At 43.0% G+C, this 288,358-nt stretch overlaps 5 protein-coding genes and 1 non-coding gene across 14 annotated transcripts; 4 read left to right on the forward strand and 2 right to left on the reverse strand.

The window, feature by feature from the left end:
- Window positions 1-3,817: 3,817 nt before the first annotated feature.
- On the forward strand, window positions 3,818-14,823 carry DUSP26 (dual specificity phosphatase 26). Of its 2 annotated transcripts, none has more exons than XM_031440129.2 (4): window positions 3,818-4,105; window positions 6,071-6,351; window positions 7,734-7,948; window positions 8,862-14,823. In XM_031440129.2, the coding sequence occupies exons 1-4, from the start codon at window positions 3,983-3,985 to the stop codon at window positions 9,059-9,061; spliced, it is 819 nt and encodes a 272-aa protein (XP_031295989.1). In that variant the 5' UTR covers window positions 3,818-3,982; the 3' UTR covers window positions 9,062-14,823. The 2 variants fall into 2 exon arrangements, with proteins under 2 accessions (XP_031295989.1, XP_031295990.1); XM_031440130.2 differs by lacking the exon at window positions 3,818-4,105 and adding an exon at window positions 4,451-4,529.
- A 5,458-nt stretch (window positions 14,824-20,281) lies between these two features.
- On the forward strand, window positions 20,282-34,898 carry RNF122 (ring finger protein 122). Of its 2 annotated transcripts, none has more exons than XM_010988004.3 (6): window positions 20,282-20,694; window positions 25,901-26,057; window positions 30,877-30,922; window positions 31,209-31,250; window positions 32,673-32,755; window positions 33,805-34,898. In XM_010988004.3, the coding sequence occupies exons 1-6, from the start codon at window positions 20,670-20,672 to the stop codon at window positions 33,917-33,919; spliced, it is 468 nt and encodes a 155-aa protein (XP_010986306.3). In that variant the 5' UTR covers window positions 20,282-20,669; the 3' UTR covers window positions 33,920-34,898. The 2 variants fall into 2 exon arrangements, with proteins under 2 accessions (XP_010986306.3, XP_010986307.3); XM_010988005.3 differs by having other exon boundaries at window positions 32,676-32,755.
- A 14,301-nt stretch (window positions 34,899-49,199) lies between these two features.
- Window positions 49,200-49,303, reverse strand: LOC116149270 (small nucleolar RNA U13). The gene has a single exon (XR_004132886.1). It is a non-coding gene; the product is annotated as a small nucleolar RNA U13 (small nucleolar RNA).
- A 386-nt stretch (window positions 49,304-49,689) lies between these two features.
- TTI2 (TELO2 interacting protein 2) lies at window positions 49,690-61,039 on the forward strand. 2 transcript variants are annotated; one of them, XM_031440135.2, is made up of 9 exons: window positions 49,690-49,705; window positions 50,003-50,715; window positions 51,822-52,008; window positions 52,585-52,677; window positions 54,118-54,305; window positions 54,384-54,527; window positions 56,246-56,408; window positions 57,321-57,503; window positions 59,147-61,039. In XM_031440135.2, the coding sequence occupies exons 2-8, from the start codon at window positions 50,069-50,071 to the stop codon at window positions 57,423-57,425; spliced, it is 1,527 nt and encodes a 508-aa protein (XP_031295995.2). In that variant the 5' UTR covers window positions 49,690-49,705; window positions 50,003-50,068; the 3' UTR covers window positions 57,426-57,503; window positions 59,147-61,039. The 2 variants fall into 2 exon arrangements, with proteins under 2 accessions (XP_031295995.2, XP_064333538.1); XM_064477468.1 differs by lacking the exon at window positions 49,690-49,705 and having other exon boundaries at window positions 49,712-50,715; window positions 59,147-59,247; window positions 60,853-61,039.
- Window positions 55,547-66,718, reverse strand: MAK16 (MAK16 homolog). Its single transcript, XM_010988002.3, has 10 exons — window positions 66,639-66,718; window positions 64,275-64,324; window positions 64,073-64,182; window positions 63,905-63,969; window positions 63,563-63,714; window positions 62,741-62,795; window positions 59,991-60,065; window positions 59,115-59,228; window positions 58,304-58,369; window positions 55,547-58,151 (listed from the first exon to the last, which is right to left on the reverse strand). The coding sequence occupies exons 1-10, from the start codon at window positions 66,651-66,653 to the stop codon at window positions 57,957-57,959; spliced, it is 897 nt and encodes a 298-aa protein (XP_010986304.1). The 5' UTR covers window positions 66,654-66,718; the 3' UTR covers window positions 55,547-57,956.
- Window positions 66,719-76,048: 9,330 nt separating this feature from the next.
- Window positions 76,049-214,068, forward strand: FUT10 (fucosyltransferase 10). Of its 6 annotated transcripts, XM_064477470.1 has the most exons (7): window positions 76,535-76,658; window positions 83,277-83,506; window positions 85,314-85,608; window positions 110,829-111,664; window positions 122,664-123,530; window positions 148,208-148,346; window positions 213,980-214,048. In XM_064477470.1, the coding sequence occupies exons 1-5, from the start codon at window positions 76,544-76,546 to the stop codon at window positions 122,886-122,888; spliced, it is 1,701 nt and encodes a 566-aa protein (XP_064333540.1). In that variant the 5' UTR covers window positions 76,535-76,543; the 3' UTR covers window positions 122,889-123,530; window positions 148,208-148,346; window positions 213,980-214,048. The 6 variants fall into 6 exon arrangements, with proteins under 6 accessions (XP_064333541.1, XP_064333540.1, XP_064333539.1 ...); XM_064477471.1 differs by lacking the exons at window positions 76,535-76,658; window positions 148,208-148,346 and adding an exon at window positions 76,049-76,130 and having other exon boundaries at window positions 213,980-214,068; XM_064477469.1 differs by lacking the exon at window positions 148,208-148,346 and having other exon boundaries at window positions 213,980-214,068.
- Window positions 214,069-288,358: the final 74,290 nt, after the last annotated feature.

Here is a 288,358-nt window from a genome sequence, read left to right on the forward strand (position 1 = left end):
ACTTTCAAATCAACACAGCTCAGTATTGTGAATAAAGAACATTAGATAAATCCAACCAAAGAAGGAAAGGAGAAAAGAAGAAAAAGAAAGTAACACAGATAGAAAACACAGATAAGATAGAAATCATTTAAAAAACACCAGTAAACACAATACGTATAAAGAGTCACTAATTAAAATATAGATTAATTTTTAAATCTAGCTATAAATAGTTTGAGTTATACTCAGAAGAAATACATAATTCCAACAAAGATTTTTTTTAATTTTTACAGAAACTACCTACTGACTAAAAAAAATTTTAATAATAACAATAAGTTTTTAAAACCCTGTAAACTTTAGGTGTCCAATAACACAGACTGTTACCACCCCTACCCCCCAAATTGACAGAATTAAAAGAAATTAACAAGCCCACAAACAGGTAGGGGATTTGAATCCCTCCCTCAAAAGTTGGTAAAATAAGATAAAAAATTAAGAACTTTTTTAAAAATTAGAATTTTAGAATGTTTAAAATCTATAAAGATGGGAAATAAAGATAGAAATTTGTATCCCCAAACAGAGATTGAACATCCTCTCCAAGCATTTGTGGAACGTTTACTAAAATGTGCCACATGTGAAGCCACTAAGGAAGTTTCAACCAATTTCATCGAACCGATGTTTTAAATTAGTTCATACTGATACAGGAAGTGTAGACGGTTTAAAGCACAAGATAATCTCATTCCGAATTTACCTCTTTTAATATTTCCAAATTTCCTTTCGGATTTTCTCAAGATATTCAGACATTGTTTTCTTTTTCTATTTTTCTCCTTTTTTTGTAATAGTGATATTTACTGTATATTCCTTTCATATCCTGTTTTGTTGCAAATAATCATCCGCTTCAGGACCACTATCGTCTCTCCAGAGTTTCTTTCCATTGCAAAACCAAGCTAATGGAAGGGGTATGCTCCTTGGGGTAAATGTGGGCTTCTTAGAAGAAATGCACGTTCACCGTGGTAAGATGTGTTCACCTCTAGATAAATCAGGGAGAAAGTGGCTGCGGAACGCTTTGGAGAGGTGGAGAAGGAAGGGTTTAGAGTTGAAGCAAAAGCCAGATTCTCACTGTATGGAAAGGTACACTGGCCCTCCTCCCCAGTTCAGAGCCGGCAGGAGCCCTGGCGGGGAAACTCTGCCCATGAACCCCTGCCTGGCTGACGCCTGGGGAGGGGACAGGCACACGGATCACGAGCGGGTTTCTGGGGGAGAGAAGGTGCTAACCTGGGGTGGACAGGGGCTGGAAGGAAGGAGATCTGGAAGAGTCGCCCAGTATGCTTACGGGGCACCCTTACAGGAAAGACCTGGAGGCTTTCTTTGCTCCGCTTCCCCGCACCTCACTCCCATCGCTAAATAAAGTCACACCTGCTGGTCCCCTGCTGCTGGAACCTTTAGGTGAAACTGCTGTTTAAACCTGCAGCTTCCGGGGAGGACCAGCCCGGGACAGACGGGCGTGGCGGGGCTGAGGGCGAGGTTGGGAGGAAGCCTGGCTCCTCTCGGTCTGCATTCCTCCACTTAGCGGGAAGGATTCCAGAGCAGCGGGAGACACCCCGGGGGAAATCAGGGCCGCTTCTCCCAACCTCCAGATCCTGCCACCGGCGAGCCTGGCACACAGTAGGGCTTGACGCAGTTTAACTATCACTGCGGTTTTTCTTTAAGCATACTACAGTGGCTTGAGGCCCAGGCTTTGGTTTTAAACAGTTCTAGGTTTAAATCCATGCCCAAATCCCACTTAGGAGCTGTTCGGCTGCTGCAGAATGGATTTCCCACCACCAAACCTGTTTCCTCAACTGTAGAGTGGATTTAGTAATACCTACTTCATAGGATTAAATTAGCTCATATGTGAAAAGCATTTAACACAGCGCCACAGAGACCATAGTTAAATAACAGCAGTTAGAATTACCATTTAACATCTATTGGTCTTTCTGGCATGTCTTTCCCCTCTCACTACACTTATTGAACTTCTTCTCCCTCTTTCTCTACGTAATTAGAGAATCAGGTAGCCCTGGGCTTGGACCCCTGCCCCACCATTTACTAGCTGTGGGTGAGTTAACTAATCTGGCCAAGTGTCGGTCTCCATGTGTCTCAATGAGGATAATAATACCCACCTAAAAGGACGGGGAGGGAATTAAAGGAGCTGATAAATGTGAAGGTCTAAGGAATGACATAATAAATCATCATCAATGCACCCTTCTCTTTCCTTCCTCCCATTTCCTGTCCCACCTTCTCTATTACCTTCTCCTTGCTAACTCTTTCCTCCATTCTTCCCCCCTCCTCTCCATCCTTAGCTGAGCTTCTTTGAAACATAATAAACCTCTTGGTAACAAAGAAAGGTGTGAAGCTGCTTGAGTTGTACATTGACCCCTGGAAATGGTCCTGGTGAAGATGTTGATCCACGGACAATTTCTGCCCATCCTGTTCACAGTATGCTTTATTAAAGGATATTTCCCCAGCTTTGAGAAAAGAGCAATTCAGGGTTGAAACAGAAGTCTTGCTAAAGACTGAGATGATGCTCCTCACTTAGCACATCTTCTCAACCCACCAACCACTAAAGATGCTGTCTCTTCAGATGGGGTTAGTGTGTGGTATGTGCTCTTTCACAATCTGATTTGGGACCATTTTTCCCCTGAGTTTTCCTAGATCTATAAGCTTCCAATTTTCCCAGGTCAGTTCTTTGTTTAAAATGATGAGGAGTGCATTTCTGCATGTAAACTCCCATACCAAGAAGGCACAAGGAAAATGGAAAGGAATCAAGTTTGCTTCTCTAGAGAGGAAAATGTTGGGGAGGGTAATTAATCTTCGATGACAGCCTGTGATGGAACCTCCCCTACAGCACAGAGGTGACCTGGGGTTTATGTCACTTTGGCCAGGACTTTCTCTGACTCAGATTTCAAAGCCTGATCTACCATCCCTCTGGGAATGTAGTCAGTCCTGATTTCAGCTACAGTTGATACCATCTTCTCATCCTAAGCCTGCCTGCCCTTGTCTACTTCCTCCCTTCCTCCTGCCAGACCTCTCTCCTGGAGTCCAAGTCTTCCTGGTTCTCAAAGCATTACCGGATAACATTCATTATTGCCCCCCATTCCCCCATCATACAGTGAAGTAGGCACTGGGGACCACAACACAGTCCTTACCTTCAACATATTTACAATGTTGGAGTGGACAAGGTGCTTAAGGTATAAAGGCAAATGAAGCTAAATACGACCAAGAAGCAGCACATGAATTTCTTCAGGATTCAGAGAAAGGGATGTTCACGAGGAGCTGAGCTGGTGGAAGTGGCTCCCTGGTGGAAATCCCCTGTGCCTTCTCCATTAAGGGGGTGAGGGTGGGGTCTATTTAGAAAGCTCTTAAGGACCTGAATTTCCCAGTCGCAGGCAGCCAGGATGTGACACTTAGCTTTGGCAATGCCTAGCCAGAGCCCTGGGCCAGTTACTTAGCCTTTCTGTGCCTGTATATCCTCCTCCATAAAATGGGTACAAAATAACAATAAGACCTCCCTCCTAGACTTGTGGTGAGGATAAAGAGAGTTATGATATAGGGAGCGCATGGTGTATAGTAACTGCTAATCAGGGGTACCGGCAACAGTTGTGTGCCACTGTGTTCCTGAGAATGAGAAATGTAGCGAGTGAGTGGGCATCATCCTCGTGTCTATGTAATTAACCAGCGCTGCCTGGGGAGGAGCGTGTGTGCTTAAGGCACCTTCTGGGACGACTTACATAACGTCAGCTTTAGGCAAAGTGCCTGTAATTGGCGCAGCTCCGAAAAGACACATACACACGAGCATGCCTGCAAGGCGGGGCCGCAGGGGATGCGGGCTGCGTGGCCCACGCCTGCCTCCACTCGGGCCACCGGGTGTGAGACTGTGTCCCGGCGTGTGGCGCACACACACATACACACGCGCACACACACACACAGAAACGAGCCCCGCTTCGACGTGCTTGTCATGGCTTAAAAATAGATGCTAATCCGTCAACCAGTCTGGCAGTGGCAGCCGCGGCGGCGGCGGCGGGAGAGTCATGGCCGTGGGGCTGCCGGCGCCTGTGATCTGCCTCCGGGACTGAGACCCGCGCCGCTTCCCGAGGTAGCGGGGCCGCGGCGGGTGGGCGAGGTGCGGGGACCGGGGCTGGAGGGGCCGGGAAGGGGCCCGGGAGCCCGCCGGCTGCGCCCTCCGGGGCCCCCTCCCTCCCTCCCTCCGCCCTGCGCGCCGGGCTGTCTGGGCTGGGGAGGGCTGGGCGACAGCCACGAACCTGTTACAACCGCGGCAGCGGACTGAGGGAGGCGGGCGGCGGCCGGGGGCCCGAAAGCGCGCGGGTGGGGCTGGAGACTGCGCAGGGGTGTATCCCGGGACGGAAGGGGGAGAACGGGAGTCTCACGGAGCTCCTGCTGCACCTGGTCAGCTTCCCGCGTCCTTTTCACCATTCAGCATCACCCAGGCAGCAGAATCTGTTTCCAGAAAAGGTTGTTTTGGAACCAGGTGGTGGGGTCTTTAGGCCTGCGGAGAAAAGGTAGACGGTGATGTTGATGGTGGTGATGGTGGTGATGATGGTTGTGGTGGTGATTGCTATAGTGCTATGTTTCTGTGCTCCCATCTGACCAGCCATTGACAAAAACCTCTCTCCCTAAACTCCCGAAGCTCCAATCTCCCCTCACCAGTCCTGGTCCTGGTGCCCCTGCTCCTCATGCCCTGTGAGCGCTGGGTCTCCTGGCCCTGGGGTTGCGGAGACAGGCCCTGGCTGAGAGTGTGGGGTGGAGAAACAGAGGGTGTCAGGACAAAGATGGCCTCTCACTGTTGACTTTGCCTTGAGTCCCTGGGGCAGAAGACAGGGAAGGGGGGGGGGGTCTTCAGGCCAGCCCAGCTTTTCAGAGGGGCAGGACCACAGTGTGAGAGGAGGAGGAAAAGGGAGAGGGGGCAGCGGAGGGGGGAGGGGAAGAGGAGGGGGAGGAGGAGGGCTGGGGCTCTTGCCACAGTCCCCTCTTCCTGAAGTTCCCAGGGCAAGTCTCAAAGGCTGGCCCTTCCCAGCTCTGCGGCTCAACCCGTGGTCCCACTTTCAGGAGGTCCAACTGTCCACAGACAGCCAGGGGCACACCTGCTGAGCCCCCTCCTTGCTGACCCCATGTGGAGTCACTTGACTCCACCTACAACACAGATGCCAATTCCAGAGTCTGAGCCCCTGGGCCTGGCTGTACCCCCTATTCCTTCCCTTTCCTTCCTCCTACAGCCCCCCACCCTCCACCTCTCCCCACCCATACACACAGACACACGCACGCGCGCGCGCACACACACACACACACAAAATACTCCAGCCCTGCCTGGACTCAGAGATGCTCACGTGCTCACTGGCCAGAGCGGGAGGGGGCTTTGCCTGTTGCGCACATAGACTGGCGCTCTCTTCCATGAGCCCGTGCCTGCCTTTGGCAAGTATTTTTCAAAAACTTACTCTTCTCTTTATTGCTACTCCCCATGCACCTCGTCCCCCAGCACACACTTCCCACGGCAGGCTTATCTCTGAGGCCGGGCAGTACAGGAATGGGTTAAAGCCACGCACCTCTCTGGCACTGAGGAGGCAGGCTGGGCTGTGTCAGGGCCCCAGCTGCGGCTGTCCTCCTGCTCATTCTCTCTGGTTGGGTCCAAAGCCACCCCCAAGCCCCATCCCAGCTCCCCCGCCTCTCTGCCTGCAGCCCCAGGCAGATGAGACCCAGATTTGGGCAGGCAAGAGCTCCAGCAGTGAACATGGCCACCCAAATGCCAAACGTCTGTGTACTGGGAGTGGGGGTGGGGTGGTGGAGCAGACACCCAGCAGCTGGGCAGCTCCCTCTCCCGTAAACAGGAACATGTGACTCTCCCACCTCCTGGCCCGGCAGAGCCAAAGAGCAGGGAGAGGGAGCTGCCACAGATCCAAGGAGAAGATCATCTGAGGCCCCGGCAGGGCCAGACCTCGCCTTCCCACCCTGGAGCATCTTCTCCCAGGGCCCAGCCCCTCTGGCCAGAAGCAAAGCAGCTGCTCTGGCCTCATTCTGGTGTGTCTCACATCCCTGCCTCTTCCAGACACAGCTACCTGGGGACGGACCCCTCATCACTGCTGCCACGGTTCCTGCCGCCTCTAAGATGTGCCCAGGTAACTGGCTCTGGGCTTCAGTGACATTTATGGCCCGCTTCTCCCGGAGTGGCTCCAGGTCGCCTGTTCGCACTAGAGGGGCCCTGGAGGAGATGCCAAGCGTCCAGCATCCCTTCCTCAATGTCTTTGAGTTGGAGAGGCTTCTCTACACGGGCAAGACCGCCTGTAACCACGCAGATGAGGTCTGGCCTGGCCTCTACCTCGGAGACCAGTACGTACCTGGCAGACTGGGGCCACGGCTGAGTGTGCATGCACGCGTGTGTATGTACGTGTGTGTGTGTGTGCAAAAAGAAAGGAGAGGGTGGCAGAGAGGCGATGAGTTATGCCATTGTTCCATGTTGAGGATTGGAGGGGGGTGATCAGAGAGTGGAGGCTGGAGAGTTTGGGGGAGTTTGGAGAGGATTATTGACTCCCCAGTTCTGGACAGACAAACTGTTCAAGTAATAATGTCATTCATTTAGCAAAATGGTTCATTGAGTGTGGCGCTATGTACTGGACATAATAGATGCCTTCTCTGACTGTCCGTCTACTGTGCTCTGAAAAAAAGGCCATTGTCGGGGCCAGGAGCAGAGGGCAGTAAGGCTGAGGGTGGACCAGGCACAGCTCAGGGTGTGCGGAGTTCTGCGGGATGGGGCGGTGGAGACAGGAGCATCAAAGGAAGAGCCGTCCCCACTTGAATCTCCCAAGGGCTTTGTGGCTACAGGGAGTTTTCCACATGCATTTTCTCTCTTAATCTTCACGACAGCCCTGTGAGGTAGGGACCACTATCCCCAGGTGACAGAGGAGGAGTCTGGGGTTCAGAGAAGCTGGGACTGGCCCAAGGTCGTAAGTAGCAGAGCCAGGACGTGGAGGTTCAAGTTCAGTGCTCCTCCTGCTTGAGGCGCTGCCACTGGGCAGATATGACCATGCTGGCCGGGAGGCGGCCACCCTTGAGCTGAGGGGTACAGGCCACAGGACACTGAAGGTGGTGTCGTACATCAGGGTAGCCATGAATGGGGAGTAACTGGCGAAACACAAGGAGATCCTGGGTGTCTGAGAGAGTCTAACGCAAATGCGGGAATGGGATGTGGGAGCAAGGGTCCATCATGTCAACTTGAAGTTAGTAGGGACGTCTAACATGAGAGGGTCCAGCCACCCACCCGATGTCCACGTCCCCTCTGCCACACCCAGGACTATCCATTAACCTCCTCTCTCTACCTGAATAGCCTGGTGTGAAGAGAATCCCCCCCTCCCAAGGCACTCCGATCTTTCTTCAGCTATATTCCACCGTCGGTGCGTCCTTCCTTACGTGAAGTTCAGATCAGTCAGTCCTGCCGTGGATCAAGTGAAGCCCCGCCACCTCGGAGCATCCGTCCGATATCTTATTACGGCTGATCTCCACTCCTCCGTTCATCTTCTCTCCTCCAGGCAACACCTCCCCAGGACTTCCCACCCTGGCTCCAAGAGAAGACTCTGGGTCATTGCCCACCCTGGTTCCTCCCTGAGTCCTGGAGCTAACGATGCTGGCCACGCAGTGGTCAGGGAAAGGCAAGGGTTTCTGGCCGCACCACCCCGCCTCCCCACCCTCTCTCTAACCTCTGCTCCTCCATGCAGGGAAATAGCCAGCAACCACCGGGAGCTGCGCCGCCTGGGCATCACCCACGTCCTCAATGCCTCTCACAGCAGGTGGAGAGGCACCCCTGAGGCCTACGAGGGGCTGGGCATCCGCTACCTGGGAGTGGAGGCCCACGACTCGCCAGCCTTCGACATGAGCATCCACTTTCAGGCGGCCGCAGACTTCATCCACCGGGCGCTGAGCCAGCCGGGAGGTAGGTGGGGAAGCAGGAGGGGAGAAGGGCCAACGTTTGAGTTAGAGAAAGGCTCAAGGGTCCGGGGGTAGAGCAAGAGAGACTTTTTAAAGACATGACGAAATGCTCAGGAATGAAAACTATTGTCTCAGCCACCTTTTCAAGGCAAGACATAAAAAGACAAGAAGGCAATAATCGCACATGTTAAGAGAGCTAGTTGCACCTGGGTGTTAAGATTTTGGGTGATGTATTTTTCAGTGTCGGGCTTCTTTACATATTTCTCTACTTTCCAATTATTTCTGCCTCGAGCACGTCTTGCTTTAGAGGTCAGAAAAATATGTATATATAAATAAAAACTCTATTAAGCACCCCACCCAAAATGGTTGATAGAAACAGATGGGGGGGCGGGTACAGGTCAAGCGGTAGAGCGCATGCTTAGCAAGCGTGAGGTCCTGGGTTCAATCCCTGGTACCTCCTCTAAAATAAATAAATAAGTGAAATAAAATAACCTAATTACCTCCCCTCGCAAAAAAAAAAAAAAAAAAAAAAAAAAAAAAGAGAGAGAGAGAAACAGCAAGATGGAAGGGTGGGGGGACTGAGGTTGGACTGGGTTAGACACAAAGGGTTTCCCTTGGATGCACTCAGCTATATCTGCTGAAGCCCTGCTCGGTGCACAGCTCGGTTGTACACTAGGGGTGAGTCTCTCCCTTTGAGCCCTTTTGGGGCTTATGTGGCCCCTATCTCATCCTGATGAGGCTCCCCCATTGGCCAGGGGTCTGGATTCTTACCATCACTAGTCTGTGCCCCCCACCACCGTGTCCATGCATCACTACGTGCCTGCCTTCCTTCTCACCTGTCTACTGAGCCCTCTCCCTCGCCTCCTCCAACCACCCCCGCAAACAGTCCCCCAGCCATCCCTTGTGTCTGTTCACAGGGAGGATCCTGGTGCACTGCGCTGTGGGCGTCAGCCGGTCGGCCACCCTGGTGCTGGCCTACCTCATGCTCTACCACCGTCTCAGCCTCGTGGATGCCATCAAGAAGGTCAAGGACCACCGAGGCATCATCCCCAACCGGGGCTTCTTGAGGCAGCTCCTGGCCCTGGACCGCAGGCTGCGGCAGGGTTTGGAGGCCTGAGGGAAGGGAGAGGGAGGTCCCTGGACCCCAGGAGGAGAGAGGAGGCCCAGGAGGCAGGTAGGGGGAGGTCTGGCTAAACCCTGCTCTCCTGTGGGCAGGAGAGTGAGAGGGCTGAGACAGGACCCCAGGCCACTGTTGCTGTTTGTCAGGAGGGGATGGGGGGGTGAGGTTGGGCAGCGTGATGAGCACCCAGGAGGGAGCTGACCAGGGAAGGCAGCTGGGCTGTAGGTAGAAATGGGTCCTGGGATACTGATGCCGCTGGATTCCAGCCAGGTGCTCCCGGGGAGTCACAGCCCTTTCCCCTCTTTGTGCTCAAGTGTTCCCCTCCGTCGTGCATCAGAACAAAGGGACCATCTCTGTCCTGTGCCTGTGCGGGGAGTCAGGGATGCAGCAAGCACGCATGTGATGGTGTGGAGTTGTGCCGAGATGGTTGGGTAGACAGACGGTGAAGAGATGGTGTGAAAAGCTGAGGGAGAAACCCACAGACTTGTTACTCCAAACACAGGAGGAAGAGGTGTGGGAGGCTTGGCACTGTGCCCGAGGGTGCTGGTCGTGGCCCAGAACTGCAGAGGTGCATGGCTGGGAGTCTTTAGATAATCACTCGTTTACTGGGTCCAAGTGTCTCCAGGAAAAATAAAGATGGTGAATACAAAGTGGGCCTCCTGAATCACTGGCAGCTTGTGTGAGGTCTGCACCCCTCTTCTGAGGACCTCACCTTGCTGGCGACAGCGCCAGTTTCTGACTCCCTCGTAAGGGTCATAAGCTGCCATCAGCCTTTAAACCTCCACTGGTTCTTAGGAGTCTGATTTCACACTCCTGCTGCGAGCGAAATCTTGAACTTGTTATTTCCAGCTATGGCCACACGGGGGCAGCAGAGGACAAAAATTCAGGTTTTGCGAACACTTGGTGGTGTGACTCAGAGAGCACACCTTCCACCTCCCAAGCATAAAATTGGTTTCTGTTTACAAGGTCAGGTGTGCAAGAAATATAACTTTATTTTTTCAAAGTCAACCTAATTTCTATATCCAGCCTCCATTCTAGTGGGAGAGCAGAATATTAATCTTAAATCATCCCAGCCCTAAATCCTACATTCACAGGTTTGGGTTTTGCTTGGTCCCAAGAAATTGGAGGGGAGGGATGGAGAAGTGATGTGCCTGCTTCCTCCTCTCATCTTTCCAGTTTGCCTCCCAGGAGTGTAACATAACCTCCTCAGTACATTTAGACAAAGAACAGGTTCAACCACCAGAAAAAATAGTATGGTCTTTCTGTTACCCCAGCTCCCAAGCTGCCAGCCACCATATCTGTCCCCTTAAAAAAGATGTGTTTTCAGGACAGAATATATGCCCGAGTGGGAGAAGGGAATGAGATATAAGAGGAAATTTTTAAAAACGGGAAAATCACTTAATAGATCTAAAGCATATATTCGACCCCAAAGTACAGAAACTCAATCTCAAAGCCAGAAGTTGCCTCTATAGGTGATCTATTTCCACTCTCCAACAAGGCTTAAAGAAATCAACTTTTCAGTATGTTTGATGATAGGCATTTATTTGCTTGAACATCTTTAAAAATTTTTTTTTTAGTCAGGGAGGTAATTCGGTTTATTTATTTATTTTTAGCGGAGATACTGGAGATTAGAACCCAGGACCTCATGCATGCTATACCCTCCCCCTTCTTGCTCTGTGTTTGAAGCCAGCTCTGGGGCCTCTCCTGTGTCCCCTCACTTTCAGCCTAACGATTCTGAAGGTTTCCAAGGGTCTGCATTTGTCATATTTCAAGTTTCCACCTGAGCCTGGCCAGTATTGACATCTCTTTCGAATTGTGGCAACTAGAACTTGTCTCTGTGCTTCAGGCTAGACCTATGGGGTAAGGGACCAGCGAGAGCTGTTGGCTGGTGCCTCCAATTTTTATTACTGTTAAGGGACAATTTTATCTTTTGGCGGGGGGACACCGTTTTATGAATAGTGAATCCCAATCAGTATCGCTACTCTGTAAACGAGGCACTGAAACAGCAGAGGGAACACATGAGGGATTGTACATAACGGACAAAACCTTTACATTTTCTTACTGCGTTTATACGACCAATGCGTATTTTAGCAAAGCTGAATTCCTTATTAAGCAAACATTTTTGTATAAGCTGCCTTCTCTTCTATGTTTCTGCGCCTTTATCTTTTGTTTGACTTACAGCAGTTGTGCCTGGATAGCTTTATCTTCTGCTCCTGTCTCCTGAGCTTTCTTAAGATCAGTCAGTGCTTGGTCCTGTTCTTTTAATCCTTGCCATCCTTGCATAGAGTGAGGGCTTCGCTAGGAATGTTGACTCTAATTAAACCGCACTGACTCCCTGTCAGAACCATGGGCAGGAGGACTTACGCATAACTAAAATGAACCCAGAAATAACTCGGGCTCTTAGAAGAACGGACTATACCTATGACCTGGGTATATGATCTCGACCAGGGTAGACTACAATAGAGGTGTCACCTCCTTTGTTCTAGTAAGTATATGACTACTAATGTAACCCAACCCACAGCCACAGACCTATTTTTGTTGTCTGAATGTACCTCAGCTAAATCCCCCCAGACTCCTTTCAAATTGAAGGACTTAAGATTTTAGCTCTAACTTCTCGGACAGAAGTATAGCTACCAAAGTATATTTAACCAAATAACAGCCTCCAGATTTTCCTCCCAGAGCAGATAGTAAATTTTTTTATTATTTAACAAAGCCACATTATGACTCTGCCCAGACACTCCTCTGTCTTTACAGATATTAAGTCATTTAATCCTCGTTAAAAACCCCTTGAAGTGGCGTCATTGTCATTGCTTAGAAACAAGGAAACTGAGGTTAAGTAATTCTTCCAAGGACAAACGAATAGTGAGCAGCTTGAAGAGCTGGGATTCAAACCCGGGTTCTCTGGCTCCAGAACATGTGTGCAAGTATCAGACTGCCACACATCTCCCTCCACCATGTAAGGGTGTGTGTGTGTCTTGGGGACCCACATGGGTCACGGGAGGAAGGAAGGGGCACAGCCCGGTGGCCACACAGAATCGGTCCTCCCGTCCTCCAAGGGGGCGGAGGGTGACACCTGTCACAGGGAGGTCTCACTCTCACTTGCCAAAACTGGCATCCGGTTCTAGGGCAGTTGACTAGTTGGACCTAAGCAAAGGCTCTGAAAATGAACAGGAATAAATAGGCTCTCGTTCGATGCAGCCTGTGCCTCCAGCCGGCTGAGCCTTTGGGGAGCTGCGACTCGAGCCCATCTGGCCAACCTGTCCTGCCTGCCCCGGCCTTGGCTGCCCCCTGAGGTTGACTCAAACCCTCAGGGCAGGCCCTGGGGCCTGGGGAGAGGGAGGGATGTTTGCCCAGGCCCTCACCCTGTAATTAATCCCAGCTGAGAAGTTTGCCAGGGAGGGCGGTGAGCAAACACTGCTGTGTGTGGGCCCCGGGCAGCACACGGAGCTGGCAGCAGACTGCCGGTGCCTGGAGAGGGCGCCGCGTGGCTGCGCCGAAGGCCCCACTCAAACAGGTCCCTTGGGAAAGGAACCTCGTACACTGCTGGTAGGAGTGCAAATTGGTGCAGCCACTGTGGAAGCCAGTATGGAGGTTTCTTAATAAACCAAAAATAGAACCACTATATGACCCAGCAATTCCACTCCTGGGTATTTATCTGAGAAAAATGAAAGCACTAATTCAAAAAGATACACACACCCCAGAGTTCATACCAGAACTATTTACAATAGCCAGGATATGGAGGCAACCCAAATGTCCATGGATGGGTGACTGGATAAAGAAGATGTGGCAAACATATATATATACACACAACATAATACTACTCAGCCACACACAAAAAAGAATGAAATATTGCCATTTGCAACAACATGGATGGACCTGGAGGGTATTATGCCAAGTAAGTCAGACAAATGCTATATGATATCACTTACACGTGGAATCTAAAAAATGAAACAAACTAGTGGATATAACAAAACAGAAGCAGACACAGATATAAAGAACAAACTAGTGGTTACCAGTGGGAAGCGGGAAGGAGAGAGGGGGGCAAGACAGGGGTGAGGGAAGAAGAGGCACGAACTGCTATGTGTAAAATAAGTTACAAGGATATATTGTCCAGCATAGGGAACATAGACAACATTTTATTATAACTGTAAATGGAATATAACCTTTAAAAATTGTGCATCACTATGTTGTACACCTGAAACTTACATAATATTGTAAACCAACTATATTTCAATTTAAAAAAAAAAAAGAAAATAGAAGGGGGAAAAAAAGAAAAAGAAAAAGAAAAACAAAACAAAACAGATCCCTTAAGGAAAAGGAAGCCTGAATGGAGAAGGGTGGGCCAGGTTACAGGAAAGATAAACCCTGTTTACCACAGGTTTGTATCCTCAGAACTTTTCTGAGGAAGGAGGAGGAGCAAAACATTGAGAAGTTTAGGGAAGAGCCCTGTTCATGCCCTAAACCCTGTGAATTTGTGCCCTCCTGTGGCAAAGGGGATTTAGATGTGATTAGAACTCCAGCCTTGCAGTGGGGCGGTTTCACTGGCGGATCCGGTGGGTCTAATTACATGGGCCTTTAGAAGCAGAAAGCCTTTTCAAACTGTGGTGAGAGATTCGATGTGAGAACTGGACCCTGTGATGCCTTTGAAGACAAGGATGAGGGGGTGGTTGTGAACTGCGGGACGTTAGCACCTCTAGAAGCTGGAAAAGGCAAGAAAATGGATTCTCCCCTCCATCTTCCAGAGAAGAAGGCAGCCCAGGTGACGACTTGATTTTAGCCCAGTGATCTACAAAACTGTAAGATAATAACTTGCATTGTTTCAGCTATTACGTTTGTGGTGATTTGTTACAACAGCAACAGGAAACTGGTCAAAGCCCCTTGATGCGCCGTGAAGACCCTTCCCCGTGAACATTGAGCCACCAATTAAAAACGTAGGGTTAATCTTTATGTTGATTTTAAAAACCAAGAACTAGGGACACATACCCCAGGGAGGAAGATTGGGCAAGAGCTCTACATCGGAGAGCAGAACTCACCAGCAGAAGGCGCCCTGTCTTCTGTGCCAAGTTTCAATAACTGGGAAACGCTGACACAATGCTGGGATTTCCAATCTCTCTTAGGGTTTTGAAAGGGACAGTGAGCTCATGTTTGCTGACAGCCTGAGTCGGGGCCATCTCCCTGAGACAAGGACCCGCCTGGCACTAGCCACCACTATTTTCTTCCACTGCACCTGCCTTACTCCTTAAGATGATTTGCCTCCAACTCTGGGGTTAATCAACCCTGCACCGCTGCATCCTAACTGTAACGAGGCAGGACCCTGTGGGGCCCCCCAGGGTCAGACCCCGCCCCTACATCCTCTGCTGTGGCTCCCCCCTGAAGCACCCAGATAATATTAGCATCTTATGTATATATTTCCTGAGTTTTTCAGTTGCTTGAAACCACCACCAAAGGGAAGAAATTAACTACTTGAGGAACAGGGGCACGTGGCCCCCAGGCCTTCTGGCACCTGGGGGTTGATAGTGTTGAACTCCCTGTTGTGCCAACATCAACCAGAGGACTGTGCACTAGCTGATCACACACCCTGTGACCCCCCTCCCTCACCCGGCCATTAAATATGCTCTGCTGACACCCTCTGGAGAGTTCGGCATTTTCTTGGGCACGAGCCACCCCGTCCTCCTTGCTCCAACTTACGATAAATCTTTCTCGGCTCCGAACTCATGTTTCAGTTTGTTTGTCCTCATGGCACAGCGGGCACACGAACCTGCCTTCAGGAACATAACATCCTACCCAGAAATAGAAGACAGTCCTGAGCCTAAGAGGCCAGGGCAGCCCACTGGCCCTCGGCTCCTCCCAACCCCCACCCTGCTCCCAGCCATTCTTAGAAGGTTGGTTGTGGGCGACGGTTAGCGGCCTTCAGAATGGGCTGCAATTGGTCCTTAAACCCTCTGCCAAATTCCCCCGCAGCATCTGAAGCTGGCCTGGGAGAAGGTGGCTGGCCCCGTAGTCTCCCAGGAAGGAATCTCAGGAAGCGGGGAGGGGACTGTTTATCAGCTCAGGAGCCAGCTTCCAGTGGTCCTTGGGCTGAAAGAAAGGAACCCCCTTCCCCCTGGGTAGCTTTCCCCGTGGCAGTTTGCATTCTGGAGGATTCTGAGAATAATTGGGGTATGGGGAAATTAGAGCGGGGAGGCCTCTCTCCCCTCGGTCCCTGGAGCTCACCCACAAACGGGGTCCGGGCTCAGCAGGTCCACGTTCTCTGTCTAGAACCTGCAAGGAGCCTGAGCTCCTAATCCGGCTGAAGCCAGTGGCAGCCCAGAAGAGGACAAGAGGGTTAGCAAAAGTATTAGCCCTGGGAGGGAGACAGTGTGCTCCGAGAAATTCCACATCTGCATCCCCAAGACGGGTGGCACAGGAAGCTCCCTGTGGTGTACTGGCATCTCAGAACACTGCTTCCCAGATCCACTGGCTGGCACCTAGTCCCTTGGTCCAGGGACAGGGGGGCCCTCCCTTGTTTTAGGAGAAAGGAGAGATATGTCACAAGATCAGAAAAAGGATGAAAGGAAGTGAGGTGAGCCTGGAGACCCAGGGCAGAGGCTCATTCCATTTGCCTCTGTCAATACATGCTGGGTACAAGCTCCCAGAGGCCAGGCAAGATGTGGCTGTGATCCAGCCCAGTGCTGGGAACACAGGTGAGTGATCACAGCCTCAAAAATACCAGACCTGGAAGGCAGCCAGGAGCTCTCACTCGGTGACTTTCTGATCTGTGCGTCACACAAGTCCAGTGCTTCAAATAGCTTTTCATGGTGGGGGGGGGGGGTGAGGGCGGAGAGAAAAACCCCACGTGATTCAAAAAGACCAGCTCTGTTTTTATTTCTCTTATCCATACAGTGTCTATTTTTAAATATTATTTAATAAACAAAACTCTGCTTTAAAAAAAAGGGGGGGGGTGTTGAAAACCACCAAGTTTATCCAATCCTTCATTTTATACATGAGAAAACGGAGCCCTCGGAGAGGTGTAGCTGGGAGTCACAGAGAAGGTGCCAACCCGGGGACTGGGGTGCGGGGACACCGCTGGGTGTCCATCCTCCAGATTCTATTCTCCACTTCCTCCTGCTACTCTACACCTGCCTGGAGCTTCAGCCCAACCCTGATCATCCAGCCAGAGTCCATTCTTCAGTCTCCTTGGTAAATAGGTATGACTCTGTGACTGAGCTCTCACCAGTGGAATGGGAACAAAAGTAACGCTTGAATTCCAACAAGGAAAATGCTGTCTTTCCACTCTTCTGTACCCTCCCTCGGGGTTGGAACATAAGCTATGTAACTGGTAAGTCAGCTTCTCCCATATGAGCAAGGAACACATGATAGGACCCAGCCAAACAGCGAGAGGAAACGGCCCCGGGTCTCTGGATGACTCCAGGAAGCAGGACCACCTCCTTTCTTTGGAATATTCCTTAAGACAGAAATAAACTACACTGTCGGAGCCTCGGTACTTTTTACGTCTCTCTGTTACAGTGGCTGTATTATTATCTATTGCTAAATGACAAATTATTGCCAAACTCAGCAGCTTAGAACAGCAAACATTTGTTGTCTCAGTTCCTGGAGGTCAGGAGCAGCTTAACTGTGTGGTTTTGCCTCGTGGTCTCTCAGTGTGTTGGCAGAACCTGTGGTCACTCCAGGCATGATTAAAGCGAGGATATCCACTCCAAGGCCACTCTCACGGCTGTTACCAGAGACCCCTGTGGCCCCCCATGTGGCTTCTCCAAAGGTGAGTGTCTCTGTAACACAGCTCCTGGCTTCCTCAGAGCAAAGGATTGGATGGGGGGGGGGGCAGCGGAGAAAGAAACGGGAAAATGCAGTGCATTTTTATGACTCAGTCTCCAAAATCAACCACTGTCATCTCCACTTCATTCTGCTTGTTAGAAGAGTCCAGGGAGTGGGAGTGAGGCCCCCGCACTTGAAGGGAGGAGGGATAAAAAATGTGTGGGCACCTTCTCAAACCCCCCACAGTAGCTTATCCTGCATCCGAGCAACATAAAGGTGTTTTTCTCTCCTCCTCTTCTTCATTCTCCAATCTCCACTCTCGCACATGGGATGGCTCAGCACTGACACGGAGAATTAATGGGCTTCATTCTGGAAATCCAGTCACAGCAGGACTCTGCAGGAGTCTTGGGAAACCAGGTTAGCCTGAACCCCAGAGCTTCTGTGTCCTTCCAGCCTCCCCTGGTACTTAGGAAGATCACCGGGGAGGCTTCCGAGATGCTTGGGGAGACGTCCGAGGCATCACGCCAGAACGGACCCAGACTCTACAGAGAGAGGAAGATTCGTCTCCCTGGTCACGCCAGTGCCTTATTCTATTGGATTTCCCAGGTGGGTTGGGAGCTGGGGGTGGGGACGGGGAAACTGCTGCTTCACTTCCCTAGAGAACCACAGCCAGGACCTGGGCGTTGCTAAGAAGACTATAAACACCTTCGGCCAAGAGTTGCATTAATCGTCTCCTAAAAGCATCCTGGTGCTGAGACCTCCAGGGTATCTGAACAGAGGAATAAAATGAGTGAAGGGCCTCCTTTGCCTAAATATACAGTGAACAACTCTAATGCCTTCAAAGAACTGCCTGTTCTTATGAAAATTGTTCTCTTGAGAAATGAAAAAGTTTGGGGAAATGGTATGACAATTTGCCTAATTTTGAAGTAGGACAAGTTTATTTGGAGTTAATTATCACTTCTTACAACCAAACACGGTGAACATTCTCTCTTATATTTTAGGGCTGGATTTGGGGAGACCAGGGAAGAGAGAGGCTCTTAGGAAAGGTAAAATGATGGGGTTAAGGTTTCTGGTCTCATGCTCCGCTGTAGAATTAGCTCTCTCTCCAAAATGTGTTTCTCTAGTGCTAACAAAGCCTGAAGATGAGGGGGCTTTGGAGGCGTGTGAGCGGACGCTGATGTGGGGCCGTGGAAATGAAGAGAATCCCTGACTCCTTAGACATTTTCCTGGAGAGTTAGTATTCCCTTTCTCTCTTCCATGGAAGATTTAGAAACGTAATTCTACTTCAGACTTCTCACGTGGCTTCGGGTCTATAACCCATCATCTTCTTTACTGTTTCAGTGTCTAACTCGCCAAATAACCAGACTTGTCTTCCTGATTCACAAGACGCTGGGCATAAGAAGCATCATTGGTTGAGTTTCGGGGGCAGGTGAGTTCTCTAAATTGTGTTGACATGACGTGAGAAATCAACTTGTCTTTGATCAGACCCTTCAATCTAGGAAAACTCTGGACTGAATCAACCTTTTCAAGGATGCCCAGGACCAAAGCCTTTCCTTCAACTTACAACTCCCAGCCTAAGCCGTCACTGGAGGCATGGCTACAGTGGCCAGGAGGGATGAGGGTGGGAGATTGGGAAGGGATGCCCCATGAACAGTGGTAGAAATTTCATGTCTGAAGGATAGTGTGGGGGGAAGGAGAGTGTGTGTTTGGCATTAGGATGACAGGCAAAGGTCAAGACTAAAAAGATTTGAATGCCACACCCTAGAGTTTGACTTTGCCCTGTAAACACCAGGAAACAACAGATGTTGTTAAGCAAGAGAAACAAATGATGAGATTTATGTTTCAGGAAGATGACAGAGAGGATGGATTTGAGAGTAAGAGCAGAGCATTATTTCTCTCAGCATAACTGCATGAGAATTTGGGGGCACAAGGGATGTTAAATGAACACTTCTGGGGACCGCCCTTTAACTACTGAATCAGCATCTCTGGGTTTAAGACCTGGGGTGGGGGGTGGGGGGCGGTCTGTATATAACAACTCTCACAGAACTATCCTTGCAGACTCTGAAGTCTAAGACATCTAGAGTCTGAGAAAACGGAAGCTTTGTAATTGTCTAATTAGGAGATGAAATCAGTTGGATCTGTACATGATGCCCTTCCAGAGAAGCTCATAAAGAAAAACAATTACTTTCAGACAATTACATAATTAAGTGCTAAACTATTTGTTGCAGACTGCTGCGTATTCTTGGCCAAGTCATTTGCTACCTTAACCGTCATGCTTTTAAATGACAAAGTACTCATCTGCATAGTCTTATTTGTGTGTTACAAACTTTCAAGAGTTAGGGAAAATATGTATCACCTTCTATTGAGAGAGTAAGTTTAATACGAAGATTAGGTTGACTCATTCTTATGTAAATGTTTTCCTGCTTGCTTACTGTTTGTCTCCTCATGCAGCGTAAATTCCAGGACATCGGACTGGAGGACATTGATGGGTCGCCAGTGAAACAGTGCTTGGCACAAAGTAGGCTCACGGTGAATACGTTCTGAATAAATGAAAGACAAAGACAGACAAATAAAAGAAAAAAGAAAAAGAAGCAGAGGAAGAGAGGAAGGAAAGGAAAAGGGAAAGGAAGGAAGGAAGAAAGAAAAAAGTTCTCAAAGTTTTCAAAGTGTATGCAACATCAGGTAAAGAAATTATCACACTGAACAATGAATCAAGAGATTCAGCCTTTCTCCCAGCTACTGTTTATTCAACACCTGCGTGGTGCTAGATGCGGAAGATACTGCCCTTACGGTATTGCCAATGTCGATGTCTGGGTTTGACTCTGCTACTCAAGAGTTTAGAGCCCTGACAAGTCTGTCGTATGCTTAAGCTTCAGACCTTAGTTCCTTGTTTGTAAAACTGGGGGGAATTGGTGGTGGTGGCGGCTCGCCAAAAAATGAGATGATAGCTGAAGCGCTTTCCAGATCTCACTTTTGTAATTCATCGGCTTTACCTCCTGGCTTCAGTTCCCCCAGTTCGGAAGTGAGCAAAGGAACGTGCTAACCGCCACCCAAGACCGAGTCCTTGCCTTCCGGCCAGAAATGTAACCGCTCCCCAGAACTGGCTTCTCAAAGAGCTATAGAAATGCTAAACAGTAACAGATCTGGAGGCAGAAAACACCGTGACACTAATTGTTCGCTTTCCTCCGGGTCCCCGGCGGAGGAGGCTGGCCCCGGCTGCCCAGGGCTGCTTCGGCCGGCCACCCCACGGCGCAGCGCGCGCCTCTTTTGACTTAAGTATCCCGAGGACTGGAAAGGTGAAGAGGGAGGCTCCCAGGGGGCCAAGACGCTGCCCACTGGGATCCGGGCGGACCTGCAAATAATACCAGGGGCCAGGAGGAAGGCTCCCATTGGCCGGAGGGCGGGTGATGGGCGGGGGGCGGAGTTTCGGGGGCGGGGAGTATAAGGGAGGGTGTGTGCGAACCCCGTGTCAGTTTCGGCGTCCCTGGCAGCTCACCTCTGCGCCGCCGCTTCTGGGTCACTCCTCCTCTGCCTACCGGGCGCCCCCACCTGGCCCTGCGGCGCCCCGCAGCTCCCCGAGCCCCGGGGCCCTCCTTGCCTTTTCTCCGCGGTGCTTTGATCCGGGGGACTTTCTGTTTGTTTGTTTTCTTCTCTTTCCTCTTTGTTGCTCTACAACCCTTCTCGCCGAAGCCCCCGGCTCCGGAGGGAGTTCGACTTGCGGAGGAAGTTGGCTGCCGCGCCCCGCACCGGCCCCTCCTGCGGCCCCGCGAGCTGGCGCGCCCACCCCGCCTGCCCGACCCGCTCGCTGCCTGCGTTCGTTCGCCGGAGGAAGCCAGCCGAGGGTTCATTGATGCACCCATTCCAGTGGTGTAACGGTGAGTCCCTGGCCGGGAGGGAGAGGGGAGCGGGGCTGGCCGGAGACGCGAGGTGGGGGGCGCCACGGTTCAGGTCCGAGGGCTCGTCCTCCCTCTCCAGCCAAGTTTCTCCTGAAATGGGACGGCCTCGGAGGCGTACTGGCGCCCAGCTCTGCTCTGCACAGCGCGGAATTTGAAAAAAAAAAAAAATCCAGGTTTAACTAAAGGGCTGAGAAAGCGCTGTGAGCGGGCGGCGGGCGGGGGGCGTGGGACCCGAGGGGTTCCCGGCCTTTGTGTGGCGATTTCGCTCTCCTACCCGCTTCCCTTGCCTTTGTGAGCTCAAACTCTGTTCTTTGTTGTGGTTGTCGGAGAATTAAATCCGCGCTCGGGCTTGGATCTCCTAGAGGGAGCTCAAGTTCCCGGCCTGAAACTTTACAGGCTATTTTAAATATGTATACAATGCAGCGTGCGGGACGGGGCGCGGCGGCGGCTTCCTCTGCGCCTTTGTTGGCTTCACAGGGGGCTTTGTGTCTGTGGAGGACGCCGGATTAGAGCGTGGCTTTATTGGATTGATAAAGCCTTGCAGATATCTCGGCGCCCGGCTACCTTTGAGTGCTGGGCTGGCCTGGGGAGCCAAGGCAAGACCGCAGGACTAGCTCCTGTGCCTCGGTGTTGGCCGCGCCTCCAGACCCAGTCACCCCTCCCACCCCGGCCTGGGTGATGCTAAATTCCTCTCACCTCAGGCTTTAAGCCGTTCAGGTGATACAGGTTGGGCTTGGGTCTGATTCCTCGCCCAGGCTTCCTGAGAGGATGGCTCTTCTGAGCGGGTCAGTTAAGAACCTTGGCTGGTAATACCTTCCAGTGGCCCTAGGACCTTGATCACGCTGTCCTAAAGCTTGGAGAGTTTCTGGAGGAGAGGGGTGGGGTGCGAGGGACAAAAACAGCTGGCCTTATGGCTGAGTCCGGTAGGCTGGCTAGTTAGAAAAAAAGAAAAATCCATTCTTGAGCGCAGACTCTTGCCAGATCTTACATTAATTATTTCAGAAGGCTTTTGTTTTAAGCAGGGTTTGGGCAGCATGTGTGTGAGTGGTCCCCATCCCCCTCTTCCTCTTGCTGGTAGGATCAAAATTTCCTGAAAATGAACCAAGCTGTGTGTGATAGGCAGCATTGCTGGAGTGGGGGCGGAGGATGGAGGGGGGTGAGGAAGGACAGTGCATCCCAGCATCTGGGAAAGATTCCCGTTGGCTGGGAAGGGTACGCATTTCCCAGATCCACTGGTCTTTCTTGGCCGGCCCTTCTCTTGACGTCATTCCAGCTCCCAGCCTGCAAGCCGGGAGATGAGACATTCTGATGTCAAGGCTTTCATAGGTTGGCTGAAACAATGGAACAGACTTCAGGAGGAGAACCAAGGTGGCTGCCAGTAACCCTGGCCTTTCGTCTGGGGCAGCCCTCTTTCATATGAGGTTTTTAGACCCTCAGAGGACTTGCTGCTTTATCTTTTCACTTCTTAAAGGGCTCGAGAGATCATTCTTCTTTGACTCCAATGAGGAAGCCATCCCTTCCCCAACACCTTAGTGAAAAATAGCTGGAGCCCCTCTTTCCTGGGCTTGGTGTTCGGTCCTCATAAGTTTTAGAGGAAAAACTACTCCACTGTCAGCTTTTAGCCAAATGTATATTTTTTCCATTTCTTTTTAATCAGAATACAAGCAAATGGGCCGACTCCTCTTGACTGTGAAGCTCTTCCTACCCACACCTCTTTATCACAGAAAAGTCCCCAACTCACTGACTCAGTCCTGAAGCCCCAGGGAAAGCTTCTCTCGGCAAGATAAGACGGTCAAGATAAACTGATACACTGCTGAGGCCAGAGTGAATACGTGTGTACTGTGTGCATTTACTCTGGCCATTGCTGGGCAAGCTCTCAGAACAGGAAACCAAATGAGGCTCTTTGGGACTCTAAAGATGCCAGGATCCAGCTTATAAAGAGGCAGAGAGAGCCAAATTGTAAGAGAGAGTTAGACCCTCTTACAGCATCGAATACTGCTGAGACGAGGGTGGGGGAGATGTGCCTGGTGGGGAGGAAGGCTCCTGGCATTGAGGACAGAGTTCCTGGAAGGGAAGCCCAAAGGCCCTTTTCCAGAGTGGACTGAAGGTTGTCCCTCCCTAGCGAGTCCACCGTGGTGCCTTCATGGAAAATTGATCTCCTTTGGCCCACAGAGATCAAATATTTGAGTGGAGGGTGAAGGGGTGAAAACTTTCTAACCCATGCTGGAGGCTAGAAGCGAGGGCTTAGCAAAGTTTAGAAGCATTTTTTTTCCAACTTATTCTAAAGGAATTACAGGAGGGAGGGTATATCTCAGTGGTGGAGTGAATGCTTAGCGTGCCTGAGGTCCTGGGTTCAATTCCCAGGACCTCCACATGAATAAATAAACAAATAAACCTAATTACCCACCCCATAAATAAATAAAGGACTGTTAGTTAAAAAAAAAAAGTCTTTCAGGAGAAGAACTTCTTTCACTTTTTGTTTCTCCATAATGTCAGTGTATAAATCATGCCATCAGTAACGCTTGTTGGTCGACCAGTCATCTATTAGCTGAGGGCAGTTTCTGGGGAATTTTCCCAAATTTCAGTCTCTTTACTTTGAAGTGGGAGCTCTTGCCAAGATTACTGGTTTGTCTTGAGAAAACCAGGAGTTTTTTTAAAAAATCTGTTCACCAGTTATTGAAAACAAGTGAAACCCGAGCGAGGGTAAGACACTGGAGAATGTACAAATGTCCAAGTCACTGTCCTCAGACCTGCCTCCCAGCATTCAGTCTTGTGAGAAAGAACTCTCTCCATCTCTGGTCTCAGGATTGCGTAGAGTCCCGCCTCTACTGTGGTGCTTCATTTGTGTTTTGTAAAACCTTTGTGTCTGTCTTCTTCCCTAGACAATAAAATCATCTAGTCTTTCTAATTTGCTTTTTTATCGTCAATATCTGTCATGATACTTGTCATATAATCAATGCTTAATGCATGTTTGAGTTAAATTAAGTTGATGTTAAGAATGATTGGGCAACGTAAGATAAGCCAGTGGATGTACCGGAGCCAGAACACATGATGCAGGCCGTGTGACTACAGAATTTGGGGGTGGGGGTGGCAGGGAGGGGTCACTGGAATAGCGCAAAGACCAGGCTTGGTGGACTTCAGAAGGGAGAGGGAGTTTCAGGCAGGGAAAGCTGCAGGAACAAAGGCGCGGAGGTAGGTGAAGACAGGGTTGGGGAAGAAATAGGGGACTGGCCCACATGGGGTGATCCTGGAGGGTACTGGGCGGGGACCTGGCGCATGCGTGTTTAGGAGGACTCGAAGCCAGTCCTGAGTTTGGAAAATACACCATAGGAACCAAGTGGGAGGAAATGTCAGACATGTGAGCTAAATTAGGTGAGGGACTAGACGTCATTTAGGCATCTGGAATAAGGGCTTGGAGTAGAATTGGGCCCCAAATCTGTTTGGAACAGGGACTTGGCAATAGAGCTGGCACAGAATCTGAAAGAGGTTTGAAGGGAGGCTCAGAATACTGGTCACTAGATTGATCTAAGGAACATAGAGGCATGAGATGCATGATGTCAGAGATGACTTCGAGTCTCTGAAGCCAGTCTTCTCCTGAGTTGCGGTAGCCTCGCTGTTACGATGTCGAATTCCAAAGTGTTTTCGTGGGTTTCTGGCTCCTAACCACGATGTTAGGAAAGTACTTAAAAACCATGTTGATGGCTTGAGTCCCAAGGTCTTTGAAGCCAAGCCCTCTTAGCTGTTTGACTGTAGACACATTATTGAGTGATTGAGTCTTTTTCATCCCCAGTGGAGGGGGCCAGATAACATTTCACTGTGGCACTACTACAGAGGTTGAATTCATAGCATGAGGATGTGCCTGGGCGGCAGCAGGTGGATGGTGAAGTCTAGTCTTGTCCCAGCACTTTCTGAAATCTAGGTGTTTGATGCTTACCTTTTGGACCACTGATAATTTTGCCTACAAGCAGGAAAAAACACTCAACTGGTTTGTTGTTAAATCTTCTCTCTTTTTTTTTTCCCCTTATAGTTAATGCATTACAGAAAATATTACTAACTCCCAGGACCAGTAGTCCCAGGATATCAAGTGCCTCCAGAATCGGTTAATCCAGCAACTCAGCTGACAAAATCTTTCCTTCGTTCTCCTCTTTCCTGGTCCTCTGGGCACCAGATTTATGTTGAACTTCTCTCTTTCCAGTTGTAACTTGGCTGCCACCATTCCAGGTATTTTGGGGGAGATGTGACCCCCCCCAAAAAGAGAAATCTTTTCTTTTCCCTTTCTCTTTGTTTCTTCGGCCAGAACCTTCTCACACACCTACCTCAGCACCAAACCTTGGCATGGGCAAGGTGATTACCACCTTCAGACCAAATGGGATTTACTCCTGAGTCACGTGAGAAAAAGAAGCATCTCTCGGCTAGCCAGTGCTTCCCACGCTGAGTGGACTTTGTTAAAACATAGATTGTGATTCATTTTGGTGAGGAGGGGGTGGGCCTGAGACTCTGCATTTCTAACAAGCTCCCGCGGATGCCACCACCACCGTGGGCCTGCCCGGCAAGACTTTGAGTAGAAAGGGGAAGGTGGCCAAGAAAAGTTAGCTGCAGCTCCCCGCCCCGCACACCCCTGCCACTTTCTGAAATGCTGGCTCAGCCTTGGAGTGAACAATTTTTATTCTGGTCCTAGTGCAACTTGGCTTCTGGAGCAGGTGGCTTAATAATGACAAATGACCTTTGCAGTTTACAAAGCATATTTTTTCAACACCATCATTTCACTCCTCTCTGCATGTTGCTGTTTTCCTTTGACAAGGGGAAGTCTTTAGAGAGGTGATTTCTTAAAGGTCGCATAGCTAGGGAGAAGCAGAGTTTCCGCCCCTGAGGCTCTTCACCTTGCTCTTGCTCCATTTGGGCTTCTCACTGATGGAAGTGAATTCCCTGCTTTCCGTCCATTGAATCCTTGGTCCCCTAGATGCAGATGCCATTTTAAGTACAGTGTATAGTATCCCATTTCACAGATTGGTTAAGTAATTTACCCAAGATCACATAGCTAGTAAGTGTTAGAACTAGAGTATAAATGTAAACCCCTGGACCAGAGGCTTGCCACATCTCCCTCCATCCTTGCGGACACAGACCCATTGACCCCAGTGGAACGTTTCCCACTATCATAACACGTTTCCTCCCCCGTTCCTTGCAGGGTGTTTCTGCGGCCTGGGACTGGTGAGCACCAACAAGTCCTGCTCGATGCCACCCATCAGTTTCCAAGACCTTCCCCTCAACATCTACATGGTCATCTTTGGCACGGGCATCTTTGTCTTCATGCTCAGCCTCATCTTCTGCTGCTATTTCATCAGGTGGGTGGTTCACTGGCTGAGCTGGGGTGGAGGGCATCCAGGAGGCGGTGGCCAGGGGTAGGGTGGGCCGAGCAAGGCTCCCATAGCAGAGTCACCAGCCTCCAGCGGGGGCCCCTGCTTTGAGGGCAGGACTTAGCCTGCCCTTCGCTGGGCCCGTGAGACCTGGCGTCTCTGTTTACATTAGCCTATCAAGTTGTTCGAGAGCGTATGAGGTCAGCATGGCATTGGGCTGCATCCCAGTTACTGTAAGGTTGCCTAGAATGACTATCTGACCAAATAATATCACTGGTGGTCCCTTAACTGCTCCCTCCACCACGTGCACCCTTTGGGTAGCTAGGGATTGGTGGGCGTCATTATGCCCGTGCAATGTTCTTCTGCCCCCCTGGGAAAGCCTGTTGTCAACTCTCCAGATGCTAACATTTGCAGGCTGGTGTCTATGGAGCTGCTTGTTTGTTCTGCCTTGCCAGCTCTTATTTTTGGGAGAGAAAAACCTAAATCCATCACTTATTCTTGCTATGTAGAGTTCCAGGGAAGGACTTGAGCTTGGCAGGCCAGCCAAGCTCCAGGAATTGTTTCTTCACTTCTTGTTGAAAGATACGGGAACTGGTGGCTGTTTTCTATCAAAAATGTGCGGCATGCCTGGTATTCAGAGTGGAAAAAAGAAATAGTGTTTCTGACGGGGGCACACTATTGGTATTAACAATTCCTCATTGTATAGGACTGTCCTGTGCCCAGAGAACGTTGAACATCTCTGAAAGTAGAATGTGCTTCTGGTTCGTGGAGCCATTGTAATAACCAACCAACCAACACACACACGCACGCACGCACGCACGTACGTGCACGCGCTACCAAAAGACCGGGTAGACATCAGCTGGGGTCTAGGCTAGGGTCTGAACAAGTCACCTAAGAAGATTAAATTAAGACAAGGCAAAAGGAGTTCCCCACTGAGATGTCCTGGTGGGTTTGAGTGTCTCACCTGGCAGGAGGCTGGAGAGAAAGTTAACAGCCTTCCGGATTCCTAGGACTGCAGGAGCTCTCTCTTAAGGGGAAATGTCCTTGAGCCCTGCTCCCCAGTGGCCCCCAGCCCACTGCCCTGGGCCTCTTCTTTCTCAGCATTTAAAAAGTCCCTAGGACTGGAACTTTCCACTTACAGGTCTTTGCAGAGAAGATCGTGGTTTGTTTCCCCTCCTATGCAACTGAGTCTAAAATTTGCATCTGGTTATTAAGTGGGGGGGTGAGGGTAGATTTCTGGTATCTTGCCACCCCCTCCCCTTTCCCCAAGCCTAGGTTTTCTTCCTTAAACTCTTCTGTCCTCCTGACCACTAACTACACCCATCTCCTTAGGGGTGGCCCTATCTCCCCAGATTAAGCAATTTATGCAGTTCCCCAGAGACTGGAGATACCAAGGATTTACGTGTGATGCTGGGAAGAGGCTGTTCAGTGTTAGCCTGCTTTGTAAATGAGGAAATTCACGCTCAGGCAGTTACTCTGTCGAAGGTCATATATTGAGGAATACAGAGAGGTGGGCTAGTCCGGGGACCGTTAGCTAGAGTCTCAGATTCCACACTTTGGCCTTCTCTGATTCTTATTCCTTGAGTGGGAAAGTGGAGGAACAGCAGTGGTCACCCCCTTACCAGCTGGAGATTGGGGCCCTGCAGGACAGGCTGTGAGCTGGGCTTAGCCGATCTGTTTTGTGTTTGGCTGGGGGGAAAGAACAGAGCCGCAGCCACAAGATACTAAAAGCTGCCCCCTGCGGGGCAGCAGCACCACCTGTCCCTCTGGCAGTGATCTGCCCCCTGGTCCTGCAGCCCTTTGTTCTGCAGCTTCGTCCCCCCACCCCAAGCCTGTTTGACCCTGGAGTTTCATGGTGCCCTGGGCCTGCTGTTCTGTGGCAGCCTGTGAGTGTCTAAATATAGAAAGACACACAAGCACAGAAGCCACTTCCTCTCCCAGCTTCTCGGTTTCCTCCTCAGCCAAAACAGGCCCATGACACCCCACCCCACCCCCACCCCGACCTGATGAGCTCATCGGCCAAGGCCAGCCCCCTCTCCCCTGGTCCCCCTCGCTCAGTCTCCCCGCCGCTCCCGTCCAGAGCCGACCTCTGCCCCTCACAGGATGGAGGGGCCCGTGAAGTCCAAACAGGCAGGAAAGGGACAATTCTTCTCAGGACCTGGCTGCATTGTTTGTTGCAAAAGGGAGAAGCACTGGGGAGCCCACTGGCAGCAGCTAGAAATGGTCTCATTGAAATCAGGGTATTTTTAGTTGCTTTGCTCACCCGGCAGCTGAGAAGGCCACCTGTCCCAAGTTGCTGGCGCTCCACCCCTGCTGGGATGGCCCAGAGCTCTGCTTTTTGCTTTTGTTTCCCTTGCAACCCTTTGGCCCCATTTCCTTGCCATCAGTACCTTCCTGATACGGAAGTCTGTGCAGAGGGAACCCAGAGTGTGGCTCTGAAGCCCTTTGCTGTGCAGATAGATAGTCCTGGGCGCTAAGAGTCCGGCTTCTGGAGGATCCTTGGGTGAGAGCCTTAAAGGGAACCAGGCAGACAGAAGGGACGAGGGTGGGGAAGGAGGGCGCCCCGGGCATCCCACGGTACAGCAAGCAGAGGGGCACTGAACGTGCAATAGAAGTGTAGCCGCCTTGCAAGCGAGGCGGGCAAGGCTCAAAAGACGTGTGACATCCCCTCACTCTGAGTCAAGAAGCATGCTCCTCACCACTTCCTTATTTACCCCATACACACCTGGCGACAGTGGCAGTGTCTGCCTCCGAAGGCGGCTGTGATCCCCTGACAACGAGATCGCTTTCTTCCTTCCCCAGGTGAACTCAGCATCAGGCAGGTAGCACTTGATCATTTAAGCTTTGGGTGAGCCCTTCCCTACCTGTGTCATTTGGAAGTGGGGGCGCAGATGCATCTGTATTTGTGAAGGGGCAACGTGAAGGGTGGGACTGCAGGAGCCCTGGTTAGGTTCTTTGTCCAACTCGTCAATGACCCAAAACCCTCCGGCGAGCGAGGGGGCAGGGGCTGGGCTGCCTCACCTCAGCCCCATGGCAGGAGGACACCTGGGCTGCAGCTCCTAAGAGGCTCCAGGCACAAGGGGCCCCACCAGGTCCCCTGACCTCCTGTTAGGAGCTGTGGAGGTGGCTGCAACAGATCTCATCTGTTCCCTGACTGCTTCGGGCTTCCCTCTTCCCTGCCTTGTACCTTCCCCCACTCGAGGCTGTTTCAGCATCGCTGCATTGCCCATGGAGCGTCTGCCCTCACCGCCTCTGACTGAGGCTTGTGACGGGAGGTTCTCTTCCTCTAATGCAGGCCAGCCATCTTTTTCTGCAAAAGGTCAGATAGGTTAGGCTTGCGGGTCATGTGACCTCTGTCTGCTCTACCCAGCTCTGCTGTGCAGAAGCAGCAGCCAGAGACAACACGCCGACTACAAGTGTGGCTGTGCTCCAGTAAAATTTTATGGGCTTTGAAAGTTGAGTTTCATGTCATGTTCACATGATATGAAATAGCCTGTCAATGTCTGCTTTCAGCCACTTAAGAACACATACCATTCTTAGCTGGTAGGTTCTAGAAAACAACTGATCAACTGGACTTGGCTCTCAGGAGGCTGCAGTTTACTGCACCTGATCTAACCTGGTGGTTTTCTGATGTTTCCTTCCAATAACCCAGATCTTTGGTAGAAACGACCTGTGGGAGAGAAGCCCCCTCCATCTCCCATGTACTGGAGGTGGTTAAGCTCCCTGCACCATTCGGAAGGTTTCTCTCACTGAGAATAAAAAAACAAAAACAAAAACAAAAAAACAGTACGCCCAGTGCGTGATCATGGTCCTAGCCATTTGCATAGTAAGCCATTCAGAGAGCTGGAGGCTTGTTGGGGAAAGGCGGTTTCCCCAAACCAGATCACGTTCTCAGGACTGTGATGTGTTCCTGCTGATCGTGAAGCAGGCCACAGTGTGTGTGGCAGAGCTCGGCCTCCGTCATCAGGTTGTCTTTTTGGTTAGAATCCGGGCTCTGCTGCCAGCGAGTGCAGAAGCTCTGGCCGGTCGCTTGATTTCTTTGGACTTCATGTTCCTCATCAGGAAAAAGGAGTCTCTCCCTCTTGAGGTGGTTTGGAATCCACAAGACCGTGTATGAATCTGTTAGCCCTGGGATCGTCGCAGACCGCATCCTCAGTGCCTACTGTGCTACAGCCGCTGGTAACAGCACGCTCTGGCCATTGTGTCTGGCTATTGAGAGTTTGGCTGTGTGCAGGCCACCAGCTTGAAACAAAAAGAGGAAAACAAAGAAGGGACTGCCCGTGTTGGCCTGGCACCGGGGCGGGGGGAAGTGTGTGCTTTGCTTCCAGAATACTTGTGTTCTCTGGGTGGAAAATTCCCCAGGATCTGGAGACTTTTCTCCTGCTACCCTGGCTTGATGGAAATACCCCTTTTAAGACTAGCTCACTTCTGGACACTCAGGAAGCTGATTTGTTGATCTGTGCATCTGGGGAGCAGGAAGTGCCCCACTGAGAAACAGCGGAGAGAGCGAATGAGCTATTGCGGGGGTGCTCTGCCAGAGAGCTCCCAAGTCTGGCTGCTGGCAGTGAATTTTGAGGAAGTTGAAGTTGAGTTAAGAGTCTGGGACCTTAATCCACTCTGGTGACCTGCACCATGTCCAAATCGTAATCCATGTGTCTACGGGACAAGACATAGTTCCTCACAGCGGGGAACATGCCTCCCCGTCCCCAGAAGGATGCCCCAAGCAGCCAGTCCGCCTCTCCTGCTTTGAATGGCTGTTTGTGCAGACATTGTAACCCCTACTCTCTGCTCTTTCTTGCTCCTGCAGCAAACTCCGGAACCAGGCACAGAGTGAACGATATGGATATAAAGAGGTAAAGTCCACATCTTGCCCTGAACTTCCTCCCCTCCTAATTGCCCTGCTAGAGGTGGACTTGGGGGGAGCAGGTTAAGCTGGCCGGGCCTCCTCCTTGGCCTCACCTCTGGCCTCCTCTGAGGCTAACTCCTATCATGTCCGCAAGTCTGGCTTGGCCCAAAGCCCCCCTCCATCATGGGAGGGTGAGGGGGGCACTCCGGGCAGGGCTGGGGGCTCCCTTCCTCGGCTGATACCACCTGGCCCCTGTGGTTGGTTTCTTTTGACACCGTATCCCCTCTTCCCAGGTGGTGCTTAAAGGTGATGCCAAGAAGTTACAGTTATACGGGGTGAGTGCTCGGAGACAGTACGCAGGGGGCCCAGTGGGTAAGGCACACAGCACCGTCTCCCGCTCTCGGCCCAGACCTTTGCAGGAATCTTTTTAGGCCCTGCCTTAGTTATCTCCTTGGACCAAGTAAAGGAAACTCACCCAGGAGGTGATCAGTATGCAAAATCCATCATGTCTGGAACTGGTGCAGACAAAGAACAAAAGGCTCACAGAAGGGCTTGGATAGGTGGTGACCTGTGGCCCCAGGAAGCCCGCTAGGCATAATGTTATGGGAGAGGATGGTCACACCACTCGATGCCGTTTCAGGAACTTCGCCCCCTGGTTAGACCCCATGTCTCAGTCTGAAAGGAGCTCCTTTGTATATGCTCTGCCCTAGGGACTGTGGGTCTGACTCATGTCCAGCCCTGCAGTTCCTCCCTATTTCCCTCCATTCCCCATCACACCAACTCCTTGGGCCCCCTCAGTGCTGACTCTTTTAGGAATAGACCATTTCTTGTCCTTTCTTACCTATGCCTTGAGGTCCCCTGAGTCATTTCCCAAGGCGTCCTTCTATCACCATGGAGACTCCTGGAGGGAGCAAGTGTGTGGTCGTCTGGGCGTGGGGAGAGTCACAGGTCTCACTAGACATGAGACTGCCCGGACACAGCCTCGTTTCACCCCTCTTTTTGGTGTCCACTCTTATGGTGTTTGCTATCATGATGTCCGCGGGTTCCGATGTTTGCTAAGCTCTCCTCCAGAATAATAATTCAGCTGAGCTTGAAGGGGCTGCTATACTGGGATGCGAGGCTGGATTTAAAGAATGTAAAACCATGTGCCAGACCCCCATCCTGACCTCCAGTTATTGATAAGTGCCCCCTCTCCAAAGGTACTAGGCTAGAAAGGATTAAAACCCATCCCTGCCCAGTGGAAGTGTCTGAGGACAGAAATGCTGTCTGCCCCACCCAGGGTGGGGGCCCTTAACCACTTTGTGGCTGTCTGAGCACTTGAAATGTGCCCAGTGTGACTGAGGAACTAAATGCTTAATTTCACCTTATCTTGATCAATTTAAATCTAAAATGGGGGCTGGGGGGGAGGTTTAGCTCAGTGGTAGAGCATGTGCTTAGCATACACGAGGTCCTGGGTTCAATCCCCAGTACCTCCGTTAAATAAATAAACAAACCTAATTATTCACCCCTACCCAAATTAAGTAAATATAGAATGACAGCTGATTTAAAAAAAAAAATCTTAAACAGTCCCATGTGGTTAATGGCTGGCTACTATACTGTCAGTGCAATTTTATAAAAAATCTGACTAGGGTTTCTCTGGCTGATAAGGAGACTGTGTTAGATTCATTCTCTGGGGTGGGGATAAGGTGGCGGGTATTCAGGATGGCTGAGCGAGGTCCTCCCCACGTCCCCTCACACGGCCCCCTTTCTTTCCGCAGCAGACCTGCGCGGTCTGTCTGGAAGACTTCAAGGGGAAGGATGAGCTGGGCGTGCTCCCGTGCCAACACGCCTTCCACCGCAAGTGAGTGTCCACAGTGAGGGGGTGTGTCCAGGCATGCCTTTTACTTTTTCATTTTTATTTATTTATTTTTTATTTCTTTATTGAAGTATAGTTGATTTACAGTGTAAATTTACACTGTAATCACACAAAGTGATTCAGTTATATATGTATATATATATTCTTTTTCAGATTCTTTTCTATTATAGGTACAAGATATTGAATATAGTTCCCATTTGGTTCCCTATGCTGTACAGGAGGTCCTTGTTGTTTATTTTATATATAGTAGTCTGTATCTGTTAATCCCAAATTCCAAATTTATCCCTCCCCTCACCTTTCCCCTTTGGTAATCATGTTTGTTTTCTATGTCTGTGAGACAGTGTATCATTGTTTAGATTCCATATATAAGTGATATATGGTATTTGTCTTTCTCTGTCCAACTTAGTGTGATAATCTCTAGGTCCATCCACATTGCTGTAAATGGGATTATTTTATTCTTTTTATGGCTGAGTAGTATTCCATTTATTTATATATATGCACACCACATCTTCTTTATCCCTGCATCTGTTGATGGACATTTATTTAGGCTCTCCAACAGTCTCTCCTTTGGGCTTAAGGAAAGTCTTAAGAGGAAAAGGACCTGTGGGTTGTCCCATTTTCTCCTTTGCTTCTGTGTCGTCATTTCCAGCAAAAGTGGTTTCAAATTCAGGGAAGTAACATCAGTAAGAAAATATGTGAGAGGGTTCTTTGGTCATTGCGTTTCTTAGAACATCGTTGCTTTCATTCTGCGTTCAAAGCATATTCTAGTTTCCAGGGAAAGCATGGCCTCTTGGGGCTGTCAGCACCAGGGATGCCTTTTAACAGAAATAAGCAGGGAGCACCCTCCATACCCCAGCCCCTCCCATCTGCCCCTAACCCATGAAGCCCCACATCCCCTCTGGACACCAAGCAAACGGGTTAGACTGGGGCAAGGACAGAGATGGTCTTGTTCTGAGAAGCAGCTGGGCTCTGAAAAGACAGCCGGAGCAGGTTGGTATCTTCTTAGGGAAAAACGGGTCGTCTTTTGCCCACAGGTGTCTGGTGAAGTGGCTGGAGGTCCGCTGTGTCTGCCCCATGTGCAACAAGCCCATTGCTGGTCCCTCGGAGGCCGCTCAGAGCATCGGGATCCTATTGGATGAGCTGGTGTGACGGCTGCCCCTGTACTAAGGCCTGGAGAAGACTTCTAGCCTCGTGGGGGCCTGGTCCTTCCACACAGCTGTGGTGAACAAGACTGCTGGGTGGGAACAGCCATGCTTACCTGGAGTGGAAGGGGAGCAGGGCTGGTCTTCCAGCATCAGGGTGAGACCAGACTTGGCCCACCTCTGCCTCCCGCAGCCTTCTTCCCTGCTTACTCAGTTCTGACAGCTTCACCCATCAAGACCACTGCATCCTGGTACTGGACTGTCTCCCTGCCTTGTCCCTGCTCTGGGGAAAGAAATCCACTCCTATTTGGCCAAGAACTTGGAGCACACCCCCTGAGGGTTGCCCTGAGGGGGACAAGCTGCCCTGACCTGGAAGAGGAGATGAGATAGGCTCTGTCCCTCCTGTGACCCCCCGGCCCCTCCCCACTCCTTCCAGAGGAAGGTCAGAAGGGAGGAAAAGATGGAGGAACCAGGTGCCTCCAGGGGAACTGAGGGAGGCTCTGGAGGAAACCGGGAAGAGCAGGGACTAGAGAAGGAAAGTCAATGTTTACATGAGACCTGTGGAAACAAAGGCTGGCCGGCCGGCCTGCTGACTGCAGGGTGGTGGGGGCGGCCCCTCCGCCTGCGAGCATCCGAGGCGCTACCTGTCCCCTCTTCCTCGGTCAGTCTCAGAGCTTCCTATTCCTTGAGTGCCCCCCTCCAGAGGAAGGGCTTCTACACCCAAATGGATTCCCAGGGGTTTTTCCTAAAGGAGCAAAAAGGGGCCTGGGGAGGAGGGGGCCGGAACGTCAAGGTTGCAACGGACACCCTTTTCCTCTTTGTAAATAGTATTTTTGTACTTCATCCTCACCATCTCAGGTTTTATACATGGAATCCCCCAAATGGAAGGGGTGGGGGGGGGGTTTCTGTTTCTCCCCAAAATGGGTGAGGGTGGGAGAAAGGTTATGTATTTAAGGAAAATTAAATTTAATAACAAGTTTCTCTAACCTTTTGCCTGTGGTTGTGGCCTGTGTCTGCTGGCCCTTTTCTGCCAGTAGGGAGAACCGAGTTCTCACTTCCCCATGCTCAGAGCAGACGCACGCGCACAGAGCTTCCTAATCCTTGAAAAGAAGAGATGGAATTAGATTATTATCTGGTTAGCATAAGTTAGGACTAACATCAGTGCGCTTTAAGACCTGACTGAGCCAGGCTCATTCACTAGATTTCTACAATTTTAAAGAAAGTTGATGTATGCTATCCCAGTGTTCCGGCTACCAAGACTGGTAATTAATAGAATTCACCTTGTAATTCAAGAAGTTGAGCTCTAAACACAACTAAAGGTCCAGGTTGCTACTGTTGAGGTTTGATTGCTTTCACGTACTACTTTTCTCTCACCTGCTAGCTGACCATCACTGACACATCCCACTCTCAGTACCGCATCTAAAAGTGATGCATTGTTAACTCTTTTATGCTCTTGTCCGCACCTGTGCCCTCCAACTTTGCTCTGTCAGTGTCTCAAAGAAGGTGCTGAATCAATGGGCTTGCAGAATGGATGGAGAGGGCCGGGAACAGTTCTCGTGGCCATCGTAAGCATGGAGCAGCAGGGCTGTGGTGCATCCCCGGGAGCGAGCCTCGGGTGCTCTGCCCAGAGGCGCATCTGCTGAGCAAAGTCTAGTGTAGCGGTGGGTTATGGACCTGCAGGAGATGCCCAGGCACCCAGAGGAGCCAGGCCTGAAGGGGAGGAGTGATGCTCTCCCAGCCCTGCAGCTGTGCTGTGGAGGCTGTCCGCACAGTTGATGCTGAGCAAGACCCGAGGGGCAGCTGGGGCACCTGACAGTCCTGGTGAAGTTGCCAGCACCTGTCTTGGTGTTCTTTGCCACCCCCAACCCCCGCTCCCTGCTGCCAACCCTCAGGGCGGGACCTCTTTACTGGGGGCATCACTTCCTCCTCTAGGTCTGCCCACTTACTTAACATGGGGAATAAAATGCACTTCCCCCACCCCAGCACAACAAAGAGCCCTCCCTCCAGCTTCTGCTGGATGCACCACTGGAATGAGATGGGACACAGGTGGTCTCCAGGCGGGGCTTTAACCTCTGCAGTTCCTACTTCACCACCTCCCTTCTTCCAAAGGAAAACTCATCAGCATTGGTGTATTCTTCTTAAAACGTAGCTACTAAAATGTCCATGTTGCAAATTTGAGTGGTATTGTCCTAAAGTCAAACTGATGGTTGAAAATACCTTGTATTACCTTCATTGCTCCAGCGCAGCTAGGTAGAATGGTATTCCAGCACAGAGACAGGAAAGCTGGCTGTTTGTTAGCTGATCAGATAGAAATTGACAGTAGCTGATCACCAGTTAGTCACAAGTCCCAAATTTGTAGTCCTAAGTGTGGTCTTGGTACTCAGTTCAGAGTTTGCAGAGCACCTGGTGCGCGGGCCAGGCACTGTGCCAGGAGCTGGAAGATGGGGCAGACCTTGACTGCAGAAAGGGCACGAACATGTTGAATTTGGGTGGGAAGCTGGAAGGACAGAGAGACCCTCAGCTCAGCTGGTGTGGAAGGAGCAGCAGGGAGGCCTGCAGGGAAGTGATACCCGAGCTGGGGCTTGAGAGTCGCGTGGACAACAGAACACAAAGAGCAAACAACTAGGAGTGAAGTGGAGGAGGGGAAAGGCTGGGGTGAGGTAGTCCTGTGCGCTGCCAGGAACCTGGGACTTGATGGGGGGCACCTTAAAGTTTATCTTAAAACCTGGGCACCAGTTGGGAGCTAAGCCAATGGTTTTCTTGTCTGTGCACAAAATATTCATGAGCAACGACTGTGCTTAGTACACTCCCATGACTGCAGAATGCACTCTAAATGCTTTTCAGAGGGTAGAAAGCCGGGTGATAATCACACATACCCAGATTCTGACTTCAATGCGCCTGTCTACGGTGACTGTAACCATCAATCCATCAAGAGATAATGAGTACTTCCCACGTTCTTTCACAAAACGCATTTTGCTTTCCTTTCTGTGTATGCCCCTCAGAGTCTGGGGTCAGGAAAAGTGTTGAAAAGCAAATAAATGGGCTCACTCATAATGACACAGGTTAAGCATCAGAACCAAGGCTCAAACTCAGATCGTGCAGATCTAAGCATCCTTGGCTTCCGAGCCCCACACAGCTTTGGCGACAGCTAGCTAGCTCTCTGTGAAGTACTCAAAGCAGCAGGTGCTGTTGGCTCCTGGGCTGACGCAGCTGTGGAGGACAGAAACCCCAGATAACTGTCAAGTGATTCGTGTGTTCACCCTTTTCCTACATTATGGATTTTTTTTTTAAACTCTGCAGCGGATGACTTCCTTTCAACAGATCTTACGTAGATCCACCATTTACAAAATGGGCAATTAAAGTGGGGGCAAGAAACCGAGGGCAGAACTGAAAATCACTGACAAATAGATTGGGATGACGGGTACGTTGAATAATTAACCTCCCGTGGCCCCTTCTCGCCCGTCAATTCTCCCCCCTCCACTGGGGCTTTTCCTGCTCTCACTTGGGCCTTTGATGCCTCCCCAGTGGTGCCATGTTTTCCCCGAAAGGCTCACCCAGCCTCTGCCTTCCATTCTACCACCTGTCTCCCTGGGCATCGGAATAACATCTTGAGTGCCCGTGACCGCATCACTCACAGGGGAAGGCTCTGTGAAAGCCGCATGCACAGGTTCAGAGGGACAGATGTGACCAAATTGGAGACGAGAAGGACAAACTGATGACCAGTCATGCAAGCTTGTACAGACAAAGCTATCCATGGGGAAAGAGTCAAGCTGCTTACCAAGCTGCTTACCTGTTACACCCCAGGCCAACAGCAGCGCTGGATTCCTACTGAGCCTATTCTAAAAAGGCTCATGTGCCTTTAGTTCCTTCCCTGATAACCTGGCAGACTCTAGACCGGGAGGACATCACCGATGCCACCTTTGTGCTCTGGCATGGCCCTTGATTCTGTCTCCATGTGACAGTCTCAGCTGCAAAGTAGGCCCTGTGCTCTGCAGCGAGGGGTAAACTCAGCACCAGGAGGCTCGGCTTGTGAGCGTTCTCCATGGTTCTCATCTGTCTTCACCGGTGCTGCAGCTGCACATTTTTCTTATCCATCTTCTCTCCTCTCCTCATTCCTTTTTTCCCCACTCTTCCTTCCTTTACCCTTTTTCTTCATCCCATTTCATTCTCTGATCTGATGGAGAGCCCCAAAGCCACTGCAGAACCCTCCTGATGGGCCATCCTTGTCATGAATGGTTCAAAGGATACACCAGTTGTAAACAACCCCACTGCCCAGCTCTGCGTTTCTAAATATTTAATATTACATAGATTCATTAAGTCTCAGGAAGGTGGCTGATATCCTCAAAGGCAGGAACAGAATCCAAGGTGACACTAATGTGTTAAGGACATGGTCAACGGGAGAGAGGACAATAAATCCCAACCCCAGAGAAGAGAAAACCAAGTTCACTCCAGTGGGACAAACTGATCCGGAAGCACAGTGGGTGCCACGTTGGGCACAAGTCAGAAAAAGTCCAAACAAATCCAAAATGCAATAGCATGACAATCCCAGCCAGGGAGTCATCCTCCAGGCCTTCCTCAGGGTCGAGCAAATCTCTATTGGGTTATTTTACTTAAATTTTATGTCTGCAGAAAAACAGAGAAGGTATTTGAAACAAAAAAAAAGTACCACAAGAAGAAATGGAAGCATTTTAAAAGTGGGCGGATAAAATCCATCAATATTACGTTGTAGGCATGTATCTCCATCACAAATGCAGACATTCCAGGAATGCCCTATTGCCTCCTCTTTAAGTTGTCTTTGACCCTGAGCCACCAACCTTCTCCCCATCTGTAGTGCTTGCCTTCCTCCCCAAACTATTCACCAGTCAGATTCTTACACAGATCAATCCTCTCCCTCCAGCCTTCTGAAAACCTTATTTAACCATGGAGATGTCATTTCTCTGGTCCCCAGAGGCCCCCCATCCATCACTGTTGGTGCCCAGTTAATAGTGTGGGAAGCTTGCTGAGATGTCAACGGTCCAGCTTGTCCATGTCCCACATGGCTGCCTCCACTGGTACCATCTCCTGGGGGCTACCTAGAGGCTAAGATGCAGGTCCCCACTAACCTTGGGACCTGCCACCTTTATCCTCTTCAGGTTACAAGAGTGACAAGTTCAGGTCACAAGTGTTAGCTGGAGTACGAGCCCTTTGCTGTGTTTGTTTCACCCCATATTTATCCATCTAGCCTTAATCAAGTCATTTTTCAACGTATTTCAAAGCAAGCTTCAAATACCAGTACACTTCCTATATTAAGTAATTAAATTTTACAGCCAACTTTTTTTTTAGACAAGTGAACTGAGTGTAACCAGAAATCTGCCTTGAATATGAAGATGAGCATTTTCTGATAAGTTGTGGATACATTTTGAAGAATGGCTCTGACTTCAGGCTGGTTTGAGAAATAACTCAGATCTGAAATCATTTCATATTTAAAATGTGATCACAGTGGTAAAAGGCCATTCACTGCCTCAGGCAACTTTGAACCTTGCTAAGGTGTATGTTGGGTGACAAGGTCGAAAGAGAGAAGGAGAGAAATAAACACATCAAGAGTGTAAGACACCCTCCCCTTACTGCACACATTAACATTTCTTGCACAATCACCCATGGGATATTCTCATTTTGGACTTTTTCCACACCCTAACTTTAGCAAGCTAGTATTGTCTTTTAAGCACCACTTAAAGCAAACTTTTTGAAAGGAAGACTGCCAAGGAGAGGGGGACCCACATTTCTTTGTGGTTAGGATGCAATGTCCTCAATTTAATTATCCTGCAAAGAAGCAGGCTCCCCCTTTATTGTATGCTGAGGCGAGAGCAAAGACAGTACCCCAGTAAATTCATTACACATATGTAAGATTAAAAACTTATACGCTCAGACCGAGAAACAGGAGCGGCATTACAGGCTTTGTGTGTTCTGGCAATGGTGCACACCGAAGTGAATAATTGCCTTGGGTGTGCCAGGTGGACTTCATTATTTCAAGGAATTCTGTGTTTGAGTTTTTAATGACTAAAAAAGCCTTTAAAATGAGATCTAAGGACTTTTTCACCTTTTAATTTGTATACTTTGAGACACTAAAATCTTCCTATAAAATCCATTTTTCTTAAAGTGAGCCATGCCTATAGAAAAAAATAAATTAGAGGCAATTTCTTTAACGTCTGGTTTACAAAGAGAAATGCATGAAGCTAGCACAGATCAAGAAAGAGCCAGTTTGAATGATTTTTGTTCATAGCTCTTAGTTTTAAAAAGAGTGAGGGCTCAGTATTTGAGAAACAAAAGGTTCACTGGCAAGAGTCAGCGATGAACTATGGCTGTGTTTCAGGAAATCAGGGGTCCTCTCCCTTCTGTTCCTCGTTAAGAGGTTAATTTGTACAGTGGAATAAACAAAGCCAGTGTTGGAATCCAAAGAATAGGTTTTAAACCCCGCTCTGCCTCTAATTAGCTGGGAGGCCCTGGCCTGGTTCCTCACTCCCTCTGAGCCTCGCTTTTCTCCTCTGTAAAATGGTAATGGTAGTAACTGCCTCAGAGTGTGGTTAAGAAGCGTACAGAAAAGAATGCATAACAAAGGCTCAAAGTCATGTTCAAATAGAAGCTAGTTTTGTTTCTAAAGTCAAGTCCCCAGATAAGGGGACTAAATGACAGGTCTGTAAGAAGTAAGAAAGCGTGCGTATTTCCACCCCCTCTCCCCCCGTTGTCGTCCTAATTAATACAGCATCCTTTGCCAAGCAAGCATACACTACATCACAGGTGCTGCATTCATTTTGCATAAAAAAGGATTTACTAAAAAAAAAAAAAAACCAAAAACAAAAAGAGAGAAAAAGAGGATTTGCTTTACTTCACTGGGCATAGCTGATACCCACCGGAGATGCCATTTGCAGAGAAGTCTGATATGGATAATTGTACTTAGAGCTAAATACTGAAAAGTACACATTTCAAGCCTTTCCTATTTATCCAACAGCCAGCACATATTGAGTGTCTACTACGACGCGCCAGCCACTGTGCCCCATGCCCGACACACAAAACCATCATGGTCCCTACTCCTGAGACGTGTATGGTCTAACGGGAAAGACAGAGACTAAACAAACACAACACACACACGTGTCAACCATGGAAAAGTATGCAGTGCCTTCCGAAATTAAACCCGGTGCAGTGAGGGGTGGGTGGAGGGGTGTGTGCAGGAAAGGCCTTTCTGAGCAAAAGGCATTTAAGCTGAGACCAGAAGAATGTCAAGAGTTGGAGAAAGACCAGACAGAAGAGCACATGTGAGAACTCAGAGGCAAAACAGAGCTTGGATTGTTGGGGAACAAATCCCATGCGGCTGGAGCTCCATGAGGGGGAGGACAGTGCAAAGTGATTCTGAAGGGACACAGGGGTCAGGTCATGTAAGGGCCACGGTGAGGAGTTTTGATTTACGAGTAATAATGGGATTTAAGAAGTGATGGTAGGGGAGGGTGTAGCTCAGGGGTAGAGTGTGTGCTTGGTGTGCATGAGGTTCTAGGTTCAATCCCCAGCCCCTCCATTAAAAAATAAATAAACAATCCTAATAACCTCCCCCCACAAACACACAAAAATGTAATAAAGTAATAAAATTTTTTAAAAAAGTATAGCCTGAAATTATACATCTAAATTAGACATATCAATATAAAGTCATGATTTAGAACACATCTGTCACAGGGCTGTCTGCTGAGCCCGCAAGCTAAAGTCAGTTAAAAACTCTGGAGCAACGGCATTCCGCTTAACAGCATTTCTCCTTCTCAGGAACCAGGGCTCTCCGGAGAAATGGCTGTTTCAATCCTGCCATTCTAGAAAACAAGGAAGCATCCAAAACTCATATCAAAAAGATACGGGGCTAAAATGAAGACCCTCATTGGGTGACCCATGTATGGAGGGACGGAGCACGTGGAAATCCCTGTGCCTTCTGCTAGTCTTGCTGTGAACCAAAAACTGCTTTAAAAAACAAAGTGTATTAAAATTTTTTTTAAACACTCCCTCTGGCAATTTGAGTATGAAAAGGAATAATGTCAATGGAATAAAACTCATTAAATCTATAAAAATTTCTTGAGATCAAATGAAACTAATGAGAACAACAAAATAGCAGGTATTCACTGAAGGCCACCAGAGTACTCAGCTCATTATGTAAAAATTGCTAAACAAACGGGAAGCATGGGGCGTTTATCCTGCTTTTCCTGCACAAACTGTATTTCAGGCTGATCACATAACTAGTTGTTGAGGGAAAGTTCTACCTAAAGCAGAGCTCCAGGTAGAAGATGCAAAAAGAAATGCAGGCACATCTTAGAGATGTCGGGGGTTTAATTCCAGACCACTGCAATAAAGTGAATATCAAAATAAAGTAAGTAACACAATTTTTCTGGTTTCCCAGTGCATCTAAAAGTTGTGTTTATACTATCCTGGAGTCCATTAAGTGTGTAATAGAATTCTATCTGAAAAAAAAATGTGTATACCTTAATTTAAAAAATGTTATTGCTAAAAAATGCTAACCATCATCTGAGCCTTCAGCGGCTCGTGATCCCTCTGCTGGTAAAGGGTCTTACCTCCACGCTGATGGCTGCTGACTGACCAGGGTGATGGCTGCAGAAGGCGGGGTGGCTGTGGCAATTTCTTACACCAAGACAACAATAAAGTTGACTGCGCAGAGTGCCTTCCTTTCATGAACCGTCTCTCTGCAGCATGCACTGCTGTTGGACAGCATTCTACCCGCACAAGTACCTTTTTCAAAACTGGAGTCTGTCCTCTCAAACTCTGCCGCTACTTTACCAACTAAGTTTATGGAATATTCTAAATTCTTCGTTGTCATTTCAACAACCTTCACAGTGTCTTCACCAGGAGTAGATTCCATCTCAAGAAACCACTGTCTTTACTCATCTGTAAGCAGCAACCCCTCATCCGTTGAAGTTTTTTCATGAGATTGCTTTAAAGCAGTCACATCTTTGGGCCCCACCTCTAATTCTTCGAGAATGACCAAAATGTGATGCAGAGACACAAAGTGAGCAAATGCTGTTAGAAAAATGGTGCCATTGATCCAAGGTTGCCACAAACCTTCAGTTTGCAGGAAAAAAGTACTATCTTCAAAGTGCAGTAAAGTGAAGCACATCAAAATGTAGTCTGCCTGTAATAAAATTAGAAAATCGCCATTTTGTAACCCCTAACAAAGCAATGGACTCAAGCAAAGTCATCTATGGCTGCTAAAGCCACCAGGGGAGAGACTGATAAGGAACTTATCAGATAGTGAGTTCCTTATCAGATAAGGAAGTTTATATCAGGTAGTCCTTCCTTATTAAGGACAGTGGGAAACTGTGCCTCCTGTGATACAGCCCAGCTCCCCCAGTCTGATCTGGATAATCCTGCCTCTGGATCTTACTAGCTCCTCACAGGAACTGGGGGAGATCGAAGAACAAATTAAATGACACCAGGAAGATGCCATCTACCAAATCCAGCATCTCAGTCCTTTTACAGGACAAACAGCCTTGTTTCTTTAGTGGAGCGTCTTTTTAAAAAAAGACAAGGGAGCTATTATAAAGTTTAAAAAACATAAAGGAAATACAACCAGGTGCCAATTTTCCATAATAACAAGAACTCTAAGTGAATGACAGGTGGGGAGCTGGAGACAACAAGTACTGGGTTGTTGCTTTTCTCTTAAAGACACTTAGCTAAGCAGAGAAACAGGGTGCTGGAGGGGGTAAGGTTCAGGGAGAACATTTTAACCGTGGGCTAGAGCCAGGCTTTTGGAAACGAATGGAATGACTGAGCAGGGAACATGGGAAGCGGATGCCGTAGGAATGAGGTCCCCCAGGGAAAACAAGTGAGCAGGATGCACGCCCCTTGCGGAAGGAGCAGCCCTTGGTTAAGATGTTCTTAGAGCATACACTACCTTAATAAGAAAAAAAAGAGTTGAAATATTAAGCTGATAGCACAGACACAAAAAGGAAGCTAAGAGAACCCAGAATTGTAGGAGGGAGAAAGGTATATTGGAGAGGTAGTGGGCGCATATCACAGTGAAAGCTGGCTCACTTAGTCAAATTTTCAACATGGCTATGACTTCTGTTATATTGATGGATATTCCATGTTGACAAGATTCTTCTGTTTCTAGCTCTCTATACTGTGTCAAAAGGATTTCGGTTCATTAAGAGCCATTTGGTGCTTGTTCTACAAATTTTACGAACATGTGAACCTTCAAAATAATTAGTATATTCTTTAGCTCAACAGTTATAATCATAATCAGTATTAAAAAATTTTATAGCCTCATATGCAAAAGGATATAGGGGTCATCTCATTCTCCACAGGTACTCAAGGGCCATGAATGTTGTACTGTCATTTTTCTGTTTGGCCTATAATCAGAAAAGGACCTTTGCTGCAAGCAGTAATTACCTAACAGTGTGTTTCAAAATCCTCTTATCAACCATGTGTAGACCATATGAACCCTGGAAGACGTAGCTGGAACATAGTCAAACTGTAATCACATCAGTTTTCACTCTTAGGAGAATGAAAGGGAGCAAACAGTTCTTTTTTTATTTTATCTCACTTCTGTTTTTCCTTATGAAGAGGTTTTCACCCTAAATCATCGACCATAAGATCTTTGAAAAACCGAGAGGTATTGCTAAATGTTTAGCCACAAAATCTCTGGAATTTACTGCATTCTTCCATTTCTCCCTAAAAGAAATATTTTAAAAGATTTAAGCTCTTTATACATAACCACATTCATACATGTGATTTTGCGTAAGTACATAGGTATAATCACCTATACGCTTTGTAAAAAGGTGTGGTCACAAACAATGCCAATAAAGATATATTCTTGTGAACAACAACAAAAAAGATGTCATTTTTTTTCTCTCTGTTGTTTTTGGTTTTGCTTTGCTAAGCTTCTCCGCCCTCCTCTCTTCCTTCTCTCTCCCACATCAGCACCCAAGGTCATCTGCACTGAGAACTTGGGATGTGCCCTCCCATACATCTTCCATACTCAAGTATTCTTAGACCTACACATATGCATGTATCTACGCACACAGGCATTCATTTCTTAAAGCACTGTCTCATAACTGAGAGCTCATAGCATCTCTTGCATCTTACACTCACCATTGAACAACACCTTATAGAAACCCCTCCTGGTCCTCTGGTTTAGCTCTACTTCATTCTTTTAATAAATGGATGGAGGATTCCCCAGTGGGGATGTGCCCTTGATGAGCCTTCACTTTGTTTTCAGGTTTTTGCCCAATGAACAGTCACACAAGAAATTACTTGTTTATCCTTGGGGTCTTAAACCCATATCCTAGGTAGAGCTAGTTATATCTGATAGGGTCTCAAGAGTAGTGGCCACTGAACTTACTTATTCTTTCAAGGGATGTTGCCAGATTGCTTTCCAAAAGCTGGAGGAAGAGGAAGAGTCAAAGAGAGGAAGGCAAACGTGGATAAAACGCCTGCTCCATGAATTTAAATTGCGTGCACTGAATGAGGGGACAGGTACCAGTTATTATCAGTTCTTTTCCTAAAGACTGTGGGCTCCACAGGTCACTGCCTGGTCCTCTGTTGGGGTAGGGGGCAGTCTCGAGATACACAGTGGGAGTGATGTTCCGGAATTGTGTACCTGGAGGGTCTAAAAAGGGCAGAGGCGGGAAGAGCAAAGGCTTGGAAGTCAAAGCGACCCAGCCACTGTGATATCTTGGGCAAGTTACCCAACTTCCCAGAGCTTCAGTTTCCTCATCTGCAGGATGGAGATAATGACACCAGCTTCCTCGGGTGTCTGTGAGGAGGAAACAAGAGACAGGAGGCCCTGAGCCGAGTGTCTGATGCGCCTTAAAGGTGCCCTTAGTCCTCAACTGCCTTTATGACAGCTCTGGCCCACAAGTACCATCACCTTGTCCCCCAGTAGATGAAAACCTGCTGAAGGCTGGAGCTGCATTGAATTCATAGCCTTGCATCTTTATAGAACCAATCTCTCACTTGGTTTTCTCTCCTACCAGCTACCTTAAGGTCTTTTGCTCAGTTAAATCAGCATGGATTAAAAATAAGAGCAAGAACAGCAACTTTTTGTTATGGAAAATTTCAGACTTACATTAAAATAGACATAAAGAACACCCATGATCCACTATCCAGATTCAACATTGTCAGTATGTTGATAATCTTTTTTAATCCATCTCTTGATCACTTCTTCCCATCACCCCTCTTTATCGAGTATTTTGAAGTGAATCCTGGATATCATATCATATCAATTGTTAATACTTGTGTGAATTTCTAGTAGCATCATTTACACTTGGATCACCTAAGGAAACAACTCTTTATTTTGAAAATCGGTAAAAGGAAAAAAATCAAGCATTTATTCTGCTGTATATTCTGGGGTCCCCAAGTAGTTAGTAAGGGCAATGAATGCCATGGAACTAGTAGAATTGGAAAGTGACTATTTACAGGTCTGATGAAACACTGGGACTAGGCAGCAGGTCACCCATGGCTATTAGAATTACGAAGTGGAACATGGAGGGGAAACTTAAAACAATGGCTGGATCAAACTAATCAACCCTGAACCCACTGACTTATCTTAACATCGTAACTAAAAGTGAGACAACCAGATACCATGTGCCTCTTGATGCAATGCAGTCGGAAGTACACACCATCTATGAAAAAAAAATTATGACTTGTATATATCTGATATGTTTCAATTCTTTAGTAATTATTCTTTTTTAAGCCCAAATTGTTCCATCTTTGACTAAAAGGTGCCCCTTCATCATTGGTCTTGGGTATTTTTTTTGACATAAGTTCAGTAATATTTGATAACTACCTTGCATTCTGTCATAATAAAATGCCACAAGCTCATCTCACACAATCCTTGCCCCAGTTCTAAAAATCAGTCATTTTCTAAAGGAGTCCTGGTTCCTTTTAGTGGGCAATGGCATTGAGATTATGAATCTGGACACTAGGGCTGCTCACAGCCATTGGATTGTCATTGTTTCTTGGCCTTTTCAGTGGACACAGCTAAGACGTTAATTAATAATGACTTCATACTACCATGGCCAATCCAAATTTTTGATTATAGAATTTGCACCTAACTTCATTGATTTGATACTTGTATCTCTTTTATCTTGCACTGAAGACCCAGGTTTCTAACAACATTAAGATAATTTCTTACTTGCTATTTTACATACACATATGTAAAATAAACATAATATATGCAACAACATCTAACTATCAGTATTACTACTAACAAATATTATTGCTCAGTGCAGGTTGATTTCTTTGCCGTTTAGTCCTTAGGATATGTTACATTAAGAATATACAGTCAAAATAATGAGTTTTGGAATCAGTTTCTTCTATTTTCATGCATAACTTGGGTTTCCAAAGTAACCTGAAATATACTTTGATTCATGGCTTTTTTTTTCTTTTAGGAAATGCTTTGTTATTTTCTTTTAAAACATAATTACATAAAATAGTTACATGATGCCAAAGTCAAAACTTTGTTAAGTAAGATAGAGGACATGAAAAGAAGTCTCGCCTCCAAACCCATTTATTTTCACCTTGTTCTTTTCTTATATGTAACCATTCTTAATTAGTCTAATTTATACTTCCACTGTTGCCTCTTTAAAATGAAAGCAAACGCACCCATCTTTCTCAGAAGGGAGGCAACACATACGTGGTCTCAGCCTCGTTTTTTCTCACTGAACAGTATATCCTAGGGTTCCACGATCTCCACAGAGAAGGTCTTCATTCCTTTGTACAGCCTGCACAGAACCGCATTGTGTGGATGGACCCTGGTTTATTCAGCCAGTCCTCTGTGGGTGGGCACGTGGGTCCAACAAACATTTACTGCATGACTAAACTGTGCCAGGCACTGGAGATAAAGACATGGTCTCTGGCCTCAGGAAACTCAAGAGTGTAGAGGGGGTGACCTCTTGCAATACAAGTACTTTCCTCATAAGGGAGTGAGATCTTGGATCCACTCAGCACAAGGGGCACGTGGATCAGGGAAGACAGGGTCCCACACAGGAGGGATACAGTAACAGCCTGCGGATTGGCGGCCTGCTCCCACAGGGGCCTTGATATGGGAGAATCCCCTTGGGAGGAGTTTCAATGTTTGAAATTGCTTAGAAAATCGTGAGTGCCACCAATTGGTCAGAGAAGGGAAGGCCAAGTGAAAGAGGTAGAGAGGAAGGGTCCTAACCATTAAATTCCCCTGAAAATAGGAAACGTAGGTTGATGCAGAAGCCACGGTTTAACAGTAAAATTTAACACCTATATAGTACGTACCACTGACCAGAGTTTGCTCTAAGTAGCTTACATATATTTAACTTCTTTATTTCTTATAACAGTTCTAAGAAGTAGGGACGATTATTACCCACATTTTACCGTTGAAAAAAAGTAAGGCACAGACAGGTTACGGAACTTTTGCACAAGATCACAGAGCGAGTGTGACAAGTTTGGCGCAAGGAAGGAAGCGCAGATAGGATACGCATGCAGAGTCACTGCAAGCGGTGCCCTCGCCAAGGTGGGACGAAAAGTCCTCGGGTCTCCCCTCACCTTAATCACCGCCTGGGGATCGAACCTACTCTTGACACCTCGCTTCCTACACACACACACACACACACACACACGCACGCTGATCGGAAAACTCCACAAGGTCTTTCTCTGGACGCCTGGGGGCTCGGAGGCGTGAGGAATCCGAAAGCCTGGAGGCGACCTGCTGGATGCACGGTGGAAACTAAGTCGGCCTGCGGGGCCGCGTGTGAGCAGCGGGCCTCCCGCCGAGCGTCGCTCTCTGGGGAGCAACGGGCTCTCTGACCCCTCGGGTGTCCGCCTCCCACTCCTCCGCGCTCCCTCACGCCTTGGCGCCAAAAGTTTCCTCGGACTCCTATGACGCGGAAGAAGCTCTACGAGGTCACCAGCAAGCTGCTGGGGATAGCCAGGCACCGTGACCCGCCCCCGTCCACAATCGTCCACCAGGGAACCCGCAGCGGGAGGAACGGGCTCCTCCCGCCACCCGGACACAGCTACCGCTCGGTCCCGGAGCGGCCGCCGGCGAGCAACCGGCGTCCTAAAGCACAACCCGGTGCCCAGGATACCCCAGCCCGCCGTTCGACGACTCTTAAAGTCTATGGCTACACACGCGAAGACAGTAGTTACAGGATAAAACGTCGAACTCTGCACAGAAACCTGATGACAAACACAAGGGAAGATAAACTCCACATCCCAAAAATTACCCAGGATCTAAACACAACTAACTCTTCAGAGTATCGTAGAATTAAACGGATCCTCTGAGTTCACGTCAGACGGGTAATGTGCCGATGTCGTAACAAGGTTCGAGGGAGGCACACGTCACACAGTCGCGTGAACACCCAATCATCACACTTATGAACTACAAAAGGATCAACGGTACCTGCTCGGTAGTGAGCCCCCAGGTAAGGCCCACGAACTTTACAGAAAGGGTGACAGATATAGTACATATTTTTTCAGGTTTGACTCACAAAACCCTATACATTTTATAACTATCATCGATATTGCGTGATATTTATTTTGTTTCTACCTTAACAGGTGAAAACAGGAACAAACTAGCGAGGGGATTATTATCCATGCAAATATACTCTCCATAGCTCCACCCTTTTTGGTACCCGGATTGCTATTGCTTTACGATAGCAGGTCGTGAAATGACGGAGCGTTGCCGCGGTAATGGCGGAAGCTAGGTTGTGCTTTCCGGCAACGACGTAAACTAGTTCGGACCCTGATAGGCGCAGACGTGTCGGAAGAGCTGCAGATGCCGGAAGAGCTCCAGGTACAGGCGGCGGTGTTCTTGTCGTGCCTTGAGGGTTCATTTCTTAAACTCGTTAGGGCTTTTTGTTTTTCTCATTCTTCAGAAAGGCAAGAGTAATTTCTCCCTCTACTGTCGGGAATCTGAGATTCTGTTACCCCTAGAGAGACGCTTTTCTGCATCTTTTTCTTTTACACATTTTATTCTTCTGCTGGAGGGACTCCCTCCTGGTCCTCCGAGAAGTCTCGCCGCTTTATTTGGTTTTAGTTCTGTTCTTTAAGGGAATTCCAGCTCCCAGGTGATCTTTATTTCCCTCTTTAGAGGATCCCCGCCCGCCTCCATCCTCGTCCCCGGGGATACTAGCCCATCACCGCAGCGGTCTGAGGGATGGAGCTTACCGGCTCTCGGGAATCCCTATCTCGAGAAGGCTCTTCCTTGCCTGGAGAGTGGTCTTCCTCCGCCCTCGGACAGGCCTTCTCCCAGATCTTACACCAACTTACTGGCCAGGAGTCCCGGCGGAGCAAGGCCAGAAATGCAGCTCTTCAGGACCTCAGTGCTCTACTAGAAGCCACAGAGTGTGATACATTATTTGAGGGGAGTGACGCCTCGCTCCGTGGAATGCCCCAGCTGCTGGGGCAGGTGGCAGAAGCCCTGGGGAAGTATGCAGCCCCACCAAGCGAGTCGGAGGGGAGAGGTGATCGTCACTCTGAAGTGGCTGAGAAAGCAGCTGCAGTTGGGTTGCTGTTTCTTAAGCTACTGAGGAAAGTTGAGGCCGCCAAGAATTCCTTGGTTTGCCCTGCGTGGAAGACAGGCCTTCGTCACTTGGCAGGACCCATGTATATTTTTGTCGTCACACACAGTTTGGAGCAACCATGGACCAGCTCGAGATCTCAGGACGTTGCTGAACAGGTGCTCGCCTTACTGCTTCAAGTTACTGAGTGCGGTTCCGTGGCAGGGTTCCTCCACGGAGAAAAGGAAGATGAGAAAGGGAGATTTTCGACGATAATGGGGCTTCTCAAATCCGATTTGAATAAGTGAGTACACCTGCGGTCAGGGCCGTTGATTTGCGATTCAGCCTAATGTTTTAGAATGTTAGCTCAAAGGAGCCTTGTTTCTTCATCAGTAAGATAAAGGTGTTGTGACAGCAGATCTCTTAAAGCCTAGAAAGGTTGTAATTTGCTATAAATGACTTAACTAGATAGTGGCGAATTCAACATTAGAACCGAGGTCTTCAGACTCCATTTTGAAGTGCTCTTTCCGGTCCTCCTGACAGCTGCCCTGGAAATTGGAAGTTCTGTGCCATTTATTTAGACTTCACCTTTCTTAAATTAGGTGGGATTGGGGATTCCGAAAGGATTTAAATTTACGGTTTGACTTCAAACTTACGGATCTTGAAATTAATTGCTAGTTATTAGATAGGGGTAGTTATGGGACATGGAAGCAACGTTTGGGAGGAAAAAAATAAAAGCCCTTTAGACCGCTGTCAGCTGAAGTATTTTCTGGGCGTTTCCACTTGCTATTTTGTGTGTTAGTGTTTGTGATACTGAAATGATGAGGAAAAAATGAATCCATAACCGTCATTTTACCAGGAACTTGGAGTTAAAAGGCTTAGTTTGGAGGCAGTCTGGTGCTTCTTTTTGTTGCTTCTGAACGGGACCAGGTCAGACAGCTGCTCTGAACCCTCAGGTTCATTACTTGTTGTCTAAAGATATCGTTACTTATTACACAGTATTTGAAGATTGGTTGAGTATTGTGTGTAAACTCACTTTGTAAGCTATTAGTTCTGTTCCAATCTTGATTCATTTGCTCCCTTATATGAAATAATGTTACTGAAGATGTTTCCTTTACTCCTCTCTCCCTCCTCAACACATTGTCACTGTAACCATCACCACAGATGCTTTATAGCCATGGCTGTATATATGGCTGCTTCTCATTGACTATGCTTTAGACCCGGAGCCCCAGGTGATTGTTAATTGTATTTAATGTAAGCTCTGTAAGTTATTTTGGTCTTAATCTTAAAATGTATATTATAACATCCAGCATTATCTTATGTGGGATGTATTTTTTCCAAGTACAAGAAAACACTTGAAGTTCGAAGCAGACACCGTGTCATTTACTGTGGTTTCACATGCCCACCTAGGGAATCCTGGAAGAATAACCCTGCCACCAAACATGTTTTCTCATGGACTCTGCAAAAGGTCACCCGACCCTGGCTGAGCCAACATCTGGAAAGGATACTTCCCCCATCACTGCTTATCTCAGACGACTATCAAACTGAGAACAGAATCCTGGGGGTACGCTGCCTCCATCACATTGTGCTTAACGTGGTAAGTCCTCTCTGCTCTCTGGCATCTGATGGATGCGCGGGTTGGGTCATCATAGCTGGTCCTCCTTCGCGATGTCACTTTTATTGTTGCCTCTGTTTATATCTCTTATTAACTGGCTTTCTATTACTGCTGTTATGTGACAAAATTCACTAATTTATATTTTTCTCTGCCAGCCTATTTGGTTGTATCTCATAGGTAATATACAGAAGAAACATGGACCATTGTCAAACTGAATAACCAGACTCTTGAGTAATTAACAGTTGGCTTTTTTTTTTTTAACGCAAGTATTGGGGATTGAACCCAGTGGTGCATGCTAAGCATGTGAGCTACCACTGAGCTATACCCCTAATGATTGACTTTCAAGCAGCAAAAAATTTTGAAACTGAAAGATTATACCCCAACGTGCGAGCTGTTACTCAGGGAAACTTTTTTTAAACTGTGCGTTATGGAGCTTTTAAAATATACACAGGAGGGAGAGTGGTATGAGGAATCCCATGTACTGTGTTCAGTCTCAAAACTTACCAACATTTTGCCAAGCTTGGGAAACTTGTAACTGGGTCATTTGTCTGATTGCAGCCAGCTGCTGATCTGCTCCAGTACAACCGGGCCCAGGTGGTATACCATGCCCTTTTCAACCACCTGTACACACCGGAGCACCACCTCATTCAGGTCAGTGTAAGGTTTGACATAACTGTGAGTCTGAGCTCTCAAGTTTGAGTAGAAGGTGGCATTATGTGAATAAGAATAGTTGATAGACATTTTTCTGTCCTGGAAAGTGTGGGTGATAACTGAGAGCCACTGACAAGGTGAAAATATGGGGTAGCAGATGACCAGGGAAAACATCTCAGTACCAAGCAGGCATCCGCAGGCCTGAGTCGCCACAGGAAAGCCAGTGTTTTGTCTTCATCTGGGTCAATTAGAGATCATTTGGGGGCAGCTTAATGTCTGAAAAAGTTCTCTGTTTATTAATGTAAGTGTCCTTCATCTGGGCTGTTTTATATCAACACACACCTGGAACTCCTTGTATTCTGGGTATTTTAGTGTCATTTATTCCTTCATCCAGTAGACACTGAGTACCCACTCTGTGCCAGTAAACCACTGTAGGTTCCAAGAGTGAGTCAGACAGGGTTTCTGGCTTTAAGAAACTCTCTGGAGAGACATTTATGTAAATAAATGTACTTTACATGTAAATGGAGTGCAGTGATAATCTAACCAGGTTTGAGGGTATTGAGGTGGTTTTAGGGGGATTCGGGAAGGAGGTGATATTTGCTAATAAAGGATGAATAGAGTTTCCTGTGGGATGAGGAGAACATTCTGAAGACAAAACACACACGTTATATAAAATTAGAAGTAGAAATAACCTTGTTTCTTAATTTATACCTACTCTCCTTCCCCTTACCACTTTTCTTTTTTAAATATTATTTTTGGTTTTGAGAATCCAGACTGTACTAAAAGCCAAAAAGTTAGGGCTCTTGAAATGGCAGTTTAAAAAAAAAAGAAAGAAAGAAAAAGATAAAACAAAGATCCCAGGAGAGCTAAAAGGGATTGCCTAGACGCTGAAACTTCAGATACCAAATTGGATACAAATAGGACCATCTTATACAATGAAAAGGAATATGTGTATTTGTACAGATGACTGAAACATTATGCTGTGTACCAGAAATTGATACAACATTGTAAACTGACTAGACTTCAGTTAAGAAAAAAAAGGGAAAAAAACCCTAAATAGGATCATCTTAGATTCTATTTGGGAGTGGTTTTATTGTAAATACTTGTAAATATCATGTAAACTTAGGAATTTAGTGACAGTAGACTCCTAAATTTGGGGTTAAAGTTCCAGCTCTGCCATTCTTCCCATCTTATAGATTAGTGAAGTACAGTCCTGAGGGTAAGGTATTAACGTGAGACTCAAATCGATAAAGGATGTAAAAAAAAAAAGTTTGAAAATATAAAGTAATAAGTTACACTTAATGTATTATTACTAGAATCTTTTCGAATTCTATGACATGGACCCCAAGGGTGGTAGATTAATGGAATTTGCTAGAAAAATCATTGAGTGTTGTGAATACAAATCGGTGAACTACAGTTCCTTCCTATTGCTGCCTCCAGGCTGTGCTCCCGTGTCTGCTGGATTTATTCCCCATCCTGGAGAAAGCCCTGCACTGGAAGGGAGGTGCGGCCCGACCCACCACACACTGTGACGAGGTCCTGCAGCTGGTCCTGACCCACATGGAGCCCGAGCACCGCCTCCTCCTGCGCAGGACCTACGCGAGAAACCTGCCGGCTTTTGTGAAGAGGTGCATCCCTGGGCTGCTGGGTGTGGCCTCCTCCCCGCCTTCACGTCTTTGGCATCACGTCATCTCTTTTGTTTTTAGGTTGGGGATCCTAACTGTCCGGCACTTGAAGAGGCTGGAGCGAGTCATCGTTGGTTATCTGGAGGTTTATGATGGACCTGAGGAGGAGGCTAGATTGAAGATACTGGAAACCCTGAAACTTCTCATGCAGTACACTTGGCCCAGGTATCACAGCCAGCAGACAGGTGTGCTAAGACGGGCAAAACTCAGCCGATGCTCTCTTCAGAGCTTGCCCAGCTGCACGTAGTGTTAAGTACGTAGTGCAGAGTTTTAGGGACGTGCTATATATCTGAATACCTCCCATTTTTACACACCAGTTGGATTTTGAACTGTGGAAGTGGTATTGAAAAGATAAAATACACCCACTTCCCTCAAGTGTACGTCTCTCTGCATTTATAATGCATATTGGAATTTTAAAGGCCATTTAGAATTGCTACAATAGACATACTTAACTTTGTTCCCCCTAATGTTTCTTAAACCTAATTGAGAACAGAGCATTTCATAGCACATGACTGAACATCTGTGGTCAGGAGAACACTGACTTAGGAGATGAGTGCTCAGTCCAGCTCGGGCTTGAGGTAGGTGTCATGAGCAGTAAGCTGGGACTCCAACATGTGGAGTCCACAAAAGGCTTTCTTGCGTGAAATAACAAGGCTTAATTCAGTGAGAGAGCAGTGCCTCGGCACATGTGTGTCCCTCTTCTGGACCGTATTCTCTCATCTCCTTATAATGTGCCCCCCAGTCTTTCCCTTCATCACGTTTGTAACCAGGTCACATTTATTTACTTACTTTCTCCTCTCCTGAACTACAAGCTTCAGCAGGATGGACGACCACTTGAGTACACTGAGAATTCCAAAACTTACTCAGCACCTGGTATTAAGCACACAGATAGTTGGAAAATGACTGGAGCAGATGGATGAGTGAAACTGAACCAGACTAATGCTGTCCGAGCGGAAGTGCTCAGCAGGCAGATGGAGGGAGCTTGGAGAACGAGTGTTACGTGTGCAGGGGAACAGCAGACTGGCCTGAGGACAGGCGGAGGGCTGGGCGGCACACAGGTTACAGGAAACCGCTTAGTATTTTTAGGTCAAGGTATGGATGCAAACTTTTGCTAGTCACATTTCTGTCCAAAAATAGAGTGATTATATTTTCACACCACAAGGTAAATTATTTTTCAATTTCCATTATGGTTTTTTAGGCTTTTTATTGTGGTTAAAAAAATACATGAAATTTACCATTTTAAAGTGTACAATTCAGTGGCATTAAGTGCATTTACAATTTTGTGTAATCACCACCACAATCCATTTCCAGAACTTTTTCATCAACACAAACTTTTAGAAAGGCCAAGTAGAAGTAACTAGACTGGGCTTAACTGGTGGTAACTTACGATCTAGAATTAAAATGACAAAAAGTTCAAATTGACACTTGAGTCCCGGAAGCCAACCTTATTTCCCTCACTCTATTTTTAACCTGAGGGCCCAAGACAGTGTCAAAGCTAGAGGTTGAGGGCCATGTCCTGATCCCCTGGCCAAAAGTATGGGTCCCTGGAAAGAGGGGAGGTCCCACTTCTCCCTTTTCAGGAGGGGCTGTGTCCTAACAGTAGAGGCATGCTTCTGGAGGAAACCAGGGATTCTTGGGCAGGCCAGAGTGTGTGTGTGTGTGCAGTGTTTTTGTGCTGGAGGGGAAAACGGGGCTTGAAATTAAGAAATCTGGAGTCTGATCTCTAGTGCTGCTTGTAGCTCTGTGGTCTTTAAGTCATTAAACTCTGACTTCAGTTCCTTCACTTATGAGATGAGGACTTTATACTAGTTGGCCTTTGAAGTCTCTTTCAGTTTTAATATCCTGATTCAGAGTACAAACATAATTTTTCTTCCTGATTCCAGAGTTTCCTGCAGACTTGTGGTCTTACTGAAGGCTCTCTTGAAACTGATATGTGACGTAGCAAGGGATTCAAGCCTTACACCTGAGCCTGTTAAGAACGCCTTGTTAGAAGAGGCCACAGACTGCCTGATTCTCCTGGACCACTGCTCCCGAGGACAGGTGAAGGTAAGGGACAGTCTGCAGCCCAGTTTCCGTTAGTCCTTGTTATCCTTAGATAATTTCTGTGATTTTGATTTACTGTTTACGTGCCTAAGTCTGTAAATGAACATGGGAAGTTCAGCTCTCTACCTCTGAGCCTCCTAGCCTTCAACAGAGTTTAATCAATACTTTATTCTTCCTTCAAGGCTACTCAGAACTGTTTAGGCCAAAAGGCAAGAGAATCAGCGTTATATCTTGGGAGCTAGGACAGTGAATGGGCAAAAGGATTGTGATCAAAAGTTTGTAAAATTTAAGTTCTGTTTAGTGGTTTGAGTTTAAAAAAAAAATTAAATAATGGGCTATAAGCCACCAAGAAGTAATAATTTAGGTAGAGTAATTCAGATACCAGAAATGTTTCCAGTTTTGGGGGGCAACTCTTATTTTCCATATTGTTTTTTATCCACATGGGGATTCTTCCTCTGGTCTCATATTCCACAGAAGTTAACTTTTCCAAGCCATAGTGTATAATAGTTATGTGTCCACTGAATAAACTGTTGTCTCATTTCTTACCCCATTTAGAAATCTTAAATTGAAAGCCGTAAGGCAGCATGAAGAGAAATTCATATCCTAAAAATATGTAGGGGTAGTATGGTTTATTACTAGTTTATTCAAATTATTTCATCTTGGATCTGTAATCTCAGGCGGTTTTCAAGCCCAAGAGCCAATCTGCTTCACCTTGGCTCGTACTGAGTTGCTTCTTTGTGAGCCAGCAGAACATTTCTGAACATGCCAACAGTTACTAAAGTTATACCTGTTCTGTGTTCCGTGTCATCCAATCTCTCCTTCTTGGAGTATGGTACCAAGAAAAAGCAGTCAAGGTAAAGGGGAGAAAACCACAATCCAAAAAAACCCCAAAGCCTGTTTGATTTCATGTTTCAGGGCCTCCTGGCTAACATTCCCCGAAGCTGTGAAGACAGTAAGGTGGTGAGCTGTATGTGGAAAGTGCAGCGGGCTACTGAAGGCGCTCCCTGCGACGGAACTTAGACTTGTATTATTTTCCTCAAGAGGAGGGGATTTTCTTTCTCTTCCAGCTCTTTTAAATGGAATTATTTAAGGAAAAAGGTATTTTTACACTAAATATTGTAACTTAGATCTTTTTCCGTCTTTCCTTTTACTCCCATAGAAGTAGGGGAAGGAGAACAAGAAAAAATGGAAGTCTGGACATTTCTAAACAAAGGCAGGGGGTGCGGGTGGGAGGACACCAAGGAGACAGGGGTGAGCAGCATTTACAACTTAGAAATATTTACAGCCACTCATCTGTTAAGTTTCTTGGGCTCATGCTGTTGCTTCAACACATGTGCCAAACTTACAAAAAAATACTCTGTCCACCACTCAGGCTTTTCTCCACTCCCTCCCAGATTTCCTGCCCCACAGAAGTAGCATACATATTAAAACACAAATATTGTGTTAAAAACAAGATAAAGAGCGGAAACTGCAGGTACATATTTGTGTTTAAGATAAAAAAAGGAAGGAGTTCAAAACATTCAGGCCTGTTTCCAAACGTCTGGTGGGAAATCACGTGGTTTTGGCCTTGGCCCCGGGCTCCGTCTCCTGCTCATATTCTATCTCGACGTACGCTCGTTTCCTCCGCAAAGGTCCTTTCAGGGGTGTTTTGCCTTTGTGTTTGGCATCAGGGGCCTTTTCTTCTTCCTCACTGGAGGATTTATCACCCTGATCTTCATCACTGCTGGCGTCCAGTTTATCCATATCCTAATACAGGGAGGGAAACAATGGGATAAGACACTAGATCCATTCCCCAAACTGCCGCCACTGTCCTCTCAATTCAGAGCTCAAACTGTGCGTCCCTCCCCTCCCCTTTTTTGACTGAAGCCAAAGGATGACTTTTGACCCATGAACCTCACCTCAAAATCACTTATGTCACTCTCATCCACTTCATCATCTTCCACAAACTCTCTTTTCCCCACATCCTAAAATAAAAGATACCTGTTAGGTTCAAGACAGGTAGTGAAAATTCAGCTAAGACATCCAGTTTTATTCTTCGATAAGTAAGTGGATCAATAACATAAACAGAATGAGAGTCTACTCACTAGGCAACCAAAACTGACTGACTTCCAAGTTTAATACTTCTAAACTTAATATATTTTAGGGATATCAATTCTCATGCATGATTTAAATCATTAGAGATAAAACATCCTCATTTTAATTGGTTACAGTCATTGTATAGGAACAAACTATTCTATGTACATTCAACTAAAACTATTAATTTCAAATATCAAAAAATAGTTCAACAGAAAAAGTACACCTGTGTATCTGTGTGAGTTTACTAGGAATCTATTTTTTAAATCTGCCCTTTTCCTAAAAATACTATGACTTAAGTCCTTCTATATTAATAGTAAGATTAAATCCTTTGTAAATTTCAGTAGGTTCCTTAATGTTATATTCCACCAGCTGATAAGGAGTCTTCATTTGTCACCTCACAGGAAAGTTTTTATGATGCTAATAAGATTAAACTGTCAATGCAGGAATGAATAGTTTGTTGGCTGGACCTGGAAAACAAAGCAGTCACTAAAGAAATCAGCAAAACATGATAGGAAAAAAACAGCAAATAATTATTTTTGGTTAGGGAACTAAAAATGATATCCTCTCAATTACATAAAAAATAGATCTCACCCTATAGATTACTGCGTGACAAAGCAAAAACACAAAGCTTACTTCATCATCATCTTCATCATCTTTTTCCTCAGCATCTGAAGAGTCACTCTCTGCCTCCTGCTGTTCCAGGGCCTTGTCAAAGGCATGGATGGGGAAGTTGTAGATGTCTCCGTACTGAAGAAAGTAAACACGGGTCAGCCTTAACGACACTCGGATCTTATGCTTAAAGTCCACTGTCCAACAAGCATATTTTTTTCCTCAGTGACTGAGAATATTTAGTTTGATAAGTAATAATACTATATTATTTTCAAACCTAGAGCCAGAAGTGTCTTTAAAAAGCCCATATTTGACATTTAAATAATCAGTGGTTAATACCAAACAGGTAACTTCTATGAAGGATGGATACCAGATCACTTAAAATTTAGTAGTCTATAAAACCCATGGATTGGAACAAGTGTAATTTTGCTGACAAGGGGGAAATAATAAGGAAAATAAATTTTATTCATGTTGTCTCTGTAAATCATACTAATTTTTCAAAAACAAATAAAAATTCATTTTAAAGAACCTTAAAAGACTAGGATTAATAGTCAGGAGGATCAAAAACTGTATGGCTTTTATAGAGAGATCTGGAATTGTGTCTGGGAGCAGAAGTTGGGAATGATGGGGAATGCACAAATAGTTTGTTGGCTGGACCTGGAGAGCAAAGAGGGGAAGGTCTTGGCACTGGAAGATCAAGGGTAGTGAAAGCATTTTATGTGCCTGCCTCAAGGAGCTAAAAGGAGAAGCCAGGGCCTGTGTGATACTATATTTGGGAATAAAATCAAGGTGAAGATCTTTCTAGCATCTTAAATAAAACACATTTCCCACTACTCCCACATTTCCTAGCATATTGCCACCTAAAAAATAAAATGTGCCCCAGCGTTCTGGCTTTCTCACCGTGTCTTGTTTCAGTCTCTCCAGCAGCTCCTTTTCGATGGCGTTGTCCAGCTGAGCAGCTATCAGTGCCTTTTCCTGTAAGAGGAGGAAGCCCGGTTACTCCATTAGCACTCGCTTCCCAGCCTGCAGAAGTGGAAGGGACCGTCCAGTCTTTCTGTGAAAGATGTCACTTTCCCTCTTGCGATGGCAGGAACTTCTGCCTCTCCAACCAGATATACTTTTCCCCTGTCAAACCTTCTTGGGAACCTTTCAATTAAGAAAATTACTATGGTTTTATGAACAGATTTCTAAGTTAAATTCTGACAAAGCCTTTGATAGATACACAAAGCAAGTAGGTCTGCCTATGTTTAAGTGTCTCAGGAAATTAGCAGTCCTGCAGCAGACTCCATAAAAGCTGTGAAAAGGGGACCAGAGACCTTCACTCATTTACACTTTCCAAAACCATGTTAGACTCTATGTGATGTAAGAAAAGTAGATTAAATATCTCTTCCGTCAATGATCTGTCGAAGGAGATGATACACGGCATCGACCTGTACACAAGCGAAACGTAAACAGAACCTCAGTCTGCCTTTCTTGCCAAAGACTGCGCATTAATGTGATAGTGAAAGTCAGAGGATTTAAGGGCCAAACACTGAAGTTACGTTAGAATGAACAGTGACAGCGTCAGATACAACACAGCGAGACCGGGGCACACAGATCAGTTAAAAGGTTACTGTGATATTCTACGTTTTCCCCTAAAGCAGGTGCTTACACCAAAGGGGTGATCCATTGAGATGTAGGAAGCAAATATTCAAAACATGTATTCTTTTTCTTTAAAATATTAACTGTTACAAATACTTTTTATGTGTACTAACATATGCAGGTGCCTCGACTCAGTCCACGATGCAGATAGCTGTGTGTCACATACTGTGAGCAAGATATGCCGGGGAAAAGCACTGCACAAGGGGTTTGAAGGTGGCGACCTTACTCCTTTATTCGGACTATTGCAGCACAGAGCCGTTTGCTGGGTGAAGTGGACTTACAGATGATACTGAACAGTTTGCAATAAGGTAGGGAGTAGTTATAAAGACGTAAACTGGTCATTTAATGGTTTAGTACTCCAAAAAGAATTGTAGAACTTAAAAAAACATGCTTTTTTCACAGAAAGAAAAATGTTCCAGATTTGTCAACCTTTTCTCAAATGACAAATGGCTGTCCATAATGTGTAATGTAGCAGGAGTTTAAAAAAATAAAGATACTTACTCTGTTTTTTTCCAAAGGAAAGGCAGTATTTTAACAGTGAGGTTGAGAGAACTGTTTTTCCAGAAGGAAAAAAAAACAACTTGTTCTGGGGCTAGAACATTTCAAAAAGTGATTACAGCTATATATGACATTGCTGAAAACATGGGTTTCCTATAAAAACCACAATCACACATTTTAAAAATTTGGAAACAGAATTTTCCATCCCATTTAAAAATCTTCCAAATCTACATTTTTCCAGAGGGCTTCAAATTTATTTGGTAAAAATAGAAGATTTTAATTTCTTCTGAAAGCTTTGCAAGAATGCCTGTTTTGACAGCCAGGGAAGTTGAAAACTCATCAGCCAGATTTAAACAAAAATCTCTCCATAATTGGTGGTAGACAATGAAAAACAAATAGCAACTACTTAATGCAAACACTCTACAACACTCCTTTCTCTGTGTCTCTGAGCTCTCTATGACAGCCCGTTAAAGACACATTTACACTTGCTAAGTACCAGACCCTTATTTCGCTACACCACAAACTATTATGTGTAATACACCTATTAGTGCCAGTACACGTGTATAATAACATTTGTAAATAACATATTGGGGAACATATGTTTAAAAATTTTACTGATGGGGGTGAGTGATCAAAAAAGTTTAGAGACCAGTGATAGAACAAATTGAGATACCACACTCTATGTGATTAATGGAAACAAAAGTATCAAGATTATTAAAGCTGTTTCTTGACAGGACATGACAAACGATGAGCTCAGTGTCTATTGTGGAAGGGAGGTAAGCAAAGCAAATACTCAGAATGACTGAAAATGTGAACTTGTCAGGAGAAGCTGATTCCTGGGCCTTCGGAGAATAGGAATATTCAGGTCCAGATGAGGTGGCCAGGCAGACTGATGTCTGTGACAAAGGCTGGAGCTTCCTGACTAGATTTTCCAGGAATGGCATAGTATTACCACCTCTATTCACGACTTTAGTAACAAAACTGACTAGTTTACTTCAAAGAGGCAAATGATTCCAATTAATGCCTTACCAGCAACTTCAAAATCCCAAAAACTCAATTTAGAGGCCTACTATGACCTGAAAAAACATTAAAAAAAAATTCCACCTAGTATGAATTCATCTAGTGAAACATTCTTCTGTTTCACTGCACAACTACTAGTGTGTTTGATTAGAATGCTCAAAACCTGCGGAGGGTAATATTCTGAAATATCTGACCTCAAGAATTTCAGACAAGGAGCTATAGATCTCTATTTAAGGTATTTTTTTCTGTTCTCCATTACAAATATCTCCAAAGCCACCCAGATTTTAACCTGCTCTGAAAGTCGTAATCTTCAGATACGGAATATCAGATATCTTATGCAACTAATACTGTTATCCATCAGTGACGCAGTTGTCATCTAGGGCTAAACAGTCCATAGCCAGTGGTGACTGACTTGTCCTCAGGGGCCCTGTGTATACAGCCCTACCCTCAGTGAAAACACAGAAGCTGCAACGATCAGAACAGAAAGTTACCTCTCTCCTTTTTTCCCTCCGCTCCACCTTCTTACTCAAAGGAACAAGCTTCCTCCTATGGGAAATAAAAAACATGATCAGAAAACCCAAGTACATGTTCTACACGTTCCTTTAAAACAAAAGAAAAAAGGATTGGAATAGATTTTGTAGGGCTGAGCTCAATACAGCAGGATTACAGAACTTAAAATTACCTAGACAGTTAATGCCATAGAAAGGCAGGCATTTTTACATTTGTTTGATAGACACTTTACATATATGTGGCTGTTCCTGTTTCTTTAGGCATTCTGAGACTTCTGAGGGAGATCATAATGCTAATGATTAATGCTTCCGTGAACTAAGAAAAAGGAATTTTCTATAGAAGACTGGTATCTTTAGTTTTCTCAGCAGGTCACAATGAAACAGCATTAGAGTCTATCGCTCCTTAAAGAAGGCATTCAATTAATTCTGTGGATTTCCTATCACTTCTTAAAATTAGTTTTCAATGAACCCAGAGTAAAGATCTTACACTACAGTTTGTTCACATTTTTTCGATCATTTTCAGTTCCCCAATTTTAGGATTCCCTCTGGGTTATAAAGCCAATTTTCTGAAGCTGATTTTCAGACAGAAGGGGATAATCAAGTTGTACTATACTACTTCTAAAATCCTGCAGAATCTAAGGGCACAACTTTAACCTGAGGTAGACCTGCTTCTTAGCACATCATAAACAATTACCCAAAGTCGAATTCAATAGAAAGCCTTGCTAGAGGTTTCACAATCTCTCAGCTTCATAATATGGTGCATGGAAAGATCGATTTAAAAACAAATGAATGATCAATACTTACTGTCGCTTTAGTGTAAGTTTTCGAATTCGAATTAAGTACTGGGTGATCTTGGTGAATCTCTGCTTACATTTGTGCCGAATGAAACGAGGCCAGTAAATTAGATTTTCGTCTATTTGCTCCAGCGCTTTCTCATAGTTTTTATGAAGCCGGACCTGCCAAAAAGAGAAAAGAGGCTTGGAAAGGGCAAAGATGAATGATCAGGTCTTCACTGTTAATGACACCCATAGGCCTGATGAGGATGGCTTCAAGCCTTAAGGTAGATACAGTCCAGGAAGTGAGAAAAGTATGTGACATTTTTGCTGTTGATCAGCGGTCATCGTGACTTTATGTCCTAAGTCTTACCCGTTCCCAGAGGCGCCTAGGAAAAGCTGCTCGTTCTATAACCTTCATGTACAAGTAGCACTGTCCTGTGGGATAAAGTGAACACATTTAATACTATTTACAAAGACTAAAGGGCATCCTTTTAAAGGCTGTGAGTACTTCTCATGGAAGTCAAAACTGAGGAGTTACCTTTCTCTTCTTTGATAGTGGCATACTGACTGTTTGCCAGGGGACAGGACGACCGATTACACAGTCCAGTCAGGCTGTATTCATTTCTGCAGAAACTCTGGGTTTTGGTTCTAGAATGGGAGAAAAAGAGCGAGAATTGTTAAGATGTGTTACCAAGCAACAACTAAAAGGATCTTTGTCCAAGGTGCAAATCTAGACTCACCGTATTTTGAATGAACAAAATTGTCTGTTTCCTAGTGTATCCCAGATAACCTGCAAGATAAAGCAGAAACCCATTTCAATTGCTCAGACCCAACAGATGCCATATTAATCCAAGGAAACTGCCCCAGTGCAGTGCCCTGCTTCACTGTGGAGTCTTTGAGGGATGAAAGGAGGAAGAAATGCTTTGTGGAATAGTCTGATTTAGATTCTTGTAGGAAAAATAAACACAAACTAGCAATAACCATAACCTCATTGCCCAGAGATCAAATTTCATTAGTATTTTGTAATATTTGTATATTGTATCAACTAGTATGCCTACGTGTATATTTGGAACAAATAGATTATATTTTATAGATATAGTGACTTCCTTTTTACTTAGTATGTTCATTATCCACTGTAAAAGGCTGCCCAGTACTGGATTTTTAGACATACATACCACAATTTTATCTCATTGAGGACAAGGAAAATCATCAATTGCTATCCTCCACTAACTCATGTGCTCTATATTCATTCATTCAACATTTATTGTACACTTAATTTATGTAAGGCACTGACATTTCGAAGTCCTGAGACACTGGAGGCACTCAGCACATGCTAAATGAAGGAAGGTACAGTCCTTAAAGAGTTTTACCTATCTAGTTACAGAGAAAGATGTGTAAACAAACATCACAAAGCAGTAGTCTAAATGTCACAATAGGTGTAATAAGTATCTGCGAGCCTTTGAGTGAGCTGTCGTGAAGAACTGAGAAAGGCTTTAAAGTAGTTAAAGGGAAAAATTTAAAGCAGTATTAAAGAATGGAATATTTTTGGAATTTTACAGGATGTGTGTCTGGCACAGGATGGTAGGAAAAATAGGCAAGAGGAAACTGGAAAGGCAGGAGCTAATTCTGATTGTGGCTTTAAATATTGTCTTTAAGCTGATTACTCCCAAACTGTCATCTCCTGGTCTGACTTGTCTCCTGAGCACCGGATTTGTATGCACATCCAGCTGCCTACTTGACATCTTCTCTTGAAAGTCTAAAAGGCATCAAACACATTAACAGGTCCAAAAGGAACTCTCATTTCCACACCTCTCAGAAGAATGCGGTGTTCTTTCACTAGCCTTCCCCAACTCCATTAAAAAAAAAAAAAAAAAAGAACACATTGAACTGTTTGTTTACATCCCCAAATCCCGTGATTTCCCTTTTCTTCATTTAATCCATAACCAAGTCTTGCTGGTTACAATGATAAAACAGATCTCTTAATTCATCCACTTCTTTTCATCACCATTACTGCCTTAGTTGAAGCTATTTTCATCATGCTCTAGTCTCCTTGTTTTTTTCCCTCTCCTTCAAAATCCTTTCACACAACTAGATAAATTATCACAAACGTAAATCAAGTCATTTCTCATTGAAAGTCCTAAAAGCACTTCCTCCAAGAATCCACATGATCTTGTCCTGCAAGGATATCCAACATCACTACCTCTTCCTTCCCTTGATTTCTATAACCATTGGTGTTCCTTTAATACATTCCTTCTCTCCTACCTCCAGATCTTTGTACTTAACTGCTCCTACTGCCTGGATTGATTGCTTTCCCCTCAGCCCCTCAGTGGCGGGTTCATTCTCATCTTGTTGGATCTCCACTCATATGTTTTCTATTCAGAGAAACCTTCCCTGATCAGCCCTGTGTGAAATGGTCTCTCCTAATTACTCTCTACTTCATCACCGCTTGATGTTTCTTTCATAGTAATATTACACAGTTCAATAGTATGTAATCTTTTCAAGTGTTTACTGTCTCCCCCGCCAGAGTGCTCCATGAAAGCAGAGGTCTTTTGCCTACTTTAATAACAACCAGTAATTACATCAACACCTGGCACACTGTAAGCACTTGAGTATCTCTCATACAAATAACTAAATGAATACATCTAGGAAGCTTCCAAAATTATGACGTGGGCAGAGAGTGGAGCAAATATAAAGAAACACCTAACACAGAAAAAGCAGGTTGAAAACGTGCACGTGGATGAAAGGATCCTTAAATCTGGTGCCTAAACTTCGCAGTACGGTCCTCCACGCCGCCACCCACCTCCCGCCCCCGCCGCCTCCCTAGTCTCGGGGGACCATACACAAATCCCTTCCTGACTAGGCACAAGGACTGGATACGCCGACCCTGTGGGCTGAGGTGGCGGTGTTCTGGCCCCTTCACCCCGCGGCGGCAGCGCGCTGTTAGTCCCGGGTAGACACGTGAGAGCCCCGCGCTCGGAAATCAGGATTCTGGAAGCCTCGCTTCCGGAGCGACACTAGGCTAATGGGCCAGCTGAGTAGGTCTCCTAAAGCGGGCGATACACCCTGCGTAAACCCCGGTGGCAGAGCAAAAGGAGGAGACTCACATCATCTGACTGCATGGTGTCAGCGGTTCAGCGGGCAGAGCCTAGCCAGGTCAAGGGAACAGCCATGCTGCTTCCGGAGAATCACTTCCGGAAAGCAGTCTCGTCCGTCGCGAGAGTTTGGATTTCTGGGGCTTGCCTAGCGCACCCTGGCGGTCTAACTTCAGCGCCGCGTTCCAGGTCACGGCTCGACGGTCACGACTCGACTGTCACCACGCGCTCATCTCCGCCTTGGTCTTGTCACCGGCTCACCTCAGTCCTGTAAAACTGGCCAAGGGTTCGTGAGACCACGCGCGGGAGTCGGCCGAATCCCGAAGCGCGGGGGCCGAGGGCGCCGCGTCCAGCGCGCGGTTTATAACGGTCCCAGAGTTTTGGCCGCCTGCCCCGCCCGCCGGGCCGCCTCTCCGCGGGGCAGAGGGCTCGGGAGGGGCGCCGGGCAGTCAGGGCTGCACCGTTCTTACTCCTTCCTCCGGTCTGTGGACCTCAAAGTCGGTCTTTTTAAACCTAGGGCCCTCGCTTCCCCGCTTATTCCTCCCCCAACTTACCCCGCAGACACCTGCTTTGTGCTGTATTGGGTCCTGACTTTTGAAATTCGTGGATCAGATAATATTTCAAAAACAACAGATCTCCTCCTGCTTTTTATTTTGACAGGAAAAAGAAAATCTTTAAGAGCATACTGTCTTTCAAAAGAAAAGCCTCTGTAATACCAAGAGAGTAACGCAAAATCTCAGAATAAGGATCGGCCCTTAAAATTTGCATATCACATTATAAAATAATTTAATATATTGTAAGTAGTATAATTTTATTCCATGCAGATGAAAATTATGAATTAGAACCACCGTGTCAGAAAGCATTGATTTAGCACTGGCTTGTGGAGCAAAACCTAGGTTATAAAAACCAATTGCAATATACTAAATATCTTTGGGCAAGTCACTTAACCTTTAGCAAACTGTTCCCCATTAGAAAAATGGAAGTGCGCAAGGACTAGAGGTATTGTTGTAGGGAAGACGAAATCTGACTCCATACTCTGTTGCTTTTACTTTAAACTTTGTATTCTATTGCTTTTGCTGTAAGTTAATAACTAAGAGAAAGTTGCCTATATCCTGCAGTACACAGGATAACCCATTTGCAAGCCTCTGATCTTTAAAGGTATAACACTTTTCCATTCATATAGAGATAAAAAGTTGCAGAACAGAGAATAACAAGAATAACTTGTTAGAGGAATAGGAACTTGTGACCTGACCTACGTGGACAGCTGCAAGCAAAGGATTTCAGAGCCAAGAAATTCGCAACAAGCAACCCACCCTCTCCCCTTTTAATACAAAAGAAACCTGAATCCACCATCTTCATGGTCTGCTGGCTTTCTTTCTCAGATTGTTTTAGCTATTGGAGGTCTTGGTGGTTCCATACAAATCTTAGGATTGTTCTATTTCTGTGAAAAATGCCATTGGAATCTTGATAGGGATTGCACTGGACCTGCAGATTGCTTTGGGTAATATGGACATTTTTACAATATTAATTCTCCAACACATGAGTAGAAAATATCTTCTCATTTATTTGCATTTTTTCATTTTCTTTCATTAATGTCTTACAGTTTCAGTGTACTGACCTCTCACTTCCTTGGTTAAATTTATTCCAAGGTATTTTATTCTTTCTGATGTAACTGTAAATGGGATTATTTTCTTATTTTCTCTTTTTGATAGTTCCCTATTATAGAAATGCAACAGGTTTTTGTACATTGATTTTGTGTCCCGCAACTTTACTGATTTTTTTATTAGTTCTAATTGTTTTTTGACTTGCTACCACATCTTGAAAACAGTTCTTAACAAGTTTTACCCCTTCAAAGAGTGAGGACTTCAAATGGAAATGCAGAATGCAGAAACATCCTCGGTGAGAAATATGGTTTTTTAAAAATAATTACAAGCAATACATGAATGTAGGCTAGTTTATATTCAAAAGCTTATAAAGTGAGACGTGAATGTTTCCTTTCACTTGTTTCCTTCCAAAAGCCATAAATTAATTTGTCAAATAATTTTGGAGGACCTACTATGTGCCAGACACAGTTCTAAGTGCCAGGGATATAGCAGTGGAGAAAAAAAAAAAAAAGACAAGATCTATGCCCTCATGGAGCTTACTTAGTAATGAGGAGACAGATAGTAAGCAAGTAAACTTTAGATATACATTTGGAACTCATTAATATTTAAAACCATGAACCTGGGCCAGATCATCTAGAGCTGTGATAGTGACCTTTTTTCTGGAGTGCTCCCTAACATAATTGTGGAAAGTTAGTGAACTGTCACACTTTATTAAACTGATACCTAAAAATTTTCATCATAAATTTAAATAGTTAAAATTATGTAATTTATGGCATGTTAGAAATACTAATATTTTAAAAGATTACATTCTACTTGGAAAAAAAATATCATAGAGATTTGAAAACCAGCATCTTTAATTTGAAAACACTTAATGAATCCCAGCAGGAGGGTATAGCTCAGTGGTAGAGTACGTGCCTAGCATGCGTGAGGTCCTGAGTTCAATCCCCAGTACTTCCATTAAAATAAATAAACCTGATTTACCCCCACCAAACAAAACAAAATGAAAGTTAGAAGAGCTGAGGTTTACAGAAAAACGTGGGAGATTCACCGCTCTGCTAGTCCCAGCCTGGCACACAAGGTGGGGTGCAGGTTGGTAAGTTAGAGACCTGAGCTTGTGACAGAACCTGATTAGGATGCTAAGATGCTGAATTTCTAAGAAAGAGGTGAAACGAAAGAGGAGGATGTAGTGGTGATTGATGAGAAAAGAAGGAAACCCTGCTTTTTGACCTAAAATACAAAGAAAAAATTTAAATAACAATCACCCCAAACTGACTCGCTCTAAACTGCCTAGAAGAAAACTTACATTTTTTCTGTCTCTTGAGGTTGTAAATCTTACCATGTTTTTAAAATGTAAACACCCCATGAGTTAACCAAAACATTGCCTGTAAGTACTAAAAAAAAAAAGGAGGGTTGGGAGGCTTTTTAAAGTACAGATGCTCTGTAAAATTTCTCTTGCCAAAATTGATTTGTAAAAGATCTAAGGTGTTTTTGTTGTTGTTGTTACAAAACTACTAGAAATAATAAGGATGACAAAAAATAAGTGTATGTAAAAAGTAGGAAGTGTGTTTCTGGTAAAAGAAGGTATGACATACATTTTTGGAAAAGAAAAGAAAATTTTATTTTTTTAAGATAAAAAAGATATATCCATTAAAAAAAGACGCACAGACTAAAAGTTGAGAATTATGTTTTATTCGAGGACATTATTGAGAACTATAGTTTAGAAACAACATCTCACATAGCTCTAAGGAACTGTTCTAAAGAGATAAGAGAGGAGCCAGCATATTCAGGAGTTTTTGCCAAAAACCAAAACAAAACCCAAAAAGTAAACAAAAAAACCCCGGGTAGTCAAATACCAAAAGATTACTGCTAACCAGAAAAAACAGACATCTCAAGTTAGTGATGTTAGTGCTTCTCTATATATGGGAAGATGCAAGAGTCTGGGCTCATTGAAATTATTCCTTTGACAAGCACTTAACTATTTAGTGCCAGTCTCCTGTTTTTTCTCCATCCTGAAGTCCCCTCAGGGCAGACCATCAGGGGTGGCTGTAGTGGCTGATGGCTTAATGGTGGGGAACATTTGTTGTTTACTGGAATGACAGGCAAAGTTTTTTTTGTCCACAGATATAAAGGACTTTTTTTCAATTAAAAAAAATTTTGTGCTAAAATACAATTATTATTTCAATATTTTAAAAAGAAAATCTAATTAGATATAAAAGTTACAAAAAGTTTATGGAAGTCACAGAAGGTTTATAAAATCACAAAAGTTTTGTAAAAATCAAAAGGTTTTTGGAGGAAAAAATCTTTTAAAAATTTTATGTGTGATCAAGCTAAAATTAAAATATATTGTTTAAATTTAAGAAAATTTAATGTCCAAAGTACATGGTACAAAAGTAAAATTTGGCTTTCTGTTTAAAGGACAATTTTTTCTTAGATTATTAGTCTTCTCTTAACAAAAAATTGTGAACATAGGTTTTTCTTTACCTTTAATGAAGTCTGCCTAGGATACAAAGATTTTTGTCTTTAAAAATCTTTATCAGATATTTAACCATGGCTATTTTAAAGTCTCATCATTTATAGACAGTTATTATCTTGCTGTGATGCTTTTATAAAAGTGTTTCTTCAAAGGTGTTTTAACCTCAAAGAGATTTATTTTTTAAAAATGAAGCCCCAACAAGTACAGGTTTCTGATAACTAAGATTAATTTGCCTTCTCGTGGGAAAGACAATAATAAACCTTTCAAATGCTTCCCCAAGGCTACCTTTGCAGCCCCACAACATGTCATGGGATGGTAACCTGAGACCTGCCCCTGGTTTCCTTCTGCACATCAGTAAAAAGCCCGTTATCTTAATGATGTAAAGTTAACATGTGAAGACTTGCCTTTGCTACAGGACATTCTTCAGGCTTTGCTCAAATATCTGGAAAAAAGGGGGGGGGGCAGTGAACCCAGAGAAAATTAAAGGCCCAGATACCACACAAGGTTTTAAAAGTCATTTGGTCATATAAGATACAAGTTATCCCCAAAATTGTGTTTGATAAAATACAAGACTGTCCAACCCCTAAAAATGTAAAAGTGATACAAGCCTTTGGAGGGATTTGGGAGTTTTTGAGAACTTTTATTCCCCACCTGCCACAACACCTCCATCCCTTATACTATTTGGCAAGGAAACCTGCATGGACACTTGTGGAACTGGGGGTCAGAGCAGTAAGCCACCTTTAAAAGTTAAAAAAAAAAACTAGTAAAACAGATTAAAGCTCTGGACATCTCCCAAGCAGGACTACATTTGAGTTAGATGTGTCTGTGACTCCACCAGGTCTGGGTAAGACACTGTGACAGAGACAACAAAAGAGGAAAATGCCCAGAAGATATTGGTCCCAACTCTGAAAAGAAACAGAAACCCAACCCAGAATCCTATAACCAGTAAAAACATCCTTCATGAATGAAGGAGAAATCAAGACATACTCAGATGAAGGAAAACTATGAGAATCTGTCACTGGTAAATGCATCCTAAAAGAATGGATAAGGAAGGTATCAATAGAAATAATCAACAGTGGAACATCAGGAGGGAAGAAAGAACATGGTAAGAAAAACTGTGGATAAATACAACAGGTTTTGCTTCTCCTCTTGAAAGTTCTAATTATGTTTGACAGTTAAAGTGAAAGTTCTAACATTGTTTAATGTGGTTCTAAATTGTTTATAAAGGAAATACTTAAGACAATTATATTATAAAAGGTGAAGGGTAAAGGAATGTAAAGGAAAATCAAGTTTCTACACTTTCATTCAAATTGGTAGAATGAAAATGCCAGTATGTGATACATTGCCTGTGTAATATATAATATCTAGAGAAACCACTAAAAAAGATATACAAAGAGATATATACTCAAAAATGCTACAGATAAATGCAAATGGAATTCTTAAAAAATATTCAAGAAACCCACAAGAAAGCAGGAGAAATAAAACAAAATCAGAGAGAACAAGAAAACAAAACAAAAACAAAAGGTAGATTTAAGCCCTAACGTATCAATAATTATATTAAATGTAATTCTCTGAAACACACCAATTAAAAGCAGAGATTGGCAAAGAGGATTTTAAAACATGAGCGAGGGCAGTCTACAAGAAATTCTCTTCAAATTTAGTAATATATGGGGATTAAATGTAAAAGGATGGGAAAATACATCATGAAATAGTTAATTAAAGAAAAACAGAAGGGGCATGTTAATATGAGATGAAATTGGTATCAGAGAAGAGAAAAACAACCAGAAATAGAGAAGGACATTATGTAATGGTAAAAGGGTTGATCCACCAAGAAGTCATAGCAAACCTAAACGTGTATGCACCAAACAAAAGGGTGCTAAACATACAAAGCAAAAACTGAAAGGAGAAATAAATCCACAATTATAGCTGGAGACTCTGCCCCCTCTCTTTCGACAATGGATAGAACAGCTAGACAGAAAAGTAGCAGGGATATAGAAGACCACAACAGCATGAATGAACAGGAGCTCATGAACATTTATAGATGACTCTATTCAGCATAAATAGAACACATTCTTTTCAAGTGCCCACAGAACACGTACCATCAACCCCACCAACAGTGCTCGATCATATCCTGAGCCATAAAACAAACCTCAACAAATTTAAAAAGAATTGAAATCACACAGAGTATGTTATCTGACTATAATGGAATCAGACTAGAAATTAATAACTGGAAGCATAACAGGAAATTTTCCAAACATTTGAAAACCAAGTAATACATTTCTCAATAATCAAAGAAGTCTCAAGGGAAATCAAAGGGTACGCTGAACTCAATGACAGTTAAACTACAACATATAAAAACTTGTGGGACACAGCTAGAGCAGTGCTGAGAGGAAAATTTATGGTATTAAAGGCATACACTAGAAAAGAGGGGACGTCCCAGTAATTGAAGCTTCCAACTCAAGAACCAAGAGAAAGAAGAGCAAAATTCAACCCCAAGCAAGCAGCGGAAGGAATAAGAAAGATATGAGCACAAATCACTGAAGTAGAAAACAGGAAAACAACAGAGAAAATCAGGGAAACAAACTGCGGATGCTTTGAAAGTTCAACAAGATGGACAAACTTCCAGCAAAACTGACAAATTGTAAAAAGAGAGAAGAAATGAGTTTCCAATATCAGGAATGAAACAGAGGATCTCACTAGAGATTTCAAGTGGATAGTAAGGGAATACTATCAACAACTTTACACACAAATTTGACAATTCTGGTGAAATGGAACAATTCCTCGGAAAACGCTAACTACCACAATTTCCTCAATATGAAACAGTAAAAATGAGCCGTGGAAATGCCTGGGGAAAGACCATCCTGAGCATATAAATTAGCAATTTCAAAGCCCCTGAGTTTCGGCATGCTTGGTGAGTCAGGGAACAGCCAGGTGGGCAGTGTGGGTGGAAAGGAATGAGTGAGCTGAAGAGTATTGGGAAAGGAAGCTGGGGAAGGAGCCTAAAGCCAGATCATATAGGAACTTATATTATATTAGTTTATTATTATTTTTTAAAGTTTTATTATTATTTTATTTTTTTAAAGTTTTTTAAATTAATTTTTTAAATGGAGGTAACCAGGACCTCGTGCATGCTAAGCACACCGTCTACCACTGAGCTATACCCTCCCCACAATGGTTTTATTTTAAGTGGCTATTTTTGAATGGAATATTGGCATGATCCGATTTATGATTTGAAAGCATTAGTCCAGCTATCATGCGGAGGCGGGTGTGGAAGCAGGGAGCTGTTGGGGAGGTATGACAGGAGTCAAGAAGACACAATGTTGAGCATCTTTTCACATGTTGATTTGCCATCTGTATGTCTTCCTTTTGCCCATTTTTTAACTGGGTTGTTTGCTTCCTTATTGTTAAAACTCAACAATACAATACAAATACAAACACAGGAGTTCTTTGTATATTTTGGATATCAGATATTTTCAGATTTTATGCAAATATTTTCCCCTAGGCTGGGCTTGTCTCACTCTGTTGACCTTTATTATCCTTTTAATGCCCATGGGGTCAGTAGTGATGGCCCCTCTTTTATTTCTGATACTAGTTATTTGTGTCTTCTTGCTTTTTTACTGGTCAGCCTGGCTAAGGGTTTGTCAATTTTATTGATCTTTTCAAAGAATCAGTTTTTGGCTTTATTGATTTTCTGTTAATTCCCTGCTTTCAATTTCATTGACTACTGCTCTAATTTTTATTATTTCTTGTCCTCTGCTTACTTTGGATTTAATTTGCTCCTCTTTCTCTAGTTTCCTACGGTGGAAGCCAAGAATATTAATTTTAGATGTCTTCTTTTCTAACATTCAATAATATAAGTCAATGCTATAATTTTCCACTGCATCCCACGAAGTTTGTTGTTATATTTTACTTTCATTTACATTAAAATATTTTGATTTCTCAAGAATATTATAGAATATTTTTGTTATTTAATTGATTTAATTGGTTTAATTCCACTGTGGTCTCAGACCATGTTTTGTATAATGTCTATTCTTTTAAATATGTTAAGGTGTGTTTTTGTGGCCTAGAACACTTGTGTTTCGATGTACGTATGTATGCATGTTTATTAGGGATATACCTTGCGGTAGAATTTGTGGATCACAAAGCAAGTACACATCTGGCTCTAGTAAATACAGACAAGACAAGTTTTCCAAAGTGGCTGAAACAATCACACCCCCACCAACAGTGCACAAGACTTCCACCTGCACCACAGCTTTGCCTTTGCTCTGTATTATCAGTTTTATACAGATGTGCAGTACATTATTGTGTGAATTTGCATTTTCCGGATGACTGAAGAAGTTAAGCACCTTTTCACGTGCTCATTGGCTATCTGGATTCCTCTTTGGTGAAGTGCTGTATGTCTTTGGTCCGTTCTCTCCCCCTTTTTATTGCATTGTGTTTTTCTTATTTCGTTGTAGGAGTTCTTGATACATCCTGGATTATGAATTCTTTGTTAGATAAATCTATTGCTAATCTCCTACTCTCTGGATTGTTTTTTATTCTCTTAATAGTGTCTTTTGATGAACAGAGTTTCTTACTTCTAGTGACATCCTGTTTGTCAGTCTTTCCCTTCCTTGTATTCGGTGTTTTCTAGAAGGTGACATCATTATCAACCTGCTTTCACGGGGAAGTTAATTGAGGTGCCTGGCCCTGGAGCTCCCGGGCCTGGAGGAGAGTGAGGCGGGCCTGGGCAGCACTCACACCCAGGTTCCGGCAAGTGCGCCCAGCAGGTGCATGACTCTGCGGGTCAGTCCCTCCTCTAATTTTGATTCCTAGTCCCGACCCTCCCAAGGTCCTAAATGACCTCCCTCGGTTGGTTACTTGCTGTTCAGACTAGTGCAAAACAATTTTAATTGGAGTCTCTGAATTCGGAATTCAGTAACTGAAAGTCAGTCAGTTTTCCCTCGCCAGTGAAATACAGCTAAACCATCATCCTGCTCAGTGGTAAACACTGGTCCCTGATTCAAGCTACTCAGGCCTCTGTTTTGCTTAAAAGGGTCTCAATTTTCCTGAATACGTGACTTGAACGTGCTCCAGTCTTAATGTTTGAGAAGCAGAAAGCGTCCTCTGACTTACTTAAGAGGGTCTCGGGAGCCTCCCTGGAACTTTCCAGAGGGTTGCGCGCCCGCGGCGGGCGAGCGGAGGGCGAGCGGAGGGCGAGCGGCCGAGGGGCGGGCGGCCTTTCCCCGGAGCCGCGGTCCCGCTGGCTTTTAAACCGGGCGTCCGCGAAAACCTGGAGCCAGGATCCCGGGCGTGGACGCGGGACGGCCATCCCCCTTCCCAAATCTCCTTCTCGAGTCTTCGCCGGAGCTCCGGCGGCGGCGCGAAGCGAAAGTGGGAAGCCGCGGGGCCGCCGCCCGCGGGGCCGGCCTCCTCCTCCGAGACGCGGTGAGTGGGGGCCTCCGGGCGTTTTGGACGTGAGGGCCCGCTCGGTGGGAGCGGGGTCTCGGTGCGGAGAGGGGGAAAGAGACTTTGCTGATGCCCGCCGGGCTCCCCGCGGAAGGAAGCCTCTTCTTTGTGCCCAGAAGGGAGTGCGTGTCAGAGGAAGACCGAGCGGTGCTGAGAAGGGACCCAAGTTGGTTTTGGGAGACCTCGGGCAGCGCTTCCCAGGGGCGCCGCCGTCTGGGTGCCGAGGGGCACAGGTGGGAGGCAGGTGGCGCGCAGGGGCCCCGGCGGGAGCCCGGGGGGCTCGCGGCGTCCCGCCGCCTCCGCCGGGCCTGGCGGGCTTCGCGCCCCTGCGCCCCCGGCGCGGGCTGCGCGGCCCCCGGCCCCAAGCCTGCCTCCGCCGCTGGGGCCCGGGAATGGCTTCCTTGCTCCCCGCGGCTTCGCGGAGCGTCACTTGTTGCTCCAACTGTGTGCTGAAGTCGGAGCGACTCTGGCTGTCCAGCTGTCCAGCGAACTGTGTGTTGAACGGAGGTAAAAAGGGCCCCGGGAGAGCCCCCCGGAGCGGCGGACTTTCCTGATCGTATACAAACCATTTCTCAAGTGTTCTTGCACCCGATTAGCGCCCTCAGGGTAGTACTCATTTTATGTGAGATAGAGAAATAACATTGGCGTGATTTTAAGACATTTTCTGAGATGCTTTTTAATGATTCTTTAATATATAACAAATGCCATGCAAAATGACGTTTTTCTTAACACCACAGCTCCAACAGACCAGCGGCCCTTCCCCCCCCACGCCCCCAAGCCGCCCCCACCCCCGTCCACGGCTCCCTGAGATTGTTGGGGAGAGTATTATTCATGTGTCGTGGATTGGTAATTTCATTTGAGGGCTGCGTGCAGTTTTGAGCGTGGCAAGTTGGTCTTCACGACCTCATTCTCCTTATACTTCCCTCTCTCACGATGAGACACTCCATAAGCTCATGACCACTCGCGTGGGCTTGCCAGTGATGTCACACTACAATCAGGGTATTGTTTCTCCTGCCTGGTCCACGTGGTCTCACAAGGAGGGCTCTTAATTGGGTTCTGGCTATCTGCATTGAATAAGCAAGCCAGATATTTGCACAATCAAGTGGCAGGGCCACCACCAATCTAGCCTCAGTTTTGGAACTTTCTCCATCTCCTGCCCATAAGCCAAAGGCAGTGTCCAACAGAGGATCATTGCGGTCTGCCCCATTTTTGAAATTGCTGTCCTGAGTCTTTATTTGCTGGGCTTCCTGCTAGATGGCAGTGTGTAACAGGGAATTTAAATACACAATCTCAGCTGTTTCTCTTCCTGTGGCTCATCTTTTATTCTTCAATTAAAAAAAAAGTAGGAGGTTTTCAAGTTTTATCTTACAAACAACATTTTTGGAAAAAAATTCAAACTAGGGTTAAATTTATGAGAGAAAATGAACATAGTGTTTGGACAATGATGTTATTCATATGTGTGTAAGTACTGCTCAGTAGGCAGACATTTCCAACTCATATTTAAATACTCTCTAAATTTGGAATGTAAAGAGTTGACTTCAGTAAGAAATCCAATACCTAATTCAATTATCAGCATTCTACAATAAACATTTGTAATAGTATTCTTGATCATGGGTTTAAAAAAAAATTGGGGGGAGGGTATAGCTCAGTGGTAGAGTGCATGCTTATCATGCACAAAGTCCTGGGTTCATTTCTCCGGTATTTCTGTTAAAATTTTTTTTTAAACTGAGATTATCTTTATTTACAGTGTTTTCCAGATATTTGTTTATTTGAGAATAAGATTTGAGTTTTCAACAGCTAGTGTTGAATAACTCAAAAGGAGAATGAAAAGCAGTCAATCCTAAACTTGTTTTATGGAAGTATTTCTTGTTTTATATTTACAGAAACTTTAGTTTGCGATAACAGATTGTTTTGATTACTGTCTCTTGATGACTTTTCTTCTTTGGAGAGTTTGCTCCCATGCACTGTTCATGGGATCAGAGAGCTTAATTTTGGAATGAAACCTCGGAAGATGTTCTGGTCCAGCCCTTTGTCTTTAGGCATGTTTAGGCAGATACTGTCAGTATTATTGAATCAGTTCCCCACCATGATTACGTAAACGGTCAAAGCAGTTGAGGGATTTGAATTCAGATCTTTTTGCCAGCAAGGAAGATTGTTACAGAGTAAACAGTAAGCCTTCTTGGAGAAAGAACAGTTACAGAGAACACCTCCCAAGGAAAAAGATGAGAGAATCTTGTTTTTGAGAAGCTGGTTCAGCTCTTAGTGTGATACAGAATCTTCACAGTCTTGGGCTCCCTTCTCCATTTAAAAAAAAGCCATTCTTTTTTTTTTAATGCTTCTATCTGGGGCTTTATAATCAGTCTTTTTCTGTAGTTGTTTGCTTGTCTGGGTATGTTTTTGTTTAGTTTCTACGTTAAATAGAGCCACTAAGTTAGATTGTATTACTCTTGTGTAATTTGAGTACTTCAGTATGTGCCTGGAATCTAAGAATTTAGGAATAGCACCAGCTTGAGTTCTGCAATAGAAAATGAAGGTGTTTGTGCTACAGCCTCTCTCCCCCCATTAGTCACTGCCATTAATCACCAGTCTTGGTTTACACGGCTGCCAGTGTCCCTTGCTCTCTTATTATTCTCTCTTTTTCTCTCCTGAAATGTGTGCTTGGTTGAAGAGAATGACCTTCCCAGATAGAAATCTGCAAGCCGGAGCACTCTTCACTTAAAAATAAATACTCAGCAAAATGTGAAGTCCATTAAAAAAGACAGAGAGACACATTAACACAAATAAACGTGAATAAAGAAAACTGGATGAGAGTGGAAACTGTGGAGCCATCACAACATGCTCATCAGGTGCCCAAGGGACAGTCAAAGGCACTAAGGATGTCTTCTGCAAATTAACAACATTGGTTGACTTTTCAATGTTCGACAGTTGTTTTATATGCACCCAATAAAGCAGCTTTAGAGAGTTCCCTAAAATCCCCCAGCATTCTCTCTGCTGCTGTGATAGAAGCAAGCACGACGTGTGGCTCTAGGTCTCCTGACTTGGCACTAGGAAGGAGTAAGGCTTCCCAGAGCAGGTAGCCTCGAAAGCTCCGGGAGAATGGCTGGGAGAGTGAAAGAGTTATGGATATTGTAGGCAGGGACCAGAGCACAGAACAGGGAGCAGTATTCCAGGGACAGCCAGAACAAAGGCTATGTGGGCTGGAAGCCAGAGAAGTAGGGGGGTCCAGGGAGTCTTGTTTTTCTAAGCTGATGAGTTTGATCTTTATCTTGAACTCTTTGGGAAGCCGTTGACGGATTTTAATTGGAGGGGAGATATCCAGTCTACATTCCAGCAACATCTCTACAGCTGAGTGGAGGACGCCAATGGGTCAATCCGGTAGATAAGCCAGTTATCAGGTTTTGGGGGGTCACCAAGTAGGAATGGATGAGGAGTGTTGGTGAGGACAAATGAAGTTGGAGGAAGTTAGTTAAAAATTGCCTGGAGAGTTGTCCAAAGGCCCTTAGGCCTTCCCATCTGGCTGCCACATCATCTGTCTTTCCCAGGACTGCCCCATTTAAGGGATGTTCTGAGGATCCATACATTATGAAATGAAAACATCCTGGGAGAGCCAGCCTATTTGAGAAATTGCACTTTAACATGAACAATTTAAGTTTGGTGAGTAGACACATTCCTTCCAAAGTTTCTCCCTGGTATAACCTTAAACTCAGCTAAGACAGCTGCTTGTTAACCCAAATGGCTCACCAGTGACTAGAGGAGGAATGAGCAGAGGAGCCTTCCCGGAGCTCCCTGGCATGTGTCACCTGGGGTTGGTTTCTCATTTTACACTTGGAGGCACAGGGCAGAAATCATCTTCATCCCATTTCTGAGACCCAGCACCTGTACCCCGGACTGGCCCCGTGTGACCGACTTTTGCAGCTGGCATCCTCAGGCTGCTCCTTCTCTTGAAGATCCTCAGTCTCTCTTCTGTCCATTTTAATTCAAAGTAAAGTGGGGACCGATGAGCTTCTTCTGGAGTGAAAGTGGGGCAGGTTCTGACGGCACAGCACCTGCGGGAGCATGAGGTGGTCAGGCCCAGCTCCAGACCCCGGCTCTGGGCCGCAGACGGCCAGCCCCCGGCAGTGCATGCAGCCCAGCAGTGCGTTTCAGGAGCTCAGTGCTTGGGTCAGGCGGGTTGGCTAGTGAGCTCATTTCAGATGTTGTCTGCATGGTGGTCTGAACAGACACACAGCTCCGCCGGGAAGGAGTGTTCTGGGGCCCTTTCTTGGAGGACTCTGAGATTCACCCTGGGGGCAATGCCGACACAGAAGGGAGCTTTCTCCTTGGAGTCCCATTGGAATTCCATTGTCTTGAAGCTTGTGGGCCTTCACCGTGCTGTCAGCAAGCCATCTGTCCCATCAGTCGGGGGACTGCTGATCTGATGACAAACTCCTGGGTAATTAATTCCGCGCATAGATTGATGTGGCCCAAGGCCTGGTTGATGGCTGCATGCTATGAATCGTAATACCGTCTACACTAGTTGGATCCATTCTTTAGTGGTGGGTATTTAACCACAGCTCAGTCCTTGAGACCCTACCGTGTACTTCTGGCTTGGGGAATATAACCTAAATTGAGATTCTTTGGATGGAAGGGAATTTGTAACCTGAAATTCTTCGGTCGTAATTCGTACAGCCATGTAAAGACTTAAAAAGACCCAGGACAGGTCTGAGCCATGAGGTAGCTGTAAAAATATCCCAAACGCTGTCCCCACACTCTCCATCTTTTTTCCCTTGATTCCTGACTCTTTTGTACTCGTCACAAGGTGTCACTGCTCCTTCTCTTTCTTTTCCACTGATTCTGGAGTCAGGTGACCTGATTTCTAGACCCACTTCAGTCTTTAAAAACTATGTTCTTGGGCAGAGCACTGAAACTCACTGAGACTTGGTGTCCTTATTTGTGGAAACTGAGAGTAATAATAACCACCTTGCCTTTTGTACAGAATGGCTAATAAGATTGAATGGAGTGATAATATGGAAAAACCTTTTGAAAATGCCTAGGCTTTATACTCAGAGTGGTAGTGTTATTTTATTACCCAATCTGGGTTACATTAATTCTAGTTATAACAAATTGCTTTGCATGTAAAATGAAAAATTGATAATCCCTGTGTTATAAAAGGGAAAGAAATAATGATAGTTAACATTTATTCTCTCCTGTGAAGAAACTGAGGCTTTAAAGAATTTAGTACTTTGTCCAGATTTACCTTACACATCAATGGCAGGGCCAGGATTGAGACCCAAAGTGCTGGATCCCCGTTTTATGTGGTTAATAGCTACTAGCATCTTCTGAGTGGAAGGAAAGGCCCTTTTCAGGTTCTCAGGGACTTTTGTTACTTTTTTCTCTGGGGCACCATCTGACAGAGAGCTAGTCTACACAGGTTTTTTTCCTGTGATTTAGCTAGATAAGCTGTGAGTGTTAGTATTATCTGATGGCAATTTTACAGCCTTAGGGTTAAAAAATATAAAAAGAATGTGGGAACTTCAGAGTCTAACTAGTTTCTGGTTGTCGTACTTTTAAGTGTTATAATCTTGGGCAAGTTAGTTTACTTCCTTCAGATTCATTTTTCTCACCCTTAGAAATGAGGCTAGAAGTCGCTCCCTCATGGAGTTGTGGGGAGGACTGAATGAACTCACACGGTACAAGGCCTGGTACAAGAAGGCTCATAATAGGTCACTCAGCACGTGTTAGTGAGATCCTTTTCCTGGGCAAAGTGGGTATTTCTCCTTGTGAAGTGCCAGTTGGTCAGGCAGCATCATAATTTATTTGACTTCAACTCCACTTGGCACTTAAAGCTATAATAAAATTTGTAATAAAATTTAAGAAGGAGGATAGCAAACATTTATTGGATATTTATTATGTGTCAGGCTCTGAAATAAGCGTTGTACCAATTTTATCTCATGTAATTCTCACAGTAATTAGGCACTATTATTATCTACGTTTTGGGAATCGAATTATGGGAGAGGCTGAGGAGTTGAGATTTGAATCCCGGCGTGTTGAGCCTAGAGGCCATTCTCTTAGTCACTGTGGATTGCAGGACTTCTGTGGAGGAAAGAAGAAAAATGCACTTTGGGCTGTTTCTGAGTCCAAGAGTCATTTCGTTGCCAAGGGGAAAAAATATCCTGGACTTAAAAGTAAATCAAGACAGATGGCTGAGAGGGAAGCACACCTTTAAGACCAAGGTTTTAACCAGAATTCTACATCATGTGTATATTTCTCATTATATCCATATTTGAGAGGTGTACAGTCAGATCTTAGGGTCAGGTCCTCGGAGGGCTCCCTTCCTCTGGAATCTTCATCCTTACTCCACTCCGAACTCCACAGAGCCATTTGCTCAAGACATTTGACTTCATAGAACCCTGGAATAAAAAGCATCCTAGTTAAGAATAGTTCACTTAAAAAACTTTTGGGAAAGATCACCCATTTGGGATAGATGAAAATCTTATTTGAGACATCCCGAGAATCATATTACCCACACCACCCACTGCGTTGGTACACTCACCATAAAAGATGAAACAAATAAACCGAATTCCTTCTGTTGTGGCTGAAGTTCTTTTCCTTGGGGAGAGCTGGGGTCAGTCGATCATTTTCCATTTCTGATCAATGCCTGAGACTTTTATTGATTTTTCCCTAATTTTTACAGGAATGGGTGGACAGTCCAGGCAATTTTCTGCTCCACTCCTCTGCTCCTTTGAAACCTGGATGGTAGGAAATGACTCCATGCCAGTGACCTTTGGGATTCAGGTCTGATGGCAGAGAAGATTAAGTGGGAGCAGAATTTTAGTCCTGGGACCTGACTGTTGATCGGTCACTCTCCTCTAGGGGACGGTATGACCTTGAGCAAATGCTTCACCTATCTGGTCTTGTTTCCTGATCTAGGAGTGAAGCATTGGGTCTGAATGATCTCAAAGGTTCCTTTTAGTTTTAAAGTTTCAGATTTCTGCACGGTAACCCGTTAAGACTACATTTATGAAATCTGCGCTATGGCTGAACTATTATTCGTTTGTGACAGATTTTTATGGATGCCTTCTGGTTTAAAGAATCTCCAGCTGCTCTGATGATAGTTTAAGAAGACTGCATGCTGTTCCCTTTCAGTGCCAAGCCAGGCCCACTCGGAACCTCGGATCTCAGCCCTTCATGGAGGCCGGGCCCCAGCAGGAACGGCGGTGGAGGAAATTGGCACCCAGATGGTTGCTCCATGTGAAGCTGTCGTGGGCTGTGGGCCGACTCAGGAACACCTGGTAACCAGGCGAGCCCTCTGTCAGTCACCCAGGGCCGGGCGGCATGGTGCGGGTTCAGAGGAGGAAGCTTCTGGCGTCTTGCCTGTGCGTCACAGCTGCCGTCTTTCTGCTGGTCACACTCCAGGTACCAGGGACTTGGGGCATATGGTGCCTTGCCAGCCCCCACCCCTCCTATCTAAGTACTTTACTTTTTTGCTTCATTCTCAGGATCAGGGTTTTCTGTCTAAGGCAGGGAAAATACTTTTTTTTTCTGTAACAGATGAAACTGGGGTTTAGTGAGTGTGTGTGTCAGGTAGAAACAAAATCAGTGAGTTAGGGGATCAGTTTCTGAGCCTTGCCAGGGTCCTGGTTTTAGAAGGACAGAAGGTAGAACTCTGTCTGTCTTGCTGGTTCAAAGTTGAATGGTGTCCTCAAAGTCACGATCCCTTCCGGAAGATGGCATTCTCGAAGAATCAGTGACCGTTCTGAGGACAGGCTAGTCCGTTCTGCAGAACACAAACATCGGCGTTAAGAAATCTGTCTGTATTAGGGTGAGTGAACTGAAAGGTTTCTTCAGTCCTCCCATTCACATCATTTAGTGGGTTATTCTGAACTTCATTTGCTGATTTCAAAGTGAAATAAAGATAAAAATCCAGTGAGAGTTATGGACCCTCCCCAGGGAGGTACAGACTCCGTCCCATGGGTGGGCAGGGGCCCTTTACTGACCCACAGGCAGCAAACCCACAAAGAAGGCACCACCCTTGGCTGCTGAGAGTGGGGCCTGAGGGCCACACAGGTATGTGTGTCCTCTGTTGACTGGTAGACCAGTTAATACATGAAAATAGGCCTTCTTTTAATTGCTTTATTTGTTGCATAGTCTGACTACTAACGTTTTGTTATGTATGAAACAGATCAGCCCCGGGGGAGGGTATAGCTCAAGTGGTAGAGCACATGCTTAGCATGCATGAGGTCCTGGGTTCAATTCCCAAAACCTCCTCTAAAAATAAATAAATAGACCTAATTACCTCACCCCCAAATAAATAAAATTAAAACAAAAATACATGTTTTTAAGTGGGAGGGAGCCCAGTACTCATGGTCTACTTCACTATCTCCATGCCTAGGGGATATTATTAGAAATAGAAGACACATGTCATGACCCCTTTAATTGTACTGAAAAGAAACCAGTTGGTAGTTTAGAACTAATTTTCCTTAGAGTGTAACCTCCAGCAATTGCCAGGTAATACAGGTTTCTTTAAGGGACAAAAACACTTCTGGATTCTGTATATGCCTAGGGGATGGAGGAGAGCTGTGTTTGTTATGCATTTAGTAGAATTAAGCATCCTTGTTGATAGATGTTTTGGAGGCTGTGTCCCTAACCTTAGTCCCAGGAAACTGTGATGTTATTTGGCAAAAGGGATTTGGTGGATGGGATTACAGTGACACCCCTTGAGGTGAGACAATTACCCTGAATTATCTGTGCTGGCTCAGTGTAATCACCTGAGTCCTTAAAAGTAGGACTCTTTCCTGGCCATGGTCAGAGAGAGCTGTGGTGACAGAAGAAGGATCAGAGAGATGCAGCATTGCTGGCTATGAAGATGCAGGTTGAGGGCCACGAGCCAAGAATGTGTTTGGCCCTAAGAGAAAAGCTCAAAAATGAACCCCCCACCAGTTTCCTGAAAGGAACGTAGCCCTGCCGACATCCTGTCGTTAGCCTAGGGAGACCCATTTCAGACTTCTGACCTCCCAGAATTGTAAGATAATAAATTTGTATCATTTTGAGTTGCTGAGTTTGTGATGATTTGTTACGGCAGCGACAGAAAACTAGAAAGCGGCTAAATCTTCAAGAGGAGTGGGAGGCGTGCAGAAGGAAATTAATCAGTCTGACCCTGGTAATAATTGTCGTCTCTTTTAGGTAGTGGTTGAGCTAGGAAAATTTGAAGGGAAGAAGTTTAAAAATTCTAATTTGAAAGATGGACATGCAAAAATGGAGGGCGAGCGTGCACAGCTCCAGCCATTCTTTGAGAAAGAAGGACTGACCCCGAGTAGGCAAAAAACACTGACGACTGAGAGCTACCCCGTGATGCTCTGGTGGTCCCCGCTGACCGGGGACACCAGGAGGCTTGGCCAATGCGGGGCAGACACTTGCTTCTTCACCATCAACAGGACCTACCTCCATCATCGCATGACCAGAGCCGTCCTTTTCTATGGTAAGCTGCGCTTTTGCCTTTTGCCCCTTGTTTGCGGACATCCTGCTTCAAAGCTGACTCACTGCTCTCCCGCCAAGGAGAGGGTGGTGGGGCTGCCCTTGAAAGCAGGGCTCTTTGCCTGAACCGTATTTGAGTCTACACTCATGACTGTAATGAAACCTGGATATTTGGGTTTTCGAATCGCTTGCGGTGCATTGTTTTTAACCAACTGAATTAGAAGTTCAGTTCATTAATGAGGTCTGTTGAGAAAAATAGAGTGAAGACAGTACACTTTTCGGGCTGCAGCTTTCCAATTCTAACTAAGTAGGTCACATAAGCTGCAGATGGGGTTCTGGTGCAGCAGGGTTGACAAAGAAAAGACAGGAAAATGATTCGGGTATCCAGAGCTGACCTAATTAACGAAACTGGAACCTCGAAGGATTATGCGACCGTGAAGCTTTTGTGGACCAGAATATTTTTGACCTTGCTGCCTTTGTAGCTTACTTTTTCTTCTTTTTAGACACGATTCACTTACTTAATATAAACATATTTCTGGAGGTAATAATTCAAGACTTTCACCGAGAAATACAGTGAATCCTCTGTCTGGTTTGAGTCGTTTGAGATCAACAGTTCTCTGACACGAAAATTAAGCAGTCACAAGTGAATACATTATTTTTTAAAAACAAAAGTCCATAGAGTTACAGAATTTATTCTTAGAAACCATCACCATAGTGATTTCAAAACACAACTCTGCGTTTTTAAGCAGCTCTCTTGAAGCGTGTCTGTCGTGACGGAGGGGTTGGAGTACCGTGGGGACAGTGAGGGTCGTTCGAGTGGGGAACTGCTTGTGTTTTAGGTAAGTTTCTAAATAGAAGTTTTAGTAACTATAGCTACATGGACAGAAAGAGGAAAGTCAGCTACTGAAATGTCTTCCCTGGGAATGTGGATGTTAGCACACCTTGATGAAGGCTGGGGGTCATGAAGAGGAAGACTGTGGGGTTGGTCTTCCTCAGAGGACGAGTACAGCTCAGCTCTGGGACTGGATCCTGAGTGACTGGCGTGGGGCCTGGTACCTGCACCCCCAGGTGCCAGCTCCTTGTCCCCCTCCGCAGATTCCAAAGCTCTTTCTTGAATGTGATCTCATTTGCTTTTCAAAACTGCCTTGTGGGTGGGAGTTATATCTGTTTTATTTTATTTTTAATTTTTCCCCCATTTTTCAGTTTCATTAGGTAGAATTGTCACAATTTGACTGCACATATACAATATATTGCATGTAAATACATATACACAATATGCTGCACATATTTTAAAGTTTGCACATATGTACTGTTCATTGTGTCTAAGAACGTTTAGAGCTTTAGCTTTTTAAACTTACATAGTTATCAAAGGAATAAAGCCAACTACAAAATAAGAATTAATTCAAAAAGATACATACAGCTCACTATTAACAGCAACATTATTTATAATTGCCAAGATATGGAAGCATCCTAAGTGCACATCAATAGACGGAGGGATAAAGAAGATGCAGCAGATATGTAATGGAGTACGGGAGTTATGTCTATTTTAATGAAGAGGAAACTAAAGCACAGAGTTAAAAGGCTTGTCCTAGGTCACTTACGTGGGTGGTAGGAGCCAGGACTTTCTCCTAGTGAAAGAGTGTGGGACATAATGGTCTGAGTTACATTTCCAACTTTGGAGAAGACGTAAAGGAATAATCAGAGGTGGGTCCTATTATTCAGGAAGACGTCTTGAAGGATGTGAGTTAGGAAGGTTTTAGAAAAGATGTGGTGGATACAAGGAGAGAGTGTGGAGGGCTCAGATACAGAAGTATCATGAGCACAGCAGCAAGCATCAGCATTCTGGTAAGCTCTGTGGCCCAATGTGTTAATGAAAAGGTTTTAAAAACATCACCTAAGTGACAGGGTCCCACAGGCACCTGCTGTGGATTGCCAGGTCTCAGAGGGTTGTCGTGGGATGGGTTTAGAACGTATGGTGCAAACACAGCAGACATTGGGGATTTCTCAGTGTCCTCGTGTACCTGCGTATAAAGGGCCAGGGCTCCCAAGGTGGGTCCTCTCTGGGACCCTCATGCCTCAGTGTCTCCTCACTTTTTCCAGTTCACCAAGCAAGCATCGGTGAGACCTTAAAGAACCGAATGGTGTTGATCTAAATAGAAGATTCATGCTTATACCCCAAAGCTGATTTATTAGAGTGTTTTCTTCATAGTAACGGGAGTACTGCTGTTCATTATTCAAGGTGCCTCCTCCCAGTGGTCAAGTTAGCCGGAAAATGGAATGAGAATCATAAGGCTGCTTGGTGAGCTTGGAACTAAAGTTAGCATTTTGCTGGTCTTGAGGACTAGATCATGCAGAAAGGACATCACCTGCTTGGCCTCCTCTGTCCCTAGCAGACTGCTGGTAGTTGTGGTCACTGTCGTTATGGGTCCCCACTCTGTGCCGGCCACCAAAGATCCGCTCTCCACATGTTCTCTTGTTTAAAGTCACACCACACTGTGTGTCACCCTTGGTGTCTTGACCATTTTAGAGATGAGAGAACGGGCTCATAGAATGGGGCTGACTTGCCCAAGGTCACATAGATGGTGGGTGCCTGGTCACGTACCCAGACGGAACCTCTGATTCTACACTTGTGCCCTGCTTACTGATGTTCCACCTCACTGTCTGCACCGGGGGCCACAAGCGTGCATGCCAGAGCCAGCGTCTTTTTCCTTTAGAAATGCTGGATGAGCAGTGAGTCCTGTTACCACCATCTCACCATCTCCCAGGTTTCATGCAAGCACTGACACTTTTGTTTACTCATTTCCTTTTAGACATTTCTTTCATTCATTCATTCATGGCCTGTGTGATGAGCAAGCATGATGTCCGGAATGAGATGAGCACACGTTCTTCCTTTATGCTTCTTCCTGTGCCTTGAAGACCTTGTTCAGGGGGTTAGTCTTCCCCTGACTGACTAACTAACTGAAGAGCCCCAGCCTTTGTGCTCACTGTCAGGGAATGCACAGTAGTTTTCAGAATTATTCGGTCAGGCCTGGGCGTTCTTTTCCCCATGTTTCTGGCTTAGCCTCCCCCACCCTTCCTGATCCTCTCTGGTCTTTAAGGGCATGTAGGAATATAAAAAAAAGGAGGAACAGAAGCGGCTGAAAATCTGCACGCCCGTCTTGGGTCAGGCTCCAGAGTCTGAAAGGAAGCACAAAAGGGATGAGTGCCAAGAGTCGGGCGCCCTCCTGCTGGCTGGCATCAGGAGGCAGGGACAGACTGCACTCCCGCAGCTTCAGCAGTTTGGGCCAGTGGCTCCCCTGGCACCCATCCAGTCCTTGGCAGATTCTCTGACACCCAGAGATCCGCCGAGACCACCCGGCAGCTCATTCTTCAGAGCAGACAACCACACCTCGCATAGGCACCCAAAATAAGACTAGGCAGCTTTAATGGATGCCTTCTCTTTGCTTTTAAAAATGAAACAAAACAAAAGCAACTTCAGCTGAAGGGTAAGTACAGCAAAAGATTTCAAAAGTTTTCAAAGAGTTGTCATTCACAGCTTGATCCACCGCATCTAGATAAGTTCCAGGGCACAGACGGGAGCGTCCTGCCCTTCGAGAGGTGGGGGTTCGGTGGGGCAGTCACCTGCGTGTTGCACAGGAATGGCCAGCGTCTGTCTGTCTGTCTGTCAGCTAGCTTTGTGTTATATTGCTGCATAGGCTGGAAATCTCCTGAAATATTAGACACTTTATTAGTGAAAAAAAAAATAACCTCTCTGGAGGAAGGAAGTAAACTCCTGGCGCTGAATAACAGAACTGAAGACAAAGCAGAGTGTTTCAGGGAACAATGGTTTCCTGGCAGAAGTTAGCTATTGAGAAGGATTAAGAGTAGAACACTGGACCAACCTTACGCTTTGAGTCTGTGTGAAATAGACCATAATACTGCATTTTTTTGAGGAATTCAGTGCTATATATGGTATTTGTGATTTGGGAGCATTTGAGAATGTCTCAGGACGTATCCCTCGCCGATATCGGGGCCTATTCCTTATTCATCTGTGCAGCTGGCATCTAAGAAGCATTCACTCTGTGTGCAGCCATGTGCTGGGTGCGGGTTACAGTGGTTCTGGGACCTGGTTCTGTAAGCTGGTCTACAACATGCTCTGCCCTCAAGGAGCTCGTGAAATGGGTAGATAGGACGCTCCCAGGCAGGGTGGTCAGGGAGGCCTCTCTGAGGACAAAGCATTTGAGGCTGAGGCTTGAAAGACGGGAGGAAGGTGGAGGGAGTTCACTTCAGCCCCAGGGAACAGCTGGTGCAAGGGAGAGCAGGAAGGAGTTTGATGTGATGGAGGGTCAAGGAGAAGGCCCTGGGCTAGGTGCCCCGTGGGTGCAGAGGAGAACCGTACGAGATGAGATCTGGATGGGAGATGGGGGCCAGGTGATAAAGGGCTCCCTAAGACAGGGGAGTGGATTGGATATGCTTGAAGGGCAATGGGGAAAGAGGAGGTTTTTTTTTTTTTTTTAAGTTATCTTTTTATTGGCTCCAATTTCTCTCTTTCCATACTTTTTAAAAATTTATGTATTTATTTTGTGGGGGAGGAGGCAATTAGGTTTATTTAGTTGGTTATTTAATGGAGGGACTGGGGATTGAACCCAGGACCTTGTGTATATTAGGCATGCACCTTGCCACTGATCTGTATGCCTCCTCTGCTTAGAGCAGAAGGTTTTAAGCAGGGTGCTGTGCTCTGATTCTTGTTTTGTTCTGTCCTGATTTATGCTTTAAAAAGATCCCTCTGGCTTCTCCTTGGAGAATGGATTAGAATGTGAAAGAAAAAGCAAGACACTGTTTCTGTTAAACATGGGAGCGATGTTGCTCCGGATGAAGGTGGGAGGCAGTGGAGAAAGAAATGGGTAGATTCGAGTTGGGATTTCAAGGTAGAATTGATGTCCTGGTGTCTTAGTGGGATCTGTTTTCTTTATCCAGGTGTCCAAGGAGAAGCATTCACTATGCTTATTGACTTAACTCCTTGGCCTCACAGACACTTAGTTCAAACTCACGTTACCAACTTACCACAACTGTGGTGCATGAAAAAACACAAATGCAGGTGTTCCTTTCCTTCTTGATGGGTGAAAGAAAAAGTCCATAAATGATTGATCACTAAATATTTTGCTCCCATAGGCATGTAAATATTTAATCCTTAAGGTTATTGACATCTGCGTATTTTACTGTTGTGAGTGCAGACGTCTCACTTTGACATCCAGATGACTGGTGACTGTATTTCAGTTCACGTGAGGAGCAGTAATTAAAATCTAAGTGTGCACGGGTAGTGATCTGACTCACTGCCAAAACTTTAACGTCTGCAAATGTGAATGCAAATCAATCAGACTCATTCATCTACTGGTGAAGCCATTGGTATTTAATCTGTAAGTCTAGGAGAAGAACATGCAGTATCATTTATATGGGTTACACCCTGTCCTGCCCCTTCTAAGAATCCTGAGTCACCAGGAAAAATTAAAAGGAAAACACAGCATTTTGTTTCCCATCCCATAATGAGGTCCAGAATCTGTGTTCTTTACGAAGCTTCCCGGGAAGCCGTGATGGGGCCAGTCTGGGGGAGAGGAGTACCGGGGACAACACTCAGATGATCTCTCCGGTGGCTTCCACCACTAACATTTTATGACTTAATGTGAAATCTCTAAGTTCCATCGTGGGAATCTGTAGATGTGTCTTTGCTTTTGTATCCTGTTGTCACTAATGTACACCTATGATTTATTCGATGCTTAGTCTTTGGTAACAGAATATCCAATTATAACATTATGCCTCTGGGAAAATAAAAGCCCCTTTAAAGACATCTGCCTTGTGACAGTGTTTCCAAGAATGTTTTATGTTGAGACTGGAAAACTAAGTGAAAATGTAGATTTTGATGATTCCTTCAAAGGAATTGTGCAAGTAGGGTGTTCTTTTAGCCACATGGGCACAATTTAGTCTTTTGGAGGTACTTAGTTATTGGACCAGGTGATGCCTGAAGGTATCAGGACCAGGGACCTCTGTTAGACTGTAAGATTTTCATTATTTAGCTGATGCTGAGCAAAAGCATGGCGCCAGGAGGGACGAGATGGAAGTTTTTCTCTATTGTCTCCACCCAGCAGCACATCGACCTAGAGTGCACATCCTTGGGGGACGTGGGGGAAGGAGTCTGCCTGTTGCTGTAAAACAATTGAGTGAGGCTGGCAGGGGAAGGGGGGAGCAGGGGTTCAAGGTCATTTGACTCAGCTGTCTGCTGCAGTGCACACGTTCCTAGATTCCTTTAAAACAATCCCTTTAAATTCCCCATTGATCGATGACTAAATCTCCTGGTTTCAGACACTCAAGTCTTTGCTACGTGATCGGCTTGCGTGTCCCATTTTCTCTTTACTCTCAAGGCAGTGAAACTCTAGTTTGTATTTTCATACATGACATCAAGCAGTCGGCAGACTTCCTGGTTAAGCTGTCCCACAGTTTGAAGTGAAGGCTAATGCTCACACTCTGCTTTCTCAAGTTGCCTACTTTCTGCCTCTAAACTCAGCTTTCCTAACACTCCCTGGCCTGGTCAGCAGTGTAGGGAGAGGAGATGAATGCACAAGGATGAAAGGAGCATTTTTGCTTTCCGTGGCAACCGAGTGACTTCTGCCTTTGCTCATCCTGTACCTTTGACCCCTTAGCCAGTGCTCTGTCTTAAATGACATTTGGTGCCAGGACACCACGAGGCTCATATAAGGAGTTGACTTTCTAGGTCACAGCCTGTGAAAGGATGGTTGGTAATGGCATTGGGGGCATGGTGGTGGTGAGTTTCAGCACATGTGAAAGATTTGCTGGGCTTAAATATGGACTAGATTATTTCTTTTCATTTTTGTTAAGGTCGAGTGTTTCTCCTCCTTGTTCTCGGTAGTCACACCTCCTCTGGCCAGCATTTTTGTCCTTGTCTCCTCTTCCTCCTCAGTTGCTCCATGCATTTCTGTCATGAACTATAGAAAGTATATATCTCCTTGTAGTCTAGGTTCTAGAAAGACTAAAAGGGGCATTTCTCCGTGGATTTCTTCTGTTGTAGCCACCAGTTACATGTGGTTCTTGAGCACTTAGTTGTATGCCTAGTCTGGAGTGAGATGTACTGTAAGTGTAGAATACTCACTGATTTCGATGGCTTAGTACAAAAATAAGAAAAGAGGCTATCTTGTTAATGATTTCTATGTTTATTATTTGTTGAAACGATGTTTTAGATATTGGAGTCAACAAAATATTTAATTTAAAATTAACTCCACCTATTCCCATTTGCCATTTTTAAATATGACTACTAAAAACTTAAAATTATTTTTGTAGCTCTCATTATGTTTCATTGGCTAGCACTACCCTAGACAATAACAGTAACTAACACTTACTGAGCACTAATGTGTTCCAGACACTGCTCTAAGCATCTCTAAGCATGTTACATGTAACTTTTTTTTTGTATTGAAATATAGTCGGTTTACAATGCTGTGTTAGTTTCTGGTGTACAGCATAGTGATTCAGTTATATATTTTTTCATATTCTTTTTCATTACAGGCTATTACAAGGTATTAAATACAGTTTCCTGTGCTATACAGTAGGACCTTGTTGTTTATCTGTTTTATATTTAGTAGTGTGTATCTGCTAATCCGGAACTCCCAGTTTATCCCTCCCCACCTCTTTCCCCCTGGTAACCACAAGTTTGTTCTCTGTGTCTGTGGGTCTGTCTCTGTTTTGTAAATAAATTCACTTGTGTCCTTTTTTGTTTTTAGATTCCACATGTAAGTGATATCATATGGCATTTTTCTTTCTTTTTCTGGCTCACTTCACTTAGTATGTCAATCTCCAGGTCCATCCATGTTGCTGCAAACGACATTATTTTATCCTTTTTCATAACGCATGTTTGAGCTCGGGCCTTACATTTACTCGTGTGATTAGTTGATTAATGCCCGCCTTTTCCACTGTCTACCTTAAGCCCCTTGAGAACAGGGCATTTCTGATTTCGCTCACTGCTGTGTCTCCAAACCTGGCACAGTGCCTGGCACACTGCAGGCCCTCAGTAAGTGCTGAGCATTCCTGAAACCTGGAAGGAGATTCTGTGGCCGGAGCGGCGGCCTGTTCCGTTTCGGGAGGAGAGGGGGCAGCAGAGAGCTGCCAGGGGAGAAACCTCTGGTGTGCCTTTTAGGTTCGAAAAGTCCAGTTTGTCTGCCGCTTAATCAGGAGTGGGGAAAGGGAGGGGAACATGCTCCGGTGGAAACTAAGAAGCAAAAGAACAGATAATCTAGAAGAGAAATGGAGCCATAGGGAGAATTTGTCGCTGGAGTTTGGTCGTGGAGGCTGGAGGGCGAGCTCAGATGGGACTTGGGCAACAGTTGATATCTTATGGCTTTTCAGGGGGCCTCTCTAGGATTGGAAAGATTCCTGCCCCAATAAATCAAAAGGGCATAGTGATGCAGGCGGGGGTAGTAAAGGAAGAGGAGAAGCCAGTTTCCTGTTGCCACCACAGCTTTGTTTGGGAGCTTATGGCAGGTGGTGGTAGTCCTTCCCCTTGCTTAGGGGACGGACCTGAAGGGGGATGGGAGGCGGGTGGGGTGGAGGGGGCTGGGGGTGCTATGGGTCATGGGAAGAGGAAGATGGGGAAACTGACTTTCCCTAAGTACCTTCTGTGTTACAGGCACGGAATAGTCCTATAAAGTCAATATGGTCCTCATTTGAAGATGGGGGTGCTGTGACTCCGAGTTACAGTAATGTCCTCCCAGCCATATTCATGTGGCTCACCTGAGTTTTAAGCCCTAACTCCCTTGTCTCAAAGACCTATGTTCTTTCCCTGATATTCTGGTGGCTTTCTAAAGATTTTGGCAATGGCCTTTTTTCCATTTGCTGTGCCTGAAGAGACACAGACCCTTTCCAGTTATGTGCCAGGTTGGTAGATTCAGAATTTATTCTAGAAACTATTATCCCTGTTGATGGACTTGTTTGCTCTTGGGAAGACTAATGTACCATCAATATAAAATATTGCAATTTAATCACTATGAGATGACAGAGGTTCACTAAGTTTGTGGGGATCATTTCATGATGTAAGTCAGGTCATTATGCTGTAGACTTCTACTGTGCGATGTGTCAGTTGTATCTCATTAAAGCTGGAAGAAAAAGAAAGAAAGAAGAAAAAACAGAAAAAATAATGGCAATTTAAGTGACAGTTTATAATCTCTGATTGCCAGCAAAGACTCAGAATCTGAAATGTCCAAGGTCTCTGTGGTGCATTTGTGAAGGTCAAAAGTTGCAAGAATTGTCTTCCCGACTTTATATGGATGGATACAAATTTATCATATGATTTTCTTGGTCGACATCTTAATCAAGTGAATAGTGATGTAGGAATTAGGATCTCTGCTCATAGATCAGGAGCCAAAGTTAGAATGACTTGGAGCAAGTTAAAGAATTTCTGACCTTGAACAGAACTGCTGGAGAAGGAGGATTCGTGTGAAACCCTGCAAGAGAGTGCTTCTCTTAAAACCCGGCCTACGCTGCTGTAGGTATTGACACCAGCGTGACTTGAACAGCTGGTCCACACACACCTCTCTGTGATCAGGAAAGCAAGTGTGGGAAGTGGGACAGGAGGTGGGGTCTCAGGGAGGAGGAACAACCACTCTGGAAGGAGAAAACAGTTGAAGTCAGGGGAAGTTCAGGGCTCCTCCTTATCTAAGAGCAGAGGAACAAGGCTTGGGACTGAACAATGTCAGTGCTTTGGCAGGGAGAGATGTGAGATTTTATCAATTAGTAAATAAAGCTTAGGAAGAAAATGCATTCTTTTCATTGCAAACCTGTGGTGAAAAGTGAGTGGTTTTGTGTGTGTGTGTGTGTGTGCGTGTGTGTGTGTGTGTGTGTGTGTGTGTGTGTTTTCTTTTGGGAGGGGATGGAGGGCGATGGGAGATGTCATTTGATCTGTCCATTTTCTCTCCAGGAGTGAATTAGATTATGTCATCTGTGTTGCCTAGTCCCTGTTCCTTAAATATTTGGTTTTGGCAGTTTATTAATGACCACAGGGGTCACTCTGTGACACGTCATCCCTCCAGGTGGTCCACAAATAGCAAAATGAGTTCTGAAATCAGTCACCTACCAGACTCACTCACTATGTTTTGAGCGTCTATGTGTCAGTCTTGTGTCCAGCACTGTATTTGGTTCTTCAATCCTCAAGGAATTGAAGAAATGACAAACAAATGGATCCTTTTCCCCAACTGAATAAATAGTTGTTAAGGAACTCAGAACACATTTCCCCATTAATCATGACCAGGTTCTAAGACCCTCCCATCAAAAGCTTTTGAATTCACACCAAAGCCATATCATAAAACTAATAGTCCAAACCTGAATTTTGGATCCTAGAAATAGGAGACTTACTGCATGGAGAGTGTAGAAGATCCAAGATAAAGAGAGTGTGCGACATTTGAAGATTTAAGTGTATCTAGAGTTTATAAAATTTAAGATGCTTTACCACGACTTGACACTAGGGGGAAGTATGTACAGTCAAACCTCATAATGGAAGCGGCTATCGAATTTTTATCATTTCCAGCTTCCCTTTTTTTATGTTCACATATTACCCCTTAATTCTTTTCATTTCATTGCATAAATAAAGGGAAAATGACATTGAAATTATATACCACCATAACAAAAAATATCTTAAGAGGATGAAGAAGTTTGTTAATTTTTACCAAAGTAATGCATAAGCAATTTTAAAAATCAAATAGTATTAAAAGTGTTTTTAAATTAAAAAAAGTTTTTTTCCCTCTCCTTTATACCTCTCTTTCCTGGAATTTGTGTTCGTATTTCTAAATAGTATCTGCATACTTGTATTTCTTGAGACAATTATTATTTTTTTAAAGACTCCTCAGACACACATATATATATGTTCCCCCCAAATCTGTCTAATATAGCCAAATTTTATTACATCAGAAATCATTGTCTACTATATAATTATTAGAATTTGAAGTTTTCATTTTGGCACTTTTCACCCAGCTTCAACAATCATCAATCTTCTCTTTTTTTTAATTTTAATTTTAAAAATTGAAGTATAATCGATTTACAATGCGTTAATTTTTGTTGTCAAGCATAGTGATTTATTTATACACACATATATATTCCAATCTTCTCTTATTTGTGTTTGATTATCCCACATTCCTCACCCTCCTATTTTAAATAATTTCTAAACATCATAACATCTCACCAGCATCGTTTACATTATTATGACTATGAAATGTTGCTCAGCATAGAGCCAGGGATTACATTTCCTTTTTTGATACTTTATTTACCTAGAGCTAATCATTGTCTTTAAAAAATTGCCTAGTTTTTATTAATTACTTGTCACTAACTTTATTTTAACAGTAGTTCATCAGATACATCACATGCCTACCTGTGTTTGTAGAATTTTTATGTGTATCAAACAAATAAATTTTAGGTACGTACGTAAAGTTTAAATAAATGGTCTGACATATTAGATCGTCTATCAGTTTTATTTCTCCTCTAGGGAACATTTGTTCCGCACCCTCCACCTGCTCTAAATTGGACTTGTTACTCATCCTGCTGAATACACTCACCCTGGGATTTCAAATACCCTGAGGATTTTTTTTTTTTTTGCTGCTTTATGTTGGATTCCCTATTTCCTAGGTCTGTTTCCCGCTTTCTTGATTTACTTCCTTGAGTGACTACAGCCCCCTTCTATTTCCTAAGAAGAGTATAAGGCAAGTTTATCTGCTCTCAGAATTTTGAAGGGTTTGCTCCACTGTATTCTAGAAGTTCGATGTCATTCTGATTCCTTTTCCTTTGTTAGTTTGGCTTATTGTTGTTTTAAACCCCAAATGAAGGTTTTCTAAAGATTCCCTTTCTTATTAAGTAATGGCACTCTGCAGTTTTTCATTCTGAGATAGAGCCGTTCAGTCAAGTTGAAAGCTGCACATCCTCTTCGGGGTATCTGCTGAAGAACAGACTAGTAGAAATACTACTCCATGGCTCATCTGGGCCTCATTCCAGCTGTGCTGTGGGTTAAAACTACTTGAGCATTTCCCTGTCTCTCTCCTTCATCCTGATTTTATGTTATTCTATCTTAATTTTCTTACGTACCTTGGATCAGTGAATGTGCTATTTTTCTCATGACGTCATTCACCGATTCTAATCCTCTAACTCCTTTCATGGAAGCTCAGAGCTATCTCTGTGGTGCCATTATGTTTTCCTGAGCACTAGCTCCAAGTTACTGGGGGAGGATTTATTTTCAAGGCTTGGCATCGGAATGGCCTTGGACCATAACACCCAGCGGCTATCCACCGCTCATTATTAGACAGAGGGGACCTGACGATGTGGTAGGAAACCTGAGTGAGACGGCTGTGCGGGATGGCCTTCAGTAACTGGCGGCCGGCCTGAAGGGCCTGGCCGGGTGGATGGCGCTGCCCTGGAGCCCCTGCGTGCCAGCTCCGCTTGAAGGTTGCAGGGGACAGGATTGGCTCTGTTGTGTCCCTGGGCCAGCATCTCAGCTATGTACTGGACTTCATTACACACCATCAGACGGGGGAGGCAACCCAATAACTTTCCATTTCCCAGTCGGGAAATAATTCTGGGAAGATGCTTGGCTCTGCTGGTGCAGTGCCAAGAGCGGCTTTACTGGCTAGCAGGGACCAGTGGACACTTGGCACATGGAAATGTACACGCAGGCACACACCCGAGGCTCGAGTCTTACTTCTTCTTTGCCGGATGTATGTCATGTGGGAGACTTCTGGCTTTTCACTTGAGAAATTTCCAGTGTGAATTCATGGAAGCTTCCCTACAGACCTTTTAAAGTCTGGGCTGCTCTCTTCTCCCACGATCATCACCAGTGGGCAGAACTTCCCCTCCTGTGGGTGCTACGGGATCACAAAGCAGGTCCCATCAGCTCAGCATCGGATGCCTTCTATTTGCAGTGCATACCAATTCTCTGGGTAGCACTGGCATCAAGGAAGAGGTGGAGAACGGAAAAGTGATGGCAAGATAACATTCTAAAAAAATCAAATATTCAAGGACTGTTTCCCTTCAAGGGTCACTTAGTGATGCAGTGAAGGACGTCTGTTTGAGTCCTCTGGACCCGCCTCGGGTACTCCACCCTTCCATCCTGGAAGTCTCCGCCTCTGTCCCCTAGTCTCTAGACAACTCTAAATGTTTCTTTGAAGAAGGTAAATACGGCGGCAGGGTCAGAGAGGAGACCACCTCCTGAACAGAAGCCCCTTCGCACGGTTTTATTAGATTAGGTTCCCACAGCTGGGGTTACCTCTGTGCTCGAAGGTGTTTATGTTGGGCTGCCCTGTTGCATTATTCAGAGGCACTGAAGTCTACCCCCCTGCCTTTTGTTGTACCTCTGGGCTTCCAGTCTTTGGAGGAGTTCATAGGTACAACGACAACAGAGCAACGTAGAATGGGAGAACATTAGCTATACTTTTCTTTCGATATTCCCGGAGAAGGAATCTGTACGATTTCCTGTTGTCAAGGACTGCACAAACTCTGAGTGAAATTTGAATTTATGTAGGAAAGTGGGTAACATGCTGCTCCCTTAGAATCCTGTAAGCACAGACTTGAGAATGACCGTAGATCTTGGATCTTCCCCGAGCCCCAGTAATCCCCCCAACAGTATCCCTAAAAGCGTCTGCTCCAGTCTGTCCCGAATCCCTTGAGTGATAGAAGATCTCACTCTTTAAAATCAACTCTTGAAAGGTGAAGTTTACAGACAACAAATGCACACATTTTAAGTCAGCAACTGGTGACAATATCAGCCAGAGGACAGAGCACTTACCCACTCCGGAAACTTCCCGTGTGCCCCTCTGTCAGTCCTCCTCCCCGCTTCCCGCTCTCTGCCCCCCACTCCCACCCCCCGGGAGACCACTGATCTGATTTCTGTCACCAGAGGTTGGTTTTGCTGGCTTAGAGACTTCATATAAATTGAATTGTCTGCTTTGGGCTCTCTTTTGTCTGGCTTCTGTCTCACAGCACATATTTGATGCCTCTACTTTCTAATCAAAAAGAGATGGAAGTCCAATTTGTAGCCCACAACATCGACTTACATGATGTAAAGTAAGACACATGCCTCTCCTGCCGTCCTGCAGCTATCGAGGGCCTGGACATGTTTGTCTTGGATGAAACTGTGGCCTTGTGGGGGTGGTGACTAACTGTCCTGAGTCACCCAGGACTCAGGAAGTTCCTCTAGCCTGGGATTTTCACTGGTGAAACTGGGTAAGTCCCAGGCAAATTGGGACGAGTTGGTCACCTAGCCCCTCCAGGAGACACGGTACAAAACAGTGGGGCAGCAGGAAGGAGCTTCTAAACAACAGAGGAAGGGCAAGAAGGATGGACATTTTGTGTTTCTTCACCTTGAGGCTCAGCTGCGAGGGACCCAGCTCTGGGAGAATCCTTCTGGAAGCCATCCAGCTGGAGGGTTTGCTGGGTTTTGTGTCACTTACCTGATTCCAACCGGTTTTTTAAAAAAACATTTTTTATAGTTTGGTTTCCTATCTTGTTTAGGACGCATTATGTTTCTTTACTTCTCTGCTTTCCAGAATGCTATTTTGAGGGCTCTGACATCGCCAACATTGAGTGCTTTTACATACCATCAAGGTTATGAAGCACATATTGAAAGCACGAAGATGAACAAATTCAGATAAAAATTACTATCATTTCAAGGTGCTTGGTTTGATGGGCTCCAGCTTGATTGTCTTGATATGTTTAATTTTAAAAAATCTAACCACTTTTTCAACTGAATTACAAGGCATTGCTCTAACGTGGCTTCTCCGAGCATGTGTGCTAATCTCTCGTTTACACAGGAACTAATTTGTTAGCTGGATGTTAGCAGAGCACATTCACCTGTTGATATTCGAGTAAACTGTAATCTGCCAGCTTTCCTTTTGGGGCTGATGAAATTCCTGGCAGTTAACTGTGCTATATGTATTTTCCACGTAAATTCTGAAATACGATACTCTTTAAAGCATGCCGGATTCCAATGGCAGTCTTTCCTAAGCAGCCCTCTGGATGACGTGTCTTTTTTGTTGTTTGTCTTGTTGTTTTGTTTTGTTTTTAATGGAGGTCCTGGGGAATTGAACCAGGACCTCGTTCATGTTAAGCATGTGATTTACCACTGAGCTGTACCCTCCCCTGCCCACCTAGCAGTGTTGGGCTGTATCTGTGAGCCTTTACGTAATATACACAGTTTGTGAGACTTTTTCATGCTTCTCTTGAGGGAGGTGTCTCATTTTTCCCCTTTAATTTTTTGATTTTTAAAACTTACCCCAAGTAATGCATGAATATATCTACTAATGCAGTTTAAACAATAAAGAAATCTACTAAGCCAGAAAGGACATTTCACCCTTACTTTCTCAGTCCCTATCCCAGTTAGATTAGTGGCTATCCTTCCAGAATTTTTATGTGTAATGGAATTCAGCCTGTTTTTTTTTTTTTTTTCTGTCTGGTTTTTTTTTTTTTTAAATAGAATCATACCATAGATATATATTGGTTTTTCCATTTAAACATATGTTTTAAAGACTGTTTTTTCTTGTTAGACTGTATCAGTTTACTTCATTATTTTGAAAGCTATGTTGGTTCAGTAGTGCAGAGATGCCTAAATTTATTTAACCCCTGTCAATGGGTATGTATGTTGCTGGTTTTCTGTTACATTACCATGAACATATTTGTATGTCTCTGCCCATATGTTTTACTCTTATTTCTCTAGATATTTGAGAATGGAGTTGCTGTGTTAATGGAAAAATTAAATTAAAATTTGGTGTCTACTGCCAAATTGGCCTCGACAAGGCTGTACCAGTTTCCCCTCAACGTTTGAATTCTTTTAACGTGTGAAACACTTGAAACAAAATGCAAATAGATAATTAAATTTCTCCAGCTCAGACAGCAAGTTGGGAATTTGCTCTGCTTTGAATAAAATCTTATTTGTTGCTTACTTATACATTTGATTTGTATAAAGCTCAGAAAAAAACTTAATACACTTGGCTTATTGACTTAACTTGCAAGTTATAATTTCATGTACTTCACATGAGCTCAGGATTCGAATGATTTTTAGTGTTTTTCCATGACTGACTGCTAAGATGTTTCCACGTAATAAACACTGATGAAAATGTGGTCAGCATGGAACACTCCAGAAGTGACCTCTGCCTAAAGGTCTTCCATACCGAAACTCAGGTTAAGAGTCTAGTTCTTCAGATGATCGGACTGATTAGCTTTCTACTTCCATATTCCAAATGTAGACAATTTAAAAATTATGAAAACTAAGAAAATTCATATTTATTTAACATACTTGTTAATTGTACATCACTGTTTTTTTCCCTTTCTTTCTTTCTTTCTTTTCTTTTTTTTTTTTTTGGTGTTCTCTGTATGTGAGAGTCTAGAAAGAAAACTGGAATCATCATTACTGTTCTAAAATACTTTTTCATTGTCTTAGCTCCTGTTCACCTACCTCTCCTCATTACATTTGACTTTTTCCTAAATAAATCTTAAGTTTTTGATTAAAAAAAAATCAATTCTTCAGCATTTCTTCACTATCCCATTTTTGTATTCTCAGAACTCACTAATTCTTTCTCAAATCATTGACTGTAAATTTTTTTTTTTTGCCAAGAATTAATGACTGGATGCCAAAGTGTTGCTAAGACTTCATTATTATTTAAATGAGGTAATAGTATCACTTACTACTTTACCATGAAATATTAACATAAGTAATTAAAATAAAATTGCTACACTTGTCAGAGTAAATGAGGCAGGAGAAAGGTCCTAAGATCATGTGATTGTCTCACCAATTCATTTCATCTCTTTCTCCCTAACTTAATACATTCTTTTATGTTTACAGAAACCTGTTGACCTCATTGGGTGGAGATGCTGGTCATGGAATCAAACAGTTAGGACTGTGAACTGAATTTCCTGTTTGCTTGGGATGGGACTGATATCATTTGCAGATGACACTTGTATGAAGGGCTTTCAATGCTTTGATTTAATTTTAAGAATTTTTTTTTTTCAAGAATTCCCAGTGGTCCCAGTAGAGCACTATCCCCTTGACAAATACTTGCTATTAACACCCAATTTCTACTTTTACTTCTTGCTCTTTCTCTACCTCTTCTTGCCCAAATAAGCTTAAGCCTGACTTTGGCAAAATAAGACCAAAAATTCATTTGTCTTTATTTTCCCAAATATCTTTGGGTACCTGCTACATCCCAGGCACTATGTTAGGTTCTGTAGGCAAAGATGAACAAGGCATGGGTCCTTGAAAGTCTCCCTGTCTGCTGAGGGGCTAGACAGGTGCTCACATAATGACAGTTGAGTATGATAAATGCTATAGTGCAGGTCCGTCCAAAAAGCCAGAGGGTAATTGAATAGGGAGCAACCACCACGAGGAGTCGGGCTATTTGCATTTGAGTAATTCTATGTTGAATTTTAGCTAATGGTTTAACATTTACATTAATAACCATAAGAGCCCTGGGGCTTATTTTGTTCATCTTTGAAGCCCCAGAGGTTCCAGTTTAATGCTTTCCAAATAGGAGGATTCCTAGAACTTTGCTTTTTAGGGGTCGCTGTCCTCTGTCTCCTGTCACCACGAATGTTGGCCGCAGTAGAGGGAATCAGAATGTGAGATGTAGAAACACCCTAATGTGGCTTTTAGTAACAGGGAGTAAATTCTTCGAGTGCCTTGAGAGATATCACAAACCCTAAAGAGGGCCACGAGAGTTCCCTGTCAGAGTTTGGCAGAACGTTGCAGGACTTGTCAAAGCTGCTTTGTTAACCAGCCCCGGGGACTGCAGCTCCTGTCTCCCCAGGGAGAGGAGGGCAGTGCTTTGGGTGGCATTGCAAACTGTTTTTCCCGCTCTGCTTTCTTCTTGGTCTTCACAAGACCTAACTCTCCTTCTTCCTAATTCTTACTGTGGAGGAAACGGAATTTCCTTCTCCGTTTAGATTTAGAAACCTTCGAGGACTTGAATGTGCTGTTAAGCTTATTGCAGACAGCTGTGGCAAGGAGGTAGCAATTGTAACAGTTATCTCAAAAGTGGAAAGTTGTTTGAGCTTTATGAAACAAATTATTTAATCCAAGGCAGGAAATGAGAACAGAGACTCCGTGAGGTCACTGTGAGTCCAGCTTCAGCTGAGGTGAGTCACAGTAGGTGTGATCTATGAACCGCTGCCATCTCCCACGAAAGCTGTGCTTTGCCCATTGTTTCATAAGCTTGAACATCTTTTGGCTATGGAGAGGTTCATTTCTGATGGCTCTCTGATAAAATCTTTTAGCAACAAGGAAGTCTTCATCTCTTTCAACATTAAAGGTCAAAAACACAGTGAAGAGGATTTGTAATTTGTGCTACAACTTAGAATGTGGTCAAATACAGCTTTCCTGTAGACCTTCACCTCCACCTCATCGTTCTTTGTGCCATCTGGTTCATCAGAATTCTGCATATTTTAATTAGCAGCTCAGAGGAGGAATTTTCAACACAGTACCTGAATGAGGAATGTACTTTTGGTTTCAAGTAATTTGATAGTTCCTTTCTTAAAGGGAGCCTCATTTTCTGATTTTATATTTTCCCTTCTTAAATAGGAGGCTTTTTTTCTGCTTCTACATTCACACCAGATGGACTAAGAAATAAGAGAAAGGTGGTTCTCAGAGGGGAAAATAGAAGCTTGGCATGGCGGTAACAAGGGGGTAGAATTGTGAAGAAACATAACATTTTTAGAAAAATCAAGGAGAAAGCAAGAGAAAACTTGCAACGGAACTTGGAATAAAGTCACAGTGAGTTACGCCTCAAGCTTTTGGAATGGGCTTCTGTATCAATCATAGTCTGATAGCAAAACAAATTATTCTAGGTGTTTCAAACAGTAGGAATTTACTACAAGAATGGATTACAAAGGGGTTAAATAGTTAGTGGAGCAAAAGAAGGGGAAGAAATTCAGGTGGACATTTCTAGAATGCTGTTAGATATCCGGTTGACGCTCAGGGGAACAGTCTGGATGGAGTGTAAATTTAGGGTCCATCAGTAACTAGGTTTAGTCAAAACCTGAGTGGGGGTGGAACCACAGTAGTAATGTTGGCATGTTTTAGAATAAATCACTGGAAGAGGAGGAGGGTATAGCTGGTAGAGTGTGTACCTAGCATGCACGACGTCCTGGGTTCAATCCCCAGTACCTCCATCAAAAATAAATAAATAAATAAACCTAACTACCTCCCCCCTCAAAAGAAAAAAAACCCAATAAAATAAATCATTGAAAAGGAGTCACTTTAGGGGAAAGTGCTAAAAGGAAGTAATCATGCTCCGGCTCCTCTTCTTGCCCAACCGTATTGGGTGTCATTGTTCAGAGGTTTTAAATCTGAATTTGTACCCTTGGTTTAAGGAATCAGAAAAGGTGCCTCAGGCCTCTGTTTAGTTCAGAGCATGACTTCCAGACTCCCAGTAACCAGGCTTAAGGAGGATGATTGGCAACTTAATTTGGATAGTGGAACCTTTAGACTCAAGAGGACCTTTAGACTTCAAGAGGAGTCTACTTTGGCCTTCCTCAGGCGTGCCCCTTCATGCAGGGTGAAGAGTCTACAGACCTAGGTCACTTGCCCACCTGTGGTCACAGAGCCCACGCCTCTGCCTTAGACATCATGCTCCACGTACCGGGATCCCAAAATGCCCTGCCCCTAAGGCCAAGGTGGAGCCCACTCTCTGAGCCTGCCCTGGCTGCTTCTCTGGCTTGTCCTCCAAAGGGCAAGCCAGGCTCTTAGTATGCACCCCTGGATTTGAGGATTGGCCAGGGGGTGGCTGCAAATGCATGGAATATAAAGGAAAAACTTTGCCCTGGACATTTGTTCAAAACAGCAAGGTGGATTTCATTCGAGTTACTGGAGGAGAAGAGAGAGACTTCAGTGTAGAACTGAGCTCCACTCCAAGTACAGCAGACACAGCTGGGGACCGACAGCCAACAAGCAGAGGGAGGGGGGGTCAGTGGATGGAAAATTGCTAAGAGGTTATCAAGGGCAGGAAGATTCTTGCCAAACTGGCTTAACAACATTCTCTTTTTGGAGGAGAGGAGGTAACTCGTTTTGTATTTATTTATCTATTTAAATGGAAGGACTGGGGATTGAACCCAGGACCACTCAGGACCTCATGCATGCTAAGCACACACTCTACCACTGAGCTATACCCTCTCCCAACAAGATTCTTGCTAAAGGCAGGCCGAGGGCTTAGGCGTCAAGTGTGGGGGTGAGGAACTTGATCAGACATCCAGGGTGGGGGATTCTCACTAAACCCCTTCTGCTCCGCTGACACTGGGCTCTGCAGGCCGGGGGAGGGCAGCCGGCCAAGGCTGAGGCACAGGCACAGTGAGAAGAGGGCTCAGAGGAGCCTGATTACCGTTTGGTCAGGGAGGGAGACTTTGCCAGGACGGACCTTGGACTTGCAGATAGAGGCGTCCGTGTCCATGTGTGCGGGGCCCCCCACAGTGTGGGTCAGAGCCAGGGGTGGGAGGAATGGAGGCCAGGCAGCCCTGCATTCTAGCCTGCACCTCTGCGGAACCTGAGAGTGCTGAATTTGAACCTGGCCTTCCAGCTGCAGGTTCCTTGGAGGGACGTGCGCAGCTGATGCCCGTGGGACTGGGGCGGAGGTTACCTGGTGGGGACTCATTCAGCTGAGGAGGCGCCTTAGAGGTGACACACTCAAGTGCTTCTGGAGGGGGGGGGCGGGGCCCCAAGGAGGGGGGCAAGAAGCGTTTCCCCTGTGGTGTCCTGAGTGAAAGGAGGGGAAGGTTTGAGGGGTTCGGTGAGGGAGAGTCTGCAGGTGAGGAAGGAGCCTCGCCCTTCTCCTCTTCTCACCCCACGCCGAGCCCCGAGGAGACTCAGTCATGATTTGTGGCAGAAAACGATGTCATCCATATTTGCTGTGAACTGTTGCTCTGCACATTAAAAAAAAAATCATGAATGTATGCTTATGTAAAGGCAGAAAGATAAAACATTTAACGGCTTGTTAGACTGACTTACAGCCTTTAAATATGGAGGCAGAGGGTAGGCAGGACTCTCCGTGAACTCTTACCTCTGGCCCTGTGCTGTTAGGAAGGGGACCGCAAAGTCCTTGACTGGCCTGCAGCACAGGCTCAGTAAGGGGGCTTGAGGAATTTCCACGCCCCGGGGTAGAATGGACAGACGCCTCATTGAACATGTATTACTGAGAGGGGGTTCCACACTATAGAACTGATTGAGGGGCAGGTAGAAGGACTCATGCAGAGAGATGATGGGAGGGGAGGGAAGAATATGGTTGAGAAGTTAGCACAAGAGCATTTGGGTCGAGTGGTCTGCTGGGGTCCCTCTGCAATTTCTAGAGCCAGGCTGTCTGCAGAGACACACGTGTGACATCTTCAGTTAACCCTCAGAACCTTAGAGAAAATAGATGACCTGCTGGGGTGGTGTGGGTGAGTCGAGCAAATGCACGTGAAATGGCTTTAAAAATAGCAACGAACTGTGCAAATGCTAGATGATAGTATTATGTATGAGGCAACCCCTTGGCTTAAATTGTTTTCCCCCCAAAGTTTTAGTTCCCTCTCTTGGGGCACTTTTTACGGGATCACATTTTATGGGACACACTGTTTTACAGTAGAGGTTCTTTCTGAAACCAGAGATGACCTTTGGAGGACATTGTGTTGGAGCATTTCTTTTCCTGAATGAAGAGATGCCACCTCCCAAGCGGACTGGGTTTCAGCTGGGTAATATTTCTGTGGGTGTCTTGGGAGCACCAAGAGTAAGTTATTCCACAGAATCAACACTGTAGTGGGGCCAGGGATTCCTCTGGTCCTTTGCCATTAGCCAGTCTGAAAATTCTGGTCCCCACCAGGGTTTTTTTAACTCCAGATACATGACTCAAGCTAAACGTTCTTAGTAGAGTGGGGTCGATAATATGTGTTGCCTTCTGTTTTCACCAGTTTGTGTGGGAATAACAAAAGAAGAGTGTATGCTCCCGCAGAAGAAACGGAGCACATAAAAGTATCACAAAGTATTGTCACTCCTCTGCTTGTCTGCCATTGCGAATTCAGTCTCCAGAGCCAGCAGTCTGGCACCGTTTGCCAGCATTAATTTTATTCCATTTGTACTCCAAGCTGTGACTCCCTTTACAGTGCACTTTTAGTGCTGCAGATCTGTTTGTCAGCTGTTATTTAAAGGAAGGAAGGAATTTGTCAGCACTCAGCAAACACAAAATAACCCAGAGAAATAAAAGTTTGAATCTGAAGTTGTTAAATGTAAGAGCCAGTGAAGGTGAGTATATAAAACTACTGAACCAGTCACACGCAAGTTGGTCGCATTTTTATGGATTTACCATAGTTGAGTTGATTTTCATTTCTTTTAAGACCCCTAGTTCCAACTCTTGTTATAACGGGCATTGCCCTGGAGTCAGAGGGAGTTAAAGGAGTCAGAGGGACTCAGCTGTCTCCTGCCACATCCAGTACCTTCTAGAAATTGCTCAATATCGGCGCTCACATTGGAGGCAGCGATATCCTCAGTAAAGTATTTTCGGTCTGTTATGGTTCTAACTTTGGAATTCTTGAGTATTTACCATCTGAAGTTCTGAGTTTGTGGGGGAGCTCGCTGGGCAAAGGGACATATATTTTTTAACCTTCCTCAGAGAATTTTAGTTTGGAAGAATCTGATAAAAACTCTATTTTAATGTGATCGTGTGTGTGTGTATTTTAAGGAAGTAACTAGAAAGTACTCTTTAAAGTAGCAAATAATGGGAAATGCTTCCGGAAATTTCGATGCCTTTAACTTTCCTCTATTAAAGAAGCGTTCCCCCCCTATTACAGATAGTCCCACTCCTAAAACTAAACAGAACTCAGATAAATGTATGAGAACCTCACACTCTCATTTTAAAAAAGGCATGTTTCTTTTTAGAGCATGTACATAAATAAATGTTTCTTGCTCAGATTCTGCAGGCTTTTCTTTATTCTGTAGATTGCATGTGACCCTGAGCTCGCCTCTCCTCCTTCCCAGAATCAACGTTCCAGGAACAGCTTGGCTAAAGGAATAATGAGCCCGGAAGCCTGCATCTCCTAGTTATAATGAATGGAAGGCTCATTGTAACGGGCACTAGCTTCAGGTCCCATTCCTGTTACCAACACGCGGACCTAGATATTGGCCATGAAAGGTCTAGACATAACCATCTTTAGTGTCTCTTGTACTTCACTAATGTAGATGAGCAGTGATGGGAGTCAGGCCCTCTCCGTTCTCTGAAGCACTGGAGGCAGGTTTTGTGTCTTTCTGCTTCTCTGTTCTGCATTTTGGGTCTTTGCTGTGGCAACCACCAGGTGAGGCGGATTGAGTCACCTATGTGCCACCCAGTGGTTAGCAGCGGGCGGCCACTGGTGTTTGCGTCACTCACTCAAGGCGCCTGTGTCTGGTCTCCCAATTAATTCTAGACACGCTTTTGTTTTAACCATGTCCCCTCTAGTCTCTAATCTTACGTCTTGATCCCTGCCCCCGACTCTGGGTCTTACTCTCCCAGGCAGATGGCTTTGATTCTCTGCTCTGCCTTGGGTGGAAGCTTGACGCCCTAACTCAAGTTTACAGGTTCCGTTCCCATCATTGGCCACTTGACCAGCCTAGAACCTTGATGAGAGCCACCTGTTCAATGCAATGAATTACTTTCTTCTCATGTTCTTTCATGTCTTCATATTTGTCCATGAAGTGTTGCTGACCATCCAGCTCTACATGCCATTACATTTCAGGTGTGTGGAGGCGTGTTCTTTTTGATGCTAAAGGTGCAATACAACAAATGCCAAGAAAACAATTATATAACCATTTTAGATTTTATTCTTTCATTCCTGATCATTGAGAATAAAAGCTTACTATCAAGACAGTAGTGCCTACTTACTTTAGCAGTTACTCTGTGCTCAGTATGTGTCCTCCAGAATAATCTTATTTGGTCTTTAATGGTTTAAAAACCTTTCGTGATTAATTGATTTCTCACTGATGTCCTGTTGGCACCAAAGAGTATATATTTATTTGAGAGTGTGCACTGGCATTACATAATTAAGTTTTAGGAATTTGACCAGAGAATGTGGTTTAGTACACTGAAAGCATTTATTTGGTGTGCTTTTTCCCAGTGGATGCTAGAAGATGGATTTTTTTGTATGCTATGCCGTTTTACATGTAAGAGGTCAAAATCACTGGGCCAAAAAATCATCAGTGTCTGGAACACTTTAGAAGTTCTGTATTATGTATTGTGATATTGTCTTAATTCTTCTTTCTCAGTTATGGAAAAAACTTCTTCCTGGTTGGGTCTCCACCCACATGGGCAGGAAACAATGGATTACCACATCCATCATTTCTGTCTGCACGTTATCATGTTTCAAAGGTTTCCCCGGTCAATCCTGAGGAAGCTGGAATCACTCATAATTATACTCCTGCTATGCCGTCTTTATTTCTTGGTGTGCTTGTTAACTCATGACCATCCTGCAGCAGTCTGTAACATGGTGCTGTTATCAGCTCTTAAGTCTTTAAGAGCCTCTGGTCTACCATTTTGACTAAGATTGATTCATTGCACTTTGTTGGAATTGATCATGTTGGATTAAAAAAAAGTCTATCCTGTCTGTTTGTTCTGGCTACTTTTGCATGATTTCACTTTTTTTTTTTCCCAGTTAATCAATCTGCCAAGCTGGTTGCATTTCCCTTTTTGGCTTCCTTCTCCTTGCTCTTTTCTTTTTTAAGAACTGTCTTAACTCTTTATTTCTCTTTCCCCATCTTAGGCACCACCTCTGGGAAGAAAAGCCAGTTGCAGGAGGCAGTGGAATAAATTCCCCCCTTAGGATCAGGCTAGACACGCCTCCCATTTCCCTTTTGATAAAATGAAAGAGAAGGTCTCTCTCCTTAGGGTTCCTCCCCTGAACAGTTTCTCGGGTGAAAGCTTCGTGATTGGCTGCCTGGCATTTTGCAGACACTGTAATGTGCTTCTTACTTATGGCCTCAAACTCCTCTGTATTCTAATCTTACCAGGTGGACTCCAACTTAAACACTGATGTTCTTTTAAGTGGTACCTTCTTTTTATTTATTTATTTGGCAGGGGGAGGTAATTAGGCTTGTTTATTTATTTAATGGAGGTGCTGGAGATTGAACCCAGGACTGCATACATGCTAAGCACGTTCTCTACCACTGAGCTATACCCTCTGCCCCCAACACTGACAATCTTTTGGACAGACTTACATTTTCGTTTCTCCTCCTAGGTACTGACTTTAACATAGACAGCTTACCTCTGCCTCGGAAGGCCCGTCACGACTGGGCCCTCTTCCATGAGGAGTCTCCGAAAAACAATTACAAGCTGTTTCACAAGCCAATCATCACCTTGTTCAACTACACCGCCACCTTCAGCCGGCATTCCCACTTGCCACTAACCACCCAGTACTTGGAGGGCGTGGAGGTCCTGAAGTCCCGCCGATACCTGGTCCCCTTGCAGTCCAAAAACCACCTGCGGACGAGACTTGCCCCGCTGGTGTACGTGCAGTCCGACTGCGACCCGCCCTCGGACAGGGACAGCTACGTCCGCGAGCTGATGGCTTACATCGAGGTCGATTCCTACGGCGAGTGCCTGCGGAACAGAGACCTCCCTGAGCAGCTGGCGGACCCGGCCTCCATGGACGCCGACGGCTTTTACAGGATCCTTGCCCAGTACAAGTTCATCCTGGCTTTCGAGAACGCGGTGTGCGACGACTACATCACCGAGAAGTTCTGGAGACCGCTGAAGCTGGGCGTGGTCCCCGTGTATCACGGCTCCCCCAGCATCGCGGACTGGCTGCCGAGTAACAGAAGCGCTATCCTGGTCTCGGCGTTCTCCCACCCCCGGGAGCTGGCCGGGTACATCAGGCAGCTGGACCGCGACGACGGCCGGTACGCGGCCTACATCGAGTGGAAGCTGAGGGGCGAGATCTCCAACCGGCGGCTCCTCGCGGCTCTCGCGGAGCGCAGGTGGGGCGTGCAGGACCTCAGCCAGGACAACCACATCGACGCCTTTGAGTGTATGGTGTGCACCAAGGTCTGGGACAACATCAGGCTCCAGGAGAAGGTGAGCGAATCCCGGCCTGGCCGTCCTGATGGTCCCGCTGCCCTGCCACCTTCTGCTGCAGCTGCCGCCTCTCTGCTCCTCATTTCTGTCCGAGAGGCCAGGCTCGGCAGAAGGTTGAATATTTCTGTTTTTTTTTAAAGCTGTTTTTTTGGTGGGGGGCAGGGGGAGTGGGTCATTAGATTCATTTATATATTTTTAATGACAGTACTGGGAATTGAACCCAGGACCTCATGCATGCTAAGCACACACTGTACCACTGAGCTATACCCTCCCCCACATGCGTTCTTTTCTGTTGAAGTATAGTCAGAATATACAATATTGTGCAAAAAGCATTTATTGATGAATGATCCTAACCTCAAAGAGGCTGTAATAGGGAGATAACATGTAATAACCAGAAATAAAACTTTACAGAATTGGGATTAAACCTTAAAAAAAAAAATTAGCATTACTGAGGTATAATTGATGTATAGTAAATTGCATGTGTGTAAAGTATACAATTTGATTACATCATCACAGTCAGGAGGACAAAGATTTCTGTCCTTCCCCAAAAGTTCCCTCTTGTCCGTTTGTAATTCCTCCCTTCTCCACTCCCTGCTTCAGGCACCACACATCTGCTTTTTGTCACTCATGACAAAGAGGCCAAAGCAGTTTAATAGAATTTTATGTACATGGAATCAGGGAATGTATATTCTTTTGTGTTCTAGCTTTCTTCACTCTCCACGATAATAATGTTTGTCCACAACGTGGTGTGTATCAATAGTCCGTTTCTCATTATTGCTGAAGTTTGGGTATACCGAAATTTGCTTATCCATCCACCCGCTTCCAGTTTCTGTTACAAATAGGGCTGCTGTGAACATTCATGTACAGAGCTTTGTGTGGATAGATGTTTCATTCCTTTTCCGTAAATACGTAGGAGTGGAATGGCTAGGTCGTAGGGTAGATGCACATTCAGCAGTTTGAGAAACTACCAGATGTTTTCCAGAGTTGTTCCATCTTACATTCCTGCCAGCACTGAATGGGAGTTGCACACATTAACAATTGGTGTTAGCCAGTCTTCTTACTTTTGCCTTTCTAGTGGGTGTATAGTTGTATCTCACTGCAGTTTAATTTACATTTTCTTAATAACTAATGATGTTGAATATCTTTTAATGGCATATATGCCATCAGTATCTTCTTTGGTGAAATATCTCTTTAAGTCTTCTGCTCATTAAAAAACAATTGGGTTGTTTGTCTTGTTATTCTTGAGTTGTAAGAATTCTTTATATACCTTGAATACAAGTCCTTTTGTCAATTAGAAAAGTAACAAATGTTTTCTTTCAGTCTGGGTTTTCTTTTCATTTTCTTAACAGTGTCTTATGAAGTGTGAAGTTTTTAATTTTGATGAAGTCTGGCTCATAAATTTCTTCCTTTATAGTTTGTGCTTTTTCTGTCCTGTTTTAAAAAAAAGTCTTTGTTGAACCCATGGTCACTAAGATTTGCTTCTGTTTTCTTCTAGAAGTTTTGCGGTTTTAACTTTTACATTTAGGTCTATGATCCACTTAGAGTAAATTTTGTAATGTGATATGATATAAGAGTTGAGGTTTGTCTATTTGGATAGCCAGTTATAACAGCCCCATTTGCTAAAAGATTATTCTTTCCTCACTGAATTACCTTGGCTTCTTTTTAAAAAAAATCAATTGGCCATATGTGCACGGGTCCTTTCTGGGCTGACCAGTATGTCTATATTTGAGTACTGTTGCCTTACACGAAGTCCTGAAATGAGGTAGTGTCAGTCTTCCAGCTTTGTTCTTTTTCAAACTTATTTTCACTATTTTATTTCTTTTGCTTTTCCACATAAATTTTAGATTCAGTTTGTCAATTTTTACAAAAAAAATCCTTGATGGGATTTTCATTTCATTGAGATTGAATCTATATACCAATCTGGAGAGAATTGAGAACAATATTGAGACATTTAATCCATAAGCATGATATATCTGTGCATTTATCTAGGTCTTCTTTAGTTTCTCTAAACAGTATTTTGTAGTTTCTGGTGTACAGATTTTATAATTTATTGGTCAGATTTATCCCTAAGAGGTTCATAGTTTTTGATACTACAGTAAGTGGTATTAAAAAAAAAAACAAACCTGTATATTCCGATTTTTTATTGCTAGTATATAGAAATAAAACTGATTTTCTATGTTGACCTTGTATACTGCCACCTTGTTAAACTCACTGATTAGTTCTGGTATCTTTTTTGTAGATTTCTTAGGGTTTTTCTACATAAATGATCGTGTCATTTACAAATAAAGACAATTTTACTCATCCCCTGTCCCCCCTCAATCTATCTTTGCTTCTCCCTTCTTCTCCTACTGCACTGTCTAGGATTACTATATGATGGGCCCCCTCAGACCTACCTCCCACCCCCAATTTAATTTACCTTTCTGACTCCTGACAAAAACAAGGTAAATCATGGCAGACGGTGGGGGATTATCGTGAACTTAACTTGACAGCAGACCTAATGGCAGCTGCCTTGCTGAATTTGGTACCTAAAGAGCAGATCAACACTGTTCCAGTCAACTTTTTATGTTAATATCCATTGACAGGCATCTCTGTCTCATTTACAGTAAAGTGTCAGCATATGTAAGTTTTTAAAAGCCATTCAACAAACTATTAGGACCAGCTTCGGGCGTACTTGCCAGAACGTTGAGTTCTATATCATAGGTGAATCCCTCCAGATCCATAAAGGCCTATTTCACTTATATTCCGCCCACCTGGTCCAACCCCCTCAAGATACACTCCTACACGTGCTCTAGTTCTTGCCAGTACATCCTTGCCAGGTCCTCCAGGTCCTTGTTTGGCATTTAAGCTATTTCCTCTCTGAGCAGGGACTCTCCTTTTCTCACGTATGTGATGATAAAACAGATGATAGGCTTATTAATTTCGTTGGTGATTTACTACCAGCAGTGGGACCTCATTGTCATCAGGTGAGTCATGCTTTCTGGGGTCGCTTCTGGTACCAACTGTCTTAAGCTGGGTTCCACAGGAAATGGTCATGGAAGGTGAGGCACTTACGCTTTGATTTTATTGGCGAATGCAGCCCTAGAATGGGGGTGGGAGGGACAGATGAGTAAAGCAGTGAAGGAGCGAGAGCCAGTATGAGGATGTACAGATTTGAGCTGCGTGCCTCCAAGTGGGATGTATTGGTTAACTCTTGGGACTCCACCTCTGAGAAGCATGTATGTATCTCAGGACCATTCCTTTGGGGCTCCAATCTCCCTTTGATCAAAAGTTAGCCCCCTGGGCTTAACTCTTTCTCACTTCCAGGTTGTACACGTGTGATATGGATGCTCAATAGAGTTTCACAGGCTTGGCTAAATCTCAGGAAAGGAAGTGGGGGTCACATGGGAGGAGGTGAGGCACACAGTTGGTTGGAGCTCTGCGCAGCTGGAACAAGAGACAGCTGAGGTTGAGAGGCTCAGGAGCAGAAGAGGTGTCAGCTGGAGTGCATTGCCCTGGCCCTCACCTATGTCCACTCTCCCCTAGTCTGTAGACCCCTGTTCAACTTTCTTTGGAGGATGCACCTCAGATCTTGCCGGGGTGGGGAACATGTTTCCTGTTAGTGCTGAGGGATGAGCTGGGGCTTTAATTGGTAAGAAGCTTTAATTGCTTCTTACCAAAAATGGCAAGCAACTCTTCTGTTTTTAGCCCCATCTTTATACTAATTTCCTGAGTCTTTATGCCACCAAATTCCCGAATGTCTTGGGGACTCTGGGCTCTGCATTATACATTGAGTTCCTTTATTGCCTCCCCACTGCTTTTTAGAACTCAGCTTTCTCAGGGTCTACTGGCAAGTTCAGTTCATGATAATCCCCCACTGTTTGCCCCCCATCTGTTAACTCTGAAACTTCCAAAAATGTGTTGCTGTTGTCTCTCTTATTTTGTTTGTCCCTGTAAATTTGTGCTTTATTAAAAAATTCCTTACTGTCATTTTAGTGATGGTACTAAATCACTACAAGAAATAATAACCTTAAGTTATCAAATGGACACTTGCCAGGAGAGAAAGAGCTACTCTACAGTTTTTTTGGGAATGCACTTTTATCTAATATCTAGTAAGTATAAGACCTATTCTTCATATATGATAAATGTCAGCAGTTAAAAGTCACCCCACAGACATATCTCAGGTCAAAATTTTTCTTCATAAAGATTAAACATGATGTTGTATGTAGTTTGATCTTTTGAAGTTAGAATTATAAGTAAGGTATGAAAATGGAGAGGATTTCTAAGAAAAAGGAAAGATTCAGTATGCCATGATTCTAAAAGGCAAGACAATTTAGAGTTTTCCTATTTGTATCTAAAATAAACAGAGCAGACAGTCTGTCTGTAGGTTAATAGAATTTACTTGGTAGCCAGAGGTATGTGTAGTAATTTCTCATTCTTTTTATATTTTAAATTGAAGATTTAAAGGATCATTTCCAACTGGGTGATTATCAGCTGCCTCGTGTTTTCTCTATGTAAGTCATTCATTTCCTTATTTTGATTTTTCTTCTCTTACCTTCTTGAAGTGGTGGTCTGAGAATCATAGAATGCCAGGGTTGAAATAGCTCGGAGATCACCTAATTCAATATCCCTTCAGCTGCTGAATCCTACCATTTCCATTTGACTCTTGTTTTCTGTTACATCTTTCTGTTGAAGTTCCCCTTATGTATGTTGTCTACCTTTTCCACTATATTCTTTGACATATTACTGATAGTTATTTTAAAGTTCCTGCCTAATGGTTCCAACATTTGAGTCATCTTTGAGTCTGGTTCTGTCGATCGCTTTATCTCTTGACAGTTTTTTGAAAAAATATGTCTCATGATTTTTGATTGGTCACTGGACATCATGTCTAGAAGTACAGAGACTGAGGTAAATACCATTTATGTTCAGAAATGGGCATACCTTTTTCTCTGTTGGGCTGTTAATGTGTGTAGGTTAAGCTGGTCTAGTCGGGGGTAGAGCTAAGTTTGGGTTTGTGTTGCTACTGTTATCTTTAGTGTGCCACAGCTTCAAATCTTTCCAGTCGTAATAATTACTTGGTAACTAAGCACTATTACATGTGCTTACAGTGGGACCTGGGGCTAAATAGTCTCTCTCAGCATTTTTCCTGTGCCCTCAGCTTCGGTGGTTCCTGCATTGCTGTGTCACAGAGGAGGTCTCCCTGTTCTCGCTCCTCCATCAGCAGGAAACTGCAGTTGCTTGTGACTTAGCTGTGGGCTCAGGGTGTGGGCAGGGTGGGTTCTTTGTTGTCTTGGCAGCCTTAGGCTTCGACAGGCTTTACATTCCTGGACCTCAGCAGTGAAGTTTTCTCAGTTCCTGCCTCTCCTTCATACAGCAGCCAAACTCTGCCTTGTATCATTCCCCCCAGGGTAGGTGACTTCTGGTATCACTGTAGGATCCACAGCCCCAAATGATTCCCTGCTTCCCCTGAACCGTTAGATAGATGTTTTGCCTCGGGGAAGGGTAGATTTTCTCCTTGGATCTGGGGACAGAAGGTTTGCTACTGCTTCCTCAGTGGCTTAAGGCTTTTTCTCTTTATGAGGGAAGGATCTGGGGAGGTGGAATGGGCTTCCTGAGTGTCCCCTGCAGGAGTTGGCCACCCTTCCTGCACTCAGCCAAGGAGTAGGGCTATTTCCAGTCTCCTGCCCCGGCCCCAGTCTCCTTCTGAGCATCTGATGGAGGTCCATGGAAAAGAGCTTTTTCAGTGAATTCGAACTCTTCTGTTATGCCTAGGGCTTCCACCTATTCCAAGCTGACAAGGTAGCCCATACCTTAAGGATTTGATAAAAGTTTAGTTGATCCCTTGTTACCTACTTGCGTGGCGGTCACCTCCTTCTCCTGTGTTCTACCAAAGGTGAAATAGATCCTGTATCCATCTTTCCCTGGAGAGGCTTCTCACTGTGGAATTCAGTCTACTTTGTTGCCGTGTGATCTCAGTTCCCCGACGGACTCAAGAAAAGTTATGAATTTGTAGATTATCTGACTTCTTCCTTATTGTTAACATAGGAGCCATATTCTCCTTGGAAGCAAAATATTTATTAATTGTACTTTAGAAACAGTGTGTTTCTTTGCCCAGGACCTCAGCTGGAAAGGCAATTTGGGATGCTGAAAGCTAGCTACTTCTAAACATGTCACAACTATTTCATCAGACACACTTCCTTCAGGTCATACTGTGGACTATTTCTGGAAGAACACTAGAGTTAAAAGAGTCCATTTCACAAAATTCTTTTCTCTATGATGCCACCTCAGATGGAACTTAATCCTACACTGTTAAGAGAACTCTTGAGTGGGCAGACAAGGAAAGAGAGTATTATTACTGACTTTCTCATATGGACAGTTATGCAAGGTCAAGGTTGGGAAGCTCCTTGAAGATTATGTGGTCAGTACAACGTCCAGCTGACGGGTGATTCAAGTATCATGAACAAGTCATCAACTAATTTATGTTGGAACATTTCTAAGTGCTGGCGATTTTATTAGTTTTCAGGGGAGAAGACTATCTTTTGTTAGTTTCGACAGTTATATTGGTCTTTATATTGAACCCAGACTTCCATAGTTCATTCTTAGCTACCTGCTTCTGACTGTAGTTCAGTGGGATACAGCCTTACATCTGTACCTGTCAGTCAATAAAAGTGAGCAATGGCCTCTCCAGAGTTGTTTTGTGGTAATTGCTTTGGGCCCACTTTATTTGACTCTGCTCGTGCTCCAAATACACTCTCTACTCAGCCATGAACTTTGACTACAGTAACCCCAGTTTTGAACCTGCCTCTGGTCCTTTGAACTTTGGGTTGGTATTTAGACTTCCCAGATCTTAAGTCTTAAAATTTCCTGATGGTTTGGATTTATGTTCAGGTTTTTTTTTTTGCTCAGTTTTGTCTTGGTAAAGAATCCCTAACTCTGGTTCCAGTCTCTTGAAAGCCAAACTCCATGATTATCTGTCAGTGGTTCCCAAGAGAAGGGAGGATTTGGGCAATTCCATCCTTCATGCTCTACCAAGCAAGTTAGTTCACTCTTCCATCTATAGTTACTTCAGATGCTTCAAAAGAAGCTTTATGTTCTTTCAAAGTCATCTCTTTTTCAGGCTAACCACCCCTAGTATCTTCTCATATATTTCCTTTGGGAGTTTTAAGGAAGAGAGGATATGCTTATCCAACCATAGGTAAGCACCCACATTGTTATATTTCAAATTGGTCTTTCTGCTCTGCTTTCTGAATTTGGTATGAATGAAGATTCTAATCATTACCTAACACATTATAAATCCTAGTATCTTCACATAAATTTTTTTTTTTTTAGAAAAAGAAATATATGCACATAGGTTAAAGCATCAAGTAGCTCTGCAAAGTTGGTTAAATAAGAAACCAAACCAAAACTAGTCTTCCACTTCTTTCCCCTTTGTCCTTGCCCAGAAGCAGCCACCTATCACCATACTTAGCTTATTATTTTGGTTTCTGAATCAATATTTCTAAACACATGCTTATACACTAAATTTTTGATATTGGGTGTTCATGTGACCATGATTATGTAACCTATTCAGAGATGAGCCATGTGGTCTGCTGTGGTTTGTTTCCCTTGCCTGTACAGTGTTTTGTTTCCCTCTAGTTAATAATTATCTTCTTATTCGATTATTTTTATATTTGTAAATCACTAATTCAATCCTTGTTCTGTCTTTTTCTCTTGTGTGTTGGCACTTCTGTTTCCTGTATGCCTTGTTTGGGTTGATGCTAACCCTCTTCTAGCTTCCTGAGAGGGTGGAAGGGGGATATCTGAAATGTCTTCATTTTACTCTAACATTTAAGCTATAGTTTAGCTGAAAGTAAATGTACAGTGGACGTCAGCTTTTCTCAGAATTTTGAAGGCATTTTGTTATTGCCTTTAAAAAAACACGTTTAATTTTGAAATGATTTTAGATTGACGAAAGAGTTAACAAAGACAGTACAGTTCCCAGATAGTTTTCACCTGGCTTTCCCTAATGTTAATGTTTTCCATGACTGTGGCACAACTGTCAACATTGAGAAATTCATATTGACTGTTAATACTGCTATTAACTGAACCACAGACTGTAGTCAGATTTCCCCAGCTTCTCCACTAATATCCTTTGTCTGTTCCAGGATCAGATCCAAGACACCAGATTGTAGTCATCATGTCTGCTTGGTCTCCTCCAGTCTGTGGCAGTTGTTCAGCCTTTCCTTATTTTTAATAACTTTGACACTTTTGAAGAGGACTGGTTAGTGTTTTGCAGAATGTCCCTCAATAGAGTTTGCCAGATGTTTTCTCATGTTAAGACTTGGGTTTTGGATTTGGTAATACTGCAGGGCTGAAGAGGGTCTTCTCACTGTATCGTATCAGGGGATGAATGATACCAACATGATGTATAACTGGTGATGTTAACCTTGGTCCCTTGCTTAAGGTGGTATCTGCCTGATTTTTCCGCCATGAAGTTGCTAATTTTCTCTTTCCACTAAGTGAGTCGCTTGAATCCACACTCAAAGGGAGGAGAGTTAAGCATCACCTTCTTGAGGGAAGAGTAGAAAATAATTAGTGGACGTGTTAAAACCACCACAATAATTAATAAATATTTGAGGAGGGGAAGATATTTTGAGGCTATGCTAATATCCCTTTTCTCCTTGAAGTTTTACTTGCTAATGTTAGTCACCATTGCTTTTTAACATCTAGTGTCATTGTCCAGAAATCCAAAACCATCCTAACTTCTGACCCTCAGAATTGATCTTATCCTCTCAGGAAGGCTGTAGAATCTCTCTCTTTCTCCTGTGTTCTGAAACTTCATAAAAGAGACTGTTTTTGTCGTGCTGAGCTCTCAATGGGCCCTGTCTATCTGAAACTTGGGTCCTTTAATCTGGGGAGAAGATTTAAAATTATTTCCTTGGGTATTTCTTTCCTTTGCTCTTTCTTTTCTGAAACTCTTGGTATTAGTATATTGGTCCTCTGAGATTTGTCCTCTAGTGTTAAAGAAACAGTCCAGGAGGTTCCAATATGCAGATGCTTTTTCCGTTTCTTTTTCTTTTTCTGCTAATTCATGGAATATATCTCAACTTTGTCTTTCAGCCCTTCTAGTGATTGTTTCATTTTTGTTAATATTTATCTTCTAAGATCTTTCTTTTGTTGTTGTTCTCTTAATATTTGCTTTTCTGGCATCTGATTATTTCATTGGTTTTCTTTTATCTCCTAAAGTTTTTTTCTTTGTCTCTGTCTTTCATGTTGGTAACTTTTCTCAGATGATTTTGGTAACCTGCTCATGCTAGGGTGGTTTGATTGGCAGCTCTGAGAATGAGTGGGGCATACGGGCTGTAAGCTTCTTTTCAGGGTGATTTGGCTAGGTGATTTCCTTAGGGAATCCTGAGTTATGTCTTCCTGGACATAACATATTTCCCAGTGACGGACTCTTCATTTTCCTGCTTGTGTTGTAAGGCTCGACTACCAGCATTCTGATAATGGATCGCAGGGAGCAGGCAGGAGGGTCTGAGTATCTGATGCTCGTATATCCCTGAATCCTGTTCATGGTATCACACCACTGCCCTCAGCTTCACCTCATGTTCCCAGATCAGAGATCTTGTATTTCACTTCTCCAGAGAATGAACGTCTAGTCTTTTGTCAGGTAAGGGAGACTCCTGGCCTTGAGGAGTCAGAGAAGGAATCTGAGTATCTGACTGCTTTGTAAACACTTTCTCTTGATCCTTCTTTATCTCTTGCCCCCTGTCCCACTTCCAGGAGTATCTCTTGCCTCCTGAGCCTTCCAGGTTCTGCAGTCCAGAGCAGGCTACTTCTCAGCTCATTCTCCTGCTGCCTCACAATTCAGTTTTTGTTTTGTTTTTAATCTGATGAGTGATTTCACTGTTTTCCCTTCTGCTTTCCAGTCTCTTGACATTTTCTTACTCTTCTGCCCTTGTCCATTCTTCCATTTCTTATAGGTTAATATCTTTTAAAAATGATTCTTTTATTCTCATAGTAATGGCATTTCAGGAAAAAATGAAATTAGGTGTGTGTGTTCAAGCTGCCATTTGGAATTTGTCTGTCTGTCTGTCCCTCTTCCCCCTTCCTTTCTCCCTCCTTCAGAAAATTATTGGAGGGCCAGATCCTGAGGGGGTCTTACAGGCCACTGTAAGGACTGTGACTTTATCTTGCAGTGGGAAGAGATGCTGAGTTTAGCCTGAAGGAGATTAAGGGTGGAGTCAAGGAGACTAGTTAGGAGTCCATGGAAATAAACCAGACAAAGCTCGGACCAGCTCAGAGCAGTGCATGTCCCTAGGAAGCATTGTGAAAGCTCGGAGGTCCTGTGCAAATGCTAGGTGTTATTAATGTGTGGTGGAAACTTCTTGGTGTAGGAGACAGAGTGCAGTGGAAATTCATGAAAAACAAGGGGTTAGATGTACCTGTGCCAACAACGCCTGGTGAAAAAGTAACAGAATGACATATATGACGTAGGAATGTGTAAGTACATTAAAAATAAGTGCCCAGAAAAGGAGAACACATTTTTTTTTTCACAGAGACATTTAAATACAGAGACCTATATTAAATGCATTAAAATATTTGCCTGTGGGAAGGGTGGTAATGGCAGTGGGATATAGGGGGAAATAAAATGAATAAATAAACGGACTAGCAAACAGTATCCAGAGGGAGGGGACCGCTTTAGAGAGCTGGGGTCAGTCTTAGGTACACTGTTCAGGGCAACTTACAAAAATTTTTGGAGCTTTAGCTTCCGTCTCTTTCAAACAGGGTGGTCATACCTACTTAGTACCTATTTAGTATGTTTACTGCCATAAATGGGGCAATCTGAGTAACGTGCCTGGAAGAGTATCCAGTGCACGGAATATTCTCAATTAACGTCAGATGCTTGCTTTCTCCTTCAGCTGCTCGGCAGTGTAACTGTGGGGACTCTGTGGAGTGAGGGTACTTGCTTTAGGGAACGTGAGACTTGTGTTAACTCATCTCATATTTTTAAATCTTTTTGTGCCCTCTTCTCTTAATGCAGGGCTTGCCACCCAAAAGGTGGCAGGCAGACGTTACCCACCTGAGCTGTCCGGAGCCTACAAGGTTTTCTTTCTCACCCCTGGCCCCACGCCGGAGCTCGTTGCGAGAGATGTGGATACCGAGCTTCCAACAATCCAAGAAAGAAGCCCAGGCACTAAGGAGGCTGGTCGATAGGAACCAAAACTTCTCAGCTCAAGAGTTTTGGGCTCTAGTATTCAAGGACTAATACCAGAAAGTGTCCGAGTTTTATTTTCTAGGCTGCCTTAATATTTGAATGTCACAGCTGCTCTGTTGACTATCCTTAGGGTAAGAATTAATTGCTGCAGTACTCATAATGAGCTCTACCGAATGATAGATTGAATTACCCTTAGGGTTCACTTCTCTACTGTTTATACTAAAAAAGTAAATATTTCTTACGGACAACTGGTCACCTTCAGTATGGACCCAAGTACCTGCCACCTTTTGTGGAAATTCGCCTAATGCAGATGAGCGTTTTCCTTGCTGCCAGGAAACCCTGCAAGGAAGGCAGAGCACGTAGCCATGGACGCTTATCCTCACCTGACCGTCTGCATTTATTGGTATTTGGCGAGCCCAGGGTCCTGGTGCTGAGCACGAACATGCAGTGTGTGAGAACTTGGCAGTGAGAGAGCCCCTCTGGCCGTGTCCAGGGATGTGAGTGGGTCCGGAAGGCTGTGAGAAAGCACTCTTCTAGCTACTCGCATCTAAAGAACATAGCACGTCTCTGCCTTCTCCAGACTCTCAGCCACCTCTCCACTTTTCTTATTGTCACCTCACCCTGTCTCCTCCCCCTGCTCCTCCCTAACGTGGAACGTCTTGCGAAGACGTGTCTCCTTGTGTGTTTTGATCGGTGAGTACTTCCCAAGGGTCCCTTATTCTGCACAGAGGAATAGTAAGTCACTGATTCGGGTGTCCCTCCTGTGCGCTTAGATCCCTGGGCGAGCAGAGGTGCCTGCCCGTGGGATCTCCGCCGTGTTGGGGCTGATCTATCTTTTCTGGGGGTGATGTACGGCCTGCAGCGGTGGGCGGCCCCAACGGTCTGGGAGCATTCCCTGTCTAACAGAGGAGGTCCATCTGTCTGTCTGGGGCTTCTGCTGGAGCTCCACCAAAGACCAGGCAGAAAACACTGGCTCACATTCTCTTTCCTTGTGCGCGTGGGGAGGCGTGCAGATCACTCCAGAGCCTGTGGCCACCCGCCGTGCGATGGCTTTGGTATGTTTTATTGTGGAAAGACATAAGTTCCAGAGGACAGGAGGGGTCCTGGGGACACCTGTCCCTGATGTGGCCTGAGGGGGAATCTTGGGAAAGCACCCTCGGCCACACCTGCTCTTTGATCCCTGCCAAGGGCAGTCTCTTCCTTCCGTGGCTCTCCCTCTGCTGTGCCAGAGGACTGAGGACTGAGACCACTGCTTTCTCTTGGAAGCAGGAAGGGTCCCATTGCTTCTCCCCTGTGACTGGGTTGCTCCCAATCCCAGCTCTGCCATTAACGGAATGTGATTTTGTACAAGTCTCTTAACCTCCCTGTCCTTAGTTTTTTGTACCAGGAAGAAGTGGCAGGGCTGGTCTTTGAAGTTCTTTTCTGTGTAACATTCTTTAATTGTTTAAGAAGCTTCATTTGATAGGTGTTTTTACCAAGATAGTAACAAACTAGTGAAGGGCCATCATGTGTTTTTAGCAAGGGAAGCCCACTCTTCATTAGAGGAAGAGGCATACTTATTGGGTAGGATTGGGGATGGAAAGGATTTTATCTCTCTGCCATTTTATCTGATAATTTCAAAAGGAAAAGGATTAGAAAGGGGGATTGTTTGTTAAAGGCCAGATTTTAAGTTGTGTATTAAGTGAGGTATTTTTGTTTGTATGCTTGTTTCTTTCTTCTCTTCTCTTCCTTTCCAGCCCTTCCCTTTCCTTCCCTTCCTTCCCCTCCCCTCCCCTCTCCCCTCCTTTCTTCTCCCACTCTTTAAAGAAAGCCCAAGTTGTGATTTGTGCCGCTGGTGAGATATTATCAGGTAGTTTCTCCTTCATAAATGCCTTAAGCAAATACTCAGTGTTTATATGCTGCATGTATGTCTTAAACCCCAACTTTAAAATTTTTTTTTAAGTCTTGTCGGTTTACAACGTTGTGTTAGTTTCTGGTATACAGCGTAGTGATTGTATACAGCATATGTATTCCTTGTCATATTCTTTTTCATTATAGGTTATTACAAGGTATTGACTGTGGTTCCCTGTGCTACACAGTAGGAGCTCTGCTTTCTAAGTTCCATGTGAAGCTCTCCATGTGTTTTATCTGTGTTGACCTCATTGTATCACACCTTTTTCTTAGCCTCAGTGTCTCTATTATTGAAATATGATTGAGAAAGTGTCCCACCTCACGGGGCTGTTGTGAGGATGACTCATGCTGTGAGGGACTTCCTGCAGGGCAACTTTCTGGTTAGGGCGTCAGGACCCTTCACTTAGATTATTCCCAAATACTGATTTTCAAAGTGGTGTGTCGAGACGGGTAGAAACATTTTCAGAAATGTTGAAGAAAATGATGACTAATGCTAGTTAACAGTCTTCACTTTTTCATCTGAAAATATAGGCAACATTGGCCTTTGATCACATAGCAAGTACAGTATTTCAGAAACTGAACGCTGACTTCTAGGCGGTGTACGATGTCTTGTCTTATGGTTAAATCTTTAAGCCATTTTGAGTTTATTTTTGTGTATGGAATGAGGGAGTGTTCTAATTTCATTGATTTGCATGCTGTTGTCCAGTTTTCCCAGCACCACTTGCTAAAGAGACTGTCTTTCCTACATTGTATATTCTTGCCTCCTTTGTCGAAGATTAATTGACCGTAGGCATGTGGGTTTATTTCTGGGTTCTCTATTCTGTTCCACTGATCCATATGTGTCTGTTTTTGTGCCAGTGCTACACTGTTTTGATTACTGTAGCTCTGTAATCTTGTCTGAAGTCTGGGAGGGTTATGCCTCTAGCTTTGTTCCTTTTTTCAATATTGCTTTGGCAATTCTGGGTCTTTCGTGATTCCATATAAATTTCAGGATTATTTGTTCTAGTTCTGTGAAAAATGTCCTGGGTAATTTGATAGGGATTACATTAAACCTGTAGCTTGCTTTGGGTAGTATAGGCATTTTAACAATATGAATTTTTCCAAGCCAGAAGCATGGGATATCTTTTCATTTCTTTAAATCATCTTTAATTTCTTTAATCAATGTTTTATAGTTCTCCACGTATAAGTCTTTCAGAGAGCAATTTTTAAAATTAAATTATTTTTTCAGTTGAAGAGCTCCATAAGTGAAAATGGAATTTCCAATGGATTACTTTAAAATTATTGATCACTTGAAAACTGAGGTAAGATAAAAGACAATCAGAGCTTTCAATGAGGGAAAAAGAAGCCTTTGGTTTTTTCCAATGGGAAAACAAGAAAAAAAGTGTATGAAAGAACAAGAAAAATATTTTTAAAATTTATCAAGGAAATGATCATTATTTGGGTCACTCAGAATGTCAGGCAGCCTGAAATTTATTGAAGTGTCCAGTATTTTCTAATTGAACACTTAATATGTGCCAGGAATTATTCTGGGCCCCAGTGATACAGCAATAAATGGAACTGACAAAACCGCTGGCACCTTAGAGCTTACATTCTAGTTCTAGCAGGGGAGTGGAAGTGGAAATACTCCAGCAAAATAGAAGTCACTTCCAGGGAGTCTTTATTTCTTTATTCTGTAAGAGCCCCGTAAGATGGAATTTACTTCCTGAGTTTCTGCTACTCTCTTTGAAACACGAGATGTGATATAAATGGGTTCTATTGATAGAATGTATTAAACGTGCTGTATTGACAAGATGTGTTCAAAGCACTGGGAGGTCACGTTTGAAGTGAGTTGGCCAGTCTAGAAGCCAAGCGCTTCTCAAGTTCTTTTCATCTTTTGCTCCATTGTTCTATTCCTGTTCCCCAGAAGAGGAGTCATTTCTTTGGTCAACATCGTGTGATTTCCAGCAAGAGTGAGAAGTGACTTGGGAGTGGGAACAGCCGCGGGGAGCTCACTGGGTGGGCGGTTCTGCTGTGTGGCTCAACCCCTGAGTAAGGAGCTGGGGCGAGTCAACGGTCACTTCATTGTGGCACCTGAAGGTGTCTGCTCTTACAGGCTGCATTCAGTCATCGTGTGCATAGCTGACACACCACTAGTAAGACTCCTTTCACCACTGAAATAATATTACCTGCTAGTCTGGGAGAACACCGGTCACTTAGGTGACCATCTTTAAGTCACGAAGCATAATCACAGATGCCTTCCCCCTTCATGGTCTGCATCCCAGCTTCAGTATTAGCCTGGAGCAGTTTTCTCTCTGTAAGGCAATTCAAACCAAGAAAAATTCCTTTGACTAGTTAGGTCCCTAATGTTCTTAGATTTTTATCAGAATAACTAGAAAGGGAGATAAAAACCTTTTGGAGATAGGAAAGGTGGAAGCTTGTAGTAAAAGAAATGTGATGTTAGTTTAACAGAGTGAAGCAGGACAAAGCCCTGATAACACAGCTCATCCAGTGCTGTGACACCAGTAATCGACAGGTCCAAGTTTCAAACCCAAGATTGTTTTATTTGTGTATACTCTTTCCGCCATGCTCTGTTTTCTCCCATGGGGAGAGCTGGAGATTGCTGTAATTCTTTGCAGTACTCCTGAAAAAATAAAATGTCCCTTTATCCCACTGACAGGGAAGAATTCAGTTCTGCTCTTAGTTTTAAGATAAATGTGAAATTCTTTACTAGGGGAAGGGAGCCTACTTATAAGTCAATGTGTGTCTTCAGAAACTTTCTTGTGATGTTGGAATTATAAATAATTTGGTTTGAATGTTGAGAAATTAAACACTTGGAAAAGCCTATAAGTTGGCCTTAAAAGATATCCCCATCTTTGAGAAGGCCTCCATTTGATGGTTTCACACCTGATTTGTTTTCAGAGGCTCATGCAACTCTGTGCACACAAATGCTTCCACTACCCTGAAGTGAGGGGCTGGCAGAGCAGAGCTCACAGAGGACTTCTGGGGAGTGGAGCTCATAACAGAAACTCAGAAAAAAAATGTAGTAAAACTGTGTTATGGAAAACGAGCTTTAAAGGTCAAAGAAAATAGGGTATGATGTCATTTCCCTGTTGCCTACTTATGCCCATCTCCGCCCTCCCCACACACGTCCCAGGTCTGAGAAACAAAGACAGCAGTCAGCAGGGCTGTGATTCTTTCTAATTTGAGGCTTATCCAGAATTTCCTTTAATTTTGCAATTATAGGCAATGACACGGTTCCCAAAATTCATATTCTGCCCCCATCTTTTGGAAAAGCAACACCTCCAAGTAAACTTTATTATAAGAGTCTTTCACATTTTCAAAAAGTTTGCGGGCGGTTGGGGGAATGAGAATGACAAGAAACAGAAGGTTTGGGCAATGAAGAGGACGTGGAAAATGCACCTTCTGGGAAGATGTAAAAAGAGCATCAGGTTGGCAATGCTGCAGCTGCTGCTCACAGTCATGGTTCCAGAGAAGAAGCCTTTCTTTCCACGGGTTTCTTTACAGAGGCCAACATCTCCGTTTCGGTTTCAGGAAATCCCCAAACAGGAAATGAGATGTTGCAGGCTTTGGGCTTTGGGGACAGACTCATGAGAGAGGTAAATTTCAACAACCTAAAAGTTGCTCTTCTTGGCTTCGGAAGCCGGGTGGCCCAGCCAAGGTGATCCAGTCTTCCTCCTCCTGCCTGCGGTGGGCTCAGGTGCCCGCAGCCACACCACCCATCACCCCAGAATCAGTGTTTCATAAACACGATCCTCACCTCGACACAGGGGCTCTGCTCGGGCTGCACAGACAGCCCTTTAGCAAACTGGAGGGTCATTCATGAACAGTTTGGAAAACCAGGAGAAAGCAACCCCTCATCTTGTGTGGACAAGAAGGAATCTGATTTGGCAGGAGCGAGGCGGGGACTGCTGTCGAACTTGGGTTTGAACAGTCTGATCTCAGCGCTGGCAGCCTCTGCGATGACCTTGGAAAATACCTCGTGTCAGTGTGATCAGAACCTCCAGACAAAACATGTGAGTTCAGCCAGACATTTGAGTTTCCAACTGCCTGTTTGCCATCATAGAGACACAGTCTTCATCGCATTGGACTTCAGTTTGAGCCTCAAAAAAGCTCTTAAGATGAGGTCCCTCTTTACCTCCATTCTCTCCCTTTTGAACACCCCCACGAACAAATGATGGGGCCATGACTGGACAATGCAGCTACATCAAGCTATTGTATGGTTCACATGTTACCTAGAATACAGTGGAGGTGGATTTAGGTGAATTTGGAGATGACTGGAAAGAGATGCTAAGAATGGGAACTTGAACGTGTTCCCAGGATTTACCAATCTTCTACAGTGCTGTTCTCTGCATTCGTGCTAGCTGCTCCCAATTAAACAGAGAACTTGGTCTCAGGCAGTGTCCAGCTTCTCTCAGGTTTACGTGTTTCACAGATTCCTGCAGGGCACTGCCCACTACGGTAATTAGTTAATCGGAAGTAGCATTAATTGTTTGATGTCTGTTATACAGGAGGAGAGGGTGGTTCCAGGGTAAACATGAGAACAGCCAGAGGTGAGTGGCAGCATCTCCCATGGACTCTAGGCATTCCAAGTGAGCTTGGCAATTATCTAAGAAAGAAAGGAGCGGCATGTGGTTTTTTTCCCAGTGGGGGATTTCATTGTCCATTTGGGTCCCTCTGTTTACTGCATCTCAGAGAAACCATGACAACCACATTTGTCTGTTTCCTCTCCCCTAGATGCTTCTGTTCCATCTGTTCGGTATTCACCAATGAAGTCAACATTTTGTCTCTTTTCTCATTATAAATAAAAGTTCACTTATGCGAGTTCATTGTTTTTTTAAAGTAAAAGAAAATAAAAATTACAAGGTGGTGCCTGGCTTGATAAATTGTTCAGTACCTTCTCTGCACTTCCTCTGTCCTGATGTTCACTGACATGTGGCATGTTCATTTATTTGATTTGTCTTAAATTGTCTGTGCAGTATGCAGAGATGTAACATCCCAGGAAAACAAAATGGAAAAACCCTGCTTTGCAGATGTATATCCGTGTGATGAAGAAAACGCCTCCTGTTTTCAGTCATAGTGGTGCACATCTTGATCTAACGGTATTTCTTTTACTTCCAAAATCTCAGGTAGTGGCAATCGGGAGCACCTGTCTCCTTCCAAGCCCTTTTACAAGCTCTTAGGGTCAGGTGGCTCTTTGATGTGCGCTGCACAAGGAAGAGGTAACAAAGGGAAAGAAATACATGGCTCAACTTCAGTGGGACACCAGTGGGACCTCTTTTTGTGGTGTAGGGTGTCCTTTTACATTGGAGTCCCACTGATGGAGTGGTCCAGGACAGTGCCTCCCCAGGCCCAGGAGTCCTGCCTTGCGTCTTGGGTTGCCTTTGCTGGCTGTTAACTACCTTTGTGGCCTCGAGCAAAGCATTTTACCTCACTGTGAACCCCCGTTCCTTCATATGTAAAGTGTGGTAGAACTAGATGACATGTAAGGCCCCAAAGAGCTTTAAAATGGTACTGTTCTGTTTCACGACTGAACACTAAACACTGGCTAAAGGTTTTGTGACTTTCTTTCTCTTACCCCATCTGCACAGTTCTAGCCTAGGTCCTCTTCTTTCCTCGCTCTGTAACCTTTCTCATCCACCTGATCCACTTCACATTTTCAACTGTCATTAGTTTACTTATGACAAAACATTTTAAAAAGTGGACTTTACCGCATTATAATCACATACACTACAGTGCACCCATTTCAAGTTCAGTGAATTCTTTCCCATGTATACAGCTCTATATCCTCCACCCCAGTTAAGATATAGGACGTGTACGTCACCCCGGTAAGTCCCCTTGTTCTTCTTTGTAGTCAGTACTCCCTTATTCACAGCCCTAGACACTCACTGATATGTCTTCTGACACCAGAAATCCTTTTTTCTCCTCAAAGCCATGTTTCTGCTCGTGATCAAGTATGTATGTTCAACTGCCCACTGGGAAACTTGACTTAGAAGCAGTCCAGACCCCTCGACCTCAACGAAATGAAAGTCAAGATCTTTCCCCCGTAAATCTGTCTAATCACCAACATCGCACACTTGGGCATCATCTGTATTCCTTCTCTGCCTTCTCTTCCCCTGTTAACCCATCCCACTTAGCAATTCTAATGTATTCACATCAGTCCCTTCCTTCTGCTGTTGTTTTAGTGTAGAACTACACCAACCGCAGTCTAGTCCCACCAAGTTCAGGAGCTCCGTGGAGCTCTTGCAAGGTCACACGCCACATCCTTCCACCTCGCAGCTCAGTTGACCTGTGCGTAGCCTTTTCCCAATATATTTATATGGTGTCAGGTTTGTGGTCAGATCACTTTGGGGCCTTTCTCTCAATAAAACTTCTCTCTTGTATGTCAAACTCTACCTAGCTTAGCATCCTTTAATTTAATATCCACTCATCTCCTTTGGGATAATGACTCCTTTAAATTAAAAAAAATTTTTTTTGTATATATATATATTTTTAAATTGAAGTACAGTTACAATGTGTCAATCTCTGGTGTATGACTCTTCTAATATAACCCTTCCCTGACTTTCCAAGCTCACTTCTTACCTTTCCCCCATAAATATGCCCCTGGGCTCTGCTATACTGAACTCATTATGTGTTGCCTGAATACTCATTGCTTTCTTCATACCACTGCATCTTTGTGTACACTGTTTTATTTCCTCTGCTTGGAGTATCTGATGAATCGCTATTTATCCTTCAAGACTCAGCTCAAATTATTTCCTCCGTGAAACCTTCCCTAATACTCTCAAAGGTGATTATTATGTCCTCTTCTTTTCTTTCATGACACCTTGTACATTTCTCCTTTGTGATCACCAAGATGGCACTCTAGTGGAGACAAGGCAGGAACAGTGCAACCCATTCCTCAAAATGGTCTGAACCGTTGACAGGTTAAGCTCACGTGTACGTACTTACAGACGTGCACATCTGCACACCTACAGGGAATGGGGAAGAACACAGGGAAGGTTCTTTAACTTTTGGTTCTACCTTCTGGCTCAATTAAGCGTTGTAAGGAGGAGGTGGGCTTTGGGAGTGACTCTCCTGCCACATTTCTTTAGCTTCTCCTTCTCCGGTTTCTTTCAGCTGATCAGAGACTTCGTATGTTTTGTTTCTCAGAGACTCAGAGTCCTGCTGCTTCTCTGCAGGTGAGAGTCCCTGCACTGCCAGGCCCTCTGCTGGACACCACCCCAGGCGGAGGGAAGAGGCCCCCTCAGTGTTCTAGGCAGTGCAGTGCTGCAGTCCCACAGGCAGGTTCTGCCAGTTGTCTTGTTGTAATATCATGTCTCCTGCTCCCTTGTCTTAGCCTAGTCTGGTACGCGCCTGCCGTCAGGAGGGAGAACCTGTCCTGCAGTGTCTGTGACAGGACATACTACTTAGTAATTTTCATGATCTGTTTATGTGTTTGTCTCCTGCAGACTGTCTTGAAGGTCAGATGGTGTTTTTGTTTTTTGTTGTTTCACTTTTTGTATATATTCCTAGTGCCCAGCACAGTGCCTGGCAGAATCAATAAATGAATGAATCTCATTTATGAATCTGAATCCCACCTATACACACTTACATTACCAAAGTTAATGATGTCTAAGTAGCATATTCTGCCTTAATTTAAAGCCTGCTCACGAGTAAATTAAAAAGTGTTTGAGTATCTACAAATGTGTTTGATTTAAAACATTTCCCACTTAAAATTAGCAATAAATGTAGGCCATATTTTCACGTACTGTTACTTCTTTTTTTTTTAATTGAAGTGTAGTCAGTTTATAATGCTGTGTTAATTTCTGATGTACAGTTAGTGATTCAGTTATACATATATGTGTATTCCTTTTCATATTCTTTTTCATTATAGGCTATTACAAGGTATTGAATATAGTTCCCTGTGCTATGCAGTAGGACCTTGCTGTTTATCTGATTTGGTGACAATTTTTCTTATCGTTCCAATTATACAAGAACTTCTACCAAAGTTCAGTAGGTATTCTGTGAGAATCATTCCACACTTAGATGTATTTTTGATGTATTTGTGGGAGAGGATGAATGCAGCCTCCTTCTATCTTAAAACCCCTCTCGTGCTGATACTTGTAATTCAAGTCCTTATAATTTAAAACAGAAGTTAAAGCCAAGCATAGATAATTAATTTGGATAATTAATTTGCCAAGTTTTTGTGCTGGTGGTAGACGTGTAGATATAATATGTAGTAATAAAAAAATATTTGGGGAGGCTAGGGTACATTAAGAGAGAAGACAATAAGCACTCAGAAAATGCAACCAAAGAGCATACACTTAGTTCTTTAGCACGTTTAAAAGAGGAAGCTAAGTGTCAGTTCAGAGTGCTGAGTGCAGAAGGTCAAGGTGGAGCTCCTTTTTTTCCCTAGGGGATGAGAAAGCCTGGGTGGTGTCTCTTGTTTCTGTACAGATGGTGACAGGCCCAGGAGAAAGGACACCTGGAAGTCAGCTGGCTTTTGATAAATGTTTGTTGAAGAATAGGTAATATTGCTAAGTGTCGGAAAGTTGGGTAAAGCAATCAAGAAGTCCTTCGGAGCTGTGTATGCCTTTGAAATGCCAACAATGTACAGTAAGTTCAGATTTTATGGAGAGATCATATTCCCTTGCCAGGAACTAAAATCTCTTGGAAACTTTCTCTGACTAGCCTGCCTCATGATGACCTTTGGTTGCTCCAGGTAACTCTGACATTTATGGGGGCCGTCTGTGTTCTCTGCATTTATTTAACGTGTGTCTGTATATTGCTTAGGATGGTCCCAAGTTGCATCTCATCCCCTAGATTATCTTGTCTTAGGGGGTTTGTGTCTGTCTTTGCATTCTCTATAGCTCAATATGTATCTACTACGTTCCAAACATTTTTGCATATGGCTGTCATGTGATTCAAGTCTCAAAACAACTTTGTAAGTGAAAATACTATTACTCTGTTTTTTGCAGATGGGAAAACAGAGGCAGCATGTCAAGTAACTTATCCAAATTTACACAGCGACTTAAGTGGCTGAGTCTAGATTTCTTTTCTTTTTTTTTCAATTGAAATATAGTCAGTTTACAATGTTGTGTCAATTTCTGATGTACAGCCCAATAGTTCAGTCATTCATGTACATACATATATTTGTTTTCATATTCTTTTTCATTATAGGTTACTACAAGATATTAAATATAGTTTCTTGTGCTCTACAGTATAAACTTGTTTATCTAAGATTCCAGATGTAGATCAAATTTCATGATCATCCTGCAATATACTTTTTAAAGGAACAGAATTATTCCAAAGGATGTACTTAGAGATCCCTTAGCTGACAAAATAAAATGGACAGGCAGCATTTTTTTTGGTCATGGAGCTGGTGTATTCTTCATGACATCTGAATATTATGTCTGTTCCATGCTGGCCATTCATGGAGGGTTTAATCCACTTTTAATTGATGCTTGAGAGATGGGTTTGTTGGCTGACACTGTGAACCAAACCCTCAGATGCTGAAAGATGATGGTCTAGAAGTTTATCTAAAACAATGAGGTCAGTACTGCAGAGAGGACACTTAGCTCACAATTAGGCATTTTGGGTGCCACTCAGAGTTTTCTCTTTTCCTTTCCCCTGCATTGAATGGTGGGCTGATGTTTTAAAATGTATCAAATACCAAGTGCTGTCATGGCCCCATTACTGTCTTCTTTTCCCTTTTCACTCCCTACTGTTCCCCTCCGTCAGGATGACACCTCTTCCAGGCACCCACAGATTTCATCCCTTGAACATGGAGTATAAAAAACATTAAAATACACCACACGTGCTGATTAATTGTTAGACGAAAATCGCCCAGAACATTGATCTCAGACTTTATCTTTTAAACGATATAAATCAAATTTATCTCCCTTTCAAGCTTCTTTGAATTTTAGTGTCTCAATCCCCCTTTAGTAGCGTTGCCCTCTTCATCCGGGTAACTTAATAAAAAGATGAAATTACTCCATATACATTTTCAGTTGCACCTCTCTTGGTAACTTGAGTTGACGTCAGCAGAGTCTTCTTTCCTGAATCAACTGCAAGTATGTTTTTAATACAAACTCTCTTAGTCCATAAGAAATCTGTTGGAGCAACAAAATACTCATGAAAAAGATACTCTTTTGGCTAAGCCATGATTCTCAATTGCACTAGACAATTCCACATTAAATCTTTATTATAATAAAATAAAATAAATAGAATAAATTGAGCCCCTTATTTTTCAGCTCTATTTATTCCTGGGACCCATATCGGGGGTCAAAGATATAAAAATATCATAAAGCCAGGCCATCATGAAATTATCTTTAGGTGCAAAGTGACTGATCTATGTATGAAGGTAAATTGTACTGATCACTTTTGCTGAGCAAAGGATTTGTCGATTGTCTCAGGGATAATTTGGTAATTGCTATCTTGGGTGGTTTTCTGTCCTTTTGATGTGTCTGTGGTCTCTAAAACACCTTAGTGTTTAGCTGGAATATCCATTCCTGTGGCTCTGAAGCAGAGCTAATTTGCTTTTCTGCATCACAGCCTTCATCTGTGTTTTTGTTTTGCCTCAGCAAGTGAAGGGAAAAGATCAGGGCATTAATCTCTCCCTCCATTAGAAGGACGCATTTCCGCTTTCATCCAATTAGTTGCTGTAATTTGAAGCTTTTGGTGCCTGCCGGTCAGGTGGGAGGCTGGCAGCAGCAAGGGCCCGGGAAGCTTTCAGGAGGCTCACTGTGAGCTGGGTTATGCGTTTCACCCAGAAGATCAAGTGTCAGGCCTGCTCACCCCGGCCTGATCCTCAGATCCTTACATATTCATTAACCATCCATATGTGCTCGCTACAGCGAGGCTTCAGACCGAGTTTCTGTAAACCTCAAGGCACATGGAACCAAAGCTGCCACCAGTGAGTTCAGGTCTCTTAGCACACCTTGTTTTCAGGGGCACAGGGCTTGCGCAACTGCCTTCTTTCTCCCTTTTAAAACATAAGAGTGTCGAAACCTGAAAATTTTAATTTGACTCCATTCATTCAGTGTTAGTGATCTCTTTGATATTAGCAGGGCAAAGGGAACCTCTTATTTCTGGAAGCCTGAAAAGGGTCCTGTAAATTCCCAGCCCCACAGGGTGATGATTTGCACAGGCAAAGGGCTTGTAGGTCTTAGAACCACATTTTCACGTCTCTCTGCCACTTCCCACAACACCAATGAAGAACACTTGTACTTTTTAAAATAAGGCCAGATAGTCTCTGAAAACTTTAGCCTGGCACTCCAGATGATGTGTATGAAAGAGATTCTGTTCCAAAATTTTTGGAGTTGGATATTTCCTTTACTAGAATGATCTCCCATTTTCCCTAGGACAAATTCCAACATCAAGAAGATTTTTGTGGAAAAAAAAAGCTGTTTGTGAGAAATAACTGCACAAGGAAAATCCCTTCCACTCAAAGAGAAAACTCATGGACTTGAAATATCTAATCAGTTACTACTGAGGGCAAGGATGGGCTTGGTGATAAACCTGGGCTCTGGCTCTCTTATATTTTACTTCTTTGGTTTCCTCATCAGTAAAATAAAAGGGTTATTATGTATATGGTCATTGTTAATACCCCTTTCGGTTTTTGCGTTCGGTGTTTGGTGAGGCAGCATATTTCAGTTTATAACTGGCAAATATGAAGCTTGTATATTGCCACGCTTACTGGTTTTACTCATGGCAGACACAGCTAGTTAACTTTTCCTGCTGACCTTGGAATTCCAATGCCTTGGAATCCTTCTCATCACAGAGTTTCAACCATCTGCCCTCCGTCAGATGAAGACAAAACTTACATGCCATTCCAGGTATAATAAACCAGATGCAGTGACGAGGCAGAGGACTGGACAGAGATCTGGTCCTGTGACTGCTTTTACAGTTCCCTGTAACCCTCAAGAAGGCAATTAAACATTTTAAAATTAGATTTGACATAGATTTTTATGTGAAAATATGTTTTCATTTCTCTAGAATAAATGCCCAGACGTGCAATTGCTGGGTCATATGGTAGCTGCATTTTTAGTTTTTAAGGAAATTAGCAAACTGCTTTTTTCAGAGTGGCTGTAACATTCCCACCAAACACATATGAGTCAGCCAGTATTCCTGCACGTTCTCCAGCATTTATTGCTCTCACTGTTTCTACTTTTCACCATCCTAAGTAGGTGTGTAGTGATATTTCATGGTGGACTTAATCTGCATTTCTCTAATGGCTAATAATGTTGAACATCTTTTCATGGGATTTTTACTGTCTCTATTTATAGGAAATGTCCCTTTATGTCTTTAGCCCATATTCTAATTGTATTGTTTCCTTTTTTATTGTTGAATTTTGAGAGTTTTAAATACATTTTAGGGACTAGTCCTTTGTTAGATGAGTAGTTTGCAAACATTTTCTCCCACTCTGAAGCTTGTCTTTACCCCTTTAACAGGGTCTTTTGCAAAGCAAAAGGTTTGATTTTGAATGTATTATTTTATGACTTTATTTTTAATTGTATGTTATTTTTCCTTTCAGGAAACTTAAACTTTTGGTGTTAAGTCTGAAAACTCTTTGCCTAGCCCTAGATCTCAAAGACTTTCTCTTATTTTTTTCCTAAAAATGTTATAGTTTTACATTTGACATTTAAATCTGTGGTTTATTTTAATTTTTATATAAAGTATCAGACTTAGATCAAGGTTCCTTTTGTTTTTGCCTGTGGGTGTCCAGTTGCTCCAGTACTGTCTGTTAAAAAGGCTCTTGCCTCCACTGCGTTACCTTTGCATCTTTGTCAAAACCCAGCTGGGCGTATTCGTGTGAGTTTACATCTGGGTTCTCTGTTCTATTTGATTGATCTGTGTGTTCCTACTTCCGAGACTTCACAGGTGCACATTTTAGATCTTTAGTTATAGTCCACCAGGTCCTTGAGTCTCTGTGCATTTTTTTCTTTTCAGTCTACTTTCTCTGTTGTTCAGATTAGGTCTTCCAGTTCACTGATTCTTTCCTTCATCCCCTCCATGCGTCACGTTCAGCCTCTTCACTGAGCTTTTTTTTTTTTTTTTTTTTTTTGGCTATTGTATATTTTAGTTCCAAAATTTCCATTTGGTTTTCCTTTAAACCTTCTATTTCTTTCCTGAAACTTTACATTCCTTTGTTGAGACTTTCTATTTTTCACTTGTTTCGAGCGTATTTATATTGCTTGTTGAAAAACGATTAAAAAAAATCTTTTCCAGAAAATTCTAACATCTCTGCCATGTTGATATTTGCATCCACTGATTGCTTTTTTCACTCAGTTTGAGATTTCCTGGTTCTGAATCTGATGAATGATTTTTGATTCAAACCTAGGCATTTTAAAGTTATGTTTTAAGACTCTGGACCTTCTTTAAACCTTTTGTTTTAGCTGAATTTTCTGACACTACTCCAGCAGGGGGAGGGGAGGTGTGTGCCACTTTATTACTGTTAATTTTTCTTTAAATATTTAGTCACATTCACAGGTGAAACCATCTGATCTGGGGCTTCTCTTTTCTTCTTGGGAAGTTTTGATCACTGATTCAGTTTCCTTATTAGTTGTTATGAGCTGAATTGTGTCCCCACAAAAGTCATATGTTGAAGCCTAACCCCTAATATCTGAGAATGTAACCGAATTTGCAGCTCGAGCCTTCAGAGTAGTCATTAAGTTAAAATGGGGTCGTTAGGGTGATCCCGTTCAGCATGACTTATTTTTATAAGAAGAGATGAGGACACACACAGAGGCGCCACACACATGCACGTGCAAAGGACACTGTGAGAACACAGCAAGAAGGTGGCCATCTGCAAGCCAAGGAGAGAGACCTCAGGAAAAAGCAAAACCTGCCAACACCTTGATCTTGGGCGTCTCGCTTCCAGAACCGTCAGAAAATAAACTGTTGTGGGAGCCATACCGTCCGTGGTATTGTGTTGTGGCAGCCCTACGTGCGGCTACTCAGATTGTCTGTTTCTTCCTAATTCAGTGTCGGTAGGTTGTACAGTTCTGGGGGTTCATCCATTTCACCTCGGTTATCCTATTTCTTAATAGGCCATTATTTTTTTTTTGTAAAATTGGTAGTAATATCTCCCCTTTCATTTCTGATTTTGGTGTCTGTGATTCTTGACTAGAGTAGAAGGGTTATTGTCTTAATAGTTTTCTACCTTGTTAGGCTGTCCCTTCCTAATTCTTTGGTATTTTCTAGTTGCCTGCATCCTCAGCTCCAAGTCTTGTGTTTATTAGAAAAAAAGAAACCCCAGGGAACTCCTCGGTGTCACTTCTCAGGTACTCAGTTCCCTAGCAGGTGGCGTTTCTCTCCGTCTTTCAGTCTTTTTATGCTTGTTTTATATATTGTGTGAAGGATGTTTAGTTGTACTTTTCAGAAATCATATGGAAAAGTACGTCTACTCTGCTCTGCTTCCTGGACCCAGAAGTCTCAATTAATTTTTACAGTTACTTGGGAAATGCGGAGATGGTACTAGGTTATCTCTGAAATCCCTCCCTGGTCCGTTGATCTTCAGATAGATTTTCTAGCTTTAAAATGACTAAATCCTAATTAAGCAAACAAAGCTACTCTTCCGTTTAGATGGGCAGTAATAGATTAAGACTCATCGCTTACATCAAACCAAAGGCAGAGGCTTCATCGCCCTACTCTGCCTTTAGTTTCCCCCAAAGCTTGCCATGATCGGGGGTGGAGCGCAGGGGTTAGCTTTCTCCTGTTTTCTTTCTCTCACTGCTGGTGAGTGTGCTCTTTGGCTAAATATTTTTGTTGACCTTCCTTAATATTCTCATTACCCTGTTGTCCAACAGCCCAACTGCTGGCGTTAGAGGTTCTGGAGAGGGTGCCTGCACTGGAGTCCGCCCTCCCCACCCTCCTTTCCCTTTTGTCAACTTGTCATTGCCTTAGCCTCCCTGCCTTGTCCCTGCCATGTCCCCGCGGAGGGCCGCTGTTGGGTAGGACGACTTTTTTAGTTCTTTCCTCACTTCAGGAATAGTTCTGTATTCCACTGTGATTGCTATGACTTCGTCTGTCATTTTCCTGTTGCCTGGTCAAGAGGTGACATAGACCTTTCTTAGGTCTCAAGTCTGAGAGTATTCTCCCAAGCTCCCTGAATCCCCTTCTGTGTTGTCTTCAAACCTCCCCATCGCAGAGACTCAGTGATGGGCTCGAGCTGGCTCTTCCTGGCTCATGAGAGCCAGCTGTCAAATTTCTAGGAATTTTGTCAGCTGGTTGTTAAAAACAATCACTATGAAAAGTCAAATTGTATAATCGTACAATTAAATAAGTTGCTTAAGAACAAAGGTTAAAAATGCTCAAAATTTTGATCACTCCTTGATTATTTTACTACAGTTTTCTATTCCCTATACGCCTGGGGTTATTTACACCTGTTTTACCTGTATGGTAGAAATCCTGCAGAGTGGCGGGCTACTGCACACCTTCCCGACTTCCCAGGCAGTGGTGTCACCTTGACAGCCTGAAACTGGTCGTGGTGGGAGTATTTATAACACGGAAGTTGGAAAACGCCACAAATCTGAGCTGGATTTATTATTTCGTACCTAGACTTAAGAAAACAGTGGAGAATGTTACTAATGCAGGTTAAACTTAAAATTGCATCATGTCTGTACCCGTTACATTATAAATAGTCTCCAAATTGAAGAAACAGTCTTCCAGTATTTGAAACTGTTACCCAGTTCCACAAAGAAGTCATTCTCATGTCACTGATGAATGAATGATGTTCTGACATGTTTGTGTTGTTGTGTTGTTGTTTTATTCATTATCGTAAACAAAAATACCAACCGACATTCATGCCAGAACTACATTCATGCCATCAATGACATGGAGTTTTGCTAAACTGCTTACTAAGCAAATAATTTTTTCATAGGCTGTTTTGGTCAAAACATTGCTAGATTGTAAGTATGGGTTAGCAACCAACACGAGTATGGCAAAATAAGTGAAAGGATCCTGTGGGAATAAATTTCTATGCAGAATTGACAACAAAATATGGTATTGTGATTCATAAGTCATGTGCTAAACACCCTTTATATGAGTAAAATTTGCTGTATATGTATATATACACGTCTTTTTTTTTCCTGGAGAGTCAGTGGTTGAACTTTTATCAGTATTGTTCTGCACAGACCCTAATCCTTATCAAGGTATTTCTGACATTCTATTTTAAAGGGATCCTTTCACAACAAGAAGATGCACTTCAGGCAAAAGATACGTGTGAAAAAGTTTGCTCACTTGATTGAATTATTCTCAAAGCCCTCAAATGTAATCCATGAATCCACCAGCAGGTGTCACTGTGGGGTAGGGTCACAGCCCTAAGGGCTCCAGTTTTGCGCTTCGTAGAAAAATATTGGCGTTGAATTGCTTCCAATTAAGTTACACCCAGAACATCTCCTGAAGTCTCTTTACAGAGAGACATGTCACACCCAGGTCCTCTGGAAACAGGCAGCACAGGAGCAGAGGCACAATCTGCTGGCTCTGTTTGCCTGTTTTCTGGTTTTTTTTTTGGTTTGTTTTGTATTTTTAACCCTGCTGTTACGTATTTGTTCAGAAAGCCTACACCACCTCTGTTTAGCTCTAGCCCTGTCTGTGGCCTTGCTACTCACAGTGTGATGCCTGGACCAGCACCTCCGGCATTGCCTGGGAGCATGTTAGAGGTGCAGCATCCCAGGCCCTGCCCCGGACCTGCTGAACAAGGACCTGCATTAGTATCACCAGGGATCCTCACACACATTCCTGTGAGGGCGAGAAGCACTGCTGTGAGTGACCCATGTGTTGGCAGTTACCATGACACTAAGAACGAGATGGAAAAATAACTTTCAGCCTCATTGGACCAGAGAATGAAGTTAGTGGGAAAGAGGGGGCTATTTCCTAAGAGAGATGCCTGATACGTTCCTTCGTGCATGTCAGATTGCCTGTCCTTTTTCTTATCTTTTCTTTTTTTTTTTAAATTCTGGACAGAAGAACCTTTCTGAATCCTTGTCCGCATAACCTGGCCTTGGCTGACTTCGCCAGTGTTATATCTTTCGCCACCTCCCTTCCACATTCTGTATTTCCGCCACACTAAATTATCTGGCATTGAGACCTTCAAACTCCGACCTGATCTCTCTCTCCGCTGCTCAGCGTGGCTTCCTCTTGCTCTTAGGACAGAGACCAAAATCTCTGCCGTGGTTTCCAAGGGCTCCTCAGATCCAGCCCTGTCTTGCTTGAGGTCTCGCTCCTTAGCACCTCTCTCCTCCTTAGACTCAATGTTTTAGCCTCAATCTCTCTATTTCTTTTTCTCTCTCTATTTCTCTCTCTCTCTTTCTCGATTCTGAGCCTTGGTCCATTCTGTCCCCTCTCCTACCCTCCCAGAATGCTCTACCTGCTACCCCAACTCATCTACTGCCAGACTGATCACTTTCTTAAAAGAACGTGGGAAGCCTTTTCTAAGCCCCTCAGCTGCACGAATGTCCTTTGTCCCATAACCCTCTGCGTTTCCATTTCACAGCGCTCCTCACGTTCACGCACGTGACTCTTCTGTAGATGTGTCTCTTCCCCGGGAGACTGCTTCTCCGTAAACAAAGGGAGTATGTCTGTCTTGTTCGTACAAGGACCCTGCCGTGACCGTCACCGGCCTGCGTGGTCTGGCCCTTGATCCCTCAGTACCTTCTGCCCTTCTTGCCTTCCCCTTCCCTGCTTCTCCTTGCTCCTCCCCAAACACACCAGGGACCTTTTGCTGCTGATTCTTCTTTTCTTAGACCTTTAAGTCTTCTCACCCAACCCTAGCAGAGTTTCTAGAGGCAGACCTCATGGGAGGTTTGGTGATGGGCCCCAGTTTAGGTCTTGTACCGCACCTGCCTTTCAGTGGGTTGCTTGTCTGCTGATGGAGAGTAAATAGCTGATCCGTGTCGTAGACGTCTTACAAAGGTGTGACTCGGAGCAAAATTCCCTTTCTGCACGGACATCGGGTTGCTGAGGTCTGCTTCTGCACACGCTCAGCTGAAGATGACGTGGGAGAGACTGGAGAAGTTGCTGCTGTCCTTGGGGAATAACGAGCGGGGGCCGAGGAGACCTGGGAGACGAGGGGACTGAGTAACAGTGAGGGTTGTTTATTATTATTTGGTTTATCAAAGTCCAAGAAATGTCTAAGACCGTCTCCTTCCTCATTACTCATGAGTTTACAAAAATAATATTATTGATGCAGGAGGGAGGCAAAAGTGAAGCCAAACAATTCAAGTTGGGCTTTTTCTCAGCATGAAAAAAAAGCTATTGTTTTGAGAACACATGTGGGTCTCCATTCCTTCCTTAAGTCGGCTCCCCGCTTAGAGAGCACCTACTCCATGTGACGTCTTGCGTTTTCCTGAGCCGACTACAAGTACAACGCACACGCACACGCACGAGACCGCTAGCCCCTGACAACTTTATCCTTCAAATCCTTACAGAGTAAGCTGTCTGCTCCTGTGGGAAACCTTCCATAATTTGTTCCCTGTGAAGCGTTCCTCACTCTTTCCCTGCCTTGGTGTGTATGGTTTTATTCATGTGATTTAGTTTGATACATAGTTAATTCAGTTACACAAATATTTGTCAGGTGTCTACACTGTTCCAGAAAACGTGCTAGGTGCTGGCAGGATGGATGTGAAAAGCCATCATGCCTCCCCATAAGGGTGCACAGCCGGATTCGGGTGTCCACTCTCCACGGACAAGACAGAACGAAAATCTCACACACATGTATACATATTCTGCCATTGAATATAGTTACCTGTGCTACACAGTAGGGCCTTTTTATCTATTTTGTACATAGTAGTTTGTATCTGCCAATCCCAGACCCCCAATTTAATAGCCTCTCCTTTCACAGCCCTTGGGAGAACTAGGTTTTGTCCAAGGAAAGTCACCCATTCCTTTGCTTTGTGAAAACATACTTGAAAATAATCCGTTACCACCCTCAGACCCTCAAAATGTCCAATATTTCAAACTTCTCCCTAGATAAATACGACTGGTCGACAGCAGTACGTCCTCCCCATCCTTTCCACTCTGAAGTACTTGTGTATTTCCAAAAATTTGCCGTGTGATTCTTAGAGTTGGGAGAGGGCGGGACCTGAGTGGGGATGACAGGACCCGTGATGCAGGACCCTGATGTGCGGTGCGTTGCCGGAGCAGCTCCGAAGGTGGGCAGGTGGGCAGCCCCCGGGGTGCTGTGTACCCAGCCTGACAGTCTTTGTGTTTCAGTATTATGTCCGACAGACTCACCAGGCCTTGCGTCTAAAGATCCCTAAATGTTAGGCGAACTGTCGCAGTTACCTTAGGTAGTATGTTAACGAGTGAGTTTAAGAGTGTGAATTAAAAAGTGTGTGGCGTTTTTTACTGATGTGCGGATGGCTGCCCAGCACCCCTTCCTCAGGGGAAGACCCTGTCCCTTGCTCCCCACGTCTCATGGGTGCCCCTCTGCCATTCATCGGGTGCTCTTTGCTCGTCACAGAGTGGAGTGTGGGCACATGATACAGAGTGGCGGCTGGCTCTCTCCATCACCCTGGCTGCGGTGATCAGTTCATGGCGAGGCAGAGGACTCACTGGTGAACGAAGTGTTTGGCCTCTATTTCTCTGCCAAGGATGGCTTTGGACTTGGGTAGATTTTCAGATGAGGCCTTTGCCAATGTGTGAAGGGGAACTAGACAGACAGGTGCCTCTGCTGAGGGGCTGGTGGCTCACAGTTTGCCCCTTCAGAGGACCCGGCCCTGAGACCCCTTCCCATTGCTAATTGTCCCCAGGCACCCTAGGGGTCCACCCACACGTGGAGGACTCTGGCCACAGCTGCAGACGTCTGCTTCTCACCTTTCTTCCTTTCCACCCAGATTCTGAGACGTCTGAATAAGTAAGCTACTTTCTTGGGTTCGTAGACACAGCGGAAGCAGTACCTCCCTGGATGGCATCTCGGGTTCCAACCACTCCACGCTTTCCTAGGTGGAGTTAGGAGTGGACACAGCCGGGGCTTCGAGGGGATTCTTGTATCCACTCTGAGTCCCTGCACGTTCATCAGATGCACTGGGGGACATGCCCCGCCTCGGGGAGCCTGCCCTGCAAATTCTGATTCACCAAGAAATCTCGACTCTGTCTTGAATGGGTTTCTCAGCTTTGGATCCAGCTGAGAAATAAGACAATAAAACCGCTACTCTTCTCGGAAGAGAATAAAAGGGTAAACGGGAAGAGTTATTTCTGCTTCTGGCCGTCATCTTCAGCGGCCAGTTAGGGTTGCCCTATTGAGTGGCCTCTGCTTATTAATAGAAGGAGTAAAGAAAGAAAAATGGAGTTAATGTTGCAATGAAGACATGACAGAGCCTCTGGTTTCCAGGATCAGCCTGAAATGAATTAAAGCCAGATAATACCAACAAATCTGTCATGCTGCCCTGCGAACAGGAAACCTAGGCTGGGCCAGCAGGAATTAGTCACAGCACACACTGGCAAACTCTACCAGACCAGGGAATGAAAAATGTGCTTCATCTGCAAAAATTAACTTTTGGAATTTGGACAGTGTTTTCCATTACCCACTTTCTTTTCTCCAAAGGACAGTCATCAAATCTGCTTGGCTGGCTTCTGCTTCTGCTGTACCACTAAGTGTATAAATTTGTATGTGAGATGGAATCCCAGCTAGCTGTATGCCTTTGGATAAGCGACCTTATCTTTTGGGAGCTGAGTTTTACCTTCTGGAAAATAAGGTGGTTGGCATCTGCTGATTCTTGAGACTTTTAACTTTTTTTGGAGACTAGAAAATAATGTATTAAGACATTTGATTGCGCACCCACGAAGTGTTTGGTGCCATGCTGAGAATTGGTGAAACAAAAGGTAGATGATAAAATCTTTTCAAGAGCTTCCAGTGTCTGCAGGGAGATGGGCATTTAGAAAAGGTGTGAGAGAAACAGTGCTATGGCCCCCAGAACTGTACCTGCTTATAAGACATTCAACAACGTTGTCAAGATGGCTTTTTCCCTGCCCCAGAATCGTATCCAAGGCCCAAAGCTGAGGAAAGATCCCACATACACCACATTCCAAAGACACTGTTGAGCGAATGAGGTTAGCGCTGCCTCCCTGGGGCTTACTGGGGGGGACCAGAACCTGCTGGCCCAGCCTGTCCATCCGCTGTCAGGAGAGAGGGTCGGGAAGGCAGGGGGGGTCTTAGCTGCGTGACCGGCTGTGTCCCAGGTGAGAGACTACTGCCTCCCATCCTTAAAACTAAGCAAGAGGGCTTCTAAGAGAATTTCTTCTTAAAGGCTAGCGGGAGCTTCAAGATGTAGACACTGGCAGCTCACTCCTTGGTTGGGTGTGTGCTGAGCTGTCAGCCTCACTGAGATGCTCCTGTGCACGGGCCACGTTCTAAGGGCTATTGGAAGAGCCTGGTGGAATCCTAGGGCAGATCCTCCATTGTCCTCTGCAGCCCCAGGACCTCACATGTGCCCTGAGGTTTGCCGACATACTTGAACCAAGAGCGTTCAGATCTAGAGACTTCTGAAGATGAAAGGCCCGTTGGAGAAGGCCAGGCTAGCAGGCTGGATGGGTTGTCATAGAAGGTGTTTGAGGGAAAGATGGGACAGCTTGCCTGTCATTCCAGTTCCTCACAGGCCTTAGAGGGTGGGGAAGAGGACCCCAGCGGTCCTGGCAGATCCAGGTGAAAAGCACCAGCTTTACCTGAGAAGCAGCCGTCAGCCTGCTTGTGAGCCACTACACCAGACCGGGCGCTGCTGTTGCTGGAGATGCGACTGGCGGGGCAGAGATGGTGGCACCCCTCAGTTGTGGAGGGTGCTGAGTTAAGCCAGTCTTCTTCTAAGAGTACCATCCCCCCACTTACTTGGCAGCCACCAGCATTGGATGGTACTAGACTGAACCAGAGGGAGTTTAGGGAGAGCCCATGGCCAAGCAAGGAGATTGTGCCTCTACCATCCCTCCTCTCTCCTCTCAACATTCAAGGAACACAAGGTGAGAAAAAGAAGGGGCAGGAGTCTTAGACCCGATCACGAGACTTTCCGGTATCTAACACGTACTAGAAATTGACTGAGTCTGCTCCATCGTGTTAAGGGAGCTGCCGCCCAGTGGGGAAGAGGCATCTACATAGCCCAGTGGAAGCTAGTCCCTAGTTATACCCCGGGAAGCTGAGGAAATATAAACGTTAAGTTAAAGCATCATGGTGGCGAGATTAAGTCTGCTGCGCAACACTCAAGGACTCAGCTGAACAGAGGAGACAGGCTCTATTCACTTTGGGACAAATCCTAACTGCTGAGTGATAGAGGTGTGAATGAAATGCCGGGGAGAAGGGAGGCAGACTACGTGAGTTCTGATAAGAGGTGGACGGCCACTTGGATGAGGTGACATCTGAGCTGGATGGAGATGAGAACTTTGAGAGAAGGAGAAAAGGGCTGGCTTTCTCGGTACAAGGATCAGGATCAATAAGACAAGGAGAGTGAAGAGGGTGAGAAATTGTCTCTGGTGGGAACAGAGACAGGGAGGGAAGGAGTGTAAAACCAGGAAAGAATTTCAGGCCCTCCCAGTTTGGCTCGACTCCCTTTTGCAGGTTTAAGGGTTGTGGACTTCATATTTGTCGATGGTAAAAAGCCATTGAAGCGTTTGCATTTGAGAACACAGTTTAGGCTGCTTTAGAGATATCCCTCTGGCCGTGTTCTGGAGGGAGAGTTAGAGGGAGAAGACCGCGGGGAGCGGGTGGGCACTGAGCGGGGTCTTGCCATCGATCAGTTGAGAAGTAATGAGTGTCTGATTCAGAGCACGACTATGAGAACGAAGATCAGGCAGTGGCTCTGAGAGCTGGTGGAAGTCACTGGATGGTGGTGAGGGCCAAGTGGGAACGACTCAGATCCGGCCTCCAGCTCGGTCTATTAAGAAGGTGATGGTGCTATGAAACGCGGGAAGGGAAACAGATTTGTGGGAGGAGGAGGAGGAGGGAGGGATAAGAATGGTAATGACCGATACTTATCAAGCATCCACTGTGTGCCTTTACTTTTCTGAGTGGTTTGCACATATTAATTCATCCTCACCACAGTCTTATGAATAAATACGATTAGTGTCTCCATCCTACAGATGAGGTTAGATGACAAATTTGGTCTTGTGTGTCAAATTTGAGGTGCCCCTTTGATCATCAGGTAGATGTACACTGTAGGGTTTTTGGAAATCTCAGTCTTGAATTTAGGAGGTGAGTTTTAGCTGGACCCTTGAGAGAGTTCCATGAAATAGTACTCCTTGCATCCTGAAAATGTCTGGGGGGAGCGTGTCCTGTTATGAGGCTGAGAGAGATGCTGTGAAACCAGGAACTTTACGAGGAGAACGGGGAGGGGAGGAGGTAGCAGAGTCGGCTGGTTGCTCACCATAATCCATGTCTTCTTCCCGGGCACATCTCCCAGCCTCCCTTGCAGCTAGATGTGGCTAATTTTGAGCTAGAAGAATGTGTGAGCAGAGGTGACGCAGTCATAATCCGTGCAGCCTTTCACATGGCTTCTCCACGTTCCTCTCCCTTCCAGCTGACGGGGATGGAGACCTCTGGGAGACTGTCATGTATAGCCTGACAAATCAGCCTGGGCTCTGAGTGACTGTGTAGAGCAAAGCGTTCCACACCATCACCACCAACCACAATGACTTGAAACCGCCCTGGGCTGTTAGGTGAGCAAGATACACGTGTCTGTTGTACTTGAATCATTATGTATTTCTGAGTCTGCTTGTTGCAAAAGTTACCTACCCTAACCAAGGCAGAGAGGCCAGCAAAAGACACTAAGAAAATTAAAGAGGGACGAGAATTTACCTATGTCATTGCATCTTATTCAGAATTCACAATTCCTTCACAAGGGACCATTTGCTTAGATTCCATGTGTGGAATAAGTCAGTAAAGTGACTTTCCATATTATAAAAGTTCTCACAAAACAGGTGAAGACCTAAATCCCAGGGTGACATTTTTTAAAAACGGTTTCCCCAAATCCCTCCCCAAATTTCTGATTGGGTGTACTGTCACTCATGAGTGAGGAGTGGGTCTGGAGTGAAACTCGCATCACATGCTGCGGGGACAAGCCTACTGCTTCCTTTCAAGCCGTCTGACTTGCACATGGTCTCCTCTGTCCCATATATCAGGGTGCCCTTTCTCTGCAGGCACAGTGCAAAGTGAAGGCCAGTCAGCACATAATTGTAGGAACATTGCTGCACTGAAAGCAGACTTCATTACCACTTGTAAGTGCTACCCCATACTGACCCAGGCATCATAGGGAGGAAAAACGCTTAATGCATCCTGCATACTTTGCAGTGCTGTGTATTGTGATCACTGTGGAGGATGTATTAGAACTTTGGTTGAAAACGAAGCACCTTTCCAACAGCATTTTACATGGGACTATTGTAACAGGCGTTGCAGACACAAAACACACTGTCCAAGTCATCAGGAACCGCATTTCAGACATTTTCTAGGACCAGCTGCTATGTCATACTTCAGACACATGCTTTACTGTAAATGCCAGCTCAAGCCACTAGCAGCTTTTAACCGTGTGTGTGTGTGTGTGTGTGTGTGTGTGTTTGTGTGTGTGTGTGTGTGTGTGTGTGCACGCGCGCGCTTCTCTGTGAGCAAGAAACCAGCAGAGACCAGACAGGGAAGTGACATGCCCAGAGGGGACACTCAGTAGACCTCACCCACTTGTAAAACTGGCATCCTCAGCATTCAAATAAATTTGGGTGGCAAAATGCTTAACTGTCATTTAAACAGAACAAAGTCCCACATTATCAGGAAAATCCACCTTGCAAACAAGACCTAATTCGCAGTGAGCTCCAAAGGAAGAAAGAGGGACTTGAACGTGCCCCCCTACTCGGGCACATCCGAGAGACAGCCGGGCTCATAAATTTCACATCAATTTAGTTTGGCCTCTAAACCAAATCTGCCTTAATGCTATTTGTAGATATAGATTGCTGTCTTTTTCATTACCGTTATCAAATGATGCATTTGTGGCTCGGCTCCGCGCTCCTTGACCCATTAAGTGGATTAGATTGCCTGTTGCCTTTGTCCGTTTGGCTTTTGCTTTATCCTCCAATATGCTGCCCTTATGTTCTACGCGTAGAATAGCCATGCCTGATTACGCATGGCACGCACATTCACATGCCTGCAGTTGCAATTAGCCCGACGACCCCAGCCCTTCTGGTTTTTTAAGAGGACTGTGTTCAGATCTCTTATCAGAGCCATCAGTCCTTCCCTGTCGCAGTAGCAGCAGCTGAAATCCTCGGAGAAGTGGCGTATCACAAGCCCAGCTCAGGGCTCCTTATAGAGCTACACTCAGCAAATTGCAGATCATGCTCCCTATTAAGCTCCTGGCTGGTGCATCATGGTAGACTCATTTTCAAGAACAGCTCGTGCCCCTACCCCGTCTCCGTCTTGTGCATGATAATCACCACCCCAGCCCACAAGAGCTGCAGCAGGGAAAAAAAAACTGGTTTAGGACAAGCCTTGATGGTGTTATTAACGTGAAAATAGATGTTCTTTTATGGCTGGGAAAGAGTTAAGGGGAAACGATAGAAGAGGGAGATAAAGACCAAAGATTCCGTCCTGACCCCTGAAGCCAAAGGATGACTCCAGTAGGCTTCCACGATGGGCCATTATTAAGGGTCCGCCATGTGCAGTGTATTTATGCTGGGTGACGGGGATGCAGTGGTGAGCAAGACAGGTGTTCTGGGCAGCTGCTATCAAGGAGATGTGTAATTGAACAAGCAGTAAAAGGTAGTGGCAATTGCTGTAATATGTGCACTTATTATATGAATATTCAGAAGAGGCCCCTAACATATTTTTGGGGGAATCAACTCAAGTCCAGGTACAGCTGTAGCTTCTGCAGCGATTAAAGATGATATATGCCTCGGGGGTCTACCTGCAAATATTCTTCAATCAGTGTCAGCATCAGGGAGGTCAGAATTGAGAATGTTTAAGATACATATATACACATATATATATATGTATATATGTATGTGTGTGCATATATGTATATATACAATCTCACCTCCTCTCTCTTTCCTTTTATTTTATGCAAGGTAATGCATTCGATATTGTAGGGTTTATATAAATGTTCCTAGCCTGAGCTCTTAAGAGTTCAAGATTCTGAGTTGTTCAATCTCCCCTTTTTGAAGGTTTGAGAGAAAAAGTGTATTGTGGAGTAGTTTGAACTTCAGAAGGAAAAATCCTCAATACATGCAAAACAGCATGTGATACAGTTAGCCGAAGCACGTCACTGCACTGTGGGGTTCCTATGTGGAAACTCAGCCCTCGAGATGTGGGGGCTGCTCTAAAACAGGTTCTTTTTGCCCAGATCATCAGAAGATCCAACTCCTCAACCTATTTGATACTCTGCCTGAATTCTACCATGAGAGGCATTTCTTTGGGATTGACATTTCTATTCGTAAGATGTCTGTTTGCAAATATGTTGCACAAAGGAGTAATTTAACCACTAGGAAGTCAACAGAGAACAAGAATAGAATAGATGGGAGGCTACTGAGGTGGGGATCAAGAATGAGGAGATGAGGCTGGAGGCATCTGGGGCACCGTTGGGGAAATGAAGGCTCTGGCTGGGGGCTCCGGTCTCGGGCTGTGGGTCCCCAGGGCAGCATGACGGGAGAAGGGAGAAGACAGCGGGCACCTACTAAACATGTTTGCTCAAAGCTGCCTTCAACTGGAGAGTCAGACAGAATAATTATAGTGAAGCCCTCAAGACAGGACCACAGGACAGTGGGGAGGGAGGGTGGAAAATGTAGGGAGAGACCAGAGACGCACTGCTCTAGTCTGTATTACCATTTCTCCTATTCACAAATGTGTAATTTTTGCTTTGATAAAATGGTTTTCAAGACCTGCTAGAACTTTCTATATTATTTTCACTACGGACTATAGCGGTAACCTCAGGGAGGAGCCACGCTCCTTCTGCGCTCATTAAAGTAGAGAAGCAGAAACTCGTCTTGTGTAGAGAATCTTAGGAGACCCCCTGACCTCACGATTCCCACCAGCTTCATAGGAGAAGGCACGCAACTTTTCAAGCCCAGGTCAAGGATGACCTGATCATACAGACCCTCTCTGAGTCCCAAGGTGACCCATATCCCACAATAAATAGTGGGTTGGTGACAAGAGATGGAGGCTGAACAAGCCTGCACTCCTAGCATTGCTTCCCCTTTAGCACTGACCGTGGCTCCAGGAAGATCCAAGTGTTCTTGACATGTGTCCGTGAAGACAGTGTACCTCTGCCCAACTACAGAGTGTCAGGAGAAAGCAAGATTTCATGGAAACCAGGAACCTTATCTCTAACTGTAACACATATATTACTTTAAAGAAAAAAACGGGAGCTGTCCCTGGATTTACATGATCTGTCATATAGGCAGTATCAAAGGAAAGCAGGAAACCTACTTGTTAGGGTTGTTTGTTTGCAGTGACAGGTTTTTAATTTGCTTAATGAACAAAAGGAACTTGTTCTTCAGATGCCAGAAGGTCTTATGGAATCTGAGAGCAGGATTGCAGATGGGTTCCAGGAACAGCTGGAACAAGCAGTAGGTCCCATCAGAGCCATCTCTGTCTTCAGTTTTCTTTTTGTTCATGTCAGTTTCTTATTTTCTTTCTGCAAATTGGCCACCTCCATTTCTCCTGAAGACAAGGCAGGAAACACAGTCACGGAATGCTCTGAGCTTTAAAGGATATGCTCTGGCTCAAGTCCAGAGATTGCAGGAAGGCACTCTGATTGGCTTACCTCGGGTCAGTGGTCAAGGCTGGACCAGTCAGCCTGGGACTGGATTTCTGTGGCTGCTTGTGAGGGAACTGGATGATTGATGACCGTGGGAGTGAGGGAATGGGGTTCCAGCCTCCAGAAAAACCAGAGAGCTGGGCAGGCAAATGATAGCCAACCGAGAAAGCCAGACCTAAATGGTGATACGGGCATAATGTGACTCTGCGAGACCATTTCTCCAAGAACTGTGCTCCCAAAGCCTGTTTAAGTGGCCCTCTATTTAGACCTTCCCGACAGATGCCTGTTTACTCATGACTGAGATTCCACCTAAACCCTCACTGGCAACCCTGAAGTGGTTCCCCACCAGACCTGTCTTTTTTATTATTGTTTTATTTTGAAATAATTATAAATTTGCAGTAGGTTTAAAAAGAAGTACAAAGAGGTCTGCACCCATTTCCCCCCAGGGTGACGTCTTAGTAACGATAGTGGAGCCAGGAAACTGACATTGGTGCAGTCCACATATTTCACCCAGATTTTGCCAGTTTTATATGCGCTTGTGAGTGTCTAAAGTTCTGTGCCGTTATCATGTGCAGATTTGTATATCAGCTGCCATAATCGAGATGCAGACCGACTCCATCACCACAAGCCAGACCTTTCTCCCTTACCGTGCCCAGAATCACCTATGGAAAGCCATTTGTTTAAGCAGTTAAGAATTTGGGTATAGAGCATTTCTAGGGATTAATGACCAGGTGGTAAAAACTGACTGCTTACAGCCTGGCCGAAGGCTGTTGCTCAGCAGGAAATGACCTGCTTCAAGGTGACTGATGATACTAACTGGGAAAGTTGATGGACAAGGGCACATAGACATTCTGGGTGATTCAAGGATGACAGTACAGTGAAAGCACTTCTTGGGCAAGACCAGCTTCCGGGTTAGCTCTTGGAAGCATTTTGCCCTTGGTTTTAGACACAGAGGAGCTCTCAACATTTCTTTCTTTAAGTGTATCACGAAGGGCTGAGCTCAAGGCATGAGAAAAGTACCTGCGTCGCTGTTGTTCAGATATTTGACCCTGAAGCTCAGCAGGAATGTGAGACCGGGCGATGCAGTGGAGAGAAGGACAGACCACAAGTTGGGACCAGGGCGCTGGACCTGACCCTGTCATCATTGCTTCCCTTTGTGACCATCAACAAGTTGCTTCACTTCTAAGTTTATTCGTGTGTAAGATGAGGTTTGTGGAAGAGGTGATCCCAAAAGTACTTCCAGCTCTCTCATTTTGCACGTGTAGCTGCGGCCTTATCATCAGGTCATCTAGGAAACATTTGACAGAGTCAGAAATATGGCGGTGTACTTGTGCAATGCTCCATTTTTCTGAGGCAGTCAAAGAATTCTGCACACACCGGTCACGTGGGCCACTTGGCCGCTTACATTCTCGACCCAGCGAGCTGCCTGTGAAGCACTATGCTTCTTACTCTTGCCAGTCCTGTCTCTGTGGCGTGATGTGCCCACCCTCTTGCTCCCCTTCCCAGTCCTGTCCACAGAAAGCCCTTACTGTTAACACATCCGGAAGGGTAACCCGCAAGCCCACATCATCGGGAAGCTTTTACTTCACGGCTGCCGGGTTTGGAAGAGGGTTCTGAGTAATGGGTGGGCTGTTGGCAAAGAGAGTCAACTTGGTGAGGATATCACAGCCTGAAGCCTTTGGGAAGTTCACGGGGCTGGAGGGAGAGATGGGGCACTGAGGCCTCTGGGCTTAGGTTGCCGTGGAACCCGGATGGCCAGGACAAAAGAAAGGCCCCCTGTTAGAAAGACTGAGTCAGGAACTAAGGTCTCTTGGTGGGACTGGGATGATGAAATTCTCTTCTTCAGAGAATGATCTTCTCCAACCAAGGATGCGCATTGCATTTTGTGCATTCGAAGCTATATATTCAATAGGCATTTTTGGGAGCCCTGGGAACAGTTAGCTCACCTGGATCCCCCAGCAGCTCTGGGCATGAGGTGTAATTATCGCTGTTTGGCAGATGAGACAGTTGAGGATAAATCATGTTCCCAAGGTCACACACTTGAGCTCAGATACTGTTTTTGCCTGTCTGAATCCAGGATCTGTTATATCATACTGTTTCTCCCCTCCCAGGGAAAACCCAGAGCAGCTTGTCTGCCTCCGAATAATTGGGAGTGATCTCTGAATTTATATATTTAATTTTAACCCCAAATAGAAGCTAACCCTTACATGGTGTTCACCATGTGCCAGTTACTGTCCCAAGTGCTTTCCACATGTTAGCTCATTTAATGCTGACAGTGTGCCCTGGACATGGCTACTATTATTAACTCCATTTTTCAGATGGGAAAAAGAGTCACAGAGCAGCTGAGTGGCTTATCCAAGATTCTACAGCCAGTAATTGGTGGATTTAAATCCTCATGACACTGATAATCAACTGTATCCCAGTGCCTCTTTTGATGATTTTCCTACTTGATTTTGGAAGGTAAAGAGTAAAAAAGAACAGCCAGAAAACCAATTAAAGTTTGGATGTGAAGAAGGTTTAGCCTCCACACCACATGGTTTAATTTTCCCAACGGGGAGCAGGGCAGTGAGAAGGGAACAGGAATGTGCTTTGTAATCCCATCCTCAGCTGGAGAGGCTGCCGGGCGGACACACAGCCCGTTCTCACTTGGAAACAGTGGGATTCACCTCTGGCAAGAGAAAGCAAAGGACAGAAACCTAAGCTGCCATCAATTGATTTCTTTTTAAACATTAGAGGGGAAAAAAACAGGCAGATGATAACTCAGCACTTTAAGGCTTTGCAGATTGGGATGGTGTTAATCAAATCTCTAGGATGAAGCAGGCAGGCTTAGATGGAGCAAAAGAGGATACCTAGAGGTCATTACGTGCTGTGTGTCCGGACTGCCACAGCTACTGCCCTAACTGGTTGAATTTTTTTTTTTTTTGGTTTAATTTTTCCCAAAGTTAATGAAATTAAGAGGAAGACCCCAGGGTGGGAAGAGCCTGGGGCTGAAGAGTTGGAAGACATCTACATCTACATTTCTTAGCAATCTTATTGCCTCTGTGCTCTGTATGAGTCCACCGTGCGAGATAATTACCAAAAAAGTGGGGCACAATTGTGTTTGCACCATCAGATATGAAGTACACAGAGTAAAGAATGTCAGAGGTGATGGTCCTGTTTTATTCGGTGTTTCCAGAGCTGGCCCGGAATAGGGTGTCCGTCTGGGCACCGTATTCAGAGAGTACGGCTTGAGGGGAACCACCAGAATGCTTGCAATATTGGCTCCAAAGAGAAGGGAAGATAATGACTGGGGAGGGGCTAAGGTTGGAAAAGAAGCATTCCCAAAGAAATGACAGAGAAGGTGTGGCTCTTGGGCACCAGGGGATGACCTTCCCTAGAAAATCAAAATGGAAAACCCACTGTTCAGAGCAACACAGTTTGTATGATCAAGTGCTCTTGGTGGTTGCGTTTTGCTGTTAGAGCCCCACGTTGGTTATCCCTGGCTACCCTTTTAAAATCTCCCTCCCACCTGACCCCTTCCTGTATCCCATATCCCTACTTAAATTCCCTCGATAGTCTTTTTTTTTTTAATTGACGTATAGTCGATTTGCAAGGTTGTGTTAGTTTCCGGTGTACAGCGTAGTGATTCAGTTATGAATATATACGTTCCTTTTCACATTCTCTTTCAATATAGGTTATTCCTCGGTAGTTTTTATCAACACCTGACATGCTTTATCCCTTTACTTGTTTATGATCTTCACCTATTAGAAATTACACTCACAAGGGCGTTCATCATGCATGTCCCTCCCGCTGTATTCCCAGAGCTTAGAATTGTACCTGACACAGAGTAGGTTCTCAGTAGGTATTAATTACTAGCAGCTATTAATGGATGGATGGATGGATGAGTGAGTGAAGAGATGTCAGCAGCAGGAGTAGTGAGATACGGAGGAGACGGGGTTGTACGGATGTCTCACTGCCCAGATGCTAGGTGTGCATTTGACTCTGACCACAAGAGACTGTGAATGCCTTGTCTGGTGGAGGTTGAACTGGATGATCGTCTCTAGACCAGTAATCTTATGAAACTTCAGGGAGATGAAGGGAAAGCATGGAAACAGCTTTCTGAGGATTTAATACAAGGTACGGCTCTGAGCTAATGCCACAAATGAACAGATGGGAGTCTAAAATGGGACATAAAAGTTTTCAGTTGTGGAGGAGCTAACAGTCACGGTGGGAAAGAAGCTATCATGGGGTATGGGTGGTCTTTGGTGCCAGGAGAGATTTTTAAAAAACTTTATTGTAATATAAAAACCCATGTAGTTGTTAGTGGAACTAAAACACAGAAGGCTCATGATGGAGAGAGAGGCAGATGGTGTGGACGAGGATGAGGCTTGTGTCCTTTCTGATGCCCTGGGGGGAAATCCTTCCTCGTTTCGTCCTAGCTTCTAGTGGTTGCCAGAAATCCTTGGTGTTCCCTGGTGTGTAGAGGGGTCCCTCCGGCCTCTGTTGTCATGTGGGATGCTCCTGGTTTGCCTTCTGCAAACTTCCCACTTCTAATAAGGACTCCAGTCATCAGCTCAGGGCCCCACCTAACCCAGTATGTCCTACTCTTTGCTTGATTATATCTTCAAAGACCTTATTTCCAAATAAGGTCACATTCACAGGCTCTGGGAGTTAGGACACGAACATATCTTTTTTTGGGAGAAGCAGTTATACTCCCCACAAGAACGTACCAGAAACTCAAGGTTGGGTGTCTGAGCCCTGGATGAATCGATTTTTCCTGGAAGGTCACAATGTGGTGCCCACCCTGACTTTCGGGGATTGTGTGTGTAGCAGGAATACGGGGCCGCCTACTGTCTCCCTTCCATATCCAAAAACTGCACGAGAGTTCACCCTCTCAAACTTTGACTTTTATCAGAAAAGCAAAACATAAATGAAAATGAAGACAATTTCATTTCAAAGTTCTTGCTTGGGCCTTTGTTTCGCCAAGGTAAGGGTCTCAAGGGGCAGATTTCTCTGTGATGAGATTGTAGTCAGCATCATGGTCGCCTCTCCTTGGATGAGAAACTGACGATGGTGTTCCCTCTCTCTTGCCAGCATTTGGACCCATGTGGTTTACTTGTTCTTCGTTCACACAACAAATGTCTATTCAGTTTCTGTTGCATGCCAGATACCTCTTAAGTGTGGCTACACATTCTCTATGCGTAAGATTGTGACCTCTGTTAGTTTTTGGCCTTTAAAGATCAGTGTTAAAAAGATGTCTAAAAGATCATGCAGAAAAACCAGTTTGTCCAGGGAACGGGAATATGCAGATAACTTTCAGCTGGCGCACAGTCTTCATGGCTACTCTAAAGGTACTGAGGATACAGTAGCAAGTAACGCAAGGCAGAGAACAGGCTTGTCTGAGGTTTCTGCAGAGAAAAGCCAGGTTCTCGCTCCCATCGGATATGAACAAGGATCTGTCACTGTCACGGATGCTGACTGCGAGGGAACCAGCCCTAAGATGCAGCTGATGCTTTGTTCAGCAGAGCAGAGGAAGGGACAGAACTCAAGTCTTTGATGATGTTGAGTAAATGTGATGCAGGAAAACAGATGTGGGGCGTGACGAGGGCTGTGTCCCAGGCTTCAGTTGAGCCCCTGGGATGTGCCCCACCAAGTGTGGGTCCTTGGCTTTGTGCAGGAACGAATTCAAGAGCGAGCCACAGTTGAGTGAATGTAGATTTATTCAGAGAGATACATTGAATGGCAAGAGAAAGGCCACGAGGTGTGGGGGTTGGGTGCTCAGATTAAAAGTAGGTACACACTCCATAGACAGAATGTGGGCCGTCTCTGAAGGGGGAGAGAGAGGGGCAGCCTCGAGGCACCGTTGCTAGTTTTTATGGGTTTGGTGGCTTCATATGCTAATAAGTGGAAGGACCAGTCTAAGTAGCCTGGGGATGGGGCTGGGGTTCCCAGGAAGTTGGCCATTTCCCACCCTTGGACCTTTTGTGGCTAGCCTTGGGACAGCCATGGTGCCTGTGGGCTTGTTAGTCACCATGTTAATATATTACAGTGAGCGTATAATGAAGCTCGAGATCTACTAGAAGTTAAATCTCCCAACATCCTGAGCCTCAAGGCCTACTGGGGGTGGAATCTTTCACCATTTTGATGTTAATTGCTGTAGTGTTCCTTGAATGGCTGTGCCCTGCCCCCTTGCATCCTGTTTTAAATGAACTGACCAACCCTTACGGCAGGACAGTCTGTATTATGAGAAAATGAGTTATGAAAATAAACACTGAATTGGGTTTGGACTGAGTTTCCATGTCTTGCATGTGAACGCGTCTGACACAGGTGTCATCTCCTTTGCCTTTCCTAAGTTGTGCGCGGCCTGAGAGCCCCAGGAGAATAAAGGGGGCGACACCTCTCTGCCTAACCATGTTCTGTCTTTACACTAGGTTGTTGTAGGAGGCTTTCATTGTGCTTTGAAATAAGAGACGTTTGGGGAAAGGAGGGCTCATCCGTGGACAGGGGAGCAAGGCTAGGAACTGAGTTGTGTCTTAAAGGGGACCGCATGTCAAGTGCTTGTCTTTGGGGGAAGCTTTCCCTGTAAAGCACAAAGGTTAAAACCTCTGCCTTCTTTTATAGTAATCCTTTTCAGTTACCTTCAACTTGGTAAAATCTCAACAGCCCTGAGCTGTGTGAGGGACTCCTGAGGAGGAGGAGGAGGGACTGTCAGACGTATGAGTCACTCACGTGCATCACTGGCATCAGGTTAGGATTCTAGGAGTTCACGCTGGTGACCAGAGGCTGATGGTCAGCAGAAGTAAATAATCATTCAGTCCCGGAGACCCGCGGGGGAGCAGAGCATCCTGGAGAAGCAGTGGTGGCGTGAAACTAACTTACAAGAAAGCTCATCCCAGCTGTGGAAGCACACGCTGGTGACAACTCTAGGGGAAGGGATCCGAGACAGTTTTAAAAGGGGTTAGGTAGATGCAGGGTGGGGAAGGAGACAGGAGGTGATCTTTCAAGATGTAAATTCCTCAAGGACCGGAATATTGGTTTATAGGGCTGAGCAGTCACACTCACACAAACACAGAGCTGCCTCTCACACATGCAGCGAAGAGTCGTATTTGCCTGCAGCCGAAGTCAATTGCTGGAAAGGGAGCCCCTGAGAAGTGCCCAGAGGACAAAGGATGACAAATGCACATTAAAAGGGACATTCTTATTTTAATAATGTAAGGCGTGTGAAATAGAACGAATTTTTGTATTTAAATTCTTGGTAAGTATTATGCAAATGACAGCATTTCTCTAGCCCTCAAAGGTGAATTCCCTCTGGTATATCCTGTGAAAGGCAGGTTTGTTTTCTTTCTTCTTGGAAGTCAGTTTCAGGCCCCTCCCGGGTCTCCCTCCCAGAGCTGCAGCCTGAAAACTCTGTCGGCAGGAAGCTGGGACAGCCATAAAGCTCATCTCAGCCCTTAACGTTTACCATTTCTTAGGGATCACTGTCCTTCATTGCCTGATGGCCAGTGCCTTAAAAACCACTGTTCTGTGTAATTTTTCTGAGTTTTTTCTTTTTTGTTGTTTCCAGTAGGAGGATAAATTTGGTCTCTGGTACTCCATCTGGGCTCAGCGCAGAAGTCTGAGATGGTAGAAATATAGTCTTCGTGAATTTGGAGGCGTTCCCCCGCACTAGGATTTTATCAAGGGTCGGACAGCTCTAGTAGTGCTAAGACCTGGACTGGGGGCGCCTGTCGGGTCCTCAGCCACTGTTCTGTGCAGGTGCCGCTCGGCACCTCAGCTCTGGCCGCTCTTTGTTGCTTCTGGTCTCTGCTGGGCCTCCAGGAGCCCGTGAGTCTCTTCGGCCTCGTTACCCCCCTAGACCCAGCACCGCGTGGCCATTCCCTGTGATCTCTCCATCTCCCTGGGCCTTTGCCCGAGAGGACGTGCAGGTCTCTCTCCCAGGAGCGCGCTGCTCCCTTGGCTCTTACCGCCTCTCCCTCACTTTCTCTCTCTCCTTCTACCCTCCTCAGCCTTGGGGAAATCATTTTCTTACCTTGGATGGGAGTGGATTTGGGGCACTTGTCTGTAAGTGAATCCTTTAATTCCCCCAAGGGCCGGGACTTTGAGAACACAAAGCACAGCCTTTCAAGCCTTTCCCGCGTTCTGCCCGCCACATCCTTCCCCTAGACAGTGCAGAGAAAGCTATTTGCCTGAAGAGAAGAGGTGGCAAGAGAGGACATGCCATGATAAAAATAAAACAACACTTCTTTTTTCAAAGCAATTATGCCAAAGTAATAAGAAAGACTATTTTGTTGGGAGATTTACCTTTTGAACTTACTTCATCTATAGCTATTTAAAAAGTTGCAAAGTATGTTTTAGGGAGGGTGCACTGAACAGAGGCTTCACTTAAATTTTTGTTTTTAGTATCACTATATTTGTATGGCAAGTGTAAGCTAGATTTAGGGTACGTAACTACTTGGCTGTATTCAACAGTAATGTTCAGCATGGCACACAGAGCTGTTATTTTTAGCATCCTGAATAAAGATGTCTTCCCTTCTTGGGCTCTACTCGTCCCTGCCACGTCCACCCAAATTAACCCTGATACATTATTGATATATCGTCAATATTCGGTTTTTATACATACTTTTTAACCAATAAAGATTTTAAAAAGATTCAGAGGTGTGGTTGCATCTTTCTGAATTCTATTTTTTATAGGTACATCTTTTGCATTTTTTTTTTACAATTTTTTTTTTTGTGGTGGGGAGGTAATTATGTTTATTTATTTATCTATTTGATGGAGGTACTGGGGATTGAACCCAGGACCTTGTGCATGCTAAGCACACACTCTACCACTGAGCTCTACCCTCCCCAATTCTGAATTGTGGTATATTTGGCATGGCCTGGCTTCAAGTCTCTGCAATCCTTCTGTCCTTGAGCTCTGGGCACAGGACCCCCAAACAGCCACGTGCCAGTCCCTAGGACTTGTTCTGGCCTCAGAACAAGTAGAAATGATGATTTTTCTTTTGTGCTCACCTTATGAGATGAACTTCCAAGCAGCTGCTTGGGTGCCCTAACCTTGTGCTCCACATTCACAAACTGGGCTTTTGCTCTGCTCCTGAGACACAGACCCGCTTCAGGTCCCTGTGCTGGTGCTCAGTCCTCCCTCTCAGCAGCAGATCTAAAGCTGCCGGTCTTCCAGGGCTGGTGGTTGCCTCCTGGCAGAGGGAGCGGGCCCTTCCGTCTTCAGAAGGTCTCCTCCAGGGTTAATCACATGCCTCACCTCGATGTCTCTGTCTCCTCTTCTCAGGTCCCTCGTTGAGGGCTCTGCCTATTTGTTGAGCACTGTGGTCGTCACAGGTCTTTCTAGGCACATTTTCCTCTAGTATACACATCATTTAAGCTGATATTTTTCTTAAGAACTCCTATCGTGGTTTGTGCATGAACTCCTTTGCCTTAGAAAGCGGACCTGTGTAAGGGCCTGGTACCACCTACTTCAGCTGTTTGATATTCACGCCCTCTCAGCATCTCCCGGAAGGGAACACAGCCCTAGGTCTTGATCCAACTGTAAGTCGCATTAACTGTAGTGTTCAGGTTCCTGGTCCCTTATTCCTGAACACTCATCCTTGTATTAAGGTGAGTTTTTCAGGGGGAGGGTACAGCTCAAGTGGTAGAGCACATGCTTAGTATGCACCAGGTCCTGGGTTCAGTCCCTAGTACCTCCTCTAAAAATAAACAATAAAACCTGGTTACCTCCCCCTGCAAAAAAAAAACAAAAAACAAAAAAAACCAACTAATTAATAAAAAAGATGAGATTTTCTTCTAGGGAAATACTTTTTTTTTTCTAAATTTTTGGTGATTTTTTTCGGTTGTTTGGAAGTTTGCACGTTGTGGGGAGGAGTGACAGGGTCCAAGAGTTAGATGTTAGCTATATATGTACGTACACTGCACACACACACATATGCGTGTATTATGCCTGACTCTGATGTGTACTTACTGTCAGTTCTGTGAAGTTTGATGTTATTCTAGCAACAGTCAACCCCTGGCTCCAACCCTGGTCACTTCTGTATTTTCTGTATTTTCTCCTTCACAAACCTTTCTCGGCCTCAGATTTTCCAGTCTTTTGTTGATGGAGAGGATGTTTGTGTTCACGAAAGGACCTCTGCCACCTTCCGGGGTGTGCGAAGTCCCTTAGCAATGCACTCACAATACCCTGTCCATTGGACAAGGTTTATAAATGCTTATTCTGGAATTGTAGGGGGATATCGGCACTTCTGCAGAAACACATTTGATTCAAAACAGATGGATCCGGAGATGTCTAGTTTTCACTAACTCTGAGCATTTTCAGATTGTGGCTCTAAACAGAGTAACATGAATAGACCCACATCCTTTCTTAGTTTCTTTGTGGCTACTTAGAAGTCACAGGAGCTGTGCTGTACAGAGTAGAATTATTTATAAGTTCTGGTTATTTATCCCCTCTGAGTCAATGGTCCATGACTACCCTAGTGTTGTGGGTACTGGAGATGCGGTAAAAAAATCATGTTCTCTGTAAACATCGAGTTGTTTGTTTTCGTGACGGGCAGGCATTGAGTTTTGAGGCAATGCTAGTGCTAAGCACCTGCCCGCAAAATTGGTCATACTGGGCCAAATTACATTAAATCATGTCTTATCCTCAGTTCTCTCGTTATCACTTTTACTCGCCTAAGTTCAGGTTCCTGGTCCCTTGTATTAAGATGAGTTTTTTTATGGAAGGAAATACACTTTCTTCCTAAATTGTTGATGATTTTTTTCTGTTATTTGGAAGTCTGAGTGTTGTGGGGAGGAGTGACAGGGTCCAGACAGATATAAACTTTTACTTTTCCCACTCAAGTTTAAACGATGACCAGTTGATAGTGATTTCAGTGAGATGACAATTTGGACTCTTTATCTCTCTAATGACCTTTCTGAAAATATATTACTTTACATTCATGAAATTGTTCAGAGATGCCACAGTCACGATGAAAAGGGAACAAAAGGAAACAAAGAATTTTTGTTTGGTCCAGGTGACATCTTCACGCCTGTTCGAGAGTCAGCGACGATTTCTGTGAATAATGCATTAATTCCAAATAGACATGAGGCAGAAAAGTAGGACAAACATATTCATATTTTCTTATAATTACATGAAGAAATACTAGCAAAATATGTTAAAAACTAATAAAAGTAGTTGTCGCTGGTGGGAGTAAGGTAGATAAGGTCAGGGGCTGAAATGAGGCTTCTCAGTGTTTACTTTTTTACCCAATTTGGTTGCCTCTGAGAAGTGGGATTGTGTTCATCTGTGAGGCAGCCACCTGCAGTTTTATTCAGTTATATACAATGAGAAAATATTTTTTTTTATCATCATCATCATCATCACCATGGTAAAAAGTAGAGAAAAACAAGATTCAAAGGATACTTCAGGTCAGAAGTCAGAGTCTCTTGCTTGCAGGCTCAGACAGTTTTAAGGGCTCTCTGATGCTTTGCTGGAGTAGAACTGATTCTGATCTTCTTTGGTAACGGCTCAGCTGACCAGTAGGCCCTCTACTGAGGTATCACTAGGTTCAGAAAAAGAGGGACAGTTGAACAGAAAGAGGGCATTCTGAAAAGGGCTGCAGAGGCTGAGTAGGAGAACGTGGGTCAGAGTTGCCAGACTGAGATCTGCTTGAAACACTAGCTTAGACCTTTTGACCAGAGGTCCCATTATGAGCTGTTCAGTTATAATTCTATAGCCTCTCTCACTCCTGAGGCTTCCAATCCTGCTGCTCTTGGGTAGAAAATCTGTGCCATTCTAGGGAGGGACCACCACATGCTCTCAACATCCATTGTGTGCCACCCAAGCACTTACTCACTGCTGTCAGGACCAGCACGAGTCCCGTGGCTGAAGGAGACTTTCTCACCATCTGCATTCAAGCTGCCACCTTCCATCTCTCCTTTCAGACTCCAGGATGTCAGACTGAAGGCACAGAGCCATCAACCTGGAACCATCAAGACTGTATCCAAATATCAGCCTTGCAACTTAAAGTCTGAGAACTCATGGACAAGTCATCAAACCAATTTCAGCATCATTTTTCTTTGTCTGTAAAATGGATATAATTATCATGCCAGCCCTATACGGTTTTTATGAGATTATGCATGAGAAGGACTTAGCAGAGTGACTGGCACGTTGTGAATACTCTTGAAAAATGAGTTAATATTATTATTGTTGTGATTGTTGTTGTTACGTCTCCAAGAGACAAACATTTAGTGATTGAACACGAGGGTGGTAATACCCCTCATTACTTCCTTATTAAAATGTCCATGTGGTGCCTTCTTCTAGGATTCAGTGGTTTCTCATGGAAGCATTTTCCTTGCTCTTAAAGACACAGTTCTCTCAGAACAATGGGTGCCCTGTTTTGGGGACTGAATCATGCTCCTGGGAAGTTTCTCCGCAGCTAGTGAAACATCACGCTGGAGTCAGACTCTGCCTTGCCCAACCATCGCTCTTGCAGGAGCTATCCCAACAGCGGTGCTTCCTTCCAGGCAAATAGGATATCCAGGTGCCACCTCTTTAGTCTATGTCCCCCGTGTTCAGAAGGGTTCACATTGAAAGTTAAAGGGAGTGATAAAGTGAGCTAGTCCAGTGAAGTCAGGGAACTTCTCCGTGTGTTCGGCTCTGCTGGGCTGGGAAGTTTGCTATGCACCGGGCACTGCGCCGGGCGTTGGGTGTACAGAGGTGGATGAAACAGACATGGTGCCTACACTTCGTGGAGCTCACCGTTGGGTAGGTGTGGGGAATGGAGGCAGGTAGGCTAATAAGTAGGTAAAGAAGTGCATAGATCCGTAATTATAAAATGAGAACATCCAGCAAAAGGAAGCAGCCGGCTGTCATAAAGAACAACGGGGCGGGGACCCGAGAAGGCCTATTTTAATCAGTAATATTCGAGTGGCCACTTCGAGGGTACGGAGGTGGTCATTAAAGTGCATTCCGAACAGAAAATGATGGAACAATGGCTCCAAGGCAGTGATGATCTCAGCGATTCCGGGGGATTAAAAAGAGGCATTTGGGTTAGTGTGTAGTGATGGAGGGAGGAGTGAGTCAAATAAAGTGGAAGATATAAGCAGGGGCAAGGTCCAGCATGGTCTTTCTGCTGTAGTTCGAGCTGGAGCGTAAGTGACAAGGAAATGGCGAGTGGATTCAAAGAAAGGAGTCGAAGAGGAAACTTTCTTCCCTCCCTCCCTCCTTCCTTCCTTTTTCTTTCTTCCCTCTGTCCCTCTCTCATTCCCTCCCTTCCTTCCTTCTTTCTTTCCCTCCCTCCCTCCCTAATTATTTAACGAGTCCTTACTATGTGCTGGTATTATTCTAGGCACTGGAGATACTGAGGCAAACAAAAAAGAAATTTGGCCCTGGTGTTTCCAACATTCTGGGCAGGAGGCTGTGGCCCTAGTGCAGTGTAGAGAGGGGAGGTGACAGGATGAAGGAGAGACAGTGAGGATGGGGAGAAACGACGCTTTTACATCCCTCCTCTTGCCCTCCCGCACTCCCGCAGGTCCACTCGCAGTGCTTCCACTCCTGTATCTCCTCCAGCTCCTGACTTCGGTGTCACAGAAGTCATTCCTTCAGCTCTCCTTCTGACCTCTCCCTTACCCAGCTGTTGTCTGAGTCCGTGTCTCATTTCCAGAAAATGATGATGATGAGAAAAGCAAGAGAAAGAGATGGAAAGTACAAATCAATACATGAATTAGAACATAAATCAAATGAAAAGGAAGGGAATAGTTTGGGGAAAATGGAAGGTGGCAGAATGCCAGCATCAGTGCGCCCACGGAAAGAAGGAACGGATGATGCTTTAGGAAGAGGATGGATTAACCTGGTCCACTTGGAGAGATTAGGTGCAGGATTTTATAAACTCAAGTTCCCCATTAATTTTCTGGTTCTGCCACTGATGGTGGCTGAATCTTGGGACTTCCTCTTAGCTTTAAAGAAAATGCCATGTACTGTAAGAAGCCATTTTAACCTAGAATCTAGGTTCTAGAAAGACTAAAAGGGGCATTTCTCTGTGGTTTTCTTCTGTTGTAGCCACTAGTTACATGTGGTTCTTGAGCACTTAGTCATATGCCTAGTCTGGATTGAGATGTACTGTAAGTGTAAAATACTCACTGATTTTGGTGACTTAGTACAAAAATAAGAATAGAGAATATCTTGTAATGATTTCTATATTATTTGTTGAAATGATTTTTTGGATATTGGGGTAAATAAAATATTTCTTTAAAAATTAACCTCACCTATTCCCATTTGCCATTTTAAAATATGACTACTAAAAATTAAAAATTATATATGTAGCTCTCATTATGTTTCATTGGCTAGCACTACCCTAGACAATAACAGTAACTAACCCTGAGCGCTAATGTGTTGCAGACACTGCTCTAAGCATGTTATATATAACTTCTTTTTCTCTGTGTTGAAGTACAGTCGCTTTACAATGCTGGGTTAGTTTCTGGTGTGCAGCCTAGTGATTCAGTTACACATACATATATTCCTTTTCCTATTCTTTTCCATTATAGCTTATTACAAGATATTGAATATAGTCCCCTATACAGTAGGACCTTGTTGTTTACTTTATATACAGTAGTTAGTATCTGCAAATCTTGAACTCCCAATTTATCCCTCTCACTCCTTTTCTCCCCGGTAACCATAAATTTGTTTTCTATGTCTGTGAGTCTGTTTCTATTTTATAAATAAGTTCATTTGTGTCCTTTTTTTTTTTTAGATTCCACGTATAAGTGATATCATATGGTATTTTTCTTTCTCTGACTTACTTCATTTAGCATGACAATCTCTAGGTCCATCCACGTTGCTGCAAATGGCATTATTTTATTATTTTTTAGGGCTGAGTAGTACTCCATTGTATATTACAAGTAACTTCTAATTTTAATCCTCCTAAAACAATTTTAAAGGCACATACTAATATAGTTCTATTTTTACAAATAAAGAAACCAAGGCATAGAGAGATTAAGTAACTTCTCTAAATTCATACACTTGGATGGTGGCAGAGTGGGAATTCAGACCCAAGCAGGCTGGCTCCAGAGCTCACATTCATTCACCCCATTGCCCTACCTCTTTGTGTTGAGTTGAGAGTTGCTTCAGCATCTTATACAAAGCTGGTCAAGAGTAAGGAGACCCACAAAGGCTTGATGCCTTTGTGTATTAATTAGCAGTTTTAGGTGGTAAGAATCAAAGGCACTCTCAAGTTGCCTGAGTTGATGGGACTTTATTATAAGGATGGAGAAGTAAGGGTTACATTTGAGAGTTGTCAGAATGTAGATAGTATTTAAACCCACATGACTCAATGAGATCATCAAGATACTAAAGGTGGATGGAGAAGGGAAAAGGGCCAAGGACTGAACCCTGGGGTGTTCCAACATTCAGGGCTCACATGGAAGAGCAGAATCCAGCAAAGGACACAAAGAAGCCAAGGGTGATCTAGAAAAAAAGCACAGAGTGTGCTGTCCTGGAAGCCAAGTGAAGAGAGTGGTTTAAAAATGAAAACAGTGAGAAAATGTATGAAATTCCACTAATAGGTCAAGTAAGAAGAGGACTGGACCTGACCATTGGCTTAACAATTTGGAGGTCATTAGTGACTTTGATAAAAGCAATTTTGGTGCAGCAGGTGGTGGTGGATGCTGACTGGAGTGGGTTTAAAAGGTACTGAGAAGAGAGGCATGAGAGACATAGTATATAGATAACTCTCTCAAGGAGATTTGCTACAAAGGGGAGTAGAGGATTCAGGTGTAAGTTGGTGAGGGGAGTGGAGTCAAGAGAAGGTTTTACTTTTCCTTTCCTAAGATGAGAGGACGAGTTGCATGTTACTATGCTGATGGAAATGATCTGGGAGAGACTAAAACATAATGAAATAGAAGAGGAAGGAGAATTCGGGAGCGAAGTCCTGGAGCAGATCGAGGGAATGGGATCTGGTATCCACGTGGAGGGCATGGCTCTAGACAGGATTGTGAGATGTTTGGTCCAGTACCTGGCAGGGAGGCTGGAGACAGGCTGTAGAGGTCTGTGCAAGGTCGCCTCTGAGTGAAGCACGAAGTAATGTCAGCTGACAATGAGGACGGTGGAGGAATTGTGGATTTCAGCAGATAAGAGATTTCAAAGAATCTAGGAAAATGAGAAAGTGAATGGACTCCAGACAGTGATGGGATTTCATAGACAGCAAAGCCAGAAGTTTTAAGGACAATAAGTGACTGTCTCCTTTTTTTTTTAATGGAATGAAATTTGCCATCAATTTTTTTTTGAAATGAGTCAAATGCCGGTCAGGTGGGGCTGTTGGCAGAGGAGAAGGAAGGAGATGGTTTTTTTCGAAAGCTGAGCCAGAGCTGGACATCAGTAATTAAAATGGGCAGGTAATTCACCTCCTTTATTATACTTCCAGTGAATGCTTAACTACCTCTTAGAGAGAGAGAGGATGGCATGTGGCCATATTGGAATTAGGAGACCTGGGAAGATGTCATTCTGCGGAATGAAGCATCCTGGCTGTGGCCGGGTGGATGATGGAAATAGATGAACGGCTCCCTAACTGATCACAGTGTGAAATGAAAAAGCTCTCCAAATGTTCCGCCTGCAGATCTGTCATATTAAACTTTATTTCCAAGTTTGGAAACTTCATAGCCTCTAAATAAGAGAGAAAAAAAAATTAAGAAGAAAAAAGAGGCCGGGTGAAAAATGATGATGACAGCAGGGTGAGAATGGGATGTTTGCTCACTGTCTGTCTCTCTGGGTGGTAAACCTGATAAACCAGAATCTCTCCGTTACGATTTCCAGTGAGCTTGACTATGAATATAAGACGTCAAGTAATAGCAGAAGGCTGGATGTTATCAGAAGAACGCAGCCTAATTTTCTCTACAGAAAACAAGAGTGATTATCAAGTTCCATTTACTTGCAGGACTTAGTGAAATCGTTTTGGCAGGCTTCTGTGTGACGTATGGGCTTCAGTGTATTTCTAGGGCTGAATGCATCATGATTTATCTCACTCCTTAGTCTTCTAGATGTTTTAAAGCCCTTTTGTTAAAATGAATAAAAATGGATGTTATGGAAAACAGTTTCTCTTCACCCCTGCTCCTATAATCTTGTGCTTAGACCAAAATCTGGGTGGAGCAGCCTTCTGGGGTGTAAGACCCTTCCCCCAGGCCTGAGAGCCTGCGGAGGGGCTGGGTGTGCACCCTGCTCTGAACTACTTAGGAGAGCATCTGCATTTCTTTCTTCCAGAGCAAAAATACAAGCCAAACTCTACCGGGTTGAGACTTCATCTTTGTTATCTTCCTGTTTTAATTCAAAAGCATGGAGACTGTCAGCAGATCAACAGCACAGAGCATCTACCAGTTGGGAATGCGTTAGTGACTTCAGATTTGACCTACCCATCACGCTGTGTCTGTCAAAGGCTCAGCGACACAAGGGATAAACCAGACAAACTGTCCTTTAAGCGTTCGTTATGCTGCTGGGGTTTATCAAGAACTCAAATTAGAGAGAAGAGACGTAAGGAAGACATGGTTTCCTGACTCCCCTCCACCCAAGAATCCACTCTTCAGTGCAAGTGGTATTTATGGAGTACCCGCGAGGCACCAAGAACGGTTTCTTCAGTTTGATCTGGCTCTCAGATGAGGACTAGTGAGGGGACCACCTAGTCGATGGAGTGAGGTTTAACTTGGTTTAGAGGCTTGCCATCCAGGACTGGAAAAAGACTGACATTCATCCATTGATAAGGGTCACCTTCCCATAAATGGAACAGGTGGTCATCAGTTGATGACTGAACAAAAAATCAATCTTCCAGAATTACCTGTCTAGTGGGTAACATTTCCACCATTAAGGGAAAAAAAAAAAATCCATGTACCTGAGCTAGTGTACTGACTGCCTGTGAGTCCTTCTAAAGAGTAAATGTCTTTGGAAGAATAGGGAACTCTGTTGTCACCATTTAGACTTGGGTGGTAGACGAGTTTCTCACATATTAGTTACTGTTCTGGGAAGCAAAGAGAAAGATCACAAAGGAATGGAACCCTGCAGCTGGCAGTCTTTTTGCAGGGCACCATGGTTTGATTAAGGGGTGGCATCACGACAGAGGGTTTGGGGAAGCCACTGGTGACACCAAGGTTATTTAGGTCAGAGAAAGAGCAGTGCAGAAGCAACGAGGAAGAGGTGTGTGGCTGGCTTGATTTTACCTTTTAGAAGATCATCTTCCGATGACTCAACCATTTGACTCAGGGCTAGTCCTTGCCCCGAATCAGCTTGGTTCTTCCGACAGCTTTTTTGGGTTGACAGAGCTTGGTGTTGTGTAAAGATTGGTGACTTAGGGCCTTAGGAACCAGTGTCAGGTTCAAGTCCTGCCTGTGCTGTTTAATGCCCGTCCTTAGGCAAATCATCAACCTCTTAGAGCCTCAGCTCCCACTCCGTGAAAAGGGGTAGGGAAACAGATCCTTGACTTCTGAGAAGATGCGCGGCTGGGAGAGGGTGGGGAGTGGGCTCTCGTGGGGACGGCTGCTGGGCGTCCACTCTGAGCTCCACTCTGGGAGGTGAACCCCATGCTTGCGGCTTTGGCAGGAGGCTGTGTGTGCGAGAGGGTGGTGCTGCGCGGAGGGGCTTGAGCTCCTAAGTGAGCTTTCTCCTTCTTTGAAGAAAGTACATTGGGCAGGCCAAGGAGTCTATTTTAAAAAGCTCTTTGCTCCTCTTTATTGGTTGCAGTCAGTCCTTTAAACTCAGTCCTTTTTGGATTTGCCTTTTACCTGTGTTCAAAGTAGAGCCTTTAAGTGCTAAGTTTTAATCAATTGATCTCTTTGGAAGGCTTTCCCCTTCCCGTATGCTCTGAGAAGTGCTGTGCTAGTCACCGGTGGGGGCTGGGGGACGAGCAGCTGCTTCTCTACCACAGGGGTCTCCACCTGCTGGGTCTCCATGTTGTCACCCTAAGTGAGCAGGCGAGGTGACAAGGGAAGCAATTTAAATTCCCCTTTTCAGAAAAAGTCACTTATAAAGTAATTAAATTGAGTCTTTTTTCAAGCACTTCCTATGTCCCAAACCCTCTTGCAAATGCTTTCACGCATTTTCTGTTTTAAGGCTCATACCTGCTAAGCGGGGCGGCTTTTGCCGTTTTCTGTTTCACGTGTGAAGAAGGGGACCCGCAGAGGGGAAGAGCCAGTAGCCCAGGATCATCCGCTAAGTGGCGAGGGAGGGCTGTGCACAGCTCCTGCTTCCAGGCCCTTCGCTCTCACCCCCGGCAGCAGGCTGCCTGCGCCTGTCTCAGGATTCACCGCCCCTCTTTGTCAAGACCACGCACCCCGCATGCATCCTGCCCACCAACCTTGCCCAGTGGCAGCGTCTCACAGAGCTACCAGGTCCCCAAGGAGAGCGCCACAGTGCTCTCTGTGTTCATCAGGGGGCACGGAAATACTCTGTGACCTGGGGAGAAACACGCAGAAGAATGAGGGTAGAGCTGAGAGCCCTGTAGACCCTTCCATTTTCACAGGATTCTTTCGGAAGACAGCTTTCCATTGACTTCGAGAGACTTTCGTGCGCTGATCCAAATTCACAGGGTGGTAGACAAAGCACATAGAAACAAAGCTGCAAGAAGTTCTAAATTCCTTTAAGAGAACTCACAGGCTATTCTTTGTCTCTTACTGTTAGGATTGGCCCTTATTGAGTAACTACTGATTCTTTTAAGAGAAAGAACACGAGTTAAATGACCGAATCTGGGATCTACTACGTTTTACCATTGACTTGGGACCCACTTGGCCGTCATCCAGGTCATAGAGAAATGATAATAATAGTTTTATTCCTGGCTTCATGTAGCATCTACCCTGGTTTTATTTCTTTTCTTCTTAACCTTGTCATACTTCACATACCATGTTAAGCCTCTGGAATCCATTCTTTAACAAGTTAAGTGAATAAATAACCTGTTTTATAGCTCTTTTGGAGAATAACCAAGATGATAAGAAAATAATTTTGAAACAGTAAAATAATATATACATGTTATTCCCCCCTCCTGGAATGTCTCCTCCTCTGGTGCCTAACATGTCTTCTCTCTTTTTCTAAATATTCTACAATATTTGTTCAGGTTCTGGTTACCATCTGTTTTCCAGGCAGTCACGTTGATTGTTCTGTGATAGAAACAAATTATTTGTGTTTGTGTGTGTCCATGTGATGTTTTCATGGCCTTTCCCTTATTATAATAATTTCTTTCTGGGGATTCTTCCGTCTTTGACCCCTCATTCTAGCCTCACTTGCTGGAAAATTGTAAGTTATCCTCTCATCTTTCTTTGCTTTCATAAAAGGAGAAAGATCAGAGCTGTTTGATGACATTTTAACCATTTTTATCTCCATTCACTTACAGAAAAGGGACCACTGCTTATTTTCTGTGATCGGAATATAATCAGGTTTTCACCCTTTGGCGATTCAATATGGCTGGGAAATCGTTCTGTTTATGAGTCCTTCACAGGAGAATGCATCTCAGTCAGGGCAATTTTTTGAGCAAAGAACCTCACAGGACAATACAGGCTGAGAAAGTACACTCATCACACACTTTGCTCTTTATCACTTTTGAGTTTCCGGGTGAAGTAGCATATTGCACTATTTAAGTCTGAGAGGAAGTGAACAAAAGGGGCATCCCTCACATAGGAAATCAAGATTCCTCTGTGATAGCCTTTGTGGGCAGAATGTTTTAAAATGCTGAAGATTTTCATGATTTTACTTTGTATCGTCTTACTGAACACAAGGGTACTTGCTGGGTAGTGTTCTAAGAGCGCGAATGTGGATAAACATAGATGCAACTAAACAATAAGGAAACAGTGCTAATGCAATCACATATACTTGACTTCAGTCCCAAAGCCAAACCGAGGAGTTTTGAAATGAAATTTTAAAAGCTTTACATATTAAGTCATGGATTTATTCCCCTGCAATGACTCAAACATAGTAAGACAGACAAGCAGAAAGAACAATGCAGGGGAAATATTCAAAATGGTAACCAATGGATGGAAATGAAATTTTTGATGGTGAGCAGGCTGTAATATATACAGATGTAGAATTATGAGGCTGCACACATGAACCCTAGATAGTGTCATAAACCAATGTGATTTCAATAAAAAATAAATTTAAAAAAGGGTGACCATGATTGCCCCCCAAAGGTAAGCGAGCTGCCTTAGATACTGAGGGTTTTGTGACTGTGTCTCTGCCTTTCTCACCAGGCCACTGGCATAAATCTCTTTTTAATGGAGTGATAGGAATCTGGTTCTCAAAGGTTTAAGAGGATTCCCTGCTATCATGTGTTCATATTCACCAAGATTAATTCATGTTTAGACAGAGCTGATCTCATTAACAGAACTGTTCGGCCCTTTGCACAGTGCGGACACTGAAGGTGGGTCAAGGAGGGCACCTTGGGGTTTGAACAGCTGGGGACTCCCTGAGGTACTTCAGTTTTTGTGAGGATGGGGTTTATTGCAGAGAGGTGTTCTTGCTGCATCTCATGCCCTCCTCACTCATAGCCTTTTCTCTCCCTAAAACGTAGTAATGGATGGTGAAGGTCACAGACAGAGAGTGGGGACATGTCTGTCTGTGAAAAAAGAATGTTGCCTGCCTTTCCAGTTCTACAAGGATCAAACCAAGAGCCAGTGCAGTGGCCTCCCCGACTTCCCCCTCGTCGGTGTACCCTGAGGGGAATTCAGGGTGGGGAAAGACAGGGAACATTCTGTGCTTTGAGTATACTGGCCCTTAGCAAGTTAAGATACGTATCTAAGGAACAATTTCAGATGACCCCAGACTCTTGCATCTTCCCACACATAGAAAAGCACTAAAATCATTAACTTGAGATGTCTGTTCTTTGCAATCAGCAGTAATCTTTTGATGCCTGACTACACTTTTCTCCTAGCAAAACCGTTCATATATATCCTGGCTCCTCCTTTACCTCTTTGGAGCAGTTCCTCAGAGCTATCTGAGAGTCTGTGTCCCACGCTGTAGTACTCAGTAAGGTCCCGGCAGAAAGCTTAACTCACAACTCGTATGTTGTGTGTTTTTCTTCCAGTGGACGTGTCACAGGTGGATGGAATGCTGGAGGCGCCATGGGCCACCTGCCACGTCTGCCCACCCTTTCAGGGTGTCAGGGACACGACATTTACAAAGGAGACACTGGGCACTGGGCTTATTCAGGTTGCCCTGATTGGTGAGTCAGACTTGATGCAAACCGAGGAGGAAGACAGGCATGGTTACTCAGAGCACAGAGAGAAATTGGACGCCTCCCTCCTGCTAGCTCTGTGACCCTGCGAGGATTAGGTTCATCTTTAAACTTTTGTTTCCTCCTTTAGAAAATGCAGATACTAATAGAATTAATGCATAGGATTGCAGTGAGGAGTAAAGGAAAGGACTGAGTAAGACCCTGAGTAGAGTGCCTGGTGTTCAGTAAAAATTCACAAATGGAAGTTATTATTATTTATTATTATTACTATTACTATTATTATTATTATTATTCCTATTATGTAATTTGACCTTTCTGGGGTTTTTTTTTGCTTGTTTTGGTGTGAGGCCCTAGGCCTATGTAATCCTGTACTCTTGACTTAAAAATGGACAGGGTTGCCTCTTTCCTTGGGATAATATAGTTCGTAACACCAGAATTTTATAGCAGTACACACACACCTCCATACCCAAACGTGCGTGTGTTGTGGGTGTATGTACTTTTGTACTTATACATCATGTATATTTAACTTTCTTTCTCTCTCTTTCACTCTCTCTCTCTCTCTTTCACTCTCTCTCTCTTTCTTTCATGATCTATTGTTTTCCTGGTAGTACAATGTCTGGGTCTGGTCCCTTTAACTGTAAACTTGGAGAGACACTGATTTGGAACTGTAGGGAAGCAAAATTTACCACCCCAAAATGTCTCTCTGTCATGCAGATTATTTCAGGCTGAAAACAGTCAAGGCCCAAAAGCCTAGGAAGAAACTTTGAGCTTCTCCCCAACTGTCTGAAACAATTTCGATAGAAGGCGTCTTCCTGGAATAGAGCAATGGCCGGAGACAGCTGCAGGGAGCGTGGGCTCGGTGTGGTGGGGGAACTCCTAGGGCTCAGAGTCCGCTCTGGGTCCCACTGTCTCTGCGGAGCCCAGCAGGCATTTATTTACCAAGCATCTGCTTTTCCGTCTCCACGTGAACTGCCTGCCTGCCTCCCCCTTCAAGTCCCAGACTACTACCCCCAACATCCGCTTTTGTCTTTAGCTGGAGATGATCTGTAAGGTGAGGGTTTTGGCCATTTTGGTGAGTTGCTTAGTTTTCCTGGGTGTACATGTCATTAAACTTTTGTGTGATTTTTCTCCTGTTAATCTGTCTCCTGTCCACGTAATCCTTAGACCAGCCAGAAGCACCTAGAAGGGTCTCTACCCTCTGGCAAGTTCTCGCCCACTGACAGAACCGGGATAAACCACTGGGCCAGGGCTTGGGTTTTCACACTGGAAGGCTAACTTGGTGTCATGACTCCCGACAGCTGTCACCTCCCACTGCCCCTGGCGTGAGGAAGCCGGGGAGCCAGTGCCGGTGAGACAGGTGAGTTGTGAGACAAAACGGAGATATGACCTGAGAGGCTGCTACTTGGGCTGGAACAGCTTTGTGGTGAACGGCTCTAAACTGAGCCTGTGGACCCAGAGAGGGGCTGCCTGTTTTCCCCGCGGAGGTGGCATGTTGTGTGGTCCGGGGGCACATTCACCTGCGCTGACCTGGTCCCACCTGGTGATGACGCAGTGTCCCCAGGGCGCTGACCCTGCCCGCTGGGCTGTGTGGGTCCAAGAGGCACAAAGCGCTGGCAATGAATGAAGTTGGCACGAAGAATACACTCTTCTAAGAGTGGGGGCCAGAGAAGCTGTCTGTGCCCAGGGCCCCCTGGGGCTGAGAAATCTGTCATTCAGAGTGCCCGGTGTCCTTGGCTGGGCCTCAGGCACAACTCACGGGGGACGGAGCTCTTCTTGCTCAGTGATGTGAGCCTCTTGGGGGTTTTGAGCAAGGACACAACCATTACTTCCCCCCTCCCTCTCCCCTTACTCAAAGCTCTTCACCGTATTATGTGCTATAAACATTATAATCATATTAAGTACTTCTCTTGTGAGACTATGCTGTTGTACCTATTATAATAACAACAAATCTGGCTTAATGTTTACTGTGCCCACAGGGTACCTAATGCCTTGGTAAGCCTTTCCTCTTCTATTGTACCTTCTGTTTTGTCCTTCCCTAAATTTTGAAGCAAGGTGGCTGTATCATGGACTCCAGGATTAGTTAGAAATTTAATTTTCTTTAAGCATTTGGAAGATTATAGCTGATGACATTTAGTGAGTGATATTTTTTCCCCTGAAAATTAATATCTGCCGTGGAACTGAATAATAGATAAACACTGAGATATTCATGATAAGAACAGTAGAAACCTCACGGTGGGGGAGGCAGGGTCTCACTGAATTAACCATCACTCCTTCTCTGCTCACTGCCTCCCCAAATGGAGAACTTGGCTCTCTAGTCTGTAAAACATGGACCTGACCCCTGAGCAGTAGATTGGAACAGGAGAGGGCCCCCGACCTAGCTCTCAGGGAGAGGTTTAGTCCCTCCATGGGCTTACTCATGGTCTGGTTTACCCGTGGAAGAGCGGAGGTGTGCGGGAAAAGCTGGCGAGAAGAGAAAGAAAAACATAGACCTAAAAATCAGGGCGTTAGAAGGGAAGATGAGGGAGAAAAGCATCAAGACACCGCCTTAGTTCCCGGTTCTCAGCCCTTTCTAAGACCTGCAGCATTTGAATCCGCCCTGAGGCTTTGTGACACACGACTGAGTTCAGATAACCAATTCCATTTTTGTGCGTAAGCTACCTTGAATTATTAATTCCATTTCTATTATTTGCTGCCAAAGCAGCCTTAGTGAATCGAGTAAATATTCCAGGTGAAACGACCATGCCCACGGGTGTTTGCTTCGGTGGGAGTGAGGACGGGCTGGGTGGGGACTCGGTTTCTGCTGGCCCATTTCAGGCTGTCCCACTGAGTGCACCTTGGGCTTCAAAGTGTGTTTGCCCTTGAAGAGTCTTTGAGAAGCACGTGCCTTGACCTTGCACTCCCCTAAGGAACTGGTGCGGAGGTATGTGGAACCTAAGAAATACAGCAGCTTTCTTTTCAAAATATCAGTGTTGTTAGACCTGGAGTCTTGATCACGCCTTTGGGGGCTGACGGTTCTTCTGTTTTGGAAAAACACCCTATAGGTTTTGCAGAGTTAAAGCCCAGATCCTTTGCTGGACAGGAGACAAGGAAATGCTGAATTAGGCTCTGTGGTTTGGTCAGAGGTTGCCTTCCTCATGGGTAAAATAGCGTCTCTGAGATTATGTGTGAGGAGAGGCCGGCAGGGGAAGACAGGAAAAGGAAAACACTTGCTTTACTTTTTGTGTGTTTTCCCCTACTTTGGGTGGTGCTTAAGGCCAGAGCCTCTGACACCAGCCTGCCTGGGTTTGAATCTCAGCTCTGCTGTTGTATCAGTTGGGACCCAGCCAAGGAGGCAGAACGACAACAGTTACTTGAACAAGAGAATTTGATTGAAAGAATGATCAGTTAGGCCAGAAGTTGTTAACTAGATGGTTAAAAGGGTTTCACAGGAGTAGCAACAAGAAGAGGCAGCCATCACCTCTAGGGCTGAGGGCACAAAGAGAAGAGGTTGGAATAGTTAAATGTAAATAATTAGAGGAGCCCCACGGAGATGTCACTCAGACCTCCGAGGAGGGGCCCATGCTCAGTTGGTCCTGGGGTCTCTGAGTTGGAAGGAGGGGCCCTTGGGACCCAGATTTCCCAACAGGAGGTTCTGGTTGCAGAGCGCTGACATTTTGGGAGGTGGGAGCAAAAAATGAGTGTGTTTCTGCAAGTCGTGTGTGTGTGTGTGTGTGTGTGTGTGTGCATGTTGTAACTCCCTAATGCCTTCTCCTAGCTTTCAACCAAAGGTTACTGTGTGGTATGTGACCACCTGGTCTCAGCTCTGTTTTACAGTTAATGGTTGAACCCATGTCCATTCCTGGGGCATCCCATGGTGGAGATCAGAAGTCACGTGAGAAGGCTGGTTCTGAGATGGCCGGAGGTGACCGGCAGGGAAGCGCCGGTGAGGACCGGGGCCACATCCAGACCTTGCAGACAGGGGACAGGTGGGATCCATTTGTGAAAATACAAGCTTGTCACAGGGGACTCCCTGAAATATGTTGAGGTTGTGGAGAGAACTGGGCTAAATGGAATTGGGTAGGGAGGACATGGACTTTATTTTTATTAAATAACTCAAGGGTTAATAGAGGAGTCACTAAGATGTTATAACCACTTTGAAGAGCATTTAAGAAACTAGGGTATTTTTTTTAATGGATAACTATTATTTTATTATTTTTTTATGTATATCTTTTTTATTGAAGTATAGTCCTTTTATAATGTTGTGCTAATTTCTGGTGTGCAGCGTAATGCTTCAGTCATACATGAACATACATATATTCATTTTCATATTCTTTTTCACCATAAGTTACTACAAGATACTGAATATAGCTCCCTGTGCTGTACAGTATGAACTTGTTGTTTATCTATTTTATATTATTAGTATCTGCAAATCTCGAACTCCCAATTTATCACTTCCCACCCCCTTCCCCCACCTGGTAACCATAAGTTTGTTTTCTGTGTCTCTGAGTCTGTTTCTGTTTGTAAGTAAGTTCATTTGTCCCTTTTTTAAAAATAGGATTCCGCATATAAGTAACATCATATGGTATTTTTCTTTCTCTCTCTGGCTTACTTTATTATTTTTTATGGCCGAGTAGTACTCCATTGCATAAATATACCACAACTTCTTTATCCAGTCATCTGTTGAATGACATTTAGGTTGTTTCCATGTCTTGGCTGTTGTAAATAGTGCTGCTGTGAACATTGGGGTGCAGGTATAGAAACTAGGGTATTGATGCACAACTTAAAAAGAAAATATTAGGGTATGATCGTGAAGGGTAAAGCTGAGGACAGATCTGTTTGGTGTTCAACAAACCATACATCTTTGGGATTATCTCTTCCACCAGACAGAAGTTATTTGCATTTCCAACCAACAAAAATCTAAAGTTAACAAGTAACTTTCCTAAGTCTGGAAATGTTATCTATACTGTAAATATGACATGAGCTAAATCTATTCCCCTAGGCAATCCTTGGGTACCCTTTGCCCCCATATCAGTCATCCTGGGAAGCCCCTATGGATTTATTAAGAAGTCAAATTGAATGAATCTACTTTCTTTTAATATTTATTTTTAACAATAGCATTATGTATTTTTAACATATGCATTTCTTACTTGTCAGGTTGTTTCTTAGTTATTTACTTAAATACAAAACTGTGTATGAGGACTTAAACTACTTAACAAGGTGATCATAACGGAATAAAGGATCATAATGGAAATGAAACACATATTTTCTCTCAAGGTACCTTTGTGCATATGGTAGAAGAGACTAGAATAGGATAATAGTTGCAGTTGGAAAATTTCAAGGCTGCTTTAATGATTTGAAGTTACAAGAAAAAACTGCCTACAGTAGCAGTAGGGCTGGAAAAAGGAAAAGAGCAGGATGCTTACCACGGAAGCTATTACTGCTTTGACTGGACGTTAATTTGAGCTCTCTATTAATAATGACAAACACGAAGCAATTTTGCTATTGGCATGGGAAAATGCTCACATAATGTAATGCAGAAAAAGGGGCACACAAATTGCATGTGTAGTATGATCTCAGCTGGATAAAAAATGACCCAGAAGAAAACTTGATGGGCATCTACTAAAATATTAAAGTGATTAACCTTGTGTTGCAGAATTTTAAATATGTACATAATAAGCCTGTATTATTTTTGTAGTTAGAGTTTAAGCCAAAGCAGAAAGAAAAGAGAGGCTTTGGGCATTCTGCTAGCAGGGAAAATATGAAACGTATTAACGTATAACTGTTGCGATAAGTTTGAAGAAGAGGAGGCCATTTTCCTGCAGTTAAATTCTGTGAGAATTTTTTTCACGTGGAAATTTCCTGTCAAGGAAATAAATATCATCTCCAGTGCTTTATGTACGTATTTATACTTATATTAGAAGTAAAATCATTCTGATTGTTGGAATAATTAGAATTAGAATAATTTATATTACTTTTTTGGGGGGTAATGAACTTTCATTTGAACCAAGAACATAACATTAAGAGTGAAAGTCAGTGAAGGTTAACTCTGGGAGGAAGTTCACTATAGTAAATAGGCAGATTTTAAGTGGCTAACCTGGTCCAAGAATAGATCCTAGGGAAGAATTGACTTAACCAAGGTCACAGAAGATGTCAATGGCAGGGCCAGAATTAGACCTTATGGCCTGATTTTTCAGTCTGACCATGCTCCCCATCCCCCTGCCTGGCCCCAAACAAGAAATGTGTAGCTCACTTCAGTTTCTACGAGCATCTTCCATCACTGACTTGAATCTCTTATCCCAAAATATCCTTCCAGTGTGTATTCATTCACCCACGTTTCTCTCTCTTACATCAAACTGCTTTTTAATTTCAAACGCTATCTTCCTTTGGATGAGTGTGTGTTTGTGTATGTGTGCGTGTGTATAGCTGTATATTTGTGTATTTGTGTGTCTTAGATTGACAAGGCTTGAAGAGATTCCGACACATTCTGCATCCAGATTTTATCCCCAAAAGGCCAAACTGCAAACACTTGTCCTTCAATGATTAATGAAGAGAAATTACATTATAACTGATGGGAAATTTATAAGATGCTTTTAATATAATTAAAAGTAATGTCTCTATTGGCTCTTAACTCTTCCTCAAGCCTAATATTGGCTTCTTCCCAGAACTAACACATTTCATCCAGCAACTAGAGAACACATTTAAAAAAACAAAAAAAGAAAAAAAATCTTCCCATCTTTTGAATTCATACTTGATTGACCAGAGTGTAGTCTGTGAAATTTAATATTAGGTTACTATATCGTGAAAGAATCACTGGGTTTTGCCTCGTAGTATTTTCATAACATCTTGGAATGTTTTAAAGCAGGAAGAAACTCATAGGTTCATCTGAACCCGTCCCATTTTACAGACGAGGAAACTGAATCTAGGGAGGTTACACCATAGATAACCACTAATCCTGTGATTTTCGCTTTTTCCCTTCATTCTTTCCCTTGAAAAATAACTTTGAGCATCTATTATGTGTCAGATGGTGCATTACCTCCTAAAGAGCTAAAAACCAAAAGCCTTGGTGCATAGCCTTAAGAAATAAGAAACCTGGGGAGGTGCAGCATGTATTAACGAACATTAATCTATTACAGCATATGTTGCATTGTGACTGTTACATTCCTAGAGTTATAAAAGATGAGAAATAGCGAAATTTGCCTGGAAAGTCAGGGAACTTTTCTAGAATGGAAGAGATGTTTTATCTGGGCCTTGAAAGCAGGAATACACCTGCCTCAGAAGCAAGGGAAGAGTGTTCAAGGCAGAGGGAAATGAGAGGCATAGGAGACAAGCACACAGGCTTGTGTTTGTTTGGGGGATACCAACGACTAGCTTCATCTGTAGGGGGTGGTTGAAGGTCAGGTTGAACAGGCAAGTTCTGATGTCGCTGGGGAAGGCTTTAGAGAGTCAGCTAAGTTGTACAAGCCTTATTCTCCAGGTGGTGGGAAGCTGTTGCATAATGTTAGGCGAGGAGATGACATTTTACCCCTTCCCATGGGCCTACACTTGAGAGAATTAACCGGTTGGTTGCGCTGTAGAGGATGGCCTGGAGGGAGAAAGGACAGCTGTAAGTCAAGTTCAGATGAAAATGGTAAGATAATGACGTAGGCCAACAAGGGTGTGCCTTACAGAGAAGGCGGAGATACTTATGCACTAGAACTGGCAGGACCTTATAATGGTTGTGATGGGTAATAAATAGGGAACAGCCAAGGAGGATAATGAAGCTCTGGTTTTGGAGGTTCAAGTCATGGTGATGTCATATAACTAGGCTGTGACATACAAGAAAAGGGTAGTGGGAAAAAGTTTGCAGGTAGTGTTAGAGATGTTCAGCTTACTCGTGATGGAAACTTTAAAGGGAAGATACATAGGAAGTAATTGAAAATCTGTATCTTAAGTTCAGAAGAAAAGTCTGAGCTGGTGTTATTGATTTTGGAGTCTTCAAAGTAGGTGAAAGTTGAGTAAAGGGAGAGAAGAACGAAGAGAAGTCTAAGAATGGCACTCTGGGGGATGGCTGGGAGACAGGAGCTAGTACAAGTCATGTCAGGGGTGGATGGAAGAGAGGAGCTACTGCAAGACGTGGTTAGAAAGAATTATTTGTGTGGTAGGAAGACAAGGAAGAGAACAGTGTTGTGGAAATCGTCTTAGTTCTGATATTTTAAGCTACTATTAATGGTCAAACTCAAAATGACTATTTAATAAAGTAGATTTATCTGCTCATGGACCAACAAAACAACAAAAAACTCCAGAGTTAAGTGGAGCAGAGAGCAGGTGTCTTAGTCACAAGTCCAGCCCCGTTTCTTTCTGATTCTCCCAGAAATGCCCTCCCCTGGGTGTTGGGTTCATCCCTGGACTGCTGGGACGATGGTGGTGGCATTTCTAGACTTCCCGTTCATGAACTACCAAGACCTTTTTCCCACTGGGTCTATCTTGAAAGTGAGGAAGCTGCTTCTTCCCCCAATTTCTATCAATCTTGCGTTACCATTCATTGGATTGACATACCTATTCTTGAACCAATCCCTCTGGCCAGTGGAACTCCGTGTTCTGGTTGCATTATGCTTGGGTTTCTGAACTGATCACTAGCGTAGAAAGCAGAGATTGGGCTGACCCCTGTAAGAGGGGACTCGTTAAGTCCTCTTTCGTCTCATAGAATACAAGCCTGCTAACCAAAGAAGGTGAGGTGGAATGAGTATTCAGCAAGGGGATGCCTGTGATGAGAACCAAGGGAGGAGAGAGTTTTGGAATGAAGGAGTGGTCATTCATGTCAAAAATTTCAGATCAAGTAGGATAGGAATTATAAAGAGACCATTACATCTGTGCTTTATGTGGTCATTGGCAACCTTTAGGTCACCTTCCCAAGAAGTGCTCGGCAGCTCTTGCAGAACACTTCTTGAAGGAGTGTGGCAGCAAAGGAGAGAGACAGGGAGAGTTAAGTCAATTGTAATTTAATGAAGCATATAAATTCATTAGCAAATATCATTTAAATTTATTGTTAAGTTTGCATCAAACTTACTCCTTCCTAGGTGGAAAGATGGAGGAAAATTAACCTTATAGTGTGAAAAGAGTGTGATAATCTTGTAGACAAAAACAGGAGGATATAAACAAAAAGAGTGATAAAGGCATGTGGCATGGTGAAAGGCGACCACGAACAATGCAAGAGACGGGGTTTCCGCCAGCATTTCCCTGGGATCAGAATCATGCTATGTTCCTGGTATGTTTTGTTTAGTTTGTGTGTGTGTGTGTGTGTGTGTGTGTGTGCTGCAATGAGAAATGGATATGTTTGATTTACAAGGTCAGCCTTAGCCATGTGACACGCACTTTGTAATTGCAGCGTAATTACATTAAAAGGCAAAGACAATTTTCTCTGAGTGTGGCCAGCCACTCAGAAGATTGGTGTAGGAAAGCAGTAGCCACATTTAGTCAATGTCAGGCCGCAGAGTTTCTAGATTTCCAGTGCTCCGTCACAGTATAAAGTAAGCTTTCCATTTCTGAGATCAACAAGAGTTTAATGTTGTTAGTTCTGTGATGATAATAATAATATTAAAGATAGCCTCGTGTGGCTGGTAGGCACTTTTTAGCTTTTAGGGGAAGTGATTCTAGTAATGGTCCCCATTCCATTTTCATTTGTACCATAGCACTTTGCACAATTCGCTCAGTTTTCTCCCCAAGTCATAATAACCCTGTGAATTAAGAATAGGGGATATTATCTTTATTTCAAATGGGAACACAGACTCCTGGAAGAAGTGCTGAATGATTATCTGAACGTTACCAGTTAGCTTGTATGATGACCTATTGCCTGGGCTAGAGCCGTTCCATACTGAATGGAGAGATCAAGGTGAGCGGAGTGGGACTCAAGGGATTATCAGGCTGGGACCATGCTGAAGATGGGAGAGGTGAATTCTTGGGTGGACTTTCACTCAGAGCGGGCCATGTGGACCTGGGCGAGGGTTAGGCTGGACAAATGATTGACCCAAGTTCAGGCAAAGGATGAAGATGTGCAGAAAGTTCACTTCCTAGAGTGCCCAATTTGAAAATGACTTAAAAGAGCATTCTCAAATCCCCTCTCCTTTCAGCACAAGGATGCCAAGGCCCAGAGAACTGCCAGCTGGGTGAGAGGCAAATTCTTCCCCACCAGCACACTAGCCTAGCTCACTGCTGTCTCCTCTAGCCTAAGTCACAATTTGGAGTCCTCGAGAGAAAGAGCATAGACCTCATGGAAAGACGGGTGATTGGTTCAGAAGCTTATCCCCCATCCAAATTCAGAGGCTAGAGGGAGAGTTATCCCCCTAATGCCAGGAGAACAACCGGTCTGCTCAGGCAACACTGTAAAGGGTACCACAATGAAGCGAAAGAGGTTCAAAGCCGGAAGGAAGACGTCTTAAAGTGTTACTCGCCAAGAACACGTCTGATGAATTATGAAGCTGCTCATTAAGACATATCCTATGTTTTCTACAAAGATCCTGAACTATTTGGAACTTTCCTGTAGTGTTGATATAAAATTTGTCTTGATTTTGGGAGAGGCAGTCAAAATTTTACAATTGCAGATACTTTGCACTAATAGGTCTCTTTTGGGGATTGGAGGAGGAGCTGGGAGAGCAACTTCTGGCTGATTTATTTCCATTAGAGCCAGAAGCAAATAGCCTTGTTTACTATTAGTCATAGTTATTACACTGTTCATAATCTGTTTCCCCACAAAAACAGTATTGCAGTGATGAATGACAACATATATGTAGAACAAAATGAATTTATTGCAGGATGTATTTCCGGTGACGAACAAGTAATTAGGTCTGTAATATGGGCAACTGCAATTCTGCCTAAGAACTCAACTTGGAAGGAGAAGAATGAGCAGTGTTTATTCCAACTGGTGTTAGATTGCAGGCTCCTCTCTCTGAAGACAGGTCCATCCATGTCTTACACTTTTTTTTTAATTGTGCAGAACCTTATTCATATTACACAATGAAATAAATGTAGAGTAGAATCTGTGGAAATGAAAGTGAATTTCTTATGACCTTACTCCCCATCACAATGATATGATCTCTAACGTATATGGAGTGCTTACTGTGTGTTAGAAACTGTTGTTAAGTGCTTTACATGTTTTAACTCACTAATCCTCGTCACCACCCTGCAAGGTAAATATTATTACCACCCCCACTGAGCACGCAAAGACAACTGGGCACAAAGAGATTGTGTAATTTGCAGGATTAAATAGCACAGCTAAATAAGCTGTTGATCTGGGGTTTAATCCCAGGCATGCTGACTGTATTTGCTGCTGCCTTAATCACCATGCATTCCAGGTTTGTGTGTGTGTGTGTGTGTGTGTGTGTGTGTGTGTATTTTCATCCAAATTGATAATAATTTATACCACTACAATTTAATTTATTATCTTCCCTTTCCTTGCTGAATCATGTTGCATAATATGTTTTTCTGGGTTTCAGTTGACATATTCTCTGGATCCAGGAAGGGGGAAGGATTTTTGAAAGCAGTTATTTTAGGTCACAAAATACTTACTCCGGGTCGAGGGAACCAGATTGTTCTCTAGGCCAAATTGTCCTTGAAAAGATGGTAGCAAATACGAAGGGGCCAGCGGAATGGTAGAAAAAAAAAAGATTCCGAGTGTTTCTCTTATCTTTCTTGTGGGATAAGGCTTGGAGCTGCTCGGTTAGCAAAGAGTATTCTTGTATTTTGGGCACTCTGGGTGAGAAAGGTTGGAGAAAGGAGGTGGAAATTCCTGCTGTTTTGATGGCAATAACTACAATTTATCACATGCTTACTATGTGCTAGTTGATATTCTAAGAGTTCCACATAACGTACACCTTTGTGTCTGCCCAGTTCTAATCAGACCAGCGGGGTGACATAGCTCATCAGAGTGTCACATCTGGCAATTTATACGTAGACTAAAATCTAAAAATCTTTGACACGGTTTACAAGGCCCCCACAATCTGGCCTTTGCCTAACTGTCCAGCCTCATCTTGTGCCACCTAAATTCAACCACATGAGATTTTTTTTCTCCGGTTCCTTCCATATGTCTTGATTGCTCTGGCAGAGGCATTGCTTGCGGTGTATTCCCCAAAGCATTTGCTTTCCCCCCCAGTCACACAGAGAACTTCCTTTCTCAGCCTCCCTGGGATGGTGGTGGGGCCACATGACTCCGGGGTGGGGGTGAAAGCGGTGGGCAGCATTCCCAGACCCGGCCCCTCAAGCATTTCACACCCTTGACCGTTTCTGCTCCCCATCTGCACGGCTGGATAACAGAACCTCAGGGTGAGCTCCAGCTTCACCACTGGGGCCAGAGCTCCCCAGCTCAGCTGCTCACAGAGCTGTGATACGAGAGAGAAGCTTTTATCGGGTAAAAAGCTGAGATTTTGGAGTGGTTTGTTACAGCCCCTGATGTTACTGCCCGTGACTAATGACTTGCTCTAGACTAGAGGTCGGCATACTTGTTTTCAGTAAAAGGCCAGGGAGTAAATATTTCAGGTTTTGCAGGTCAAGTCTGGAGTTGCTGTGTGACAATGGCCTTAGGTCATCTGTCAGGGAATAGGCATGGCTGGGTTCCAGTAAAACCTTATTTACCAACACAGGCTCTGGCCCCAGCTGGCCTGTGGACAGCAGTATACCAGCCCCTTTAAAGGACCAGGACAGCGAGCTGCTCTCTCTGCTTTAACTTCTCTGTCTTCCTCCATCACTCCCAGACTCAACCCACCCTTTGCCTGGCTAAACTCCTACAACGGCGTTTCCATTCCAGGATGTTTCTTATCCCCTCTGCCCCCCCCCCCCCCCCAGTGTCTCTGCCCGCCCTTTCCGTTTAGCTCACGACCCCGTATCATGTGCTCCCAGGGCAGCCCCCTCTACTTCCTTTTCCATAGTCAGCTTCCCATTTATAATGATTTGTTCAGGGTGTCTTCCCCTTCACTATGCTGAGAGCTTCAGGAGAAAAAGAAGCTGTTTCCATGCCATTCACTGTTTTATCTCTAGAACCCAGCCCAGGATCTGGCCCAGAGAGGGTGCTATAAATATTTGTGAGTCAGCGGGTAACTCCTTGCCTTCAATTATTTAACCACTGCCTTCAACGTATGGGACTTGTGGAAACTCCCCCTGCCTCCCCCTTCCCTCTCCTCTTCCTCCTTGTCCCTCCATCCTTGGGCTCAACACAGCCAAGAGGAAACCAGACCCACAACTGTGGTATCAAAGTCACACTCCTGAATGGAGAAAATACCGCAGAGAGATTTGCCCGCAGGCACTTTCCTTTGGTGTAGTTACTGCCCTTGTCTTCACCTCAGGACCGTAAGTCATGGGATGTCCTCTCATAAAATCCAATCTCTGTCACAGCTCTGAAAACTGATTCCCTCTCGAGCCCCGTGAACGGGGAGAGGCTGTTTCTGAAGTTCTGTCATCATACTGCTCCCACACCTGTAAATCTGAAAAGCTCTCCAACTTTGCTCGATATTGTAGAGGTTAGGTGATTGGACCACTCCAAACGGTCCAGCTCAGTTCCACCATACACAAAAAGAGAAGACAGGAGGAGACGTCAGGGTAAAGAAGAAATACAGGAAATAATGGCGGCTCAGAATAGCATAAGAGCAAAAAGGTATATAACAGGGCGGCCAACACAGAAGGTCAGAGAGATGACTTTGTCATCTGTCGAATGTTTGGTTTGAGCTGGTTAACCGTGGGGGTTGGAGGGCTCAGACCCTGTCATGGGCAAATCCACGACGCAGCTGAATTTCCTGGGGCCACCTGCTGAGTGGTCAGCAGTGCTTCTGAGTTCCTCATGGGCGCCCAGTGGTGTCTGGGACTCAGAGGAGGGAGAGGCACGTTTGCCAGTCTGGGAAGAGTCCAGAGGCGTTTTACTGAAAGGCAGCATCAGCCTCCTCTCCCCTCGTCATGTGGGCGTGGAGTGTTGGCAGGAGCTTGTGCAGGTGAGTCGGAGAAGGAGCTGGATTGGCAGTGTCTTTTCCTAAGGCCGTCTTGCAGGGCTTGGAGCCATTTTCATCTCTCAGTCTAAGACGTAGTCTCAGATGTAGCTTAAACATAATATCCTTTGGGGAATGAAACTAAATTACTAATATTTTTCATATAGGAAAGCCTCATGGGTCCTGGCTTGGGAGTTTATGAGAGAATATCTGGCCCCAATTTTACAGAAATGAATCATCCCCTCTCGCCCCGCATATCTGGTTTCTTAATAGCAGCAGGAATCCTCACCTCTGACAAGGAAGATAATCAAAGCCTTCTAACTCCATTGTCATCATTCCGTCCCTAGAGCCCAGCTCATGGTAATGGGCCATAAATACCTGATGAATGAATGACTGCTGTTGACTGGCTGACTGATGGAATGAATGGATGAATAAATGAATGAATGAATGAAGAGGGCCATTGAAGAGAGCCCTGTTTAACACTTGGGTCCAAACTCCTCCTTTTCTTTTTTTCTGATGCTATTTCCCACTTTTGTCAAGTGGCTTCACCACCATCATCATCGTCATAACACAACAACTACGTGTACACAGAACCTACCTTGTTGTAAGTCGTATAGAGTCTTTGGCCTCAGTTTTCCGGGTACATGTCATGGGCGCATGTTGACCTAGGTGTCAGCCAACAGGTAATCACTACCTGCACCTTTATGTGAGGGGGGCACATCTGTGACTGCTGTTCTGCTCAGCACTCAGCAGACAGAGGAAGAGTTATCATTCTGAACATAGATAACAGAAGGAGACCTCGGTCTGTTATATTAAAAGGCAAGGCTTCAGATTACGCCTTCCGATGGAATTCAGTGCGATCATTAGGACAAGTAAACACATCAGGCATTCAATCTATATGCCGAGCCGTGTGTCACAAAGGAAGAAACTTTTTTTTTTATTTCCGCCGTGTCATTTTGTTTTCCAACTCTGAGCGTTACTGCACGCGGTAATTCTCCAGAATAACACTCAATTCTTCAGGGAAAACGATGTGTCAGACATATTTCAAGCGATATATTCTGTTCTCTAATAGCCTTGCAACATACTTTTTCATGAGAGCATTAGTGATTTCCAGAGATTAAAAAATATGGTAAAAGACAATGATCATTGGGCTGAGTTGCCCTGACTCATGGCCAGGTGTGGCTGAAGCGTTGCTTTGGGTAAGATCTTCATAACCCTGCTGCAAAGATGCTGGTTCTTCTAATTAAAATGCCATGTTCTCTTCTTTCTTACTTTTTAAAAACAAAGTTTATTATTTTTCAATTACGGCAAATTTAGAGACCGTAAAACAGTAAATATAAGAATTAAAAAGTCACCCTCCTCTTTTCCTACCACCATTCGTTCAAACTGCAAATATTTACCGAGTGTCTGCTGTGTGTCAGGCACTGTTCTAGGCAATGATGTTTTCATGAATTTCTAAATACCCTTTCCAACTGAAATTAAGAGGATCTGTGCGTTAAACGTCCTTTAACGAACGTGTAACTAGGTGATGCTTGTCTTTAGTCCTCTGTCCCTTTATTCTCTGCCCCAGTCCTTCCAACACTCTCTTCCTTTCCTACTTTTCAGAAATTCCCTTCCCAGCACATTGGGACTCTGGAGTCCTCCGTCCTCTTTATGCTGACATAAAACTTGCTTTCATGAATGATTCTGATAAGAGTTCGTGATGAGCTAAAAATAACGTCTGGTAACTTATAGCAGCCTGGGGTTCCTGGACTTCTTGGGCACAAGAAAATCAGTTTTTTAATCAAAAGACAAAAGTGTACGTGTTTACCTCTGCTCATACTGCATGAGCTAAAGAAAATGTAGACTTCTTGGAATTTCTGTCAGCCTTTGATGTATAAAAGGAGGAAATATCATTTCTCAACTCCAGTTTGATAAACAGCATCTTTGAAAACAATATAAGCAAGTGGTAAAAATAAAAGCTCATGCTCTTGATTGGTGGGATTTCTGGCAGAGAACTGAAGGCGGAGGTGGGGGTACCCTGCTGAGCAGGTTCCTACTGCTGTTTATGGGTACTGCTGGCCTTCCCTAAGTATTTTGTATTTTCCACCGTAGTGGACAGAGCAGGGGAACAAGCTGAGTGTGGCAGGGGGGATTGCGAGTGACCTGCCCTCCTGGACGCCGTGCCTGGTTGTGACAACATGGAAGTCGGTCCAATGTGCTTAAAGGATGTCATCTCATCCTGCTGAAAGCTGACCCCAAAGCATGCCTATTCCATAGCCCAAGAACGTCCTTTGGGTGTCGGAGTCTTGAACTGCTCAGAGATCAAACAGAAAGAGCCCTTCCTCCAGATTTTGAATATCAAGATTTTTCTCTAAAGAGATTTTTCTTCTGGGCTTCTCTGAGCCGCTATTAATTTGCAGTCCAACTGAGTGGGTTAAAAATGTCTTTTGATCACATACCAACATGTGGTCATCAGAACACTGGTGGCATTCAATCACAAAAGGAGACCAGGGAGGGAGGGAGGACTCTCAAAGGGACCTTGGTGACAAAAGGAACTTCCTCAGTGAAGCATGTATCTCAGGCGAGGGTATCACACAATGAACCAACTGTGACCAGCTGACATTTCATCTGTGAGTCGTTCCTCAAGTATTCGGAGAGGATGCATTGATCCCACTCTCCTGGAAACCCCCAAAAGCTCTCATAAAATGCCTGCTTTCATTTAGCTTTTGTTAAAACAACTAAAATACCCTTCTCATAATTGTTGGGACATCTCAACAACACAGCCCTTTCTTTCCCAGCTTGCAACTCAAACAAATATTGTTTCGTTTATTTCTTGTGGGTTCCCCAGCCTCGGACTCATGTCAACAATGTTTCACGTTGAAAGGCATTTCTCAGCACTCCCTGAGGGTGGCAGTGTTGTTCACGAGTCCGAGAACTCGTTCAGGACTAGTCTGAGAAATTAGGCACCTGCTAGGGAAATGATTTGAGGAGCATGACTTTACACTACCAAAACAAGCAAGTATATAATGAAGAATGAGGGTTCTTTTGAGTCCACGATGTAACTAATGCCCGAGAGCCATCCACTCCAGCGTGCGTATGAAGTGCAAAAATAAAAGATGAAACCGAAAATACTCGTGTCAACAGAAATATGTGGATAAAAGCAGCAGTGCAAATACTATTTCAAATAGGCTCAATTCCAGATAATTACTTAATACAAGCTTATTACCCACAATGCCTTAGGGTCTGTTGCCCAGACAGCTGGCTGGGCAAATTTAGATGATGTCATGTCACCAGGAATTTTCCAGGAGGAGACAAGCTGCTATTGCTCCCATCCAACTTAACCCTCCAAGAATTTGCAATCCGTGTGGCTTATTAGTAAACAGCCTATTGTCCTTTGAGCTGAGTTATTTGATGGTCATGTAGCAAGAATGCTCTAACAAGATATTTCACACTTATGCTTATGGGAATAAAGCTTCTCAGAATGATCTGATGTGGGATTGAGCGACTAGAATTCAGTGAAGCTCACTGGTAATTTTAAATGAGAAAAAAAAATCATTGCCCTTAGTATTGATTGGAAAGAGGACATCCATTTCTGGGCACAGTCAAAATCAATCACTGCCTGTAATCATGATGCCTGCGATGGTGTTTCGACCTACCTGGTGATGACGTCATAGTGTCACTTGGGAACCTGGTACATGATTGATGTCAGACTCTGAGTGGGAATTTTAAAAGGATACATCGCTAGTAGCTGAAAGGGCAAAGCTGCCATTTAGTTTCTACAAACAGATCAGGAATGTGAGGAAAACCCTGGAGTATGAGGAGCTGGGAATATCCAGGTCTTCCCAGAAGACTTCAGATCGAGAGTTCCCAGACTCCAGTTGAGTCAGTCCTACCTTTTGTTGTATGTGGTCACTGGGGCTTTCCAGTTTTCTAGAACTCCGAGAGAGTGGAGACGCAGATAAGTGTACTTGTATTTAAGCAGCCAAAATGTGGTAGAGTAACTCTCCACTTTGCGTGGCTTGTGAGTTGCCTGAAATTGTGTTCCACATCAGTGCCAACCATTTACAAAGTCACTCAAGGACTTTCCTTCCTGGCTACCACTGGCAATAATTTATAAAAACATTTCCTGGAAAGAAATGCCATTTACAGAAAAATTCAAGTTAATAAATGTCTTGTATTTACTACTAAATGAGTGGCTATGAAATACCAGATACTCTTCTAGGGGCTTTACATGTGTTATCTCATTTGATCCTCATGCCGTCCTATGAGGTGGGTACTAACGTTAATTTTTGTTTGTTAGACAAGGAGATTAAGGCTCAGAGGAGCTCAGCTTGCTCAAAGACATGACTAACAAGGAGTAGAGCTGGGATTCAAACCCCATGCTTCCTTCTTGGGGGAGAGAGCAGATAAATTCATGAAACCATTGAATGCGCTTGTGAATTTATTAAATGTTCTTTAACTTGTGATTTTAGGTTGAAAGGGGCTGGTTGGTTAGCTTGGTGACATCATTATATTGATTGTTGTGCAATCTCTTGCTTGAAGAAATTTTGAAAATGCACATTGAGCCAAAGGGGATCAGATAGTAAGAATGTTGATGGGCTGGCATTAAATCAGGTTACGCAGGGAAAAAGAATCTTTTTTCCTTTAAGAGACAGTGTAGGAAGGCCTGTACCTAGAGATGACCAGTGATTTAATGGCTGTCACCTCTGTGGCCTTACTCACTCCACCAATGAACCTGTCACCCAAAGCTTTGTCTGCTCAGTGCCAGAGCTGCTGCTTCTGCCATGACTGGTGTCCCTACATTCCTCAGCAGAGTTCCCACCACCAGATTTCTGCTTTCTTCCCACAAATGAGCCCTGGAAGGTGTGCAGGAGCCCAACCATGGGCCACACAGCTGGATGGGTAATTCCTTGGAGGCAAGGAATGGGGAAATATGTGCCAGCCTCCTGATAATGTTGAACAAGAAAAGACCCCCCCTGCTTTTAAAGAGATACCCACGGGATCAGTTGAAGTTGGATCGCAGCACGGCTCAGTAGGCTGTCCTCCCCGAGCGCTGTCATCTCTGTGGTGTCCAGTGATCCCTGGCCTGCCATCCAACCTTTAAGGGCCAATCCTGAAATCAGTGTTGGCACCATGCCAACAGAGATTCCAACTGGTTCTTTTAACATTAGTTATTTTTCAGAAACTGTGGCATCGGGGAACTCTCACTCAAAATTACTGGGCAGCCTAGGCATGGAATATGCAACTGCAGGCAAACAAGGGCAAGAAGGTTTTCATGGAGCTTCAGACAGTAGGGGTAATCTGGGACAGGCTTCTGCCATTACAAGCATTTTTGGCATCACAAGTCTGTGCAGGCTATATTAATATTAGTTAACATTGTAACTACAGTCCAGAAACACAGGGCCTGAATCGGCATTTCTCAGCATAGCACTTGTGGAGGAAACACTTGGGAGATCTGTTACAAATTCAAATCTCTGAGTGACACCTGTTGGATCAGGGACGTCATCCCTTAGCCTACAGGCAGAAATTATTGAGGGTGAGTGGGTTCTCAATTTAAATGGAGCTGATCATTCTCAAAATACAGTCCTTGGACCAACAGCATCACCAGGGAGCTTGTTAGAAATACAAATTTGTGAGTCCTGCTCTAGACCTACTGATCAGAAACCGGGGCTTGGACCCAGCAAGCTGCGTTTAACAAGTCCTCCAGGTGGTTCTGATGGATGCCCCAGTTTGGGAACCACTGGAACAGAGAGTTCTCTATATGCCTGTAATGACACAAATCAGTGCTGGATCAAAAATATGTGGGGATGGTGCTCTGAGATCTGTATTTTTACTGTGCTTCCCTGGTGATTCTGCTTTATACTTGTTTGAGAACAATTGATCTAGGAGAACAAAAGCGCTTTTTTTGTCTTTTGTCTTTTTTTTTTTTTTTTTTTGTCTTTTGCCAAGGCTAAGAACCAGATCATACCTGTGGTTACTAAAAGCCTATCTACGTGGGAAAAGGGCAGGATAGAAATATCATTCTGTGTATCCTTCACAAGCTTGGTGTGGATATGAATATATCCACATATATGTGCGTGTATTTAAGTGTGTGCATGCGTGTAAGTATGTATGTGTATGCAGACATTTAAGGTAATGACCAACCTCTACCCAAAAGACTGCCATGCCTAAAAACTAACCAGCCCCTCCTTTACTTTATTGCATTGACCAAAATTTCACCAGTTAGAGGTATATTTGAGTTAATAAGCATCTTTTCAAATTCAGATATGAACGTAAATGGATATCAACTTTAGAGGAACTTTTAGAGATCACCAATCCTGCACTTTTCTTGTGATGATGCCTAGTTAGCATTTCAGCACTTTATGTTTAAGTGACATTCTTCACACATGCAAGTCAACTGCTCCCAGATGTCGAGGTAGGCACTGCCCACCACCTCTTGCAATTCTGTGTCAGGAGATACAGAAATTGATGCCAAGTCCAGTGACTCCAGCAATTTGTTGGAAGCCAGCGGCCCTTTGTTACAGCTCTTTGGCTTGAGTGGGGCCAACTTTTCAAGAACCTCAGGGTACAGTATTGCAAACTGCCCCCCGGACCCTTGCCTCTAGTCTCTCTGAGTGAGGCTGGGGCAGCACCTCTTAGACATTGCTTGGTGTACTTTGACAGAGCTGCCGGCGGGGTTCAGCTCACCTCCCAGGGCTCCATGCTCACTGCCTGGAAGGTGAGGGGAGTCTTCTGTATTCCCATAGAACTGGTGCTGACCTCCAGTTTAAGCATGAAAACGATGGAGTTCCTGGCAGATTCTGAGGATCAAGCCTTGGTCTGGCAGGTCCAGATGCTTACTCAAACCAGGTCATGCCTGTGTGCGAAGCTTGCTGATAAAGCAGCCTCCGTTGGGGGAAGCACAGACCGCTTCCGATGAACTGCACGTGGAGGACATGCACGAATCTGCTGGGGCTTCTCACGATCCATGTTTCTCCCACCTTTTGGTCCCTTCTGAGCAGAAACTAGTCAGAAAGAAAGAAACTCTTTCTTACCAAGATCTGAGCTTTTTACTGAATCTCAGGATTCTACCACCTCTGTCCCTTTCAGCCTGCTTCAGGACACCCCTCTCCCCATCTGCCACATCACCTCTTTCTCAGGCAATCCAGATTAGCCATCTACCAGTTTTCTTTAAAAAATTTGTTTTTTTTTTAAATGGACCTCGTGCATGCTAAGTGTTTGCTCTGCCACTGAGCTACATCCTACCTCAGCAGATATTTCCTTATCAGGAAGCAGTAGAGCCTGAGACTTGTGTTCCTGTCAAGAATATATATTCCCTTTCCGTGTTCTCAACAAACCCTCTATGAATAAGTAAATACATAAAGAAGTATCTCTTAAATCATTTGAGCTTGCTACCTTCTCTTGCTGCATCTCCATCTTCTGGACCAGTGAGATGCAGTTGGTGCTTTATGTACCTACGACCTCCTATGAATTAAAGAGAACGATGGGTAGAAAGCAGCCTTCCAGAAGTGCAGGGATAGACAGTAATGTCCTTCGGCTTGTGCTGTGCTCTTTTATCTTCCTACGATTAACAGTCTGATCCTACATGACCTCCTGAGCGGAAAGAGCCTTAAATGTTTGGATATCGTATTAAACCATCCTTTGAACAAATATTGGAGATTGCACAGCACTCTTTCTGGGAAAACCCCAAGGCATCTGAGTCTGGAGCCCATAAATGGGACATCGTGTACAGGAAGGGAAACTTCTGGAGATCAGATGTTGGTAATTTTGCTGTGAGACGCACTGTCTGGAATAATCAAAGATGGTTAGATACATTGGTTATTTATCCCCCCCCCCACCATTACCTTATAATTAGGCTTGGTAACTAGTTTCAAGAAGAAAAGAAGAAACACGTCTACTTCACATAGCCATGATCTTTCTGAAGCTAATGGTCTTGTTCACTTTTGACTCAATTTGCGTTACCCAGACCCAGACAATACCCACTCCAGATACCCTGAAAGGGGCCGTAATCTACTGGGGAGAACTTATTGCAGTGAGCTTGGGACTTGAGCCCACCAGGGCTAGAGCCTCTCAGTCAGGGTTAATTGCGCTCTGCAGGAACGGGAGTTAATAGGCAACAGATGGCTTTCTGATAAGCTGTGGGGACATTTCACTGAGAAGATCTTGCATCCCTTGGCAGAAGTACTGAGACCACGACAGCTTAAAGCTGTTGGAGTACAATCAGATCAGCCTGTTCCAGCCCAGCTTAGCCTCCTTCTCCACATCTTCAGACGTTTCCCAAACATGTGTCACGCAGCTACAGTCGGAGGGCTGACGCTGTCTGCTGGGAATGGGTGGTTCCAAGGGTGATTCTCCTCAGGGAAGTTCCCATCCTGAGAATTTCGAGCCCCTTAGCTGTACATGGCACTTTCGTCCAAGTGATGGGAAACTACGTCAAAATCCACTGTGGCTATTGGCACCGTGATTCCTTTCTTCCACACTTGCCTTCCTTCTCTCCATCTGCTCACTGTCATCATCTTTGCTCATTGCCTCCCCCAGCTTCTCCTCCCATTTTGACTTTGAATCTTAGTATTTACTTTTCTTTTGGTTACTAGACTTTGGTTCTCTTTGTTGTTGTTTCTTTGTTGTGGGTTTTTTTTTTTTCCCACAATAGTCTCAATTAGAAATTGATTCCCATTTGGACAAGACTTTAAAAGTTTCTCATCTGTTCCACGTGTTGAAACCATCCCTTGTCACTTGGGTGTAGGGAGGTTGAGGTGATTAGTGTTTTTATTTTTCATCCCTTAAAACACACAGGGCATGTCCATGAGTATGGATGGCCAGGGGAGTCATAAGGAAATCACTGCCATCTGGTGGCCCCAAAATGCCTCAGATTTGCCCCACCGTCCCCATCCCTCCCATTTTCTGTCTTTCTATCTCATGTCATTGGCTTCCTGATTCTCTCTGATTATTTTGGCTTTGTCCTTTGGCTCCACCATCTCCTTCCTTTAAAAAATTGCAACCTTGGACTTTGCAAACTTAAAAAAAAATAACTGTGCTGGCTCTGAGAGTGATCATCATTGAGGTCATTCTGCCTTGGCTCTGGGCCTCACTCAGCACCGGTCTTTCCCAGCCCCACTGGTCCTATGCACATCTGCCCACTTTGAGAGCTAATTAGCACCAATCCGTTTTCTGTAAGTTCAGCTTTCAAGTAACTGAAGGCAACAATTCCCTGCAACTGCTAACCAGTCCCATTTCCTGCATCAGTTCCTCATCACGTAGCCAGAACCTTCTCAACTGGACACCCTCTAGTCTGTCCATACCCTTCGTGGTGTGTGGTTCTCAGAACAAAACAAATCAGCATGGAATCGAGGGTACCACCATGTCCCTTGTTTCATACACTAATATATTTACTTAACAGAGCCTAAGTGCATGTTCAAAATTCTAGCGTCCCTTTCACAACACTGACATTGATGTTTATCATTTGCTTAGTGAAAGATAGGTAAGTATTTCTATACTGCTGTTTAGATGCAGCCCCTTCTTTCTATAATTGGATACTTCTGGTCCTTTGAAGCCCTTTTAAAGCTTCCTTCTGAAAAAAAAGGACAAAACAACTTGATACTAAGTACTGTTAAAAGATAAACTGAAGCATATTAAAAATTTTAAGAGTCTATTTGAGCAAAAATCAGTTTGAATCTGGCAGCACCCGATCTAACAGAAAAAAGCTCTGAGGAGCTGTACAGAATGAAAGATCTTTAGAGACAGGAGGGAGCGGGAATGAGGGAATCACACGCTTTCCTTTAGGGGATGGCAGGGGTCTCTCAGGTAGGTTATGTAACTAGTGCTGATCGGGTGATTCCTGACTGGCCAGTTTAAGATTCCACTTCTGGAAGAGCTGAAACTCTCGTTAAGTTTTGATTTGGTGACATGGCATTTAGCACAAGTGATTCCATTTTGGACCTGTTGTCTTGTTTTTAGCAGTATAATACAATGCTTTTCAGATTATGTTCAAATTGAACCTGGAGTTCTCCAGACGGCACTTCTAAAATCAGTCCCTGTGATTGCTTTTAAATTCACTGAGTAAATTAAATCATTAGCATTTTCTGAAGATTAAACTCATATTTTTCTGATAACACATTTACATGTGAGGCCACCTATGGGATAGTGCTCAACTATCTAGGTAAAACAGTTAGTTTTCTTTTTTTTCAAAAAGCAACATGACTTCCAGTTACTTTCCCCCCAACACAATGTTAAGAATCTGTCTAATGTGTTAGGTATCCCTCCCCTTGATGTGCAGTTCATGCATCTGATCAAAGTGGTACCATTTGTCATTGACTAAACTGCTGAAAAGACCTCCCCAATGCGGACAAAATACTTAATTTATACTCTTTGGTGACGTTGTTCAGTGAGTGGGAGTTTACCCTTGGTTTCTCTCTCTCTCTCAGTTCTATTCAATAAGAACTTAGTGAAGGACCGTCTCAAAGGCTTTCCTGCAATCCAGAGTCATCTGAAGCATTTATTTCATCATCTCATCTAGAACGTGTCTGTGTGTGAAGTCGCTTGGGTGCGGTGTGTCCTTTATGGGTCCCACGTATCTCCTAGTGTTCTCCATGTCCCCTTGTGTGTCCTCGCGGTTCAACCTACTACTGTTCCATTGCAGAAACTTGTGTGGATTCAATGTCAAGTTCACTAGTCCATAAATGACAAGCTCCATCTGCATCTTTTTTTAGATACGTGGGAGCACATTTATCCGGTCTCCGTAATTCCATTCCACAAAGTACTGTACATTCTTGGAGAATACTGCACCGCGCTATGTGTTTTCTCAGTCAGGGACCCGAACCACGTCAGCGATGCCAGGTGCTGCTTTATTACACCCTACCCATCTATCAGTGTTTATTGTGCCTTTTTCAGGATAAAAATCATGCTTGCTGACAAAGTGTTCTAATGCAAAATCCAAATCGAGTTCCTTTCTATCTCGCTCTTCATCTGTTAACTCTCCATCAGTAGCCCAGGCAGCCAATACATACATTTCTTGTATTCTGTTTACTTTCAATATAACAACAAATGTTTATTTGTTCTCTTAGCATGGTTGACATTTCTCAGCTATCTGAGAGTTTTAGATTCTTTAATATCACTCTTAGCAAGTCAAGCCAGCTCCTACCTCCAAGGTGCTGTGCAGTCCTGTATTTGCCGCTCAAACTCCATGGCACGCCAGATAGAATCAGGATTAGAGTGGAGGGTGATTAAAAGTGTTATTTCTTGTGGTGAACAACTTTATGACTCCCCTCTCTCACCTGATGTTGCTGGAGAAACATCCGTGAAGACATTGCTGGAGGCAGGCATCTCTGGGGAGACTGCTTTAAAGATGCGTCCGAGTTTCAGCGCACCGTTACTGGGTGCTTGTTTTGGCTGGGGACTGGATGAGAGTGGTGAGCCACACAGCCCTTCTCTTCCCCACTAGAGAGAAAGACTCTGGTTGTCTCTACGTTAGAGAATCAACACTCATACAGTGAAGGATTATTGAACACCTACTAGGTGCCAAGCACCGTACCTGGCATTGTGGATACAGAGGTCACTGTCCTCAAGGAATACTTAAGGCATAATGGGGAGAACCAGCGTCATCAATAGGTAATTCCTAGCAAGTGTGGTAAGGGCTGACAGAGGGGAAGAAGAGAGTGCTGCAGGAGACAGAGCAGGGAGCGGGGACTTGAGCAATTGTATTTGTCCTGTGGCAGGATCAGAAAAGAGGGCACAGGGCCGAGTGCAAGGCCATAGGGAAGACTGCTGACGTGGGCAGGCCTTGCTCCTGTGGGCACTGCCCTGCCCCGCAGAACCTTCCACACATCTGTCAGCTGCCCGTCATTTGTTCCTGCCCCCACCAAACTGCAAAATGAGTTTTAGGGCCAGATTCCTGGGTCAGAAATTCATTAATCTCATCCAGTGGCTGCATGGTTTTTCTGTCTTCATCCCCCCGAGCAAGAAGACCTACAGTTTGTTCAGCTGTCACTCTGTTCTTCTGTCTAACATGCTCTCCGTGGGGGTTTCTCTCTTTGACTCCAGGCCTTGTCTGAAGCTGCAGTAGCAAAATGGGCGCCTGCAGAGCCCGGAGCCAGGAGTTCACATCCCAGGAAAGTTCCCCTCCAGGTCTCACATTAGGGGAGCCAAGACAAGGATGTGGAACACAAATGACAACAGGACATTGCCTTTTCCCTTTCCCTGAGAGGACAGGATTCTCGGATGGAGACAGGGAGAGCCGTGATAAACTAAGCTTTCGGATATTTGAAGTATTTTGGAATGAGAAATGGGTACAATGTGCATCAATTCGCATCCTACTGGTATTGAATTCTCTTTGTATATGCATTCTCTATGGACAAGACAAGAAGGTGACAAAAACAGCTAAAAGGTGACCTTGTTTCAAATACCTTTTTTGTTTTTTAATATTTATTGAAGTATCGTTGATTTACGATTTTGTGTTAGTTTCAGGTGTACAGCAAAGTGATTCAGTTATACACACTCACACATATAGAGATATATAAATATTCCCTTTCAGATTCTTTTTCATTATAGGTTATTACAAGATAATGAATACAGTTCCCTGTGCTGTACAGTAGGTCCTTGTTGTTTATCTCTTTTATAGATAGTAGGGTGTATCTGTTAATCCCAAACTCCTAATTTATCCCCTTCCCCTTTGGGGAAGTGAGCCTACTTCTGGTTTGTAAATAAGTTCATTTGTATCTTTTTTTTTTTTAGGATCCATGTGTAAGTGATACCATACACCTTTTGTCTTTCTCTGTCTGACTGACTTTACTTACCACGTACTTTCTTGAACAGTGACGGGAATGCAAAGCTCAGCTTCACAAGTTTTGTCAGCAGAGAGTTGTGTTACTCTTTTCAAATGAGCTAAGGGCACAGATTTTTCTACTTGCCCTGCAAAATAATGTCACATCCACTGGGACCGTCAGAAGGGAGAGAGTCTCGGAGTATTTCTATTTGGGCGTGTGAGTTACTAAGGGAGACAATACCACCAGCAGAATGCAAAATGCTTAGCATCTTAAAAGACTTAAAAATAAAGCAAGGACATATGGAAGCAGCAGCAGGACTTGTGCTCAGATGGGGAATCAGTGCAGACCGTGGGGCGTCTGGAGCTGGGGCGCTCTCCCCGCCCCGCAGTCCGGTGGGCTGGCTCCTCTGACGGCAGGGAGGGGTGGCGTCCTCCCCTTTGCAGTAGTGTTGAGTAGGGATGGCAGAGGCTGTTTCTTTTATCATTTGAACATAGAATAGCTTTACTGAAACAATACAAATTTTGTGGAATCCTACTGCTCTAACCCAGCGATTGTTTTTCTTTCTCCAGATTTAATCCATAGCTTTATTCCCACAAGTACATTTTTTAAAGTTATTGCCATATTGCATATGTAATTTTATGATTTGCTCTTAGGAAAGGAGAACTTCAGTAACGTTATTTCAGGGACATTTGCAAAGCCTTCAGGTGAAGTGCGTTTAATGACTGAATAATACACCGTTGACCAGATGCTTCATAATACATATACACCAATTCCCTTGTTGTTGGACATTTAGGAAAACTATTGTTTTTGGCAGGCTTCTGCTCCTGCAGAACTCCCAGCTGTGTGGGCTGAGATGGAAAAGAAAAGATCAATCCAGGGCAAGCCAAGATTGTATGCTGGGGAGCATGTGGACAGAATGCCAAAATTTAGTCCACGGAGCGGAAGTGGGGTCGGGAGGAAGTCAGGGTTAGATTTCAGGGTAATAGAGAAGGAGAGCATTTCCCCACCCCTTCTTGTTTTACTTATTTATTCCCTTTTATCTCTACTTTGCAATCCTCTTCCTCTCACTCTCCTATACGTAACCATTCCAAAGTGTTTTCCAGAAGTGGCTATCCAGCAGTTACTTATCATTCCAGGGAGGGTCACTGGGCAGGCTTCCTGGCAGCTTGGGGGTGAAGAGCAGGAGAGCACGGGGGAAACCCTGGGCAAAGGTGTTGAGTGGATGAGATTGCTTGATGTTGGAGTTCACCTCCGTATAGGTAAAAGTCTTAGGCTTTAAAATCAGCTTTATCATGAGGGAAGGTGGGGTAAGCTACAGTAACAGAAGACGCCAAACATCTAGAGACCAAAAGACAAGTGGTCTGCTTCTTTGTCCCCTAATGATACAAGGCCAGTGGATGGCTGTCCTCCATGGGGACATTCTGCTCTACTCTCTTCAACATGTCACCTCTAGGACCTCTCTGAATATCTCCATTCCTGCCCACAAGAAGGGCAAAAGAGATCAAAGGAGTAAGAATGGGAGGTTGTATAGGTCTGGTCTGCAAGTGGAGGTATCACACCCACTCTCCTTCCATTGTAGAGAGCAGAGTCATGTGGTCCCTCCCAACTTCAAGGGAGCCTGTGAAATGGGGTCCTAAAGACAGAGACTGGATTTGGGGGGTAGTTAGTGCTATCTGTGCAATCACTAGTACATGAGACATCTGGCCTCCCATCTGCGTTTCTCCTTTGTCTTCCTTCTCAACTGGCTCAGCAGTTTTGCATTTTGGCAAAGAAAGGTACTATTTGAGGATTCCTAGAAAAACTTCAATAGAAATTATTTTGGCAATGAACCAGTATGAATGATATACTTTTTCAGTGATCCTTGTTGGAGTAGAGAAGGATGGTTGGGGAAAGTTTGAGAAAAAGAGAGGTAGAAAATATTTCTGCACAGTGGAATCTGTATAACAGTCATAAGGTCACACTCACCGTGGAACCACATTCTCGGTCCTTATGGGTACACCTCTTTATCACCCCCGACAATCCACAGATAGACATTTCAGTTGCATGGGCCAGCGTGTATTCTTTAGCTAGTGATTTTAAACTTCAAATTTCCTACACCTTTATATACTTCATGTTCATTTATTGAATCAACATTTATTGGATTCACGAAACAGCTTCTATTCTAGTGCAACTAGTGGATACAAAGCAGTCAAAGGATATCAAAATTTCAAAAGAAAATGAATTCAAAATGACTAGAATTAAAGATAAATTATAGGTTATATAATACTTTCAGACTAGAAGAGGTGATTGAAAAAAATGATAAAATGAAATTCGATTAAAAAAATCCGAGCATGCCTGAGTTCTAAAAATAGATTGGGCAACCACGTGGCTAAAAAAAAAAAAATACTTTCTTTGTAAAGAATCTTCCACTAACGGTGGGTCTTGGAGAGACAATCAGGTGGAGCATCCTCTAGGAGCCCAAGAGGGTGTCTGCCAACAGCAGTCTTTACAAGGCCAGGAAGAAAGTCCTTTTTGTACTTCTCCATCCTGTCCTGGCTGGCTTCCTTGCTGTGGTCTTGTTCTGAATGCTAAGCCCCTCCCACCTGTTAAGCAACAATAAGCAGACCCCCTTAAGCTCAAACTTGGCAGCTCCATCTGGATGGTGTGACTGCCCCACCCTGCAGGCTTTTAGCAGTTCTGGGTGTATAAACAAGAGTCATCCCAATGGCTGCCTCTCCTGGGTACCAGGTGTGTGCCAGGCACTGGGCGAACCCCTTCACGTGCAGTATTACACTCAGTTCTCATAGCTTCCCCAAGAGGGAGGCACTGAAGTTTTCCCCACATTGCATACTGGCAAAACTGAGGTTCAGTTTACTACCGAGCCTCCCTGAGGCTACGTGGTATATCAGGGGAAGGTTGGGCTTAAGAAACCAGGGCCATTAATGCTTGACCTTGATCATAAACTGTCACCACATACTGCTTTTCCTTTGGACCACAAAGCACGGGCAGCCACCACATTTTCAAGTTACAATATGCACACCCTTATTCTTTTTTAGAAAGATACTGTCTTTATTTTAAAATCCTCCTTTCCACATCCCTAAAACCAACACAGAATCATGGACACGTGTCTTCTGAGGTACTTGCTGCCCTAAGTGTCTACACTGAGGACCAGTGATTTGAGCAAGGGGTGTGAACTTTTCACATCTACCAAATGGGGTATTCTCCATTTTAAATGAAATGTCATATAATGAACTCACTTTGTAAACTAAAGACGTCAGTGCAAATGTTACTGTTTTTGCTATACAATGTATATGCAAACCTGGTAACATATACATTGTTATGAAAAATTTTATGATGAAAAACAAGCATTTTAGTGAGGAAATGCTTCCAGAAACCTTACAGATCCTCTCCTATTTGGGGGGTCCAGTTGCTTTATCTGTCCCTTTATGCATTGCTAGCTTTTTTGGTGAGAGTTCCCCGTGCTCCATCTTTCTTCTGAGCCTCTGGGATTGTGTATAATCCAACAGGAGAGTGAATTTCAGTAGACAATCAGCAATAAGATTTTGTGGTTTCGGTTCAAAGGCTCTTCTGTGGGGGTGGAATTCTTCTTCTGCAAATGAAAAGCTGCTAATTGGCTAGCAGGGAATCGGACTGGTCTTAGTTTTCATCAAGGCTTAACTCCTCTAGTTGCCGGCATTATACTCTTAGTCTGAAATAGACCACAGCAGTAAAATAAACACAGCCCTCTTATTACCTGAAGTGCTTTAGCTCAGTAATTTTAAGTGACATGCTTGTCATTTTAAAAGTTCAAGAACCCCTTGGATCCCGGGAAGGATTTGTAGATCCTATTCTAAAAAGGTGAAACAGAAGTCATTTATTACCTGCTATTATTAACAAAACAACTTTGATGAGTATTTGGATCGACTGAGAAAAGGTGTACTGGTTTTCCTCAGAAATAAAATAACCGAACAGGGTTAGAAACAACTGCAAGGTTGAGAAATCACAGCCCCTTTTATCTCCAAATCTTTCCCCGTCCCTGTGCCTAATCACAAACAAGAAGTGGCAGATTTCTCTTAAATAGGACAAACTGCATTCCTTCGTCTGGCCCCGAAGTCATACTTCATGGCAAAAAGGAATAACCAAATCTGTGAAGGGTGATGTTTTCCTGGGGTTTTTAGTTCCTTGCCTTCCCATGGGATTTGGTTCCCAAGGGAGGTGCCTGCCTCGCGTCCCACTTTCTTTAGCTGGGTGTGTGTGTGTGAGATGTGTGCTGTACCAATCAAACCTCAGCCTCCAGCCGAATTCAGCAGAGTTCCCATGGAGACTGATGCCTGAGCAGAGTGGAAACTGAATCATCCAGTCCACCCGAGAGCTTGCTGTGTTCCTGTTGTTGTGAGCCCAGTGGTCTGTACCAAGCCCAGCATCGCCAGGACTGGGGCCATCATTTGTTTCCTTAGCTCCTGCCCACCGGTCCCCTGTCCTCCACTGCCCGCCGAGGGCCTTGTAATCAGCTTTCCACTGACTGCTTGTCATACACAATAGCTCCCCTGACTAGGCACCCTGATTCCATTCCTGTCCCCACTACAATCTGTTTTCCACTCAGCGGCCAGAACGATAATTTGAAAATATGAGTCCAGTCATGTAAAATGGTGCAGCCACCATGGGAAATGGTGGGCAACTCTTCAAAAAATGAAGCATAGAGCTATCAAAGGAGAGTGACATGGTCCTCTTACTCTTAGGAGATCTTTCTGAGCCACTCTGTGTGAAACACCATTGCTTCTCTTTTCTTTTGCCCTAGGTTTTTTTTTTTTTTATTTTTCCCTTCATAGCATTTATCACTCCCTGGTTTTATTTTTAAATGTGTATTTGTTTATCTGTTGATTGTCTATCTCCCCAACTGGAATGTTGGCTCAGTGAGATCAAAGACGTTGTCTGTCCTGTTCATCCCCAGTGCCTGATCCCAGTGAATATTTGTTGAATGAATGATGACTGGATGAAGAAATGAATGAGTGAACCATTGCTCCAAGGAAGATGCAGTAATAGTATTAAAGGGCCTAAAGCAGAGGGCAGATGATGATGTGTCCAGGCAGCCAGAGGTGTGACTGGCGGCTGCGGTCCCTTGGACATCACGTTCAGTAGTTCAGCGTCCCTCCCGCCCCAGATTCAGCCTAGCTTAAGGCCACCCTGGGTGTCTGGGGAGCCAGTGGAGAAGGACTATTATCACCTTCTCTCCTTGCCTGCATTGCCTGACACGCTTCAGTTTACACTTTCCCCTTTGCATCCCTGGTCTGGATCTCTGCCTCTCAGCTTGGGTTTCAAAGAATTGAAATTGGAGCCTGCCATTGACACATTTTTGACATAGGCAGGCTTGCTTGCTTATAGGTGATGGATGAAATTACTGCCACCTTTAGTAGAGATGCTGGCCACTTCATTGATTTTTGTTTCAAAAAGAGGGGAAATGCATATTTATTCTTTCCACTTTGGGCTCCAGAGTTCATAAAATGCTTGCCTCTTCTCCTGTCTTGGACTCTTGAGGGCCAAGCTTATTCTTAATTCAGATTTCTAACCTTGGCTTTGACCCTTCACCTCTCCCTCCCAGGCCCAAGTGACTCTTCATGTGTAGCTGGACTATTTTTTAATTACTACTTAATTCACCAGAGTTATTGCTATGGTAATAGTCACTGTCACCTCGAGTGATCTGCCCGCATCCACACCAGAACAGCTGTGCTGACCTGTCAGATTTCCCAGGGGTCACTTCAACTTTGTTTTGGTTGTGACATGGGATCAGGGCCTGGGAGTCCTCACTGGGGCCCAGGCCGCTAACCAGCCCAGACACATTTGTGCTTGCAGAGCTGATGACACACACATGGCTGAGTAGGGGGTTTAGCTGTTTTGTTTTGTTTTGTTTTCCCCTCAGATGCTTTTGTTCCATCCTTAAAGCCACAGGCTTGGATATACTTCTGTGGCTCTTATTAAAATATAATAAGGTAAGTTATCAGATGTGTAAGTTGGAAGTCCATAAAATTCTGTTTTTATACTTCAGGGTTATTAGAGTCCACTTTGAGCCAAACTGGGGCAGTTTCCTAGGGGAAACGAAGTTTAAGATGAGACCAGAGGAGGAGTAGGCCTCCTCTGAGCAAAGGATGAGGGAGGAGGGGAAGCCAGCAGACGGGAGAAACGGCAAGGAGCTCAGGAGAGTCGACGTGTGACGGTGGGGCAGGACTTGTGAGGACCAGCCAGAGGAGGTGACAGGGACCAGCCCTCCAGGGCTTGGTGACCCACATTAAGGGTTCAGAATTGTATAAGGCAGTGGCAAACAATGGAAATATTTACAGTTAGAGAGAAGGCGACTATTGATATCTTAAAAACATCACTCTTGCTGCAGAGTGGACTATGGACCAGAGAGGGGACATTTGAAGGTGGGTTGGAGGTTGTAATAGTACCGAGGCCAACGATGGACGTAGCTGGAACAAGAGCATGAAAAATGCAGTGCAGAAAAGTGGATAGATTTCTTAATGGACTTTATCTTTTATCGTATTTATTTATCGTAATTTTAGAATAGTTTTATTTTTTATGTCTTTAATAGGCTTTATTTTTTATTTAAACAATTCTAGGTTTACAGAAAAATTATGTGGAGTTCCATATCTAACCCCTCTGCCTTTGCACATGCAGTTTCTCCTGTTACTAACATCGTGCTGTTAGTGTGGTACAGTTGTTCCAATTGATAAACCGTTACTGTCAAATGGTTATTACCTAAAGTCCATTGTTTGCGTTGGGACTTACTCTTTGTCTAGTATAGTTCTGTGGATTTTGACGAATGCATAATGTCATCTGTTTACCATTACACTGTCATACACTATCATACAGGAATTGTACTGCCTTAAAAATTCTCTCTACTTCACCAACTCATCCTTTCCTCCTCCTCGGAAGCTGTGGCAACCAGTGATCTTTGCAACATCCTACAGTTTTGACTTTCCAGAATGTAATACAGTTGCAATCAAACAGTACATACAGTTTTTTCCACTGGCTTTTTTCACTTAGCAAGTTTCCCTCGTATCTTTTGGTGGCTCAGTCACTTTTTTTTTTACATGACTGAATAATATTTCATTGTATATATGTACCACAGTTTGTGTATGCATTCGGCTATGGAAGGACATCTTTTTTTCTTTGAAGTACAGTCAGTTACAACGTGTCAGTTTCTAGTGGACAGCATAATATCCCAGTCATGCATATACATACATATATTCGTTTTCATATTCTTTTTCGTTAAAGGTTATTACAAGATATTGAATGTAGTTCCCTGTGCTATGCAGAAGAAATTTGTTTTTGTTTTTATTGAAGGACATCTTGATTGCTTTTAATTTTTGGCAATTATGATCAAAGCTACTGTAAACATTCATGTGCAAGTTTTGTGTGGATATATGTTTTCAACTCACTTGGGTAAATACCTATACCTTATGCATTCCACAGGCTTTGATAAGGTTTATTTTCATTTTCAATTAGTTCAAAATATTCAGAAATTTCTCTTGAGATGTTTTCTTTGATCCATTTGTTATTTAAAAGCATGTTGTTTAATTTCCAAATATTTGGGGGTTTTTCCAGCCACCTTCCTGTTACTGACTTCTGGTTTAATCCCAGTGTGGTCTGAGAATTAAACTTGCGTGATTTCTACTCTTTCAAAGCTGTTAAAGTGTATTTTATGGCCTAGAATGTGGTCTACCTTGGTGAATGTTCCATGTAACCCTGAGAAGAATGTGTATTCTACTGTTGTTGGATGAAGTAGTCTAAAAATGTCAATTAGATTCAGCTGATCGATGGTGCTGTTCAGTTCGACTGTATCCTTACTGACTTTCTGTCTGCTGGATCTTGTAACTACCAATCAAAAGAGGATAGGTTTTAAAAAATAAATGTCCTTTGGATTTTAGACATTCTAATAAATGTATAGCAATATCTCACTGCTGTTTTTATTTATAGTTTTCTTTTTATCTTGAAACAATCTCAGACTTTAAGAAAATTTCCGAATGCAAGAATTTTTTCTTTCTCTTGAACTGTTTGGCAGTAAGTTGCTTACCTTATGTGTCAGCATTCTTGAATACTTGAGAGTGTATTTTCTACAAACAAGAGCATTTTCCAGCATTGACACAATACAACTATATAAATCTTGCTCCCAGAGCCTCTTAGTCAATAACACTAAGGGATATAATTATACATATGCCTCTATGTAAATACATTATATCTATATTTATTTCTCTATATACCTCTGTATCTCTTTATCTACCTAATATGTTTATCTATGAAATCCTAAATTCACGGCTGTACCTCCAATTCCTAATCCAGCACATCAAGGTTCTATCCAGTTTTCTCCCTTTTCATCCCGGGACTCCTTGCTGTTCACATCCTGCCTTGGCTCTGACACCCCGCGCCACTGCAGCTCCCTTCCACCCCACATTTTGATGGTGATGCCTGCCTTCCTCGGTCCCACCTAATGCCTTTTGTACTGAATATTCAGGAAAGGAAGGGAAGGGAAGAGCAGGGGGAGATGTAGAGAAACAAAGTAATAGACTTGGCAGAGATTTAGGAGATAAAATGAGTAGGACTTGATGATGGATCAGATGTGGAGGTGCAGGAGCAGCAGGAATGATTCAGGTAGAGAACAGAGAACAGGAGCAGACTTGGGGAGTGTGTGGGAGTGGGATGGAGATGGTGGAACTGGTGCTCAGGAAACAAATCTAGCTTCAAGTATAGATTTGGTAGTCATCAGATTATATGTAAGATTTAAAGACTTGGAAGTGGATGGGATTTCCCCAGGAATGTGTATGTAAATTAAAAGAGAAGAAATCTGTAGAGTACTCTAATTTAAGCAATGGACAGAGAACCGGAGTCAGCTAGGACAGAGAGGAGCAGCTTGTAGAGTGCCAAGGGAGGCTACGGAAGGAGGCCAACTGAGTCAAATGCTGCCAACACGTCAAACACCCCCCCTGATTCAGCAATGGGGTCAGTTAGGGACTACTGTTGTCAATCAAGTAGATGCGAGTGGTGATAGTGGGGGCAGTTGATTGAAAAGGGACTGTTTAGAAAGTGTTTTGTTTCAAGAAGTTTGTGAAGCAGTAGAGAAATGTAAGAATCTAACTGGGTGAGCGGACAGCCAATCAAGGTTGATGAGAGAGTTGTGTGGAAGTTAAAATACTGATGGATGACGTTGAAGACCCAGGGACCAGGGGAAATAAATATTGTAGGTCTCTGATGAGGCTAGATGTCAGTCTTTCTCATACTTGAGGGAGAACAAAGATCACCTAGAAAACTTAAAAAACACACAATTCTTTGATGCTACATCTAGAGATTATGATTCTGAAGGTCTGGACTGAGGCTTCTGGATCTTGTCAAGCCTTCCGTATCTAGATGATAATTTTGCTGGTGTTTCACAGATGAGAAACAAAAGAAGAGAAAGGGATGGAGTGCACAACGGTAGATTCTCTGAGGACAGAGAAGGACACGTTTGATCCATCGTAACAGGAGCAGGTGTAGGCACATGCGTTGTTTGGAGATGGAAAGCTTGCTTAGTGGTTCTTGTCGCACGTGCTCTGTGTTCTCTATGAAATAGGGGGTGAATTTTTCCTTGAGAATGAGGGCTCAAGAAGTTTGAGGGGCATGGCAAAGATTGGAAATATCTACAATGGAGAATGGGAAATTGTGCACCAGTAACATAAAGAAGGATTTCTGAGAAACTGGAGAACCCAGTGGAGGTTTCTAAGTCATGAATTTATAGTAGTAATCATCTGCATTGTTTTTCAAGTGTCTCTGAGTCCAGCATCCGAGTGTGAGCCCTGAGCAAATGACCAGGTGGATTGATCTAGAGTTTGTGTTTTGTCAGGTCTGAAAGATAGATAATACAGAAAGGAATTGCACTGAGTCCCAAGAATATGGTTGAGATGATGAAATCCAAAATGAACAAGAGCAGAAGTAAAGACAGGATTGCAGTTAAGGCAAAGGAAGATGAGTCAAGGAGCAGAGGGCTCAGAGAAGCCCAGCATGGAAGGACAGAACTTTGTAGTCACTGAGGGGAATGTTTGACAGGAAGACTTCAGAGTTTCAGTCGTTGTGAGTGAAGCTAAATTGTGTAGGATGTGGTTGGGAGTGGAGAAACAATAATATAGAATGGAGACAAAGGTCACTACAGACGAAACAGGTCAAGAAATGGCCAAGGCTTTTAGCGGTTGTCTCTCAATTGCTCTACCTCTCTAGCCAGTAGGAAGTGCCAAATTATGCATGTCTTTTTTCCCCTTGATTGTGCATTTAAATCAATGAATTCCTTCTGTCAAGAGAGAACCTATTCAGTGTGACCTCTAATGGCAGAATGTCTTTGTTACCTCAAGGAACCCAGAGGCTGGGAAATCAGATCACTTAAATTACCTTACTCTGTTAAGGTAAGAGCAGTTTAGATAAAGGTACTAATTACAGTATCATTCTTTCTTCTTATTGTGAGTAACTTAAACATTGCTCTCTAACTGTTTTTGTAAGTGAGGTCATCAGACCTTCTGCATTAAAATCACTTGGGGGTGACAGTTAAAATGCATATTCCTGGAGTCAACCCTAGACCTATTAACACAGATGACTAGAGTGGGGGGCTGAGTTGAGTGCAGCTGGAATCTGTGTTTTAAGTAGATTTTCAAAAGACTCATGCACATACTGTACACAGACATACACGTGTGTATGTGAGTATATGTGCTTTCTGTGTGTGTGGACCGTGGAAGGCTCTGTCTATGTGGGGGATTCAGGCACAGACAGACCCACGTTCTCTAAAATGTGCCCTCTCTGGGTTTCACTGAGCCCCATTTTTGTTCCAGCAGCTCTATGCTAATACAGATAATACAGACAGTAATAACGTCTGATGTTAATATAGCCACTACTTAGTACTATGAGCAACATAGAATATTCTCCAGGGGATTTTAAGCAAATACCTTTACAGATTTTTACCTTTAGTCAAATTACAGAGCTTGACTCCATGATACTTATCCCCAGTGAGGGCATAATCTTTGAACTCTTAAAAAATAAATATCACTGTCACTGTTGTTTTTTTCTTTAATTAATCTGTATGTTAGTCAAGGGTAGACTTGTAAAGAATTTCAGGCTTCCAAATGTCAAAAAAGGACAACCTGGCAGCCTGCTTTAAGAAGAAACCAAATGTTCTAATTTACATTTTTATCTTTGACATTTCCTGACTGCCTTTATATGTCCCTGGGGCTATTATTGTAGTTTAACTTTTAAAAATAAACATCCAGTGTTCACTCTTACCCCCATTTTTATAGTCGGTTAATCCCACAGAGTTCATTTGCTTTGTTGATTTACATTGCTAATGCCACTGAAGGAAGGTAATCAGGATGCTTACAACATTTTGGTCTGTTTAGTTTAATGCTACAATCATCTGAGATAAAAGTACCAGTTATTCTGTTCCAGTAACAAACTCCATAAAATTTCTTCTTGGGGTTAATGTGTTCTCTTATTTCAGCTTTTCTTCCGCTCTTCATTTTCATTTCCAAAAGGCATCGCATTTATTCCTAAGCTTCCAGCATTTGGATCTAGCCATTGACATCTATCAGGTTCTCAGTAACTTACTTGAGAGCTCTCCAGCTCCCCTTGCCGCTGATATTTTTAAAAGGATTCATATTTAAAAAAAGCCTGCAAAGATGAAGTTATAGCAAGTTTACATTTTGCAGCTGGTTTGCACTTCCTAGAGCAAGTTGTGGTGTAAGAGTTAAAGATAAAGAAGGTGGAAGAAATAAAATGGTCATTTATTGAGCAACACTTAATGCCAGAAGATGTACTAAATACGCTATATCTTATTCCATTTAATCATCACAAAAATTTTGTCATTTGGGATTATGATTACTATTTTTACAGATTAAGAAATAGGTAAGGCTCTGAGAGGTAGTCATTCACTTCAGTTCTCCTTTTTCATCTAGTATCTCTCAAACCACTCATATCTTTAATCTCTATATCTTTCCCATTTGCACGTTACTATATAACATAATAATTATTAAATATGTATAATATAGAATAATAATTATAAATATATAACATATATATATAATGTAAATATATATATAATTATATATTATTATGTAACATGTTAAAAAAAATCTCAGAACCAAAAACAAATCTTCTTTTGGCTGTAATTCTGCATTACTTGTTTTCTTTACAGCCAACATCTTGAAGGAGCTGTCTACATTCTCTGTTTTTGCTTCTTCACATCTTAACCTATAGCGCTCTGGCTTCAACTTCCTCCTTCTAAGAGTTAAGCACGTACATTAACACAAAACCATTGTCCATTCTGGTCCTCATCTGGCATACAGCATTCGGTACTGAATATGCCTTCATTAAAGAGTTTGATTCGCTACGGGGCTTGTTACCCAGATAAAAAGAATTCAAGAAATTCAGAATCGTTCATGGCACGTAAGAATTCTGCGTATTATGCTGTTTTGACATCTTAAAACAAAATCCTTTCTGGCTGGGGAGAGACTGCTCCTCTCTGGGCTCGCAAATTCTTGGAGGTGAGCAAGGGCTCCGTTGGGAGCATGGCCTTGACATATATATAGTAAACTAAGCAACCTGGAGCCCTGCCTCCCAGGAGATAATATTCCTTTGTCTTAATTATCCCAAGGCCACTAGAGACCATGCCTGTAGCCCAAAGCCTGCTGTAATGATTCAAGCCAGCCAGCCAGCCCTAAGCTGTTTACCTTCCCTGCTTTGTCTTTCCTGCAGAAACCCCGAAGAAGGCCGCGGTGTAAGCGCTCCCTTGCTTCCGACTCCCCTGGCGTTTTTCCATGTGGCACTGGGTGATGCGCTGTGTCTCCTGTCTCCAGGACCTGTGAGTATAATAAACTTTTTTTCCCCCTAAACTTCTCCTCTATCTCTTCTCGTGGCGCCCACTGACTGACCATCTCATAAAGAAAATCCAGCAGAAACCTTCATTCAGTGTTAGATGTTGTTGATTTGTGCTAGTGACTCTTCCTCCTAGGCTTCCATTAACACAATAATCAGGTCTCTAACCTCCTTACAAATTATACCTTTTTTTTGTTTGTTTCTTTTACTAGGTTTTGTTTTCATTACTCCCCTTGGACTCAGGCAAGAGGAATCCTTGCTCCAGGCTTCAACTCCACCTTTAAAAAAATTAGTTGTAGTGAGATGAAATATACATATAACAACATAGAATTCATTGATTATCTTAAAATTTTTTTTTTTACTGAAGTACAGTCAATTACAATGTGTCAGTTTCTGGTGTACAGCACAATGTCCCAGTCACGCATATACACGCATATATATTTTTTTTCATTAAAGGTTATTACAAGATATGGAGCATAGTTCCCTGTGCTATGCAGAAGAAACTTAAACAAAATTTTTAAATTTATTTTTATGTATTTATTTTTTAATCGATGATTTTTTTTACTATAATACAATTACATATACATTTTTGTTAACAAACAATTAGTTGACATAAGTAGAGACAATATCTATAACGTTCTAGATCTCAAGCAGTAGGCTCACCAGTGTCCATTTTATTTATAGCTCAATATATGTTTCCTTATTATCATTGTATGTTCTCTTGTAAGCTTCAGATATTACACGGTAAGATTGTAATTAATTATTTGATAAGTTTTGACAGATCTTTAAAGTCCTGTAACCACCACCACAATCATGGTGTAGAACATTTCCATCACCCCTAGACCTCCTCATGCCTTTTTGGACTCAGTCTTCTCCCCCTGTTCTTAGTCCTTGGCAACCACTAATTTTCTTTCTGTCATCATAGTTTTGTCTTTTCTGAAACTATGCACAAGTGGAAACTACAGGATTTAGTCTTTGATGTCTGGCTTCTTTTACTTAGCGTAACGATTTTGAGATTCATCTGCATTATTCCATAGCAATAATTTATTATTTCTTATAGCTGAGAAGTATACAGTTACTAGCCAAACACCAGGCAATGGACATTTGTGTCATTTCTGGGTTTTAGCTATTGTGAATAAAACTGCTACAAACATTTGAATGTAAGTCCTTGTGCAGACATACGTTTTAATTTCTAGGCAGTAAATATCTCAAAGTGGGATATTTGGATCTCATGGTAAATAGATGGTTAACTTTGTAGGAAAATGCCAAACCATTTTCCAAAATGATTAAGCCCTTTAGCATTCCTGAGCAATCGATGACAGTTCCCGTAACTCTACATTCATGCCGGCACTTAGCACTCAGTCTTTTAAATTTTGGTCACGCTAGCGGATGTGTAGTGGTGACCCTGGTTTTTAATTTGTGTTTCCCTGATGACTAATGAAGTCAAACACTCTTTCATGTGTGTATTTGTCATTCTTCTTTGGTGATGTGTCTGTTCAGATCTTTTGCTCAATTCTTAAGTTGGGCTATCTTCTTTGTTACACTGATTTGTAAGACCTTTTTAAACATTCTAGATACAAGATATTTTTTCTGTTTTCTTCTAGAAGTTTTATAGTTTTAGCTCCAATATTTAGGTCTATGATTTATTTTAGGTTAAGTTTTATATAGAGTGGGAGTTAAGAATCAACGTTAATTTTTTTTTAATGTGTGGATGTCCAATAGTTCCAGCTCCATCAGATGAAAAGTGTATCCTTTCTGAATTGAATTCCCTCAGTATCTTTGTCCAAAAACAATTGACCAAAAATATGTGGATCTATTTCTGGCCTGTCTTCTGTTCCATTGATCTATCTTTTCTAGTTTTTCAAAGTGGAATCTTCAGTCATTGGTTTGACACATTCTTTTCTAATATAAACATTTTATGCTAAAAATTCTCTAAATGTGGCTTTAGCTGCATCTTACAAATTTTCATATATTCTACTTGCATTTTTATTCAATTTAAAATATTTTCTAATTTCCTTTGTAATTTTTTTCTTGACAAGTGTTTTTTAGATATGTGTAATTTGATTTACACATTATTTATGGGATCTTCCAGGTATTTTTTTGTTAGGGATTTTTATTTTAATTTGATTATGGTCAGAGAAGGTACTTTTGTGTGATTTTTAATCCCTTTAAGTTTTTTAAGGCTTATTTTGTGATCTAGCATATGGTTTATTTTGGTGAATGTTCCATTTTTGCCAGAAAATAACGTGCATTCTGATGCTACATGAAGTGTTTCATAAATGTTGATTGATTAGGTCAGGTTGGTTGAAGTGATTCTTCAAGTGTTTCATATTCTTGCTGATTTTTTATCTACTTGTCTATCAATTACTGATAGAGAAATATTATAACTGTTATAATCTGCAATTAAAGTGGTTATTTTATTTCCCTTTATAGTTCTATTATTGTGGATTTTCTTGTTTTTCCTTTTGTTCCTACCAATTTCATTTTATGTATTTTGAAGCTCTGTTATTAGGTACATAAAAGTTGAGGCTTTTCATGTCCTTTGGATATATTAGTGCCTTTATTATTATCAAATGCTTCTCTTTATTCCTGACAATATTATTTTTGTTTTGAAATCTTTGATACTAATATAGCCACTCCAGCTTTTTGTAGATTGGTGTTTTCATGATATATCTTTCACCAGTCAATTACATTCCAAAGGGATTAAAAATGAGAAAAATACATTTTATATTTGCCCACATACTTATCATTTCTGGTATTCTTCATCCTCTGTGTAGTTTAAATTATCATCTGGTATCATTTTTCTTATGCCTGAAGGACTTCCTTTAACATTATTTGTAATTCAGATGTCCTGCTGGAGGCAGGAGAACAAATCCAACCCCAGTTACCCCTTCATGGTGAGAGGTAAAAGTTAGGGATTTCAGTCCTACTCTGCTGAGAGTGGTCCTGCTCTGGCCCTTCTGTGGCAGTACCCATTCCCATAGTGTGAGGGTTCTGTAGGGCCAAGATATGTCCTCTCAAAATCTTTTTTGCCCTCCATCTAGACCATGTTCGGAATACTCAGGGTCCAGGAACTTCCTATTTGGACAGCACAAGCTGGCTTCCCGCCTGCCCTTCTCTAGATGGAGGCGTGGCGATTTGCTGGGGTGCTGTGGGCAAAGCTTACGTGTCCACTTGTTTGCTTGAGAGGCCCCTTGTAGTACAGGATGGGTCCAGGGGTGGGAGAAGAAGGAAGCTGGGGCATCAGATGCCAGCTTCTCCCCAGGGTGCCACATTCTGGCATGGAATTTCCAGCCCAAGAATTGTAAATTCAGTCCGGCATTCCAGAATGTTACGATTATGTATTTTTCAAGGTAGAAGAATAAAGTGTATTTTATCTAACACTGTGCTGGCTTAATATATAACTTTTTAAGTCTTAGACTTGTAGAATGTGGGTCTTTGATGGTAGTCTTGCCCCGGGCCCAACAAATGTGAAGTGTGGACTGGCTCTGTCTCCTTACTACCCTCTAAATGTATGTGTTTCTCGTATTTGCCCTTTGCCCCTTCCTTTATCACTCTATAGGCTGGATGATAATCCCTGTTCCCCAAATTCTCACTAACACAGTTATAGGACGGTAAATGTGTGCATTAAGAGGAGGCCCTAGAGAATCAGTGGGACCAGTGTACAAATAAGAGTGAAAATGGCATTCTGCGTTGGGGAGAGGAAGAGAGGAGATACCGTTAGGTGATGGTGTCTTAAACTATCTGAGTAGTTCTTGAATAAATCAGAAAGGGCTGAGCAGTGTAATGTGTGAGCCTGTGCTCTAGAACTCGGCTGCCCGGGATCAAATTCTGTTCCTCCCTCTTAATACCTGTGAGGCCTCAGGTAAGTTTCCCAACCCATTTGTGCCTCAGTTTCTTTATCTATACGATGGGTTTCATAATAGCAACCACTCATGAGATTATTTTAAAGACCAAGAACTTAATAATTATAAAACAATTGGGAGAATGCCTGAAGAATAGTAAATTCTCAGTGCATTTTAGCTAACATATTCATGCGCTACATTTTTAGGATTCAGGCTGGGTTTCCCATATGTCTCTGTTGCATATTTTAGAGTTGGATTATCTTTACTTGCATTGGCAAGTAAATATTAAGATAATCTGTGGTTCTAGCTGCATTTACTGCAAAGCTGGCTACGTGCTCACCAATCCTGTTTCCTCTTCCTGGGAACATGGGGAGTCTTTCTTTCCCAGCTTTCTTTGTTGTTAGGCTGGGGCCATGTGATTGAGTTCTAGAAAAAGAAATGTGTGCAGACTTTATTTATATCACTTTTAGACATGGTCATAAGCCCTCTGAGTTACACTCCTCTCTCTTCCCCCATCTGAGGATTGGAATGTTCCAGGATTACCTTGAATTTGTAAAATGGCAAAGCCATAAGATAGAAGCATGTGGGTTACTAAGGCACAGCTTGCAAGAGAACCACCAAGCCAGGAATATTTGCATTGAACTTGGATTAAAAAAAAGTTTTTATTGCATTGAGCCAATAAGATTTTGGATTGTTTGCTGCAGCAGCTAGCCTGTTCAAGCACAGATGTTTATATGTTGAGGCGGAGTCCTTTCCTAACAAAAATTTGGAATATATGTTATTGGCTTAGCGATTGGCTATGGTTGGTCAGGAAACTGAAACTGGCAGCTGAAAGAATGGTAATCTTGTTATGCAGTGGCAAGACATTTGGTAAAACTTTTTCCTGTGAACACTTGGAAGGTAGAACACTTGCCTATTGAAATCGAATTCTAGGAGGAGAACTGAGAAACACCACTCTAGTGGTGTGTGGTTTTTATCGGCTGCGTTTGGCCAAGAAAAAGCTTGAAAAAGAAATAGCTAGTTTGCAAGCATAAATGAAAGGGAAGAGAGTCTGGAAATTCAGTTTCGTGGAGTTGAAAAAGTCAGCTGTAGAATCTACATGGTGAAACACGGAATTAAAAAAAAAAATTCGAGGAGTAACAGTCCAGTAAATCTTTTCAGGTGAATAAAGTGATTCACAAAAAAGATCGATTTAAGTAAGAGTATTCTCCATTCAGAAGTTACAGCCTCAAAGTAGCTATTCTTAAATTGAGAGAAATTAATAAGGCGGCAAAGAAGCTGAGAGATAAAACATATTTGAGAATTCTGTCTAGGAAAGATCTTTGACTGTGGCTTCTGGCACATACCACTGCTGCGAAGCAAATTGATCAAAACCTATCAAGTTTTCGAGGAATTTTAGCTTCCAAATAAGCCGCATACTAAACAAACAGACCAACAGACCTGCTTTGACCGCTTTGGACTTCAGACGGCCCCTGGGACTCCACACTGCCATAAACACGAGGCTGGCTTCCAAGGCTCCCAAAAGACGGGCTCCTCTCTCCCACTTGGCATGTGGCCAAAGAGGGTAATGGACAAGGTGGAGGGCACAGAGGAAGGGGCCAGGGCCACAGCAAAGGGCGGGCAAGGACATTCCCCACGGAGAGCACAGGGAAAACCTTATCAGACACTTCTTCCTACCACCATTTCAGACTCGTTCACGTTTTCTACTCAAAGTGACTTCAGTATTGCAGTGGACCGCTGACGTCTAGGCTTTTCCACGTGTAAATGGGGGTGTTTATTACTGCTGTCTTGCCTCTGTTCCACCATCGTGTATTGGCTGTGTGTGTGATGATGGTGGTGGGCAGAGAACTTACCTTTTAATTCATAGATCATCAGAACACAGGGAGCCGTACGTAGCCCTGTTGGAAGCTTGACTGGAGGAGCTGGGCATCCCCTGGAGGTCCTGAGCTCCGAGCTGGATGTGGTGGGTTTCTTCTTCTCTATCTCTCCTCAGACGTTTGGTGACCTCACCTACTCTCTTGGTTTTAAATGCCATCCATGTGCTCGTGATTTCTAAACTTACAGCCCCACATGGCGCCTCTTCTCTGAGCTTTAGCCTCATACATCACATGCCTCCTGGAATCTTCCCTTGATTTTTTAAAAGTTTCCTCCTGATATTCCCCCGACAAGCCTCCTTCTCATGTGATTTTTCCATATTTGTAAATTACAGCTCAGTAGCTCAGGCCAAAGGCCTCAGTGTAGCCCTTAATTCAGCTCAAATACCTCAGTTTATGTGAAAGAACAAGCCCTTTGTTCTTACCTTCAGTGTGTGTCTAGAATACAGCTATTTTTCACTGTCTTGGACTTCCTCTCCCGGCTGTGATGAAGTAGTTTATATCCAAACAGCCTTCTTCAGAGAATGACTAGAAAACCTAGATAAAACGCAGAAGAAAATCAATTCAAAGGCATCCAAAAACTTTCAGTGCTTCCAGGACCTGTGTGACTGAGATCTCGGAGAGAAGAGACTTGACCGAGGCAAGTGCAAAATTTTTTACCATTATTCCTCTTCTTTGTTGATTCATAAACTGAATGATGGAAAAAGCTAAGCAGCTCAGCAGGGAGCTGTGAGGTAAAAGGTGAAGGAGCTAATGAGAGCTTTTCTTGGTTTCATGGAGCAGAGGGACATCGGAGTTGAGAGATTGCGTGGATTTGGTGACCCAAGACCCCTGAGTGAAGAAAAACGCAGAAGAATGAGTCTGCTGTTCTGCTCTGCTTTTTCCCACCAAACCACGTGTCTGTCTGTAAGAAGTCAAGGGCTGAGAGGTCAGGAAGCTAAGCAGATGTATTTTTCAGTCTCATAGTGCTCGAGAGACAGTATTAAGAATTTAGGGCCCCTTTAAACATATCAAGCTTCCAGTTAAAACTCCTAAAGGTCCATCTCCTAGGAGTAATGGAGAACCCGAAATAGAGAAGACTTCAAAGACTGAAATCCCCATCTTGATTAAGTTGGTTCTGATCAGATTAAGACCAGCTGCTCCTACTCTAATTTTTGCCCAAAGTTAACATGAATCCTCTCTGGTAGGAAATAACACCCTCCACAACCTCTATATATTTTTCATGACACAGTGTCATTCGATAAAATGTAGCCAGTAATATGCATTCAGTAAGACATTACTTAGCAAACCCAGAGATGACTAAAATCAAAACACATGATGTGAACAGACCACAGCCAACCCGGATGTCAGTTATCAGATAGAGATGCTAAAATAACTCTGATGAATATGTTCAAGAATATGGATGAAAGATGGAGAATATCAGCAGAGGATAGGAATCGTTTAAAAAATTAAACAAACTGATACAAAATCAAAAAATATGGTAACAGAAGCAAAGCTCTTAATAGATGAGTTTAATATCAGATTGGATGTGACTGAAGAGTGAGTTAAGAAATTGGAAGAAAATATCCAGAACTGAGCATAGAGGAGAAAAAGACATTGGAAATTCCAAAAACTGCGTTAAGTGATACATGGGACAGCGAAACAGTCTGACGTAAGGATAATTAGAGTCACATGGGACGAAGGAAGCCAATGCGACAGAAGCAACTTTCGAAGGGCTGGTTAATGCCATGTATTTCCCAAAACTGATGGAAGAAATCAAGCAATAGATTCAAGAAGTACTTTGAACCACAAGCAGAATAAATACTGAGAAAACCACACAGAGGTGCCCAGAAATAAGGTGGCTGAAACAATGACAAAGAGAAAATCTTAAAAGTAGCTGGAGAACAAAATGACACTTTTAAAAGGATCAATAGTCTGTCAGCTGGTATCTCAAATGAAATGATGCAGGTCAGATTAAGAAAAAAAAAGAAATGCCATCTTTAAAATGCTGTAAGATAATTACCGAATATCACACAACAAGCACTCAAGTAGAGAGAAAGAAATGGAGGAGGCCAAATCGGAATCTGTCACCTGTGTCCTGACGACAAGCAGTGTGGAGATAGTGTGCTACGAGATTTGGTAAACCTCAGACTTATTCTGACACTCCTGCCAGATAACGTCAGAGAGAGTTGCAGGCTCCTTATAAGCATGAACTAATTACAAGTGGAGATGGTTATTGAACTCTCGTCTGATTCCAATCTCCTCCCCAGCCCTGCTACTGAGTCCAGGCTTGTACTGCTGGCCGCATGACAGGCCAATAAATCAAAGATGGGTTGTTGGGGCAAGGAATAGTGACTTTATTTGGAAAGCCAGCCGAATGAGAAATTGAGGGACTAATGTGCTAGAGAACCATCTTACCCAAGTCAGAATTCAGGATCCTTTTATAAAAAGGGGAGGGGGTGTGACTGGTTGTTGCAGACTTCTGGATGTCAGAATCCTTTGTTCTTGCAGCTGTCCACTTAGGTCAGGTCATGGTGTCCCTGTAAACCTCCAACAAGACAAATGTTATTCTCTGTTCTGCAACTTTTCATCTCCGTATGAATGGAAAAGTCAGAGCCTTGAGGATGGGCTCTCCTGTATGTTTCAGGCTTTAGGCAACATTCTTTTACAAAATGTGCGGAACCAGCCCAAGAGAGGCATCTAGGAGTTGTCAGCCTAGCTGGTAACTAGGCATCAGAACCCAACAATCCTAGAACTTGGGCCCCAAATCCGTGGCTCTACGGTGGTCACTTAAGCTAATTCGTCTGATGGAGGTTGGAGAGGCCAAAGAGTTAAAGAGGAACCAGATCTTACTGAATACATCTGGACAATGAGTAATGATTTTTACCCAGCTATTCCGAAGTGCCAGCTGGCTTGGAGTGGATTGCAGCAACCTAGGGACAGTTGTGAAGAACAGATGGGATGTTTGGGGGAAGAAATTACTTTATTAGAATGTACTGAGCTTGACTTTTTTTTTTAATTTTATTGAGTTTATTGCTAGGATGGAAATTTTTTTTCACTAGAGTAAGGACTCACTAGGAAGAGTAGCCAAAGGAGATTTTAAGTGAATTTCCTGGGGACAGAGGGGGACTATGCAGTGATGGTGTGCTGGGGACAGCTTCTACTGGTGGTGAAAACCAACTGGGCACTTCTCTTCCCAATTTCATGTTCAGTGATGTGTTTGGTAGCTTGAAATCTGTCATTGTGAATGCTACAAATCATCAGGGCCCCCTGACCTGCACCCCTCCAAGAGCCAGCTGAAAAACATTTGCCAGCACACCATTGGAGCTCTGTCATGTGACAAATTCCATAGCATGAATTATTGGGACATTTGTAAGACATCTTTTAAATGTTATCTCCCATTGTATAAGTCAAGCTTAGACTTTTCTCCTAAGATCTAGTTTCATTTTTCTCTTACCTTCTAGACTTTACCCCTAGTTTTAAATTTAACTTGTCTAAACTTTATTATCTTCTCTTCCAGGCTAGTTTTTCTTGAGGCATTCTTTACTGTAGATCTTGACAGCTTCACCCAGGGACCCAAATCAGAAACGTCAGTGCCCCTCTGGTTATCACTCTCCAATGATCACTGGGTCATGACGGAGCAACCTCGTTAGCATACACCGTACATATTTCCTCATTTCCTCTGTTAGTCCTATTGTCTCGGTTCAGGCCCTCAGACTTGTTTGCCTCATCCAATTTTGTCGAACACTGAAATCACTAGAATACTTAAATCACATGAAAACCAGCTAAAATTCAGACATTCATGCTTTTTTTCTGGAGATTTGGGTTCCGTTATGAGAGAGAGCACTGAATCCTAACCACTAGACCACCAGGGAAGGTTGGGTTCAGTTATGAGAAGAGTTCTGGAGTCTGTACTTTTAACAGGTGATCCAGAATTCAGACCAATTTAATTCTCAGCAAAGTTTGGGAAATACTCAGATATAGAATGGAAATCAAAATTTCCAATACTGAAATTCAAACCCAACCATAACCTGTCCTCTGTTTTCCTAGCTTTCTCTCTCACTACTTTCCAGCACGTTTTTTACTTCTGGGCACGTCTTTCCACTTTCATTCTTTGTGTTCCTTTGGTCTGGGGTGCATTTTCACTTAGTGCTTTTCTCTGATTGCTTTGTGCCATTGTTGCTCCGAGTTCATCCCTCTGTTATGTGTTCAAGGTCTAGCTCTCTTACTGGACTTCTGACTCCTTATGGATGGAGTTTTCAATCCCTAGTGTCTAGACCAGTAATTAATATAAAATAGTTCTCAACCATATATTGAATGAGTATTCCTCAACTAGGAACACAGAAGGAATTTGAATTTAGAAATATCTGACCCCAAAGTCATGTCCTTTTAATGACACTGCTCTCTTTGAATAAAGTGTGGTTTACCTTGTCAGAGGAGCCATTCTTTAGTCATTCAAGGAGAATCAAATGATACTTTCAGACAGAATTACTACCCATCCAAAGGGAGATGTGCCAATTCACCACTTTATTTGATCAATATCTAGTCCAGCCTGGGAAGTTCATGCCAAAGATTTGAGATTTATTAAACTAACAAAAGAAGAGGACAAATATCTCCCTTTATCTTGCTCTAAAATAGACATAACTTTACCATGCAGATACATTTACCCTAACTAGACTAAGACTAGATAATAATAATTCCTAATATTAATCTAACCAATTAATCTTAAACTCTTTTCTAGGGGTAGGTCACGCATAGTACCTGGCACACAAAATTCCTCAGAAGCATTTCAGAAATATTGGATTCGAAGAGGATGTTGATATTGTCTGGCAGAAAATGAACTTAACTCTCAATCAATTTAAGTGTCCACTTTATTGAGGAAATTAATGCAATGCCTTTGATTTTTATTCTTTAGCATAAAAAAATTTGAACAGCAAGGGCTAATGGCTAAAATTTAGAGTGTCTCTCCTGTCATCTGATTTGGGAACTGTGTGCTGACTCTGCTAGTTCTGTTAAAAATGCTGTCCATAAAATAGACGTAGACTGGTTTGGCACAAGTTATTTTAGAACAGAGAAGGACCATTATTAATAAAAACTTCTCCTCCCCTTCTAATTAGTTCATGGCATTGCCACCAGAGTGTTCTTCCTATGTCATAAATTTGATTCTGTCACCCTTCTGCTGAAAAACTTTTGATGACTCCGCATTTCCTATAAGAAAATGTGTACATTCTCTAGCTTCACGTGTGTTTTCTGATCACCACCTACCTTTCTACTCACAATTCATTTCACGCTTCTCAGTCCCAAATGCAGATACACATCCCATTCTTTAATTACTGGGTTGCTCGTCTGTAAATGCCTCTTGATTTCCCACTGCTGTGCCCTTGATCGAGCTGTTTCATCCTGTCTTTTCTCTTTTGTTTCCTGGCAAACTCCTACTATCAGTCTTGGTTTGTCTCCACTTCTCACAGTCCCTCAAGGATGAGTCACTGTTTTCTCACCTATGTTCACCATAATTTGTACATATCTGTAGGAATCAAACCCTAGGACACATGGTCTGACAAGCACAAGTATAATTAAGGGAACAGAATAATCGGTTCCAGGAAATTTGGGGTATGCGGTCGCCATAACTAGGACATTTATCACTGGTACTTTGGGTCAAGCATTATGTCGCATGAATCTATGAATAATTCCTTGCCCACCTCTCACTTATTTATTTATTCAACGTATATGATTGAGGGCCTGTCCAGTGTCATGCACTGTCCTAAGCGATGGACATAGAGAAAAGGAGAAGTTTGTGCTTTCGTGGAATTATATTCTTTTAAAAGAGACAGTAGTGAAATGAACAACTAACAAAATAATTTCAAATAGTGGTAATTACTATGGAGAAAATAAGATTAGTATAATAGAGACTGACCTGAGAGGTGGACTTGGGCCACATCAGATATGGGGCAATTTCTTTAATATATACAGATTTCTTATAGCATGATGAGAAACAGACCCATAATACAGTAGAAAAATGTAGAGAGGATGTGAATAAAATTTTCTAAAAAAGTCACAGAAAAACAAACCCAATGGTTAACAAACATGTGAAAAGATGCTCAAATTCGTGGATAGTAAGAGAAATTCAACTGAAATATCACTTTATAGCCATTGGATCGACAACATTAAAAAGAGCTGTAACAAACTCATGGTTACCAAAAGGGAGAGAGAAGCAGGGAGGGACAAATTAAGGGAATGAGATAAACAGACACAAACTACTATATATAAAATAGATTAGCAACAAGGATACACTGTTTAACACAGGGAATTATGCCCATTATCTGTAATAACCTGCAAAAATAATGAATCACTAGGCTGTGCATCTGAAACTAACACAATATTGTAAATCAATTATACTTCAATAAAAAAAGGGATCTATGAAACCCATTGCTGGTGGAGATATGGGGACAAATGTTCTCTCGTATATCGTTTGTGAAATTGGAAAGCTTTATAGCCTTTCTAGAAGGCATCATAGTAACATTTATTAAAACCTAAAATACATTTCCACTTCAAGTCAGAAATTCCACTCCTGGGAATCGACCGCACAGAAGCACAAGTGCCCGTTTGTGTGGTCGTATGTCAGAGGGTGTTCAATGTACCATTGTTTGCAGCAGCCTGAGACAAAGCTTACTGATGTGGGAAAACCCTCCAGGTCTTCCCTACTGTGTGTTTGTTCTGTGTGTCTCTTTTACTCCACACCCAGAACACGTCACTTCTGACCCTTCTGGTCACGAAATATGTGGAGGTTTTCCCCACACCAAGCAATTCTCTGTGACAGCTGGGTGTCCTACTGTTTAACTCAGTTCAAACACTGCCCACCTGGAGTGGTGACGGGCCCAGTCCCACAAGACTGCCCCCTTCACTTCATTGCCTGTTGCAAGCCCAGGTTATTATCTGAGCTTCTCCCAACCAGCTGGAGATTGGAGGTTCCAGTGACCTCCCCTCACTGGGTTTAATTAATTTGCTGGAACAGCCCCAGAACTCAGGGAAACACGTTTCGCAGCTGATCGAAGGGTTCGATACAGGACATAGAAGAACAACTAGATGAGGAGACACATGGCAGGGTCTGGGGGGGGGGTGGTCCTGAGCACAGGAGCTTCTGTCCCTGTGGAGTTGGGGTGTGTCCCCACCCCCCGCCCCTGTGTACACGTGTTCGCCAACCTGGAATCCCCCAGAACCTCACACTATTGGGATTTTATGGAGGCTTCCTCACCTGGGCATGCTCAATTATTAAGTCCATTTTCAGCCCCTCTCCCTTCTCTGGAGGATTAGGGGCGGGGCTGAAAACTCCAAGCTTCTAATCATGGCTTAATCTTTCTGGTGACCAGACCTCATGCAGGAGCCATCCAAGATCCCCTCCCAGAGTCACCTCCGTAAAACAGGAGATGTTCCCGGTGTTCTTATTGCTTAGAAATCTACAAAGGCTTTAGGAGCCTGTGTCAGGGATGGGGATCAAAGACAAGCAGTAGAACAAGAGATGCTCCACGCGTGCTTATCGCTCAGGGAGTCAAGAGGGTTTTAGGAGCTCCGTGCCAGGAACCAGGAGCAGAGGCCAATGTATATATTTTCTATTATCTTAACAGTGGCCAATCCTGTTTCCTCTCTCACCCTACCGCTGTGTTATTATGAAGCAGATATCAAACATTGTGTAATTCTACCCATAAGTGTATCAGTTTAGAACTTTAAAGGACAGGGATGCTTCCTAAAAAACATAATCAACAAAAAACATGATTGTCCTTAAAATATTACTATTTTTCTCATATTATGATATGAAGCAGCGTTCAAATTTTTGATTCTCTCACATTGTTTTTTACAGTGTGTGTGTTTGAATTGGGGTATAAGTGAAGTCCACATCTTGTAATCGGTTGATACATCTCTTAAGATCTTTCTCATGCTATAGGTTCTCCTCAACCGCTCTTCTTTTTATCCTTGCTGTTTGTTGTTGTTGTTCAAGAAAACAGGCCTTTTTGTCCTGTGACGTTTCCAGCTCTTGGATTTTGCTGATCACATTTCTGTAGTTTCCTTTAAACGTGTTTTTCAGTTCCCTGTGTTTCCTTAATTTGGAAGTTGGATCTAGAGGCTTGTCAGGTTCAGATTTAATCCATTATTTTGTTTCTGGACCAGATTTGTTTGTTTGGCTTGTTTTTTTTTTAATTGAAATATAGTCAGTTATAATGTGTCCATTTCTGGTGCACAGCACAGTGTTCCCAGTCATGCATATACATGCATATATTTGTTTTCATATTCTTTTTCATTAAAGATTTTTGCAAGATATTGAATATAGTTCCCTGTGCTATACAGAAGAAACTTGTTTATTTATTTTAAATATAATAGTTAGCATCTGCAAATCTTGAACTCTCAATTTATCACGATAAATGGGAAAAAATGAGACGCACAGGGGATTAATTGCTACCCAAGGCCTCATGACATTGACGTGGTAAAAGTGGAATCAGAACACAGGTCTTCTCCCTTCTGGTCTGATATTCCTTCTTCTGGATTTTGCCATTTCACTTGGTTTGGTTATTTAATTACCAAACCCTCACTCCATTTAGTGTTCTGATCTCCTGTGAGCACTCCTTTCACAGCAGGTTACTCTGAAGAAATATTAGAAGTTTAAAAATCCAATTCAGACTGCGGTTCTGGGATTGCTGCCAAGTTTTTGCAAAGTGCTTTTCAATAATTCATGATACCTTAAACATGGAAACCCACTGCCTAAATATAGCATGAGAAAATGTGCTCCGGTGCTTGGTAAAGCCAAAAGCTGTGTACTTAAATACATTAAACCTCTCCATCTCCTTCTACAAGCACATCCAGTGTCACCCATTTCTTTGCACAGAGGCTTTAAAATAACCCTTATTGAAATACGCGGATACGTGATATGCCCTTCTGTGGGTTTTTCGTATTTGTGTTGTTTTTGGAGTTTTTGGAATTTCAGCACTAGGAGCTTCTTTTCCTTGATACAGCACAAGACTGTATCAAGTGCCCTCATATCAGAACCTCTGAATAGGATGCTTGAGGGCCAAAGAGAAGGTTAGTGGTGGGCTCCAAATAAAGACAAGGGGGGAAAACGTCCATGGAACGTTTTCCCAGCCAGCAGGGAACTTGACTTCCCCAGCTGAGCTCCAGATCTGCAGAGGAGATGTGACACTCTTGGCCAATGTGGGCTCTGAGGGCCTCTGGGTAGATAAGGATAGAGTAGGTGGGTACCAAAGTCTTAATAGACTTGGTCTCTTTAAGGCCAAGGAAGGTTTATCCTGAGACGGGGTTCTCTGGAGGAAGACCTGGCATTGTTCCAAATTTCTGATCAAACAAAAGCTCACCAAATCTGAGTCTGTAACTGGAGTTGGCCTGCCCCTCTGCCTCTGAGCTTCTGTGGCTGGATTTCTGTCTGATAATCAAGCTCTGAATTGACCTGGACTCCTGATCCCTGTCTTAATCCTCGTTCCTAGTAAGTCTGCAGACCTCTTTGTTCATCCTGCAGGGATATAGCGACTGGCCACATTTCTCTCCCCGAGAAGTACTCATTCCTGCCTTGTCAGCATCTCTCCCACACGCTTCATTTTGCCTCCATTCTCAGCTGAAGTGGTGCATCTACAGAGCAGACTCTCCTAATTACTCCATCTAAACTAGCCACCCCTCTTTGTATTTCACAGACTTGTTTTTTCCCTTCGGCGCTCCTGTCCCAGCTTGCCTTTATTGGTTTATTTATTGCTTTACTAAATCCTGTCTCCCTCCCCCATGTGCCTCCACTAGGTGTAAACTCCATTAAAGCAGAGCTCAAGCCTGTCATTCACCACTGTATTCCTATCAATCAATACGTTGCATGGACTGTGGTAGGTTATCAGCACATATCTGTCAAATGAATGATTGAATGAATTCAATCTTGAATTGTGTCCCACCTGAGTCCAGTCTGTTTGCTAATCTTCTGTTGAATCCCATCTAACAAAACTTAGGATAAAATTTAGTAACTTCTGATTTGAATTTATGTATGCTGGATGTCAGGACATGGGCTGCAGTGAATTCCCAACAAATACAGAGGGAATGAGTGAGTAGACTGGACTTGAGCCGACCGAAACAGCACAGTTTTGTTCTACACTCACAATCTCTTTTATTAAAGCACGTGAATTTAACAGCAGTAACCAGGTAAACAGGTCATTCTTTTTATGACCACACATCAGTTTTATTTGACAGAACACCAATACAACTTAAAAATGGCTGAGGCAGCCTTGGGAAACATTTGAACCTAGAATGATTTCTCCGTTCACTTTCATTTACATCACGAAGCCACCTTCTTGAAGCAGATCACTTTTTAGAGGCATTTTTAATAATGCAACTTTTTCCTTATAAATTAATTATAAATCATAGATGGGAATATAAAATATCTTCCTGCCTGCTTTTAACTTTTGGGTTACACAGCATCAAAGGATGTCTAGTCTGAACTTAATGTCTTTCTCTTCTGCTACAAAGCATGTGTTTACCTTCTGTGAGCTGAGCTATTTAAAGGGAAGGATTTTACTTGATTTTCTAGATCTCTCAATAAGAAATGCGTGTGTCATTTTCTTCGTGCCCTTGATCTAAAGGTTTCATATTCCTTATTTTATAAATGACACAGGAGAGAATTCCTGACACTACAGGCAAAAGCTCTGTGAGTAATACACATACAAATAGATTTCACTTATTCAACAAAGATTTATTAAGCTGGGAATGTTGTAAGTTGGCAAAGATATTAAGAAGTAAGTAAGATGACAGTCTTTGATTCAAGAAAGAAACTTTTGGTCTAGTAGGAAAGGTGGGCATGTAGACAATTAGAGTACAGTATGATGGGTTTCAGGAGAGACAAAACGTTTTGGGAAGACAGAGGAAGGAGGGACTAACTGTCTGTCGATGTCCTCTGCTGGTTGCCTGCACGTGCTCTCGTGGCAGCTCTACACAAAGATGGCACCCGTCAATGCACTCCAGCCTGGGAAATTCTCCATGCCACGTTGCTTTTGTCTACTCTGCAGCACCTTGTATTGGGTTTACTTTTTTCCAGACACTCTGGCATCCGCTCTGGATCAGGCACCTTGACTTGACCACCAAACATAATCTTTGCTTTCTAACTTTGACCTTCATGTCTCCTCAAGGTCACAGCGTCCTGCCCCACAGCTTTATACATTAAATGAAAAGGCAGCGGTTTTCAACCTTGGTTGCACAGTGGAATGATCCAGGGAGTTTTAAAATATACTGATGCTTAGGTCTCTACAGACATCCTATTTAAGTTGTGCTTGACTGTTGGAATTTTTTAGAGCTCCCCAAGGGACTCTAATTTGCAGCCAAGACAGAAAGTCACTTGGATGAGGGATGCGCTGTGTCTGTGCTTGGCCGTGCCTTATGTGGAACTCACCCTTCCTTCCACCCCCAAATCTGTCCCTTTTCTGGAAATTGGATGAAATTTTGTAGGTAGTCTCTTCAATTCCCACCCATCCCTGGCTTTTGATGTAGATATACAAGAAATTGCACAGAAACCTCATCTAGTCTGTCAACACATGGCACGTGGGACAGACCATGAGTGCCAGGTCAGAACCTCTCAAACTCATAGCTGTGGCAGCTCATCCAAGACCTCTTTTGCCTTCCTGGACTACCCAGCCCTCTGCTTTCCATTAGTGGCACCTAGTTTGGTTTTAGAGAGAATCATTTGAGGTTTTGCATGTCTGCACCCAATCAGTCAGATTTATCCAAATAGTTCAGATCAACTGCCTGGCAATAGATTTGCTTGAGGAAATCATAGGAATGTTGGGAAAATGAGTGGAGCCATCAGTGTGAGACGTGAGTTCAGCTGGAGGGCTGTGTCTTTTAGATGCACTATGACTAGGTAGGTTCTGGTTTGAACTGAAAATGTCCTTCAGTGGCCAGGAATGGTTGTTCCTCCAAGTCATGAACATTTCAGTCCTTTCCAGTTGACTTAAGGGGGCAGAATTCTCCTGAGTTACTCCTGTGAGAGCAATGGCAGGTGATTCATGGAGTCCCCAAACCCCCCCTCTACATTTTAGGTCAACATCATAGAAATTTAACCTTTCTCATTTAAAGCTTAAATTCATTGTTTTTATTTTTGTTTTTTTTTTTCATGAAGAACCTTGGTTTGTCACCAGAACTCCGCTGGTCACCTGCTTTAATACCACAAACTTTGCATATTCCCATTTACTACAGAAACACTCCTAGGGCAGCCCCATCCCCTCTTGTTCGCAGCAGAAAGAACTTTCTTCCAGCTCTTTCCCTGCCCTCTACTTCACTCATGGTGACAATGGTAAGAGGAAGTCTATCTCAGGGCTCCTGGCCCTTATGTCAACTATCAGACAGCTCTGTCCTGTCCACCTCCATCTAACAGCAGAGGGGAATGGGGGCCTTGTGTAGGGTCTTTGGAAGGATCTGCTGGAGGAAACAGCTCTGGGAAGATGAAAAGGAGGAAACGCATTCCAGAAAGAAAGAACAGCGGGGACAAAGGCAAGAAAATGGGAGATAAATAAGATGCTTGGGAATCTCAAGTTGTTTATTTATTTTGGACTGAATGTAAAGAGAATACGGTAGGAAGTCAGGAAGGTGGCAGAGACCAAACACCTATATATGCGTAACTACGGTATCAGGCTTCTGTAATCAAGTGTCATGTGTGCAGTGGGCATGCTCGGTGCTCCTGGAGTTTCCAGAAGTTGTTTATGACTGAAATGATTAGGAGAAACACATCGAGTAACTGATACTTGAACTGAGTCTTAATTTAAGGGGATGTAAGATTTTTATATCAGAAATTAAAGGAGAAGGATGGAAGAAGAGGAATTTGCCTTCTTGGGTGAAAAGTGACCAATATTGGGTATAGCTGGGCACTTTGATATGATGTGCCTTTTAATATGCTAATGCTTTTTTTTTTTGCGGGGGGGGGGGCCTAAAACCAAAGCAGTCTAAGCCATATACGTTCTTAACCCCTATTGGACATCACCTTAATCTGTCTGATAGCACCTACCATCTTCATTCTTTTTCATGTAAGTCAGCGATCCTTCATGGGCTCTGAATTCTTTAAGGGTCTTATCTCACCTTTGTACCCTCCCACAAAGGCAAACACGGCCATCACAGGCACACAGTCGGGGCCCAGTAGCTGTCTGTTGAATGTAGAAGTAAAGACTGAGGGTCTTGTTTATTTATGCCTTGTTGTCTAGACAGCCCCTTTTCAACTCCATGCAAATATTGAGATTTGGTTGGAGGGAACGTGTTGCACCAGGAGCCAGGAGACCCAAGTCCCACTCCCAGGCTGGCCACGAGCTCGGTGAGTGATACCAAGTCTAAACGTCCTGATCTGTAAAGTTAGGTCAGTGTGCTAGGTTGTTGTTCAACCCTTTAGCCAATAAGGACTCGTTCTGAGTCATTTGTTTACCAATTTAAAAATTTTTGTTTATAAAATAGTGACTGTTCATTTTTAGCCTGACCGTGTGTGCCAAACAGGGTCTCTGACAAAGTGGAATGATGGGCCACCAAGTGGGTGTCAAGGTCCTGCTAAGGTCCTGGGGGCAACGTAACGGCATGTAAGTGTCACATCTTCATTGTGACTTCGGAAATTTTAAAAATGGCTGATAGGGCTCTAAGCGTCTGAGGACCAGGCTTTGGGAACACCGAGCTAGGTGGTCCCTCCTGATGCTGGTCTGAAATTTTTTCGGAGTGATTCCCCTCGTCTTGAATAAGGAGAGATGCTTACTACTGGATGATTTCAGAATGCTCTTATTTCCTCTAAAATTATTGTAAGACATACATTTAAGTACTTCAAAATGAAATAATCGTAATATGCTTGTAAGCATTTTGAGAAACGATGCATTGCTGTTTGAGATAATTAAAGATGTCATCCCTGAATGGTAAGGAAGCCAAGGGTAAGACTCTTAGTTAACAGCACTTGTCTGAATTCTGTCAGCCTGTAGAGGAAGACTGGATACAAGAGATTTTTTTTTTTTATAAGTTTCTTTCTTTTTTTTTTTCCTCTCTCTAAAAGCTTAAACAGGAAAGCCAGGCTCTCAATTACTCTAGCTCATTTAGGATTCCTTCCTGGTACCTTCCTCAGCCCTAGGTTTCTTTTCCTTGTCAGTCAATGCCCCCTCCTCCACTCCTGTGTTCAAATAACCCTTGAGAGGAAGTCCTCTTTGCAGTACAAATTTCCACTTCTGTAGGAAGACAAGTAGAGCAAATTGGGTTACGACTGAGAATGACATTAAGGTGCCAGTGGAATAAGTTCTTATTTAGTTTCATTAGTTTCTTTGGAAAGTGCAAACTTAAATAGCCATATACATTCCCCTGGGCAGCACCAGGTCTCTCTTGTGTTTTATTTTTAGCCTTGACAAGAAAGCTGTCTTTGCCAATTTGCCTCCCAGTAGGTGATGGATGTTTCTTTCAGGATATTTATCCTGAAAGAAAGGCGTAGCAAGAATTACAATAACCTCCATTTATATAGTGCTTTTACGTAGTTTATATCATTTAATCTTTGTAGTAATCAGGCAAGACAAATTGGCATTATTTCTCCTAAACAAGGAACTTTAAGGTCGTAGGAGTTGCTTTGTTTAAGGTCACTCAGTGCATCAGTAGAGAAGCCAAAATTTGAATCCTTATCTGTCTGTCACCAGTGTCAAAGACTTTCCTGTCCAAAATGCCGCCTTAAGCTCTATCATTTACTCCAAGGGTAAGAAGGATTCCTCTGCACAGTACATGTGACGTCCTGAGTGAGCGCTGGACTGAAAATGGGCAAAAAGAGGTGGTGCTGCCTGGGAAGTGTCATCACTTGTAGGGGAGGCAGACAGAAGGACAAACAAAACTGCTAACTCAGCTTTCAGAGAGGCAATAAGCAGTGTTAGTGAAGGCAGAGTTGAGGCAAAATCATCGAAGGGGGAATGTTTATTTAGCAAATTCAAATGACCCATGTAAAAATTATTCGGGCTTAATAGCTTAGACACTCAAATATAGAAAAATGAGAGACCAATTAATCCCGTCGAAATGGCGAAGATTCTTAAAAAGTCGTAAGATGCAGTTTTGTGAAGAATGAGGGGAAATGAACTTCCCGTAGTTGCCTGTGGGTTTGTAAATTAGTACACCCTCCACAAGGGCAGTTTGGCGTATTTATAAGGAAACATAGTGTGAGCATGGGTCTGCCCTGCTGTGCTGGGCATTGTGCAAGGTGGTAGGAGAGTGATGGTAAGCCAGATACTGTTCCTGCTGCGGGGGAAACTAAATAAGCAGTAATGTGATCATTTGATGAAGTGTAAATGGTAGCCTTTCCTCTTTTTGTGATAACGGTGTATGTGTGCAGGTAGACTATTAAATATACCAGAGTTGAATGGGGTTTGTTTCATCTTTGTATTGTAGAATATTATGGGATATTTATTGTCTTTTTAAAGTTTTCCTATATTTTTCAAATGCTCCTATATGAATGACTAGAATAATAAGGCTGTATCATGAAGTCCTGTCTTTATTACTGGCAGTGAAAATCAATCAGTTCATGAGCCAATAAGAATCAGGCCTGGGGGCATATTAAGATCTAGAAGTTCACGCCTGGTGCACTTGGGGGCGAGCCTCTGTGTGTCCGTCTGAGATCTGGATGGTGTCCTTCTCATTTCTTTTCCTGCATTTGTGTGGCCGAGGGGCTGGTACTTGGACACAAGTAGCCTTACTGGTTTTCAGTACAGTTGATCATTGAGACAGGGACTCAGCCTTGAGCCTGAGCTCTGTTGGCTAATGAGCTTGCCCTTCCTCTTACCTCTGCCCAAGAAGGGAGCTTGGTCCCCAGGACCTCGAATTTCTGGTTGGATATCCCTGGATACATCTCTAGGAATACCTGAGGAGCTCTCTAGTGCTTTGGATCTGGAGATTGTTTTTAGAATATCCTGTTGTCATGTTCTTTCACCTCCTGCATTAGAGTCAAGCGAGTTCATGCTTCTAGACTCAGAGATTTGGACTTTTAGGTCCTGCTTGCCCTCCAAGGAGAGCAGCTTACTCACTGAATTGGTTCCTTAATCCCATCACCTGACATTCTGGAGCATCCTTCTCTTCTGCTGGCTTGTTGGGAGACCCCAGAATGCCTTGCAGAATGTGGCTTATCACACACGCCCACTCCAACTTCCTCGTTGGCCATCCACCCATCCTCTGCTTAATCATGAGCTTTCCCTCAGCAACACCTCAAGCTTCTCATTTACACCTCCCGATTTTGTACTCAGTCTGCACAGAAACTTGATATTTATGCTAATTGGCAAACGTTTTCCCCTAAAAGTTAAATTGAATAATTACAAGGCTGTATGACGCTAATATTCTTTTTAGGAAGTGATGAAATATCCTCATTGAGGACATTAAATAAAAAGTAATCAAAGTATCTTGCAAGTTCTAAGATTTATGTGCTACCTGATTGTTCTATAATTTAAATGATGGTTTATTTCTCTTTCGGATCCACTAACAATAACAGAACTTAATTTTTAAAGAATTTGAAATAGCAAATGCCTAAGGCAAATATTCTTGGGAAAATTTAAAATAAAGGACAAAATGTATCTAGATAGCACTGTGACATTAAATGAATTTGAAAGTTGGCTTGTGTATTAAGCTTGTTCTCAGGATAGAAACGTTTGCTCTGAAAGTCAAAATTCCCCGTAGTTAGTTTCACAATGGGGTCCTATCTTTAGTCCCAGAAGGAGAAGATAAATTGAGGCACTGTATTAATTATTTGACAGTACACGGCAGCGATGATTTATCACCATTTTGGTGAAGTTCACTTATTTGCATAAAATAATTAGGACCAGCAACCTTCAAGTTATTTATTCTAGAAGGATCAATGACAATGTATTCATTGTTGAAAACTCCAGTATTAGGAGGTTTGCACTAAGAGAGGTCATGTTTGTGTTAGGGATCCGTGATCGACTCAAAGTCTGCCTGATTCTCATGAAACTCAGCGGGATTTAGATTTCTATATTCACATTTCTATGCTATTAAGCCTGAGTAGTTTTCATATAAGCCATTTGAATTTGCAAAACAACCACTATCCCTTCAGTGATTTTTGCCTCGGTTCTGCTATTACAGGTATTATTTATTGCCACTTTAAGTCTTAGCCTCTTAGTTAAGCTGTTTCTTCTCTTTTTCTCTCACATCTTAATTTCTGGCCATCTCATTTCTTACTGTTTCCTGAGTATACCTGTTACCAATTATCAAAGCAGCAAAAGAAAAAAATGTTGAATTAAGTTGGATTTTCTGTGCTAGAGATCTGAAAATTGTATTTATTTCAGAATAAGAAAATCACTTTTCCTCTTCAGCATATTTGACACATTTTCATAGTACACACAAATGACCCAAATGTTACCTTCCTTCCCCTTAAGAATCAACTACCCCCTCAGATATATTTAGGAAAGAAAAGGGATCTGTTCCACATCCAACCCTGAGTCATCCTTGTTGAGAGGGTCTTGCCTGTTGCTACACCCCAGGCTCCTAACGCCATTGGTTGCTCCGAACTCCAGGACCACCTTCTCAGTAGGGTTAAGAATTTGGATCTGTTGGCCTTAGCCAGGAGGATGATGTGAGAACGACCAGGCTTTCCTTTATTATTTGTAGTAGACCTTTGTCTTTCTTTTTGATGACCGGGTCTTGGAACCTCCTAACTATGTTGGTAGAATTACCGTGTTTTGAGGCAGAGCCTGCTTCTCACTTGCATATGGCACTAGGTGGTCATATTTCCATCATCCTTTGCAGCGAGGGCTAGATGACGGCCACCATCCATCCCACACACAGACGGAGTTAGAAGCTACTTCTGTGAAGAAGGAAGCCCTTCCAGGGATCTGTGGGCACAGTTACAGATCTGTGGAGGCAGCTCCCAGGGGCAGCCGGGGCAGTGGTGTCTGTGGCACTGGTGGGGGGTCCAGCGTCCGTGGTGCCGATCTTAGAAGCTGCAGTGTTGCCTATAGTGATGGAAGCAGTGATGTCTTGGGCCAATTCTGTGGCATTACTTGAGCTTTATACCTGGCTGCATGGCCCCAGAGCCTGATTCTCTGCAACCCAACATCCTTTATGTTAATTTTTCAATTTTAATATAACTTAAAACTGACAGAAAATTTGCAAGAATCTGTAAGAAATTCCTATATACTTTCGGTTTAGGTTTTTAAAAACTCTTCCTTCAAAAAAATTTTTTTTGGAAGTAATCTCAGGCTTTCATAGAATTTGCAAAGATAGAAAATGGAGTGCCCATATATCCTTCACCCAGCTTCTCCCAATGACAACTTACAAAACTGTAGCGTAACTATCAAAACTAGGAGATGGATACAAATTACTAGCTCAGCTACAGACTTTATTTGGATTGCACCAGTTCTTATGTGCACTTTAAAAAGTGTATATAGTTCTACAGGATTTTATCTCCTATATAGATTTGTGCAACCACCAGCACAATCAGGACATGACATTCCATTGCCCCAGAGAAGCTCCCTTCACTTCCACTTTGTAGTCACAGTCTCCTCGAAACGTTACCCTTGGCAACCCTTTGGTCCATTCCCCATCACAGTTTTGTGATTTCAAGAGTATTATGTAAATGGAATCGTGCAGTTTGCAAGCATATTCATCTCCTAAGGACAGATAGTAATTCTTAGAAACAATTCAGCCTTACTCCAAAATAAAGAAAAGAAGCATTTTCTAAGCACACCATATTCTGTATAAATTCTCCTACCCACTGTCTCCACTTTGGAAACAATGCTTTATATTAGCACACAAAAGAATCTCCTGTGTGCAGACGATGGCCAGATACGGGGTCTCAGAGGTCTGTTTCATTGAAATGCCAGACACACATCTATGTACTCCTGCTGCTGCCTTCAGAGAACTAAAATGCCAAAGAGAAGCTTTGAAATAAACTTTTTTTTAAACTTTAGGCCATATTAAATTCTTTGGCATGGCATCCTTCTCATTAATTTCCATTCATTAATAAAAAGGTGGGACAAAAAGTAGTGTCAAGTTTTATCACCTTCTTTGTCAACAGCAAACCTCAAAGGATGGAAATATGTCTGTGTGTTCCTTCAGTTACATAAAAAGGATGCAGTGGACACTTTGTTAATATTCCTTTACAACCTAAGGTACCACCTCTCTTTCTTCATTTTGTTACCAACACATGTCCTCTTTCATAAGGGAACACTCCCATCACAGCTGACTCAATTTAGTAGAAACAGCAATTTCACGTAACTCTCCTTGGGCTGACCCAGACACATTCATTTACCACTAGTGTGTCTTCTCGTCTTTGTGGTGATTTTTTCTTTGCCTCATTTGGCCCTTTGCTAGCCATTGACTTCTGCCTGGAACTCAGTGTAGTGTCTAAGTGCTGGAGATTGCAAATTCAATGCAGATAGGAGATTTAGAAAGACAAGAGGCATATAAAAGATGGTTTTTAATTTATCCATATGTGAGTATTGAAGTGATTTTTATTTAAAAAATAGTTATTACTATATAAAATAAACAAGTCCTACTGTGTAGCACAGGGAACTATCTTCAACATCTTGTAAATAGTCTATAATGAAAAAGAAAATGAAAAGAAATATATGTATATACATAACTGAACCACAATGCTATAGATACATCAGAAACGAACACAACATTGTAAATTGAGTATATTTCAATTTAAAAAATAGTGTACTAATTATATGGTGATTTTATTACATATGGGGATACCGGTATATAAGATGAATTTCCTGTAAGCTTGTACAGGACTTTTACACGAGTGTGCTTACAAACTGCTCCAGAGAAAACCTGAGAATCTAGGAATGATGGGAAGGGTTAAACTAGCCAGAGTTTTGTTGTGAGAACCTTTGTAATAATCATTCTTAACAAAGATGGGTGTTTTTGCTCCCAGAGAGGCATATCAGAGTTACTTGGATGAATTTTTGAAAATGTACAACAGATTATAAGGATTTTGCTGGTCTCACCCCTCTGAGTTGAGAGTCAGCTGTGCAGTGATTCTGTTTTACCACAAAGAATGTGCTGTTCCTTGGTTGTGCCAAAGCCGAAATGAGATTATGAATTACTAGGTTAAAGCTTTAACAATCTTAGTTGATAAGATTCAGATAAAACTGGGGATGAGGTCATATACTACAGAAAGATAAACTTGAAACTGGCCTTTTTGTCAATTGCCTGTGAAAATCAAGGGAAAATGCAGAGGGCATAAGAAATTAACTGTTTTGTGCTTATGTAGGGGTCAGAACAAAAGTGTTGCTAGAAATTAGCTCTGAGGGGCCTAGGAACTCACTCTTCAGGGTGGGGAGGTAAGCCAGGATCTGTGAAGTTGTACCCCCAATTTTTTTTTCCTAGCTTGGAATATCAGAAACCTTTACCTCGAGCGTGACTATATTTATTCCTTTGTTACTGTCTAAAATAATTTCTTCTTCGTTTTCCTTTTGTGTTGAATAACATTCTCTGGACATCATTTTCTTGTCTCTGCTAAATAAAGTATTTTTGTCCATGTGTGGGCAGTTGGTGAACCGGAGGAAATCGGGAATTCTAGAGCAGTGCTGGCCAACAGGACTTCCTCTGACAATGGAAATGCTCTGTACCTGTGCTGTCCACTGTGGTAGCCCACTGACCACTGGCCAACCGAGCATTTGAATTGTGACTAGTGTGACCAAGGAACTGAATTCTAAATTTTATTTAATATTAATTTAAATGACCACAGGTGTCTAGTGGGTTCATTATGAAACAGCTCAGCTCAAGGGGGAAGATAAACTCAGGTGAGACAGTCAGGGCTTCTTTAAATTATGATCCCTCTCACCTAGAGATCTTCTTTCCAGAGCTCTTCACTTTCAAAATCTTAGAAATTTTATAATTTGTTTCCTTGAAGAAAGACATTGATTTGTAAGCTCTCTCTGAATTACTTTGCTCAACGTTTTAGAGTTTGAATGTGCAAAGCTCCTTTACCATGTGCTCTTTATTTCAGGAATGCCTGTTCATTCCCTGTTGACCTGACCACACAGCATCCTTCCCCATATTCAAGCTCACAGGAGTCGTGTAAGGAGGGTTGGATATATAGACACTGAACATCCTCAGCTTGCAAGAGGCTCACCCACAGAGGTTCACTTGTGAATTATGGTTTTGAAACTTAGGGTAGGTTTCCGCTCTGACTCAGCTTCCAGGAGCAGTCTACTAAACTCATTTACCCGAAAATGGAAGTGAAAGTATATTTGCTTTACAAAATAATCGAAACCAATAAAGTTGCAATTCTAAACTGAAAAGAAAACCAGTGTGACAGTTTTCTATTTTGAGTGCAAGAGACAGAAATAGAGGGACCCACGCCTGATGTGCAGTTTCCTGGAGAGTGAGGGAAAAGAAAGAATGTAGGTGAAGAAGACAGTATATTAGAGAGTTCAGCAAACCAGCTTTGAAGTAGCACCTTCACCACTGGTGGGTGAGGAATAAGTGTGGGTAGAGGGCAGCTGTCCAAGGAGAGGTGCTGAACGTTTCTAAGCTGACAACTCAAAACTGGTTGGGGAAGGAGTGAAATAATACCTATGCTCTCGGTAGCTTTTAACTTTTTTTTTTTTTTAACAGGACTCAAAAAAAAAAAAAAAAAACCCCAAAACCTGAATAACATAGGACTTAATTTCTTCTCCATAAGCTTTAGGAATTAGTCTTATCAGGCAGACTTGGCAAGCCTATCCTCCCCATGGGTTTGGGAAGAAGAGAAAAATATGTGAGAAATGTCTTGGTTGTAATTGTATCTCCAGCATGCGGCACGGGGTCTGATGGAGCAGTGGGTGACTACGTGACTGCAGTGTTAATGGCTGGGTGAAGGCTCTCCTGTGTTTGTCCAGAAAGGAAACAAAGCAGTGGCTCTGACCTGTGGACATTTGTCTGCGTTCTTCTGGGGGTTCAGGATTACTAGTAATTTGCCTCTAGAAACCACATGTCAGTAGAATTTCCTTAGGATCTTCTGTAGAGCTAGAGATAGTCTAGATTTGGGTCTTAGTTACAGTTAAAGTTGATAGAAGCTTTTACTTGTATGGAGTTCGGTCTTCATTTAACGTCTTTGGATTCTCCGTGCACTCTCCTTTCTGTACTGTGGTCTGCTTTACACATTTGATAAATGGAAGGTTCTCAGAGGCTTGTCATCAAACTGACACCTATGATTTATCTCTGGGTGAGCGAGACTTGGAAAAAAATGCAGCCTTCAGTCGACCATGGGGATGAGCTGCGGTTTTTCATGGTCTGACTGAAGTTCTGGTTAGCCTTCAACTGCTTCCTGGGACGCTGCTGTCATTTTCAGATAGGGGAAAAAAATGATACCATAAATGAAAACTTAGAAACAGATTGTTTTGCCTTAAACCAATTGGCCTAACATCAACTTACCTAAAATTTAACCTCCTCTGAGAATTTCTCCATCCATTCAGGCATCCCTTCCCCCTGCCCCATACTTTTGAGATTTTATATTTTCAAAACGTTTTGATCGAATATACTAGGCTGACTTCTGCTTTTGGACAATGTGGAGTAATGGGGACAGATTTATCCTCTTGACTGAAACAACTGAAAAAAAACCCAAAATATATGAAAACAATGATATTCAGACGTTGGACCCCAGGCAGCACAAGGCAGTGGTCCCTCAGAGAGGGCAAACACATGAGCTGAGCCCTGTGGTTGCCCCAGCTGACTTCCTGGGGAGAGTTTTAGGCTGCTGTGCTGGAAGGGGGAACCCACGTGAACTGATGATAGTTAATTCCTGGATACTGTGTAATTACATTTGTAAACTTTCCAGGTGGACCTTTGTACTAGAGATGTTCCCGTAAAGGTTTATGTTCCGATCATGTCCACATCCTTCTTCTGGGGAAAGCAGCACTCTCCCCCTTCCTTCTGATGAAAGTTAGGATGGCGTAGCGTGTGCAATGATCAGTGAATATATCCCTCATCCTCTGGTTTTGACTGACTGGGCCAGGGATCAGTGTTCATGCTTAGGTGGAAAATAAAAGCATTGCTTGGCAAGAACTTTGACCCCAAAATCTTGCTCTGTATTGGATAGTAACAAATTAAGCCACTCAGATCTTCTCTCTTGGAGAGCATAAATGTCGACAGAAAAGGAGGATGCCTAGAACTCAGGTTGTGTCTTAAAAGACTGAGCTATTATTTTGGTTCAACATGAGGCTGGATATAAATCCCCGATCTTAGTAGACCCCAGTGCAGAGTGACTACATCATTGCCGAGATGATTCTTCTGTTTTCTCTCACAATAAATTACTATCACCAAAGGTAATACCTTTATGTTTTTTCTTATGACCTAAATGGCTTTTTTATTCTTATAAATAATAATAGCTGTGATTGAGTGCTTACTATGAGCTAAGCGCACATGTTGTAGCATCTCCCCAGCAGTCTTGTAGAAAAATATATGATTATTACTTGTAAAGTTTTATAGATTATAACCCAAGATCAAATTATTAGTATGTATCAGAGCTGGGATTCAAACCCAAGTTCAAGTTCATCTTTTTATTAGTTTATATCCTTTTTCTTCCTCTGGTTACTTGCCATTGATCAATATTTCTTTCACCCAAGTTAATTAGGACACTTAAAAAAATTGAAACTCAGGGTGTATACTTGACTCAAGCCCTGGTTTCAATTTTTTTTTTATTCTTGGATAGTTATTATTAAAATTGGATCTATTTTTTCCTGGATGAGTTGTCAGCTATTAAAATTCCAGTGAGAATGCTTGTGAATAACCATTTTTCCAAGTAATTAAATAAGAGATTATCTTCTTTTTGAGAAAATGTTAGCTGCCAGCAAACATGTTTTCAGCTAATAGATTTTAAATTAAACTCACTGTGAGTGGTATTTTACCTCTAGGTAGGAGAATTGAATTCTTCTCAGAAAGATGAATATTTCTAATCAAAGACACACGCAAACAGTTCTCATTTTCAGGTAGAAGCTTTTTAGATGGAATTGTATGTTAAGGAAAGATCATCAGTTGTAATCTGTTAATTAAGTGTGGTTTGAAAAGGTGATTTCAAAAAGTTCAACTGGGAAAGTTCAATGCAGAAAATATAATTTGTTTTAGGATATATTCTGTATATCCTCACAACTTAGATTAGTAAATTTGTGTCTTTGGGGGACTATTAATTCAATAAAAATCTGGCATGGTTTAGAATATAAGGAAATCTGGAAGATGAGCTGTTGGACTGCACAACGGAAGGGGCTTGAATTCTTTGGTATTTTTGGCAAAGGACAAATAATTGCTGTCAGTTTTCCAAAGAATTACAGAGGGAGACTAGGAAAGGAAATACTGTAGAAATTCTCCCAAAGCATCCACAGACTCTCAGACAGTCTCCCATATTATACTTTTTCTAAGATTAAAAGAAAAAAAAACTATACGTTAGGACTTCAGCACTTTGAGACTATTGAGAGGAGAATGTTTTAGAAAAGTCGTTTGAAAAACCTAACTATAAAACATCAGCAGTCTCCTTCAGTTGGACCCTCTTTTTGAGAGCCTTGTGCATGAATTTTTGGTCATTTTAAGGATTAAAGAAATCTTATTAGGGAAGTTAACTTATCATTAATTGTCATTTTTATTAAAATATTGCAGCAAATACTGAAAAATCAAGTAATACTAAAAAGCATACAGTAATTGAGTCTCCCTTTCAGCCCAGACTCAGGAAGGTGATCATCATCAACAGTTTCTCTGTGTCTTTCATAAAAATTTTCAGTTGTTTATATATATATATATATATATATATATATATATATATATATATATATATATATATATATACACACACACACACACACATATTTTCTGCAATATATTTATATATAAAACTAAGTAGACTATATTTATATATTACTGAATAGAATATCTTAGTGATACCTTCATATCAAAATGTACATATGTACTTCATTCTTTTTAACTGCTGTATACTATTCTTTTATGTAGGCATAATGTTATTAATTTAACCAGTCCCCTACTGGCAGACAATTAAGGGTTCTTTGAGATCTTTGCTATGGTTATGCTGCAATGAATATTCCTGTATATATGTCTTTGGTAGTGTCCAAATATACTTGTTAGGTACATTTTTAGAGGTGGAATTGCCACTCTAGAGAGTATCTTCATATTTAATTTTGATCTTGTCAAATTACCCTCCAAAGAAATTTTTGCTAATTATACTTCTATCAAAAATGAATGTGATTCTTCATCCATATGGTGAAACTGATCTTTGTTAATCTTCTAGGTGAAAATAAAATGTTGTTTTACTTTGTACACCACTGATATTTGAAATCAGAGCTGAAAAACTTTGCAAATTTTTTAACTATTTATTTCTTCTATGAAATGAATGTTTTGCTCCTATATCTATTTTTTTATTTTTTCCCTCAATTGATTTGTAAGAATGCTTCCTAAATGACAGAAATTATCAAAATACACTTTCTTACTATATTTTTTGGTGAAATTAATACATGTCTATGACACTACCAGTAGTGACTAATGTTTAAGTTTGATTAGTCTTTGATGAATATTGACACAGTAACTTCACGCTAATTTGTTAGAAGTCAAAAGAGATAATGTTCCATATGCATCATTTGTTAACTGATGTATCCTTTTTGTATACTTTGCAGTAAAAATTTTGTAAAGAGCAACATATAGGTGCTAGGGATTATTCTGCTCTGTTAGAGTCAGTTTTCCAAAGAATTAACAGAAGAAGACTAGGAAAGGAAATACTGTAAAAATACTTACATTTAAAATTCTTAAATTCTCCTTGGACGCAAGCGGCTTCCTCACAGCTCGTGCTGTGAGGACGAGAGGAAAGCCCTCTGCAAATCTCCAAACCTCTGTCTCCGTGCAGCTCTCTCCTTTCTGGTCCTTTGCCATGTGAACTCTAGGCGCCTGACCCTCCTCAGACTCCCACCTCTATCTCCTCAGTTTAGAGAGACTCATACTCAATCCAGATTTATTTCCAACATTTCAGCAAAATAGCCAGTACATTCTTTTTGCTCAAACCAGATTGCATAAGCATTTTTGTTGCTTGCACTGAAGGAGTCCCACCTGTTCCTTAGGCTTCATGGAGCTATTTTTTTATAACATGTTTTGACATATAGAGTAAGAATTCCAGCCCAGCTTACAGGACCTCTGCAGGGGGCCGTTAAAATTATAGTTAAGGGCCTTTTTGTCTGTCTAATTCAAGAGTAATTTGAACCTACTAGAGGGATGAATAGACTAAATAACTTGATGTCATCTTCTGCAAATATTGTTCTCTCCAACTATTAAATGTTATGTAGATTGACATTATTTACTTCATCTTATTATGAATATTATACATACTCAGTGTAAAACACATACACATGCATGTAAGTATACACATCACCACCATTAAAAATTATAAATTAGAAAATAAAGATCATCCAAAATATTATGATTCAGTGATAGTGCCCATCTCTGTTTCACAAGGAAATTCTCAACTTGGCAGATGTCTGTAAGCACAGTACACAAGGCCAGTTCTGGCCCCCATTCTCTTCTTCCTTCCTTTTATCATGCTTCATACAACTTAAATTTTAATTTGGTTAATCCTCCACCTTTCTTCCAGTTAGTTGGTCTTTTTTGTGTGTCTTCTCTGTGAAAACTTACCCTACCCCAACGTTATAACTGTATTTTCATCCATATTCTTCTAAAATTTTTGAAGTTTCCTTTTAACATTTAGGAGCTGAATCTACTTGGAATTGATCTTTGTATATGGTGTGAGGTAGAAATCTTATATGTATATAAATAGTGTATATATATATTTTTTCTCTACAGATAATGTTTCCAGCTCGTTTACTGAGCAGTCTGTTTTCCCCATTTTGATTAGTGTTGCCCACCTTGGGCAATACATGGGTCTGTTTCTGGGGTTCTTTCTTTTAATCCTTTGGTCATTTTGTCTGTGCTTGCAACACAGTGTTAATGACTCACTATGTAAAGCGGTCCTAGCGGATAGCACAAGCCTCATCACATTCTCCATCCGAATCAGCTTGACTGTGCTTGGTCCTTCGCGCTTCCACATGAATCTTGGTAGACTTCTCTAGTTTATCGCATACCCACAGCGCACAAAATCTGTTGGCGTTTTGGTCCAAATTCAACTCTGAGTTTATAGATTAATTTGAGGGAGAATTGACATCTTTTTGACACAAAATCATGCAGCTCGTGAAAGTCACATAGCTACTCATTTATTTGGTTCTTCTTTTAGGAGTTTTAATACCATGTTGTTAGTTTCTTCATAGACGTTTTTAGACTTAGTCCTATATTTTTTGCTGTTACTTTGTTGGGATATCTGTTTATTTTTTTATGGAAACAGAACATTGTATTGTAGCATGAAACAAGGGTATATTGCTTCAAAAAGAGTGTGACCCACAATTCAGACTGCTCCTGAAGGATGAAGACGGAGAAGTGGCTGCTGAATTTTGACAATTAGAAAGACATTGGTCTCACCCTACGAGTCTGTATATTGGCTTTGGAGTCAGATACATTTGCATTTGAATTCCAGTACCACCTGTTATTAAGCCATATGGGTTGAACTACTCTTTTGAGTCCAATGATAGAGTCTTTACCCCAGGATTATTGTGTGGGTTACGTGAGTTAAAATGTATAAAGCATATAATGTTTTGCAGCTAGTAAGGTGTGAAGAAAAGAGGAAGATACGATGGCAGATTAAAAGAACATTAGAATGGAAAACAGGATTTATATTAGACCATCAAAGAGTTAAACCTGTGGGTAGGAAAAGGGGAGAATTCTAGTAAATAAATAGACCTGGAAGATAGTTAAAACAAGGCTGATCAAATAAGAGTAATCCAAGCAGAGTGGACGGTCTCAGAAGCAGACAGCGTGACAGAGCAGAAAATGAGATGAAGGAGGAGACAATTGGCCCAAACAGGGAAACACAATACTTTGGAGCCAATTAGCATAGTGCCAAGTACCCTTACACTTGTCCACATCGCATAAACGTGTGTTTGAATTTCATTGTATTACATTTTGTTTCAAAATGATACCATTAAAAAATAGTTAACATGTTCTTAGTAATGAGAGAACCGTGTTTTAAACTCTGCAGTGTACTGAAAACTATTAACCTGAAAAGCAAATGTTAGTGTTATGGTTTGGATTAAGCTGTCTAGAATATTCAATAAATCAGAATCACTTATTGCGTGGTGACAGTATGTGAAGGAACTTTTATTATAGTTTAGTGGTGTATTTATTTGGGTTGTTAAGGCCCCTCCAAAGAGTAACTGGGACTGAATGGATGACAAACTTGGAAAGATTATGAAGTTAAAGAGAAGACGAGATAAAGCAAAAGAAATAAATCCTTAATCCTTTGTTCAAGAAATGTTTAGTCTTATTGTGTCCAGTAAATCAGGGAAGCCCAATCAAAATGTCAAGATTCAATAAGCATCATCCTCTCTGTAACTCATTCTTATTTTCCCCCTGTTTTCTTTCTTAACAACAATTCTTTGTATTTCTAATTTTAACCAGACCAAGCCTCCTTGCAACTCTTTGCATTTTAAGTCACATTTATATGAGGGGATGACTCTAGGGGAAGAAAGAAAAGAAGGAATGAAGGAGGGAAGTAGGAAAGGAAGATAGGAAACAAGGAAGGAAGGAAAGAAAAAAGATGGTAGAGAAATAAGGAAGGAAGGGTCAACTGCAAACAAGAGCAGAAGTATGGACAGCAACATAAACGGACACCACCAGTTCCCCAAGTTTGCTATACCTTTTAAAAGGAATTTTTTTGATCAACTAAGAGCATGTGTTGCTCTCTTATGGATTCACGATGCATATTAACACATTAAGGGCACTGAGAAGACATCAGTTTAACTTTAATTTAACATTTCTTAAATGCACGTTCATGGTACACACATGGTTCCTTGTGTAACAACCATTAATGCCATAGTGATTTAATTCTCACAGTGCACACTTCAGGAAAAACTGGAGTTCACAATTTCATTTGCACGTATTATTGAATTTTATTTTCTTCCCCTTAAGCACAAATTCTCTTCTTTCTTTCTTCCAGCTCTATTGAGATATCATTGGCATATAACACTGTGTAAGTTGGAGGTGTATGCCATGTTGATTTGATAGACTTATGCATTGCAAAAATGATGATCATGACGTTAGCTAACGCTGCCATCACATCCCATAATTACCATTTCTTTTTTTGTGGTGAGAACATTTAAGATCTATTCTGTTAGCAACTTTCAAGTATATAACAGTGTATTATTAACTATAATCATCATGCTCCCCAGAATTTACTCATCTTATTACTAGAAGTTTGTATCTTTTGACAGATATTCTTATCTTTGGCTGTCTTGTTGTGCTGTATTGATTGTGATGGATGTCACTTTATAATACTCAGGATCCACTACTCCAGGAAATACTGCCCAGCTAAGCCCAGAGGAAAGACTAGGAGCACAATCTGGTGCTTCTGATGTAGTTGTCTGGTTCCTCCACAAACCCTAGGACCCGGAGCAGTTCTATTTCATGTAGACCAGCATAGTTTCTCTTTGGTGGACCTCAACTTGAATTCCAGGTGGCAGACAAGCAGGGACCTGCAAAGGGATATATATGGTGGAAGCAACTGGTCAAAGTCTTTCACAACTTCCTCTGTCCTAATCAGAAGCAGAACACGTGCAGAATAATATATGTTGTGTTAACATTAAGCCGTAGTAATAAGAAAATATTTGGATGGATGACAAGACTTCAAACACAGTTGCCTTTTATCATACATGAATTTAAAACAATTTGTATCTAACAAAATGAAGAACTCTTAAACGTCGAAGCGCTTGACAGGGAAGAAAGCCCTTGCTCCTATAAATGTGCCTGCCATGGCAACACGAGTTTTAAATCTGTGAAGAGCTAATACCAAGTGGCAGGTTCTCTAGGTCAACCCTGTAAATGCAAGGCATTATTTGATTTAGATATAAGATTTTCATCACTTAATCCTGCAATTCAGTGAGATATCTTTATTCTAACCTGAAATTCTTTTTTGGAAAACTTGAATCACAAATAGAGATATTAGCGAGAGAGAATGATTTGTTAAACTCATGAGACAGTTGTTTTAGGGATTAGCATTGTGCGTATAAAACCTGTAGATTGAAGATCAGATTTTATGGCAAGCATATTTTGAGTTTAAAAAAGAAGAGGAAAAATCTTTTTGTATGCTTTCTTATGGCACATACTGTCTAAATTTTTTTTTCTTTTTGGGGTGCTATTAAAAAGCATTATCACTAACAAGAAGTAAAAGTTACTAGTTAATCCAGAATTTGCTCAGTATAAAGGTGGACTTGTTGAGTCAAAAGTGAGTCCCCCCAGTCATCCCAGGAAAAAAAGCATTTCCCCATTTGGGACACTGTTACTAAAGTGATTCTTAGACTCTGAAACGGAGTGATTCTTTTGTAGAAATGCATAGTAATCTAATTAGAAAACATAAAAGCACTAAATAATACATGCCTCACATTTAACCATAGGGAAGTTCAGTGACCTCTAAAAGATGTGTTGGCTGTGTTTGTACTGAGGGGTTTCGAGGACAGGTGTCAGTGTTAATGTCCTCACTGGAGTTGTGGGTGGAACATGTACGGTAGTAATAGTACTAAAGTGTGCTTAGAATAATCTGGAATCTTCCAATTGGACTAGTTTTTGAGTGAATAAATCAGATTTGGGTGTTATTAATTACGATGCTAATCGACTCCTTGGTATGCCTCCGTCTTCACGGATGTTGTGAGTTGCATTTCCCTGCTGTTACTTTGCACCTGCGTGATGGTGCGATGTCTGAGCAACACCAGGTAGTAGACTTTGTGGGGCAACCCGCCAGCCACAGCAGAAGCACCAGATTGTGCTCCTGCTCCTTCCCCTGGGTTTAGCGTTAACTTTCTCTGGGTTTGCTCCTGCCAAAGAGCCAAATCCCTCACAACCAGGATGGGGAATGATGCGTCAGTTACTAAAACACACAAGAGCCTAGACAGTGAGAAAAGAAAGGGCTACACCCTCAGTTGTTGAATTAGTTATGAAACAAACACATTCCTAGGAATTTAATGAATACAATTTCTGTACGCCTCACATTTAGAAATAATGAGATGGAAAATATGAAATAACATGTAACAACATTGCGACATGGAGAACCAGATCTCGAAGAATTTATTTTGGACAGGGACTGTTTCCTAATCTTAGGTTCCTGTTTAGAAGTATGACCACTAGCTGGCATGTGAATACTATTTAAACTTGAAAAGTGTTTATTTTTATAATTTTTGTCTGGAATTTTTCTCAATTTTTTAAAAAGAATGTCAGTAGAAGGCTGCCCAGTAGCTGTGTATGATTTTAGTTCCATGGTCAATTAAGGTTTTGCAGAAATAGAAAAAATTGAGTCTAAATTAAAGACAACAGTCTGAGACCTGCCATTCTTGATGACTCCAGGTATTCAAATTCTAAATAATTTAGAATTCACAGAAATATTTTCCCACAATGGACATACCCATGAGCAAACATTTTTTTAAAAGGGATAATCAGGACCCTCTGAATGATTGTCTGTGGTTCAGGAATCTTTACTGGCTTGTAGGATTGGCAGAAGTCTCCTCTAAGGACCTCAGAATTTGTCCCTGCTGGCACTGCTGATTTGACCAGAATACGTTTCAACTAGTCATTAGCTGGGCCTCACATGGACCTGGGATCTTCACAATTAAAATCAGACTAATGCCACTTCCAGCAGCTTGGAAACTTGCCCCTTGATTCTACCATCTGTTGCTTCTGCTGCTTCTTAACAGATAACCCCCCAAATCTCAAGCTTAACACAGTAAGTATATTTTCTTGCCCATGTCTTCCTGAACAGGTGTGCTAATTGGCAGACAGCATCTCCCAGGCACTGATACTTCATGGATTTTCAGCATGTGGTTTCTGAGTTGGCTGTCCTTGCTGAAAGAGGTAAGAGAATGAAGGGTTCATGGCGGAGGTTTCTCTAGGTCAAGCCTGGAAGAGGTCCACCTCCCCTCCACTCACATACCGCTGGCCCCCCCCCACAGTCACATGGCCAGATCTAACTGCAAGAGAGGCTGGGAACCATAGTCTGTCTTTGAGCCCAAGAGGAAGAGAAGTTGGGTTTGATGAATAGCTAGTTAGTCTCTGACACACGTGCAGCTGTACAAATATTTTAACAGTATTTACATTATTGTTACCTTTGTTGCATTACTTGTGATTTCTCATATGTGAATTTTAAAAATTATTCCAATTTGTCTTTGAAATATCTATTGTATTACAATTGTGGTGTACATTTTCAAGATACATACATATATATATATATATGGTATGTATATATGTGTTATGTATATGTACAAAATATGTATGTGTGCAGTGTGTATGTGCATGTGTGATTCAAGGTCACTTAGTTTCACATAACTTGAGACCAGGATTTATAACTTTGAATCCACTGAATGGTTTCATTTTATTATACTTCAATCTCATGGTTAGAGAGAAGATGACAAAAAGGTCCATGAATCAATACTTTTTGATTATTATCATCTCCACTTTAAATTCCAATACCTGGTGGTAAATATTGAGAAAACGACCTTAAGTTTAGAGCTACAAGGGCATCAAATACTGGAATCTTTTCATAATTACTTTTGCTGCTCTTTCCATTTTTTTTTCTTTCAGTATTCATTATTTCTTTATCAGATTGACTCAGGGATTTATCATAATCATTCTGGCAATTGAGGAGGTAGAAAGAGGCAAAGGTAGATTAATAGATACAGTAGAAGGCTGAACTTTTTCTAAAAATTTCAAAAGTACAACGCCCAAACTCACATATCCAATAAAGGATATCTAATGAGAGAAGAACAGAAAAAAACAATGGTACCTGTAGTTAAAAAAAAAAAAAAAAAAAAGATCTCGAGCTTGAAGCAGAGATCTGACTGCACATGCAACAAAAGGAGTGGGCTGAGCTGGGTGGGTATGACAGGCTGTGAACCGGGATGATGACACCAGCATCTCTGTGTCCGTGCCCAGGGCAGACAGCTGCTTCTCATTACCGCTGCCAAGGAGGAGTGCAGGAGGGAGTAGAAAATCCAAATGTGTTGTTCATAAAGAAACAAACTAAAATTCAAGTGAACTCAGAGAGGAATTAGCTAGTTAGTGAAAAACGCTAAAAAGCCAGAACCACCTGGTGCAGGAAAAACTACCCTAAAAGGGACTGTCAACGTTACAAATAGCAAGAAGAACAGATAGTCTTCCCAGGGTAGAATGAGGGGGAGATGCTTTATTGTGGCCTGATAAGGTGAGTAATATAGAAGGATTGTTTCCAGGCAGCTGCTGCCCATTAGACGAAGGTGGTGAGAGACTCCACTGAGAGCCTTTCAGACAAAGTTATGTGAAAGTATGCACACTCCAGAAACACGACTGAAGATCTTAGATTGATCATGCTCCAAGTTCTATTGTGGCTAGAATGTCTTCTGGGCAAAGGGAAAAAGGCCAGGCTTGGATTGTCCATATGTCTTAAACACTTAATGAAAAATTATATTAATTCCTCTATATCTTCTGTTACTTGTCCAAGAGGCTAAATATGATTCAGATTGTCTTCACAGGACTCTGCTGATTGAAACAGACATTTCTTGGCTTTCTTTTCCTTTCTCAATTCCATGTGTTTTTTTTTTTTTATTTCAACTTTAAACTTATTGAAGGTAGAACCAACATTTACTGATTGTTTACTATTTCTCAGACCTTGTCTCAATGATGTATCTCTTGCATCCCTCAATACAATCTTGTAAAGGAAATAATTGTTTAAAAATCATATTTCACAAATGAGGAAACTGTGTTGCTTAATGATACAGTAAAAGGCAGAACAAGAAAATTGATTGTATTTCTCAGTGCAAAGGTCATACTGTTTTCCCTAGAAGAGAAGTCAGGGTCCCTGACATGGGGTTTGAAAATGTTTGTAAATAGTAAACATAGCAGCTTCTTCAACTTTCCTCTACTTTATGCTCTTGGAGGCAACACTGGAGACCTGGTCAGTGTGTTTCTTGGAATCTTGGGCAAGTCACTTCACTTTTTCCAATGGAAAAATGATGGGGTTGGACTAGAGGAAATCACAGATCTTGACCAGCTTTGATTCATCTCCAGCCCAAGGACTAGGATGTAGCAACCTCTCAGCCACACTCCTCACTGCAACAGCAATGAGGAATCTAAGAGCACTTTCCATTGCCAGATAGTGGCTCCTTTCACTTCTCTCATTGTAGGGGACTCTCTTTAAAAGGGTTAAAGTGGAGAAACGTCCCTGTTTGGCATACATACTCAGGAAGCCTGGTGTGATGGTGAACATCAGTTTCCCATTGATCAAGATAAATTCAAGCTCTACCATCAGTCATTTCACCCATCTGCAATCGTCAGGAAAATACCTAAGTCACACTTGGAAGACGCATTCATCCTTCCAAAAAATAGAAAGTGTTTGCCTCCTTTCTGGACCGGCAGCTGATCGGAAGTGCTTACTCAAAAGACCGTTGCTGGAAGGGAGGATATGTAACCATTCCTGGATGGCAGCATCTATACATTGACACCTCTCTTTATCCCCCCTGACTCAGTCAGTGTTTTTGTGATACTTGTATCATCACAGGAGCAGATTATAAGAAAAGTATGGTGATCTCACTTACCCACTTCGTGGGAGCAATTCACAAAAACACAGTAAAACAAAAACGGATTTCTTTCTCAGTTGTGCTTGTGAACTTTTCTGGCAGATAAAGCACATCTTTCCTTTAGTATATAATCCCTTTAAACCTCATGTGAAGTGGTTTATTTGCGCAGTCATTTGCTCAATATCATTAAATATCCATTCATCTAAGAGGCCAGTTACTTCTTTAATGAAGTATCTTCTTACCTACAACGTGGCCAAAAATAATACGAGTTTATAGAATTATTCCATGAAGTAATGAAGAAAATGCATGAAAGTGCCTCCCTTCTCTGTGTAAACTACTAGGCGGTCATTGTGCAGAATGAAAAAAGATGATTTCCTAAGGAAATGGATCAGGTCCTCAAGAAGTTGCAGTCTGGTAAGAAAAAACAGTGTGTTCATAAGTCACCCAAAGTTAGAGAAGAAAATGGCGTGGATGTGAGCAAAATGCAGGTAAAATGCCACCAGAGCTTGGACAAGAGAGGATACTTGTAAGATTATAAGACACAATATAAAACATAATATTTTGCACAGGCATTAGAACTCAGCTTTTATCTGGACATTTTAAAAATGGAGGAGAGAGAATAGAGTTACTTTTTGAAGGTACAGCATGAAAACAGAACTAAGATATAGGTGCCATAGGAGAAGAGCCAGTGGTTTGGTTTGGCTGGAGTACATGGTACACAAAATAAGGTTGGAAATGTAGGTGTGACTAGACTGAGGGTGGGTTTGAGTGCTTTTATTCTGGAGACCAGGATTTAGGGTGATAATAAGAACAGAGAGGCTATAAGGCAGAGTAGGTGTGTAATGAAAGAGGACAGAATGTTCAGTGAGGGACATGTTGGATTTGAAGCGAATCAAGAGCCTTCTTGTTGGGTTGCTAGGGAGAGCTGAAAACTGGTGACACTGGAGGAGAGGAACCTGACATGGCATAGTTCTCTTGGCGGTACTTTACAGCAAGAAACTTCCAATGTAATTCAGTAGAATAGAACCACCTTGTAAGACTTACGTCAACACAGAGCCTCAGCATTTCCATCACATAATCTCAATACTTGGCCACTGAAGGGAGTAAAGGTGACATAAGAAGTGAGAGTGGATGGGAAACTTAAGAGAAAACATTTTTTTGGGGGGCATGTAATTAGGTTTGTTTATTTGTATGTTTGTTCGTTTATTTAATGGGGGGACTGGGGATTGAGCCCAGGACCTCATGCATGCTAAGCACACGCTCTACCACTGAACTGTACTCTCCCCCCAACAATTTAGAATAAATATATTAAAGGTATTGATAAAGAGGACCAAAAGGTGTTACACTCCATACATTTTGGATTCAATTTATAGGGTGTTCACGATGGTGTATGGTGTGAAGGAAACTTAATGAGCCCTCAAAACAATGAAGTGAAATAAGTTATTGATAAGGACAAAAAAAAAATAGAGCAAATAATGCACCTTAACTACACAAGCGCAAAGAGTAAGCACAAGATAGAAAATGAATATACACAAAACGTTATGATAACTCACAGAGAAAAAAATGTGACAATGAGTGTGTATATGTCCATGAATGACTGAAAAATTGTGCTGAACACTGGAATTTGACACAACATTGTAAAATGTTTATAAATCAATAAAAAATGTTAAAAAAAAAAAAGAAAAAGAAAATGACTGATATGTGAAAGGTAATAAAATCCAAAGGGAAACCTGAGGTGCTAACAAGTTGCTAGTTTTTATATTTTGATGTGGTAAGTTGCTATTCACATCAAAGGAGTTTCTGATTTGAGAATCAAAAGGAAATTTGTGGCAGCAAAAATTATTGCCACAGAAAATTCAAGGGAAGCAGCGAAAACCCCGTGACCATGATAGGGAGCCTTATCTGCAGTTTATTTTCTGCAGTTTGATTTTGTTGATGGAAACTGGCTACAAAGATTAGGAGCCATAAAGATAAGAAAAGTTGATAGAAAATGTAACTTGAAAACAGCAGATTGTACCAACATGGCAGCATAATACCATAACACCCTGTAACACTAGACATACCAAATAAGAGACTCCCTGCCTTAAAACCTCAGGAAAATAACTCTGTGCAGTAATATCGGGAGGGTGTTTTTGGAAGGATCAATTTTTCTTCATGGGCTTTGGGCACATTTAGTAATATAATACAGATCAGAAGTCTCTGCCACTATTTCTTATAATTTTGTGTCTAACAGGAGGACTTCCTGTAAAATAAGAGGGCCTAGTCAATACACTTACAGTGAATTCTCCAGAAGGCCAGAAAATAAAGTCAACAAGCCTTGTTTTCTCACTGTTGGGGGGTCTGAAATCAGGAGACCTGGCTGACAGCAGCCTTTGGGTTGATCCTGTGAGTAGATAAGATAGTAGGAACCAGGGCTAGAAAGATCTGCAGAGGCTTTGAAATCCAGGCTTAATACTTTTGACTTATTAAAAGAAGAAACAGCAGGCTCCAAACAGAGTCACTTGTGCTAAGCCCCGCATCAGCAGACCAAAACTTAATACCTAAGCTAATCGCACTTTCAGCCTCTGCCAGGCATGAAATTTGAAACCAACCAGTTTGGAATTTCCTGAGAGGGCAGAAGGTTTGGGGGATGAGTGAGACAAGAGGTACAAATTTCCAGTTACAAAATAAATGAGTCACAGGATGAAACACACAGCATGGAGGACATAGTCAATAATGTCGTAACAACTCCGTAAAGTGACAGATGGTAATTAGGCTTATTGTGGTGCTCATTTTGTAACGGACAGAAATATCGAATCACAATGTTATGTACCTGGAACTACTTCAACAAAAAATTAAAAAAAAAAAAAAACAACTTAAAAAAAACCCCACTATTGAGGTAATCTGGGTGACAGAACCCCACCCTTCCCTCCAAGGAAGGTGACCTTGCCTGAAATAATCCTTCCTTTTGTTTTTGACTTCCTTGTCTCCCTGCCTTTTGCCTGTAAAATAAATCTTCTGTTTTGTACAGTGCTTTTCTACCTGCTCGACGGGATGCTGACCAATTCATGAATTGTTGAATGAAGTTGATTAGGTCTTCAGAATTTACTCAGTTGAATTTTATTTTTTCACAGATTATGGCCTCATGGAAACAAAAGAAGAGGTAGTTATATGAGGTTTAGGGGGGAGAGTGGTAGGCAGTAATATGACCAAATCTATATTTTATAAAGAATTGTCTGACAGGCATAGAATAAGCTGAAAGAAGGAGCGATTTGAACCAGGAGGAAAGGTTAAGAAATTCTTATAAAGCCTAATCCAGATGGCATCAGGGAAGGTGGACCAAGAAGTATTTCTCAAGTAGAGTGATGGGTTAGGGGAAAGCATCTCAATACTTTTCTCCAAACCCACTAATTAGCTCTTTCACAGAATCCAAGTTAGAATTTGTCCCGTCTATTGTAGTTTTAAAATTTCGATGATTCATACAAGCTGGATGTTCAGGTTGTCTAACTGACTCTTGAAATCAGTGGATCCACACAATTTTGTTTTGCTTCTGTTTATGTTGCCTCAAAACTTTATGTTCTTTTCAAGATGACAGTTATCCCTTGGTTTACTTCCTTAAACATACTTAACATGCTTATTTTAAAGTTTTCATCAAACTGTTCAGTGCAGTGAATTTCATATTGCGTATTTTGATAATTGATTGCAATGGCTTCCTTAGCATTAGAATTCAAGTGTCTCTAATATTGCTCTGCAGGGCTCTCTCTCTCTTACACACACACACAATCTCTTTAGACTCTGGAGTCTCCAAAATGAATAAAAGAAAGAAGATGCATGGAAGTTACCAATTCAGGAGGACAAATTTCTCTTGCAAGGACTGACAGTTTGGTAGCTACGTTAGAAGTCCCTTACTACTGATGGTTTTTGGAAGTATGTAAGACAAATCTTTTATTCATATCGTGTATAGCATTTATCATGTGGCACATATTAAATACATATTTGTTGAACTAATTTCTTAATAAGTATGCCAAAGAGAATTGCAAAACCGTTCCAAACCATACCTACAAAAGGAAACTAAAGCCCTATGGAATGACATAAAGCCTTCCAGAAGCATTGAAAGGCTATACTATTTCCAGAAGGAAAAATATAATAAAAGGTTACTGAAACTATTAATTAGGGTCTGAAACTCCCATGTACTATCTTAAAGTAATGGAGGAGAACAGATATAGTCAGGATGTGCTCATTATCATAAAGTCTGGGAATGTGAGTCCCACCAAGGAAACGTTGACAGCAAGAGAAGAAATGAGCAGAAAGGAAGAATGAAGGAGGAGATGCCAAAGGATTTAACATGAAGAGGGTTTTACAAAAGACAAGCTATGTTAATTGGAGATATGGAAGCTCTAGGGAGAAAAAAAATGAGACTGATTGAATGTCCATACAAGATGTTAACTGAAGGTCTGGAGAGATTTAGGAAAGGAGGAAACATCATAATAGGAACTGTAATACATTATATTTATATAGCAAATTACCTTTATGGAGCACTTCTATGGACTTTATCATATGTGAACTTGACAATCACCCTGTGAAGTAGAATAATTATTATTCAGGTTCGGGGATAGTAGCATATATTGAGCAGCTTCTTTATGCTAAGAAATTTCACTTTGTATGCCATTCCACTGGAGTCCAAGTACCTGGGTTCAAACCTCAGCTCTTCTACTTACAAGCTAGGAGGGCCTGGGCAAGTTACTTACCTCTAGTTCCAGTTTTCTCACATATAAGTTCTGAGATAGTAAAAGCTCAATGAATATTGTTATGAAAAATAATTTGCAGTTTATTTTACACGAAATAAGACAATTACCATAACATATAAAAAAATATTAAAAACAGTTTAGAAAAGCCAACAATCTGACAGAAAAACAAGCAGACTGTTTACAGTTCACCAAAAAAGAAATGCAGTTGGCTCCTGGCCAGTTTTTTTTTTTTTTTTTTGGAAGTGAATAACTAGGTATTTATTTATTTATCTATCTATCTATTTTAATGGAGGGGCTGGGGATTGAACCCAGGACCTCGTGCATGCTAAGCACACATTCTACCATCCCACCACCCCTTAGCTAAATTTAAAAAAATGCTTATACTGGTTCAGAATGAAGGCTATACAAATTAAAACTACATTGAGATATATTATCCAACCCATTAGACTGACTAAAATCCAAATGCAGTTGATGAGATTCTGGGTTGATAGGCACTTTAATGCATTTTTGCTGGGAATACAAATTTTTACAACACCCATGCAGGGTAATGCTGGCAGTATCTGGTGAATTTACATATGAATTTTTCTTTGTCTGAGTAATCCAGCCCAAAGCTATACTGGCAAAGTACAAATAAAAAGAGAAGATTATATGGACAAGGCTGCTTTTAGCCCTGGTTGAATATAAACAATAACACCTCTACTCAGTGGAGTACTATGCAGCTGGAGAAAAGGATGAGGAATATCTCTATATCGTAATATATCCAATATATTAAATGAAAAGTCAAGGTAGAGAAAAATGTATATAGTAGGCAGGCAATTGTCTAAGAAGGAGGTTATATGAATACATATATATATATTTTAATGGAGGATAACCTTATACTTTTTGAAAAATGGTCACCCAAGGAGAAGGAGGAAATATGGTGGGGGCAGATATTGAAGCTCAACTTCTTTGAATATACCTTTGATGGAGGATCTATTAAATATCTTACATCATTATAAACCAAAATTAAATTAAACAGCAAGTCCTAAAAACTAAAAGTGAAATAAAATAGTTGGTCTTAAGTGTATATTCTACTCGTGGCATAACTACATAGAGTAATTCTTTCAAGTGTCTTTAAAACCGTCATTTGACTGTACCACCTAGGGACAAAAGTAAACACAAACTTTGTCATCAGAGTATCCAAAATCTAGGTGATGTTAGTATCATTAAAATAAGAAATTAAGACTTCCGCTTCTGTAAAGATGGAGTGGAGGTACTTTTCCCTATTCCTCCCAGTAAGTACAGCTAAAATCCCTGAACATTATATAGAAATAAGCATTAGAAGACTTTGAAAGGTGGAGAGAAGAAGGCGGACTGGCCAGGAACCTCGGGATCCAAGGAACAATACAGCGGTGAGTTCCCTGGGTTCTCTTTTTGCCTCGTGTATCCCGGACTGAGTGCCAGAAATACCAAGAAGTACAGACAAGTAAAGGAAGCAGGAAAAGCCTGGTCTCTTTAGTCAAAGGCCCAGCCAAGGGGCAGCCGAGCAAGACAGACAATTTGCAGACACTCTCCTCAAGTCAAACATCATCCCACCCCCATCCACCACGGCCGAATGGGGAGCCCAGGCTCCCACCGTGGCCTGACTGCTTGTTGCAGGCCCCCCTCAGCCTGCCTCTGACCAGGGTGGTGTCAGGGATGGACAAGCAGGGGGATGAAACTTTACCATTTACCGCAGTAGCCAGGACTCTTCCTGCCACGTTGTCAGGGGAGGTCACTTGGGGAGTAGTAACTAGGTGCTCCTGTCTCCCCCACAGGGGGCCTAGTGACGAGCCTGAACTTTCTACCCCCACCCGGCAGGAACAAGTTGCTTCTCCCCCATTATGATGTCAGTGGAGGCTAAGCGGAGAACCTAAACCTCAGTCCCACTGGCCACCAGTCAGGTGGCCTCCACCTGCTTTTGCTGGCGTGGTTTCAGAGGAGGCTGCTAAAATAGAAGATCTAAGTCAGAACCATAGTGTCATAAAGTCCAGCATGTGTAGGATTCAAGCAACACTCACTCACAAAGAACCAGGAGAGTCTCAACTTGAATGAGAAAAGACAGTAGATACCAACACCAAGGTGACACAGATGTTATAATTATGTGACAAGGATTTTTAAAGCAACCATGTAAGGCTGTAATGAGTATTTATGAACATCTTTGGAAAAAAACAAAATTTCAGCAAAAAAGTTGAATACATAAAGGATAACCAAATGCAAATGTAAGAACTGAAATAAAAAACTCAGCTGATCGGCTCAAAAGCAAAATGGAGAGGACAGGGAAATGTTCCAGTGAACTTGAATACAGAAAAATAGAAATTACCAAATCTGACAGAAAATAAACTGAAAAAAAAAAAAGAACCTAAGGGACCTGTGGGACTATAATAAATATGTAACATTTGTGTCCCAGAAAGAAAGGAGAGGGCCTGCAAAAAAATAAAAAATGGACCTAGAGATGATCACACTAACTGAAGTAAGGCAGACAGGGAAAGTCAAATACCATATGTTATCACTTAGATGTGGAATCTTAAAAAAATGACACAAATGAACTTATTTACAAAACAGAAACAGACTCACAGACATAGAAAACAAATTTATGGTTACCAAAAGGGGAAAGGGGGAGGTGAAAGATAAATTAGGAATTTGGGATTAACAGATACACATTACTATATATAAAATAGATAAACAACAAGGACCTACTGTAGTGCACAGGGAACTTTATCCAGTATCTTGTAATAACCTATAATGGAAAAGAATCTGAAAAAGAATATATATATATATGTGTATAACTGAATCACTATGCTGTACACCTGAAACTAACACAATATTGTAAATCAACTATACTTCAATAAAAGAAAAATAAACAATAAAAATTTCCCAAATTTGGCAAAAGACATAGAACCTACATATTCAAGAAGCTGAGAAAACCCCATACAGGCTGAGCTCAAAGAAATCCATGCCTAAACAAATCATAACCAAACTTCTGAGTACTAGAGACAAAGAAAACTCTTGGAAGCAACCAGAGAAGAATAATTCCTTACCTGTGGGAGAAAAACAATTGCAGTGACAACTCACATAAGATTTCTTATCAGAAACTGGAGGCAGAAGGAAGTGGTACAATATTTTTCAAGTGATGTAAGGGGAGAGCTGTCAACCCAGCATTCTGTGGCCAGTGAAAACAACCTTGCAGAATAAAGGGGAAATCAAGACATTCTCAGGTGAAGGAAAGCTAGAAGAATTTGTTCCCAGCGGATCTACCCTCAAATAATGGCTTTAAAAACTTCTGTAAACAGAAGAGTAATGAAAAGAGGAGAAACTTTGGAACATCAGGAAGAGAGAACAACAGAGGAAAAACTATGGGTTAATGTGCTTTATGTTTTCCTCTTGAGTCTTCTAAAGGACATTGCATGATTGAGGCGAAAATTAGAACATGTTCTGATATGGCTATCAGTGTAGGCAGAGGAAACTTTGTAGACAATTTGTATTATAAATGGGGGAGGGTAATGAGATGTAAAGAGAGGTAAGGTTTTGTTCATTTAACGTTGGTGAATGTTAGCTAGCGGTAGACTGGGATAGTGTGTATATATAATATAAGACCTAGAGTATTCACTAAAAAGGTTATACAGTGGGATATATTTAGAAACACTATAGACAAATAAAAATGGAACTCAAAAAAATGTTCAAGTAACCTACAATTAAAACTGAAATAAAAAAAGATGAAGCAAACAGATAATAAAAACCAAAATGACAGACACAATCTTTCACCCATCAGTGATATTTCAAAGGCATTATGCTGAGTGGAGGGAAAAAAAAGCCTTCCTCAAAAGGTTGCATAGTGTATAATTCCATTTATATAACATTTTCAAAACGAAAAATTACCGTGATGGACAAGAAATGAGTGGTCGCCAGGGGTTTGGGACAGTGGGGGTGGGTGGGTGTGACTTCAGATGGGCAACATGAAGGAGGTCACTGTGGTGACATAGTTATGTAATTGGCTGTGTAGGGGTTTCATGAGTCTACAGGTGGCGGAAAACAGCATAGAACTATCAATGTGCATTGTACCAATGTCAGTTTCCTGTGTTGATCTTATACTATGGTTGTGTAAGATATAACTCTTGGGGGAAACTGGGTGGAGAGGTACAGGGCACTCTTCTGCATTATCTGCACATTCCTGTGAATGTATAATTATATCACAATTAAATGTTAAAAAAATAAGTTATTAAAAAATAACATTTTGAAACTTATTAAGTTAAGTATGCACTCAGTGCTGTGGTAATGAGGAGACATAAGGGCCCTATTCAATATAAATAAATCAGGACAACTTCACAGAGGAGGCAACATTTGCATGGAAACTTGAAGGACAAATGTCTGAAGGCAAAGCACAAAGCTGAGCAAGGACATTTCAGGATTATGGAATTGTCGGTACCCAAGAGAGGAAAATGGGAGGAAAGAGCACATTTGGAGAAGGGCACATGGTTCATTATGAACAGGATACGTAGGACTGTGGGAGAGCAGCGGATCTAATGAATGAACACTGCCATTTCCGTAGATATTCAAGAATTTGCCCACATCTATGCTGACTTACGTCTTTCCTCCCCAGTACAAGTTTTATCACTATAGTTTCATGATAAAATATTGAGAAGCAAGAAACGCTTTTCTCTTTTTTATGCCTCATGCCACTGACCTTCAGTTATCCTTCTTTATCATGCATGTGTGCTCAAAAAAGATGGTAGAAAAAGAGGACAGAAGCAGCCAGGCAGGTGTTGAGATGGAAGTGGATTTTAGACATTTGTTAACTGATGGTGGAAGTCACCATTAAACAAAAAAATAGAGCAACTACCAAAAAAGCGTTGATTCTGTGGGATGGAAATTATCTGGAGTGCCCATCAGGGACAGGATGTACACGAAATGCAAGGTCGTGGGCTTTGTAAGAGGTTGCATTCAGGGAGAAAACATGCTATGGTAATTCCCCAGATACTCAGAACGCGACCCCGGAAAATCAATACAAATGCCAAATGTTTCTTCTAGTTCCAAGTTACATTCAAATGATTGTAAGGATGGACTTGCATCTGGAGGAAAAAGAATGAGGCTATTGTTTGTCCTTATGGGTCAAATATTTCATTAATTCATTCATCCTTTCATTTATCAAATATTTATTATTTGTTGTGTGTCAGGCATTCATCTAACCACAAGGGCTTTCAAATCTTAAAAGTACTGAAAGAAATTTGCCACATAAGAGTTTCAGAACTTTTGCCTGTAAAAAAAAAAAAAATAGAAACATAATTATGATACACAACAAACTGGGGAAAATGTTGGCCAAAAATAAGAAAGACAAGTGGTTACTAGACTTTAAAATACAAAGAGCTCATATAATTTTGCAATTGAAAAATTGGTATAAAACTAAATAGATAATTTAGAGAACATTTACAAACGGTTAATAAATATATAAAGTGATATACATTGTCACCATCAATGAAAGAAATACAAATTTAAACAAAATACTTTTCTCTATGTCAGGAAATAAAATATACACTGTTGCCAAGGGTGAAAAAATAGATGCACAGATAAGTTCAAATTTTTGAAAAAGTCTTTTTTCAATATGAGTTGAGTCTAAAAATGTTTAATAACTTGGTTCTAGAAAGGATTAGTCATGAGGAAATAATAAAAAGGCAGACAAAGAATTATATATAGATGGATGTTCATTTAGATATTAGAATAAATAATTTTAAAACAACAGAATTCCAAAGAGGCAGTGACAAAATAAATAATATGACATTCACACATTGTACCATTATGTAGACATTGAAAATAGTGTTTCAAAGACTGCCACATAATCTACAAATACCAAATAAGGAAGTCAGGATACATACACATATGATTGTTAAGTAAAATACTGTTAGGTATATTTTCATTTTCTTTTTTATAATTTTCTGTGTTTTCTAAATTTTCTACAATAAACATATTTTACTTTTTAATTGGTAAACTAGTTATAATTTCAATAATTTTATAACAGTTCATTAAGGAATTATGTGTCAAAACATTTTTCTAATGTTATGTTTCAATAACTGAATGTTTCTTTGTAGAAAATTATTAATTCATAATTACTATGTGTGTATTTGTTGATCATCTGTCTTCTTTAACAGAATGTCAGCTTCTACCTCTGAATTTTTTTTTTGTCTGTTTTTCTCTTTTCTTTTTTTTTTTTTTTCCTTTTTTGGCAAACAAAGTTTATTCTAGGAAGAGCAGCTCATGGTCTACCTCGGCATTTGTAATAAGGTTCTATGTAACGGAATTTCCTGCCCTGAAGGAGATTTTCTGTATCTGCACTGTCCAGTATGGTAGCCATCAGACACACATTGTAATCGAATACTTGCAATGTGGCCAGTGCAACTGAAGAACTGAATTTTTTCGTTTTATTTAATTTTAATCAATTTAAATGTAAATTTATATAGGCAAACTCTGTATTGGACAGTGTAATTCTGGAGCCCAGAACAGTGCCAGGCAATGAGTAGGCGCTAAATGAACACTAGTATAGTGTTTGGGGAGGTAAATGCAAATTACTTGATGATTTGGCATCATTTGATGACATTGGGATAAGAACAGAGATAAAGTTTTGTATTATCCGACACATAATGTTAATATTAAAAATGGACTAGTTTGGGAGTTGTTGGCCCTAATATCAGAATGAAATGGGAAATGGTGTTTCTAGTGATATTAATAAATGCTTAAGAGCAGTATAAATAGAAATCATTTAATCCTCCCAATCTCAAAAAGTAATATCATTTCCCCTCATTTTATACGTAAGGAAACTGAGGCACAGAGAGGCAAGGTAACTTCCTGAGTGGAGCCGGGGTTCAAATCCAGGTAGTCTGGTTTCATCTGTGTTCTTAGCCTCTATGATACAATGTGTAAATGGGCAGGTACCCTTTCTAACAACTGTGGTGGTGTTTGGTGTCAAAGCTACAGGTCTAATGTTACAGCGGACTGAGATGGATTTAGGTGGATTTTATAAGTTGGGTCTCCTGGATCAGAGCACGGTGAACACAGTGCACAGTGTCTGTTTTGCTTGGTTTTCAGTGCATCTACACAAACTCTTGACATTCATCCAACAAACACGTACTGTATGAAACTAAGTGCCAGGTGTTGTGTTAGGTTCTGGAGCTACAAATATAACGAAGCTATGTTACCTTCCCTCCAGGATTTCAAACAGTAATAAAGAAAGATTCACAAAAAGAGATTATAAAATCTGATAAGTACAAAAATGAAAATATAAAAATAGCATTCTAGGAGCCTAGAGGAGAGAGAGAGAGAGAGAAAGAACATTTGGAAAAATTGATACTGAGGGATGGGGTCCCTATTTCCACTCCACTTTCTGCTCTGCAGATTCCCCTTGGCCATCATTCATGCTGTAACACACCCAGGGATCATAGTCAGGGTTTGAAGGTGTGAGTTTGACCCACATCTACCATTTACTAGCTGGTGACTTTGAGGCAAGTCATTTTGGTTTCCATAATGGGTTCAAACTTCCCTACCCTGTAGATCTTACGGATTTCTTTCTTCATGAAAGTCAAAGTGACATCTTGCCTGTTACAGTCTAGTACAAAAAATAAAGGACTATGCCAGTGTCAGGAATGTCTCTGATTTTTTAATCTATGCCATCTAAAGAGGGTGGAAAAGCAAGGCTTTTATTCTAGGAACTCTTGGGTGACTAAATGGCAGACCCATGCATGAATAATGAATGGAGTAGGCTCCCTGGAATGTGTCTAGACTTCAGGGGAATATCTGATCTAGCATCCCAAAGGATCTCATTTGCAAAATGTGGTGTCAATGACTGCGTTGGCACAGTGGTGCTGCGTTACAGAAGTCTGGTTAGGAAGATGAAAGATAAAGGACGGCAGATCGAGTATGCAAGGTGGTGTCTGGAAGGCATCGCAGATATTAGTGTTAAATCTACATTTCCTATTAGTGGATCACAAGAGGGAGAAAAGCAGAGGGACCAGGAATATTTGAAAAAGAATAGAAATCTGTGAGCTATGACTTGAAGCTCATCAAATTAGCATTAAAGAAATTACATTTGTGAAACCCCATGCAGCTTTAAAATATACTCTCAAAGAGATTTCCCCTTTATCCTCAAAAAAGGAAAGAATAAATAAAACTCTAACACGGAACAGTTGACATCAGGCACCGTCACCCTAGTTTTGTAAGTAAAGAAAGAAAAAAATCTCGAAAGCTTAAGTGCTCAAGGTCTCACCTGAAATCCCATTATTTGCATCACTGTGGACCCTCTTAGACCTATTTATGACCCTTTCACTTGGGATTAATATTCAAAATTTTCTTAAGATCTTTTAGCGAGTTAAACAGGAAAATAAACATAGGGGTAGAACTTCACCTCATCAACCTTCAACCAGATTCAAGGATGTCGGGCAAATAAGCTATTGCTTGGCCTTTCCCGAGGCAAACTCACTTTCCTGGAGTGCCTGTTTGCAATGGCCAGAGGCTGTCTTCTTTGGAAGCTGGGCTCTGAGAATTCGCCTTAAAACAGAAGTTCCTCAGGCTGCCCTAGGGAGCCTGGCATCTCTTGAAATCCTCTTATAAAAGACAGCCTTTGCTTAAAGCTCTAAATATCTTATAAAAGGCAAGGGAAGGTAGTGGCAATTATCCAAGGGATTCTAGCAAGAGAAATGAATGTGGGCCTTCATTACCTCACTTTGTAGGCAAAAATCTCTCAGAGCCGTGCCTCTCAATTATCATTGTGCAGAGATCTTGTTAAAACACAGATTTTTAACAAGGGATCTTGTTAACATGCAGATTTTAATTCAGTAGGTTTGGCGTGGCGGGTGGAGAGCCTACTTCTCTAACAAGCTCCCAGGTGATGCTGACGCTAGTCTGTGGACCACATGTTCAGGAGCAAGGTTTTAGAACATCTGCTTACTGATAGAATTTGCCCCAATTCTCCACATGCTATCTTTGGAACAGAGGGTCTCAGAATTTAGGTCACATTAGAATTACCTTGAGGAACTTGGAAAAAATGCCAAGTTTGATTTGGTAGACCTGGGTAGGGTCTAGGCATTTGTTTTTCTAACAAGTACCTCAGCTGTCCCATTTTCTAAGAAATGTTGCTTTAGGGGAAATACAGCGGTGACCCAAGGTGTCCAAAAATACACCAGAAATGCTCAGCGGGGCCCAACACACAGCCTTTGGGACCAGTAAGTCTTAGCTAATAGGAGGTTTCTGTAAGTGGGGAACAGTGTAAAATTCAATTAAAGAAGTTCAGCCTATAAATTCAGCCAAATAAGGTAAAGTTAATGGAGGGGCTCACATGGGCTTCTGCGTTGCTAGGCACACAAAAGGAGTCTCACATCTCTTGTGATTACACCCCTTGTAATTTCATGCCGAAGGACCTGCAAAGTGACAGAGGTAGGAGCAAGCTGAGGGTGACCGGATCCGGCAGCTGTGACCCTGGAAGAGGGCGTGCACCAAACCCCCCAGTAAGAAGTAAGCGGGCACATGTGGCCCGACAGCCAAAACTGAGTCACACTTTAGGTTTTCAGAAACTCCCTGGAAAGGTCTCTTGGTCTCTACAAGCAGAGGTCATTCTGAGAGATGTGTGTTTGTTAGTGACGGTAAAGAAGCAATACAAAAATGAACAAAACTGCTCCCTGGTGCAAACAGAGGTGGGTTCCTCTATGCTCTCCCACTTAGATAACCCCTCAGGAAGGAGAGGGATGATGTGGTGTCAGCTGCCCTTACGGAACTACAGGAGGACACAAGGCGATGGAGAAAAGCAAGGTGGAGCTAAATGGGCGGTGAGTTAGGACCCAGAAAGGTGAGTTTTTGCAGTCCTGGCTCAACCACTCAGTGGCTGTGACATCTTGCATCATCACTTCACTTCACCGGGTCGTGTGTCCTTCACGTACAAGAAAGGCATCAAGCTAGATTTAAAACACAGTCCCATCTAGCTTGGGAATTCTGCGTTTTCATGACTGCAGCAACTGTTTTCTCCTCACCAGGGCTACAATGAACTGAGAAGAACTGGGGGAGAAGTCTGGGGAACACTCACTGAAGCATGATGCCATTACATAGTTTGTGTATATGACAGTTGTCTGTGTAGACTTAATTATCTACTTTTCTAAGTTCATTATGGCAAAGTTCTATGGTGTGAAATGCCTTATACTCAAGAACTTTGCCTTTTGTTTTCCATTCTTTCCGATCCAGCCACTGCTTCAGACCGCATACCTGATTCCCCAAACGGGTGAAGTCTCAGATCTAAAATGAATCGATGAAGGTTGGCTCCTTTTAGCAGTGACCTTGCCATTAATCTGTCATAGACTTTTCCGGTTGGTTTATTTGGAATATTCAGACAATTTTTTTAACTTCTATTAGTGGAATGATAATTGCTGATACCTTCTAGTTCAAGCTTGGGAGTTAGATTATAGAATAGATTTGGACCCCATGTAGAGATACACATCCAAAGCTTAAACTTCACCTCCTTTGTGAAGAATGCTTTGATTCCCTTACATGATAATTTATTCCTTCCTAATTTGACCTTATAAATCATTGCCCTTTCCTCCATTAGCCTTGAGCCTATCTCTAGGTGTGAGTGAGTAGACAGATAATATATAATTTAAATTTATACCAGACACTGAAATGATTAGGTAGATTAAAATATGTACTAAAACCAGGCATAGAACTTGGTAAGGATCTCTATGTTGGACTAAAGTTTCATAGAGAAATGGAAGTCTTAGTATAGAAATGGGGACCCCTGGAGAAGGAGCTGGGCAGGTGGGAAGGAGGAGTATTTTTCATACTGTAGCCCTGGGTCACCCACAGGGATGCAGAAGTCCAGTTCTAGTTCTGATGAGACATGCTCTGTAAACTTAGGGGAGCTGATTAACTCCCCTGATTTCCAGTTTCCTCAACTATCAAATGGAGATAATACTACTAAACTCCTAGGGTGCATATGATAATTAAATGACACATTCAACAGAGCCTGGTTCGAGGTACTCAGTCAATGTAAGCTCACGATAATGCAAATGACATTGGATGGAAACACCAGCTGAGAGTGAGTAGGGGTTGGTCTATGGCAGATGGAATAAACCATGGAGATAAATTCTAGGGCCAAATTCAAGCAAGAATAAAGCCTAACATGGGAACTAAGGGTCACTGGGCATTTTCTGAAATTAACTAATTTCAAATACTTACAACCCACCCTCTTTTGGTACTTCCTTTGTCTGAAAGCCATGAGTTTGGAGCTGTTGCCTGATTATGCTGCTTTATACCTCACCCTCAACAGAGGAGTTGGAACTCAGTGAAAGGGAATAAATTAACTTGTAGTATTTCTTTCTCCAACGTATCAACTGCCTATGTTGTGGCACATAATTATTAAAATTATAATTGGCTATTGCCCAGTAGAGAACTGGAAGCAAAGAAATGAATTATGAAAGAATGGAAACTCTGTGGATAGTTTTTATTCTTCTGAGTAATTTGTGCTACTCAGTGGCCTTCAGACAAACAAATCAATAACTATTATTTAGAGCTTCCCTCCAGCTTTGGGAGCCTTTTCTCTATCAGCGATCCTGTAATTTCATCAATATGGTGTCATTAGCACTCCACAGTTAGCAATTAACCTTTATCCAACAAGCTCAGTTGTAGATTTAGGATAAAACTGGCAGTCACATAGAATATGCTCAGATTTCAGTCGTATAGCTTGTTCTGTTTAAGATAGATGAAACAGCTGTTGAAGTTATAGTTCGAGCTCAAGTAAGTATCGATTCGTAAGAACCAATTTCCTGTTTTTAAGGCAACCCGAGGAAGCAAGGGGATATCCGTATCAGTCACTTTTAATTTTGGTAAGAAGTAAAGTGCTCCCCCATAGGGGCACTGTAACATTCCGGCTTCTTGCAGGACTCATTAACGACAGCTCCATTTCAGATACCAAAATACGTATTAGTATTCCAGTTACACTGCTGTTTGTAGAGTGCTTTCACGCGGTTACTTCCAGTGATCCTCACAGCCACACCAGGAGGTAGTGGCAATTATGTCCTTTATTCTGATTGGAAAGTAAAGTTCATAAAGGTAAGGTAAATGGCCCTTCCTCCCGCAGCCATTAGGTAGCACAAAGCCCTGGTCATCTTTAATCATTTTAATGAGTACTTTTGAGCAAAATCACATTCCTGGCTCCTTGCCCCAGATCTGCCAGTAAATTTCTGGATGACCTTGTAAGTTCCCTATCTGGTTCTCAGTGTCCTCATCTATAAAATCAGCTATAATAACAGGGTGTTGGTTCAATGAATGCTAACCTCATTTCTAGATCTGAAGTCTATGATTCCAGACATCTCCAAATTAATTTTGTATCTCAGCAAGATTACTTTAGTGTTAATTATTGATGAAATTACCTCATAACGTCCCAGTCATTGTCCTATAGTATATTTCATAAGAGTAATGATATTTTTAGTAATATGAGCACCCTATGTAGCATTTGTCTTTTCCATCTTTGCAAAGAGTTTTTGTTGACTCTTTTCTTTAAAATAGTGTCCAAGATTTAGAGATATACTCATAGGAATATTTACCATTAATTTTCCCCCTAGACCTGAAAAAAAGCTTCTGACATGTATTATAAGTAATTGGAATGATTTAAGTAGTCAAAACAAAATAATTAAGAGATGGATGGAGCAGGGATTCACTCCTGCTGTTTACATTAATGTGAATTGGCTGGCATATAAAATGTCACTAGTGAAGGAGAAAAAGATTCCAGAGACAGGTCTACAAATAATCTGTGTATTAGATGAAAACATTCCAAGTAGAGAAAGAAATGCCCCACTTTAATTTGTCATAGACTAAATTAAATACAGAAAGAAATATAAGCTTTTGTTAAGAAGATTAACTTTTTGTTTAATATATAGGGACAGTTGGTCTCAAAGATTAAAATTGAATACAACCCAGTAGAGAAACTGACTTTTTTTTAAACCAGAAAAACCTTTTGCAGAGAGAAAAAGGAGAAAACAACCTATTAAATCAATTAAAAACCCTGGAAAATGTCCCATGGGTTGTCTAGCTCTTAAAAAAGAATCCTATAGACCTTGCTTTTTCATCTTGTTAGAGTTGAATTCTAAAGGAAGTTGAATTCTCTTCAACTGCATGTTCTGCCGACAGCTCTGAGGTCTGTAAGGGGTTTAACGGGAGTGGACGAGGTCTGGAACACACCGAATGCTGTGATGTATAATCTTCAGCATTTCATTTAAAGTTTTGCCTTTATGTGTTTAAAATTATGAATTAACTTTAATAAAAAAATATGTCTTTACTTAGGAATACTGCTAAGTTTTAGAGCAGGACCATGGGGAGGGGTAGAGGGAGGGATGAAGACGCAGATAATTCTAAAATGTCTTTCATTATATGATTAAATACATACATGGAGCCCAGAGGATGGTACAAACATCTTCTCCATGAGTGACCCTTTCAGATCATGTTAATTTCACTTAGGATGAGTGTCGATGAATCCTTCTTCTCTGTTCTCTTTTGATGCAATGGATTACTCTATGCTGACAGGCATTCATAAATATTTTCTGAGGAGTTTATCCTTCTATATCCAAATATTTTTGTCATAAACCTTTAATTGTGACCCATATAGATAAACAAACATCTAGAGAAGTGTAGATTAGATGCACATTAACACATAAATTTGACTTTGCGAAGTATTAGTGTTCCTTAAAATATTTTGTCCAGTGTTATCAATAAACAGAAAAATACACAATATAAATACCTATACTAACATATAAGTAATGATTATATATTAAGAACCAGATTTTTGCACAAAGAAATATATTTTTATTGGGTTGAATCAGAGATTAAAAGGGAAAAAAAGAGGCTGTTGGGGTTGAAGGTGGCTTCTGCTGGTTGTTGAGAGTAAGCTGAACACATACCTTCACAGCATCTCTTCCAAACTGCTCATCCAGTGACATCATGTTGGTAGTTTGAATCAGCCTGGGTGGGAGTATTTATACAACAGGGTTCAGCAAACATTCCAAATCAGAATGTGTCCAACCAGTTTTGGAGAGCTCATTGGTAAATAATCATCAGCATGTCCACTTCGCTGTCTAAGACCCTAAAGAACCTAAAGAGGACTTTTACAAGCCTTCATCAATTTCCAAGACTCCTTAATTTACACTGTGTATAGAGGGACTTACTCCACTCCTTTTCTTGCCTTCCAGTTGTTTGGGTTTATAAATTTAGATGTATTTGCAGCAAATTTAATAGCTAAAATTCTGCCTAAAAATTTCACTGTGCTATATATATATTAAATATCATAATGCTCCAAGAAAATATAGTCATATTACACAGGTTAGGAGAAAATAAATAATAAATACATAAAAAAGGTAAGAATTGAGTTGGAGTAACATCAGCAGGATGGCTGAGCAGGAAACCCTGGACCCTCTTTTCTCCCATAGACACAACAGTTCAGCAATAACTTCTGGACAAATTCCCTTAGAGAGAAATCAGAAAGTGTACATTGTGACAACAATAACATAAAGAGTGTGTGTGTGTGTGTGTAGTATAAGTGTAGAGGTTCTATGTGTGATTGAACTTAAGTTGTAATTAGCTTACAATAAACTTATAACTATAGGATATTTTATATAAGCCCCAAGCTAACCACATACACATACAATATTTATATAAAAGTTTCACAAAAGAAAAAGAATTAAACATATCAATACAAAGAATTGACAAAACAAAAAAGAAGACAGTGAGGGGAGAGACAGAAAAAAAGAACTACAAGACTAACAGAAAACAACTAACAAAATGGCAACTGCATATTCTTTCCTGTCAATAATTACTTTAAAGCAAATGAATCAGATGTTCCATCAAAAGATACAGACTGGCTGAATGGATTAAAAAAATAAGACCCAACTATATATGGGTTACAAGAACATCACTTTAGATTTAAGGCCATGCAATAACTGACAGTGAAATCATGAAAAAAGATATTTCATGCAAATGGTAACCAAGAGAGAGCAAGGGAAGCTACATTTATATCAGACAAAAGTTAAAAACTGTCACAAGAGACAAAGAAGGACATTTTATAATGACAAAAGTGTCAATCCACTGGGAAGACATTAAAAATTATAAGCATATGTGCCCCTTACACAAGAGCACCTAAACATATACAGCAAACACTAATAGGACTGAAGTAAGAAATAGACAACAATACATTAATAGTAGGAGACGTCAATACCCCACGTTCAATAGTGAACAGAACATCAAGACAGAAGATCAATAAGGAAACAGAGGACTCAACACCATAGACCAAGCGAACTAACAGACACGTACAGAACGTTCCCCCCAAGAGCAGCCGAGCACACATTCTTCTTAGGTGCACGTGGAGCTTTCTCCTGTACAGATCACAAGTTAGGTCACAGAACAAGTCTTAACAAATTTAAAAGGATTGAAATTATGATTTACCAAGTGTGTTTTCTGACCATAACAGCATGAAGCTAGAAACCAGTAACAGAAACTAGAAATCAAAACAGTAACTGGACAATTCACACATAGGTAGAAATTAAACAATGCACTGTTGAACAGCCATTGGGTCAAAGAAGAAGTCACAAGAAAATTAGAAAATACCTTGAGACAAACAAAACCGAAAGTACAACATACAAAAACTCGTGCAATGCAGCAAAACCTGGGCTAAGAGGGCAGTTAAAACGCCTGCATTAAAAAAGGAGAATGATCTCAAACAAACAGCCTCACTCTACAGCTCAAGGGACTAGAAAAAAGCCCAAAGTTAGCAAAAGAAAGGCAATAAAGATTAGAGCCGAAATAAATGACATAGGAAAACAATAACAAAAAACCCAATGAAATTAAGAGATTTTTTTTTAAAGAAGGTAAACAAAATTGACAAACACTTAGGCCAAGAAAAAAAAGAAAAGACTCAAATAAATACAATCAGTAATTAAAGAAGCAGCATTATAAACAATGACACCAAGATAAAATGGGTAAGAGACCACTCTGAGGAATTGTATACCAACAAACTGGATGACCCAGATAAACTGGGTAACATGGATAAATTACTAAAACCATACAACCTACCAAGACAAAATCATGAAGAAATGGAAAGACTGCGTCTAACTATGACTAGCGTGGATATTGAATTAGTAATCAGAAAACCTCCCAACAAAGAAAAGTCCAGGACCAGATGGTTTCACTGGTGAATTCTGCCCAATGTTTAAAGAAGAACCAGCACCAACTCTTCTCAAACTTGTTTAAAGAATTGAAGAGAAGGGAACATTTCCATTTTATAAGGCCACCGTGACCCACAAGCCAAAGACACCACAAGAAAGTAAAACTATAGGCCAATAGCCTTGATGAATATAGACGCAAAGATCCTTAACAAAATACTAGCAAACTGAATTTAACAGCACATTAAAAAGATTATACACCATGACCAAGTAGAATTTATCCCTGGGATGCAAGGATGTTTCAACCAATGAATGTCAGTTAATATGATGTGCCACATGAACAGCATAAAGGATAAAAAAATCACATGGCTGTGTCAGTAGATGCAGAAAACATGTTTGACAAAATTCAATTCCCTTTCATGAAAAAAATTGCTCAACAAACTAGGAATAGAAAGAAATGACCTCAACATGATAAAGGCCATATATGAAAAGCCCACAGCTAACATACTCCACAGTAAAAGAGAGAAAGTGTTTTCTCTACGATCAAGAAGGCAAGAATGTCCATTCTCACCTTCTATACAACCTAGTACTGGAAGTCCTAGCCAGAGTAATTAGGAAAAAAGGAGAAGAAATAAAAGATATCCAAACTGGAAAAGAAGAAACAAAATTGTTCCTGTTTGTAGACAGCATGATTAACCGAATAAATGTTTTTATGATTCCATGTCATCCCCACTATTAGTTTATTACTTGTACTTCATGTTCTATTTTTTTAGTGGCTGTTCAAGGGCTTCTAATATACATCCGTGAGTTATAAGAGGCTGCTTCCAAATATTACGCACTTTCACGTACAGTGTAACAACTTGTACTATTGCACTTTCCTCCCTCCCATCCTTGTGCTATCTGTGTTATACATATTGCTTCTGTATATATTTATAAACTCCACAATGCATAATGCATTGTTACTACTTTTGCTTCATACAAAAGTAGTTTAAAATGGTTGAAGATAAGGAAACGTGTCTTTTATATTTCTTTTCCTTTTTACCATATGTGGGTACCTTTACTTCTCTGTGTAGATCCAAGTCTCCATCTAGTATTCTGCTCCTTCAAACTAGAAAGCTTCCTTGAACATCCCTTGCAGTGCAAGTTTTTTGGCAATGAATCCTCTTAGCTTTAGTTTGTCTGAAGAAGTCTTTATTTTACCTTCCTTTTAAAAAGATACCTGCTTTGGGTAGAGAATCTGGGTTGACAGTTTTTTTTTTTCTTTAAATACTCTGAAGACGTCCCTCTGCCATTTTCTGATCTGTGTAGTTTCTGAAGAGAATTTTGCTGACATTCCTGCCAACACTCCTTTATGTGGATGTTTCGTTTTATTCTGGCTGGCTTCAACATCTTCTCTTTATCCTTCATTTTCAGCATTTTTACTATCATTTGTTCAGGGGTGGTGGGTTTTTTTTTTTTTATATTTATTCTTTTTTTAAAAAAAATTCTCTGAAATACTTGGATCTGTTTGTTTTCTTTCATTCAATTTGGAAAATTCTGTGAATTGGTTTGGGCTGCATGTGACAAAGAACCTCAAATGACAATAGATAGAAACAAAGTAGGAGTTTGTTTCTCTCTCATAAAAGGAGTCAGAACGTGAGCAGTCCCGAACTTTTATGGCAGCTGGATCACCATCAAGGGCCAAATTATTTTTATTTTTTGTTTTACAATTTTTTTTTATGGTGCCTTGTGGTCTAACATGGGTGCCTGAAACACAGTCATTATTTTAGCATTCCAGCCATCAGAAAAAACAATGGGGGAAGGGAGTATGTACCCCTCCCTTTAAAGATGCTAGAGAAACTTCTTAGAAGTCTCATAGGATAATTCTGCTTGTGTCTCTTGGCTAGAACTTAGTCACATTGTCACACTGGTCCCAAGGAAGACTGGGAAATACACCTTTTATTCTGGAGGGCCATCTACACAGCTAGAACTCTGGAGGTCTGTGACTAAGAGAATAATGAGGATTATATATGAAGATGGGGCTCTTTCCCACAGCTGCTCATGCAAGTCATCTCTATAACCTGTTACAACTACAGATAACTGGTATTTCAGTTACCCATTGCTTTGTAACAACCACTCAAAAACTTAGTGGTTTAAGATAACAATATTTCCTTCCTTGTCATAATTCTGTGCTTGGATTGGCTCTGTTGGTGGTTTTTCTAATGTACATGGAGTCTGCTGAGCTCACCCCTGAGGCTGATTTCAGATGAGAGCTTGGCCAGCACTGGAATATACAAGACAGCCTTGCCCACGTGTCTGGGGCCCCCGTAGGGAAGGCTGGGATGTCCAAAAGGCTGTCATCTCTGTCTCTTCCTCCATCAGGAGAGCCAGGTCTCTCTACCTGGTGACTGAAGGCTCTAAGAAGGTAGGTGTAAGTTACCAGGTCTCTTAACGCCTATGCCCAGAACTGTCACAGTGGTACTTCTGCTGGTCAAAGCAAGCTACAAGGTGATCCCAGATACATGAGCAGGAGAAGCAGACTGCACCTTTGTGTAGCAGGTGAGGCTCGTGCACAGAATGAGAGGAGGAATTGCCGGCGGTCATCTTTGGAAGCCATCTACCACAAGAGGTCACCGCTTCAGTCAGAGATTCTCAGTAAGCTAGGAGTTTGCCAACGTTGTCTATATCAGGATGGAAGGAAGAAAAGAGGAAGCTCGTGGGTGATGGGGTTTCATAGTCAAGAGTGAGGATCACTGGCTCACTCTGTAATCTCGCCAGAGTCCCAGCAGATCTTGGAGGCAGCACATAGAAGTACCATACTTTCTGCACAGAGCGGCTTCTAAAACAACAGAATTACTCTCCCATAGTGTTGCTGGCATTGTAAACTGGTATGGCCTTTCTAGATAACGTGTGTCCCACTGACTCGGTAATTCCAGTTTTAAAGAATGTATCTAAAGCACGTTATTTTAACAGGTGTGAACAGATCCACACACAAAGATGTGTAATGCGAGTGTTTTGCATACTGATGAAAAACTGGAAATAATTGAATATTTATTAGAAAGGGGAGATTTATCTAGAGGGCTAATAGAATACACTACTGTTTTAAAGAATAGCAAAGTTTGCCAGGTCTTCACCATATATAAGTTGGTAAAAGCAGCCTAAAGAGGTGGATATAAAATTACACATGTATACATTTCACATAGCTATCTTTTTTTTTTGCAAAAATATACATAAGCAAGTGGAAGGATATTTATATATATATAGATAAAGAAGTTAATAGTGGTCATATTATGGTTTCTATTTCTTTTTCTCAGTTGTATTTTCTAAACAATTTTTTTTACAGTGAACAAGCATTATTAATGTACTAAAATAATATTATATTCAATATTAAATACTAAGGCTATTATTGCATGGTATTCCACTTGGCTTGGTTTCTGTTTTCCAAACATAACCATGTGAGTGAGTTTATGTGAGTTCTCGTTGTTCTAACCAAGGAATGGAGAATTACATTCAGACATTCCCTTTCTGGATGTGATTTTAATTTGCGAGCCCCGCTGTCCGTGTGAGGCTTGTTGCATCACTTCTTATTAGAGGTTATTGTTCCGCCCTTCAGCGGCACGTGGGAGTCCTTACAACAGAACTCACCTTGGGGTTGTCACCTCTGGTAGCAAAGGAGGGCAGGGCCCTGGGAACCTGGATGTTTTATAAACCTGCATAGAAAGCCAGAGAATCAAAAAGAATGGGAATCGTGGTGGAAACATTTATTAAGCTATAACTTCATTTCAGAAGGTCAAAATCCCACATTATTTCATGAGGTTTTAACTAACTCACTAAGGTCTTACCAGTTATCACGTGTCTGATTTGGGGGGGATGTTCAATAAAACGGTGACCTCGGTCAATACGGGAAGCTGGGGAGAGTTTAACTCGGTTTGTTTTATCCTGTCTGGATTCTCCCTTCCTTCTGCTAAGTGATTGGTTTAACGGTGGGCCAACAGCCCAAGATGGTCCAAACAGAACAACGCTCAAGAATTTTGTTCCATCTTGGGTGGAGAGACACTTCCTCTCCCCCAGATGTAAATGAGGAAGCTGTTAACTCTGATTTCTGCTTGGCAGCCATTCTGTGAAGAGTAGGGATGTCAGACTGAACAGAAAGGCGATGCTTGGAGGAGGGTAAATCTCACCCTGTTGAGGAAAATGATATTAGAGTCTTGACTGAATTCGGCCCGGAGCCTAAACTATCTCTGGACTTTTTAATTGATAATGCCAATAAGTTGTTTTTTATTATTTAACTCAACTTAAATAGGTTTTTCTAATTATTGGATTAGAAAATATCTTAATAGATACAGATATCTAGGAATGGAGTTGCCGGATAGGGTGGAGGGCACATCGTTTACAATTTTGGTAGACAGTGTCAGACTGCCCTCGGAGACACTCTGCCAGTGTATTGTGCATGCTTCCAACTGAGTGTGTTCGATTACCCATTTCTTTGCACTTTTACCAACCATAAAAAGTACCAGTATTTTTCATCTTTGCCAATCTGGTGGGTGAAATATAATGTAATAATCTAACTCTTCATTACTCTTCTATTTTCTAGAATAGATTTAATGTTCCTTAGGACAAATCTAACTTAAATTTGCCGATTAATGATGTATCAGTATTTTTTTTTTTTTTTTTTTTTGGTTTAAGACAATCTAATTTCAGGAAATTATGTGGCCAGTTCAAATGTTGACTCTCTTTTGGGGCTGTTTTTCTCTTTCCCCTTCTCTGACACAAGATAGCATCTCATAAATTAGTGCTGAAGAGACAGCTTTACCTGACCTCAAGGTAGTGGAGAGGAAGGTCTTGGGACCCCTGCACTGCCTTCTAAATCCTCAGTGGTCTCTGCGTAGGACTGCCTGTCCTGACCCCCGGACTGAGTTTGCGGATAGAGTCTGCAACCTACGCATGCATAGGGTCTGTCGTCTTGATTTTGTCATGGCGTAGATGATTCAGCCCCACCTCGGCTCTGGCTGGCATTTGTCAACATTCCTGAGATCTTCTGAGTTACCCAGTCGATTCCCCGTCAGTGTCGTCTGCATCCTAGAACTGTCGTGATGCACCCTGCTGACCACAGCAACTCCAGCCTGCGCCATTGAGATTCCCAGCCTGCAACAGCAGTCACCTTTCACAACCACGTCAGCACATCCGGGGGCTTCCTGGTTTCATGGGATCAGAGGGTGATCCCAGTGTTGTAATTTCGATTCATTCTCTCTCTTTCTCTCAGTCTCCCTGTAACTACTTGAACTCTGCTGTGACCAAGCACTATGGCCATGTGGCTACCTTGTGAGGAAATATTCCTTGTCATCATGGTTGACCCGCTCCTGTCACCTCTACACATAGATTCCCAAACTGAACATGGAGTGATGGTTCCCTCTTCAGCTGGACTAACATTATGAATTCTGGGGTTTGAGCCAGCTTAAGGAACCCACAACGTACTTCTCTGGGGCTTCTTTTCCCCTCTCGTTGCTCTACTCTGTCCTCTCCACATGGCAGTGACTAGAATGGGCATTCCATTCTATCTCCTTATCTGGTGGATCCTTTCTTTACATCATAATTCAACTCCATTCTGCACTGGTATTCTCCCCTTTCTGAGATCATGAGGTTCCAGGGAAGAAACTACGAGATGGAAAAGTGAGGTGCAAGTTTTCATGGGTTTATTGGCTAGCATCTTGTTTCTAGGAATTACCTGTTTATAGTCTTTTTTATGTCTATGGGATCCTTTTCCTTCTTGATTGTAATTGTTCTGTGTAGATTTATTTTCAATCATTCACTCAACAAATATGGATTGACCCTGTTATTTTCCAAAACGCATGCTTGGTAAGAAAAACAGAGTTTGTGTTTTCATGGAACTCATATTTTCATAGAAGAGAAATTAACTGAAAAAAAGAAAATTTACATTAATTAATGTATTATTCCAAAGTGAGATACATGTTCTGAACAACAAGAATAATAATTGAGGGGGAGTAATGAAGAAATATAACAAAGACAGGAATAAAAGGAAGGTTTCTCTGGGGAAATTATTGTTTTAACTAAATTGTTGCCACCCTTACACCATAAACAAAAATAAACTCAAAATCAATCAAAGACTTAAACATAAGACAAGGTACAATAAACCTAGAAGAAAATATAGGCAAAACATTATCTGACATACATCTCAAAAATGTTATCCTAGGGCAGTCTACCCAAGCAATAAAAATAAAAGCAAGAGCAAACAAATGGGACCTAATGAAACTTACAAGCTTCTGCACAGCAAAGGAAACCATAGGTAAAACAAAACAACAACCTATGGAATGGGAGAACATTTTTGCAAATGAAATCGACAAAGGCTTGAACTCCAGAATATATAAGCAGCTCATATGACTTAAGAAAAAAACAAACAACCCAGTCCAAAAATGAGCAGAAGACCTAAACAAGCAATTCTCCAAGGAAGACATACAAATGATCAATAGGCACATGAAAAAATGCTCAATGTCACTAATTATCAGAGAAATGCAAATCAAAACTACAATGAGGTATCACCTCAAACCAGTCAGAATGGCCATCATTCAAAAGTCCACAAATGACAAATGCTGGAGAGGCTGTGGAGAAAAGGGAACCCTCCTACACTGCTGGTGGGAATGCAGTTTGGTGCAGCCACTGTGGAAAACAGTATGGAGATTCCTCAAAAGACTAGGAATAGACTTACCATAACTATTTTATAAACTCTGATATTTTTGTTAATTCTTTTGATTTTCTTGGTAAACAAGCATTATATTATCTTGTCATATTGCACTGCCTTAGGCTTCAAGTACGTTGATGAATTAATAGTGATAATAGCAGAAGTATCACCTTTATTATTTAATGTAGTTGGAAAGAATTATAAAGCTTCATCATTATATGTGAGGGATGTGAGAGGATTCTTTTATATAATCTTTATTACATTACAGTGGCATCTTTTTACTATCTGTTGAGAGTTCTATTATTATAAAAAATGGGAGTAGAATTTTATCAAATGCTTTTTAAGCATCTGTTGAGATAGCCATATATTTTTCCTTTTATATCTCCTAAAGTAGTAAATCACATTAATAGATAAGCATATATTCAGTCTTCTGCATTTCTGAGAAAAAGTCTCCTTTGTCATAAATTATCAGCTTTTAATACATTGTAGCTTACTGAAAGAATCATTGAGATTTTGAAAACCTGTGACAGAGTCTGAGTTTTTTGTGGGTACCTGACTCTAATCAAGTCACTTAATTTTCATTAATGTTATTAGTTCCAAGTGTAATAATGAGTATATTTTACCCTATTCACAAAGTAGGTGTTAGGATTGGATGAAGTTGTAAAATTCTTATATAGTAAAAAAAAAAGTATATGTATCATTTATTACTTAAGGTATTCAAGAGAACTGAGTGATTATACTTACATCCCCCAGACGGTAAGCATTAATGGTGATGAACCACTAATGAGGATGAACCAGTGCACTGAATTACCATGTTGTGCAGATCTTTCTTCCAGTGGCATTGGCTCCACCCACTGAACAGATGAGGAGCCCAAGGCACACAGGATATGTTAATTTTCCCTAAAACTGCATCAGTGTTAGAAATGCTGTCATGGCTTTGTCTGAGGGCTCGGTGATACTAACCAGCGATTCTTGATTAGTAGTGGCTCCTGCTACTTCTTCAAGAAGAACGACGGCACTTCGATGGGTAGAAAGAAAATGGCCCGTGGGGTGATATTTTGAAGGTTGTCCACTAGATGGCATTGTGAGTCCATCAGAATTGCTTTCACTAGGTATTTATTCACCAGTTAAATACTAATTAGTTAAAGATATTAGTAAATGGAAGTTAGTGACAATAGCACTATCTTTGAGAAAGCTGCTTGTTTACCTTGCGTATCAGCTAAAGGCAGCAACAATGTACAGTTATCTAGAGACAACGTTGTTTAGCCCTCACTTCAAAGCAATCACCTCCTTAAGGAAAATAATTATGCCGTAGCCAATGGACCGGATAAACCCTTAGAACAACAAAAGGTCAGTGAGGAATTCTACCCAAAAACCTAAACATATTTTGGTTCTCAGTTGAATTGTCTAAACTCTTTGTGAGATAAATGAATTCCAAAAGCATTCAGATAAAATATATCAATGACAGGCTTACACTTGGCTTTGAAAGGAAGCTGGGTAGGATGACGATGCAGGAGCAATTTTAGGTTTAACCAAGAGAGGGTTCCTTATTCTGTCATCTCTGTGGGCTTGCTTTGAGCAGAAGAACACCTGGATGGATGGAATTTAGGTAGTGATAATAACAAATATTATAATGATTACTATTTTTATGTTAACTCGTCTAATGACAGGAAGTTAACTGAACTTAAATCTATGACTTTTTTTTTTTTTTTTTTTTTGCTGGGGACACTGACAGTAGCATGTACCCACCCTAAACAAACACTGGCTTTTCTGGTTGATTCTACTGTTTTCCTAACATCTCTTTTATCCCCTCCACACACGTCCACTTCCTCCAGCACACCTTCACAGGTCTCCCCTCTTGTCTGAAACGTTTCAGAACCATGATGTTACGTGTAAAGCCAAGGAGCAGTTGCCTGAGGACACATCCTGCTAACGGAGGCACAAAATAAACGGAGATAAAGCACAGATGTTCAGAGACACAGTCCAAAGCGATGGCGACTTGACGCTGAGATGCTGAGTGTGGTTCCAGGGGAAGGAGTTTGTTGGGGCCACTCTCACTGCTCGGGGTGCCCCTTGCCTCTCCTGGTCTCGATGCAAAGCAAACGCTGAATGCTGTTTTTGCTTTTTGTCTTTTATCGTAAAAGGGAAAATCTTCAGATTTCTTCCAGCTAGAGAAAATAGGTACTAATGCTGGTCTTTCGTAAAAGCAGAGTGGCTTAAAGGGTACTTTCGAAAAGCAGGGGATAGATACCTGCCCTCACTCTTAGAATATTTCAAAGAATGAAACACTTCCAACTCTCTTCAATCTCTTGAGAAAGAAAGGACACTCCCAAGTTGGCAGCTCTCACTGCTCAGAGTGAAATACGATGGTCTGTGGGTACCATGTGGAATGATGGGTGGAAATACTGTCCCCAGCGCCCACACACCTACCATTAGCTCTAAGTACAGCTCACGCCTTGTCCTCAGTCCACTTTGAATGTTCTTATTATCATATGTTTGAAGTGATTGTCTAATGTAGATCTCTTTATACCTATGAAACAGGAGACCTTTCATCAGCAATTTTTTCATAATTTGTATACACGGATAGGCCTGATAAGGAAGAGACCAATTTCTGATGGCCAATGAGTCTTCGGAAAGAAGGAGAAATAGCTCAAAGGCGTGGCGCTTGGTAATTCATTATCTAGAGCCGAGATCTGATAGAAAAGCTCGTAGATGTCAAAGATCCTTAGAAAAGCCGTTTAAACAGTTCTCCTGTGACAAAATTTTGACTTCAAACTTTCACAGTTTCGAGGAATTCTATCTTGATGGTTAATCAGTAAATGGTCAACATGTGAGACATGCCACTCGTCTGAAATCAAAGTTCAAGTCGAACATTCTTGGTCAGGTTGCCTAGTTTTCAAGTGTTGAGTCATGCTAACGAAGGGGCAACGGTGCAGGGAGGTCAGAGAGAGGAACTTTCCTGCCCTTATATAAGTCATGTGAGTAACGATAGCTTCATTCTCGTGCTGAAGAGCTCTCTAGGTGCCTGAGTCAGAGTTCCTGACCAATGGGAGACAGGGAAGCTGGAACTGCCCCCCTTTAATTCAGTGGGAGAAAAATGTTTGGAATGTCATTTGCTCAATGTGACCTCAGTTCAACGCAACAAGCCCAGGCAGGTGAGACAGAATCCACTGTCCTGTAGGGAGAAGTCTCAAGGGTATACTTTTAAACATTTCAATTACAGAAATTCTTATCATGGGATAATGTTCTCATCGACACAAGGAGAGACCAAAAGGTAATGTGATTCATTAAAACAAAACAAAAGGAAACAAAACAAAACAAACATAACTGAAAGTATGCAATCAGAGAGATGTGGGCTCTTCTTGTTTGAGAATAGGTTTGAATTTTGGAAATAGCCAAAATGTAGGTGGCTTGGAGGCAGTGCAGGGGAGAATCTCTTAAAAAACTGAATAATTGGAAAGACTGAAGCTGCAGTGCTCAATCTTCTTTTTTAAAAATAGGAACCTCTTTCGGTTTTCACAAAGACTTTCCCTGCCTGGGGTCAGGGGAGCTTGAGATACAGAGTTGCTATATGTGATACAGCCACCTCTCTCCCAAATCAGACATTGCACAAGAAAGAATGCATCACCGGGATAGTCACCTTGATAGACCTCCTAGGGTTTCAGTTTTGTCGTCTGTAGAAAGTGGAGCTGAACCAGAGAGTTTCGAAGGCAGTGAGTGTCTACCCGGGGTACACAGCAGAGTCACACAGAGTCTTTGAAGGAGATGAGTTCCTTGAAATAGGTGATGGTGTTTTAACCCATAGCATGGACTTGGTCCAACACACGACACGTAGTTACGGTTGCCAGATTTAAGCAAATAAAAACACAGGGCAGCCAGCTAAATTTGGATTTCAGATAAACCATGAATATATTTTTAACATGAGTATGTCCCCAGTATTTATCTGACAACCCTACACATGATAGGAAGTCAGAGTTTGTTGGTGGAATGAATGGGTATCTTCAAGCCTGGACTGGTGGGACTTCTACGTAAGGGACGTGTAGTAGGGGGCATGCGTTTCAGTGGTTTCAATCACAGCACGTGGGGAGTCTCTTGCTCTTTTTTCTCCCCAAGGGTTATTAGCCTTGATTGGAGTCCTTTTTCATCCTTTGACAAGAACTGTTATATCAGTTGGAATGCTTTAGGCTGCGAGTAAATTATACCTCAACTGAAATAGCTCGAATGATAAGGAAATGTGTGGATTTACTTAACAAAAGGTCTGGGGCTAAGATGAAGTCATCAGGGACCCATGTGTTTCCATCCTCTTTCTGCTGGGACGTCCTAGGTGTGTTGGCTTTCAAGTTCAGGCTTGTCCCTGTGCTTGTAAAATGGCTAGTGCATCACCATGTACCGTGTCTTTGTATAAATATAATCAGTCAAAAGGAGGAAAGGCACTTTGTATTATACATGCCTTTTTTTTCCTTTAACAGAAGGCAGTGGGGACTGAACCCAAGACCTTGTGCACGCCAAGCATGTGCTCTGCCACTGAACTACAATCCCCACCCCTATACATGTCTTTTTAAATGAAGGGAAAGGAAAATCTTTCCTAGGGATTTCTACCCTCGGAATAGTTCCTCTTGAAACTCGTTTGCCAGAACTGGGCCACGTGCCCATGCACTAGCCTAAAGGGAGGCTGGAATGCAAGTTTCCACTCTTCCTAGTGGGAGGCAGTCTCTGTAAGTGATGAAGGTAGTGGCTGGAAGTAAATATGGTGGAGGCAACGGAGTGCCATTCCCAACCATCACATCTAGCATAAGTCTTTTCTTTTCAATGACACCAACACATGGATGGATTCTTGGCTGGTGGACCAGTCTGAAGGAGTGAGGAACACTTCACAGTTTCAGGAGGTAGTTCTTTTGAAGGTTTTTATGCATTAAACTGGGGCAACAAACAAAGACACATCTGTGTTGGTCCCAACATAGCCCTTTGCACGTGTTATCATTTAGCCAGAAGGATTAGAACGTCTTCAAAAGTTCATGATTACTTTCCTTTTAGCCCAGAAAAAAATTTTTTAAACTTGGAGAATCCTTTTTCTTTCCCCCATTATTCACCTCAAATTTTCAGGCCAAACATATGGCATCATATCCCATTGAGTATATGCACAAACATCTTAGAAGAGCTGGCAGAATCTTCATTTCAGAGGAGGGTTTCTTTCAGTTGGAATTCATCCTAGTGTACTTTTTTTCAGAACTATGCTATTAGAAGAACGGTAACACAGATAATAATTTTCTTTTGATGCCCGTGACTGCCTAAGATTCTTTTTTTTTAATCAGCATTGACCTGTAGCTGCTTCTGTGAGGAACAGCGCCAGGACTGGTGCTGCTTCTTTCTTCTTTTTTTTTCCTAAATGGAGGTACTGGGGACTGAACCCAGGACCTTGTGCATGCTAAGCATGCGCTCTACCACTGAGCTATACCCACTCCCCTGCCCTAGATTCCTAAAGGGCTCTGCACACTGGTTTTTAACCTCCCATCCCTTTGATCAGGTGAAGCAGGCCAACGTGCATGTTTCTGTGTGGGGAACACTTAACTAGCCTGAAGACCAGCAAAAGAGGTTTGGCCCCGACTTTCACACAATGTTACATGCTTTTGTTCGCCGTGTAAGTGGGGTGTGTAACTGGGGTAAATTCTTTCACAATGCTCTTAAAGCACAGATATTAAAGTGTATTTTCTCAGAGCTTATATAAAATTCCAGTTGGTGTACTGAACACGTTTTAAACGCTACATATGGAGAAGAGAGAATGAAAACTAGTATTTAATGAATAGCTTGGCTATTCCAGACATGACGCTAAGTGTCTGACATCTTTGAATTTATATAATCTTGAAAACAACTTTTTGAATTATTTTACAGGCTATTGATTCATCCAGGGTTGTATAATCCAGCGAACATCAGAGACAGAATGAGAATTACTGCCAAAGACTACACCTGCAAAGGAAGAGATGGGGAGTTTTTACAAATACACACTTGATAAGGTAGTTTTTTTTTTCTTGGTCTTTATCTTTGTCTGTCTATTAAAATAGAATTTCTGCTTAGGGTTGAATTACAGAGCAGGTTTTAAATCCAAAACAGCACTCTCATGGTCATGAGCAGGATGTCCAATCAGAGCGATGTTTTTTTGGAGAAAGATTTGCACGTTTTCTCCCGCCCACTGACAAGGATAGGCATATCCTCTGGAATTCACTGCATTATACATTCCTAGCATAGCAGGTCAGTCATTAATTATTCTCAGGAAGAGTGTTCAAAGTTCCCTTCCTCCTTTGGGTGATATGATAGAACAGTGAAGAACAAAACA

This window comes from Camelus dromedarius, chromosome 22 (genome assembly GCF_036321535.1).
Source record: "Camelus dromedarius isolate mCamDro1 chromosome 22, mCamDro1.pat, whole genome shotgun sequence".
Classification (NCBI taxonomy): domain Eukaryota; kingdom Metazoa; phylum Chordata; class Mammalia; order Artiodactyla; family Camelidae; genus Camelus; species Camelus dromedarius.

Coding starts and splice junctions, on each gene's coding strand:
- DUSP26 (XM_031440129.2), top strand. CDS start 3,983: ATGCTAATCCGTCAACCAGTCTGGCAGTGGCAGCCGCGGCGGCGGCGG. Junction 4,106..6,070: donor GACCCGCGCCGCTTCCCGAG/GTAGCGGGGCCG, acceptor TGCCTCTTCCAG/ACACAGCTACCTGGGGACGG. Junction 6,352..7,733: donor GGCCTCTACCTCGGAGACCA/GTACGTACCTGG, acceptor TCCTCCATGCAG/GGAAATAGCCAGCAACCACC.
- RNF122 (XM_010988004.3), top strand. CDS start 20,670: ATGCACCCATTCCAGTGGTGTAACG. Junction 26,058..30,876: donor TTCTGCTGCTATTTCATCAG/GTGGGTGGTTCA, acceptor TTGCTCCTGCAG/CAAACTCCGGAACCAGGCAC. Junction 31,251..32,672: donor AGAAGTTACAGTTATACGGG/GTGAGTGCTCGG, acceptor TTCTTTCCGCAG/CAGACCTGCGCGGTCTGTCT.
- TTI2 (XM_031440135.2), top strand. CDS start 50,069: ATGGAGCTTACCGGCTCTCGGGAATCCCTATCTCGAGAAGGCTCTTCC. Junction 52,678..54,117: donor CGGAGCACCACCTCATTCAG/GTCAGTGTAAGG, acceptor TGCTGCCTCCAG/GCTGTGCTCCCGTGTCTGCT. Junction 54,306..54,383: donor CTGCCGGCTTTTGTGAAGAG/GTGCATCCCTGG, acceptor TTTTGTTTTTAG/GTTGGGGATCCTAACTGTCC.
- MAK16 (XM_010988002.3), bottom strand. Junction 64,183..64,274: donor TTTTGTTCATTCAAAATACG/GTGAGTCTAGAT, acceptor CTCCCATTCTAG/AACCAAAACCCAGAGTTTCT. Junction 60,066..62,740: donor GGAGGGAAAAAAGGAGAGAG/GTAACTTTCTGT, acceptor CTCCTCTTACAG/GAAAAGGCACTGATAGCTGC.
- FUT10 (XM_064477469.1), top strand. CDS start 76,544: ATGGCTTCCTTGCTCCCCGCGGCTTCGCGGAGCGTCACTTGTTGCTCC. Junction 76,659..83,276: donor GAACTGTGTGTTGAACGGAG/GTAAAAAGGGCC, acceptor GTTCCCTTTCAG/TGCCAAGCCAGGCCCACTCG. Junction 83,507..85,313: donor AAGCTTCTGGCGTCTTGCCT/GTGCGTCACAGC, acceptor CGTCTCTTTTAG/GTAGTGGTTGAGCTAGGAAA.